The 221,696-nt window shown below is 60.7% G+C and overlaps 7 protein-coding genes and 2 long non-coding RNA genes across 29 annotated transcripts; 5 read left to right on the plus strand and 4 right to left on the minus strand.

Annotated features, from left to right (window-relative positions):
* The first annotated feature begins 3,208 nt into the window (after positions 1 to 3,208).
* On the plus strand, positions 3,209 to 6,861 carry ZBTB42 (zinc finger and BTB domain containing 42). Its single transcript, XM_078054296.1, has one exon. It carries the CDS (start codon positions 3,433 to 3,435, stop codon positions 4,678 to 4,680), a length of 1,248 nt encoding a protein of 415 aa, XP_077910422.1. The 5' UTR covers positions 3,209 to 3,432; the 3' UTR covers positions 4,681 to 6,861.
* An 11,679-nt stretch (positions 6,862 to 18,540) lies between these two features.
* LOC118549419 (uncharacterized) lies at positions 18,541 to 32,343 on the plus strand. 2 transcript variants are annotated; one of them, XR_004924086.2, is made up of 4 exons: positions 18,541 to 18,698; positions 19,368 to 19,523; positions 20,137 to 20,366; positions 31,687 to 32,343. It is a non-coding gene; the product is annotated as an uncharacterized LOC118549419 (long non-coding RNA). The 2 variants fall into 2 exon arrangements; XR_013440851.1 differs by lacking the exon at positions 31,687 to 32,343 and adding an exon at positions 20,911 to 21,853.
* A 3,145-nt stretch (positions 32,344 to 35,488) lies between these two features.
* Positions 35,489 to 40,351, minus strand: LOC118549410 (uncharacterized). 4 transcript variants are annotated; one of them, XR_013440852.1, is made up of 3 exons: positions 39,982 to 40,351; positions 37,213 to 37,369; positions 35,489 to 36,700 (listed from the first exon to the last, which is right to left on the minus strand). It is a non-coding gene; the product is annotated as an uncharacterized LOC118549410 (long non-coding RNA). The 4 variants fall into 4 exon arrangements; XR_013440854.1 differs by having other exon boundaries at positions 35,489 to 36,739; XR_013440853.1 differs by lacking the exon at positions 39,982 to 40,351 and adding an exon at positions 38,515 to 39,028.
* Positions 38,456 to 68,496, plus strand: CEP170B (centrosomal protein 170B). Of its 8 annotated transcripts, none has more exons than XM_036113726.2 (19): positions 38,456 to 38,524; positions 42,346 to 42,477; positions 49,680 to 49,769; positions 51,564 to 51,642; positions 52,475 to 52,533; positions 53,504 to 53,642; positions 54,287 to 54,424; positions 54,578 to 55,036; positions 55,283 to 56,055; positions 56,135 to 56,305; positions 56,794 to 56,884; positions 57,054 to 58,736; positions 62,154 to 62,397; positions 64,922 to 65,081; positions 65,414 to 65,557; positions 65,693 to 65,781; positions 66,140 to 66,233; positions 66,331 to 66,382; positions 66,490 to 68,496. In XM_036113726.2, exons 2-19 carry the CDS (start codon positions 42,373 to 42,375, stop codon positions 66,723 to 66,725), a joined length of 4,806 nt encoding a protein of 1,601 aa, XP_035969619.2. In that variant the 5' UTR covers positions 38,456 to 38,524; positions 42,346 to 42,372; the 3' UTR covers positions 66,726 to 68,496. The 8 variants fall into 8 exon arrangements, with proteins under 8 accessions (XP_035969619.2, XP_035969613.2, XP_035969591.2 ...); XM_036113720.2 differs by lacking the exon at positions 38,456 to 38,524 and adding an exon at positions 39,209 to 39,362 and having other exon boundaries at positions 62,259 to 62,397; XM_036113698.2 differs by lacking the exon at positions 38,456 to 38,524 and adding an exon at positions 39,210 to 39,362.
* Positions 68,497 to 78,162: 9,666 nt separating this feature from the next.
* PLD4 (phospholipase D family member 4) lies at positions 78,163 to 88,010 on the plus strand. 2 transcript variants are annotated; one of them, XM_036113635.2, is made up of 10 exons: positions 78,163 to 78,306; positions 80,120 to 80,319; positions 81,116 to 81,299; positions 81,480 to 81,600; positions 82,137 to 82,264; positions 82,845 to 83,045; positions 83,743 to 83,882; positions 84,042 to 84,207; positions 84,285 to 84,381; positions 84,888 to 88,010. In XM_036113635.2, the coding sequence occupies exons 1-10, from the start codon at positions 78,280 to 78,282 to the stop codon at positions 85,088 to 85,090; spliced, it is 1,467 nt and encodes a 488-aa protein (XP_035969528.1). In that variant the 5' UTR covers positions 78,163 to 78,279; the 3' UTR covers positions 85,091 to 88,010. The 2 variants fall into 2 exon arrangements, with proteins under 2 accessions (XP_035969528.1, XP_077910428.1); XM_078054302.1 differs by having other exon boundaries at positions 80,189 to 80,319.
* A 6-nt stretch (positions 88,011 to 88,016) lies between these two features.
* Positions 88,017 to 123,573, minus strand: AHNAK2 (AHNAK nucleoprotein 2). 4 transcript variants are annotated; one of them, XM_078054298.1, is made up of 7 exons: positions 123,424 to 123,573; positions 107,045 to 107,103; positions 106,835 to 106,933; positions 106,128 to 106,235; positions 105,161 to 105,302; positions 104,678 to 104,862; positions 88,017 to 104,536 (listed from the first exon to the last, which is right to left on the minus strand). In XM_078054298.1, the coding sequence occupies exons 1-7, from the start codon at positions 123,476 to 123,478 to the stop codon at positions 88,754 to 88,756; spliced, it is 16,431 nt and encodes a 5,476-aa protein (XP_077910424.1). In that variant the 5' UTR covers positions 123,479 to 123,573; the 3' UTR covers positions 88,017 to 88,753. The 4 variants fall into 4 exon arrangements, with proteins under 4 accessions (XP_077910424.1, XP_077910427.1, XP_077910426.1 ...); XM_078054301.1 differs by lacking the exon at positions 123,424 to 123,573 and adding an exon at positions 118,450 to 118,479; XM_078054300.1 differs by lacking the exon at positions 123,424 to 123,573 and adding an exon at positions 116,139 to 116,218.
* A 5,714-nt stretch (positions 123,574 to 129,287) lies between these two features.
* Positions 129,288 to 136,399, plus strand: CLBA1 (clathrin binding box of aftiphilin containing 1). Its single transcript, XM_036113654.2, has 5 exons — positions 129,288 to 129,891; positions 131,622 to 131,752; positions 133,172 to 133,301; positions 134,463 to 134,576; positions 135,635 to 136,399. Exons 1-5 carry the CDS (start codon positions 129,460 to 129,462, stop codon positions 135,797 to 135,799), a joined length of 972 nt encoding a protein of 323 aa, XP_035969547.1. The 5' UTR covers positions 129,288 to 129,459; the 3' UTR covers positions 135,800 to 136,399.
* Positions 136,400 to 142,506: 6,107 nt separating this feature from the next.
* CDCA4 (cell division cycle associated 4) lies at positions 142,507 to 152,970 on the minus strand. 3 transcript variants are annotated; one of them, XM_036113675.2, is made up of 2 exons: positions 152,918 to 152,970; positions 142,507 to 145,064 (listed from the first exon to the last, which is right to left on the minus strand). In XM_036113675.2, exon 2 carries the CDS (start codon positions 145,056 to 145,058, stop codon positions 144,330 to 144,332), a length of 729 nt encoding a protein of 242 aa, XP_035969568.1. In that variant the 5' UTR covers positions 145,059 to 145,064; positions 152,918 to 152,970; the 3' UTR covers positions 142,507 to 144,329. The 3 variants fall into 3 exon arrangements, with proteins under 3 accessions (XP_035969568.1, XP_035969577.1, XP_077910429.1); XM_036113684.2 differs by lacking the exon at positions 152,918 to 152,970 and adding an exon at positions 152,395 to 152,767; XM_078054303.1 differs by lacking the exon at positions 152,918 to 152,970 and adding an exon at positions 151,785 to 152,357.
* Positions 152,971 to 165,466: 12,496 nt separating this feature from the next.
* On the minus strand, positions 165,467 to 178,180 carry GPR132 (G protein-coupled receptor 132). 4 transcript variants are annotated; one of them, XM_036113596.2, is made up of 3 exons: positions 177,914 to 178,180; positions 172,991 to 173,100; positions 165,467 to 167,893 (listed from the first exon to the last, which is right to left on the minus strand). In XM_036113596.2, the coding sequence occupies exons 2-3, from the start codon at positions 173,016 to 173,018 to the stop codon at positions 166,773 to 166,775; spliced, it is 1,149 nt and encodes a 382-aa protein (XP_035969489.1). In that variant the 5' UTR covers positions 173,019 to 173,100; positions 177,914 to 178,180; the 3' UTR covers positions 165,467 to 166,772. The 4 variants fall into 4 exon arrangements, with proteins under 4 accessions (XP_035969489.1, XP_077910430.1, XP_035969500.1 ...); XM_078054304.1 differs by lacking the exon at positions 177,914 to 178,180 and adding an exon at positions 177,627 to 177,833; XM_036113607.2 differs by lacking the exon at positions 177,914 to 178,180 and adding an exon at positions 177,602 to 177,833.
* Between the last annotated feature and the right edge of the window lie 43,516 nt (positions 178,181 to 221,696).

Consider the following 221,696-nt stretch of genomic DNA (forward strand, 5'->3'; position numbering starts at 1 on the left):
TTCCCTCAAGAACACCCCCTCTGCACCTCGGATAGAATGGCAAGATGGGGACCCACTGTCAGCCCGCCCCAGCCAACGCTGGGGCCTCTGGGGAGCCCCTTGGCCAGATGTTTCCAACAAAAACTGCTGTAGCAGTCTCCAGGAGGGTGGCTGCCTCCCCTCCACCCCCGGAGCTCAGGGACCTCGGGCCCTGTCACCTTCTGCAGCTGCCAGCCATCGGGCCGGCCTCGCAGGCCAGCACCCCCCGCCGGGTCTCAGCAGCAGCTGTAGGGCGGGGCCCGGGGGCAGCTCCCCGGCCAGATGGCCGCCTGGCCAGCTGCGTCCACGGACGCTCTGCCTGCACCACTGCGGTGGCCTCCTGTCATCCCCGTGCCCGAGACCGCGACGGGCCAGAGAGGGGATCCGAGGGCAGGGGGGCGGGGGCGGCAGCTCCCAAGTGCCTTCCCGGGGCTGCCTGGGACAGCCCCTCCTGGGGAGTGGGGGGTGGGCCAGGGGCACTTAACCCGGGCCTTCCCACTCCCAGCAGTGAAGCCCCTCCCCCCGCTCTAGCTCATCCCTACCTGGGCGGGCCTCCCCGGCTTCCGCAGGCAGCGTTCTAACCTGCTTCGGCCCCTCTCCGCGCCCCGCAGCCTCGGTCAGGGTCCCAAGGAGAGCTTTGTCCCACTGGCCAGGCGGGGCAGGCCAGGACACTCTGCCCGCCCCAGGGCCTCACTCTGGCCCGCCTGGGGAGCTGTCTGCCCAGAGCCCCAGGATGGCCGGCCTCCCTCCCTGCCTCCGTGGCCTCTGGGGCCTGACCTGGGGAAGCAACACTGGACGGGTAGGCGCCCCGGAGCAGTCAGGATTTGGTTGGACCTCCCTCACAGAAGCCACTGCGTTCACTCGAGACATGTACTGAACCCCCATTTTGTGCCCAGCCAACTTCTTAGCATCAAGGAGACCGCGGGAAAACCTTGAGGTCGTGCGGTCTCGGGACCTGGGGAATGCTCTAGAGAAGGCTCAAGCGGAGAAAGGAGAAGGTGGGCCTGGGGGGCTCTTAGCTGCGGTGGTCAGTGAAGACCGCTGTCGGGGGTGGGGCCCTGGGAACAAAGACAGAATGGGGGAGGAGCCAGGGAGGGCTCTCTGGGGGAACACAGTGGGAACCCCAGGGCCCTATAGTTAACCTTCCACTTTGCAGATGAGGATTTCAAGGTTCAAGGAGGTCCAGTGTTGTGTCTGAGCTTGGGAGGGGGCAGCGGGCAGGCTGTAAGCCAGACAGGACCCCCGGGGGCCGTCCATCAGGGTTCACTCTGACCTGACCTGAATCCGGCTCCTCCTGCTGGGGGCCTGGGCGAGGGGGGCTGGCCCTCCTTGAGGCTGGTGGGGGGGGGTGGTGTTGTGCAGAGTGGACAGACCTCAGGAGCCAGGGCAGTCTCAGTGGCTGAGTGCAGTGTGAGTTCAGGGTTCCAAGGGTGCTGGCCAGATTTAGGAAAGAAGAATGCAGGATGTCCAATCAGATGTGAACTTCAAATGACTAAGAAATAATGTTTTAGTATAAAAATGTGGCTTTCCTTCCCACAGACTTGAGATACCAGTTGTGCCGGGCCCCTCCTCAGGTCTCCAACCCGAGGATTTGACTAGGACCCCTGGGTGGCTCACACCGCACCACCCCGCCCATCCCACAGGGGCCTCCCTCCTCCTGAGGAGCTGGGCTGCAGGCCTTCCCACTCCTCCTGCAGCCTGAGGTCCCCCCTCTGTAACCCCTAGTCCAGGCCTCCTTTCCACCTGCCCCCCACCCCTGGCTGGGGCTCCTCCTCCCCAGCCCAGCCTCCATCTCTCGGGCTGCGGGCAGTGCAGGTGGGAATTCAGGAGGCTGTCGGAATTCGAATCCCGGTTCAGGGACTTACTGCCTGCCCTATGGCCGCTGCGTGGCCGTGGGCCCTTCCCTCACTACCCCCACCCCCCAGCAAACGGCTGTAATGATGAGAGCATCTAGCTAGCTGCATTGCTGGGAAAGGATGCTGAGCGGTGCTCAGTGCCTGGACTCTGCTCCATCAAGGGCAGCCCCTTTAGATCACTGCCCTGGGAAGAGACTGCCAGCCAACAGTCTCCCCCACCCCTGGGGCCCCAACTTCTCCAAAATCATGGCTTTCTATTTCCCTCAGGTTATTTCCTTCTCTGGGCAGGACTAGATGCCCCCTGACACCTTCAGGCTGCTCTTGCCCCTTGCCCCCAGGGTGCCAACTCCGCCCCTCCGCAGGCTCTCCCCCTCCCTAAACACTTTTCTGCCTGCTCTGGACTCCGGGGCGCTTGGGCCTCCGACCGACAGGCGTTTGTCGGCCTATCCGCCACGTCTGCAGAAACGTGCCCTGTCCCTGGGGCTCTGGGACACAGAGCTCCGGGCGCCTGGCCCCCTGCAGAGGTTGCGCTAGGCTCCGCTGCCAGGGTGGGAGGCCCCTGTTGTGGACTCTGCCGTGGGGATCCCGCTTCAGTGTCTGGAAGAAGGCACCAGCCAAACTGACTCCAATTTAAGAAGCGGCTTTCAACGAAGAAGGGGTGTCATCTTTTCAAAATTTACGACCCCCTCCATGTGTCCCCTCCTTCCTCCCACGGCCAGCGCCCCGCAAAGTGCGCCCTCGGGTGACAGCCCCAGCGCGGGCCCGGAAAGGAGCCGGTCCTCGGAAGGGGTTCCTTAGCAGAGGGGCGCATTTGGGACCCCGTGGGGGCGGGGGGGGGTAGACGCCCAGGCCCAGGCGGCAAATATCGCGAGAGAGCCCCCTCCCCCGCCGCGCCCCTCATCCCCTCCCACCCCGGTGCCCCAGCTGGCGGCTCGCCGGGCCCGGCTGGGCGAGGCGGGGCGGGCCGGGAAGGGGCGGCGAGGGTGACCTCAGCGGTTCCGCCGCTCCGGGAAGTCGCCTCGGCCCGCCCCCTCCAGCCCCCGCCCCGAGTGTCGCTCTCTCCGGGGCGGGGCGAGCGGCGGGCGCTGTCTGGCCGGCCAAGTTGGAGCGCGCGCCGCCCGGCGCCCTCCCGTCCCGCGCCCTCCCCGCCGGGGCACGCTGCCCGGAGCCCCGCGCACCGGGGCCGCACCGGGGAGGGTGCGCGGCGCGGGCGGCGGCCGGAGAGCCGCGCGGGACGGCGGAGGTGAGCGCGGAGGGCGGGCGCCGGCTCCGCCCGCCCCGCCCGCCGGCCCGCTCCCCGCGGCCGCGCTGCCATAAATGGGGCCGGCGGCGGCGGCGGCGGCGGCGGCGGGCGGCGACGCGGGCGTCGGGGGACGCGGCGGGCGGCGCCCCGGAGTGAAGTTCGGGGCGGCCCGGCGGGGACGCGCGCAGGTTCGCGCCCCGGGACCCGCCCCGCGGCCAGCGGCTTCTGTTTACTTTCGATCGAGTCTTTCCTGCTCCGGGGCAGGTGCCGGGGGCGGGCGGGCGTCCCGTCCGCGCCCCCGGGGCCCGCGGCGACATGGACTTCCCGGAGCACGGCGCGCGGCTGCTGGGCCGCCTGCGACAGCAGCGCCGACACGGCTTCCTGTGCGACTGCACGGTGCTGGTGGGCGCCGCGCGCTTCCCGGCCCACCGCGCGGTGCTGGCCGCGTGCAGCGTCTCCTTCCATCTCTTCTACAGGGACCGGCCTGCGGGCAGCCGCGACGCGGTGCGGCTCAACGGCGACGTGGTCACGGCGCCCGCCTTCGGCCGCCTGCTGGACTTCATGTACGAGGGCCGCCTGGACCTGCGCAGCCTGCCGGTGGAGGACGTCCTGGCCGCCGCCGGCTACCTGCACATGCACGACGTCGTCGAGGTCTGCCAGGGCAGGCTCAGGGACGAGGGCCGCGCGCTGCACCGGGGGAGCCCCGCCGCCCCGGCCGAGCCGCCAGGCCAGCCCCCGCGCCCCCAGCCCACCCGGGCCCCGGAGCTCTGCCCGGCCGCGCAGAAGGCCAGGCCGCCCCGGGCTGGGGTCGGCGCCCTCCCTCCGCGAGCACCCGGGCCCCCTCCCTGGCAGGCCCCCGGGGACTCGGACCGGGCCCTGGACCTGTCACTGAAGCCGAGCCCCAGGCGGGAGCCAGGCCCTCCACCCTGTGTCCTTCAGACACCCCCCTGCAGCCAGATGCAACGCTGCGCGCAGCGACTAGTGAAGGACTCGCGGGACTCGCTGTCGGAAGCGGAGGACGGCCGCGGCCCTCGCAGCCCCCACGGCCCCCTGCAGCCCCGCTGTGTTCCTGCGGCCAGGCGCCGGGCAGTGGGCGTGGAGCCGCTGCGGGGGGGCGGGGCGGGCGGCGGGGAGCGGGAGCTGGAGGCAGAGCGGGGGGCCGGCGGGCACCTGTGCGTCTGCCCGCTGTGCAGCAAGCTGTTCCCCAGCGCCCACGTGCTGCAGCTGCACCTCGGCGCCCACTTCCGCCAGCGGGACGGCGCCCGGGCGCGGCTGTCGCCCGACGGCCCGGTGCCCACCTGCCCGCTGTGCGGGAAGACCTTCTCCTGCACGTACACGCTCAAGAGGCACGAGCGCACGCACTCGGGCGAGAAGCCCTACACGTGCGCGCAGTGCGGTAAGAGCTTCCAGTACTCGCACAACCTGAGCCGCCACGCCGTGGTGCACACGCGCGAGAAGCCGCACGCCTGCCGCTGGTGCGAGCGCCGCTTCACGCAGTCCGGGGACCTCTACCGCCACGTCCGAAAATTCCACTGTGGCCTGGGCAAGTCCCTGCTGGTGTGACCCGTCCCTGTGCGGCGTGGGAGGACCGGGAGGGATGGGAGCCGGTGGGGGGCGGGGGGCGGCCCGGTGCTGCAGCTCCCAGCAGAAAGGCCACTGCTGCCCCTGGACCACAGTCTCAGGCTCGGGGTGACTTGGCCTGGCTTGGGCCGCCCTCTTCCACGCTTTGCTCCCCCCCCAACTGACTCCTGCCCCCCGCTGTGCCCTGACTTTGAACTCTGTCTTCCTCTCCATCCCCTGTGTCAGCTCGGGGGTGTCCCAAGGGCCCTGTCCCAAGGGCTCCAGCCCAGCCTCCTTGGCCCGAGGACGTCCTGCAGTCCTCTCAGCGGGGGCTTTCCTGACCCCCGCTGACTCCCGCGGGCATCCCTGGTGAGCCTGGCCCCAGGCTTGGTAGAGAATGAACACACCACAGAAGCTGTCAGCGTGTCCCGAAAACGGCACTTGGATGGAACAGGCCCCTCCTGGTGGGTGGCCTCAGGAGCCTCCGCGGGAGGCCCTGGGCCCAGGGCGTGCGGGCGGGGGACTCGGGCACAGCCGGTGTGGCGGGGCTGCAGAAGCAGATCCAGCCAGACGCTGAGGGGCTCTTGAGTTCCAGGTGCTGGGGTGGGAGGCGGGCCCTCCAGAGCTGCTGATCCTGACCACACTGTGACTCGGTCGGAGAGAGGGAGTCACAATTTGGATATGATTCTCTTTAGATGCAGAGAGCCTCCCTGAGGTTGCCGGCTATCTGCCTGCGGGCGAGGGCCGTGCTGCTTCCCTGCCTGGGCCCGGGGTCCAGGGCGCCTCTGAGCGTCCCCTGGGTGGGGCCCGGAGGGGCCTTGAGTATCGCCAGCTGCTACCGGGCTGCTGTGGGGCTCACCCTGAGGTCACCGGTTTGCCTGCTCAGGGTCTCCCCGGAGTGCCGGTCGTTTACGGAGCACTGAGCTGGGGGCCAGAAGCTGCTCTCTCTACTAGGGGCGATGTTTGCAGGCTTTCCCTTCCCTCCAGTGGGGCCTGGGTGGAAGCTGCCATCGAACAGGGAGGGGACAAGCACCTGCTGGGCTGGGGGCACAGCCCCCCACTGTCACCCACAGCTCCTGGACCCCGAAAGACCTCTGCATTTGCAGTTGGTGGGGGTCACCCAGCAAATCTTGCTGCCAGAATCTCCGTGATGATGGCAAGGGGCGAGGGCAGGCGGGGGCTTGCCCCTGCTTCTGGGGGTCCTGCACGTGGCAGAGCCCCCTGGACTCCTGGTGTCCACTGACTGGAGGCACTGAGGACAGAGTCCAGCCAAGCTTAAGTTATTTTCTCGTCTCCTGGCAACACTTGATGTCGTATTTATTTGTCTGCCCGGTCTGGAGCGAAACGACCGGTGGCCTTCACAGCAGGCGGGCAGAAGGGGCCGTCTCCCTGCACACCCTCGGCTCTCCGGCTGTGCGGGCAGCCCACCGTGCGGTGCAGGGCCTCTCCCGGTGCTTGGGACTCCGAGGCCCTGGCCTGGATGCAGACCACAGAGCACGCCGGGCAAGGGGCCCCCTGCTTGTGATCATCCTGGCTCTGGGCCCCGCCCCTCTGGAAGGGATACCTCACGCTCCGTGTCACCTCCTCCACGATCAGGTTTCCGTGTGTGTGTGTGTGTGTGCGCACGCGCGTGTGCGTGTGTCTAGTAAACGGCGAGGCCGAGCCATGCCCACAGCGCCGGCAGGCGGCAGGCAAAGGCGGCGGCGGCCCTGGTTTTCCCCAGGGGTTCCATGGGGGAAGGAACTTACTTTCCTGTCCTGACTTATCGACACTGGATTCATTGTCTTCTGCAGTTACTGTGAAGTTAATGTAAAGACAAGTGGTTAGTTTTTAATGTGATAACCAACACAGTTCAGACGAAATCTCTCTATATATTTAACACACAATTGTGTGGGAATGTGTAGTAAAGGTGCGTGTGGATGCCGTCCGAGGGGAGCCTGCTGTGTGGGGTCCTCCTGGGCCCGTCCCGCCGCCTCCCCGCGGCCTCATCTGCTCTGCCCCGGGGGTGGGCCGCGCCCAGTGACCCAGAGGACGGTGGTTTGTGCTTAGCGTCTGGCGGGAGGTTTTGTTTGCCGTGACAGTCGGAAGCCAGAGCTGTCCTCCTGTGTGCCCATCATCGTCTTCATGCTCACAGTGCTAATAAAGTCCGCCCCAGGTGGAGATGGCCGGGGTTATTCCTGGGGACGGGAGCGTGTGCATCTCCAAGTGTGTGCGGGAAGCGTGGGCCCTGCTGTTCCGGGCCGGTGGGGGCAGAAGAGGCCCCGGGGGCAGGGGAGGGTCCTAGGTGGGCAGTGGCCACTCTGGGGACCCTGTCTCAGATGGCATCACCTGCTGTGCCCCGTGGGGGGGGCGTGGGCTAGGGCAGGGCTATGGACAGGTAGCACACCCTCTTTCCTCAGGCTGCCCTCCCTGCCCTGGGGCGTGGGGGGGCAGGATGCAGGCTGGGACCTGGTGAGGGGACCCTGGTTTCTTGTGTGGGGGGCTATGGGGGACCTGCTGAGCAGCCACAGGCCCTCGAGCTTGGATCTGAGGCTTCCTGATCCTCTGGTCTTGGGTCCTCCTGTCTACCTCCTGTCCAACCGCAACTCCTGGGCCCCCCCCACCTGCCCCCCACATACCCTTTGCCTTTTTCCTTCCCACCACAACTCATATGTACCCCACCTCCCTCAGGGTGGGACTGGGCCCTCAGAGGCCAGGATTTGGGCGAGAGGTGGGCAAGGCTTGGAGGGCATGTGTCGCTCCTGGCCCCACCCTCACCCTGTGGGGCCCTCCCTGACCTCTAGAGAGCCCCGGGGAGTGGGGGTGAAGCTGGGCAGTGGCTGGGCAGGCCTGGCCCCGTGGGGTTCTAGAGCCCTGAACCAGCTCAGGCTGGTGTCAGAGCTGACAGCTGGGCGTGGGTGGGCGTCCCAGCCCCTGCTCAGCCCTTGCATGGGAACGTGGAGCTGGGGCTCTCTGAGCTGTGCCTTTTCGCCGGGCCCGGGGCAGATGAGCAGACGGCCTCTCGTGTGTGTCCCAAGCCTAGTCCTGGCCAAAGTGTCCCCCAAGGAGAGCCAAAGCAGACCCAAGGGCAGGGCAGGGGGAACCATACTTGCCAAGGGGTCCCCAAGGGTGGTGCCGAGCTGAGCTGGCACTGAAAAGGCTGCTGGGTTTGGGGCTATACTTGGAGGCCTTACCAGTCCTTACCCCAAATGCAGGTCGTTGCTTCCCGGCGGTGGTGCCTGGCACCTCCCCTCCCCCACGCAGCCTGCCTCCCACTGAGCCTTCCTCCTGGACCAGCACCACTGACCTGCAGGGAGACCCAGTCGTGTTCCCAGTTGGGCCTTCTCAGAACCGGCTGTTGCCAAGCCAACCAGGTGGGGGGGGGGGCATGGAGAGGCCCCCTTAGGGGGAGGGGCTGACCTGGGAGGGGGCTGATATGAGGTACCCACACTCAGCTCACTGCCGGCTCCATCACCCACGCCTCTGGGGCTGGAGCCATCCAGCCTGACCCACTGGCAGGATGGTAAACTGAGGCACGTGGAAGGGCCTGGGGCCTCCTCCTCCTCCTATCCCCCTCCTCCACCAGCACTATCTTCCCAGTAGACCCCCACAGAAACCGACCCCTAAAATCTGGGCCAACTTCTAAGTGGAGGATGGAGTGCTCGGCCATCTGCACGAGGACTAGTGGTAGGGAAGGGGTGTTCCTCCCTTCCCTGCGACCCCCTGCTTCCCGGGTATTTCCTGGTTCCGCCGCACCTCCTTTGTCCCTATCAAAGGGAAAACGGGTCTGGGCCTCTCCCACGCACGCCCACTAGATGTCCCCAACACCAGCGTGGACAGCAGCCCTCTGCTTGTCACAGAACCCCGCGGGGAGGGCCACCTGCTCCTCGTCCTGGTCCCCAGGGCACTTCTGTTCTGCCTCAGTCTTCTCATGAGTAAGATGGGAATCATGGCACGCCCCTGCAGAGGGGCGAATGGGGTCATGCCCGGTGGGCACACGGGCAGCGGCCAGCATGTAGCGGACAACAGCAAGCCTAACACGGCTGCCTCCCCTGGGGCCAGCCCTGGCTCAGAAGGGCCCCCAGCGCCGAGGGCCTCGGCAACAGTGCCCCGCAGAGCAAGCGGAGCTCGTCCTGGGAGTGCTGGCTGGGCTGGGTTGCGGGCGACAGCAGTTTGCAGTTTGGGGACCGGCGCTGTTGGGCCCTGTGCCTCCCCACAGGGTCACCGGCCCCCAGCCCTCATCCTCCCTGGCCGGGTCCCCCACAGGGGTCTCCACGGGCACAGGGGGCTGTGGGAGGAGTGCGGGGACAGCTGGCTGGGGGCCTAGGGCAGCAGGGCCTGGCTAGCGGCTGGCCCTGCAGAGATCTCAGTGGATCTGGGGTATCCCCGGAAATCTAGGGGGGCAGGGACTCACCTCCCTGACTGGAGCCAAGTGGCATTGTTTTCAGCAATTTGAACAAAGTCTATACACAGAGAAACCCATGCCCCGCCCTGTGCCGCAGACACGGGACACGGCACCACGCCCTGGGCGGCTTGCACCACAGGCGTTTACGTTCTCGAAATTCCCGAGGCTGGAAGTCTGAGATCCGGGTGTCGGCAGGGCTGGTTGTTCCTGGGGCCTCTCTCCCGGGCGTGGAGACGCAGTCCTCTCCCGAGTCTGTGTCCCGATCGCCTCCTCTTATAAGGACACCTGCCTAGAACCTCATTTTAACTTGATCACCTCTGTGAAGACCCTCCGTCCAAGTACGGTCATGGTGCGAGGTGCGGGGAGTTAGGGCTCCCACACAGGAGTTCTGGAGAGACACACTCAGCCCCTGACAGTCGGGGTTTCAGAAGCTTGCGGAGGCCCAGATCCGGGCCGGCCACTGCAGTTTTCTTGTCAGTAAGGTTTGTTGAGGATTCCATCTCGCCCTCCAACGTGCTGGGCAGCCCACGGGCCGCTGGGCACGGCCGCCTCCTGCCGTCCCGTGTCCAGGCCACGGTGCAGGGAGGACTGCCCTCAACGGGCCCAAACCCATTCTGCCCCCACCCTCCACAGTGGCCCGCACCTGAGTCTCACCCCCTCGTTGCTGGCGTCCCAGGGCGCGGACCCCCGGCCTCGCTGTCCCGCCGGGCTGTCGCTCCCAGCTCTGCTTCCCCGGCAGAGTGCCCCTCCCATCTGCCCCCACCAAGCCGGCCAGGAAGGGACATCTCTACCCCCCACTGCCTCTCACAGAATCTCATGTCTCTTGAGGCCCACACCCCCCCAAGGGTAAACCACCCTCCCTTCCTCTCGGCGCTGGTCTCTGAGCCCTGAGGTCCCTCTGCTCGCAGAAGGCTCCCCCTCCACACACGCTGAGCCATCCCCTCATCCAGTCTCCGAGGCCAAGGCTTTGGACATCCCACGGTCTGCAGGCAAATGCATCCAGCATCCTTCCCTGGGCCCATGGCCCCTTCTCCTGCGCCCCCACACCCAGGTCACACAATAGCTGCACCCCCCTTGGAACCTCAAGTCCCCCCCCCCCCCACTGCAGCACAAGCTCCGTTTCCCCATTCGCCTGACCAAGCAGCTTCTCGGTCACGAGTCTGAAGCTGCCCGCGTGGCCACCTTCTTCTCACCATCTCCGGCCCCTCCCCTCCACCCGGCTCCCCTGCCCAGGCTCTGAGTCTTTGGGGAACCCAAGCCTGGACAGATGCGGCCCCTCCCCTCCCTGCGTGGCCTGCAGAAGAGGAGGGGCTTGGGCAGTCGGCTTGAGCCCATGCCAAGGACACCATAGAAGGAGAGCAGGACCCACCGCCCAGAGGGCTGCTGACGCCTGCCCAGCTCGGCTGGACCGACCCCCCGCACAGAGAACCACCGATGTGAGGGCGCCGGAGAGCCAGGGGGGCGGGCAGCACGTGCACAGGACTCGGCGGGAAGCACGGTGCCGCCGGTTTGTCACAAGGCACTTAGGGGGCACGCGGGGCGGTGCTCAGCACCGCTAGCCACCAGGGGCCCCGCAGTGAGGCCGCGGGACACGCCCGTGCCCAAACGGGAAGCCCGACAGCACCCGCACAGGTGGGACGTGGCGCCGCGCTGGGGAAGGCGCCCGTTGCTTGGGAGGTAAAACATACCCCGGTCACGTGACCCGGCCATTTCCCCCGGGAGGGATCATCCGGGGGAGGGGAGACGTGTGTCCCCAAAGGGACCTTCCTCATGTGTTCGTGGCAGCGAGAGCCACGTTAGCAAAGAGCCTGCGACAACCCCAATGTCCACCAGCTGGAGTGGACGTGCCATGTGCAGAATCCTCACCCCACGGGACGGCGTGTGACCGTGAAGGGGGGGTCCCTGTTCCGGGGGACAGAGGGCAGCAGGCAGGAAGGGCGCCCGCTGTGCTGTCTCACCTGCACGAAGCTGTAGAGCGGGCGGGGTAGCGTCCAGGGGAAAAATCAGACATTTGCCCCTGCAGGGGGAAACGAGGATCAAGGGGGTCCAAGGGGACTTTGGGGGGTGGTGGACAGTTCCTGAGTTTTACAGGGTGGCATGCTACGTAGCCGTCAAGACGTATCAAACTTTACTGTGCATTTTGATGTATGTACATTAAAAACCCGATAGAACAGTGAAAGGGCAGGAACAGACAGGGCTGTGGATGCGGCCAGAAGAGCGGGGGGTGAGCAGCTGCTGAAACCGAGACAGGTGCCGAGCTTACTGTGCTCTGGAAACTCCCATGTTTGAAACTTCCCATGATAAAATGCTTGGAGACAGCCTTCCGCATCAGACTGGCACAGCCTGGTCACATCCTCATGGGTGAGGCTGCGGGGCCCGTGCCTGGCAGGCGCGGAGCGGGCGCACGCCCGGCTGGGCCGTAACAGTGCCCGTGGGCGGTGGGACCAGCTCCCTGAGCTCCCGCAAGCGCTGCTCACCAAGCACACGTGCGGGCGGCAGTGTGACCCTCCCTCCAGGTGCCAGGGACATGATCAGCACAAGAACACGCATGTGCGTGGTTACAAAATATTCTTGGAAGAATACTAAAGAAATAAAAGGTGGAATGTGGGTCATTCATGGGGAGGGAACTTGGTGCCTGCCTGATGGGGGGGGTGGGGAGATCTGGTTTTATTTTGAATCATGTTATGGGTCATTGGTCACCAACATACATGAATTAGGTTAAACTTGAAACCCCGTCCTTTACCCCTCACATTCCAGCAAGACTTCTCATACGACTGCTTACGTCTGTGTCTTTTTACGCCCCTTATTCCCTCAGTGTCGTGTTTTCACCTTGATTCTGTCATTAAAAGACACATACTGGAGCTGCTTCCCCCGACGTGTGCCCCCAACGCACCGCATTCGCCCCTGCCTTTGGGCTCCCACGACTACTCATTTCTCGGGTGTTCTCCAATGTTTCTGTAAATACGGATATTACTTCTCCCCAGGGTCCCCCACGGAGGTGTCACACCACAGAAGCTGTTCTGAATGTTGCTGTTTTTCCTCTTAAAAACAGACGGTAGAGATCCTTCCACACCAGCGCGTGAACGTCCTCGAGGCTGTAACCTCTAAACAGCCACACCCGTTCCGTTGTGGGGTTGTGTCATCATCGCCTGGTCCCCTGGAGCGGACACTGGGTGGTTTCCAGAGTTCCGCTGGTACACGCCATGCTCTAGCAGATAACCTTGATCGCGCAGCCGGTGGGCATAACTTCTCGGGGGGCAGAAGTACTTGCGATGCGGAGAGCGCCAGAGCACCTCCACGGCGGCGGTCCGTGTCGTTTCCCCGGCACCTGCTCCCTACCTGTCAACCACGGCATGTGACCGCGCTGTGCGCTTCTTCAAAATCCAGTAGGTGAGGAATCGTATCTCTGTATGACTTTCATGTGCATTTCTCTAACTACGGGTGACCCTGCGCTCATGGGTCTTTTGTATTTCGTCCGGGTTGACTCTTGGCTTGTGTCTTTTGTCCTTTTTTTTTTTTTTTTTTAAGATTTTATTTATTTATCCGACAGAGAGACACAGCGAGAGCAGGAACACAAGCAGGGGGAGTGAGAGAGGGAGAAGCAGGCTTCCCGTGGAGCAGGGAGCCTGATGTGGGGCTCGATCCCAGGACCCTGGGATCATGACCTGAGCTGAAGGCAGACGCTTAACTGACTGAGCCACCCAGGCGCCCATCTTTTGTCCATTTTCCTATTGGGCATTTCCACTCCGATGTCAAGGGATTCACCAATATTTTTGGTACATTTTTATGGTTTAACTTCATTTACATTTAGCTCTTTCTTTTTAACTGCTATGTGGCCAATGGGTGGCTCAGACTTTCTCGTTATTCAGATGAGCAACACCGTCCGTGCAATCTGTCCAGCTTCGTTGACCATCGTGACCAGGCACAAACTCCCCCTTGTGCCATGGCTTGTGACCTCTGCCCTCCGCTGCTCTCCCCTCATTCTCCTGCGGCCATGACACATTTTGATCTCTGGTGGGGCTGGCCGCTCCCTCCTCTTCTTTTTCAGAGTCTTCTTGACTATTTTTGCTTGTTCATTTTCCACGTGGACTCCAGACTCAGCTCATCCTGCTCAGGCGGAAAGCTATTTACCCTGCAATCCACTCCAGTACGACTCCCCCCAAACCGCTCATGACATCAGCAGCCTCCAGGCTGCTTTCATGCCGGGGGGCCGCGGGCCTCCATCTCACCACTCCCTGCTGCGAATACTCCTCTCCCAGCTTCCTCCTACCTCCCTGGCTGCGCTCCACCTCTACCCCAGCTCTACACACAGGGCGCCGCTCAGCCTCCGCCGCGCTCCCTTCTCTGTCACTGCTGTTCCTTAGGGAGTCTCACCCTTTCCGTTGTGACAAATGCCCTCTCTCTCTTTTTTAAACATTTATCTATTTATTTTAGAGAGAGTGTGTGCAAGCAAGCATGGGGAGGGGCAGAGGGAGAGAATCCTGTAGCGGCCTCCACACTGAGCATGAAGCCCGACGTGGGGCTTGATCCCAGGACCCCGAGATCATGGCCTGAGCTGAAACCAAGTGTCAGCTGCTCCACGGACTGAGCCACCCAGGCGCCCCTCCCCAGATGCCTTCTCTTGCCCGTGACACCTGCACACTCTCCTGAGTGCCTTCCAGGAGCACAAAAGGAAATCTGGATCCCCCCCACAAACCAGTTCTCTCCCAGCCGCTCCCCTTCCAGCAACCAAGAGTCCCAGTGAGCTTGTCGTTGGAGCTGGGAGCCTGGGTGTTCCTTCTTTGACCTTACTCCCCAAGTTCCACAGAAAGGTCTGGGGCTTCTATCTGCAGGTCTGGGGCTCTCCACCTCCACTGCCAACACCCTGGTCCAAGTCAGTCACCGTCCACACAACTACTGCCGGTCTGCCAAGGCATCCATCAGACCCTATCAGTTCCTCACCCCGCTTGTAAGGACATCCAGTCCCATTCTTCCCTGGTAGATGCGGCCCCTGCCTTCCCCGACCCCACCTCCCAGCACCTGTCCTGAGCCTTTCCTCTCTAAGGTTTGGAGTCGCCAGCTGTGGCCCAGGTCCGAGAGCGTGCTGCTTGCTTTCTTGCCTGGCCTGGTCGACCTCCACTGGAAGGGGCTGGGGGCAAGGGCCTGTAGGACTGGGGGTCTGGGGACTGGGGGTGTGGGGTCTGGGGATGGGGGTGGGGTCCAGGGCTGAGGACGCAGAGGACTGGGGGTGTGGGGATTGGGAGTATGGCGTCTGGGGTCGGAGGACTGGGGGTCTGGGCAAGAACCCAGAAGACGGGGTGTGGGGTCTGGAGGACTGCGGGTCCAGGGCTGGAGGACTGGGGGTCCGGGTACTGGGGGTGTGGGGTCTGGGGCCAGAGGACTGGGGCTCCGGGGACTGGCGGTGTGGGGTCCAGGGCCAGAGAACTGGGGGTCCGAGCACTGGGGGTGTGGGGGCAGGAGAACTGGGGTGAGGTCTGGGCATTGGGGAAGTGGGGTCCAGGACTGGAGGACGGGTGAGGTCCGGGGGTTGGGGGTGTGGGGTCGGGGCTGGAGGACTGGGGGTTTAGGCACTGGGGGCGTGGGGGCCGGAGGACTGGGGGTCCGGGGATTGGGAGTGTGGGGTCCGGGGCTGGAGGACTGGGGATCCGGGCACTGGGGGCGTGGGGGCCGGAGGACTGGGGTGAGGTCCGGGGACTGGGGATGTGGGGTCGGGGCCGGAGGACTGGGGTGAGGTCCGGGGATTCGGGGTGTGGGGTCCGGGGCCCAAGAAGCCGAGAGCCCCGCTCCTTCTCGCCCCTCCTCACTCTATTACGACCTGTCGCTGGTCTTTGTCGCCACCCAGGGAGGTTCTCGAGGGGACAACTCGCCCCGCCCCGCCCACCCGAGCTGACGGGCGGCGAGGAAAGGCGGGCAGTCGGAGGAAGCGGCCGGCACGTCCGCGCCAGGACTCGGGGAACAGTCCCGTACAAGGCGAGCACCCGACCCTCGGCTCGCGCCCGCAGCCACCCGGAAGTGCCGGCCCGGCCGCGCATGCTCGCCCCGCCTCCCGCGCGCTCCCCCGTCACGTGGGACAGCGTGGGTCCGCCCCCGGAAGTGCCCCGGGAAGCGCGCGCGGGGCCGCGGGGGAAGTCTGTCTGTCTGTCCGTCCGCGGGCGCTCGCGGGGACCACTGCGCGGGGCTCCTCGGCGGGCCGGGCACGTCGGGCGCGCTGGGCGAGCGGCACCGGGCGGTGACTCGGCGCCGACTTACCCGGGGCTCACCTGTCCGCCGGGCTCACCTGTCCGCGGGGCTCACCTGTCCGCCGGGCTCACCTGTCCGCCGGGCTCACCTGTCCGCGGGGCTCACCTGTCCGCCGGGCTCACCTGTCCGCGGGGCTCACCTGTCCGCGGGGCTCACCTGTCCGCCGGGCTCACCTGTCCGCGGGGCTCACCTGTCCGCCGGGCTCACCTGTCCGCCGGGCTCACCTGTCCGCGGGGCTCACCTGTCCGCCGGGCTCACCTGTCCGCGGGGCTCACCTGTCCGCCGGGCTCACCTGTCCGCGGGGCTCACCTGTCCGCGGGGCTCACCTGTCCGCCGGGCGGCCGGGCGTGGGCGGTCTGCGGACCCCACCTGCCCTTGTCGGCCCGCCCGCCGCCGCGCCCGGTCGGCTGGGGCACGGAATTCTTTCCGGGGCCGGAGGGGCATGGAGGAGAATTCCCACCCCGCCCGCGAGGGCTGGCATCCACGTGCGCTGCCGCGCTGGACGACCGAGGGCGGTGGTGTCGTCGCCGGACGGCTTGGTTTGCTCCAGATCTGGGAGTCCTACCTCCCTCCGTGGACAGTGGAATAAACCCCGTCCCCACCCCGCCTCTGCCTCCAGGGGGGCCCTTGAGCCCCTCCTTTCTTCCCTCCAAACCGGTCTAAAAAGCAAGCTTGATTTACTTGCTAAACTTCCTGAAATGAGTTTAAGCAAATGCCACTAATTTGCTGAAAAGCCTTATTAAGCTACTTGGTTGGATGATGGTTGGGTAAATGGATCGCTGCTATATCAGTTGTCGCCCTTTTTGCTTCGAGTAGTAGAAATACTGACAAGTGTGGTCATTTGAACCCACAGGAGCTTGTTTTTCCTCCCATAAAAGGAAGCCTGGAAGCGGGAAGATTTCTGTCAGTTCAGCAGCCCAGGGGAGTCAGCCAGCATCTCTGTAACCAGGAGGGGCTTTTCCCTCATGGTCACAGAGGGTTGCCACAGCTCCAGATGTTACATCTGGGGCCCCCTGGAGGAACATACATCCATGTTCCAGGCTGGGCAAAGGTGGAAAAGGATAGTGACAGAGCTGTCTCTTTTATCATGGAAACAAAGTGCTCAGATGCTCCCCAGTCGGCCTCCGGCTACATCTCACTGGCCAGAACTTACGTCCCAAGGCCAACTCTGCTGCGGCACCGCTGGGGAGTGAGCTTGAGCTCTGCGGGTGTTTATAGTGAAAGAGAAGAGAGCGGGGCTAACGGCTGGGGTGGACATCTGTCACTGTCACTGTCCAGTGTCTCTCATGGTTCCCATGTTGTGAATCCCGTCTTCCCACTCAATTCAGAGGGACCACCCAGGCCTGCGTCCCTTACCATGTCTGATGTGGCCTGTAAGGGGGCTGCCACGCCAGGACACCAGTGGGCTGCTGGGACAGCGCTGTGCTGAATCTGGTCTTGGCAAAGGCAGCGTATTTCTGGGGCTGGCGGCGGTGGTGTTAGCTTCCTGCTGCTGCAGAAATAGGGCATTTCTGGGCTTGGTGGAGGCAGCAGATCCCTCACCCAGACCAGCTCAGGTAGGGGCTCCTGGAAGCTTAGCCCAATCCTCAAGCCATCTTACAGCTCCTTATAAATCCACATTTGCTTAACAAGTGGATTCTTTTGTCTGCAAGTGTATGGGTTGGATTGTGTCCCCTCAAACGTTACCTTGAAGTCCTAATCCCCAGTCCCTGTGACTGTGACCTTAGTTGGAAATAGGGTCTTTACAGATGTAATCAAATAAGAAGAGGTTATTAGGATGGGCCTTAATCCAACATGACTGGTGTCCTTATAAGAGGGACATTTGGATGCAGACACACGAGGGAAGAGGCCTTGTGACAGCCGGGCAGAGATTGAAGGGGTGCAGCTGTGAGCCCAGGAGGGCCCAGACTGACAGCCACACCAGAAACGAGGAGGGCGGCAGGGAGTTTCCTGTCCTGGGGTCTCCCGAGGGAGTGCAGCCCTGCCGTCACCTTGATTTCAGATCTGGCCTCCAGAATGTGAGAGAATAAACTTCCATTGTTTTTTTTTTTTTTTTTTTTTAAAGATTTTATTTATTTATTTGAGACAGAGAGAATGAGAGAGAGAGAGAGAGCACATGAGAGGGGTGAGGGTCATAGGGAGAAGCAGGCTCCCTGCCGAGCAGGGAGCCCGACGCGGGACTCGATCCAGGGACTCCAGGATCATGACCTGAGCCGAAGGCAGTCGCTTAACCAACTGAGCCACCCAGGCGCCCTAAACTTCCATTGTTTTAAGCCCCCAGTTTATGGTCTTTTGTTCCAGCAACCCAGAACCCCAGCCCCTGCCCCAAACCACAGTGCCGGCGTGAGTGGGAAGGGGGGTGGATGGACGTGTAACCAAATTCCAGGCGGTGGGGTTTGCTTAGTGATGAGGCTCCCCACATCCTTAAGAGAGACGAACAGCTGACTCAGACTCTCCCTGTGCTTTCCAAGAAGCAACAGAGCTAGCACCCTTGGCAGCCGCCCTCCCCCACCCCCACCCCACCCCCACCCGGCTGCCCTGCCTACCTGTGCAGAGGAGCAGGGAGGAGGGGAGACCTTGGCCCCATGGGGGCACTGTGTTCCTGGTGAGATGAGTGATTTTCACCCCCCATGGCCCCTGAAGCCAAACCTTGGTTCTTATGCTCAGGCTGGGGTGGGCACTGCACCCAGGAGGGTGGGCCACAGCTGTAGAACTGGGACAGCCAGGGCCTGGAGGGTGGGTCCCAAGTCATCCTCAGGTCACACGGTGGTGAGCCCTGTACTCTTGCTCTGACAGCAAGGAACCAGGTGTCTGCATGGGGAGGCCCCTTCCTCCTGGAGTCCAGGGCTGCTCTCCACCCCAGGATGTCCTCAGCATCCAGGGCTCTCTGCTTGGCGGGGGTGGGGGTGGGGCGTTTCTCAGCATCCCCTCAGCCTGGAGGGGCTCTCAGCATCCAGGGGACCCACTCAGCGTCCCAAGGGCACTCAGCATCGGCGGGGCTCTCCACATCTGGGGTGGTTGTAAGGGGTTCTCAGCATCCGGGGGAGTCACTCAGCATCCCGAGGGCCCTCAGCATCAGGGGGTCTCCGCATCTGGGGTGGGGGTGGGGGGCTCTCAGCATCCCGGGGACCCTCTCAGGAGTCCTCCGGGCCTCGTCCCCGCGACCAGCGCGCCATCTGGCGGCCCCGAGCCGCAAAGCACCCCGCGCAGGACCCGCCTCTCCTAGGGATGCGCTGGGGGCTCCTCCGAGCAAATCCCCTCCGCACCCCGATCGTGGAGCTGAGGGAAAGCGCCGCCCTTTGAGTGCAGCTGGCGCGGGTGGAATCCGGGCTCTCGCCCTGCGGGGGGTGGGGAGCACACACCTGGGGAGACCCTGCCCCTGCGCGCGGACCAGGGGGTGTGTGGGACGGGGTGGGGGGAGCGGGGCTGGTCGCGGGGGCTCCCAGGAGAAAGGGGGAAGCCTGGGGGCTTTAGGCGGCGCTTAGGAAGGTGGCTCTGTGTGCAGAGAGGAGAAAGGGGGGCGGCTGCCCTGGTCCGGGGCGAGGAGGAGGCCTGGACTCCCCCCCCCAAGTAAGCGGTCAAGGCCTTGGTGGGCGTCCGGGTGTGGGGGACGGGCGGCGAAGCAGGTGGCCAGGGCCGGATCTGCGGGACAGGGACGGTCGCGGCGGGGGGCACCGGGGCGGTGACCTCGGCTCTGGCACCGGCGTTGGGGGAACAGAGAGACCTGGTGGGGCCTGGGATTTGGGAGGGGCCAGCACAGGCCTGTGTTGAGGCCGCGGGGTGGCTGCCCCCCGGAGCCCGGGAGGGTGGGTGGCGGGGGGGGGGGGGGGGGGCTGCCTGGAGCGGCGGCCTCGGTCTCTGCGGGGGCGGGGCGATGGCAGGCCAGGTTCAGGTGGGGACCCGCCAGGGGTCTCTGGACAGCTTGCGGGCAGCAGGAAGGGAGAGCAGGAGCTGGAGGGGCTCCAGTACCCCTGGGACTGCGGGGTCCTCAAGGACGTGCGGGTGCTCACACCCAGCCTGCCCTCTGCCCCTCCCTCGGGTCCATCTGCTGCATTGTTCCCGAAAGCTACTCAATCTGCGGTCTCTGGAGCGGGACTCTCCACCGGAAGCCAGCCTACACGTGCCCAAGACACTGTCCAGGGGTGCCCTCGGGAGCCCTCGGGGAAAACTGCCTGCGTCCTCCCTGGGGGACCGGGCGAGCTGGCCGGCTGCAGAGGGGCAGGTAACAGCAGGCTCACCGGCCCCTTCCCCGGGCCCTGGCAGGGGAGAGCTGGGGACCTGGGACCTCCGTGAGTTGGGGAGGTGGCTGGTTAGGAGAGGGAGGGCAGGCCAGGGGAGAGAGGTGGCCCCCAAGGCCTCAGGGGCCGCAGAGCAGAGGGCAGCTCCCAGGAGCCAGATACACATCCTGATACAGTCCACCTCCTCCTCCATCCCTTCACCCTGCCCGGTCCCCGGGGTCCCTCCTGGCCTCGGCTGCGCCAGGGTAAAGTGTTTATATTTGTTTAAACAATTATTTAAGCTTATTTCATGTGTGTGTGTGTGTGTGTGTGTGTGTGTGTTTAAGATTTTATTTATCCTTTTGTCAGAGAGAGAGAGAGAGGGAGGGAGGGAGCGAGCAGGGGGAGCGGCAGAGGGAGAGGGAGAAGCAGGCTCCTCGCTGAGCAGGGAGCCCGATGTGGAACTCGATCCCAGGACCCTGGGATCATGGCCGAGCCGAAGGCAGCTGCTTAACAGACTGAGCCACCCAGGCGCCCCCATGTGCGTGTTTTCAACTTAGACGGATGGCAATGTGTTAAAAATCATGCTGATTCTTTATCTCCCGTGTTTGCCTTGAGGTGTGACTTCGACACAGCACGGAGCCCACATCTGAGGTGGACAGCTAGATAACGTGTATGTGCGTAGACGCCCCTGCAAACACCCGAGTTCGGAGCCCGGGCCCACACCCTTGTGCCCATTCAGTTGGTACGGCCCCCCCTGGTCGCTCACCAGCTCCGCCTGGTTCTGAGCTTCATCTGAAGGCACTCGAGCAATATGCCCTCTTCTGCATCCAGCCTTTTTTCACTTGGTAAGCTGTCCATGAGATTCATCCACGTGTTGCATGGAGCCATAGTCCTCTTACTGCTCGGCAGCCTCCCATGAGGGACTGCCCACTCTCCCGTGGGAGACCTGGGGGTTGTTTCCAGTTTGGGGTGATCAGCAGTAAAACCACTCTGATTGCTTTGTCTGTTTTTTGGTGGATATAAGCATGCTAATTGTATTTTTCTTTTACTTTTTATTGAAGTATAATTTATATCTAAGGAAGGCACAGGTCTCTACTGAAAGATATCTGTAAGATATTGGGTTTTTGTTTTTTTTTTAAGATTTTATTTATTTATTTGAGAGAGAATGAGAGACAGAGAGCATGAGAGGGAGGAGGGTCAGAGGGAGAAGCAGACTCCCTGCCGAGCAGGGAGCCCGATGCGGGACTCGATCCCGGGACTCCAGGATCATGACCTGAGCCGAAGGCAGTCGCTTAACCAACTGAGCCACCCAGGCGCCCCGATATTGGGGTTTTTTAATTTATTTTTTATTTTTTTATTTTTTTAAGATTTTATTTATTTATTTGACAGAGAGAGCGAGAGAGCGAGAGAGAGCACAAGCAGGGGGAGTGGGAGAGGGAGAGGAAGAAGCAGGCTCCCGGCTGAGCAGGGAGCCTGATACGATGCAGGGCTCGATTCTCCGCTCCATCCCAGGACCCTGAGATCATGACCTGAGCTGAAACCAAGAGTCCACTGACTGAGCCGCCCAGGCGTCGCATGTAAGAGATTGTTTATATGCAAAGCCTGTAATTCCACAAAACTTAAAAAACTGAGATATAATTCACATACCATAAAATTCAGCCCTTCAAAGGGTAGAGTTCAGTGGTTTTTAGTGTTCACAGAGTTGAGCCAACATCACCCATCACCATGATCTAACTTCAGAACATTTCATCATCCCTGAAAGAAACCGGGTCCCCACGCGCAGTCCCTCCCCCTCCCCACTGGACAGACCGCATGTTGTTTATCCCTTCATCTGTCGGTGGGCATTTGGGTTGTTTCTCTTTCGGGCTATTGTGAATGGCACTGCTGTGAACACACATGTACATGTTTTGTGTGGACATATGTTTTTCATTCTCTTGGTTATATATCTGGAAGCTGAATTTCTGGATCATATGGTAGCTCTCTGTTTGAATTGTTGAGGAACTCTTAAACTGTCTCCAACATGCCTGCGCCACGTTCATTCCCAGCAGTAACATAGAGGGGCCGGGCGTCTCCACATCCTCGCCAACACTTGTTACTGGGTGTCTTTTGGGTGACAGCCATTCCAGTAGGAGCGAAATGGCATCGCCTCATGGTTTTAATTTGCATTTCCCTAACGACTAATCATATCGAGCATCTTACCCTGTGCATATTGGCCATTTGTATGTTTTGTTCATATCCTTCGCCCATGTTTTAATTAGGCTATTTGTCTTTTGCCTGTTATCCATTTGTAAGAGTTCTTCATATATTCTGGTTGTCAGATGCTTATCAGATGTGAGGGTTTGCAAATAATGTCTCCCATTTTGTAGGCTGTCTTTTCATTTTCTTGATTGTGTTCCTTGAAGCATAAATGTTTTTAATTTTACGGAAGGCAAATTTACCTATTTCTGTTGTTGCTTATGCTCTTGGCATCATGGTAACATTTGCTTTTGTGTTTTCTTTTTAGAGTTTTATGGCTCGGGCCCTTATGTTTAGATCTTTGATTTTTTTTTTTTTTTAAGAGAGAGAAAGAGAGTGGTTGGGGAGGGGCAGAGGGAGAGGGAGAATCCCAAGCAGGCTGCACGCCCAGCACAGAGCCCGACGTGGGGCTCGATCTCACGACCCTGAGATCATGACCTGAGCTGAAATCAAGAGTTGGACCCTCAACGGACTGCACCACACAGACACCCCTTTGATACATTTTGAGGTAATTTTGTGCATGTCGTGAGGCAGTGGATCAACTTCATTCCTGTGGGTCTAGAAATCCGTTGCCCCAGCAGCATCACTGAACACTGTTCTTTCCCGCTGCACTGTCTTGGTGCTCTTGCTGGAAATCAGTTCGGCATACATGTCTGGGTTTATTTCTGGACTCTCGGTTCTGCTTCCACGATCTGGAATGTATCGTCCCACCAGTGCCACGCTGTCTGAATTACTGTAGCTTTGTATGCATTTTGAAATCAGGAAGTATGAGTTCCCTAACTTTTTCTTTTTAGAGATTGTTTTGGTTATTTTGGGTCTTTTGCATTTCCATGAGAATTTCAGGATCAGTGTGATGATTTCTCCACATCTTCACCAATACTTGTGGTTTTCCATTTTTAAATCATGGCCAAACTTGTGGGTGCATAGTGATGACTCATTGCGGTTTGACTTGCGTTTCCCTAGTGCCTAATGATGGTGAGCATATTTTCATGTGCTCATTGACCACCTGTATGTCTTCTTTGGAGAAATGTTTTTTCTTTTTTTTTAAGTAGGCTCCACGCCCAGCATGGAACCCAACATGGGGCTTGAACTCACAACCCTGAGATCAAGACCTGAGCTGAGATCAAGAGTCAGATGCTCAACCAACTGTGCCACCCAGGCACCCTTGTTTTGCTTATTTTTTAGTAGAGTAGTTTGTTTTGTTGCTGCTGTTGAGTTGTAGAGGTTCTTTATGTACTCTGCATATTAATCCCTTATCTGATGTATGATTCACAAATACTTTGTCCCAGTCTGTGGGTTGCCTCGTCCTTTGATTCAGAAAGTTTTCTAATTTTGATGAAATCCAATTTGTATTTTTTCTTTTGTTTCCTGTGTTTTTGGTATCATACTTAAGAATCCATTGCCAAATCCAAGGTAATGGAGGCTTTACTCTATATTTTATTCTGAATTTTACAGTTTTAGTTCTTAAATTTAGGTCTTTGATTCATTTTGAGTTAATTAGTTAATTAAGTAATTATTTTTAAAGTAAGCTCTATGCCCAACACAGGGCTTGGACTCATGACCCCAAGATCCAGAGTCATATGCTGAGCCAGCCAGGCGCCCCATGAGTTAATTTTTGATTATGACATGAGGTAAGGGTCCAGCTTCATTCTTTTGCTTGTCAGTATCCAGTTTTCCCAGCACCATTTGTTGAAAAGACTGTCCTTTCCCCATTGAGTGGTCTTGCTACTTTTGTCAAAAACCGATTGACCATACGTGTGAAGGTTTACTTCTGGGCTATCTATGCTATTCCATTGGTCCATACATCATCCTTATGCCAGTACTATACTATTTTAATTACTGGAGCTTTGCAGTAAGTTTCAAAATTGGGAAGCGGGAGTCCTCCAACTTTATTCTTTTTCAAGACTATTTAGGCTACTTAGGACCCCTTGCAATTCCACATGAATTTGAGGATTGGCCTTTCTATTTATGTGGGAAAGGCTCTTGGAATTTGCATGGAGGTCCTGTTGAATCTGTAGATTGCTTAGGGTACTGACCCTTTACGGTGTTGAGTCTTCTCATCCATGAGCACAGATGTCTTTCTGTTTATGTAGGTCCTCTGAAATTCTTTTCAGCCGTTGTTTTGTAGTTTTCAGCATTCAAGGCTTTCACCAACTTGGGTAGATTTGTTCCTAAATATTTAATTCTTTTTTTTTTTTTTTAGAGAGAGAGAGTGGTGTGTATGCCCGCAGGGAGGGGGGAGGGGCAAAGGGAGAGAGTGAGAGAATCCTGAGCAGACTCCCCACTGAGTGCAGAGCCTGAAGTGGGGCTGACCTCACGACCCTGAGGTTATGACCTAAGCAGAAATGAAGAGTCAGACTAACTGACCGAGCCAGCCAGGTGCCCCATAAATATTTAATTCGTTGAGATGCTGTTGAGGATGGAATTGCTTTCTTAATTTCTTTTTCTCTCCTTAGTTATTTTTTTGATCTTAGTACTTACTACTACCTAACATTTAAATATATTTTTTGTTTATTTTTTTGTCTTTTTTACTAGAATAAAACTTCTGTAGGGGCTAGAGCTTTGATTTGTTTCCTGCCATGGTTTCAGATCTTAAAACAGCGTCACGCGCATAGCTCAGCATGCAATTGTTGAGTGCATTAATGAACAAAAGGAAACGTTTGCCTGTGTTGGCATTCCCTCTGTGGACCGGAGCTTTTGCCCTCGTGCCACGAAAAGGAGGCTACACTAGCCATCTGCAAACATTTTTTCTGCAATGGAGGTTTCATTTTTATGGCAGAAATTCTCAATCAGGGGAGTGATATCCATTTGTCTTTTTGATGTTATTTGTGGTTGACAGACGGTTTTGCAAGGCACTGTAACAGCTCTCGTTTCGTCCATCAGCACAGGAGGGTCCCTGACCTCTCACGCCCCCAGAAACCCTGGACACTAGCCCGTTTCCAATGTCTGACAGCCTGAGGGTGGAGCCCTGTGTCACTGGTGCTTTACTTGGCGTTTCCCCAACAGGTAGTGAATGCATGTGTGTGGTGACCAGCTGTCTTTGCTCGTCTGTGAGTTGCCTATTTATATCCTTTGTCCATCTTTCTACTGGTTTTCAAAGATTTGTTTCTGGGGGCACCTGGCTCTGTCGGTTAAGCATCTGCCTTCGGCTCAGGTCATGATCCCAGCGTCCGGGGATCGAGCCCCGTGTCGGGCTCCCTGCTCGGCGGGAAGCCTGCTTCTCCCTCTCCCGCTGCTTGCCGCTTTGCCTACTTGTGCTCACTCTCTCTGTCTCTCTGTCAAATAAATATATAAAATCTTTAAAAAAAAAATTGTTTCTGTCATGGTGCCTGGCAGGTTCAGTTGGAAGAGTGTGTGACACTTGATCGCGGGGTTGTGAGTTCAAGTCCCATGTTGGGTGTATATGTGATTCAAATAAATAAAAACTTAAAATATTTGTTTCTTGTCACTTACCAAAAGCCTTTTCTATATTATAGATAATCATTATTTGTCTGTTGTCTGCTTTACAAATATATACGTTTTCCCAAATTTACCATTTTTTTAAAGCAATCTCTTCCCCCAACATGGGGCTCGAACTCACAACCCTGAGATCAAGAGTTGCACACTCCACCAACTGAGCCAGCCGGGTGCCGCCCTCTCCAATTTACCATGTTTGCATTGAGCTTGTTTACAATTTCCTTTTCCACACAAAATTTAATATTTCTATGGAGTGAACTATGTCTATCTTTTCTTTATAATTTTAGGGGAACTAGCTTGGGTTAAGAGGTTTTTCTCAACCCTGGATTCCATATGTGGTCTGTTTTCTTTTTTTCCCCAATTCTTTTGATTTCTGCACTTAGTGATTGAATCAGTCTGGTTTGGGCGCTGACATGCTATGGGACATTTTCCTACCGACGGTCGTCTCGTTGCCTCAGCACCACTTATTAAACAGAATCTTCCCTCCTCTGCTGTCCTTGGCCAAATTCTCCCGTACAATGGTGATGATTTCTAGAACTTCTACTGGGGTCTGGGGACTTGTTTGTCTCTTCTTAAATCAGTTCCACATTTACTGGGTTACACAGTAGCTTTAGAGGTCGGCTTAATATCTGGGAAGGCAGATGCTCCCTTGCCCTTTTGTATCTTTTTGCTCCATCCTTTGTATCTTTTTGCTTTATCCCCTTTTGCTCTTTTCTCAGCTGTTCTGGGCATTTACTCTCTCACAAGCGTCTGAAGATCGTTCTAGCCCCTGCCAAGATCTTCTGTGCAACTAACTAGCATTGCTTTCCTTTGCTCAGATCTCGCTCTGCACTGTTCTGCAAGACTGTAGAGCTTTCTTCGTTTAGGACCTGGGCCGTCCTTAGTGGTCTCCTTAACTATTTTATATTTCTGTGTCACTGTAACAAATAGGACATATTTTCTCATTTAAAAGCTCATTATTGGAATAGAAAAAAAAAATAAAAGACTGATCATTCCATAAGCTTCTCTTTTTGCCAATTCACCAGATTATTCTCTTGATTCCAGTAGTTTTTACTAGAGTGTCTCAGATTGTCCAGGTAGTCAAGCATATTGTCCTCAGAAAGAGGTGGCTTTGTAATTCTTCTTTTCCAATCTTGATGTTAATTACCCTACTTCCATCTATATTCATAAGTGGGATGGCTATCTTCTCTTTTTTTGTACCATCTGTTATCAGCTGGGCGGGGGGAGGGGGAGGTCCTCCTTTCCTTGTGGGACAGAATAGGGTCAATACTGCTCCTCCTGCATTTGCCCAGACTCCTTTGCTCACCACCTGGTCCAGTCCCTGCAGGACGAGCTGTCTGCTCCTGCCCACCCATCAGGGGAGGTCCCTGCTTGCCTGGAGCCGGGGGTCCTGTGTGGGACGGCCCAGGCCCTTTAGCGGATGGATTCCCCCAGCCCAGGGTGTGAGTGTGAGCCCCCTACTTGTAGGCCTGGGGGCTGAGAAGGAGAAGCCTAGAGCCCACTGCTCCAGGGCTGTGAGGAGCCAGGCCAGCCCAGCTGCTGGGCGCCTTGTCCCCCATCAGGGTCATGGAAACTTCCCCAGCCCAGCCCACTTGTAAGTGTTGTATGCCGCCTGCCCACGGGAGATAAGGCAGGGCCGGGGCTTCCCAGGGACATACAGTGGTGCTCAGTCTTGGAAGTGTCCTTCCCTCCTGCCTGGGGCTCCTGAGCCCAGGCCCTGCCTCCCTGCCACTCTCCCACTGAGCCCGTCATCCTTCCCACTGTCTGCACCTCTCTACGGACAGGCCCTTACTGCAGGCTCCCCATCCTGAGAAACAAGCGAAGCCAGTGAAATCCTGCCCCTCCTACCATCCTGGCCTTAGCCACCTCCATCCTCCCCTCGCCGGCCCCCTCCTCTCCCCACAGCTCCCAGACCTCCCTGGCCCCAGCGTCTGGAGCCTCCTTGCTGGCCTGACCCCCTTCTTGCTTTCTCCCATCTGTGCTCTTTGGCTCTTCTAAGTTGCCCAGGACTGGGGGAGGGGGCACACCATGCCAGCACAGCGGGCACGTTCCGGGAACCCCGTCCTCTGGCTCTCTGCCCCGGAGCATCCAGGCCAAGCTGAGCACAGTCCCAGTCTCATCGTGGGAGAGTCAGGGGCTCACAGACGGGTAAGGCCGCGAGGAGTTCTGCAGGAGCAGATTGGCCCAAGGGCTTAGCACAAAGCTTTCCAGGCAGGTTCCCTGACGCCTCAACTCTCTGACACTGGTGGGGTGCCGCAGTGCCTCTCCTTCCCTGGTGACCCCCCCGGGGGGCCTTCATGCTGTCCACACCCCAGTTCTCCCCCCTCCCCACTCCAGGGGAAAGCTGTGAGCCCAGTCCTGGGCTGAAAAGGACAAGCACGTTGGCTTGGGGACCAGGGTCTCTGCTGTGGCTTTGGGAACTCAGAAGACAAGAAGGCGACTGTTGTCCCTGGGGTCCCTCCGAGATGGCTGGGGTGCATCTCAAAATATGGCTCTGTGGCCCCGCTCTCATAGGAAAAGAAAGCACACATTTAAAAATCTCATCCGGGGGCCCCTGGGTGGCTCAGTCATTAAGCGTCTGCCTTCGGCTCAGGTCATGATCTCAGGGTCTTGGGATCGAGCCCCACATCAGCCTCCCTGCTCAACGGGGAGCCTGCTCTCCCTCTCCCTCTGCTCCCCCCGTTCTCTCTCTCTGTCAAATAAATAATATATAAAATCTTTAAAAAAATAGAACTCTCATCTGTCCCCACTTCCTGGGGCCGGTTGGTCGCACCTCGCCCCTCCCCCCGCCCCTAAATTGGGTCTCCCAGAGCCCCTCTTCGCCCCTGCAGCTCTTCGCCCCTGCGGTTGCCAACCCTGCCAGGTGGGGACTGTTTCAGCTCCTCCCACCCCCTCCCTCCCTCCCTCTGCCTGGGCCCCAGTCTTTCTGATGGCAAGGTAAGGAAACTGAGTCACAGAGAAGCCACGTGACTCGCCTCAGATCACAAGCTGCTGGGTGGATCACGAGTCCCCATTGGCACCGTCCTCTGGGACAGCAGGACGTGTGTCTGTGCGGTGTCCACCGCTGGCCAGACCAGGCTGGACATCCAGTCCCTCTTTCTCCGGTGGACGGCTGTCCTCAAGGGACACCTCTTTGTGCTCAGACTCCTTCGCCTGCAGGGACACATTTCTGAGCTTGTCCCGCGGGAAATCTCTGTTGCTCCAAGACTGGAAGGCGCCCCAGAGCAGAGTGTGTGCAGAGGGGACCTGCTCCAGTGCCCGGGGTCTGCGGAGGAAGGCGAAGAGAATGACCCAGCCCCGGTGCAGGCAGGGCCCCTCAGCTGCCCCCGGCTTCAGCCCCTCCTCACCCAGCTGCGCCCTCGGTCTGGTAGATAAAGTGTGACGAGTGGGTGACAGCAGGGCTCCTCCAGGGGCTACCAGGGCAAACAGCAGGGGTAGAGCGGGGCGGGGGGGCGGGGAGGTTAGCACGTGCTCCTGGGGTCGAGGCCTTCAAGCTGGGATGGGGGGGTGGCAGCCAACAGTGGGCACACAAGCCCAGAGTGCAGGGTGGTGGCCCAGAGCTTCAAGAGTGGGAATGAGGCTGGAGGGGAGAGGGTGCATTCGGGGGGCCTCCTAGGCTCAGGTTTGTGCCACGGCCCGAGGGCCACAGGGAGCTATTTGTGTTTTGGGGTGGCCACTCTGCTGGGCAGGGACAGGAGCCAGAGGGCAGGTCGGGAAGAAGGGGGGCAGGAGGGAAGGCCCCCCCGCCATCTGCCTACCCCGGGTCCCAGGATCCGAGGGAACACCGCTGTCCTCTGGAATGGTCTCTGGGAGGTGGGGGGGCTCTGACCCCACATAAGGGGAGGCCGTGGGTCTTCTGGAGAAGGCAGGGCTCCTCCTTCCCCACCCAGCAGCGCCCCCTCTTCCTAAAGCTGCCTTCCTTCCCACAAGCCAGGCCTGTCCAGACCCTGGTATCCCCACCTTGCCTGCAGCCTTGCAGGGGCCAGCCCTCACCCCACCCTACCCAGAGTGAGGATGCTCTGATGCAGGGGACACTCCTGCTCTGTAGGGAGTCCCGGCAGCAGACCCCAAGGTGCGGACCAGAGTGTGCAGTGAGAGGGGGTAGACGAGGAGGTGGGGTGGGCATGCAGCCCCAGCGGGCCACGGGAACCCCTTTACTGGCGTAGCTGTGGGACCGAGCTAGGAGCTCGCCTCTCCAGGAGTAGGGGCTGTGGGTGCTGACTCCTTCAGCTTGCGGCTGAGAGCCTCTCCTACATGTGTCGTCCGTCCAGGGAGAACCAGCTACTGGACATATCCATCAAGCTCTTAATGTCAGTTACTTTATTTTTAATTCTAGAATTTCCATCTCATTATTGTTTTCATAGCGTCCAGGCCTCTGGTAGAATTCTCCATCCTGTCATTTATTTCTTGAATGTTTTAATCATAATTATTTAAAAATCCATGTCTGATAGCACCAATAATCTGGACCACCTGTGAATCTGTTTCTTTTATTTTTTCTATTTTTAATTTTATTTTAATTTTTTTTTAAAGATTTTATTTATTTGTGAGAGAGAGAATGAGAGACAGAGAGCATGAGAGGGAGGAGGGTCAGAGGGAGAAGCAGACTCCCCGCCGAGCAGGGAGCCTGATGCGGGACTCGATCCCGGGACTCCAGGATCATGACCTGAGCTGAAGGCAGTCGCTTAACCAACTGAGCCACCCAGGCGCCCTATTTTTTCTATTTTTTAAAGAAAGATTTTATTGGGGCACCTGCATGGCTCAGTCAGTTAAGCATCTGCCTTCTGCTCGGGTCATGATGCTGGGGTCCTGGGATCCAGTCCTTCATCGGGCTCCTTGCTCAGCAGGGAGTCTGCTTCTTCTTCTCTCCCTCTGCCCTTCTCCCTCTGTCCATCTCCCTGCTCATGCGAGCATGCTCTATCCCAAATAAATAACAAAAATCCTTAAAAAAATAAAAAATAAAAAATATTTTATTTATTTATTGGGGGGGCAGAGGAAGTGGGAGAAGGAAACCCAAGCAGACTCTGCACCAAGCGTGGAGCCTGATGAGGGGCTTGATCCCATGACCCTGAGATCATGAAACCAAGGGTAGGACGCCCAGACCGACTGAGCCACCCAGGTGCCCCTCTATTTTTTTTGTTTGACTTTTGTTCCTGTCTCCTGTCATGGCTGGTCATTTCTGAGTGAATGTTCGACATTGTGCAGGGAAACCATACAGGGTGGGGGCAATGTTTGCCCCAAGTCCGCTGGAGAGTCACACGCAGTGGCCTGGTCTGAAGGTCCGGGTATTTCCCAGGCGCCGTCCCTGCGACGCCAGGCCCCAGCTTCCCTCTGCTAAACATCCTGCTTGGCTTTGTAGGCCGTCAGCTGCCACTTTCTCGCTTGGCTTCCTAGCCCCTCCCCCAGACCGCTCAGAACCAGGCAAATACCCCGAAGGGAACAGAGGTGCAGAGGGTTGGCTGGTAGCTGTGAGAATGCTGGAAGCTTTGAGCTGCCACATCCCTGCTTGGCCGCCAGGCCCAGAACCAGATTTCCCCAACGGGGAAAGGGACTGAGAATGCGGGGCTCCTTCAGTGTGAATCCCTCCGGCCAGGACCTCAGCCCCTCAAGTCCTGGCTGCCTCAGTTGCTCGCCGATGCCTTCAATCTGCTATATGCTTTTTTTTTTTTAAAGATTTTATTTATTTATTTGAGAGAGAGAGAGAGCTTGAGTGGGGGTTGAGGGGCAGAAGGGGCAGAGGGAGAAGCAGGCTCTGCACTGAGCAGGGAGCCGGATGCGGGACTCGATCCCAGGACCCTGAGATCATGACCTGAGCCGAAGGCAGATGCCCAACCTACTGAGCCACCCAGGCGCCCCTGCTATGTGCTTTTAAAATCGAACTTTTAGAGTTGTTTTTGGTGCAGGTTTTTGTCTGATATTTGCTATTCATCAGAGCCAGAAACAGAAGTTTTTGCTTTGTGGTGAGACTTTACTTTTGGATGCATGGAGTTTCATGATTGTGGTTAAAAATTAAATGGTCTAATAAACTGTAATGAGTGTTATAGATTTGATGGGTAGATGGTAAAATTAATCTACCAGATGATTTGATGTAAGAAATTATTAAAATTATATACGTATTGTGTATTTTAATTCTATAACAGAATAATGAGAGAAATAAGGTTGCATTTATTTATTTTTTTAAGGTTGCATTTTAATAAGAAACATATTAAGAAAGAAAACATGTTGGGGCACCTGGGTGGCTCAGTCGTTAAACGTCTGCCTTCGGCTCAGGTCATGATCCCAGGATCCTGGGATCGAGCCCCACATCGGGCTCCCTGCTCCGTGTGCTTCCCCCTCTCCCACTCCCCCTGCTTGTGTTCCCGCTCTCGCTGTGTCTCTCTCTGTCAAATAAATAAATAAAATCTTTATAAAAAAAAAAAAGGAAAGAAAGAAAACATGTCAAGATAGAGTATTTTTCTTTTCTTTTCCTCCTCACAGCATTTGACCTAAGAGCAAAAACCTTAATCAAAACTGATTCCCCTGGCATGTGGTTTCTGGGTGGGATTCTCACACCCAGCTCAGCACTAGCACAATTCCGGAAGAGTCTGAAAACTCCAGTTTACTGCAAAGGAAGGCAGCAAGCACGCGTACATCTCGTTCTGATACCTGGGAGTGGGTCCTTTTGGTTCTGCCTGCCTCTGGGAGGCTGCAGTCACTTATCTTTCCTCGCAAGAACTTGGATTTCTGCCTCATTTGATTTGGGTCCAGTTTGAGGCCACAAAACCTTGCTACGTTTTGTTCAAATGCTTCCCTGTTTGAGCCACAGAAGCAGGAGGAAGAGCTCTGCGGGGCGTACGCGTTTGGTATGCAGCCCACCCTGAATGAAGGCTCTACAGCGTGTGTGGAAATTGTAAAGCAGGACGCGTGATTTGGGGCAGGGAGCGGGCAGGGCCGGCAGGTGACAGGGTCAGAGGACGTGCTGGGGCCCAGGACCCGGGTGTGGGGTGGGCTCACAGGTAGGTTACACATAATAGTATCTACAATTGCTGTTGTAACACGTTTTAAAAATATGTCGGCTTTCCTTAAATTTTTAAAACTGTACAAAGAGCCCATGTGCGTGAGTCAAAATACACCAAAGAAATAAATGTAGAGTGTTAAAATAAATACAAATATATAAAATATATAAAAATAAAATATAAATCAGGGACATGACACAGAACATTCCATTATGTGAATCAAAATAAAAAGTTATTTTGCTTAATAGAACGTGACACTTCAATATCTTAAGAGGTCTTTGATTAGAGCTCCAAGAGAACACGTCTCAGCCACTCTTCAGTCAAAGATCAGATTCTGTCTTCCTGACCGTAGAGGGGACGTAGAGTATCTCAGCTGCCCCGCACCTGCGTGGGAAGGGCTGAGGCCGTGAGCGGGCTGTGGAAGGTGAGCAGAAGCAGCCCTTGCTCTCTGAGGGCCGCCCTGAGAGAAGACCCCCCTGGGGCGGGAGATGGTCCCCTGCCTTGTCTGCCAGGGGAGCAGCAGGGCTGTGGGCAAGCGTCGGGGTGCGGTGGGTGGGGGCTCTCAGCAGCGATGGGCTCTGTGTTCCAGCCTGAGGGTGCAAGAGAGCAACAGGGCTTCCTGACTGGACGTTCTTCTAGCTCCTCACTGTCCTACTCTGTCCCATAGCCAGGAGCATGGGGGGCAGGGATGGGGGGGAGGGGCGGTGGGGGCAGGGATGGGGGAGGGGGCAATGGGGGTATGGATGTGGGGGGAGGGGTAGTAGGGGCATGATGTGGGGGGGACGGTGGGGGCATGCCGTGGGCGAGGGGCAGTGGGGGGCATGCTGTGGGGGAGGGGCAGTAGGGGCATGATGTGGGGGGACGCTGGGGGCATGGATGCTGTCTTCCCCACTCGGGAATCCCCTGCGCAGGGGTCACTTCTGGGAGGGATGCGGGCAGACACTAGGCCTTAAGGCGGGAGGCTCAGGGACCGCCTAGGGGGACACCGCCTCACAGTCACTCCCAGCCCACCCTCACCCCTCAGGTTTACCCATCCTGGGGCTCCTGCCGCCGCTCCCCAGCCAGGCCCTGGAAGGACTGATGGCCCCCCTCCCACAGCAGAGTGGTGCCCCGCTTGGGCTGCCAGCTCTCAGCTGGGTGAGTAATTAAACGTGGACTCAGTGCCGCTCCCACCGTGTGGGCTCTGGCCCCCACTGTCTGCGATAATTACCTTCAGCCCTGAGGCTGAGTCCGAGGACTGGGTCTCCAGGAGGCCAGCAAGCCTGGGAGAGTGGCCAGGGGGCCTGACGGGGAGCGAGGCCGGTGGGGAAGGCTCTGCCCGGGCCACTGTGTCCAGTCTCCCAGCTGCTCCAGCAGCAGACAAGCCCACAGCGGGCTCCTGAGCTGGGGGCCAGTGGGACCAGGGCCTGCAGACAAGCGTGGTTCCCGTCCTCTCCCAGCCGGACAGGCCCCTGCAGGCCTGGGCAGCCGTCCTGGGGGTGTGAACAAGGAGGTGTCTCCTGGCCTCACCTCTAGGAAGGCCCAGCGCCTGGCTGCAGCTGGCCTTTGGCTTCTGGTCACCGGCAGGGGCGTGCAAGGCCCAGACTGGCCGCAGGGAAGGGAAGAACCTGTGTGGTCCCTCTGCGGGGCGTGAGTCGGGCACCCCCGCGTCCTGAGTTACGTGCCAGTACTGAGGCCACCTTCTGCAAGCCGCACTGTGCCCAGTGGTCAGGCTGGAAGCTTCTAATGCCCTGACGCTAGCGGCTAAATGCAAAAATCCAAAGGCAAGGGGACAGTCGCAGTACCCCAGGACCCCCCGTCCCTCGTGGAAGATAAGGTGGCTGGGCTGCCAGAGGCTCACTCCTGCGGGCTCGGCCAGACTCCCGGCCCGAGTCCTCGAGAGTGGGCTATGAGGCCCAGGAGGAGGCTGGTCCCAGCCCCGACCTCACCTGGAGGCTGCGGAGCCTAAGGGCTTCAAAGGGCCACCGGGCCCTGGGGCTGGGGACAGGCAACCCCGGTTCCATCTCTCTCTTTCCCTGGCTCCACTCTCACCCCTGGAGGCGGGGGTCTGCACTCTCCCCCTACAGCTGTAGGCACCAGATCAGGCCCCTGCCTGACCTTGAAGCCTTGTGTCCTTGGCCGCAAGCCCACCGGATCTGCTGGACGTTCCCTTGACTCTGGCACATTCTGCAGGGCCCTCCCGCCTTTCTCCTGACTCTCTCTTCCCTAAAGAATACAGCACACTTTGTCATCTTTAATATGGCTTCCTGGTTTAAAAAATTTCAAGCAGAGCCAAGGGTAAATGGTGGAAACAAGGTATCCCCACCCCCAGTTCCCATGTGCAGAGACCACCACCAGGACCAGACAGCATAGAGGAGTCAGAGGGGCTGTGGGTTCACTTTGAATATCAAAGAGATGGCTCTGCGCCAGTCCAGGATGCTGGTGCCCCATGCCCTAGGCTGCAGAGGGTCCAGCCTCACTCAGGGGTGGCCTTGTGTGGACACAGGTTCAGGCTGTCTCTAGCTTTGCGGTGAGGAGCAATGCAGTGATGCGAAATCATGGCTGCACTTGGTGGCACGCACGTGGCTGTTCCCACGGGAGGGATCCCAGCAGGGATGCAGGGCTGGCCGGACACCTGCCTTTGTGAGGCTGGTGGGCACTGTCCCCACCCAAACTGCACACTCCCATTTGGAGATGTAACTGGGGGTGCCTGTCTCTCTACCCCTCCCCTCCTGACCCTTTTTGAGACTTCCTAGTCTCCCTGTAGGGGAAGACTGCTACCTCCAGGGAGCACGCACTTGCTTTTCTCTGATTATGGGTGAAGTTCAGCATCTTTCAACAAATAGCTATTCCCGTTTCCTTTTGCACACATCCAGGCTGCTTGACGGACTTTCTATGAGATCGGCAGCTTTCACCTCGCTAATTTACCAGAGTGCTTTGTTAGGGGAGTCGGCTCATTGTCGAGTCGGCTCATTGTCGAGCATATGTTTTACAAAGTTTCCCCAGTTTGTCACACATCCTTGGACTTAAAAGGTTGTATCTATGCAAAATGTTGCAATTTGTAATTTAATTAGATTTATAAACTTTATTTTTAATGGCTTCTGCATTTGTATCATGCTGAGGAAAGCCTTCCTCATCCTGAGACTATTAAAGTCTCCTGTGTTTTCTTGGAATGCCTTTGTGGTTGTGGGTTTTTTTTGCACTTCTGTTTCTGGACCATAAGGATTTTATTTTGGAGATGGGAGTCCAATGGCTGCCAGTCATCCCAATACGCTTAATTAAATAACGCCCTTTTCCTCGTGGATTTTATTTTATTTATTTTTATCTTTTAAGATTTTATTTATTTATTTGACAGAGAGAGACACACAGAGAGAGGGAACACAAGCAGGGGGAGTGGGAGACAGAGAAGCAGGCTTCCCGCGGAGAAGGGAGCCCGATGTGGGGCTCGATTCCAGGATCCCAGGATCATGACCTGAGCCGAAGGCAGACGCTTAATGACTGAGCCACCCAGGCGCCCCTTCCTTGTGGATTTTAAATGCCTAATAATCATATGCTAAATGATGACACAAACCTCTGATCTGTGTGTCCAGTGAACTGCCCATAACAAAATGTTCCGGTTTGTTCTACGACAGATTCTGCCCTCCGGCAGAACTAGAGCCTTCTGTTTCAGAATTTTACAGGATCTTCTGCTTCTTTTTTTCCTTTTTTATTGTGGTAAATATACATAACATAAAATTCACCATCTTAACCATGTTTAAGGGTACAGTTCAGGGGCATTAAACACATTTACGTCATTGTGCAACCATCACAATCACCGATTTCCTGAACCTTTTTCATCTCCCCAAACTGAAACTCTGTCCCACTGAACACTCACCACCCCATCTCCCCACTCCCAGCACCCCCAATCCTACTTTCTGTCTTTGTGAGTCTGACTCCTTTAGGGACCTCATATAAGTGGAACCATGCAGTATTTGTCCTTTTGTGACTGGCTAATGTCCTCACGGTTCATCCATGTTGTAGCAGGAGCCAGGATTTCCTTCCTTTTTAAGGGTGAATAATATTTCACGGTGGGGTTGGATTCCCTTTGGCTCATCCATTCATCCATCAATGGACATTGGGTGCTGCACCTTTTGGCTACTGTGAGTAATGCTACTGTGAGCATCTGGGTCCCTGCCTTCAGTCCTTTGGGTGAAACCTCAGATGTGGAATGACTGGATCATATAATAATTCTATTTTTAAGTTTTTGAAGAACTGCCATACTGTTTCCCAGAGCAGCTGCACCATTTTATATTCCCACCAACAGTGCACAGAGTTCCAATTTCTCCACATCCTTGCCAGTACTTATTTTATCTGTTTACGTATCTACCTGTATTTCTTGATAGTATCTATCCTAATGGGTGTGAGCTGGTGTCTCGGATGATGTGGAACACCCTTCCATGTGCTTGTGGCTGTCTGTGCACTGTCCCTGGGGACATGTCCATTCTAGCACTTTCAGCCTATTTCTTCTTCTTCTTCTTCTTCTTCTTCTTCTTCTTCTTCTTCTTCTTCTTCTTCTTCTTTTAAAGATTTATTCATTTGAGAGGGAGAGAAAGAGAGAGAGCAGGGGGAGAGGCAGAGGGTGAGGGAGAGAGAGAATCTCAAGCAGACTCCCCGTCGAGCGCAGAGCCCAACACTGGGCTCCATCCCACCACCCACAGATCAGGACCTGAGCCGAAACCGAGTCAGACTCCCCACTGACCGAGCCCCTCAGCCTGTTTATTCTTGTGCCTTTATTCTCTACATGGACTTTAGAACTGGTTTGTATAGTTATAAAAAACATCTTGTAGCCACTTTTACTGGCTTGTATTCAATGTATAGATCAGTTTGTCCTGTTTTCCTTTCCCCCCAACTCCTCTGTGGGTTCCTGACTGGGTGTACCTTATTCTTTGCAGCCCCTCCCTGTGGGTCCAGGTATTCCCCCATACCTGATGGCGCCTAAAGCTGCTCCCTGGCTCTGTCCAGAACTCCTAAATATTACGGGACAGCTCACCTGCTTGTCCTCCGGGCTCTCCACCCCTGGGTCAAACTCTCAACTGCTGATCCCTGCACATCTGGTCACCTGTTTCCCAGGGACAGCAGGCTGCCCAGGTGACTGCTGGGAACCATACTTGCCTCCCCTCTCCCACTCCTTGGAGGAAGTCAGGATCCTGGCAGAAGACAGACACAAAGAGAGAAAAGGACTTTTATGAAGGGCCATTTACCAAGCTGTGTACAAGGGGTAGGTGAAGCTCTGGGTAGGGGCTGGTCCCAGAGTCCTGAGAGGGCAGGAAAGGGCCCCTGGGAAGGGGCTGGGGCCTCAGGGACATGGTAGGTCTGGATCCAGTTGGGAGTTGGGGAAATTCCCCAACCTCTGGGCTGGAGGCCAAACTCACCCGGAAGCCAGTGGAGGTGGGGGATGGGGCCACTGATGTAGTGCGGAGCTCAGAGCAGGGTGTAGAGGGAGGAGGGCAGGTCTGGGGGGCAACCGGGAATACCCAGTCCAACCTCTTCCTTCTCCTCAGTCCCCACCTTTTCCAGCCCAGGGCCTCTGGCTGGATATCTGACCATTCCCACACCCCCCACCCCCACCTTCTTGGGCACCCAGAGCTCTCTAATACCCTCATCAGGGCAGGTCTCAGCTGGTATCAAACCCTCCTGCGGCGCCACGTTGTCCTTGGGATGGAGGCCAAACTTCTTGATCACCCAGCTGCAGGTCCCTCCCCTGACCTGTTCCTCCCCCAACCCCGGGTGCCCTGGCCTCTGAGTTCTCACACGGAGCTGCCGGCGGGGCCAGCCCAGGTGGGCCGCCCGCTGCCTGGCACACTCCGTACTCTCCTAGCCCGCCCCCCCCCCGCAGGTGGGTTTCCACCTGCATGGTAGGTGCTTGAGGCTCCCTTCCATTCTCCAGGGTGTGTGCCCCCCTTCTTGCTCCCACCCACAGGGCAGGGCCTGGCACGTGGGTTTCGCGGGGACTGAGGACTATGAGGGCTGACTGTCGAGTGCCCCTGGCGGGGCGGCAGCAGGCACGGGTGCACGGCGGGTGGGCACCGTCGCAGCTCCAGCTGTCCAGGCCCTAAAGCCCAGGCTCCCCAGCACACCGCCCTCCCAACCCCTGCTCCCAGGACTTCCCTCCACTGCCGCTGCTCACCCCCGAGCCTCTGCTCAAGACCTTCCCCATACCAGGAAGGTAGGATGCCGTAGGGCAGTCCCTCCGCGAGGCGTCTCCCACGCTGCCCCCGCCCCAGCGTTAATCCCTTTCCCTCTCCCAGCCCCCGGGTCACCCGACACCAGCAAGCAGCCCGTGAGCCCTCACCCCAGGAACGGTGAGCACCTCCAGGGTCCCCAGACCCACCCCGCCCCGCGGCCCACGCCACCGTCGACGGCCACGACCCCCACCCCGAGCCCAGCCTGGAACGCCAGGTGTCTGGGAGCTGGGGGCGCGGGAGGGAGGGTTCGGGTGGGGCAAGGTGGGCCTCTGGGACTCCCTTCCCCTCCCCCAAGCTCCACCCTCATTTGGGCGGGCGGGGCTAAAGGTTAGGGGCTGGGGAACGCTCCCCGAGCTGGCTTAAGCGTTAACCCGCGGGCCCAGGGCCAGGACGCCGGGCTGCTCCGGGCCCTAGGATCCGCCTGGCAAGCGGGGCGGGTCCCCCAGCCGAGGGCGGGGCGGAGACTGGGAGGGGAGGGGGTCTGTCGGCTGGGTGTGGGAACTAGTGACCAGGGGGCGGGCGCGGGGGACCCGACCGAGACAGAGAGGGGAGGGGGTCGGGGGGGTGGGGGTGCGGGAGAGGGCACCGAGGCAGAGAGGGCACCGAGGCAGAGAGGGGAGGGGTCTGCGGGGGGCGCGGGGGCGAAGAGGGGAGGGCGCGGGGCCGAGGGCCGCGTGCACCTGGCGCCGGGGCCCGCCCTAACCTGGATTTCCGGGGGCGGGGCGGGGCGCGGGGGCGGGGCGCGGGGCGGGACGCGGGGCGGGGCGAGCGCCCGCAGACGTCAGGGACCCGCGCGCCAGGCCGCGGGCCGCCGCTCCGCCCGTGGGCTCAGCCGGGGCTGCCGCGAGCGTGCGGGCCGCGCCGGGCATGTCCTAGGCGGCGGCCCCGCCCAGCGCTCGGCCGGCGGGCGGGAGGGCCGGGGCCGCGCCGGGGCCGCGCCGGGGCCGAGCCGCAGGTAAGACGCGCGCCCCGCGCCCGCGGCGGCCGGGGCCTCCATGCGTCCGCACCTGCGCCCGCCGGGCCGCGCGGGGATGGAGACGGGCGGGGGGCAGGGGCCGGGGGAGCAGGTCCCGTCCGGGCTGGACAAAGGCGTGGGGACGGCGGCCGCGGGCGCACCTGGCCGGGCCGGTACCGCCGCCGCGGAGGCGGCCCAGGTCTGCGCCAGGCGGGGAGGGGCGCCCGGCGCTCGTCTGCTCGGCCTGGAGAGGGGGGCGCAGGCCCGGGCGCCGGGGTCCCCGCCCAGGCACCGGCTCGGCCATGGCTGCCCCGGCGAGCGCTGATTCAGAAGGCGCCGCTCCCTCCCCCTCCAGGCCCGGCCGCCGCCCGGCCTGGTCTCTCCTGCCGCGGTCCCTCCCTCCGTCCTCCTCCTCGTTTCCCTTGTCGCCGCCGTCTCTCCGCTGTCCCTGCCTCCTCTCTCGGCCTGTTCCCGGCCTCCGTTCCGTCTGCTCCTTCTAGCCGCCCGCCCGCCCGCCCCAGCTCCTGCCGCTCCCAGCCCCTGCCCCCATCCGTTCCCTCTCCCGGTCCCGGCCAGCTCCCAGCCCCTGCCCCCGGGCGGCTCCACCTTCCCTCCTTACCTCCTGGCGGGTGGCTTTTCTGGCTGGGGCGGCCGTGGGGACAAGTTTGGGGTGTTTATTATTCTCCCTCCTAGCAACGATGGCCAGGCCAGCCCCGATCCGGCCGCAGGCTGTTTGGGAACATCCTCAGTTCCCCGGCCTGAGCCTCTTCAGGGTGGGCTGGTAGTGAGTGGCAGGGGTGGCCTGGCCGCATAACCAGGCTCTCAGGGCTTGGCCTCCCTTTGCTGTAAACCGAGGCTGTGGCGTCCTCTGGGTGGGGTCGCTGCCTATTGGAGCCGGTAGCAGGTGATGGAAGAGTGTGGGATGTGGGGGCTGGGAAGGGCAGTGATGGGGCTGTGATGGGGCAGGGGCCCCTCCCCCCCGCTGCCCGAAGGAGGGGTTTTAGAGGAGGCTGGGGTTGTGGAGGCCTCCGGAGCCCTGCAGGGGAGGGGGTGGAGGTCCCCTGCTCCTCCCTTCGCCTCTAGTGCATGCCCCTCTGGCCAGACTCTGAGGAAGTGCCTGGGGCTTTGGGGAGGGGGTTCTGGCAGACTTCTCCTGGGGTGGGTTTTCCCACATCCTCCCACCTGCTTGGCCCAGGTGACATGAGGGTATGCCAAGGGATACGTGGTCACTTGGGCCTCCATGGCCTTGCTCACTGCCCACCCAGAAGGCAGCTGACAGCTGGGGCCTCTGGCTGTGGGTACTGCAGGGACAGGGACCGGGGATGCCCCCACTGCTCCCACCATTGCTTCTCTCCCTTCTTGTCTAATCTCCTGTCTGTGCTCCATCCTCTGAGTCACACTGTGGCTTCAGGACCTCCAGGGCTGGCCATGTGGCACCTGCCCATGCCCTTCCAGTGTGTCCCCTGCTCTGCTCAGTGCTCCGCTCATGGTGTTTTTGAAATTCTTCATGACTTTTGGACAAGGCTACCACATTTCACTTTGCGCTGAGCCTCCCGGAGATGAAGCAGGTCCTGGAACTACCTTTTGGCTCCAGCACCGGCCACAGGACTCCCCGAGCCTTGTGACCCATGTCTCTGCACTGGTTCTCTCTGCCTGGACCACAGTCCCCAGACGTTCACATGCCCACTTCGTCCACCTGCTCCTGTCCCTGCTCCAGCATTGCTCAGATGTCCCCTTCCCAGGGAGCCTTCCCAGACCCCCCACCCCTCCCTCCCTGCTTCGGTTTTCCTCTGGGACACTCACACCTTCTCAGAGCCTTTCACCTTTGCTGCCTGCCTCCACGGCTGGTGGGAAGGCTGGTGGTGCGGGTCACAGCTGTCTCAGAGCCCAGGACGCCCCTCGGCACATGGCGGTGCTCGGGATGTGATTTATCCAGTGTGTGTGTGTGTGTGTGTGTGTGTGTGTGTGTATTTCAGCAGTATGCGTGTTTGTATGGAGAAGAGCGGCCAGGACACTTGTGGGCGGTGCTCTGGATACGCAGGAGGCCATGTGCACACGTGTGTCCCATGAGCGTGTGTGCGTGTTTGGTGTCCACACACAGGTACCACTGTGGTGACACAGCTCTGGGGCTCCGGGTGAGCAAGGCACCTGTGTGAGAGCGTGTGCGTGCGGGCTGCACGGGGGCCTCAGGCCACCCCAGGGCCTGGTCTTGGGTGACATTGGCCCTTGTTGTCACTCAGATTGCCCCCACTGTGCCCCTCAAGCTACCGTGGTGCTTCCTTGCCCATCTTGACCATACCAGCCCCTCACAATGCCCCCGGGACCTCGGGCACCGGGCACCACCTCCGTCACCTGCTGCCTTGGTCACCTGGTACTGTCCTGGCTTGGGGACCTCAGCAGGATGGCTGCAGTGGCCACCAAGGGCTGTTTGGTCGCCTCCAAGTGATCAGTGTGTTGATGGCTCGGGGCTCCTATCCTCAGCTGTCTCCTCCTGGCCCTCCTTGCCAGGCCCACCCCAGAGTGTCCAGCTAGGGGAAACAGATCCCCTGGTGCACAGTATGTGTCCTGGGATGGGGTCTGGCCCTGTGCACCTGGTGTTGTGGGGACCCCGATGGGCCATGCCGAGTCCCACTCGAGCTGTTCCTGGTCGGGTCATGAGGGCATGTGCGGCTCCACACGTGGGCAGCGTGGCCTGTGCCTCGTCGTAGACTCAACGCCTGGCATCTAGGAGGGAGAGGAGAGGGGCCTAGAGCACAAGGGAGGACTGGGAGAACTTAGCTGGGGAAGGCGGCCACAGGGGCAGGCATCCTTAGGGAAGGGCGGGTGGCCTAGTATGGCTGGGGCCCAGCGTGTCCAGGGGTGGCCGCTGCGTGGCCAAGGGGTGCTTGAACCTCCAGTGGGGGCAGGATCTGTGCTGGACCTTTCGTGTCCAGGGGCTGGGGCCAAGGGAGGGAAACCTGCTCTAATGCCTCCTTCCCCCCAGGGCCGGACAGCCCTGGCCAGTGCCAAGATGAGTGTCACCTCCTGGTTTCTGGTGAGCAGCAGTGGTACCCGCCACCGGCTTCCACGAGAGCTCATCTTCGTGGGGCGTGATGAGTGTGAGCTCATGCTGCAGGTGAGTGTGAGCCCCTTGGGGCTGAGAAGGCAGGTCCAGGACCCGGGCCAGGGAGGCGCCCATCCTACTCGCAGGACACCTGGGGGGAGCCCTCAAGGCGGCCCTGGGCCTGGGTGTCTCCACCTGGACCCTGGACCCACAGCTGGGCATGTGCAGGCCTGAGTGTGTGCTCACGAGGCTGGGCCCTGCCTCTGCATATTGGAGCTTTTCTGACAGGAAGGTGTTTAGGCGCCTGTCAGGTTCTCAAGGCACCGGGGACCCACCTTTGGAAGGTGCTGGAAATCTATCCATATCCTTGTTGTCTGGGGCCCCAGCTGGGCCACGAACGGAGCGGGGAGCCCCAGGGCCATCTGGGGCCATCAGAGCTGTCCAGGAGAAGACTGGTGCCCCTTTGAGGCACCCTGGGGTGGGGAAGGGGCCTTTCTTGGACAGAAAAGGCTGGTGGGGCCAGGGCACCATGCTCTTGACCGTCAGGACTTTCAGGCCCTGGGTTTCAGAGTGTGGGTTTGGCTTCCGTGGGGCTCACGTATCTGGCTATTTGGGAACAAGGAGGGTTCAGGTGTCCTTTTCCCTGCACCTCATGGGTGTGATTGAGTCGGGCTTCCTGCAGCCCTGCCCCCGCCGTGGCACATGGGCCGCTGTCCCCCAAGCCCCCCAAGCTCATGCCCCCGACCACGGTGTCCTGGGTGGGCCGCTCGGGTGCAGGGTGAGGCCTGGCTCAGGCCCTGGCTCCCTTGTGTGAGCCTGGCTGCTGTCGCCCACTCCCCGGGACACCTGGGGCTTGGGCTGCAGACGGGTGCTCCACCACGCACACGCACACTTGGGCAGCAGACGTCCGCCTCCGTCTCCTGAGGGCAAGCCCATCCCTGTCTGGACACCCTGGCTTCTCCCTGAAGGTCCTCGGACTTGCTTGGCTAGACTGGCCAAGTTCCTGCGTCAGGTCTGGTTGCTGGGCCTCTGGAGTGTCTTTAATCTGGAACAGTCTGTCCTCTTATTTCTCATCACGCCTTTGGAAGCTGGGGAGACTGAGTCAGTGACTGTACGGGGGTGGGCGGATGTCTTCCATAAAGACCGGGGCACGTCTCTGAGGCCTCTCGGGCCGCACACCTCCTGGCCGCGGAGCAGCCCGAGGACCGCGAGGCAGCCGGCGTGGGCACCAGGGGGTCTTCCTCGTGGCCTCGAAATGTCAGTCTCCTGTCGTTCTCACGTGTCACGACATAGCCTCGGCTTATTAAAAACCATTTACAGGTAGAAAGCGCGCTCCGAGCTCGCGGTGCGCACAAAGCAGGCGGCAGGCTCGGTCGCACCCCTGGCGTCTTGAGCGGCCCCGCCGAGGTCTGGATGTGGCTGGCGGCTCCTGACGGAGACGCGGAACGTGACCCCTGTTCTCTGTCGCTGGAGGCGGGTCTGAAAACGTGCTGGGTCCCTGACCCTGGCAAGGTGCCGTGCGCCTGGGTAGCGTGTTGATGGCTTTGCTGGTCTACCTGGGGTGGCCAGGAGGGCCTCTTGGAGACCAGGGCCCGGCGTGGGTGTTTTCCCTGCCCACTGCCTGGCTCTGTCCCCTGCACCAGGGCCTCACTCTGCTTGCTGCTGTTCCCAGGGATTGGTGCAGAGGCTTCTGGGGCAGGAGGTGGGGATCAGGGTGCTCAAGTGAGCTTCGGTCCAGTTCCAGTTCTGGTTCGTTGGTGGGGGAGCCTTGAGCCGGGCAGGAGCAGCGGGCACTTCTCAGCCCTTCATGCAGGTCCAGCCCCAGGCTCGGGTGCACCTTGCTGTCCTCCGGCACCTGGGGAAACTGAGGCTCCAGGAGGTCATGCATGCAGTCCACCCCTGCAGCCTCCCTTTCTCCCTGGGCCCTGAGCTCCTGGGCGGGTCCACCCCTTGCGTCTCCCGGAGGTGCCCTCACACCCGTGGCTTGGTGTCCCCATCTGCTCAGGTGATTCACATAATGTCCTTGCCTCTCCTTCCCCAGCCTCTAGCCCCTGCAGTCATAGCCTGTGTGGGCCTCACCCAGGCAGCCCCAGCTCCGTGCAAAATCACCATCCTCCATCTCCTCCAGCAGGGTCCCCGCCAGTGTCCCCGCCAGTGGTCCCGGGACACACCCTGACCTTCCCTCTCCCTTACTTGTGCTTCGGGCATCCACAGGCAGCGCTGCCACCGCGCCCGGGCTCAGGGACAGGCACACTGGTGGATCCCGGCCTCGCCCTACAGCTGCCCTGCCCCGGCCCCTCTGCTCAGGTGCCCCCCCCGCCCCCACTCATCCTTCCCTGCCAGCTCACCCCCTCCCTGCCTCGTCCCCCCGGAGGCCCGGGCCTCCCCTCTGTGGGGTCTGTGTCCTCGTCCCCGTGTTGTCACTCCACGTTATGACGGAGCACTGCACTCTCCCAGCGCCTGGAGGGCCCTGCAGAGACCCTGCCTCCTGGGGTCACTGCTCCGGGGTGGGGCCGGCCACACCCAAGTAAGGGGACCAGATGAGTCCCCAGAGCAGAAGCCCGCAGGAGGTGGCACTGGGAACGGGATGGGGGGCCGTGGGCCCGACTGGACACTCAGGAGGGGGAGGGGCACGGAGGGCTGGCACAGGTGCCAGGCGGGGTGCGGCCTCGACAGGGCACAGGGAGGAGGCAGTGCAGGGAGGCTGGGGGGCCGGGGGCTGTCCAGGGGGCCTGGGCCGCAAATGAGGCAGGAGGGGCTGTGGCTTGTTGGACTCGGGGGGCAGTGGAAGGTGGGGGGGCGTGTGTGAGGCAGAGCCGGCCATCCTGGCCATGTGCCGCCCCACACTGTCCAAGTGTGGCACAGAGCTGGTGCCCCGCCGGCGTGAGTGTGGATGCGGGCCGCCGGCTGTGGCTCTTGCTCTGGGGCAGGGCGTGTGCCTGTGCATGCGGGCGTGTGTGTGTGTGCGCGCGCCCGTGCACACGCGTGTGTGTGGGGGTGTGCCTGTGCACGTTCACGTGTGTGGGGGGCGTGTGCCTGTGCACACGTGTGTGGGGGTGTGTCCCTGTGCACGCGTGTGTGTGGGGTGTGCCTGTGCACGTTCACGTGTGTGGGGGCGTGTGCCTGTGCACGCGTGTGGGGGGTGTGTCCCTGTGCACGCGTGTGTGGGGCGTGTGCCTGTGCACGTGTGTGCCTGTGTACGCGTGTGGGGGCGTGTGCCTTGCATGCGTGTGTGGGGGCGTGTCCCTGTGCACGTGTGTGTGCGCCTGTGTACGCGTGGGGGGCGTGTCTGTGCACGCGTGTGGGGGCGTGTCTGTGCACGCGTGTGTGGGGTGTGTGCGCATGCATGTGGGGGCGTGTCTGTGCACACGCGTGTGGGGGCGTGTCTGCACGCGTGTGTGGGGGCATGTGCCTGTGCACACGTGTGTGTGCACGTGCATGCCTCTGTGCTTGTGCACAGGTGTCTTCCCCGCTTCTGCCCGGTTTGACCTGTGGGAGTAGCAGCCGGGGTCTGTCTGCTCGCGTCCTCACGCGGAGACCACAGCCCCAAGCCGGGAGCCCTCTGTGCGCGAGCCAGCTGAGCCCATCTGCGGTGGACGTGGGTGATGCCGGGTGCTGACTGGTGGGAGGGTGTGCCCAGAGCCCTGGGTTTTGACCGCTGCCAGGATCAGGCTGACCTGGGCAGGGCTTTCTCCATGGAGGGAGTCACGTAAAGTTTGGAAGCACTTCTTTGTTCCTTTTAAAGTGAGTATAATTAGACTCTTTTTCAAATATCTATATGTTTAGAGTTTGTTAGGGTCATTTTATTCCCCTGTTCCACAATCTCTCCCTTCGTGCAGGACACAGCTGCTTTGTGTCCTGTGAAGTCTCAAATCCAGGGCTAAGGGGCTGCTTCCATCTTCCCTGGGTGGGTGTCCAGCCCCTGAGCTCCTGGGCCTGGTGGAACTGGGGTCTGCTTCTGGCTTGGGGTGTCGGGGCTGGGAGGGAGGTTTCTGGTCCTGGAGCCCTTCTCCGCCTGCTCCCCATCAGTCCTGGTGCTACCCGCAATCTGGGAAGGGGGTTTTGTAGGAGCTGTGCCTGGTGCTAGAGCCCTGGCCGGGAGTGGAGGCTGGGCCTGGGGACTGGAGGGGGCGGCCCAGGCTCTAGGGGCAAGTCGGGGGGCACTGTGCAAGGTCCAAGGACCAGAAGATTGGTGGGGTGGGTGGGGGTGGTCCTTGGCAAAGGACCCAGGTCCAAGAAGGGGCATGGCATCTCCAAAACCCAGAGAGCGGTCTGGCCAGAGGGCTGGCCAGGCCAGGGCAGGGCAGGAAGGTTTGGAGAGGCCTCTGTGGCCCGTGGCTCGTGGGACAAGGCTAGCCTTTCCTCTCAGGCTGGCCAGGAGCCTCAGGAAGTTTCTGCAAAAGAGTGATGGGCATGGCTGACGGGGACTGGGAGGATGGGAGAAAGATGGCTGCAGGGGGTAGGTTGACGGGGAAGGCCAGTGGGTGCCTGGGGGCAAGGGGCTGCAGTTGGAACCTCAGCTGCGGGCCCTCCTGGGGGAAGGCTGTAGGGCCAGGTGGGCAGGGAGGGAGGAATCCGGTTTGGCCCGGCTGGGCTGAGTCCGGGAGTTGGGGGTCTGAGGCTTGCGGGTGGGGAGGGAGTTGTTCAGGCTGGGAGGTCAGCCCAGCAGCCTCCCTAGGGGGTTACTCCTTGGCAGAGGTGGGGTCTGAGCCTGAGGGACAGCATGCCCTTGCTGCTGCCTCCCCTGTCCGCCTCTGGCCGGCTCGTACCGCGCTGCGTGCTGGTGTGGGGCTGGCCAGAGCCCCGTGGTATACCCCTGCCCAGTGCCCCTCCCAGGCCGGCAGCACCCCTGCGGTGTGATACCTGGTGCACAATGGCCACAGCCCACCCCCAGGCTCACTTTCCAGAGACGGGGGGCTCTTTGGCACCCGCGGTGTCCAGCAGGGCTGAGGTGGGCAGCTGGCCTGATCTCGAGCCCTGGGCGCTGCTTGGGAAAGGGCGCAGGAGGAGGTGAGCCCCCAGACTCCTCTGCAAGTACTGTTTTCTCAGCTGCCGGCTGGACACGAGGCTGCCCATGGGGCGGTTCACCGGCCGGGGTGAGACGAGCCTGAGCACTCATGCTCCCCCAGGGAGCTGCTGGTTTTGTCAGCCCCACTGCAGCCGGGAGACTGAGGCCCAGGTAAGGGTGTGCCAGGGTCCCCCGCCTGTGCCGGGCCGGGGAGGCCCAGGCCAGGGCCAGTGGGGGGCTGCAGTGCCGGGCCGGCTTTGGGGGTAGGTGAGCGCTGGGCCAGCCTGCATCCGGGACAGGGAGGGGCGTCTGATGGAGGATGGGGTGCCTGGCACCCAGGGAAGAGGCTGTGGCCGGAGCTGTCTGGCCGTGGGTGCCAACTCTGGGTGAGGAATTCAGGGTGGGGGCAGAGGTGAGGCCTGGGGGGAGAGGCAGTAGGTCTCGAGCTTAGACTCACCTGGTCGGAGGCTGTCGTTCTGGGAGATGCGTTGGCACCGGGAGCCCCCCCAGGCTGTCCTGGGGGCTCCTCAGGGCAGACGCCGACGCCAGGCTGCGGTGCTGACCCGTGTCCCTCGAGCAGCCTGGGGCAGAAGGCCCAGGGGTGGCCTCTGTGTTAGGGAGGCTCCTGCTGGCACCACTGACTGCTCTATGATCTCGCCCCTGCACCCCTGTTCCCTTCCAGAGGACCGAAGGCCCATTCCCTCCTCATGCCACTCCCCCCAGGTTCCCCACTGCGGCGGCATCCTTGGGGATCCAGCTGGCTGCCTGGGGCCTCTGAGTGCGGGCAGGGCTGGAGCATGCAGGCTGCTGCTGGGGCTGAGGGCACAGCCCCTACGAGCCTGCCCCCGACCGTCTGCCTTCCAGGGCTCTTGGCACATCTGCCAAGCTGAGGGACCAGAGCCCACCCCCACCCCCACCTTGCTGTGTCCTTGGGCCTCTGGGTGAGGCAGGGGCTTCTAGTCCTTGGGAGGGTGCTGGGGCCGCCCCTGGAAGCCAGGGAAAAAGTGGGCTCTGTGGGGACCAGCCGCCTCGGGGAGGAAGGGTCTGGACACTCACCTGTGGGAACGGAGAAGCCTGGTGGTATGGTGACACAGGGACTCGGGTCCTGGGCCACCACCTCATGGGCTAGGGGCCATCCTATGGCGGGCCGCGGAGAGCAGGTGCGCAGCCCTGTCGTTCCCACGCAGGTGCTCTGCAGGTGGGTCTGGGTGTCTTGTGGAGGCGCCGTCTGGCAGGTCCACGGGGTCCCGCGCTGTCATCCTAGCAGGTCTGGACATCTAGATTGGCTGGTTCTCCTGGCCTGTCCAGGGGCTGGTCCCCAGGCCTGTGTCTCCTTAGGTGGCCAGAGGGGGATGCAGGGGCCACCCAGATGCCCCGGGCGTCGGCTGAGTGGGTGTGGGGGGGCGGTGGTTCGCTCTGTGCCAAGGCCGCTGGCCTCGTGGCTAGGAGGTGGCCTGTGCTGGCGGGGCCTCCGCGAAGAGCGTGCGACCCCGTGACCCTATCCCGGCCTCTGCACCACGAGCCCTAGCAGGGGAGAGGTGTGCTGGACTGGCCTGTGTTCTTCCGGCTGACTGTGTGAGGGGGCTGCGTGACCGGCCTGGGGAGGGGTCCTGAGAGGGTTGGGGGCCGGGGACAGGTTGGCAGCGCTCAGCATGCCCGTGTGTGGCAGGGTGTGCGTAGGAGGCGTGTGAGCCCTGTGCACGCGGGCACGTAGCTGTAGGGTCTGAGGTTCATCCTGCACGTGCGTGAGCAGCCCGGGGGGAGGCTGTGCCCGTGGCGCTGCCCAGGAGTGGGGGGAGGCCTGTCCCTGGACCCCCCCAGCCCTGCGGTCCTCCCTGTGGCTCTGCCTGCCCCCACCTGGCCGTGGGGGTGCGCAGCATGTCCCAGGTGACCAGAGGTGCCCCCCCTCCCACGGCTGACCCAGGGTGGGGGGCACTGGCCTGTTGGCGCTGCAGCGGCTGGGCAGAAAACGAGGGGCCCGGGTGGCAGCAGTGGGGTGGGCGGACCTGGCCTTGGCATCTCAGCAAATCCCCATGGCCTGTTCCAGGGGTTGGGACAGCTGGCCGAGTCAAGCCTGGGTGGGCTCTCTGGGACACACACACCCAAGGTGTGGGGGCGTGGGCTGGACCTTGTGGGCTCCCAGGCCCAGCTGGCTGGCGTTGGCAGTGCGGTGGGGTGGAGGATGGGGTTCTTGCTGGGATTTCCTCTGCCTCCTGGGCCTCACCTCGCAGGGAAGGCCAGCTGAGGGCAGTCTGTGTGTCCCCAGTCCCGCAGCGTGGACAAGCAGCATGCTGTCATCAACTACGATCAGGACAGGGATGAGCACTGGGTGAAGGACCTGGGAAGCCTGAACGGGGTGAGTGCAAGCGGCAAGGGGTGCTCTGTGCTGGCCCCGCCTCTGTCGTGACCCCGCCCCTCGGCTAGCCCCACCCCATTCATGACCCCGCCCCTGCCACGACCCAGCCCTCTGCTGGCCCCGCCCCCTTTCATGACCTTTGTCTGTCTGCTGGCCCCGCCTCCTTTTGTGATGGCCACACCCCTCTTCATGACACCCCGCCCCCCATAGTAGCCCCACCTGTCTTCCCCACCCCAGCTCCTGCACTCTGCCCCTTATCATGGCCTATTTCTCCGCCTTGACCCCACTCCTCTTCGTGATCTACCCTCTATGTTGGCCCCGCCCCCTTCCCGGGCCCCACTCCAGCTCTGCCCACCTGCTGTGGTCCCCTTCCCCTCCGTGACCACATCCCTCTGCTCCGTCCCCGCCTGAGCTCCTCCAGGATCTGCTGCTCAGGTGGGGAGGAAGCCACCTTCAGGTGCAGTGGCCCCATGGCCTCCTTGGGAGGCTCCCTGTGGGGCAGGGCTGTTCTGGGGGGAGAGGGCCCTAGGGAGGGTGGGAGACATTGGACCTCCTGCAGGCTGAGAAATGAGGCTGTCTGCTGGGATACCATGTCCTGGGGGATGTGTGACCTCCTTTGTGAGCAGGGAGGGGGTCAGGTGAGGGGTCCCTCCAGGGTCCGGTGTCTGGCTGTGTGGGTGTGTGGTTTCCTTCTGCCCGAGGAGGGCCTTCCGCCCTGTCCCCCCCAGCTCGTGAGGTCTGCCCTCTCCATCCTGAGCTGGGGGGTCCCACAGCAGCCTCAGGCTGCCTAGTGCTGGGCACTCCTCACCACCTCCCATGCGGGGCTCCCGGGTGGGGGTGTCTCAGGCTCTGCTGCGGTCTGCCCCTGAACCCCTCTTCTGTCGGCCCTCCTGTCAGACAGAGTCGCCCTACCTGAATGGGGCTGCAAGGAGAGTGAGCATCCCCTCCGCCAACCTGGGCTGCATGGGGCACTGGCCCCCCAGACCGCCTGGGCTCTGAGAGGGTCCCCCGGGCTGCGGGCCTGGTGTGTGCTTCTCAGAGGCCTGAGTGACGTCCGCAGAGTTGGGGCCAAGTCTCGCCTGCCTGTGCAGTGCCGAGCCACGGGCACGGGATGACAGGCTGCCCCCATGCCGGGCCTGCTGCCCTCCACTGCTTTGCAGGAGCTCACGGACTCCCGCGTCGCCGGCAGCGTGTGCAGACTGAGCTTGCCGGGGTTCCAGCCCTCTCAGGCCTGCTCTGCTGCCCCGTCTCTGCACCACCCAGCCCTGGCCTGGGACCCCTCCCTGTGGACCCACCCTCCTGCTCTGCCCCTGAGACCCCCTTCTGTCCTGAAACCAGTCCTCCCTGGTTCTCGTGCCTTCCACCAGACGCTGGCACACTTGCAGCGCCTGAGCCCCTCTGTCTTTCCTCTGTCGCCTGGCCTGCCCCAAGGCCCTCAGAGCGTGTGGGGCTCTCTCCCCGATCTGGCCAGAGTGCAGTGTCCAGTAGCCAGCCAGTGAGAGCCCCTGGGGGAGGGAGGAGGTTTCCGGGGAGCAGGCAGCCTCGCACAGCCCGGCCAGCCTTGCCATGGGGCCACCCCGCGGGTGTGCCTTGGCCGCTGCCACTTCAGGGTCCCGGGTGCTGGACGAGGCCAGGCCTTCGGCGGTCACCTGTCCCGTGGTCCCTGCAGGGGTGAGGCTGGGTGCACGTGTGTCCGAGGGACAGTGGCTGGCCCAGAGCAGTATGAAGGAGGGCACCGCAGAGTCGCTGCCCCACCTGCTTCTGGCCGGGCCCCGCCACCTGTTTCCTCCGCAGACCTTCGTGAATGACGTGCGCATCCCGGACCAGAAGTACGTCACGCTGAAGCTCCATGACGTCATCCGATTCGGCTACGATATCCTTTCCTGGCCGTGCTCCCTCCCTCTGGCCTCAGTCGTCCTGTTGTCCTGGCAGTCGTAGGGGCCTCCATGGGCACAGCTGGGGCCCACGGGCGTCACAGAGTAGCCAGCATGACCCCGGGCTGGGCTCCAGCCCGAACCCCGGCCCCTGTGCCCCCGACAGAGGCCCCGGTCACGGGCACCTGCTTCCCGTCTCCCAGTCTGAGCTCACACAGGGTCCCAGGAGCGAGTGAGCCCTCCCTGGGACCCAGGGTCCCTGGTGGCCTGGGGGCCGCCCAGGCGTGGCGTTCTGTGCTCGAGCATGCGGGAGCGGGGGCTGTGCCTCCACCCCGAGCAGCCTGGTTGCCCTGGGGACCCGTACACGTGGCAGGAGCACGTCCTCTCCTCTCTGCCCGCCTCGGCCAGCTCTCGTGTTGGCACAGCCGCTTGTGGGTGTGGACCCAGCCGCTGTCTGAGGCCCTCCCGACCCCAGATCCTTGGGAGGCTGGTGCCGAGGGGAGGTCTGGGGTGGGAGCTGGGAACTAGCTGCATGGCAGGCTCCTGGGCACATCACCTGCCCGCCCTGCCCCGCACTTCGGCTGAGGGGTTAAAGGGCATGTGTGTGCCGTGATCTGGAGCAGCGTCTGTCCTGCTTCTCGGACTCAGAGCAGCGTGGACACGGGCCTGGTGCACAGGCGGGTGTGGGGGCGGCCCAGCCCCATGGCTGTCAGTCTGACTTGCCCAGAAGCTGTCTGCTCCTCTCGCTGCGGAGAATGCCTGTACCACGTGGCCCTTGTCCAAAGGCCAGCCTGGCTCTTCTGCTCTGGGTTCGCCTTAACCTGCGGCCACATTCCAACATGTACGTGCTGGAGCGCGTGCAGCACCGGGTCCCCGAGGAGGCGCTCAGGGTCAGTGCCAGCACGCGGCCAAGCGGCCCCACCGTCCCCGCACCCCTCCTCCTGCCCAGCACTCCCACGCCTCCTGGCTCCCTTGGCCTGGCGGTGGCGCCTGGCCTGGCCCGTCCTGCAGGCCGGCCCGGTCTGGCAGGTGGGGAAGATAGTCGTTTCCCCAGGCGGATGCAGCTGCAGGTGGTGGCTGAAGGGGGAGGCTGCTACCCAGCTCGGGAGGGGAGGCCCAGAGGCATTTGGGGTGCCAAGGAGGACCCTAATCAGGCTGTCACAGGTGGTAGCTGGGAACGGGCAGGAGGGACCTGGGTCAGGGGCCACGGTGGGTGGGACGTCTCCCCTCCCCTTGCTCGTTTGTGTGGGAGTCATGGAGCATCGACTTGGGGGACCCTGCCCAGAGCTTCACCCGGGAGCCCCTTGTGGGGGCGACTAGCCTTAGCGCCGTCTTTCAAGCGGGCTGTGGGCAGCCTGCCCAGAGTCACACGGGCAGTGTGAGCCTGGGTCTGACAGCTGCAGAGCTCAGCCAGGTGGGGCCCCTGCACGCACAAACACACTCCACGCATCCGTACATGGGTGCATGCACACAAGCGTGCACGCCCATGGTGTGCTCGGATAGACCACTGTTCCCCACCTCCCGTGGCCCGAGCCGCTGCCCCCGTGGCCCAGGGCCTGTTCCACCCTTCTCTGGTGGGTCCTGAGGTGGGGGTTGCGTGTGACCTCTGATGACTGCTGCCTGCCCCAAGCAAACCCCAGCTCCTTCCTGGAAGCTGTGTGGTCCTGAGAACCGCCCCTCCAGGCTTGGGCGAGGACCCCCAGCCTCGAGCCTCAGGATGTCTCCTCCGTGGGTGTTGTGAGGGAGGCCTCATGGTGTGCGGGGCCAGTCCTGGCCCTCTCCGGACCAAGAGGGAGCGGGCTGCCCTGGGTGTCCTCCTGGGGCCGACCCCGCCCTCACCCCCGGCCCCCCTGCCCGCAGCACGAGAAGTATACCAGCCAGCTGCAGGTGAGCGTCAAGGGCCCGGCCCCCAGGAAGGGCGAAGCGCTGCCCCAGCACACCCCTTACTGCGAGTCCTTGGGTCCCAGGCCGGAGAGGGGGGACCGGAGGCCAGGGGCAGGTAAGGGTAGTGTTGCAGCGGGGCCCAGGAGGGGTGTGCACACAGGCCTGCCGCCCCCCCGGCCTCCCCCGTGGCTCCCCTTGATCTGCCTGCTCTGGGTCGCGCTCCCCTCCCAGCACGGCCCTCGCCCTGCCTCTCAGCCTCTGGGCTCACAGCACAGACCTGCCCTCCTGTGGGCTCAGGCATCCGGGTGCCCCACGCCTGCACAGCCCGAGACATGCCCACCCGTGTGCACTGCCCCCTGCTCCCCGTGTGGTCTGGTCAGCCTGTGGTGGGGCCCGGCTGTCAGGGTCGCCCCTCTGTGGCCCGAGCCACTTCCAGACCTTGGAGAGAGACGCGCCTGGCCGTGGACTCCTGTCCTGCTGCCCTCGTGGGCTCAGCCAGGGCTGGAGGGGTTGCCTGCCCCAGGGTGGGGGCGCTGAGGACCCTGCTGCCCCAGGAGAGCCTCCTGCACAGGGAGGCCTGGGCGGGTTGGGGGCAGCGAGCATCACCCGCCGTAGATGTGGAAATGGGCCTGGAGTGGTGAAGTTGGAGCACTTCGGGCAGGGCCCCGGGCTGAGATGGGACATGACACCAGGACCCCTCCAGAAGCCAGCGCCTTCCCAGCCCTGGGTCTCCCCTCCTTGTCTGTGCTGGGGCCCCAGTGACCCAGGGTCGAACTCCCTGTCCTCGAGCAGAGTCGGCGGCCTACCGCACACCCCTGTATGGGCAGCCCTCCTGGTGGGGGGAGGACGACAGCGGCAGCCCCCCCGAGGACCGGCGCCAGGAGGAGCCCTACGCAGGTAGGTCCCAGAGGCCCCTGGCACTTCTGAAGGGTGGCCGGGCTGGAAATGCCGGTTCCAGGGGAGACAGCTGGCTGTGCTGGTAGAGGTGGGCGGGCCAAGGTCGGCACCCTGCAGCCCCCGAGGACACGTTTTCTCCCCCCACCCACCCAGAGCGGCCCAAGGAGCCGGCACAGCAGGACGGGGAGCTCCCAGGGACGACTGGCTTCCGGGCAGCGGCGGAGCCTCAGGGCTTCTCGTTCAGGCGGGAGCCCAGTTACTTTGAGATCCCCACAAAGGAGGCCCCGCCGCCGCCGCCGCGGCCCCCTGAGGCGCCGGCCCAGGAGGCACCCGCCACGGCCCCCGTGGTGCAGAGCCACGCCTCCTTCACCATCGAGTTTGACGACTGCAGCCCCGGCAAGGTGAAGATCAAGGACCACGTCACCAAGTTCTCGCTGCGCCAGCGACGGCCCCCAGACAAGGAGGCCACACCCGTGGAGGCTGTGTCTGCTGAGACCAAGGTGGCCGACTGGCTGGTGCAGAGTGACCCGAGCCTGCTGTGCCGGGCGGGCCCCGGGGATGACCGTCACAGCACCAAGAGTGACCTGCCCGTCCACACCCGCACCCTGAAGGGTGAGTGCTGGGCGGGCCGTGATCTCACCACCGCGCCTGCGCCTCCCGGTGGGGCGCCCTCACCAGCTCGATTGATTTCCCGCCTGCAATTAATTGCCAGAGACCTGCCTCCCCAGTTGGGGCAGTTGGGCGTGTTCCCGGTGCGCATCTCGGCCGCGTGTGCCGGGTGCCGTGCGCCGTGGGTACCACGTCCCCAGCCTCGTGGCACCGCTTGGGCAGGGGGTGAAGAGGCTCCCCTCCCCCCAGGTCGCTGCGTCCTTTCCCTTGGCCTGATGCATTGGGGTCCCCCACCCCCAGGCCACAAGCATGAGGACGGCACGCAGAGCGACTCGGAGGACCCCGCGGCCAAGGCAGCGGTGGCGACGGCCGGGGTCCCTGCGGAGGGCAGCGGGGCGCACGTGCGGCTGCACAGACAGATGAAGCGGGACCCCCAGGAGCTGCTGCGTAACCAGCAGGCCTTCGTCATCGAGTTCTTCGACCAGGACACGCCCCGCAAGAAGCGCTCCCAGTCCTTCACACACACCCCTCCGGGGGACCCCAAGGCCGACAAGCGCCGAGGCCCCGGGCCGGCGGACAGAGACCGCTCCGGCGTCCCTGCTTCGGCGCGGGGGGCAGGCGGCAGCTCGGTGCCGCAGCGGGCCAGCTCACTCAAGCGGGAGAGGACAGAGGAGCGCCTGGGGGGCCCCTCGCCCACCTCCCGGGGCTCTGTGCGACCCTTTGGCAGCGTGGGGCGCCGCTCCCGTCTGGCCCAGGACTTCATGGCCCAGTGTCCGCGGGAGGGCTCCCCGGCCACCCGGCCCGGCCCTGACAAGGCATCCCCAGCGTCACCGGCCCCTGAGACACCCCGTGGGGCCAGCCCCGTGGCCCCTGTGACCCCACCACCGCCCCCTGCCGACCCCCAGCTGAGCAAGGCTCGCAAACAGGATGAGGACGACAGCCTGAGCGATGCGGGGACCTACACCATCGAGACAGAGGGGCAGGACCCGGAGGTGGAGGAGGCCCGCCAGATGATCGACCAGGTCTGCAGGGCAGGGGGCTGGGGGCCTGGCCGGGGTTGGCGTGGCTCTGACCCGAGGGCCTGGCCATCCCTCCTTCCAGGTCTTTGGGGTACTTGAGTCTCCTGAGCTCTCCAGGGTATCCTCGGCCACCTTCCGTCCGGTCATCAGAGGGGACAGAGACGAGGCCAGTGACGGGGTCGCCCAGCGAATGGCGCTCCTGCAGGAGTTTGCCTCCCGGTCGGTGGGCATAGCCACCCAAGGGGAGCTCCAGGTAAGTGGGAGGCACGCTGCCCTGGGGAGTGCTGGGACCCCATCATCGGGTCCTGTATGAGCTCGAAGGTTATGGTCTCGCCTGCGCTGGATGCCTCATACAAGGCTGGGTTGAACCTTCCCTGAGGGGTGTGCCCACCTGGCAGGTGGCTGGGGCCCTGTATGGAGGGCTTGAGGACGGGTCCCAAGTCAAGTGGGGCCCCTGGGCGTGTGCCCACAGGCAGGGCTGGGCCGAGCCACAGCTGCTGGCCTCTAGGCCCCCGAACCGGGCTCAGGTTAGGTAGTTAACGTTGGGGTTCTGTAAGCTCAGGAGTGCAGCGGGGGGTTTCCTGGCTGTTTCTTGGGTGGGGGGGGAGGGGGCCGTGCCACAGGTCCAGAGATGGCGTGTTTGGGGCCAGGGGTTAGGGTGAGCTGTCCCCACGGGTGAGGGTCTCCATGGGGTTCCTCCCGCTCCGTGCTGCAGACACACGCTTGTCCTTTGCTCCGCAGGGCCTCCCGGTGCCGGGCTCCCCTGGGGGTCAGAAATGGGTGTCCCGCTGGGCCAGCCTGGCCGACAGCTACTCAGACCCAGGCCTGGCAGGTGAGTGGTTCAGGCTCAGCCACGGGGAGGGGGTGGGCCCAGGCTTTCCACCGGACACGCGGGCGTGAGTGCGTGCCAGCCAAGTCCGGAGGAGGGTCAGGCTCCCGGCGCGCACCGAGGGCCTGCAGGCCCGGTGGCCACTCCAACCAGGCCGCCCTTGTCTCTGCAGGGGAGAGCCCTGGGCACAGAGCGGGGGAGCTGGAGGGGACCCTGCCTGTGCGCCAGCGACGGCGACTCCCACAGCTGCCCAGTGACCGCGCAGACAGCCCTGGGGGCCTCGAGGCCACCAAGAGGAGCGGCCCTGGGCCTCCGGAGCCAGGCAGTGAGCAGGCCGGCTGCCTCTTGGGCCAGGAGGACTTGGAGCCTGACAGCCTCAGCGATGCCAGTGGGTCGGACGGTGGGCGGGGCTCCGAGCTGGGTGGGGGCCCGCAGGAAGAGAGACGCAGGAGCCCCCAGGAGGGACCACCGTGGACAAAGGGCCGGCGCTCGCCAAGGGCCCCTGGAGAGCCAGCCCCCGCCTCGTTCTTCATTGGGGACCAGAACGCGGAGACAGCCTTCCCCAGGAAGCCATCAGTGGCTGCAGGGGAGGTGGACGGCCCAGGGCGGGTGGCGAGGGACGGCGTGTCCGTCAGCTCCGGCGGGAGGAGGGTTATCCAGCTGCGGACAGAGCAGTCCCCGGAGCCCGAGAGCCCTGCCCCGGCCTTGGTGGCACAGGAGAGCTTCAGCAAGGAGCCGGCTGGTGGCCCCCCAGCGCCCGGCCAGCTTCCACGCATCTCCAGCCACCCCCTCCTGCAGGACCTGGCTGCCGCCCGGGCCTCACGCATGGACCTGCAGCCCCAGGACACCCACCTGATCCTGAAGGAGACAGAGACAGCCCTGGCAGCCCTGGAGGCCCGGCTGCTCTCCAAGTCCACGGAGGAGGCAGAGGGCCCGATGGGCAGCACCCCCGGGCCGCCAGACGACTCCCTGTCCGGGGACTCTGACGTGGACACAGGGAGCACAGTCAGCCTGCTCAGTGGTAAGAACGGGCCCAGCCCAACCAGTCCCCAGCCCGCGGGGCCGCAGAAGGAGAAGCCGCTGTGCCCACCAGCAGCACAGGACCCGGGGAGCGTCTCCTCGAACAGCGCCCGCGAGCGGCTCTCAGACAAGCATCGTCGCGCTCCGGGCCCCACGGACGTGGCCCGTGCAGAGCTGGGGAGGCGCCTGGCTGCGCGGCGTGGCGCCGGGGCCCGGGCATCCTCGGACTGGCCTGACGAAGAGCGAGGCTCCGGCCTGGCCCACCCGCCTGGCGCAGACACGGTCACCTCTGACCACGAGGCCCCCGTGGCCCCTGGGGCGGGGCGGCCAGGGCCTCGCCGGAAGCCGGCACCCGCAGCGCCATCCCCGGGTCCACGGGAAGAGCAGGGCCGTGGCTCGGCCCAGAAGGCGCAGCAGGTGCTGACCCGCTCCAACAGCCTGTCCACCCCTCGGCCCACGCGGGCCTCCCGGCTGAGGCGGGCCCGGCTGGGGGATGCCTCGGACACGGAGGCGGCCGATGGCGAACGGGGGCCCCCGGCCAACCCTGAGCCGGCGGGGCGGCCAGCCCCCGAGCAGGCCAAGAAGCTGTCGCGCCTGGACATCCTGGCCATGCCCCGGAAGCGGGCGGGCTCCTTCACCGGGCCCAGCGACTCCGAGGCGGCCCCCGCCCGCGCCGGCTTCTCTGGCCGCAGCGTCGAGTTGTACTGCACTGGCCGTAAACCCGTCATGGCCGAGGCTCGGGCCGCCGCCGCCAGGAAGGCTGCCAATACCACCACGGCCCCCCGCCAGCCCTTTAGCAGGGCCCGCCCGGGCAGTGCCCGATACTCCTCACCCAGTGAGTGCCGCGTCAGCCAGGGCGGTGGGTCCGCAGTGTTCTGGGTCAGCCCCACGCACGGCCGTGGGGCCCCCCGACTCTGGCCCTAGAGGAGCCCCCGTTCCCGGGCAGGCCTGTCTGCACAGACACACTCGGGTTCCTCGAGCGTGCGCGGGTCCGCGTCCTCCAGCGAGCCCGGAGGGAGGGGCTCCTGCTGACTCGCGGGTGGGGGCCTGTGTGGCTGTGGACAGCAGGCTGGGGCTGCCCACTCTGCCCTGGCGCTGTCCCCTGGGGGGCTGGGTGCTGGGGGAGGCCGTGTCAGTCTCCCACGCAGCCCCGGGCGGGGTGCCGAGGGACGGTGCTGTGGTCGCTGGTGCTTGTCTCCTGCCCGGGGTGGCTGGAGGGCGCCGGGCGTGCCCTGCTGAGGCTGCAGACGCGCCCCCTCCCTGCCTTCCGGGCTGCGGGGGGGGGGGGGGCGAGGAGTGCCAGGGCCGGTTTGCTGGAGGAAGGGATGGAGCGGGACAGAAGAGTGGAGGGCTGGGGACCACGGCTGGGTGCCAGCCCACTGCCCCTCCCTTCTTTTTGGCGGCGTGTGTGTGCTGCCGCCCGGGGCCTCAGAGCAGGGCGGGCGAGGAGTGGGTCCCAGACCAGGCAGTCAAGGGAGGGGGCTGTGAGGGCCGAGCCCAGCCACCCTCTGTGGTCCCCCCAGGCCTGGGGCTGATCCACGTGGGGAGGTCTACCCTGATTTGGGGTATCCGTGGGTTCCATTCCCTGCCACCAGTCCTGCCGGTTCCCATCTGATGGGTACAGACCCTCCCCACAGGACACGGCCTCTGCCCACGGGGTGACTAGTCTCAGGCCCGTGGAAATGCCAGGCCGCCCGTCCCTCCCCGACCCTGCCTGTCCAACCCGTCCCTGCCCATCCCTCCCTATCCCTGCCCGTCCCTCCCTGACCCTGCCTGTCCAACCCATCCCTGCCCGTCCCTCTCCGACCTTGCCCATCTCTGCCTATCCTTCCCCGACCCTGCTCCTCCCTCCCCGACCCTGCCCGTCTTTCTGACCCTGCCCGTCCGTCCCCATCCATTCCTGTCCCTGCCCGTTCATCCCCGTCCCTCCCCGTCCCTGTCCGTCTGTCCCCATCCCTCCCCGTCCCTGCCCGTCCGTGACCCTGCCCATCCCTCTCTGTCCTTCCCCAACCCTGCCTGTCTTTCCCTGACCCTGCCTGTCCGTCCCCATCCTTCCCTGTCCCTGCCCGTTCCTGCCCATCCATCCCCATCCATCCCTGACCCTGCCCCTCCCTCCCCGACCCTGCCCATCCCTCCCGGACCCTGCCTGTCCCTCCCTGTCCCTCGCCTTCTGTCCCCATCCCTGCCTGTCCCTCCCCATCCTTCCCCAACCCTGTCTGTCCTTCCCCGTCCCTCCCCGTCCTTCCCAGTCCCTGCCCATCCCTACCCGTCCCTCCCCGTCCCTCCCTGACCCTACCTGTCCCTCCCTGCCCCTCCCCATCCTTCCCCATCCCTGCCTGTCCATCCCCATCCCTCCCTGTCCCTGCCGTCCCTCCCTGACCCTGCCTGTCCCTCCCTGTCCCTCGCCTTCTGTCCCCGTCCCTGCCCGTCCCTCCCCATCCTTCCGCAACCCTGCCTGTCCTTCCCCGTCCCTTCCCTTCCCTGCCCATCCCTCCCTATCCCTGCCCGTCCCCGTCCCTGCCCATCCCTCCCCGTCCCTCCCCTTCCGGCCCCGTCCCTGCCCATCCCTCCCCGTCCTTCCCCAACCCTACCCGTCCCTCCCTGCCCTTCCCCGTCCTTCCCTGTCCCTGCTCATCTGTCCCTGTCCCTGCCCGTCCCTCCACGACCCTGCCCATCCCTCCCTGTCCCTCGCCTTTTGTCCCCGTTCCTGCCCGTCCCTCCCTGTCCTTCCCCAACCCTGCCTGTCCTTCCCCGTTCCTCCCCGACCTTCCCTGTCCCTGCCCGTCCCTCCCCATCCCTGCCCGTCCCTCCCCGACCCTGCCCGTCCCTCCCCATCCCTGCCCGTCCCTGCCCGTCCCTCCCCTTCTGTCCCTGTCCCTCCCCGTCCTTGCGTGTACCTCCCCGTCCCTGCCCGTCCGTCCCCGTCCCTCACCATCCGTGCCCATCCATCCCTGTCCATGCTTCCCTGACCCTGCCCATCCCTCCCCATCGTTCCCTGACCCTGCTCATCCCTGCCCATCAGTCCTTGTCCTTCTCTGACCCTGCCCGTCCGTCCCCGACCCTGCCTGTCCCTCCCCATCCCTGCTTGTCCCTCCTCTTCCGTCACTGTCCCTCCTCATCCTTGCCCGTCCCTCCCCGTCCCTGCCCGTCCCTCCCCATCCCTCCCCATCCCTCCCCATCCCTGCCCATCCATCCCTGTCCTTCCCTGACCCTGCCCATCCCTGCCCGTCCATCCCTGTCCTTCCCTGACCCTGCCTATCCCTGCCTGTCCTTCCCTGTTCTTCCCTGACCATGCCTGTCCCTCCCCGTCCTTCCCTGACCCTGCTCATCCCTGCCCATCAGTCCTTGTCCTTCTCTAATCCTCCCTGTCCCTCCCCAACCCTGCCCGTCCCTCCCCGTCCCTCCTCGTCCCTGCCCGTCCCTCCCCTTCTGTCCCTGTCCCTTCCTGTCCTTCCCCTTCCGTCCCTGTCCCTCCCCGTCCTTGCCCGTCCTTGCCCGTCCCTGCCCGTCCCTCCCTGTCCTTCCCCATCCCTCCCCATCCGTCTCCGTCTCTCCCCATCCCTGCCCATCCCTGCCCATCCATCCATGTCCTTCCCTGACCCTGCCCATCCCTGCCCATCCATCTGTGTCCTTCCCTGACCCTGCCCATCCCTGTCTGTCCATCCCTGTCCTTCCCTGACCCTGCCCATCCCTGCCCATCAGTCCTTGTCCTTCCCTGATCCTGCCCGTTCCTGCCCATCAGTCCTTGTCCTTCCCTGATCCTGCCCGTCCCTCCCTGTCCTTCCCCATCCTTCCCCATCCGTCTCCGTCTCTCCCCATCCCTGCCCTTCCCTGCCCATCCATCCGTGTCCTTCCCTGACCCTGCCCATCCCTGCCCATCCATCCGTGTCCTTCCCTGACCCTGCCCTTCCCTGCCCATCCATCCGTGTCCTTCCCTGACCCTGCCCATCCCTGTCTGTCCATCCCTGTCCTTCCCTGACCCTGCCCATCCCTGCCCATCAGTCCTTGTCCTTCCCTGATCCTGCCCGTTCCTGCCCGTCCCTCCTCGTGCCTCTGGGCTGGTGGTGGCCCAGAGCCGTGGAGCTCTGTACCTGTTGGCGCTTCAGCTGCTAGGCCTCTGGGCGTGGGGGGGCAGCTGCCGCGGCTTGTCCTGCAGCGCTGGGCGCTCGTCTGGAAGGACCCGGGGCTGCCACAGGGTGCTGAGCGCTGCTTTGTTTTGTTCTTGCTTCTGGAAACAACTCGTGCACCCAAGGCACGCGTCGCCGGCAGCAGGGCTCGGATTGCACGTCCACATCCGAGGAGGAGTACGGCTCCCACCATGGCTCCCCCACACACACACACTCCCATGCCTCAACAGCCACGCAGACCCCGCGGGCTGGCAGCTCCAACCGGACTCGCTCCCGGGCCCCCATCCCCCGGGACACGGACGATGAGGAAGAAGATCCTGACCCCTACGGCTTTATTGTGCAGACGGCAGAGATCGCTGAGATTGCCAGGTGAGCCCAACTCAGGGGGAGCCTTCGAGCCAGAGCGCCCCTCACCTTGGGGCCAAGGGCACCCCCAGGGCAGGTCCTGGGCTGGAGACTCTCTTCCCGAAGGAGCTCAGCAAGGGCTGGTCGATGGAGGGGTGGCTGGGGTGGGCGGGTGGGTGGATGGAGGGGTGGATGGGTGGGTGGGTGAGATGGATATCAGGTGGCTGGGTGGGTAGATGGGTGGACATTGGGTAGGTGATGGATGGGTGGGTGGGTGGATGGAGGGCTGGAAGGATGGCTGGGTGGATGGTTGGGTGGCTGGATGGGTGGCTGGATGGGTGGATGGGTGGGTGGATGGGTGGGTGGATGGGTGGGTGGAAGTTCGGCTGGGTGGATGGAAGGATGGAAGAATGGCTGGGTGGGTGGATGGAGGGGTGGATGGGTAGGTGGATGGATGGCTGGGTGTGTGGATGGGTGGGTGGATGGTTGGATGGATGAGATGGGTATCAGGTGGCTGGGTGGGTAGATAGGTGGATATTGGGTGGGTGATGGATGGATGGGTGGAGGGATGGATGGGTGGGTGGAGGGATGGATGGGTGACTGGGTAGGTGGGTGGAAGAGTGGATGGGTTGATGGGTGGGTGGATGAGATGGATATCAGGTGGCTGGGTGGATAGGTGGGTGGATATTGGGTGGGTGATGGATGGATGGGTGGGCAGGTGGATGAATGCAGATCTGTCCAGGAGGGTGTGGGTGCTCTGGTATGAGGAAGAACTGTACTATTTTTGTTAAAGATGAACTGTCATGTGGTTATTTCCTGGGTCACTTCCAGGCCAGGAGCAGGGAGGCTGGTGCAGAGGTGGTGGAGACTGGGGAGTGGTCTTCCACTGAGCAGTGGTCAGTGCTACAGTGGTTGGGTTCTGTGGGGCTCGTGCAGGGGCAGGAGGAGTCCGGGGATGGGTGAATGGTGAATGTTTGGTACTGAGAATGCTGAGCTTGGGCCCGTGAGCCTCCTAGAAAGGTGACCCAGAGGCAGGTGGTTCCTGGGAGAATGGTCCGTGGGGGTGGAGACACAGAGATGGCGACAGAGGCCATGGCGGCTGGAGGTTGAGTGGAGAGGACCTGCAGGGCTTGAAGAGGGCCGGGGACGGAGCTCCCAGGACGCGGGGGGCGGTGCACAGGGCTGACAAGGGGGCGGACTGCTGAGGAGCAGAGTGAGGGTTCTGGAAGGAGGCTGCTGGGTGAGAGAGGCGAGGGGCGTGCAGAGGCGAGGAGGGGGGATGGAGGGGCCCCTGTGGGCTTCAGGGCCTCTGCCCCAGAATGGGCAGGCTTGGGCATCCCGATGTGCCGGGGGCCGGAGAGAGGACGTGGGGGCTGGTGCTAAGGCAGGGCACACGTCCATTTGGCATCCGTGACTTTGAGGAACGTCTTTCTGTGTTTTCTGGACGTAGGGAAGGTGGGACCCAGTTGGGGGGCCCCCATCTTGAGGGGGCCCAGGTCAGCCTTGCTGGGGAGGTAGGGGCCGGCCGGGGTAGTTTTCTCCAGCTGTGCTCAGCATTTCTGGGAGGGGCTGAGCTCGGGTGGCCATGCCAGGCAGGGCTGCAGGTGGCGATGGGAGAGGATAGGCCCTGAGGGCCGGCTGGGCGGCGTCCCGAGCATGCTGGGACAGCTGAGGGTGGTCGCTGGGCCTTGGTGGGCCTTGGAGGCCCCGTCACTTGGGCGACTGCAGCAGTGATGTGCCGAGGAACCTTGAGGGTGTTGCTCATGCGTCCTCGAGTGAAGGGAGCGGTGTGGACAGTGACAGGGGACTCCTGCACCCCCAGCCTGGGCCGAGGGCTCTAGTCCACAGGACAGGCTGTTTGGGGGACCTGATGTGCTTCGAGGACAGCGCTCAGCCTGGGGACTTCGTGGGCACTAAGGGGTAGAAGGTGCTCCTGGTCCCTGCTGGCCTCTGTCCTTTTCCGGGTGGCCTGAGAGCCTGGTGGGGAAGCTTGCCTAACCCGTGTGGGGTGTGAGCGGGGCCGGGCTGGGCCTGGGAGCCTGGCCGCCCGTGGCCTCCCTCCCTCCCCTGCGGGGAGGTTCCTGGTCTCCGCCTGCCTGTCTCACCCGTTGCTTGCCTCTGGCCCTTGTCTGTGACCCCTTCCCTGCCTCAGTGTCCCTGCCTGCAGAGTAGGGCCTGGGTGGCCAGAGGGAAGGTGTGGCCTACTCTGGAGCATGGGGGTGCCTCCGCCCGCCCTTCCTGCCCAGCCCCAGCCCCACCTCTGCCACCCTTCTTGGGGCATTGCACACTTGAGCCTTCTTTGGGGCCCTGTCTGTCTGTCACTGCCAGTGGCCGGTTGGGCACAGTTTGGGCCAGGCTAGCGGCTGCATGCCCTCGGCCCCTACCCCTCACCCTGCACTTGCCTCTTGGGAAGGGCTCCTGCCTCCACCTGAGAGGGGAGGTCGGCCCGGGGAGGTTTCCCTCAGGCTGCCGACCCCCCGACCTCCCCGACGCTGGCGCCCCGCCCAGGACGACCCTACAGGACCCGCCTTCTTTCCTGCGGGTGCAGGCTGAGTCAGACACTAGTGAAGGATGTGGCCATCCTGGCCCGGGAGATCCACGACGTGGCTGGGGACGGCGACTCGCTGGGCTCGCCGGGGCCCGCCCGCAGCCCCTCCCTCAGCAACGTGCCCAGCACCCCTGCTTCAACCATCTCCGCCCGTGAGGAGGTACGCCCCGCCACGCCCCTGCTGAGGTCTGGCCTGGTCCCCTGGTCCTGGCCGCGTCGGCCCCGCCCCGCACAGCTGCGTGCCCGGGCGGTCCGAGCCACGAGCCCTCACCAAGGCTCTGCGTCCCGTGCTCGGCTCCCGACACGGCCGCCCTGAAGCACGGGGTCTGGGATCCGCCTTCCTTGGGGGGCTGGGGCGTCCCGGGGCCCCCAGCGGACTGGGCTTGGGGTCCGCTCCGTCGCCCTGCTGTTGTCGGGGCGGAGGCATGGTGTCTGCCCCTGCTGGCGATGCCCGCACCCTGGAGGGCTCTCACCACCTGCCCTTGTCCGCAGCTGGTGCAGCGCATCCCCGAGGCCAGCCTCAACTTCCAGAAGGTGCCCCCTGGCTCCCTGAGCTCTCGAGACTTGGACCAGAACATGAACGACTGCTGTGAGGACCCCCTCGCCAGCAAGATGCGGCCTCGGAGCCGCGAGGAGGCAGGCACCCCCCCGCCCCTTAGAGAGCTGGCTTGGCTGCGCGCACGGGGCCCTCCCGGCCGGGCGCTGGGCTGTGCCTGGGGAGCAGGGCCTTCCGGAGGGCTCCGGGCGTCATGCTGACACTGGTCCTCACAGGTGATCTTTGACAACCTGATGCTGAACCCTGTGTCCCAGCTGTCCCACGCCATCCGGGAGAACACGGAGCACCTCGCCGAGAAGATGAAGTGCGTAGGGCCCTGCGAGCTCTGTGGCCAGTGGGAGCCGCCCCCCAGACTCCCCTCAGACACAGACACGAACATACACCCATCAGCGAGGACCTGCAGCGGTGTGTGGGGGGGGGACACCACCCAGGGGGTGCCCGTGCACACACGCATGCCCGGCTCCCGGGAACCAGAGCCCCAGGATGACCCCAGCCTCCAGCCCAGCCCTCCGCACGTCAGGCCCAGAGGCCGGGACTCTGGCTCCAGCCAGCCCCGTTCCGGCGCTGGGGTGTGTTTCCCCTTGGGCCCAGGCGGGGGGGGTCTGGGCTTGCCTGTGTCTGGGCTCCACATCGCTGTCCTCTGCCTCCCCCCTCGGCGGCAGGATCCTCTTTCAGAACACAGGGCGTGCCTGGGAGGAGGTGGAAGCCAGAATCAACTCGGAGAACGAGGTGCCCATCCTGAAGACGTCCAACAAGGTGAGGGCCGGCCTGCGCCCAGCCGCCGGGCTGCAGGGAGTGGGGTGTGACCCCCTTGGCGGCCCTGCTCCATCTGCCCCCTCCCGCCCGCTTCCAGGAGATCAGCTCCATCCTGAAAGAACTCAGGCGCGTGCAGAAGCAACTGGAAGGTGGGTGCGGCCCCAGGTGCTGCCCGAGGCACCAGCAGAGGGATCCCGGGGTGGGCCGGGAGGCAGGAAGGACCCGCCGGCCGGCCTGACCCTCCCCGCCCCCGCAGTCATCAACGCCATCGTGGACCCCAGCGGGAACCTGGACCTGCTGACCGGGAACCGGGGCTCCGCGGGCTCGGCCCAGCTGGGGAAAGGCCGGCCGGCTGCCCAGAGCCCATCCTCGCCCCCCTCGGCCCTGCCTCTGAGGAGCTTCCCACAGCGGGCGAACTGCGGGTCCCCGGGCCTCCCGGACCCTGCCTTCCTGCCCGACTTCCTCCCCGATGCCGAGAGGTTCCTGATCTAGGCGGCCGGGGCCGGGGCGGCCTCCGCGTGCCCTGGGTCCAGCACCTTCGGCACCCCTCGTCTGCCGCCACGGCCCTTCCCGGCTGCGGACGGTTTGCCACAGACCCCCCACGTGCCATAACCCTGTGGGCAGGTGCCTCTGTGCCCACACCCTCCCTAGCTCCCAGCCGGCGCCCCAGCTGGACGGTCCAGCCCCTGTGGCCACCCCCGCTGGCCTCCTGGCCCAGCTCCTGCTGTGGCCTCCGCCAAGGGCCCGCGTCACAGGTGTGTACCCCGCCTCCTCCCCACTGCTGTTATTTCTGTCTTTAGCTTTTAAGGAAAGAGTGGCCTGGGCCACTGCAGCAGCCCCCGGGCCTGGAAGGCCCTCGCCCCGCCTCTTGTGTTGGGGGCGGCTGTTCTGCTGAGGGCTCCCGTGGGCTTACGTGTCCCGTCCCTGTGTGCTGGCCGGGGCCAGGCGGAGGAAGAGGGGCTGGGCCGGGGGTGGGGGCGGTCATTCAGTGCCAAACACGGAGCCGGGAGGGGCTGCTGAAGCCCCGGGACTCGAGGGCAGGGTGCCCCCGGCCAGCGCACTCACAGCCAGTTCTGCCGAGGGCCGGGCAGCTCCCCGCTGCCCCGGGGTCGGGGTCCTGGGGCAGGGATGTGGCCTGTGGAGGCGTTTGGGGCGGGAGCCCCACTACTTCAAGCCTTTGGTGCCAATGCAACTGCCAAGCCCACTGAGCGTGCAGGCTGCGGCCACGCGGGCCGAGCACACAGGCACGCCCGTGGCGGACACGTGCGCCCAGGCTCACGGCTCGCCCAGGCGCGTGTCCACAGCGTGGGGCAGCTCCGCCCAGCCACGGAGGCCGGGCTCCTGCACTTGGCTTCCTGTGGTCCTGGGCTGGGGGCTGGGGGAGGGAGGGGGGCACTAGACCGAGAGGGCGGGAAACCAGGCTTCCAGAAGCTCCCTGGGCTGCACCCGCTCCCCCAGCCTCACCCCCGTCCTGCCTGATGCTGTGGGCATTCCTGGGGTGTCTGCAGCCAGCTCGGGGCCCTGCAGGCTGCTGTGCTCCTGGTCCCGTGGGGGGTGGGGGGCAGGGAGGGGCCCCCAGGGACAGTCTTGCCTTCTCAGGGTTCTTTCAGCTGGGAACACGCCGGGTGGGCAGAGCACCCCACCCCCGGGGCAGGGGGGGTGTTTCTGGAGCCTCTAAGCCAAAGAGCCCGTGGGCTGTGGCAGGTGGGGGCGGGTCGCTCTGCACCGTGCCTGGTACCTGTGTGAGTGGCGATTGCGGGATGGGGCCTGGGGCCAGTGGGTGAGTCCGGGCCGCCACGGGTGATGTGCGTCTCTGTGTTTACATTTAGCTGACGTGGAGTCGCGTGCATGGGTCCTGTGCCCCCCCCCCCGTGATGTTTACGTGTGTGTGTGAGTGGTGGTGGGCTCCCTGCCGGGCCCCCCCCTCGAGCCTGCTGTGTCCACACGGAGGCGGCGCTGGGCCCCCCCGGCCTCCTGCATGCCCCCCACACTGTTGCCCACAGCCTGTCCCCTGGGAACAAACAGTGGCCGTTCTCATGCACCCACCCTCAGTGATTGCTGTACACGTTTTTTTATTCACAAATTCCTGTTCCCCCCCCTTCCAGCCTTCGACTTGGGTTCGGTAACTTATTTGTCTGGCTCCTTGGAGGTACTTCTGTATGTGTGTCCTCAGGTGGTCTCATGGATGTCTCTCAGAAAACGGTTATTTTATATGAGTTGTCATGGAATTTGTTCTAATAAATCATTCTATCACATGGCAAGATCCCGGCGTCTGTTACCTTGAGCTCCTTTCTCCACCGTTGGTGTCTGGGGTGGGGATGCTTGGCCCGTGGGGTCTCCCTTCATTTGCCGGGAAATCCCATTTGTCCCCCGAGACCAGGCATGCTGCAATGCCCAGACCTTGCCACCAGGGGGTGCTGTGGGCGAGAAAGCAGCAGGGAAATTTCAGACGTTTGCTCCTCAAAAGAGAAGTTATTTTATTCCAGCCATTCAAGGACAGGACGACCAGAAGCACCGTCAGGTAGGCTGTTCTGCAGACATGTACCAGCCGAGGGGCACGGGCACCGACTGCCGAGCCACAGCTCCTTCCAATTCCTCCCCGCGGTTCATGGCTTTGGAGCATGCCCAACTTGACACCAGGGCTGTGGTGACGTCACACCGCTGAGTGCCTAGGGCCTCCGGTCTTAGACCCTGGCGGGGGGCAGGGTCGCATCCCCCAACTCCGCTGCAGGGAGGACCCAGAGGAGCTGGACAAGTGGGCTGGGGAAAGTGTTCAGCCTGCTGTCAGCCCACAAGGCTAGCTGCCACAGACCCTGTTCTCCAGGCCTCTCGACCACAGCACAGGAGTGCCTGGTATCCGCTCTGTTCCCCACGCCAGCTCTGTTCCCCAGTCCAGCTCTGTTCCCCAGTCCAGCTCTGTTCCCCAATCCAGCTCTGTTCCCCACGCCACCTCTGTTCCCCAATGCAGCTCTGTTCCCCACGCTAGCTCTGTTCCCCACGCCAGCTCTGTTCCCCACACCAGTACTGTTCCCCATGCCAGCTCTGTTCCCCACACCAGCTCTGTTCCCCACGCCAGCTCTGTTCCCCAGTCCAGCTCTGTTCCCCACACCAGCTCTGTTCCCCACGCCAGCTCTGTTCCCCAATGCAGCTCTGTTCCCCACACCAGTACTGTTCCCCACGCCAGCTCTGTTCCCCAGTCCAGCTCTGTTCCCCACACCAGTACTGTTCCCCCTGCCAGCTCTGTTCCCCACGCCAGCTCTGTTCCCCAATGCAGCTCTGTTCCCCACACCAGTACTGTTCCCCCTGCCAGCTCTGTTCCCCACACCAGTACTGTTCCCCCTGCCAGCTCTGTTCCCCACACCAACTCTGTTCCCCACATCAGCTCTGTACACCTGAAAATCCGCACCCTCCAACATGTGTACATTATACTGCAGTAAGAATTCAAACAGTAATGAGGAATGGAAAATGAATGTATTAACATAAAATTGTTCATAATATTCTCTTGCTTTCTTTTTAGTGTCTGTAGGACCTGTTTCCGTGCTCTCATTTTCACCCTAAATAGTGGTGATTCATACCTTCCCTCTCTCTTGCTCAGTCTTGCTGGGGTCTACCAATTTTATTACTTTTTGTCTGTCCACATGCACTCAGGACAGAGGACTCGTGCCCAGCAGGAGCAGAGGTGAAATTAAGAATCCTGCTCAGAGCTGAGTGTCCTCAAGGCTGTACGCACAGGGAGAAGGGTAAGAGAACCCTACCCAGGGCCCCGGGAGAGAGCAGGGAAGCTCATCTCTTTCCCAGGCTCTGGGTGGGAGAAAAAAACCTGCGGTCAGAAATGGAAACCTCAGAGAATGCCGAGCAGCTAGTAAACAGAGCTAAAGACGCACCTGAGGCGGCTGGACGTCAGCAGGACGCAAAGGTTGAGGTGAAGACCCGCAGCAGGGCAGGAGAGTCGGAGGCGCAGAACGCGGGGCGTAGAAGCTCAGCACACACTTCGCCTGAGCTTCACAATGTGAGGATACAGAAAATAGGCAGAGGCCATAGCCAAAGAGATAACGGCTGAGAATGTTCTAGAAATTATCACAGGCATAAATCCTCCACTAAGAGCTCCAAGCCCCAAGGTGGGTGGATGAGAACCATCCTCACCTGGACACGCCACGCTGAAACCCAGAAGACCCAAGACAGAGAGAAAACCTTCAAAGCAAACAGGGAGGTAAGAGAAGCAGCCTTCAGAGGGACAGCAGGCGGACGGACGCCCGTTCCTCCACGGGGAGCCGCATCCGAGGTCGGGACCTTCAGCGACCGGAAGAGAATTGTCACCCAGCTAAACCATCATTCCAGAGTGAGGGAGAGACATTCTCGGACGGTGAAGCCTGGAGCTTTCCTGCTCTCCCAGCCGGGATGCAAGAATCCAGGAAGGATGGGAGCTGAGCTTGGAGAAGGAGGGGTGTGCAAGCCCACGGAGTGAAGAAACCGGTAAATGGGTGGCACATCTCAGTAGCCCCTGAGCAGGAGACCATGACAGTGACTGGGGAGCATCCCCCAGAAAAGGGGGGCTGGCACCCCAGAGGTAAATGAACAGAATCCCCGAGGCAGTTGTTGGAAGCACAGTTCCTTTTGTTCAGAGGGTGGAGAGAACACTTAGCAGCAGGCTCAAAGCCCAGCATCCCGTTAGATGCCAGGGTGGCCGGCCAGGGAGGGGAAGGCGAGGGAGTTTGCTTCCAGCCACGTGGTGGATTCAGGACTTCGAAGAGCAAGACGTGGATAAAGGATGACGAAAACACACGCAAATGCTTTGCCAGACTCCACGGAGCACGCCTTGGCTGGGCGGGGCCACGGTTGCGGCTCGGTGAGGCCCGGTTAGGCCCTGGTCTGCCTGATGCTGGGGGTTCTGCCCCAGCTGGGGGTTCGCCCGATGCTGGGGGACCTGCCCGACATTGGGGGGCCTGCCCAATGCTGGGGGATCTGCATGATGCTGGAGGTTCACCCGATGTTGGGGGGCCTGCCCGACACTGGGGGATCTGCATGATGCTGGGGGTTCTGCCCCAGCTGGGGGGGCCTGCCCGACACTGGGGGGCCTGCCCAACGCTGGGAGTGATCGAGGACCACTCTCCCCGTCAGCACCCAAAGGTGGACAACCCACTTGCCGGCGAATGAACTTGCGGAAACCTGTTTGTGTCCACCTCCGCTTTGGGTAAAAAACAAAAGGAAATAAACTCTGTTGTGTGAAGGGGGCCCGTGGGTAGACGTGGGGTGAAGCGGATGACGAGCTCATGGGGGCAGCCCGGTGTGCAGCCCACGGACTTGTGGAGAGGCCACACCGGACCAGGGGGCTGCAGTGAATTAGCCATTCTTGTCATTTCTATAAACTGATGTTTTATTACAATCAGCCCCAAGCAAACTGATCCTCACGATGGACACCAGCAGCCTTGAGAGAGTTGTAAGCTCCGCATTCACACCGCGGGGAACACAGGCTCACGGACTCCCCAGGGGCATGCGTAGCCTAAGGCTGCTCCCCGGCCCCACTCTCCTTCCCGCAGAAACCGCGGGCAAGCAGTGCTCCCAGCTGCCCCCTCCGCCTGTGCCCAAGCCCCGCGCTGCCCTGGGGTCCCGTGCGGGCTGTGAGGATAATAAACTGTAAACCTTTCCCACCCGTGTGGGGTCCTGCCAGACCTCACCTGCAAGGACACGATTAAAACAGGGAGTCGGACCGCACCCCTGAAGATGTGGGAGCATCAGGGGTCACCTGGGGGGCGGCTTCATCATAAAGGGGACCTTCTGGGTCTCGGGACTCGGTGTCAGCTCCTTCTTTCCTCAGTCTAACTCAGAAAGCTTGCCCCCGCATCAGAAGCTGCAGGAGCCCCGGCAAGCGGGCGAGCACGCCCCGTAGGCACGGGGAGCACATGCGGTGTCTGCCACACGGGATCAGAAAAGGAAACTGTTGGTGGCGCCCGGCTGGCTCAGTCCATACAGCGTGTGACTCTTGATCTCGGGGTCATGAGTTCGAGCTCTGCATTGGGTGTAGAGATGACTTAAATAAATAAACTTAAAAAAAAAAGGAAACCACCTAGCTACACCCTAGTAACAGCGGAGAACACCACAGACAAGGAGAATGTTTTAAAAACAACCACAGAGTAAAGAAATCCCTTACACAGGAATGATGGCAGTTCTCAGCAATAACAGAACCCTAAGGACCTCGGATTCCAGGGAAAATAACTGTCTGTCAAGAATTCTGTGCCTGGAGGGGCGCCTGGGTGGCTCAGTCGTTAAGCGTCTGCCTTCGGCTCAGGTCGTGATCGCAGGTCCCAGGATTGAGCCCCACATCGGGCTCCCTGCTCCTCGGGAAGCCTGCTTCTCCCTCTCCCACTCCCCCTGCTTGTGTTCCCTCTCTCACTGTGTCTCTCTGTCAAATAAATAAATAAAAATCTTAAAAAAATAAAAAAATAATAAAAATAAAAAATTAAATTCCAGCTCTGTTACTTACTAGACACAGATCTGAAATTCAAGAAGGCACATCAACCTAAGGTAGAAGGATATTTTTAAAAAGGCACACAAATTTAAACTAAATTAAAATTGGACAACATAGATTTTAAGACAGAAGCTGTTATTAGGGAAAGTGAGAGCATGGTGACAGGTGGTTTAGTCGGGGAAAGCAGAGACACTGAAGTGTAGACTTCACCGCGGGAAGCAGGAGTGTGCGTGGGAATCCACAGACCGGCACAGTCTCCCAGTCATTCCTGGGCCGAGGAGACGAAACATTAATAAGTGGTGTATAAGATTTGAAAGCACATCCGTGAGCTGGATTTAAAGATGGATCTAGACCCCAGACCCTCCCCAGCGGAGGCTGTGCGTTCTTTTCAAACACATTTACAGATTCTGCGCACACACGTGCACACGAGGCCTGTTCCTGACCAACGTTAAAGACGTAGTGCCGCGCGGGCCTTGTTTTCTAACCCAAACTCGATTAAACTAGGAATCAGTGACAAAGAAAGAGCTTCACATACACTCGGAAATCTTAAACCAGATTTCTTTTTTTTTTTTAAGATTTTATTTTTAAGTAATCTCTACACCCAACATGGGGCTTGAACAAACGACCCTGAGATCAAGAGTCACACACTCCAACAACCGAGCCAGCCGGGTGCCCCAAACCAGATTTCCAGATCATTCACAGGTAAAAGAAAGAACAGTAAAAAACGTAAAATACTCAGAAGTAAATACCGGCCGAGTCACATAGGAGATCATGGGGCACAGCAGAAGCAGAGATCTGCAGAAAACGGATCCCTTAGGCACTTTGTAGCAGCAAAGGAACAGCTGGAAATTAGAGCCAAACACGCAGCTTAAGGCAGAAAAATAGCCACAGAAACATATGACGGGAAGGAGAAGAATGGATGTAATAAAGGTGAAAAACGGGAACAAATTTAAAATGGAACCATAACAGAGAGAAAACAAAAAATATAAAAGTTGATTTCTTGGAAAAAAAATAAAATCGCCAAAATTCTGGCAAGATCTCCAGTGACCGAGGAAGAAAGATAAGAGGCACAAAGCCAGTCTGAGGAACGCGAAGGGATCATCCCTGTGGACATGCCCGAGTGAACGGCTAGGAAGGCAAGCATTGTGAATAACCTTTGTCAATACAGCTTGCAACGTTAAACAAAAGGACACATTCCTAGAAAAATGTGATTTGCCAAAGTTGGCTCTCAGAGAAACAGAGAGCCTGAATGGTCCTATAACCATTAAAGAAATTGAATTCATAATTTACAATCTTCCCACAAAGATGTAAACGATCTAAGATTTCCATGTTCCACCAAAATTAAAAAAGAGTATTTTAGCCTGTTTTACAAAGTTCAAAATATAGGAATAAAAGGGTGCATACCCAATTCATTCTAGGACTCTAATATAATTTTTTTTTTTTTTTTTTTGAGAGAGAGAAAGAGAGCTCAAGTGGTGGGGTAGGGGCAGAGGGAGAGAGAGAAAATCTTGAGAAGGCTCCATGTCCAGTGTGGAGCCCAGTGTGGGCTGGATCTCATGACCGTGAGATCATGACCTGAGCAGAAATCAAGAGTTGGAGGCTTAACCAACTGAGCCACCCAGGCGCCCCTAGGACTCTAATATATTTAAATACAAAGACCAGGTGACGCGTGAAGGGAAACACGACGTGTCACCAGCGGTAGTTGTGAGCACAGATGTACAATTGGAAATCCCTTACTGCTGAAGCCAATCCAACCGCACGCAATGTAGGTCACGGTTCTTATGGGGCTATCCCAGGACCCCAAGGTTAATTTAACCTGAGAAAATCCCTGATTTACTTCATTAACAGATTCAAGGAGGAAAATATAGGGTTATCTCGATGGATGTGTACGAAGCACGTGGTGGTCCTAGTGAAGGGGAGGGACTGGTCTACTGGTCCTGGAGCCTTTGCGGGCGCCACGGGGATGGGGCAGGGCCGCTTGGGCACCAGGGTGAGCACATCAGTGGAAGAGAAAAGGAAGACCCACACACATCTGGAGACTTGATAAACACAGAGCCAGCAGAAGAGCACAAGAGGACTCCTAATTATCCACCAGGAAAACAGGTCTCATGCCTTACCCAATAACCCGCTCCAGGTAGATGCTCACCTGGGGAAGAACACTGACTTTCTTTTTTTTCTTCTTTGAAAATTTTATTTAAATTCAAGTTAGTTAACATAGGGTGTATTATTAGTTTCAGAGGTAGAATTTAGTGATTCATCCATTGCATATAACACCCAGTGCTCATTACCTCACATGCCCTCCTTAATGCCCATCACCCGGTTACCCCATCCCCCCACCTCCCTCCAGCAACCCTCAGTTTGTTTTCTATGATAAGAGTCTCCTATGGTTTGCCTCCCTCTCTGATTTCATCTTATCTTATTTTTCCCTCCCTTCCCCTATGTTCATCTGTTTTGTTTCTTAAATTCCACATATGAGTGAGATCATATGATAATTGTCTTTCTCTGGCTTATTTTGCTTAGCATAATACCCTACATTGGGGTGCACGTACCCCTTCTTTTCACTACATCTGTATCTTTGGGGTAAATACCTAGTAGTGCAATTGCTGGGTCACATGGTAGCTCTATTTTTAACATCTTGAGGAACCTCCATACTGTTTTCCAGAGTGGCTGCACCAGCTTGCATTCCCACCAACAGTGTAGGAGGGTTCCCCTTTCTCCACATCCTCACCAACATCTGTTGTTTCCCGTCTTGTTAATTTTAGCCATTCTAACGGGTGTAAGGTGGTATCTCAGTGTGGTTTTGATTTGAATTTCCCTGATGGCTAATGATGTTGAACATTTTTTCATGTGTCTGTTAGCCATTTATATGTCTTCTTTGGAGAAGTGTCTGTTCATGTCTTCTGCCCATTTCTTGACTGGATTCTTTGTTCTTTGTGTGTTGAGTTTGAGAAGTGCTTTATAGATCTTTGGAAACAAGCCCTTTATCTGTAGTGTCATTTGCAAATATCTTTTCCCATTCAGTGGGTTGCATTTTAGTTTTGTTGACTGTTTCCTTTGCTTGCGTAGAAGATTTTTATCTTGATGGAGTCCCAATAGTTCATTTTTGCTTTTATTTCCCTTGCCTTTGGAGACGTGTTGAGCAAGAAGTTGCTGCGGCCGATGTCGAAGAGGTTGCTGCTTTTGATGGATTCCTGTCTCACATTGAGGTCTTTCATCCATTTTGAGTTTATCTTTGTATGTGGTGTAAGAGAATGGCCAAGTTTCATTCTTCTGCATGTGGCTGTCCAGTTTTCCAAACACCACTTATTGAAGAGATTTTTTTCCATTGGATATTCTTTCCTGCTTTGTCGAAGATTAGTTGACCGTAGAGTTGAGGGTCCACTTCTGGGCTTTCTATTCTGTCCCATTGATCTATGTGTCTGTTTTTGTGCCAGTACCATACTGTCTTGACGATGACAGCTTTGTAAGAGAGCTGGAAGTCAGGCATCGTGATGCCTCTCGCTTTGGTTTTAAAAGACTGACTTTAGAACATGGTGCTTGATTTTCACATCCTTGGTCAGATACAACAGCAAGAAAACCCTTGCAGAGAAGTCTTAAATTTCAGTTTGTAGTTTTATTGTTTGTAGCGATATTAGAATTGTTACTTGGAAATTGTGTTAAACCTGTTATAAGCCAAAGCTAATAAGTAATTATATTAATGTTAGGAACCAAAAGTTTCCATGTAAGAGAGAAGAGATATAAGTACAAATCCAAAGCAGGGAAGAAAAGCTTGCTGTGGTCCCCGAGCAAGACGTGCACCCCCATGTCCACTGCGGCGTGATCCACAGCAGCTGAGACGTGACGACGACGCACGTGTCCATCAGCAGACAGATGGATGAAGACAGTGTGGTGTGTATTCACACACACGGTGGAATACTACTCAACCATAAAAAAGAAAGAAATCCTGCCACGTGGGTGGACCTGGAGGGCATACTGTGAATCAAGCTGAGTGAGAGAAAGACAAATACCGTATGATCACTTCCGCGGTGTGGAATCTGAAAAAACCGAGTTCACAGATACAGAGAACGGACTGGCAAGTGCCGGGGGCGGGGGAGGGGGGAGAACACGAGGGGTCGTGAGGACACACCTTCCGTCATCCGGGGGTCCTGGGATGGGATGGGCAATGCGGTGAGCGCAGTCCTGTATCCTGGGAAGCTGCCAAGAGAGCACGTCTTAAACGTTCTCATCACAAGGAAAAACATTGATCCTGTGAGGCGACGGGTGTTAACCAACCCCCTCATGGTGGTCATTTTGCAGTATATACAAATCTCGATCGTTATGTTGTACCCTGGAAACCAATATGTTATATGTCAGTTACATCTCGATAAAACAGGGGAGGGTGGATAATAAAATTAAAAAGCAAGAAAAGAAAGACAGCCCTTGTAATGTTTCGGCTGAGTTGGAAACTTCTTACCGAAGGCTGTTGGCCAGGCAAATGCAGTGGGAATAACGCAGGAAACCAGTGGTCTGTGCCCCCCAGGCGCAGGCTGATAAGGAACCAGGAATGTGCAAGGCGCCCGAGCATTAGCCCTGGGTGCTTGCTGGGAGCAAGGCCGGAAGCACATTTTTCTAACAGTCAGATGTAGCGTCACTCACTCGTTGGGGAGCTGAGAATCAGCAGGACCTGTGGTCCCTGCCGCCCCCGGATGGCGTTCCTGCAGGACGAGCCGTCTCTGCCTCACTCCCAGCGCCCGGGTAGCAGGGAAGAGGAGCAGAGACTCCGTGGGGAGGGGAGGTGGACCTCCAGGAGGTGGCCAGGTCAGACGGGTGGAGCCCTCGTGATGGGATTAGTGCCTTATGAAAGAGCCCCCAGAGAGCCCCCAGCCCTTCCCTCTTGGGAGGACACAGCAAGGAGAGAACCAGGACCCAACCTGCCGGCGCCTTGACCTTGCACTCCCAGCCCCCAGAGCTGTGAGGAGCAAATGTCTGCTATTTACAAGGCGCCCAGTCCGTGGTGTTTTGTTATAGCAGCCTGAACAGACTAAGGGAAGCCAGAACTATGCTCCTGGGAACACGGAGCTGATGGCTGACCTCCAGCAGCCATTGTGGGGCCACGAGGCTGCTAGTCAACCCTAGGTATTGGGAGCTAGGATTCCTGAGGAGGGGCCTGGAGGGACCCGGCCCCCCACTGCTGTGAAGCAAATACAGTCTCTAGGCCACCGGCCCCTGAACCTGGTTAGCGTGAGAGAGAAACGAACAATCCTGTTCAAGCCAAGGCTCCTTTGGTCTCTGGCTTACACTGAGCCCAACCGACGCCCGGGCCTGTGGCTAGAGAATGCCTCCACCTTGGGAGATGGGGCCAGGGAGAGAGATTTTCTCTGGAGGTGAAAGTTCCCAGCCCCACCCTCTGGCTGGCCCACCCAGCTCCAGATGTCTGTCTGTCCGGGGTGCAGAGGGAGGTACTCAGGACGAAGAGGAAGTGGCCAGAAGGGGAAGCAGCAGGCTGCAGAGAGGAGGCAGGTGGGCTGGGGGTGGAGGCAACCGCCGGAGGCTGCTGCCCGCACAGAGAGCCGAGGGCCTGCAGTCTGTGTCTGGAGCGAGATGCACACCAAGGCAGGACCCCCAGAGGTGAGTCCAGGGAGCCCGGGGCCGGGTGGGAGAGCCAGGCCGAAGGCCCCAGGGAAGCCAGCTGCCAGCAAGCCCGGGCCCAGGGGATCACAGAGCCTCCGGCCGGGCCTACAGACCACCCGGTCCTCCTCCAGTCTGGGCCGCGGGGACCACCAGGCCTCCGGGCCTCCCAGCGAGCTGACAGTGGGCCGTCTGCCCCAGCCGGGGCCTGGCAGCCTCACCCCACGCTCCGCAGGGCAGGAAGTTCCACGCCTGCAGCCGTGACCTCTGACGTCTGCAGGGTCCCGGCTGGCAGCTAGTGGGCCATGCTCTCCCCACAGCCGGCCCCGGCCCAGGGCCACGGGCTTGCCGGGGCTGCAGTGCGTGAGCAGCTCCGCAGCCCCTTAGGGCTGCCCCGGGGGCGGGCTCCCCCGGCCCCAGTGCTGTTCCCAGGGGCCAAGAGGAGGAGCGGATGTGCTCTGGGCATCGGAGGTCGAGGAGGTGCCTGGGACAGCTCCAAGTCCCAGATGGGGGCTGCGGGGCTCTGACCTGCCCTCTGCCTGGGACACTCGGGGCACAGGGGGGAGCTGCCAGTCCAAGGATGTCCCTGGTGCCCCCTTCACCAGCCCCTAGCCCCGGGCTTCACACTGACCGCCTCTCTGAGAGCCAGCAAAGGCCTGATGAAGCCCCGGGGTGGGGGGCGGCCCCCTGAGCGTGGCTCTTCCGTGAGGAAGGGGAGCAGCGTGAGGCCCTGAGCTCCCCTCTGGGGGTGGGGGGCATCCTGGCTCCCCTCTGGGGGGGGCTTCGTTGCTCTGCCTGAGGCCTTGTTCTGGCTTCTCAGGCCCCTCCCTGCACCCCCCGGGGGGCATGCTGAACTCGGGGGCACTTCGCTCACGGTGACATTTGAGGTCACTACGGGGAAACTGCCTGGCTTCCAGCTCTCTGTGGGAGCAACTGCCCTGAGGGGGCCGCGTCCTGCTGCAGATGGGGAGCCCCACACAGTGCCTCGGGCTCCCCAGCACCCCCGCACGGCAGCGAAGGGTCCCAGCTCAGGCCCCGCCATGCCTTCCCAGCCAGGACGAGGAGTCCAGAATCCCAGGCGGGGGCTGCCGGGGGCCGGGCGGGGGGCCCAGCCCTGGGAAGGGAAGCGGCTTTTTACGGGTCGTAAGGAGGACGCGGCTGAAAGCAGAAATGGCTCCGGGCCTCGCCACACATGTGGCTAAAAGCAGGAACTGAGACTCAGACACCCAGATGCCCACTGAGAGGGAAACCGAGAGAGGGGAAAACAGCCCCGGGGGCCGGGACAGACGGACACACAGACACACACCAGCTCCAGGCTCCACACAGAGTCACCACCTGCAGGCTAGGCCGCCCAGGGGGCAGTGGGGGGAAGCCCGGCGCTGGGCCCGAGACTGCGGGTGACACCGGTCGCCCTGTCAGGGCTGAGACCTCCGCAGAGAGCATCAGTGGCCCCTGCCCGGCCCTGTTCCACAGAGCCCACTGCCCACAGGACAGAGAGGCCGGCGCGGCAGAATGGGGGGCCCAAGGGAGGGGGCTCTGCAGCCTCGCAGAACCCCGCACCAGAGCGGCAAGGACGAAACCAGCCAGACCAGAGGGCTGCCCTCATTCTCCAATCCCTGTCTCGGGGGGCCCCCGAGGGACAGTCCCAGGCCACCTGACCCCCCCCACATCAGCGCCATCTTCCCCTGTCCCTTGCCCACCCGGCCCCCCGGCATACCTGGCCCTCCCCGGGAGCCAGGGACAGTCTCCGTCAGCACTGGAGGGGCCACCCCAGCCCCCCTATCGAGGACCCCATGGTGACACCCTTCTCCAGTTGCAGATGCTGGGAACGCTGGCCATGCTGTGGCTTGGCGCCGTGACTCTCGCCTACGTCCTGTGGCAGGTGCACCTTCCCCCCACCTGCGGCCAGCTGCACCCCGGGGAAGGGCCCACCGGGTCCAGGGGCCATGGCTCCAGCCTGGCCTGGGAGTCCCAGAGAGGGGAGGCCGGGCAGCAGCCGCAGGACTCCTGCCGGTGAGTGAGCCCGCCAGGTCTGCAGGGCGGGCGGCCGCGCTCTCTGCCCCTCCACGAGCTTCCGCCATTGGACCTGCCCCGCGGGATAAGCACGGCCCTCTGCCACCTCTTGGAAGGTGCAGCTAGCCCGGAAGGCTGGCCCCAAGGCCCAGATGGACTGGGGCGGGGGTGGAGGTCGGGTGGACTTGGGGTGCTCTTTGCAACAAACACAGGCTGCCACCTGGGGGCTCCACCAAGGCTGCGAAGCCAGGTGCCGCCGGGGCTGAGGCTCGTGGCTTCTCAGCTCTCCCATCGCAGGGGTGGCGTTGCTGTTCCCAGCTGCTGGACCGCCTGCCTTCCCACGCTTCCTGCTGTGGGGGGGAGTCCTGCGCATGGGCCAGCCCGCATAGCCCGAGAGGGGCTCCCACCACCTCCTGGTCCAGCCCTTCCTCAGGGTCAGCTTGGGCCGCCTCCAAAGGTCTCCCCACCAGTAGGCAGCCCAGACCCAAATCTCTGCTCAGAGCAATGGCTCTTGAACAGCAGGGCCCACCTGGGATTGGGGCGGGGTCTGGGCCCCTAACCTGCCCTGCTGTCTCCCTGGCTCTCCCCCCCTGGGTGTCACCGCCCCCAGCGGGCTGGCTGAGCTCACACCTGCCCTGTCCAGTCTAGTCGGCTCCCCGTCATGTGCCCTCGGCCTGGGCCCGGGCCCCGTGTCGGCAGCGACCCCTCCGGCCTGGCCAGTGGGCACAGAGCAGACGATATGAGGCAGGTTGGTGGCACCTGTGCTCTGCTCAGGCCCCATGGGCTCTCTCTGCAGGCTTGTCCTTGTGGAGAGCATCCCCCAGGACCTGCCCTCCGCAGCTGGCCGCCCGTCTGCCCAGCCCCTGGCCCAGGCCTGGCTGCAGCTGCTAGACACCGCCCAGGAGAGCATCCACATGGCTTCCTTCTACTGGTCCCTCACAGGGCCCGACATTGGGGTCAACGACTCGTCCTCCCAGCTGGTATGCCCCGGCCCTCCCCACCCCGACTTGACGGCTGCAGGCCGTCCGCCCCATCCGGTGCCAGGGCACATCTCTCTGTGAGCTGTGGGTGGGCAGGGTGGCCTCCCGGGAGAGGTCTGGGTCCTTCCTAGTTGGCAGGTTGGCAGGGGGTCACCCCTCATGGCTGGCCTGGCCTTTCAGGGGGAGGCCCTTCTACAGAAGCTGGAGCAGCTGCTGGACAAGAACATTTCCCTGGTTGTGGCTACCAGCAGCCGGTCATTGGCCAAGAACTCCACGGACCTGCAGGTCCTGGCGGCGCGAGGTAGGTGCCTGTCCGGCCTGGGCCCCTGGGCCTGGGGGGAAGCATGGCATCTGACCTGCTGGCGCCATGGAACAAGGAAGGAGCACAGAGCTGCCTGGGACAGGCCTGGAAAGGCCACCCGTGCCCCCCTGGTTCACCAGGAGGGCAGGGCCCACAGGGGCCCAGGGTGGCATGCTTGAAGTCATCGTCACCCAGGGCTGGTTCCAAGGAGCCAGAGGGTCATTCTCCATGGGGCAGAGCATAGGGTGGTCTCGGGGCCCCCTGAGCCCAGCTGCTTTGACCTGTGGGTGGGCTCAGGCTGGGAGCTCAGCCGGGGAGCAATCCTTATAACCCCGGGCTCTGGGGCGGGGCTGCCCCGAGGCGTCCTGGGCCAGTCCATGCCTCCGTTGCCCCACCTGGAAAGAGGGGACGATGATGGCCTGGGCTTAGCAGGACTGCCCTGAGGGTAAATGAGCAGACCCACCGCGAGGACTCAGGCTCGCCGTGAAGCTGGTACCCAAGAGCCAACTCACCACACGGTCCTGACCCCTGGCCAGGTGCCCAGGTGCGGTTCGTGCCCATGAGGAAGCTCACCGGGGGCGTTTTGCACTCCAAATTCTGGGTCGTGGATGGACGGCACATCTACCTGGGCAGTGCCAACATGGACTGGCGGGCCCTGACACAGGTGAATCCAGAGTCCGGGGAAGGGAGACCCACCCGGAGCCCGTCCACTGCCCGCGCTCCCGGGGGCTTGGCCCGATGTCCCGTGCAGCCTTGGGTACGTCACCCTGCTGCAGGTAACCAGAGCCTGGGTCAGGAAGTTACGGAGTCCCACACGGCCACTGCGCTCACCCCGGGGAATCTCATTTAACCCCACGCAAAGATGTTCCAGCCACTTTACCCAGGGAAACACGCAGACTGCAAAGCACGATCCCTCTTAGGAAAAGCAATGCATTAAAAACCAGTCCAAGAAAGGTGGCGGAAAAGGCAGCTGCGTCTGTCGTGGGACAGGGACGGGAAGAATGATTTTTCTTTTATGCATTTTCCACTTCTGTGGTAACAAGCATGCATTGCTTTGATCATTGGCATATGGTGTTCAAGACGAGCAGGGTGCCCTGGGCACCCCCACCTCATATATTCCCGCAAGCACACTGTGTGTTGTGACTCCGGCAGGAGACACTGCGGTGGGCGGACTGCCAGTGTGGGGGGCCGCGCTCTGCCCGGCGGGGGCCTCCTCCCGCAGCCGCTGCCCTGTCCCCCCACAGGTGAAGGAGCTGGGCGCCATCATCTATAACTGCAGCCGCCTGGCCCTCGACCTGGAGAAGACCTTCCAGACCTACTGGGTCCTGGGGGCGCCAAAGGCGGTCCTCCCCAGAGCCTGGCCCCAGAACTTCTCGTCCCACATCAACCGCTTCCAGCCCCTCCGGGACCGCTTTGACGGGGTGCCCACCACTGCCTACTTCTCCGTAAGAGGGGCTGAGGGGGCCTGCCAGAGCCCCAGGAGCCGTGCCCCGCCGCGGTGCCCGCCGGGGCCTCAGGGCAATGGCCTGGGGAGTCAGGGCCCAGGACCCGGCCGCGGTCCCCCGGCCAGCAGCAGGCTGGTGTGCGCGGACACCGCTCCAGGAGAGGACGTGCCATCCACGGGAGACAGGCAGCCCGGGAGGGGGCCTCCAAGCGCCCTGTTGGGTGGGGCCGGGGGGCTTCAGCTCAGGACCAGGGAGGACCGGGGAGGACCAGCTCATCAAGTGGTTCTGTGGGTCTTTGGGCAAGGAAGAGGGATGGGGCAGGCTGGTCCTCCGTCTGGTGCGTGGGAGCAGACAGCCCTCCAGCTGCCCCAGTGGCTGGTCTTTGGAGACCCAGCATCAGAGCTGGGGGGGGTCCTCGGGGGGGCCCTGCCTGAGCACCTGAGCAGACACAGAAGCCTTTGTTGGTGCAGCCAGCTGCCTTGTTCCAGGAAATCAGGCCAACCTGGAGCTGGGGTGGGGGGCGGGCTGCCCGCTTCCAGGCTTTCCTGCCGAGACTGAGGGCAGCCCCGAGGCCCCTGTGTAGACGCTCCCCCTCTCTCCCCACCTCCCCAGAGAGCACCTCTTGTCTTCCTCCACGTTCCCACATGCTGGAGGGTGGGTGCATGCTGGGGTCACAGGGACCTCTCTCCCTGGACAGGCCTCGCCACCCATGCTCTGCCCGCATGGCCGCACCCGGGACCTGGAAGCACTGCTAGCAGTGATGGGGGGCGCCAGGGAGTTCATCTACGCCTCGGTGATGGAGTATTTCCCCACCACGCGCTTCAGCCACCCGGCCAGGTGGGTCTGGGCAGGACCCCGGCGGCCCCGGGGGGTGGAGGTCCGCTGTGCGGGTGGGCAGCTCCTGGCACGGTTCCTCTCCTGCCGGGACCCCCGCTCACCCACGGCTTGCAGGCAGGGCCCCTGTTGGCCCAAGGACCCTGACCCGCCCTCCCGCAGGTACTGGCCGGTGCTGGACACTGCGCTGCGGACAGCCGCCTTCGACAGGGGTGTGCGTGTGCGTCTGCTGGTCAGCTGCTGGCCCCACACGGACCCCAGCATGTTCCCCGACCTGCGGTCCCTGCAGGCTTTCAGCAACCCCGCGGCCGGTGTCTCGGTGGATGTGGTGAGGACCTGCTCCCCGGGCCGGGCTGGGGAGGCGGCCTCCTCCCCTCCTGACAGCTCCCTCTCTGTGCCCCCAAGAAAGTCTTCATCGTGCCGGTGGGGAATCACTCCAACATCCCGTTCAGCAGGGTGAACCACAGCAAGTTCATGGTCACAGAGAAGGCGGCCTACATAGGTGAGCAGCCGGGTGGCGCAGCCCCAGGACCCGGAGTCTTTGAGGGGTGCCAAGCCCGTGCACGTGACACATGGAGGCCACATGAACCCACAGGAGGGGGACGTGACCCCCCAAGCAGTGGCCAGGCCAGGGTGCTCAAGGGGACACTGCTCTTATATCCAGCACAGACCCCTCAGGGCAGTGGGGCTGCTGAAGGGCATGAGCGTCTGCAGGGGCCTCTAAGGACCAGCACAGGACCCAGGGCAGGTGGGAGGTGCTGAGCACTGAGTTTTCAGGACACTGAGTCAGGACAGCTGCCCCGGGAAGCCGTGGACGGAGCCCCACACGCGTGGGGAGCTAGCTGGGCCTCCTGCCCCTGCGGGGCTGCCCCGGCTGGGGTTTCTGGCAGCGGGATGGCCGCTGTGCCCCTCTGTCCCCAGAGCGCGGCTGAGCCTCACGACTGGGCCTTGCGGAGGGGCCGGGGGAGCCCGGTCACCCAGGGACCCCTCCCCATCCACCGCCCCCAGGCACCTCCAACTGGTCGGAAGACTACTTCAGCAGCACCTCGGGGGTGGGCCTGGTGGTCAGCCAGAGGGCCCCCAGCGCCCGGCCAGGGACGCTTACCACGCAGGAGCAGCTGCGCCGCCTGTTCGAGCGAGACTGGGATTCCCGCTATGCCGTGCGCCTGGACGGACGAGCCCAGGGCCGGGACTGTGCTTGGCAGGGCTGAGTGCAGCTCCGTCTGAGCCCCGGCCCCAGCTCCCCGTGGATGCCGCCTCCCGCTGCGCCTCCCCAGCTGCCCCCCTGCTGGGGCTCCGAGCTGCCCGTCCGCACAAGCCCTGCTCAGGGCCAGGACCTCCCAGCTCCTGGCAGGTGCAGACTGTCTGCTTGCGCCCAGGCCCCGAACCAGCCCCTCTTACACCCCACCCCCTCCAGACAGCCTTCCAGGATGCTCCTCCTGACCCACAATCCCCACCCACAAAGGGGGCTTTAGAATACACCAGCACCTCCCTGCCTGTCTGTGTGAGGCCAGCATGGGCTGCATCCGCTGCTCCTGGGCCCAGGTTGGAGTTCTGCAGCCCTGACCCTGTGAGGCTGCGGGGCAAGCCTGCTCTGGGTGTCTGCCGGTGCCCAGCCCCCACTCACAGGGACCGGGGGGTGGGGCCGGGGCAGGTGCTAGGACAGGGGGCCCAGGACTGTGGGCACGGGTCCTGGAGAGGGGAGGTGGGTGCAGGGCTGCTGTGTGGCCCTTAGGACCATGTGTAGTGGTCAGCACTGTGCGTAGAGTCGAGAGAACCCGGTTTTGAGCCAGGGGTTGGGGGGTGGGGTGCTGGCACCAAGCTGGGTGGGGACTTCGATACAGACCTGCTGGAGCTGACCCTGTCCTGGGACGCACCCAGACCTGCCCGGCAGAGGCAGGATCTGAATCCTGTTGGACGCCTGGGTTCCGGCCCTTCTGCTGGGTCAGAAGCTGTCTCAGCATGCCTTGGCCTCTCTCGACTCCTGGTTTCTGACCAAGGCTTCAGAGCCCATGCGACCTGTGGAGCCCACCTAGGCTGGAGCTTGGGGCCAGCTCAGTGGCCCAAGGGACCCTGGGTGCTGAGGGAGCTAATCGAGTACATACCAGGGTCCTGCTCTCCCACATCCTGGGGCGCCTCTTCCCTGCCCCCCTAGTCCTCTCTGCCCCAGAGTGAGCTGATGGGCTGCCATTGGGCCCCCTACCGTCAGCATCCTTGTTAGTGAAGAAGGTCCCTGAGCCCAGCCTGCCCTCCTGCCCAGACCTGCAAGGGTCTGAAGAGGGTGCCGTGGACCCATGCAGCCCTGCAAGGCATCCACTGCCCCTGGGAGCTGGTCTGTGTGTGAGCTGCACTGGGCCGAGCCAAGCCCTGGGGCCACTGTGGCAGCTCGCCACGGCTCCCATCCCCTGCCCGTGGCCCGCGCAGCTACGCCCATCAGGAGGAGACGCCGTCGCAGCCCCGCGGTGCTCTCCAGGGCTGCGTGTGGGAGCCTGCTCTCTGGTCCTGGCCCCACAGCGGCGTTGTCCCCGGGCCGGTCGCCACGAGCTTGCAGGGCTCCGTGCTCCAGGCCGCGCTGGGACAAAACCACAGCCAGCGGCCCAGTGGCCATCACCAGTGGGAGGGGCTGGTGGCCACAACCCAGTGGCAGCCTCGAAGGCCCGTTCCAAAGCAGACCCCCCACAGGAGACCCAGCTTGATGAGGCTCAAGAGGCCCTCCGGGGTGCCTTGACGTGACTCCTTCTGGGCCGCGGCGGACAGACTCTAAAATGGCCCTCACGACCCTGCCCCCTGGAACCCATGTCCTGTGTGACCCCCTCCCCGTGGGGCGGGCACAACCTGTCTTTGCTTGTAAGCAATAGAACGCGCAAAGGAGCCAGAGCGTCCCAGCCCTGATTGTGCGACATACGTTTGTCGCCGTGTCTTGCTGGGAGTCCGCTCCTTGCTGGCTGGATGAAGCAAGCGCCTAGGCTGTGGCCGCTCCGTCAGAGAGGCCCCCGCGCAGGGCACCGCGAGCGGCCAGCAAGACGCAGCGGCCCTCTGGCATCCAGCGGGCGAGGACCGAGTGGGGCTAGCAGCTCCTTCCGCACTTGGACAGGCGATGAGACCCCAGCCCCGGCTCACACCCCGACTGTAGCCTGCAGGACCCTGGGCAGAGGACCCAGCTAAGCGGGGCGTGGACTCCCGATCCGTGGAAACCGGGAGGTCATAAATGTGCGCGGTCTTCGGCTGCCGGCCCGTGGCGACGCCGTGACGCAGCGTGGAGGCCGCGGGGGAAGACTCCGCTGCCCTCCTGCCTCCAGCACCGAGGCCCCAATATCTCAGGCCTTGACTCCAGCTTCAGACGAGGCAAGAAGCCCCCGGAGCCAGGCAGACCCCCACGGCGGTGTTCCCAGGAGGACGGCACTCGCCGCCTCTGTCTGACATACGGGACAGGCCGGGAGCCTCGGCCTGGGGGTGCTGGTCTCACTTGACTTCGGGACAAACACCCCACTGACTTCCTTCCCCTTTGTCAATCATGAACTGCCCATTTTCCCGAGGATTCCACATCCCCTAGCGTGGGTGCCCTCCCCCGTCAGCCACAGGGAAGGGCACGGCGTGCGCACAGTGGGAGGGGAGCCCTCTGCTCTCCCTGCCGGGGCGGCACTGGGTGGGGGGCTCACGGCCCAGCTCTTGCTGCAGCACCCACAGCCTGAGAGGGAGAGGAGCGGGTCACCAGGAGCCCCCTGGGCCGGGGGGGACGGGGCAGGCTGCGCTGGGGACGCTGCGAGCGGTGGGCCCAGGAGGAGCGCCGCAGGGTGGCCGAGAGGAGGAGACTGGGTACCCGGCCTGGGGATTTGCTCCCGGGCCCTGCTTGGGAGGAGGGGAAGGAAGCCCCCGAGAGGGGTCCCCGTCACGGCCAAGGACGTGTGCCCTGCTCCGTCCCTGTGCTGCCTCCCCCGGGGCACGGTGCCGTGTCCCTACAGCGTGGCCTCGCTCTGAGCTCCCGGCCTGAGCCTCCTCTGGCTGCCTGACCCACGACAGGCAGAGGACCACTCTAAGAGTCACCCCAACTCTCCTCTAGGGCAGCCCGGGAGAGGTTAGCTCTGGGAGTGTGAGTGGAGCACGAGCAGAAACAAAAAGACCTCGCAGCCAGTGCCGTGGGATGCGTCTTGTCCTTTATTGTCCATGGAGGGGGGTTCCACCGGCAGCCTGGCTGCAGCGTGTGCAGTGGGGGGCACGGGGCACGTGGGGGGCTGTGCGAGCACGGGACGGTGCAGACCTCCTCCGGCTCACCTGGCCCACGTGGCCACGGAGCAAGCCGGCTCAGCCGCCACGCTCCGCGGCGTGGGCTCTGTCTGCACGGGGATCCCGAGGCTCGCCTCGTGGGGCGTTCGGCACGGGAGCGCGCTCCTTACAAGTGAGCGGGCAGTGGGGTTTCCTGGAAGGCACCAGACTCTGCCTGGCATCGAGGGAAACGATGAGGCCCAAAGCAGCAGGACAGCATGGGGCCACGGCACACACTGCGTCTACACCCACGGCCATTAACACCCTGTCCCCGAGGGCACGGCCCGGCTGCGCTGGGCACTGCGGTGGGTCTCTGGAGGCGTGGTTCCTGGAGACCTCACCCCAGCAGCCTGCAGAGCACCCCTACCCTGGGCGGCCCCTGGCGCCTCGGCTGTCGGGCTGCCTCCCTGCTTCCGCAGCTCGGGCCCCCACCCCCGGCGGAGGGCCGCGTGGCGGTGGCCCGGCTGGTGTCCTGCGTCTCAGTGCCGGGAGTGCGGTGGACGCCGTGGACGCCAGCGTGGTCGGGATGGGAGCTCGGTGCGGCCGGGGTTCTGCCTCGGGACTTGGTGCGGGCGTCTGTCCTCCGCGGAACAGTCACCCCTTCCCGGCCCTCATTTGGTGGCGGGCCTGGGCGCAGACTGCTGGCTGGCGGCTCCGTCCCGCTCCAGCAGGATCAGCTCGGTTCTTGCCGTGGAGGTCACCATGGTCCCGGAGCCCTGCCTGGCGCCCGCGGCCTCTGCCAGCTCCCCTGCTCCTGTCTCTTCCGGGGAGAAGCTTTCTCGCGCGTCGTAGAAGGTACCTGCCTCCTCTTGGAGACTCTGCTCGGCCAGACTCACCTCCTCTTCCTCACTTTCGCTTTTCTTGGTAGGGGAGGAGGAGAACCCCAACTTGGGAAATCGGAACCAGCCCCCCTTCTCCTGTGAGGGAGGGGTCCGCGCCTCGGGCTGGGTCTGCACAGGAGCCGGTCTCTGGGCATCGGCCTGGGCATCGGCGCTGGTCTCGGAGGCCGAGGAAGAAAACCCGATGCTCGGGAGCCAAAACCGGAACAGACCAGAGGAGCTTATCCCTTCAGGTTTTCCTTTGGGAGCCTGGGCCGCCTCTGCCTCCTGGCCCTCCTCCGGCGGGAATTCGAGGATTTCCGCGGGCTCCTCGTCGGAACAGCTGTCTGCATGCCCGTGGCCCGAGTGAAGGTCAGATGAACACACTGGCGGTCCCGGCACGTCTACACTGGGACAGATCATTTCAAAAGGCTCTCCGGTGTCAGGCTGGAGGTCTCCAGAAACGGGGTCTGCTCCTGGGACGGGTTCCCGAGCCTCCCGAAGGCGCCCCCCCAGCCCGCACTCTGCGGTCACCAGGTGCACCTGAGCCCACGTGGGGGGTTCTGGGACCCTCCCCTTTAGCAAGGAAACCCCGTAGGAAGGTGTTTGGGTCTCCGACGCGGGGACCTCTGACTCCTGCACCATCTGGGTGGGAAAGGCCCCGGGCCCCGAGAGCTCGGCGTACCCGGCTGTCACCATGCTGTGCACGGCCACCTGGCGGCTGGCAGCCTCCGTGCCCTGAATGTGCACCCTGACCTTACAAACGGGGGCAGCTTCCGAGGAGAGGCCGAGGGCCACGGGGGCCTTCGGGAAGCTGCTGCCCCGCCCGCCAGGGCTTTGTTCCAGCAGGGCCGTGTCAGGACCGCTCTGCGGGCAGGACGACAACTCTGTCACGCTGGGCACGAAAACGTCAGCCTCCGAGCCGGGGGCCAGGAAGCTGAACCTGGGTACCTTTAACTTGGGGAACTGGACACGTAGCACAGAGTCTTCCCAGACTTGACCCACGTTGACCACGGAAACCTGGGACGGCACTTCCGTGCTGGAAGCCCTCAGTCTGAGAGGGCCCTCAGGCTGGGAAGGCGGCCCCTCTGCCCCCTGGGCCCCTCTGCCCAGGCCCTGGGCTGCTGCTCCAGGAAGAGGGGGCTCACCTGCTTCTCCTGGAGGGACACAGGGCTCTGCAAGCGCCGCATGCAGCTGGAGGGGCAGGGAGCCTGCGCCTGGCCGGACCCTGACCTCGGAAGCTGACAGCCCCTCAGCAGGGGCGTGAAGGTCAAGATTCCTCCGAAGAACGTCTGCGTAGGAGGAAGCTGGGCTGCCTGCAGCTGCTCCATCTGCACCAGCCTCGGGGGGCTGCAGGGACTTAGCAACGTCCCCCTCTGACGTAGGCGCACGGGCATCCGCACTCCGCACCTCAGCCGCGGCCTCTCCTTCCCCTGGCACACCGGCCGCCACGGGCGCGGGCCTCTGAGCCCCCAGCCCTGCAGAGCCCGCCCGCTCCTTGGGGGCGCGTCCGAAGCCGGGCAGGCGGAGCGAGGGCATCCTAAACCAGCTCTCCCTGGAGCCCGCCGGCGCTTCTGCCACGGCTGCATCCCGCCCTGGGCTCCCCACCGCCGGGGATGGCTGAAGGGGGTCTTCCGCCGAGGAGGCCGTCACGTCCCCACAGAGCTGGCTTGCTGAGCTGTCCCCAGGCCCGTGCTCTTGGGTGCTGTCCCTGAGGGACAGGCCGTGTTTGGGAAGAGGAAGGCGGCCTGTAGACAGGCTCCCCTCCATCGTGGCACCCCCAGGGCTGAGGTCAGGTTTGACAAAGCCCAAGCTAGGAACGGGGGCCTCTGGGAGGTGGAGGCTCACATCCGCCCCTTCTGGGGGACCTGCGGCTGCGCCAGCGCCCCCAATACCTCCCTCACCGCCGGCCGTGTCTGTGGGGCCGGCAAGGGCCAGGCCTGGGTCTCCCTGGGGCAGGCCGGCCCCCCATGTGGAAGCCTCCATTCCGGGAGGTGCGACCTTCAGCCGGGCAAGGGCTGGTGTCCTGACCGCTCCCACCTCCCCGTCCTTCCCGAGAGACGCGTCCGCACCAGCTTCTGCGGGGGTAACGGGACCGCCGGGCGGGCCGCCCAGAGCATCTGCAGCGACAGCCGGGCTGTGTCCAGGGTCTGCTTTGGACTCCACCCCCTTCTTCGGGGACCAGCTGAAGGAGGGGAGCTTGAGCCTCGGTGCTGTCATGGGCCTGCCTTGGCCCTTGCGCCCCGCACCTTCAGCTGGGGCCCCCTCTGGGGCCGCTGCCGATGTCCCCGCAGTGCCTGCCTGTCCCTCCGCCACCATGGACGCAGGGACACCTGCAGGGGGCAGATGACCGTCTGGCACTGGGAATGCCGTGGCTTCCTCCGCGGAGGAGGCCAGTCCCTGTGCAGCGAGCGGGGGGGACGTGGGGGGCGCACGCTCGGCAGCTCCAGGCTCCACCACTCCAGCGGCTGATGTTGGCAGTGACAGCCGGAACTTTGGTCGATGAAATTTAGGAAAAGTCACCCGGCCATAAGATTCGGGAAATACAGTGTCCGCGGGGCCCATGTGACCGTCAGGCTGGGACAGTAGAATGCTCTCACTGGAGAGGAGGTCGCCTGCACCTGCCGTGCTGGGAAGCTGAGAGTGCGCCTGGGACCCAGACGGGGTTTCACAAGGCAGCTCGGAGGGGACGGGGCCTCTGGGGACAGTCACCTGGTATTTTGTAAGTGTGACACCCTCACTGGTACTGAGGCAGGACGATTCCCCATGGGGACCACTGAGCCAGCCCAGCCTGGACACCTGCAGGGAAGTCTCCACGGAAGCCGCAGGCGTCCCCTGGGGCCCCCCATGTCCTGACTCTAAGGGGGACGCTGAGGCCCTCACAGGCAAAGGGACCTCAGTTTCCTCTGCAGAAGCTACAAAGCCTTTAGCTGCTTTCCCTGGTGGAGAGAAGACTTTGGGCAATTTAAAATGGGATTTTTTGCTTTTGCTTTTTTCTCCATCTTTTCCAACTGACAAGGCGACATCACCTTCCAAATGGAGAGCATGCTGATCACCACCAGAGACAATTGGATCTCTGAGGCCTGAGGAGAGCGAAATATGGGTATCTTTATCATGTGTGTCAAGCTCTGGAGAGATCAGGGAAGTCTTACTGGGGGAGGTTCGAGAGGAGGAAATGCTGATTTTAGGAAATTTAAACTTGGTCGCTTTGGAAAACACTTCAACCTCCCCAGAGGATGAATCCAGCTTGGCCCCGGGCACCTGGGCGTCCACCTCCACACTGGGCAGGGACACCTCCACGTCGGGGGCGCTCACCTCCCCTTTGGCACCCTTCAGGTCCACATTGGGCCCCTTGATGTCCACCTGGGGGGCCTTCAAGTCCACTTTGGGCATTTCGATGCTGGGCATCTGCACCTTGGGCAGGTGCCCTTTGAGTCCGCCTGTGGCCGAGGGTTCCTGGAGCTCCCCCTCGGGCACTTGCCCCTCAGGGAGCTTCAGGCTCACCGAGGCTGTCTTGACGTCTAGGTCGGCAGATGGCAGCTCAATGGTCACATCACTGGTCTTGACGTCGGCCTGGATAGAGGGCATGGAAACCTCAGCCTGTACTTTGGGCAGGGACGCGTCCACAGAGGCTTCCAAGGACTTGCTTGACCCCAATGTGCCGAAGGACGGCATCTTGAACTTGGGCATCTTGAACTTGCTGTCTCTGGCGGCCACCTCCTTGTCTCCCAGGGACAGGTCAGCCTCCACCTTGGCTTTGGGCACCTGTGCGTCCACCTCCACGCTGGGCAGGGACACCTCCACGTCGGGGGCGCTCACCTCCCCTTTGGTGCCCTTCAGGTCCACTTTTGGCCCCTTGATGTCCACCTGGGGGACCTTGATGTCCACCTGCGGGGCCTTGATGTCCACCTTGGGCATCTTGAGGCTCGGCATCTGCACTTTGGGCAGCTGGCCTTTGATCTTGACCCCTTCTGCTTTGCCCTTCAGCCCGGACACAGCCACCTCTCCCTCGGGGAGGGACACCTCCAGCTCTCCCCCAGGGAGGTCGATATCAGCAGTGGGCACTTGGACGGCACCCTCTGGGGCTCGCACCTCCCCTCCCAGGGAGGGCAGTGTGGCCTCGGCTCCGACCTTGGGCACCAACACGTCCACGGATGTTCCCAAATCCTTGCTTGGAGCCGACGCACCGAAGGACGGCATCTTGAACTTGGGCATCTTGAACTTGCTGTCTCTGGAGGCCACCTCCTTGTCTCCCAGGGACAGGTCAGCCTCCACCTTTGCGCCGGGCACCTGGTTGTCCACCTCCAAAGCGGGTAGGGACACCTCCACGTCGGGGGTGCTCACCTCCCCTTTGGCGCCCTTCAGGTCCAGCTTGGGCCCCTTGATGTCCACCTGGGGGGCCTTCAAGTCCACTTTGGGCATTTTGATGCTGGGCATCTGCACCTTGGGCAGGTGCCCTTTGAGTCTGCCTGCAGCTGACGGTTCCTGGAGCTCCCCCTCGGGCACTTGACCCTCAGGCAGCTTCTGGCCCACTGAGGCAGTCTTAACCTCTAGGTCGGCAGATGGCAGCTCAATGGCCATGTCACCTGTCTTGACGTCGGTCTGGATAGAGGGCATGGAAATCTCAGCCTGTACCTTGGGCAGGGACGCGTCCACAGAGGCTTCCAAGGACTTGCTTGACCCCAATGTGCCGAAGGACGGCATCTTGAACATCGGCATCTTGAACTTGCTGTCTCTGGAGGCCACCTCCTTGTCTCCCGGGACGTCAATATCAGCAGTGGGCAATTGGACGGCACCCTCTGGGGCTTGCATATCACCTCCCAGGGAGGGCAGTGTGGCCTCGGCTCCGACCTTGGGCAGGGACACGTCCACGGATGTTCCCAAATCCTTGCTCGGCGCCGACGCACCAAAGGACGGCATCTTGAACTTGGTGTCTCTGGAGGCCACCTCCTTGTCTCCCAGGGACAGGTCAGCCTCCAATTTGGCACCGGGCACCTGGGCGTCCACCTCCACGCTGGGCAGGGACACCTCCACATCGGGGGCGCTCACCTCCCCTTTGGCACCTTTCAGGTCCAGTTTGGGCCCCTTGATGTCCACCTGGGGGGCCCTGATGTCCATCTGCGGGGCCTTGATGTCCACCTTGGGCATCTTGAGGCTCGGCATCTGCACTTTGGGCACCTGGCCCTTGATCTTGACCCCTTCTGCTTTGCCCTTCAGCCCGGACACAGCCACCTCTCCCTCGGGGAGGGACACCTCCAGCTCTCCCTCACGGTGGTCGATATCAGCAGTGGGCACTTGGACGGCACCCTCTGGAGCTCGCACCTCCCCTCCCAGGGAGGGCAGTGTGGCCTCGGCTCCGACCTTGGGCACCGACACGTCCACGGATGTTCCCAAATCTTTGCTTGGCACTGACGTGCCGAAGGACGGCATCTTGAACTTGGGCATCTTGAACTTGCTGTCTCTGGTAGCCACCTCCTTGTCTCCCAGGGACAGGTCAGCCTCCACCTTGGCTTTGGGCACCTGTGCGTCCACCTCCACGCTGGGCAGGGACACCTCCACGTCGGGGGCGCTCACCTCCCCTTTGGCGCCTTTCAGGTCTAGTTTTGGCCCCTTGATGTCCACTTGGGAGGCCTTGATGTCCACCTGGGGGGCCTTGATGTCCACCTTGGGCATCTTCAGGCTTGGCATCTGCACTTCGGGCAGCTGGCCCTTGATCTTGACCCCTTCTGCTTTGCCCTTCAGCCCGGACACAGCCACCTCTCCCTCGGGGAGGGACACCTGCAGCTCTCCCCCAGGGAGGTCGATATCAGCAGTGGGCACTTGGACGGCACCCTCTGGGGCTTGCACCTCCCCACCCAAGGAGGGCAGTGTGGCCTCGGCTCCGACCTTGGGCACCAACACGTCCACGGATGTTCCCAAATCTTTGCTTGGCGCCGATGCGCTGAAGGACGGAATCTTGAACTTGGGCATCTTGAACTTGCTGTCTCTGGCGGCCACCTCCTTGTCTCCCAGGGTCAGGTCAGCCTCCACCTTGGCTTTGGGCACCTGTGTTTCCACCTCCACGCTGGGCAGGGACACCTCCACGTCGGGGGCGCTCACCTCCCCTTTGGCACCTTTCAGGTCCAGTTTTGGCCCCTTGATGTCCACCTGGGGGGCCTTGATGTCCACCGTGGGCATCTTCAGGCTGGGAATCTGCACTTTGGGCAGCTGACCCTTGATCTTGACCCCTTCTGCTTTGCCCTTCAGCCCGGACACAGCCACCTCTCCCTCGGGGAGGGACACCTCCAGCTCTCCCCCAGGGAGGTCGATATCAGCAGTGGGCACTTGGACGGCACCCTCTGGGGCTCGCACTTCCCCTCCCAGGGAGGGCAGTGTGGCCTCGGCTCCGACCTTGGGCACCAACACGTCCACGGCTGTTCCCAAATCCTTACTTGGAGCCGACACACCGAAGGACGGCATCTTGAACTTGGGCATCTTGAACTTGCTGTCTCTGGAGGCCACCTCCTTCTCTCCCAGGGACAGTTCAGCCTCCACCTTGGCGTCGGGAACCTGGGCATCCATCTCCACGCTGGGCAGGGACACCACCATGTCGGGGGTGCTCACCTCCCCTTTGGTGCCCTTCAGGTCCAGTTTCGGCCCCTTGATGTCCACCTGGGGGGCCTTGATGTCCACCTGCGGGGCCTTGATGTCCACCTTGGGCATCTTGAGGCTCGGCATCTGCACTTTGGGCAGCTGGCCTTTGATCTTGACCCCTTCTGCTTTGCCCTTCAGCCCGGACACAGCCACCTCTCCCTCGGGGAGGGACACCTCCAGCTCTCCCCCAGGGAGGTCGATATCAGCAGTGGGCACTTGGACGGCACCCTCTGGGGCTCGCACCTCCCCTCCCAGGGAGGGCAGTGTGGCCTCGGCTCCGACCTTGGGCACCAACACGTCCACGGATGTTCCCAAATCCTTGCTTGGAGCCGATACACCGAAGGACGGCATCTTGAACTTGGGCATCTTGAACTTGCTGTCTCTGGCGGCCACCTCCTTGTCTCCCAGGGACAGGTCAGCCTCCACCTTTGCGCCGGGCACCTGGGCATCCACCTCCACGCTGGGCAGGGACACCTCCACGTCGGGGGCGCTCACCTCCCCTTTGGCACTCTTCAGGTCCACATTGGGCCCCTTGATGTCCACCTGGGGGGCCTTCAAGTCCACTTTGGGCATTTTGATGCTGGGCATCTGCACCTTGGGCAGGTGCCCTTTGAGTCCGCCTGTGGCCGAGGGTTCCTGGAGCTCCCCCTCGGGCACTTGCCCCTCAGGGAGCTTCAGGCCCACCGAGGCAGTCTTGACATCTAGGTCGGCAGATGGAAGCTCAATGGTCATGTCACTGGTCTTGACGTCGACCTGGATAGAGGGCATGGAAATCTCAGCCTGTACTTCGGGCAGGGACGCGTCCACAGAGGCTTCCAAGGACTTGCTTGGTGCCGACGTGCCGAAGGACGGCATCTTGAACTTGGGCATCTTGAACTTGCTGTCCCTGGCGGCCACCTCCTTGTGTCCCAGGGACAGGTCAGCCTCCACCTTGGCATCAGGAACCTGGGCGTCCACCTCCACGCTGGACAGGGACACCTCCACGTCGGGGGCGCTTGCCTCCCCTTTGGCGCCTTTCAGGTCTAGTTTGGGCCCCTTGATGTCCACCTGGGGGGCCTTGATGTCCACCGTGGGCATCTTCAGGCTGGGAATCTGCACTTTGGGCAGCTGACCCTTGATCTTGACCCCTTCTGCTTTGCCCTTCAGCCCGGACACAGCCACCTCTCCCTCGGGGAGGGACACCTGCAGCTCTCCCCCAGGGAGGTCGATATCAGCAGTGGGCACTTGGACGGCACCCTCTGGGGCTCGCACTTCCCCTCCCAGGGAGGGCAGTGTGGCCTCGGCTCCGACCTTGGGCACCAACACGTCCACGGATGTTCCCAAATCTTTGCTTGGAGCCGACGCACCGAAGGACGGCATCTTGAACTTGGGCATCTTGAACTTGCTGTCTCTGGAGGCCACCTCCTTGTCTCCCAGGGACAGGTCAGCCTCCACATTTGCCCTGGGCACCTGGGCGTCCACCTCCACGCTGGGCAGGGACACCACCATGTCGGGGGCGCTCACCTCCCCTTTGGCACCCTTCAGGTCCACATTGGGCCCCTTGATGTCCACCTGGGGGGCCTTCAAGTCCACTTTGGGCATTTTGATGCTGGGCATCTGCACCTTGGGCAGGTGCCCTTTGAGTCCGCCTGTGGCCGAGGGTTCCTGGAGCTCCCCCTCGGGCACTTGCCCCTCAGGGAGCTTCAGGCCCACCGAGGCAGTCTTGACATCTAGGTCGGCAGATGGCAGTTCAATGGTCACATCACTGGTCTTGACGTCGACCTGGATAGAGGGCATGGAAACCTCAGCCTGTACTTCGGGCAGGGACGCGTCCACAGAGGCTTCCAAGGACTTGCTTGGTGCCGACGTGCCGAAGGACGGCATCTTGAACTTGGGCATCTTGAACTTGCTGTCTCTGGCAGCCACCTCCTTGTGTCCCAGGGACAGGTCAGCCTCCACCTTGGCGCCGAGAACCTGGGCGTCCACCTCCACCTTGGGAAGAGACACCTCCACGTCAGGGGTGCTCACCTCCCTTTTGGTGCCTTTCAGGTCCTGTTTGGGCCCCTTGATGTCCACCTGGGGGACCTTGATGTCCACTTGGGGGGCCTTGATGTCCACCTGGGGGACCTTGATGTCCACTTGGGGGGCCTTGATGTCCACCGTGGGCATCTTGAGGCTGGGCATTGGCACTTTGGGCAGCTGACCCTTGATCTTGAACCCTTCTGCTTTGCCCTTCAGCCCGGACACAGCCACCTCTCCCTCAGGGAGGGACACCTCCAGCTCTCCCCCAGGGAGGTCGATATCAGCAGTGGGCACTTGGACGGCACCCTCTGGGGCTCGCACCTCCCCTCCCAGGGAGGGCAGTGTGGCCTCGGCTCCGACCTTGGGCACCGACACGTCCACGGATGTTCCCAAATCTTTGCTTGGCACTGACGTGCCGAAGGACGGCATCTTGAACTTGGGCATCTTAAACTTGCTGTCTCTGGTAGCCACCTCCTTGTCTCCCAGGGACAGGTCAGCCTCCACCTTTGCCCCGGGCACCTGGGCGTCCACCTCCACGCTGGGCAGGGACACCTCTACGTCGGGGGCGCTCACCTCCCCTTTGGCACCCTTCAGGTCCAGTTTGGGCCCCTTGATGTCCACCTGGGGGGCCTTCAAGTCCACTTTGGGCATTTTGATGCTGGGCATCAGCAACTTGGGCAGGTGCCCTTTGAGTCTGCCTCTGTCTGAGGGTTCCTGGAGTTCCCCCTCGGGCACTTGCCCCTCAGGGAGCTTCAGGCCCACCGAGGCTGTCTTGACGTCTAGGTCGGCAGATGGCAGCTCAATGGTCATGTCACTGGTCTTGACGTCGACCTGGATAGAGGGCATGGAAACCTCAGCCTGTACTTCGGGCAGGGACGCGTCCACAGAGGCTTCCAAGGACTTGCTTGGCACGGACGCGCTGAAGGACGGCATCTTGAACTTGGGCATCTTGAACTTGCTGTCTCTGGTGGCCACCTCCTTGTCTCCCAGGGACAGGTCAGCCTCCACCTTGGCATCAGGAACCTGGGCGTCCACCTCCACGCTGGGCAGGGACACCTCCACGTCGGGGGCGCTTGCCTCCCCTTTGGCGCCTTTCAGGTCTAGTTTTGGCCCCTTGATGTCCACCTGGGGGACCTTGATGTCCACTTGGGGGGCCTTGATGTCCACCGTGGGCATCTTGAGACCGGGCATCTGCACTTTGGGCATCTGACCCTTGATCTTGACCCCTTCTGCTTTGCCCTTCAGCCCGGACACAGCCACCTCTCCCTCGGGGAGGGACACCTCCAGCTCTCCCCCAGGGAGGTCGATATCAGCAGTGGGCACTTGGACGGCACCCTCTGGGGCTCGCACCTCCCCTCCCAGGGAGGGCAGTGTGGCCTCGGCTCCGACCTTGACCACGAACACGTCCACAGATGTTCCCAAATCTTTGCTTGGCACCGATGTGCTGAAGGACGGCATCTTGAACTTGGGCATCTTGAACTTGCTGTCTCTGGAGGCCACCTCCTTGTCTCCCAGGGACAGGTCAGCCTCCACATTTGCGCCGGGCACCTGGGCGTCCACCTCCACGCTGGGCAGGGACACCACCATGTCGGGGGCGCTCACCTCCCCTTTGGCGCCCTTCAGGTCCACATTGGGCCCCTTGATGTCCACCTGGGGGGCCTTCAAGTCCACTTTGGGCATTTTGATGCTGGGCATCTGCACCTTGGGCAGGTGCCCTTTGAGTCCGCCTGTGGCCGAGGGTTCCTGGAGCTCCCCCTCGGGCACTTGCCCCTCAGGGAGCTTCAGGCTCACCGAGGCTGTCTTGACGTCTAGGTCGGCAGATGGCAGCTCAATGGTCACATCACTGGTCTTGACGTCGACCTGGATAGAGGGCATGGAAACCTCAGCCTGTACTTCGGGCAGGGACGCGTCCACAGAGGCTTCCAAGGACTTGCTTGGTGCCGACGTGCCGAAGGACGGCATCTTGAACTTGGGCATCTTGAACTTGCTGTCTCTGGCAGCCACCTCCTTGTGTCCCAGGGACAGGTCAGCCTCCACCTTGGCGCCGAGAACCTGGGCGTCCACCTCCACCTTGGGAAGAGACACCTCCACGTCAGGGGTGCTCACCTCCCTTTTGGTGGCTTTCAGGTCCTGTTTGGGCCCCTTGATGTCCACCTGGGGGGCCTTGATGTCCACCTGGGGGGCCTTGATATCCACTTGGGGGGCCTTGATGTCCACTGTGGGCATCTTCAGGCTCGGCATCTGCACTTTGGGCAGCTGACCCTTGATCTTGACCCCTTCTGCTTTGCCCTTCAGCCCGGACACAGCCACCTCTCCCTCGGGGAGGGACACCTCCAGCTCTCCCCCAAGGTGGTCGATATCAGCAGTGGGCACTTGGACGGCACCCTCTGGGGCTCGCACCTCCCCTCCCAGGGAGGGCAGTGTGGCCTCGGCTCCGACCTTGGGCACCGACACGTCCACGGATGTTCCCAAATCTTTGCTTGGCACTGACGTGCCGAAGGACGGCATCTTGAACTTGGGCATCTTAAACTTGCTGTCTCTGGTAGCCACCTCCTTGTCTCCCAGGGACAGGTCAGCCTCCACCTTTGCCCCGGGCACCTGGGCGTCCACCTCCACGTTGGGCAGGGACACCTCCACGTCGGGGGCGCTCACCTCCCCTTTGGCGCCTTTCAGGTCTAGTTTGGGCCCCTTGATGTCCACCTGGGGGACCTTGATGTCCACTTGGGGGGCCTTGATGTCCACCGTGGGCATCTTGAGGCTGGGCATTGGCACTTTGGGCAGCTGACCCTTGATCTTGAACCCTTCTGCTTTGCCCTTCAGCCCGGACACAGCCACCTCTCCCTCAGGGAGGGACACCTCCAGCTCTCCCCCAGGGAGGTCGATATCAGCAGTGGGCACTTGGACGGCACCCTCTGGGGCTCGCACCTCCCCACCCACGGAGGGCAGTGTGGCCTCGGCTCCGACCTTGGGCACCGACACGTCCACGGATGTTCCCAAATCTTTGCTTGGCACTGACGTGCCGAAGGACGGCATCTTGAACTTGGGCATCTTGAACTTGCTGTCTCTGGCAACCACCTCCTTGTCTCCTAGGGACAGGTCAGCCTCCACCTTGGCGCTGGGCACCTGGGCATCCACCTCCATGGCAGGTAGGGACACCTCTACGTCGGGGGCGCTCACTTCCCCTTTGGCACCCTTCAGGTCCAGTTTTGGCCCCTTGATGTCCACCTGGGGGGCCTTCAAGTCCACTTTGGGCATTTTGATGCTGGGCATCAGCAACTTGGGCAGGTGCCCTTTGAGTCTGCCTCTGTCTGAGGGTTCCTGGAGTTCCCCCTCGGGCACTTGCCCCTCAGGGAGCTTCAGGCCCACCGAGGCAGTCTTGACGTCTAGGTCGGCAGATGGCAGCTCAATGGTCACATCACTGGTCTTGACGTCGGCCTGGATAGAGGGCATGGAAATCTCAGCCTGTACTTCGGGCAGGGACGCGTCCACAGAGGCTTCCAAGGACTTGCTTGGCACGGACGCGCTGAAGGACGGCATCTTGAACTTGGGCATCTTGAACTTGCTGTCTCTGGTGACCACCTCCTTCTCTCCCAGGGACAGGTCAGCCTCCACCTTGGCATCGGGAACCTGGGCGTCCACCTCCACGCTGGACAGGGACACCTCCACGTCGGGGGCGCTTGCCTCCCCTTTGGCGCCTTTCAGGTCTAGTTTGGGCCCCTTGATGTCCACCTGGGGGACCTTGATGTCCACTTGGGGGGCCTTGATGTCCACCGTGGGCATCTTGAGACCGGGCATCTGCACTTTGGGCATCTGACCCTTGATCTTGACCCCTTCTGCTTTGCCCTTCAGCCCGGACACAGCCACCTCTCCCTCGGGGAGGGACACCTGCAGCTCTCCCCCAGGGAGGTCGATATCAGCAGTGGGCACTTGGACGGCACCCTCTGGGGCTCGCACCTCCCCACCCACGGAGGGCAGTGTGGCCTCGGCTCCGACCTTGGGCACCAACACGTCCACGGATGTTCCCAAATCCTTGCTTGGAGCCGACGCACCGAAGGACGGCATCTTGAACTTGGGCATCTTGAACTTGCTGTCTCTGGAGGCCACCTCCTTGTCTCCCAGGGACAGTTCAACCTCCACCTTGGCGTCGGGAACCTGGGCATCCATCTCCACGCTGGGCAGGGACACCACCATGTCGGGGGTGCTCACCTCCCCTTTGGCACCTTTCAGGTCCAGTTTCAGCCCCTTGATGTCCACCTGGGCGGCCTTAAAGTCCACCTGGGGGGCCTTGATGTCCACCTTGGGCATCTTGAGGCTCGGCATCTGCACTTTGGGCAGCTGGCCTTTGATCTTGACCCCTTCTGCTTTGCCCTTCAGCCCGGACACAGCCACCACTCCCTCGGGGAGGGACACCTCCAGCTCTCCCCCAGGGAGGTCGATATCAGCAGTGGGCACTTGGACGGCACCCTCTGGGGCTCGCACCTCCCCTCCCAGGGAGGGCAGTGTGGCCTCGGCTCCGACCTTGGGCACCAACACGTCCACGGATGTTCCCAAATCCTTGCTTGGTGCCGATACGCCGAAGGACGGCATCTTGAACTTGGGCATCTTGAACTTGCTGTCTCTGGAGGCCACCTCCTTGTCTCCCAGGGACAGGTCAGCCTCCACCTTTGCGCCGGGCACCTGGGCATCCACCTCCACGCTGGGCAGGGACACCTCCACGTCGGGGGCGCTCACCTCCCCTTTGGCACCCTTCAGGTCCACATTGGGCCCCTTGATGTCCACCTGGGGGGCCTTCAAGTCCACTTTGGGCATTTTGATGCTGGGCATCTGCACCTTGGGCAGGTGCCCTTTGAGTCCGCATGTGGCCGAGGGTTCCTGGAGCTCCCCCTCGGGCACTTGCCCCTCAGGGAGCTTCAGGCTCACTGAGGCAGTCTTGACGTCTAGGTCGGCAGATGGAAGCTCAATGGTCATGTCACTGGTCTTGACGTCGGCCTGGATAGAGGGCATGGAAACCTCAGCCTGTACTTCGGGCAGGGACGCGTCCACAGAGGCTTCCAAGGACTTGCTTGGTGCCGACGTGCCGAAGGACGGCATCTTGAACTTGGGCATCTTGAACTTGCTGTCCCTGGCGGCCACCTCCTTGTGTCCCAGGGACAGGTCAGCCTCCACCTTGGCATCGGGAACCTGGGCGTCCACCTCCATGCTGGGAAGGGACACCTCCATGTCGGGGGCGCTCACCTCCCCTTTGGTGCCCTTTAGGTCCAGTTTGGGCCCCTTGATGTCCACTTGGGGGGCCTTGATGTCCACCGTGGGCATCTTGAGACTGGGCATCTGTACTTTGGGCAGCTGACCCTTGATCTTGACCCCTTCTGCTTTGCCCTTCAGCCCGGACACAGCCACCTCTCCCTCGGGGAGGGACACCTCCAGCTCTCCCCCAGGGAGGTCGATATCAGCAGTGGGCACTTGGACGGCACCCTCTGGGGCTCGCACCTCCCCTCCCAGGGAAGGCAGTGTGGCCTCGGCTCCGACCTTGGGCACCGACACGTCCACGGATGTTCCCAAATCTTTGCTTGGAGCCGACGCGCCAAAGGACGGCATCTTGAACTTGGGCATCTTGAACTTGCTGTCTCTGGCGGCCACTTCCTTGTCTCCCAGGGACAGGTCCCCTTCCAGTCTTTGTTCCTCTGCTGTAGTTGGCTGTCCCCCTCTTGGGTCTCGTGTTTCTTCTTTCTCTTCTCCTAGTATTTCCTTGTCTTCCGTATGTAGTACTTTCACTTTCACGGTGCTTCCTATTTCTTGGTCCAGGTCCAGGATGGGTTTTTCCCCGGCTGCTCTCACGTCCTTTCTGGGTGACCATCCGAAGGAGGGAATGTTGAACCTGAGCACTGTCCTCCTCTCCTCCCTCCCTCCTTTGTCCTTGTCCCCATCCTTCTTTTCTCTTTCCCTGTGACCTTCCTCAGGTCCCCCTGCTCCTCCTTCTTCCCGTTCTGGCAGGTGCACTTTGGGCTTCCTGGGTGCTGCCAGCTGAGGTCCTGGTGCCCCCTCCGCCGCGGGGTGGGTCTCCTCTGCCGTGGTCCCTCCCAGCCCGTCCCCCTGGGCCAGCGGTGCTGTACCTGCTTCTGTGTCTTGATTTCTTTCTTTGGAAAGTTTAAACATGGGTGTTTTTAAACTGGGTATTTGGATTTGGAATTCTGGTTGGCCGCCCTGTGCGTCTCCTTTGCCTTGCAGAGCTGATCTGGCAATCCCAGTTTCCATGCCCTGAGCCACCTCTCTGAGGCCCTCCCCACCTTGTGGGGCTGAGCTCACCCCAGGCTTCCCCTCTGACACAGCATCCTCTGCGTCCTTCGTGTCCTTTGTTTGTTTTCGGCGCCTAGACGCCACGCTGGCCCCTTCCCCCAGGGCTCCCTGGCTGGGGGCTCCAGGCTCTATGGGTGTCCCCGCTGGTACCTCTGCCGTCCTGTCCTCTCCCCTGCTTTGCACGGTGGCCTCGGTGGCCTCTCGTCTGTCCTCCCAGGATCCGGCCTCCTCTACAACCCCGGCCTGGAGTGCTCCACCTTGGACCCCTCTGCTTGGTCGCCCCTCCAGCGTCGGACCCTTCCCTGAGCCCATCCTGAACCTCAGGTTCAGGAACCTCCTCTTCCGCTGGCCGTCTGGTCCTGCCTTCTGCTCCTGATCCTCTGCTGGGAGCTGGGCCTCCGTGTCTGTGCTTGTGGGGGACACGTCAGGTGCATCTCCCCGCCCGTAGGCCCCTGAGGAGCTGTGTGACCTCCGCGGTCCCGGCATGTGCTTGCTCGTTATTGACTGGAATTTGGGCCAGGACAGCCTCTCTTTTTGGGGCCGCCTGCATCTCCCCTCCCTGGGCTTGGCGAGCAGTCTCTCCTGGTCTCCGCCCCCTTCCAGGGTCTGTGTGGGGGTCTCTGTGGAGCCATCAGCCACATCTTTGTCCTGAAACACAAGGAGAGTGAACTTGCAGCTGCTGGTACGAGGCACTCAGGAGAGGGTGGGGTGGGAGCCCCTCCTCAGCCTCAGCCCCGGGGTTTGGGGGGAGGTCAGTGGGGCCCAGCCTCACTGGCTGTGGTGCATCACCTGCTTCTCACTGCCCTTCGGGCCATGCTGAGCCCCCCTGGCGACCCCTTCCTCGTCCTCTGTGGCAGGACGTTTCCGTTTGACTTGGAACTGCACTTTGTAAGGCTCTGAGTACTGAAGAATTTTGAGAGCGTCTTCATATTTAATGTTGTCAAAGAATATGGTTGCGCTGAGCAGCTGATCCCCTAGACAAAGACAGAGCGGGCCCTTGGCCTTAGTTGCCCCAGTCCCGCCATGGCTCGGAGAGATGCATCTACCGGGGCCCCGGGAGCCCAGCCCCACCCTCCACGGAGCCCTGCGTGGGAAGGAGGCCACCCCGTGGCACTGGTGGGAACACCTAGCACAGCCGGCGGCCCCAGCCTGGAGGTGGCTGAGCAGTCTCAGCAGGGGCATCCTGAGCGCCGGGTGAGGCCCGTTTTCCTCCAGGTCCCTCCCGTCCTGATGGGGACCATGGGGACCCCAGGGAGGGGGCGGTCATGGCACCTTCTCTCAGGCTGAAGAGCTTGGCAGCTGACGAGTCCTTCAGGACTTGTTTCACAAAAATCCCCTGGTCCCCACCACCTGTGACACTATAGCCGCTGGCTCCAGCTTCCGCCTCGGTCATCAGCGTCACCTCTGTCGCCTCCTGCATGGACCGGAGCAGAAGCACATCAGGGCCGTGGTGCGCTTCTGCCTATGGCGCCGTGGGCATCCGTGCTGGGGGCCTACCCCCCCTGAGCACGGGGAGCCCAGAGTCCTGCCCCTCACCCAGGAGACAGGGGGCAGCATAGGAGGCCCCAACCAGGGCCTGGGCTGTCATGTCCAGGCCTTGGAGAGAGCCAGCTGCAAGCCACCTGCCGCAGGAGCGACCTCCTCCTGTCCCCCCAACCTGCCAGCCCTCGGGAGCAGCTGGTTGGCCCAGCGGGCTCAGTGAGCAGACAGGAGGGGCTTCTGCTCGCAGGGTGGCCAAGCCTTGTGCATCCCTCACGCCCCAGTGGCACGCCAGGCGGTGGGGGTTTGGGCGGGGGAGGGTCAGGGGTGCCAAGGATCACACAGCAAGCGGGTCGGCCAGCCCGACTCAGAGGCTTTGGGCCCGGCCGAGCTGTGGGACCGCAGAGCCGCGGATGACAGGACAGGCTGCCCGGGGCCGTGCACCTCCTCACTGGGCACCCCCGAAGCCAGCACCCTCCGTGGTTTGTGTATGAGGCAGGCAGCAGCTGCATCCACTGCAGACTGAGGTCTGCGTGCCTCGGTCTCCTGGCCACGTGGGGCTCTTCCTCGGACGTCTCAGGGGAAGCCCGGACCAGCCTCTGGAGGCCCCGCCTCCAGACCAGGCCCGACGAGGGTGACAAGCAGGCCCTTCCCTGGTCTCCTCGCCCCTCTCCTTGCTCCGACCCAGCCGCGCCTCCCGCCCAGCTGGGGTCTTCGCAGGGAGCCCACCTCCCTGACCCTCAGGCACCACCACACCCACCTGCGGATGACTCATCCTGGAGAATGTCCGGGAGTCCCCTGATTCTCGCTTCCACCAGGATCTCCGTCCCCCAGAGCCCGAGGAAGCCCGCCGCCTCGGTGTGTCCTCCTGCAGCCACAGAGGCTGGAGGTCACGCACCTGCCCCCACCCCGGGCACAGGAGGGACTCAGGAGACCGGAGGCCCCACAGCAGTGCTGCGTGCCGAGGGAGCTGATCTCATGGCTGGGGTGGTTGGGCGGGGGGTGCGGCGGTGACTCTTGGCCCTGGTGCTTCCTGACAGGGCCCAGCCCCCAGGCCCCAGCACCCACACCCAGGGCAGACCCCCCAGGAACTGGGGTTTTGTGGGCAGGGTAAGAAGGAAACAGAGCAAGAACAAGTCTTTTAGGAAATACACCTGCTCCCATGCCCGCCCCCTAGGCCCGTCCAGAGACAGCCCGTGTATGCCCACATCGAGCACGGGCTCTCTTTCCCACACGCGCACACGCATGCACAATCTCATCTCCGTCTTGGCCCACTGAAGGGAGGGGTCCTGGGGGACGGAGGGGTCAGAGAGGAAGGCGCAATGGGTAGAAGTGTGGCCCGGTGGGCAGCAGGGCAGGGCTGCGTGGCTGCACAAACGGGTGGGAGCTGCCCACACAGGGTGATGAAGGAGACATGCTCACACCTGCACTTCCCCTCAGCCCGTGGTCTCTGTCCCGCAGGCTTACCGGGAGTTCGGAACCAGCACCCTCCGCAGCGTGTTCATACACAGGGGAGGAACCCTGTGGCCGTGGCCGAATGATCTCGTCCACGGGCCCTTCAGTCACCTGGCAGGAGAGAAAAGTCAGGTAGCCCTCAGCCACCTGGGCTCTGCGCAGGCCCAGGAAAGGCTGGGGGCTGTGTGAGGGGGGCATGCATCCTCCAGGGGCCTCGCTTACAGAGTGGTCCTCTTCTGTGTCTGCGTCCGGCTCCTCAGGCTGCAGCTGCCGGCCAGACACTGCAAAGAGAGAGGCTGAGTCAGCGGGGCCGTGCAGGCGGGGAGACCAGACGGCGGACCCAGGGGGCCGGGCCCAGGCGAAGTCCGTCCGTGCACCGTGCTGGTGCGCGCGTCACCCCATCCCGGACACTGGGTCTGGGAGCATACGCAGGGGTGGGCAGGTGGTGCCATCAGGTCAGCTAGCGGTGAGCCCGCACAGGGGACTCAGGCGAAGTAGCCTTCACAGATTCAGTCCCAGGAAGTCACCAAACAGACACACAGAGACACAACAATCCAGCCCCGAGGGGGCCAGAACCCAGAGTTGCTGCAGTGTCCAGCACTCAGCCAGAAGTGACATGACACGCAGAGAAAGAAGAGCGTCTGATCCATACCAGGGAACAAAGCAACTCGCGGAAGCTCTCTGAACGTCCAGAGGTGGGACTGAGCACTGACTTCAAAGCAACAACTATAGATGGAAAATGCCATGGCTCAGCAGCGAAGGGAGGCTGTCCTAGAGAAACAGAGATTGTCAAAAGGCTACATGGAAAGTCTAGAGTTGAAAATGTACTACAGGGACTCAGTAGCAGAACTGACATGCCAGGAGAAAGCATCGAAAAAACTTGTAAATTAATAGAAATTGGCCAATTCAGAGAACAGAGGAAAAAAGATTCAAGAAAGTGGCGGTGCCCACGAGATGTGCGAGAGCACATTCAGCCCAGCAGCCTGTAAGCTGCCCGAGTCTCAGAAGGAGAGAGAGAGAGAGAGGGAGGGAGGGAGAGAGGGAGGAGAAAGGCCGCCGGGAGCTACCTGCAGACCCGCGAGGCTCGGCCATCACAGCGGGATAAACACACAGAGGTCCGGACCCAACACATCACAGCCCAGACGATGAAGAGAGGGGAAGATTCTGAAAGCAACAAGACAAACAGGAGCTGCACAGTGAGGGCGGGGACCACACAGTCAGCACCCGGCGCCCTGGGAGCTGGGCGTGCGGTGGAAGGGCACACTCGCGGGGCTGAAGGGAAGACGTCGGGAAGCTAGACCTCCAGGCCTAGCAAACCGTGCCGCACAAATAAAGGCAAACGGAGGCATCTGCCAATGAGCCAAGACTGGGAGAATCCACTGCGGGCGCGTCTGTCTCCCCAGCAGTGCTGAAGAAAAGGCATGGCCGCGGGACGCTATCTCAGGTCCGCAGGGAGGAACGGGGAGTGCGGAAAACGCTACATCGGCGGGCGAGCACGAGAGAATATAAATATACCTTTTCCCTCCATCCAGCTCAAGTCTTCACTTTTTTAAAAGACACGAGGTTGTAGGAAGCAGGGGGTTGGCAAACTTTCCTTGTAGAAGGCCAGACAGTCTAGGCGTTGGAGGCCACGTGACCACTGCAACAGCCTGAACTCCCCAAACAAGCAGCGGGCGGGGCTCAGGGCACAGGCCAGTCCTTCCACCCCCGGGGGAAGGCAGTCATCCCAGGGCCGCCTCGTTGGGATTACCACACATACAGATGCGATCCGTATGTGATGATCGAGGCAAGAGCGAGGGGGAGGAAAGCACATACGTTGGGTCGAAGCTTCTGTATTTTACCAGAAGGAAGTAAACATCGCTAGGGTTACGAGTGGGCACAGGCGTGGACCATAAACAGGCTTAGGAGAATCTGGGGTGATGGGAATGTCCTAGAACTGGATTGTGGTGATGGTCGCACAACTTCACAAAGCTACTAACAACGATTGAACTGTACATTCACAATGGGTGGCCATTATGGTATATAAATTATCCTCCATCGAGCTGTGAAAGAAAAATGGAATTGATTGCACAAAAGTAATAAAATGTAAAATTTACCATGTGTAGAAGTAAAGCATATGACGACTATAGTTTGAAGGATGGGGTTGCAGGAATGAAAGTTACCGTAAAGTTGTAAAGTTCTTACCTTATACATGAGGCAGTATGCTGCGACGGGTACAGAATACATAGTATAAGCCGTAAAGGAACCATTGTAGAGGATGCAGAGCTAATAAGCCAACAGTGGAAATGAGATGGAATCCTAAAAATACATTTTCTATAGATATATACAATGCGTGTCTCTCTTTCTGTGTATATATAAAATGTATATTCCTGAGTAATTATATATGTGTAAATGTATTTAACTATCCTAAAACATGGTAAGGAAGGAGGGAGAGAGGAGCAAGGATAAAACAGAAAGCCATGAGCAAGACGGTGGGATTTCGACCAACCACGTTCACAATTACATTAAGTATAAAGGGACTTAAAATTCCAATCAAAAGGGAGAGATTGTCAGAGGACATTTAAAGAGGCAAGACCTATCCATATGCTGTTTACAAGAAATGGACTATAAATGTAAAGATATAGATAGGTTAAAAGTGAAAGGAAAGAAAAGTATACACCACGCATTAACTGTCCTAACATTTTATAATGATAGAAGGGATGGGGGAGGGGGGCGCCTGTGTGGCTCAGTCGGTTAAGCGTCCAACTCTTGGTTTCAGCTCAAGTCGTGATCTCAGAGTCGTGGGATCGACCCCCACATTGGGTTCTGCACTGAGTACAGAGTCTGCCTGAGATTCTCTGTCCCTCTCCCTGTGCCCCTCCCACTGTGCACTTGATCTCTCTCAAATAAATACATAACTCTTTTTAAAAAGGGAATAATTCATCAAAAACCACAATAAACTTGTCTGTATACACCTGATAACAGCGGTTACAAACACAGAAGAGAAAAGTGGCCGCACTGACAGGACACTTAAATCCACAATTATGACAGGAGATCTTAACGCTCCTCTGGGTACAGAATAGGACACATAAGAACAGGTGAATAACCAGTGAACCAGTGAGACCAAACAGGCACTTGGAGGCCCCTCCACCTGCTCCTATGTGCACATGGGACATTCACCAAGATAGACTACATGTCTCAGTAAGTTTAGAAAAAAAAGGGGGGGCACCTGGGGGCACAGTCAGGTGAGCGTCCGATTCTTGGTTTCAACTCAGGTCATGATTTCAGCTCCATGCTCAGAGGGGAGTCTGCTTAAGATTCTCTCTCTCCCTCTGGCCCTCTCATGCACTCTCTCTTTCTCTCAAAAATAAATCCTTTTAAAGAATAAAATTAATAAAATGTTGGGGCACCTGAGTGGCTCAGTCGTTAAGCGTCTGCCTTCAGCTCGGGTCATGATCCCAGAGTCCTGGGATCGAGCCCCGCATCGGGCTCTCTGCTCAGCAGGAAGCCTGCTTCTCCCTCTCCCACTCCCCCTCCTGTGTGCCCTCTCTCACTGTGTCTCTGTCAAATAAATAAATTAATTTAAAAAAATTAATAAAATATTTCAGTAAGTTTAAGACAACTTAAATCATGCTAGGTATTTTCTCTGATGCCCAGCAGAATCAAGACAGTATGATATAAATATAAAAGATCAATGAAATGGAATACAAAGTCCAGAATATCCCCACACTTTGTGCGGTCGATTGATTTTTGACAAATCAGCCAAGTTATTTCAATAGAAAAATCGTAGTCTTTTCAACAATGGTGCTGGGACAACTGGTTATGTGTTTGGAAAACAAAAAACAAAACAAAATCCTGGACTCTTACCTCATGTTACACATAAAAATGAATTCAAAATTAATCACAGAGCTAAATGTAAAACCTAAAACGATAAACCTTCCAGAAGAAAACACAGGGGACATTCTGTACCACCCTGGGGAGGCAACGTTTTCTTAGACAGGACACCAAGGGTGTGACTCACAAAAGAAAATGCAATAAACATTTCATCATAATTAAATACTTCCGGTCTTGAGAGGCATTCTTAAGAAAACGAAAAAGCAATGCATAGATCTGACAAAGGACTTGCATCCAGATAAACTGACAAATCAACAGATAAAGACAAAAAAAAAGCACGTCAATTAAATATGGGCAAAAGATTTGAACAGACACTTGACAAAAAAGATATACTGATGCCCACAAGAAAAGATGGATGACTTCCTTAGCCGTCAGGAAAATGCAAACGAAAACCAACAGAACAGAAAAAGATCCCAGAACCAAACTCACAGATGCAAAGCTGTGGGAAATGGATGATGGTCTTTTCAGTTACTCGTGTGGGTCTGTTGGCTATCCATGTGAAAAATATTAATCTCAACCCTATGCCAGCCATGGAAAGTATTAATTTCATATGGATTGTAGGACCAAAGCAGAAGGTTTAGCAATAAAGCCTCCAGAAGATAAATAGAAACGACTGTGGGGGTGGGGAAGCAATTCCTAACCAGCGTACCGAAGGCGCCAGGCCTATAGGATATGGCGGAGAATTGGTCTACGTCAACATGAAGAGCTTCCGTTCATCACAAGACATCGCTGAAGGAGTCAGCAGCCAAGGTATGGACTGGGCAGAGATTTGCAACACATTTACCAAACCAAAGCCTCCTGCCCCGAATGTACGAAGATTTCTTGCAAACCAAAAGGAAAAGACAAACAACCCAGTAGAAAAATGGGCAAGAGGGGTGCCTGGGTGGTGCAGTCGGCTGAGCGTGACTTCATTTTGGCTCAGGTCATGATCTCAAGGTCATGGGATCAAGCCCATGTCGGGCTCCACACCCAGTGGGGAGTCTGCTTGAGATTCTCTCTCCCTCTCCCTCTGCCCTTCCCCCCACTCGTATGAGCTCTCTCTCTCACATAAATAAATCCTTAAAAAGAAAAGAAAAATGGCCTGCCCCCCACCGCTGCTTGTGCTCACATGCACTCTCACTGTCCCTCTCTGTCAAGTTTGTAGGATTTGTACTCTTGTTCAAGAAAGAATTTTTAAAATGCTCCATGAAACTGAAGTGAGGAAATGATAAACTTCCTGCCGATAAGTCTGAACATTCAGACGAACTGGACGGACCTGTAGAGAATAATGAGGCCAACGCAGCCCAAGGAGAAGCGGCCTGTCTACATAGTTCTGTCCTGATCCAACAATCAAATCCTTATTCACAGCTTTCCCACAAACATGACTCCAGCCTGACTCCCCGAAACTGGACCGCGTACTCCACGAAGACGCAGCAGTGATGGACACGAGCTCTGGCACACGGGCCCGGGCTTGGGGAAGCCCTCTCTGCAGGTGCCCACACTGCCGGTGGCGAGGGGACCCAAACCCCTGCCCACTGCAGGCTGCAGGGCAACGAGTGGGAGGCGTGAGTCCCTGCCCCATGGGGTGGGCACCCAGCCGGGGGACTGGGCATGTCCCTGTCCCTGTGGAGCAGATGGGGGAGGCCCAGCCCCGCAGGAGTGTGACTGTGGCCACTGCTCTTTGGCCAAGTTGCTGTGTGACCCCGAGCAAGCCTGCGCCTTCTCTGGGCCTCGATTTCCCCATGGACATCTGGGGGCCGCTGTGCCCACCTGGAAACACCAGGGGGACTGCCAGGGTGGGGAACGGAGAGTGGGGAGCAAGTCCCTGCCTCTGATCCGGCCCTCGCCTCTTCTCTATGGAGCCAGCTCCCCTGCACAGCAGCCAAACGCACCGTCCTGCCTCAGTTTCCCTTCCAATTCCACCCAGGCCCGTACCCCCAGCCCAAGGTGGGTACGCCTGGGTAAGCAGTGAGAAATGAGAGAGCCGGGCCTGGAGGAGGGGAAGCCACTTGCCCAAGGTGGCTCGCCCCCGGGTGGGGGGTGGTGCAGGGCAGGGCTGAGTCCAGAAGAGGTGGTGCCCACCCACGCCACCAGCGCACGAGGGACCGAGGGACCACAGTGGGGGCGGCGCGGAGGAGGGTCCGGTCTGGGGTGGGGCCTAGGCAGGCAGGCGGAGGGGCTTGGGGAGGGCTGCCAAGCTCCTCCAGCCCGCCCAGAAACCTGCCGCCCCGGCCCCCCGACCTCGCCCAGAGCTCCGCGGCCAGCTGCAGCCGTTTCTGTGAATCAGACAACAAAACAAGAGCGGGTGACCGCCCTCTCCTGGCAGGCGTGTCCCTGGAGCGGCTGGGGGCGGAGCGCGACTGGCTGGGGAAGGGGACCCCAGGCAGGGCCTCCAGCTGGGCGCCCCGTGCTGGGGGGCGGGGGGGGCACCGCGGAGGAAGGCTCCTGTAGCCGGGCAGGGGTCCCCGGCCCTGAGAAGCTGCAGCCCCAAATCCACTCCGGGGGCGTCTGGCGGGCGCCGAGGGCCACGGCGAAGGTGTGGACAGCGCGGAGGCGGGAGCACACCCCGCGCTGGGAACCAGGGCCGCGGAGCGCAGCGGGCCCTGCTCCAGCCAGCCAGCCCCGCCTCGGCCCCCTGGCACCGCAAAGGGCCCCACACCCACTGTGGGCTGAAGAGCAGGCTCCAGGAGGTGGCTGAATCAGGGGCAGGGACTTGCTCCCCACTCTCTGTTCCCCGAGGCCACACCGCCAGGAGGTGCCAGGCTGTGGTTTTGAGCTCTAGGTCCCTCTGCACCCCCTCAGGCAGAACCGCCGGCTGGCCAGCGCCTGGCCCCGGGACGCACAAACAGGAAAGAGGAAATCCTGCCTGCCCACTGTGGGGCAGAGAGGCCAGGAGCCTGCCAGGCTCGGACCTGCACCCTGGGAGGGAGGACGAGGCACCCCAGGATCCCCCAGAGCATGGTCCTGTCAGTCCCCATGTGCCAAGCCCCGCCCAGCCGTGAGTGCAGGGGCGGCCACCCACCCGCCTGACCCGGCCCCTGCCCACTGTGGTCCCACAGACAGGCTCTCTAGGCAGTCCAGCGACAATAAGGTCACCAAAGCCCCACTTCACAGAGGACAGGGAGGCGACAGGCTGAGCCCCTGGTGCCTCCCCAAATGCCCTTCCTGCTCCTTGTCCTGCCTCAGCCCCTAACCCTAACCCTTCCCGGCCTCAGACGCCACTGCAGCATGCAGCTCCCGCCGGGGCTGGCACTAGGGGTCACGCCTCACACACCCCAGGGGCTGCGCCCGAGCCCTTCCAGTGAGCGGTGAGGGTCTATGCCCCCCCAGCAGCAGAACAGCTTCACTGCCGAGAACATTGGAATATTCTGGGGCGGGGTCTCAAGGAAGTGTGTCTGGAGAGCGGGCACAGCCAAGGTGAGGTGGCATGCTGCTGGGGGACCAGGTGGAGGGGATGGAGAAAGTGGGGCGCTAGCCCGGATGCCTTCCCCACTCTCCGCTCGCCCCAGCCGGGGACTCTCCTGCCAGCCCCTGGCCAGAGTAGGGCCACCCGTGGGTGGGGCCATTTTGCTTGAACAAAACCCAAGTTTGCATGGACACTGGCTGCCCTCCAGGGGGGCTGGGTGTGGTGGGCGCTTATGCACGTCACCAGGGCAACTGCCGGCCTGCGGGATTGTGAGATGGCAGGGAGGAGAGCCGCAAACGGGGACCCGGACCGTGGCCTGAGAGGTCCAGCGTGGGTGTGTGCGCGAGTGTGTGCACGCCCACGAGGGCGTGTGTGTGGACATCTGTGCCCGGGCCTGGGCCCCTCCCCGTAGCACCAGTGCACAGTCCCTGACGAGGCCCCCGGCCGCCCAGGGAGCCGTGGGGGCGGGAGCCCCTGAGGCAGGCCCACCCCTCAGGGGACGCTGCCCGTGGGCTTGGAGCCCAGTGCTCACACAGGCACACGGCACGCTCAGACCCCACCCCATGCTGGAACCTCACGAGGAAAGTGCTGGGCTCGGCTGACGGGTCATGAGACCTTCAGACTTCCCAAAGCAACAACCACAGGCAGCGAGGGCCTGCTCCCCGCCCCACCCTCCCCTTCCCAGCCTTCTCAAGGTAGCTGCTGCGTGGGGAGGCCAGCCTGGCTCCCGCTCTGCCCCCAAGGCCCTAGCCTGGCTGCCTAGGCCTGTGTGGGAGGGTAGTCATCCCCCCCCAAACCTGCTCTCGCTGCTGCCCGGGCTGCAACCAGGACGCGTTCACATCACCCTGCATCGCTCCCGGATGCCCAGCCGGCCCACAGCTCCCCCCAGCCCTGGCACTTCTCACCTGCGGCTTCCCCTGCCAACTCACAGACCCAGCATGGCCACCCTGCCGTCACTTCCTCTCTGGTCCCAAGCACTGAGAGCCCGGTGCTAGTGCAGAGAGCAGACGGGGAAAGGAAGGGAAGGATCTCCTGGAAAGCCTGAGGGTGCCACTGAGCTGTGGGACTGGGAGGGCAGGGAGGGGGGCGCCCAGCACGTCTCCTCCTGTACCCGGAGAAACTGAGGCAGGCACACCAGCCTGCCAACTCCAAAGGGCCCAGCAGCCAAAAGGAAAGGCCCCACACTCCGGCCCATCCCAGATGCACCAGTGGGCCCGAGCCTGTTTCTCTCTCTGAGCTGAGAGGCCAGTACCCCAGACGTCTGGCCCACCTGTCACCTGCCACCTGCAGTGAGCATGGGCTTGCTGGAAGCACCCTCCCCAGACTCCCAGGGCCCTCAATGCACCCACAAGGACAGTGGGCAGCCCCTGAGGAACACTGCCCGGCCACACGGTCCAACCTCGGGGATCTGCCTGCCCTGGGACTGCAATGGCTGAGCTGGTGCCCTTGACCCCATGAACTGAAGGCCTGTCCCTCCAACATGGGCTCAGGCTGAGGCAGGGCAGAGGGTCGGGGAGATGACAGCCCTGCTTGGTGCCCAGCCTGAGCCCCCCACCCGGCCCCCACAGGTGGTGGGTGGTGAGGTAAGCAGGCACCCAAGGGCTGAAACCGGGAAGGGGGCTGGCGCCTGGGGCAGGGGGCTGGGGACTGGGGGCAGGGGGCAGGGGGCAGGGGGCTTTGGACAGAGGGCAGGGGGCTGCAGGCTGGGGGCTGGGTGGGGGGCTGCGGGCAGGGGGCTGCAGGCTGGGGGCAGGGGCTGCAGGCAGGGGGTTGGGGGCAGGGGGCTGGAGGCTGGGGGCAGGGGGCTGAAGGCTGGGGGCTGGGGAGCAGGGGGCTGGAGGCTGGGGGCAGGGGGCAGGGGGCTGCAGGCTGGGGGCAGGGGGCTGCAGGCTGGGGGCAGGGGGCTGAAGGCTGGGGGCTGGGGGGCAGGGGGCAGGGGCTGTGGGCAGGAGGCAGGGGGCTGCAGGCTGGGGGCAGGGGGCTGCAGGCTGGGGGCTGGGGGGCAGGGGGCTGCAGGCTGGGGGCAGAAGCAGGTAGAGGATAGCCGCAGTGGCTTACCCAGGTCGATGTCCTCCCAACTTGCCCAGAAGTGAAGATCCCAGCTGAGCTCCCTCCGGCTGCCCTCCTGGGTCCCTCCCCTCCACAGCCCTGCTCCGCTGCCCCACCCTGGCCTCCTCCTCAGGCAGGCCTGGAGCCCCGCCAAGCCCCCCTCGCCCCAGCAGAGGGATGGGCGGCCCCCTCACAGGCCTGGAGCTGGGCCAGGCCCCGCCCCCCCAGCCTCAAGGAGCTGGGGAGCCCGCCCCTCCCCCAGAGTGCCCCCGCCCCAGCCCAAGCAGCTGACTGGGAAAGGAAACACCGGCCAGCCCCGGGATGTCTGAGTCACTACCACCCGCCAGCGCAGTCCAGTCCAGTCCTGCTGTGTAGACAGGTAGGCAGGACCAGATGTCAGATAGGACACCCCCCCGCACCCCCCCCGGCCAGGCTGTTCATGGGCCCTGCGCCTCAGTTTCCCTGTACATGGGGGACCAGAGGCTCGGAGTGGGCCAGACCGGGGGTGCAGGGAACAGGGGGCACAGCCCGAGAGGTAGATAGGCCCTTCCAAGACAGTCTTGCGATAGGCACTAAGTCCGGCCCCGTCTGGGACCTGAGGGCCTTCAGGCTGTGTGGAGACCCCTGCCCAGGGTACAGCCAGCCCTCCACAGGCAGCACAGACCGGCAAGGCCAGAGCAGGGCCGGCCCAAGCCCACCCATGGCCTGGGCTGCTGAGTGACCTTAGGGAAGTCTTGCTCGTCTGCCCATGTCCCTCAGGGGCAGCCTGACCCCGGCCACCCTTCCAGCCCCTCAGCCCAAACTCAGCAGCCACCACCTCCCAGAGCGCTAGGGCCTCCGACGAGCCAGGTGGGGGGAGGGCCCTAGAACCTGCATTTTAACCCCCTCCCCAGTCATCTGGCTATAAGCACAGCCTCTGAGTCTGAGACCCCAAGTCATCCACTCCCCAAAGCGCCAAGTGCCTGGCCTATCAGCTCTTGTCACTCACCCTGCTGACCCTCAGGACTCAGCCCCCACCCTAGGTGCCAAGGGGGCGGGTGGGAGGATGCAGATTCCGGCTCCGAGGCCCCTCCCAGCTCCAGGAGCCCTGGCAGGCCTGGGCAGGACCACACAGGCTGAGCCATCAGCAGATCTCGCTGGATCCCAGAGCTGCCCCGCCCTGTGCCCCACGGCCCCGTGGGGTGGGGCTCAGCTGGCTGCTGGCACCTGCACCCCACAAGCAGGTTGGAGCAGGCCCGCACAGCTGAGGAACCCAGCCTGGGGTTCCAGGGCAGTGAGGGGTCAGGCCCAGCCCTGGGGAGGTGGTGGTGGGACGGCTGCACCCAGGCCAGGATCAGCGAGGCCGCTGCAGGCTGGGGGCTCTGGGGACCGCTGAGGGCAGCAGGCCCCACACCGGGACACAAGAAGCCGGAGCGGCCTGGGGTGGGGGGACAGTAAGGGAGGGCGCCTGGCCACTCAGAGGGACCCCAGGTAGGGAGAAGGCTCTGGCTAGCCCGGGCCAGTGGGCACTCTTGGCCCAGCGCGGGTGAGAGGCCCCAGGGTGGGTCCCCAGTCCAGGAAGGAGGGACAGTACCCAGGCCTCTCCCAGCCTCCCCCTCTCTAAAAATTTAACGGTCACAAATGAGTCTATTTACCGTGAGACAGGAAAGCTGGCCAGGCCTGCCGGCCAGGGACCTCACCCACTCCCACAGCCCCAGATGGTTCTCACCTGGGAACTCTGTTTACTGCCTGACACCCCACAGGTCTGTCATCTCCCCCAGGGCAGGGCTGAGCCCAGCTGGAAGGGAGGCAGCTGCTGGTACCGAGCAGGCCACCCCCCTCCTTCCCTCCTGAGCCTGGGTGTCCCAAACCCACAGAGCCTCGTCGCCAGCCCCGTCCTCCGGGACCCCGCTGCCCCCCAGCTCCCTTGCCCCCGGCCGTGTGGCCCTGGAACACTACAGAAGCCTGGGCTGGGCCCCCAGCTCACACGGCCAGAGTGAGCTGTGGCCAGATCCACCCCCCCACGCTGGGCGGCCTGCAGGCTGGGGCCTGTCCTCCGGCCCCACCCTCCCCCACACCCTGTGCTCTGCTCCCCGGCACGCACAGACCCCCTCCAGGCTCTCGGCAGGCTCGACCCTGACTCTCCCCACGGGCAGCTAGTGCCCACGGCCCTCGGCAAGGCTGTGGACTTGCGGCTCCCCTGCCGATGGGAGATGGGGGCGAGTAGGGCCTGCACATGTGCAGGGAGCCCTGGGCCGGCAGAGAGGCCGGAGGCACAGGGCTGTGGGTCCAGGCCACTGTGAGCTCGTAGGGGCAAGAGTCAGGGGGCCGCCCTTCATACCTTGCCCCTGAGCTGGTGTCTGGTCCCACGGGGGTCATACCCGGCTCTCCGGCACGGAAGGGCCCCGGTGCAAGGCCCTGCCCACTTGCCTCAGCTCCCAAGGAGCCCATGTGGCCAGGCAGGTGCTGGGCCAGCTGATGGGTGTCTGCTGACCCGCCACACCACGGGTCCCGAGACCCAGGCCGTCCAGCACGTGTCCGCCGATGCCCACTGCCCAGGCAGTTGCAGCCCAAAGCCACGGGCACCCCGGGCTCCTGCTCAGAGTCCGCACGGGGACTCAGCTGCCGGCAGGGGCTGGGCAGGGCCGGGGGCAGCTGATAGTGAATCAGCTGGGGAGGCGGCCAGGGCCAAGCTTGGCGTTCTCAGGAGATGTGTCACAGAGGAACCCTTGGGGGCTGGAGCCGCCCAGGAGTAAGGCCGGCCAGAGAGGGAGCTGCCCCTCGAGCAGTCCCACAGCCAAGTGCCCTGTGGGAGGCCATCCTCGTCCCCACCCTGGGAGGGGTCCAGCAGGGCTGGCAGCTCTCGGGACACGCAGGCCTCAGTGGGAGACAGAGGTGCGGGGGTGCGGGCCCCTGGTCTGACCCCCACTCAGGGCAGAGGGGCTGGAGCCCCAAACAAAGGGGGCATGACCTGGCCAAATGGGGCTGGGCCCCCGGGCTGTCCCCTGCTGCTCCTTTCAGAGCCTCGACTCTCCTCTTGGCACTGGACACCCGCACCCGGTGCCGTGTCCAGGCCGGAGCGCCGCTGTGGGCCCCTCTCAGGATGCCTGCCGCAGACCCCAGCAGGGTCCAGGAGGCCGCCAGGCGCCCTCAGCCGGTGGCCCGGAGCCCGCTCTCCGCCGACACTCCCGTCAGTCACCGGGTCCCTGCCGGAAGCTCTCTGGCCCCGCGGCCCCATGCCACCCCCACCCTCTCACACACACTGGGGTCAGCGCAGGGCAGGAAGCGGGGTGGGAGCCCAGGGCCACCACGTGCCGCCCCCCACCCCAGCCCCTCAGGCCTTTGCATTTGAGAAAGGGTCTCAAACTATTAAATATTTACCCCAGCAAGGCGGACCCTTGGCTCCCAGCCGCCTGCCGCTTCCAAAAAAAGACAAACAGAGGGAAGCCTGGCGGTAGAAGCAGCAGCTGGGCGGGCTCAGGCTCACCGGGAGCTGTGCCCAGACTCTCGGCAGAAAGCGCCCCTGACCTTCGAGGGGGCTGGGGGGCATGTCAGGGAGGTCAGGGTCACACAGCCAGGTCTCACCGTGCATCCAGCTAAGCACCCCCACCCCAGCTCGCCCCACTTCCCAGCCCAGTCCTCTGCCCCCCTCCATTTCCTCCTGCCTGGCTTCATCCCTTCCCACGCAGACTGCCAGGAACCTGTGTGGGGCTCCCAGTGCCCTTGGAACAAACCCCCCTCCTAACAGGAGGCCCCTGCTTCTCTACCCTTCACCCCTACATGTATCCCCGGACCCACCCTGTTAATCTACTTGTCCCCCAGCCAAAGCTCTCTCCAGGCCTCTTGCACTCCTGCACTCTCCCTACCACATGCACCTTCCTCCAGGAAGCCCTCCCTGACTCCTCTGTACACCCAAGGCTGGGCTAATGGCAGAAGCTGTGCCTGACTCACCTTAGCCGGACAGACAATGGTACAGTGTTCCCCGCTGTGCGACCTCCCACGGCCCAGGGCCCCCAACAGAGCCCTGAGTGTAGGATCTGCCTCCTCTGGCTGGGGAGATCTGGGTTTCCATGCCTTGAGTGAGTGGCAGGGGCCTCCAGATGGCTAGTGCCCTGCTCCACTGGCCTGGGTCCTTCCCCCTGACACCTCCACTTCCTCACCCCCAGGCAGGCCAGCCCCAGGCTCAACCTGAAATAAGAAGCCTTCAGCCAAGGGCAGCCGTGGAAGAAGGGATACAGAGAGGGTCAGAGGCTGAAGGTAAGAGAGAGCTGGGCCCAGCAATCCACGGGGCTTCCTGGAAGAGGCAGCTCCTAGCCAAGTCAAGGATGGAAGAGCTCAGCTGGAGAGAGAGAAGGCCATGAGGGCATTCCTGCCACAGGCCCAGCCACGATGAGCCCCAGCGGAGTGGGGCTCACACCACCTCTGGCGCACAGGGGGCGGCAGGGCCTTCGGGGCGCTGGACTCCGCCCCCTTCCCCCCCTCCGAGACCTTGGGGCAGGAGCAGACTGTCCAGCTTCAGTTCTCCCACAGGGAAAAGAACGAGGGTGCTGTCAGGAATACATCTGCCACACCAGAGGGGGTTGGAGAATCTGCCTCATTCAGCTTGGGGAGGGCCCGTACCCCCGCCCAGGATGGCCTCCGCGGCCTCCTTGCTGCCCGCTCCTGCCGCGGACACTGTGGGCTGGAGGGAGCGCCCCAGAGCTCTCCCTGGTGGGGTAAGGCGGCACCCGCCGACTTCACAGCACTGAGTGGGTGGAGGCCAGAGAGGCCCCGCGCTGCTGAGGGCTCTGCCTCCCGCTGCAAGCGTCAGTGTCCCCGTCTGCAAAATGGGGACACAGCCCTCTGCCGGTGTGGACAACCCGGGGAAAGCTACCAGTGTGGACGGTGTGGGGCACTTGCCACGCGCACGGGCCCGTGGCCTCCCTGACCACACAGCTCTAGCTCTCTGCTCCACCTCTGTTGTGGGCAGCCGTGGTCACTTCTGTTCACGGACACAGTTCCAGCCCGCAGACCCTTGCAGCTCCAAGCCCAGGGCCATGCGAGGCCACCAGCCCTGCTCAAAAGAGGGAGGCCACCACAGGGATGCCCCACACTGCAGTGCTCTTGGGAAGGGCCCGAGTTACCATTGCCCCCCACAAGAAGAGACCACCCAGATCCTCCCTTATGGTGGGGCCTCCCAGGACCCAGTGGGCGCTTCTCAGAGTGGGGATGGGAGGGGGGCTCAGGCTAAGCCAGGGGCTTCGGGTGCAGGGCAGGGGCCCAGGGCAGGAGTAGGGGGCTCCCTGTCAGTCCAGCTGCGCAGGACCCAGCTCTGCCTTGGGAAGAAACTGGCTGCCTCTGGGGAAGGAAGCGGTGTGACGGCTGGTACCCATCACACAGTGAAGTAGGGGCAGTGCGCCCAGGTGGAGCTCCCTTCCCTCGCCTGCAGGGGCCTGGAAGGAGTTGGGGGCGGGCTGCTCCATGGCCAAGGTGCCCTGAGGCTGGGCGGATCCCCCCACGGGTGTCTTCTGGGCGCAGCCACCAGGGGGCAGCCTCCCAGTGCAGGCTGGACGGGAGATGGCTTCCTCCCCCAGCTGAGGGGAGAAGTGCACCCAGGCTCTGGGAAGGGTCTTCAAAGGACCTAGCATGGCTGGCCCAGAAGGACAGGTTTGGACGGGCGGAACGATGAGGGTGCGGTAAGGCCTCCCATCTCTGGTCTTCAAGGAGGGAACCGTGGCTGGGAGGGCCAGGACCAAACCCCCCAGGGACCTTATCGGGAATGCTGTTCCTTAGCCTCGGTGAAGGGTGGGGGAGGCCCTGGGAATCTGACCCAGCCCCCAGGGGCTCTGATCCAGCAGGTCTCCTCTCAATGCCCCATGAGAACCGCTGACATTCCCTAACAGCTGATGGTTTCGTAGACAGGACCTGAGGAGCGATGGCCCTGAGGCCAGTCCCAAGTCAGCAGAGAATAAGGGTCTCAGCTGTGGAGGGGTGTTCAGACCAGGCCTTTTTGAGGCAGCAGGGTGGATGAGATGGCTTTGGACCCTGCAACTTGGGAGTCTCTGGGTAACCTATGAGTAAGGGTATAGGCCAGTGCTGGAGGCAGCCCCATGTCCTTCTGCCCCCTCTCCTTTCCCTGTGATGCAGCAGATCCCCAGGGATGTGGGCCACGGCCAGCCTCAGTCAGGAGGAGGGGGCTGGAGGCCCACCACAGCCATCATCCTCCCGAGCTTGTCCAGGGAAAATCCCTTGGACAAGGGAGGGCCAAACAGGGGGCCAGCTGGGCCTTGGTGTTCACCAGAAAATTGGGCAACAGAAGGGACCCTGGGGGCTCCTGCTGCAGCTGGAGGGGCGTGCCCAGGCCAAGGGGCACCCCTCCCCGCTCTGCATCAGCACCATCATCATCTTCTACCCCAGTTTCCCAAGGAGTGGGGTCCAGTCTGCCCCACTGCAGCAAGGCCCAACCCCCCTTGCTGGCAACTGGCCAGATGCCCTGGGTGTGGCTGCCGCATCACTGACCCACTCCTGCCCCTGCCTCACCCCACCCTGCCCCCCAAGACGCTGAGACACCGAGGCTCTGGAACCAGCCCTCATGCAAGGACAGACAGATAACAAAGCAGCTGGTTCCCATTCTGCAGCCAGAGGCGTGGGGAGGGGGTAGTGCCCCATGGGCAACGCCCACCTTCGCCTTCCCTTGCCCAGCACTGGGTACTCCGTGGCCTGAGCTCTGACCCCACTCGGGCCCCTCACCAAGCCCCAGACCTCAGGTCTAGCCCCACCACCTACCCAGTGACCCAGCCACACAGTAGCCACACTGTGGACCCAGCCCAGCCCAGCCTGGGACTCTGGACCAAGGCCGATAGCCCTAAGTCCTGTTCCAGCCAGGCTGCTCTCCCCCGAAGCGGGATAGAGGGTGAGCCTGGCAGCAGGTCCCTATGCCTGTGACCCGCGGCCCTCACGCCCCACTCCCACGAGCGGCCCTCCCCAGGCGGCCGCCTCTAGGGACAAGACAACATCCCAGAGGGCTAGAGCAGGGGACAGTGACAGCGAGGGAAAGACAGGCAGGGGTAGTGAGTGACAGAGGCGGGGAGGAGAGTGAGTGGTAGAGATGAGTCAGCGACCCAGAGAGACAAAGTGAGCGGCAGAGACGGAGAGAGGCAGCAGGAGGGAAGGCAGTCCCGAGCAGCCCCGAGGCGCAGAATCGCGCGCGAGACCCCGGCCGGTCCCCGAGGCGCCCCACCCCGGTCCGCTGCGCACCCCGACCCGCCCGGCGCGCGTCCCCGCGCAGAGCCCACCCTCCCGAGGGGAGCGGGCTGCAGGCGGGGAGGAGGCGCACCGCTGCCGGGGGCTCCGGGCCAGGTGGGCAGCACCATGTGGAAACAGTCGCACATCGCGGCGGCGGGGCGGTGCGGGCCCGCGGCGGCCCGTCGCGTCCGGTCGCGGGTCTCGGCTCCGGCGCGCGGGCGGCCGGGGAGCCGGCGGGCGCCGCGCTCTGCCTCCGCTGGCTTGCGCTGCCGCGGGCCGCCGACCTCGGACTGCGGAGCCAGCCGGCGCCCCGGGACCCCGCCACCCCCGGGCCCCGCCCCGCCCCGCCCCGCCCGGCCTGGCCTCATTCAGCCCATTGGCTGCCGCCCGCCCGGCCACGCCCCCGGGGCCCACCTCCCGTCCGACCCCCGCTGCAGGCCCGCCCCGCGCCCTCAGCTGGCCTTTCTGGGTCCCGACAGTTGACTTTGGGCCCCTGTCAGGGAGGGGTCTCCACACGCCGCGCCTGGGCTCCCGGGCTGGACCCGCGCTCCGCAGTCTTACCTCCCAGCCCAGAGACGGACATTGAAGTGACAAGCTGGGGTGCGGGGCACCCTGGGGGCCACAGAGGCAGCGGAGCCCGTGCAGGCCGTGGGCATGTGATTTGACCTCACTGGCCCTGCCGAGGGGGCTCCCAGGCCAGAGGTGTGCTCTGCCCAGTAGCGCGGTGCCGCGGTGGGGGTGCGTGGGGAGGGGTTCCTGGCAGGCTCCCAAGGGACAGTGTAAGCTGGGACTTCAGGAGTGCGGGAGGAGTGTTGGGTTCAGAGGCCACAGAGTAGTGTGTGTGCCGAGGACAGGGTAAGAGAGCCCAGGCTGAGAATTAGGTGCAGTGAGGCAGGGGGCAGCAAGACTGGGCAGTGGGAGCTGAGGAAAGACCACCTGGTGGCTGGGGGGGAGCAGGGTGGTTGTCCCTGGGGGGCACTGCTGGAAGTCAGGAGCCCTACAAGAGGGTGGGTGGGGGCTGGGCCAGGGCAGCAATATGAGGAGGGAGACAAGGACCCAGGATGTTCCAGAAGATGGCAGAGGGGCTTGGTAAGGACTGGAGTGGGATGGGCCCCTGGGCTCCAGCTTGGGTAGCATGCAGAAGATGACACTCCCTGGGGAATGGGCAGGGAGTAGCAAGGCCCAGGAGAATTCTGTTTCCACCGAAGCAGGGACTTAGCTGAGGCCCAGCCCGATGTAGATCTGAGGAAGGGGACCTTGAGGTGTGGGTCCTGCTGGGGCTGGGGGTGGGAGGCCTGGGCCAGAACAGACCCAGGAAAGCACAGCTACTGCCACGAGGACCATTCCTGGGGGCTTCCTAGGAATGGTGCCAGTGGTGCCGGGACAGACAGATGGACACACACACACACACCTGTTCCTAGGGCAGAAAGAGACAGGCTGCAACGGGGGGCGGGGCACTCAGACACACAGACTAGACACAGAGACACACACATCACACACACACGTAGACAAGGTGGCGCACACATTCACACCGATACACAGACACAGACTGACTCGGCTACGTCTCCGTGCACACACACTCCCACACGTACTGACATAGGTGTGCCCACGTGCCCAGGTATGCACAACAGGACACAGACACACCCATGAGCACACACAGGCGCACTCTACTCCTGGGCTTCCGTGGGGATGCACACAGCCAGCAGGGCCCAGGTGAGCCTGCCCAGCAGGATGACTCATGCGTGCCAGTTCCCGTTAGCTGGGCTGCAGCCGGGCAGCCGGCCAGCCGTCGGTCGGACAGACATGCACAGCACTGCTCGGAAGCCTCCCCTCCACCGAGCCCACGGCACAACGGGGCACAGCCCTGTCCTTCGGCTGTGGGTCTCACCCTTCCTGCCCTGGTGTTTTCCCACAGGCTGGGCAGCATTGCCCTGCAGCCAGAGACCCTGTGCTCCCCTCTATCCCTGGAGTCCTGCCCTGCTCTATCCATCTGGGAGTCAGTCGCTCATGGGTGCAGGGAGAGGGCACTCTTTGTGTCCCCGGGTGTGGTCCACATCTGTCCGGACCTGTTGGGATCTCGGCCTGCCCGTCTGTGTATGTGAGTCTGGCAGCGGGGGCCTGGGAACAAGGCGCACTTGTATAATCAGGGCCTAACTTAGGGCACAGACCCAGTTCTGTGTCCCCCTGCCCCATTAGATGAGTGACCTTGGCAAAGTCGTGTGGACCCTGGCTCCCTGTCCAAATGAAGTGGCCTCATTCCATGTGACATCCTGATGTCCAGCATGATGGGGCTATGGTGGCCCCTCCCAGCTCTGTGGGGAGGGCAAGGATGGGGCCCTGGGTGGGGAGGCCAGGGAGCTGCCCCTCCTGAACAGAGGTCCGGAGCAGGGGTCTCACATGGCTGCTGAAGGAACAGCCCTCAGCCAGCCCCTGTGCAGCTGGGTGGTCCCTGGGATCGCTGGCTGGCCAGGGACCCTCCCTGGGGCCACTTCTGCACATGGCCTTGGTGAGGGCTGGGTGGGCTTACACCACCCTGCTGGGGCCTTGCTCACTCTGCAGCAAGGGAGTTGGCTTGGCTTGGCTCAGGGCCCAGATTCAGGACGCTCCTGCCCCAGAGGCTGCCCCTCCCTTCTCCTGCCTGCTCTCAGGCAGAAGGCCAATATCACCTGTTATGCTCACCCCTACACATCCCCGGGGGGCCCCTGGGGGCCCCATTTCATCTCTAGGAGGGCCTGGCGCCTTAGCAGAGTATGCCACTGTGTAAAGGGAGATGGTCCATACTTTGGCCCTCACCCCCACCCCAGGGCCTGCCATCCCGGGCCCTGCCTCCTTGTACACACCCCTCCTCCCTCCTGCAAGGGCCTCAGAAGCCCCCCCTGGCCCCAGGATCACAGGGTCAGCCCGGGGAGAAAGCTGCTCGGGTGGAGCCTGTGAAGCCCATCCATAGCCACCCCCCACTCCCCGCCCGTCGCTACCCGACCCCCCCCCCCCCCCCCCGCCAGCTGAAGCCTGGCTGTGAGTCTGCTGCAGAGCCCTGAGCTGCCAGGAGCTGCCGTCGTCCCGCCCCGCTACAGCCCTGCCCCGATGGCCCCTCCAGGGACAGAGGCCCTGCTGGGAAAGGTGACAGCAGTTGGACATGGCTCAGGAGGCCCTGCTCTCCCACAGGCCAGACTCACAGCCACCCCTGGCCCATACAAGGCCCCCACCCTCGGAGCGCTGGGCGGGGCGCGCTGGTTCTGCAGTGCCCCACGCTCTCTCCCGTGGGCACACACAGGCTCAGCCTCCTGCCTCGGACCACCGCGCTAGGCCACACCTCAGCCCGGCCCTCGCTGATGGGCGGGGGTGTCAGGCTTGGCCCGCAGCCTCCGGAGGCTGGGTGCCTGGGAACCAGGGCCTAGGATGCAGGGCACTGGTGGGGCCAGGATGAGGAGTCGGGCCTCTCCAGGCTGGCAGGGACGCCCAGAGCATCAATGATTGATGTCTCTGTGCGGCAGCCACTGCACCATAAGCAAAAATAGCTCTGCATCGTCCCTGGCCCAGCCCAGCCCAGCCCGGCCCAGCCCAAGAGTCACAACTGAGTGGGGGGCCGCGTAGGACCCCATCAGCTGCCATCTGCCCTCCCATTCAGTCCTCACATGGTGGGGAGGGGGCGGGCTTCAGGTCTGCTGACCCTTGGCCTCTAACTGCCTCAGTCTCCCCCAAGCTGAGTGCCTGCTCCAGGCCTGGGGAAAGGTGGCCTCCTTGACTCATCCCAGTGGTTTGGGTCTGAGAACCCCAGAGGAGCAGGATACCTAGGTGCTTCTGGGAGCAAGGGACACCTCCCCATTGCTCATCAGGCAATGGCTGGGAGGCACCAGGATACTGCGGGGCTCTGAGCCAAGTGGAGGCTGGCCCCTTTCTCCTGAGGCTGGGACAGGGGAGGCTTAGTTTGGTGGCAGAGAAGCTGTCCCCCACCCCTGTTCCGCAGGGCGGGGGGTCAGGGATGGACTGAGCTATCCCGAGAGGAGCCTGGGGGGCCACATGGGCTCTTCCTCCTAACTACACTATGCCACCCCCTCCACTCATGCTTGTGTCCCCTGAACCCCCACTTTAATGGCGCCATGCTCCCCTCTGACCAGTCTCCCTCAGCAGGTGAAGCCTCTTCAACTTGAACAGATACCTGCCCTGCCCCGCCCCCCGGAGGCCTGGCCCTCGGCTTGTGCCCCGTGTCTCATGCCCATTCTGCTCAGTCGGCCAGAGGAGTCAGGAGCCACCTGTCAGCTCCCTGGGTTACACCCCCCAAAACCTGCAGCCAGGACTGAGCACCCTACGTCAGTTCACCTCTGCCACCTCCTCTGAGTCTTGGCAGCACCTTTTTAGTAGTCAGAGGTCACCGCTGTAACAAATAACCACAGCGGCTTACACCGACACGTTCATGCCCTTGCGGCTCCAGGTGTCGGGAGGGCTATATTCCTTCTGGGGTTCCAGGGAGGTGTACTTCCTTGCCCTGTTCAGGTCCTAGAGGCGGCCCGCATCCCTCCGTTCAGAGCCCTGCATCACTCTGACCTCTGCTTCTGTCTCTCCAGCTCCTCAGACTCTGACCCCCCCTGCTTCCTCCTTGTAAGGGCATCGGGCTCAACGGCATAACCCAGGACTTTGTCCCCATCTCAAAAGCCTTAACGTAACCATGTCTGTAAAGTCCCTCGTGAGGCCTTGTAAGGTCCCGTATTCACGGGTTCTGGGGACCAGGGCGTGGACATCTCTGGGCGGCATTATTCATCCACCACGGCTAGTAAGACAGGTCAGCCCACCTGCACCCTGAAGGTCACAGCAACATTTTCACTCTTCGCTGAGGCCCAGACAGGGCGTGGGAAACTGCTGAGCTCCCAAGAGCTGGTTCCAGCCCCAGCAACACTCCTCACTCGGGCCTTTGGGCCCGGGCTTCAGTTTGCCCACCTGTACACAGGGACAACTTTTCTCCTACCCCTTTCCCTCCCTGGACTACGAGGACAGCAAGGACAATGGATGAGGGGGTTCAAGCAGTGGGTAGACGGCAGAAATGCCTGGGACCAGCACTGTCCCTGGGGTGACATCCAGGCAGGACAGCCAGCACTGGCCACCTTCCCGCAGGGCCCCCCAGGTGTCTGCCCAGAGCTGGGCAGTCGGACTGCATTGCCGGCTGGCGTACCCCTCAGGAAGCACGGGAGGAGGCAGGAGGCTGCAGTCCAGGAGTCAGCGATGAGCTCATCTGGTCATTTTCAAAATTAAAATTTTCAGTAGCTGGGCTGACAAGGACCAGGGAGAGCGGGTGAGTCATGCCAACAGGACAGGGCCCAAGGAGGTCACAGGGTGGAGAAATGCGCGGACAGAGGGAGCCTGGGGAGCGGGGTGTGGATCAGGGTTTCCGTCACTTCTGGGGAGGCTGGAGTCAAGCGCACTCAGCAAGGTGGACTTCGTGAGCCTGGAGGTGGGGGCGGATGGGGAAAGGTCTGGAAGGGCTGGGAGGGAGCCGGCGGGCGGGCCAGGCTGCCGCAGTAGTGCCCTTGCCCGGGGGCGGGGGCAGCAGGAGGGGCTGGCTGTCCAGGGCCCACACCGGGCCTGCCGCGCCCCCTGTCCGGCCGCAGGCGGCGGACCGCCATCCGCCCTCACGCTGGGGACAGCGCGGCCCTGGGACTCGCACCGCGGAACCCGGCAGGGCGCGCTCGGGGCGGGCTGGCGAGTCGGGGCTCCACAGGCGCGCGGGGCCGCTCCCGTTAAACCAGGGTCCCTCCTCCCGGGGGGCGGGGAGTTGGGGCCGGGGGGTGGGGTGGGGGACACGCAGGCGCACGGCGGGGCGGGCCGGCGCGCTGACGTCACGACGCCGGACGCCGGACGCGGGGGCCGGCGCGCTCCGTTGCCGGGCAACGGGCGGGCGTGGGGACAGCGGCGGCCGCAGCTCCGGTGAGCCGAGGTGGGTGCGGGCCGGGGCCGCAGGCCGGGCTCTCGCGGGGACCCCGGCCCCGGGCTGTCCTCCGCCCCGCCCCTGGGCGACCCCACCCCCCGCGCTCCCGCCCCGTGCAGCCCCGGGAGGCTCCGGCGCCGCGCTGTGGGTGTCTCGTGAGCACCTCCCAGCTCCCCATCGCGTGGACGCGGGCCGGGCGGCACCGACATGCAGGGCCAGCGGCAGCGGGGGGCAGGGCCTGGCCGGACACCCCCTCCCAGCAGGTGTCGGAGCGGCCTCGCAGAGGAAGCAGGCGACGTTTCCCTCTGCCCGGCTTCTAAAGACCGCGGTGCAAGCAAGGCGCCAGCGGGGCGGAGAGGCGCTGGCGCCGAGTGGCTCTCCGGGGGCGGGGAGGGCTTTTCTACCTGCCCCGCCGGCGGCCCGGACCCCGGGGAGCACAACAGCGCCTGGGGGGAGTTTGAAGGCTTTCAAGAATCTTCGGCCAAGTCTGAACAGTTCTCCCCAAACTTTGAGCTCCCGGAGAGACCCCCACATCCTCGACGGCAGTCAGTGGCTTCTACCCAAAAGGAGCGTGGTTCTCGCCAGCCTCCCCAGGGCAGGCCTGGGGTGCCAGGAGCCGCGGGCAGCTCACCTTGTGAGGTATTTCTACAGCAGACCCTCCGGCTTCGGTGGGCTGGCCCGGGAGGGGGTCTGCTTCTCTCCTGGCCTTGGTCCCTGCCTGTGTGGCTGGCTGTCCTGTCCTGAGCCAGGGAAGGAAGGAGGCTGGACCATGCTGGGGGGCGACTCAGGAGCGAGTGCTTGTGTGCCCAGTGCTCCTGAGTCCAGGCACTGGGCCTCCACCAACCCGCCAGCCCACCTTCCCCGCTCCGTTCAGGGCACACCGGGAAAGAGCTTTTTGTCCAAATTGTCCCTCTCCTTATTCAGAAAGCCTCACCAAGAGTCCCTTCCAGTCTGTGTGTGATGACCGGGTGCTGGAGATGGCCTGGAGATCCCAGGCCGCGTCCCCTTTGCCTGTGGCACTGCCCTTCCTCACCTGACCACCAGTTTCACCTTTTTTATGACTGCATCTGATCCGTCTCTTCTTGTCTTCCTCTTCCTTCCCTTGCTCCTCTTCCTCTGCCATCTCTTCCCAAGGGCTTACCCCGAAACCTCAGAACACCACGAGAACAAAAGGAGTCAGATGAGTAAGGGACGAGAGAAAAGGTTTCGCTGGTTCTAGGGATGAACTGTTTGCTTCCTGAACCAATGTTTCCCTGGACCTCTGGCGGGAGGCGCTCTCCGTGCAGTCCGCTCTGCTAGCCCGCTGTTCTGAAAACAGGACTTGTCTTCCACTGGGACGAAGAGATCAGGGAACAATCTGACAATAATGTGAACTTTGCAAGAGACACTAGGTGAAGACAGAAAACTGCACCCTGCTGATGTGAATATATGCACTGCACACACACCCCCCTCCAACAGCTCTCGGGGCTCCCCGCCCTCCCAGCTCGCACACCTGCCCTCACCTCCACCTGCCCAGTGCTTACCTACCCTCACCTCCAGCCCACCCAGTGTGCACACCCATCCTCACCTCCACCTGCCCAGTGCACACCCACCCTCACCTCCAGTCCACCCCGTGTGCACACCCACCCTCACCTCCAGCCCACCCTGTGTGCACATCCACCCTCACCTCCAGCTGCCCAGGGCTCACCCACCCTCACCTCCAGTCCACCCCGTGTGCACACCCACCCTCACCTCCAGCCCACCCTGTGTGCACACCCACCCTCACCTCCAGCCCACCCAGTGTGCACACCCACCCTCACCTCCAGCTGCCCAGGGCTCACCCACCCTCACCTCCAGCCCACCCCGTGTGCATACCCACCCTCACCTCCAGTTCCACCCAGTGTGCACACCCACCCTCACCTCCAGCTGCCCAGGGCTCACCCACCCTCACCTCCAGCCCACCCCGTGTGCACACCCACCCTCACCTCCAGCTCCTGGTTTGCACTTCTGTCACCTCCTGCCAGACTTTGGACGTTCATTCCAGCACTTCACACTAACTCCCAACCTTCTGACCTCAGGTCTTTGTCCAGGAAGGGCCACCTTTACTGTCGTGTGGATAGATTTCCCAGCCAGCTGACACGCGGGAAACACTAACATTTTTATCGGGTGCCTCTTTCTCGTGTGTCACTGACGAAGCTTATGAGTGCTGTGCCCTAATCCCACTTTCCACGCCCTGTGCTTCTCATCGGGAGTGTGCAGAGCAGAGATTTCGGGGAGCGAGGGTGGCACGCTGTGGCAGCAGCAATGGTCTGATTGTCCACACGCTTCATTTGCACCAAAACTACGTATCGGGGGTAAGGTGACGTAATGTGTGTTTTTCTCTTTTCCAGCTTCTGCACAGCTACAAGGACGTGTTCAGGTTTGTTTTTCCAGAAGTACCAGTCCAGCAGGCAACTGAAGGCGTCTCCCCCTTAGACCGCATCTTAGAACTGCCTGGCTGTGAATCTGGACAGCAACTGTGGTAAGGAACTTACGTCCTTACAGCAAGTCTGAGTTTATACTTTCGGTTGACCAACTGGACCTTTACAGAGAGCCCATCTCTCCCGAAGTTCCCACAGCCTTGGGGTCATGGGGTCCTCACGAGGGACCAGGCAGCACGGGTCGATGCTCTGGCCATGGTCACCCCTCTCAGAGCCATGTTCATCTGGAACGAGGTGGACGGGGGGTACCACCTCCCGGCGTCTCAGTGCGAGTGCTGGGGGTGCGGAAGGGCCTGGGGGCCTGGGCCGCGGGCACGGGGCCCTCCCGGGGGGCCTGACCGACTGATCCTCAGCCACAGAGAAGACATGCTGGCGCCCCCGAGGGACAGTGTGAACCCACAGGGTCAGCCAGCCTGAGTGCATCTGGTGCTAGCGGCAAGGCTCTGGTCCCCGGGGCCCGTGCTCCGGGACATCACAGATGCAGGTGCGCGCAGATGGCCGTGTCCTCAGATGCGCTTTCACTGGGCACTGAGAGAAAGCAAGTGCAGCCCACTGCATGATGTGCAGTGGTCGAAAAGCTCGAGGTCCGCTGAGCCCAGGCCGCAGGAGGAGGAGGTGAAAGTTGCTGTGAGCTGGCTTCCCTAACCCCGTGCCCTCTTTGTCAGAGAGTTCTGCACACCAGCCCTTCTGGGCTCCGGTGTTGGGTCCAGTCAGGGCCCGCCCCAGGGAGCCCCGGCAGGGGCGCGGAGACAGAGGCCTGGAGCCCGGAAGGCTGTCACCACCGTGTGCCCTCTGGATATGGTGCTTCCCCAAGGCGTGGGCCGGGCCAGCAGGCAGGTGGAAGGGCCTTTGGTGGCAGCATGAGCCTCAGACACCCAGAGACATGGGTGGTCCTGGGTGTCAGGCCTGGCAGGGCTGGACACTGGTGTGTGACGGGAAGTGGCTGTGACTTGGGTGTGAAAGCATGAGGACGGCTTGGACATGATGTGGGCACTTAGCGTAACTGCCCCTCCCGTGGTTCTTTGTGTGAACACCTTCCCTGCCCTCGCAGGAGCTGCTCTAGCAGCCGTGGACGGCACGTGGCCGATGGGGGGTGGCTCCTAGCTGTAGACAGCGTGTGACAGACTCCCAGTAGTCTTCTTCTAATCACTGCCCCACCCCTAGTTTTCAAGTGTCCCTGTGGTCCCTGCGATCACCAGGAACACAACCATGAAGCACCGGGCCTCCAGGACGTCTGCCCCTTGGAGGAGCCGCTCAGCCGTGACCGTGAGCCCGGCGGGGCCAGGGGAGGAGGGTGGGGGTGGGGTATTTGTCAGGGGGCACACGTCGTCTGAAGAAAGCAGCACATGACTCGGCCCAGAAGGGAGCACTCTGTTCTCACAACCGCTGGGGGCAGGTGCCCTCTTCGCTTCTGTTCTGAAGGTTTCTCAGTCTCTTTAATTAACGTATCTCTTTTCCAGTTCTGAATCTAGAAAACTCTGGAGAGCTCTTCGGAACACAAATAGCACGTCGGCCTCTCGATGCCTCGGGAGTGAGTCCCGTTGCCAGGAAAACCTCTTCCTTGTTCTTGGAATAGATGCTGCTCAGAAGGTGAGTCAGGTGGACACGGGGCTCCTGGGGGTGCAGCTGGACTCCACAGCGACTTTGCCAGCCACCCTGAGGCCGCAGGGAGCCGTCTACACAGATGGCATGAGGGTGGGGGGCCTTGCTGCCAGAAAACAGCAGGTGGGGGAGAAAACGCACTGGTTTGCAGGGGTGGTGGTGGGGGATGCGGCAACGCAGGCAGGGAAGGGGCGAGATGGGTCAGCTCGTCGGTGTCAGGGCCTGCCCCGTGCCAGGCTGACAGATGTCCAGGTGCGGCCCGACCCTCGACACGTGGTGGAGGAGGCGCTGTGGCCGAGCGGAGGACAGACACAGCATGTGGGCCGGGGCGCAGGAGCTCCCGGCGGAGGGGAGGGTGGAGAAGTGCCCCAGGCAGCAGCAGCCTCTGCTCAGGGGCTGGGGGCGGGGAGCGGCAGGTGCCCGCAGACGGGTGGCGTTAGCCACCAGGTGGGTCCCTAGCGCCTGAGGTGGGAGGCAGCAAAGCTGGAGCAGAGAGGAGGCCAGTTACCAGAGAAAACGCGAATTGTATCCAGAGCAGTCTTTCAGCCGTCAAGTCGGCAAAGACCCTTTTCTGGTTTTTAGTATTATGGAAATTTTCAAACATGGAAAACCCAAAAGTGGCTGGTGGGCCTCAGTGACAACGGGGGCTCGGGGATGGCTGCTGCTGGGCCTCGGGGTCATGTGGGGCTTGCCAGGAGGGACGTGAGGGCTGGAGGGAGCCAGAGGGGCCTGACGAGGCCACCCTGGCAGCTTGTGTAAGGAAAACAGCCTGGAGGATGGGGAAGGGGACAGGCAGCCTGAACGGGAGGTGGGGAGGTGGGGCTTCTCCAGGTGCAGCCAGGTTGGGGGGGCGGGAGGGGGCAGCTCCAGGTGCAGCCAGGCTGGGGGGCGGGCAGGGCTCACTCTGGAGGTGGTGGAAGACTTGAGGAGGTGGAGGGCCCTGCGGGTCTGGAGGGAGAGGGTGGCTATGAGCCTGGTGACAGGAGGGTGGGGACCAGCGGGCTGCCTCAGCCCTGTGGACACTGAGTCATGACCATGTTGCAGTTTAATGGTGTGATGTGCCAGAGGGGTCTGGGTTAACAAGGCAAACGCAGAGAAAGCGGTTCTTTATCTTCCTTCCCCTGGTGTGACCGTGGCTTGTCTCACTAGAACCTTTCCGGAGACCTGGGTCACATTCTGGAATGTTCTGACCTCCAAGAGCCTGAAGAACTGGGTGTGCCCACCTTCCGTCTGCAGCCCTGCAGAGCCCTGATCCAGACCAAGGTGAGCCGCCCCCGGGACAGGCCACGGCCGTGCTGGCCGCGTGGGTCTTTGTGCTGGCACCTGCTACCTGAGTCTCACGGACTCGGGAGAAAGGAGCACCGCGGCCATCTGGGGCTGGCAGAGCACCACCGGGCGCTGGGAGGTGCGCAGGCGTCACGGGCGACCGGTGGGCTGCAGGAGGGGCTGCAGGTAAGCAGCAGGGCAGGGGGGTGAGGGGCGCTGCAGGCCCCGCTGGCCGGCGGGAGGGAGAGGTGCACAGACAGGGCCTTCTGCTGCCCTCTTCTGAGGACAGGGCACAGCTTTTCCTGGGAGTGGGGGTGCCTGCCCACTCGTGGGCCAGGTATTGTGGGGAGCAGTGCCCAGCCTGCAGGGGCCTGTTTCCCCCGGGACCCGGAGCACAGGTGGGGTTCACTCTGCATGCACCCCTGCCCCAGGAGAATAGTGGCACCTGGGGGGTGTCCACCGCCAGGGTCTGTTCTGATGGTGGTTGGTGTGGACAGCGAGTGCAGGGGAGGCCCCTTGTCATCCAGCTGCACGGGCCAGGGCCATCTCCAGGACGTCCAAGCACGCTGGTCCATCTGCTCTTTGGGAAACCCCACAAGGCAGGAGGTAGAAACTTCTAGAACTGCAGGCAGGGGCCATCTTAGAGCAGCAAGACACAGAAATGTCCATCACAGCATCGTTCACAGTTGCTTACACGTCCACAGCGGCTGGTAGGTGGAAATCCATGGACACTGCAGACAAGAGCAGGAAGGGCCCTGTGACCCCAACTAAGCCCTCAGGACAGGGTCATAGGATCACCTGGGATGAGGAGGCCTGCATGGCCCTGGGCACACAGCATGGCTGTCCTCCCAGTGTGGTGTCCCCTTTGCTCCGGGAGAAGCCACGGAGCTGTCCGCTCCGTCCCATGCGCCTCCGTGTTGACTGCACCATGACAGGAGCTTAAGGCAGGAGAGAAAGCCCCATGGGGCCCAGCGGCAGGTGCAGCAGGCCGGCCCCAGGGGCAGACAGCCCACTGGCCTCCATAGGCCCTGACCATGCCCTTCCTTTCCCATCAGCTCTCAGGGACGTCCGGCGGCAGACAGGGGGGCCTGCTTGCACGCAGCCTCTTTCTGAAGACCCCCTTACACAGACACGGGCAGTACCTCACAGTGCCATGGAAAAAGAAGATTTTCAATCCACGTAACCTAAAAATGACCTTGTTTAATAGTGACATTTGCTAAAACAGGAGTACTTTGTATTTTTATCAGTTTTACATTTTCTTACTGGCTTGGTTTGGTACTGGAAACCGGAACTGTTTTGTGGGCATGTTTCCGGGACGCCCTGTGCGCACCCAGGCTGCGCCTCCTGGTGCATTTTGGGGTCTGACCACTTTAGAAGAGCGTGTCCCTTGGCAGAGCCAGTCTGAACAGGAAGGGGGTGCCCAGGGTCCCCCGGAGCTCCGCCCCAGCATGACAGGAACCAAGGTGGCACTGGGGGCCCTCTGCCCGGTGCAGGTGCTGCCGGCCCCTGGGGGCGCCCAGGGAGGAACCCCAGGCCTGGCTGCCCGCGTGGCTCCGCCGGGGGCACAGCCGGTGGCCTGGCTCTCAGCTGGAACTGTCCGCAGGAGGCAGGCGCCCACACGCTCAGGGAGTCCGGAGCACGTTCCTGTCACTCCTGGGGGAGAGCGAAGGCCCTGGGAGCACTCACCCGCACCACGGCCTGTCGGCGGCCTTTCTCTGCGCCCGGCCCTCCCCTCCGACTCCGAGCAAGCGCTCTCTGGTTCTGGTGGGGGCACTGATTTTTGTAAAATTTTATTAAATAAAATGGCCTGGACAAGCCCACGTTCTTGCGGTTCATCTGCTCCATGGGGACTGTTGCCAGAAGTCCTGCGGCCGCAGGCTGTCCCTGCCCGGAGCCCCTGGCCTGTCCGTCTGGCGGAGCCCGGCTCCCAGGGCTGTCCCGCGTGCGCCGGTCACACTTGCTGCCTGGGGAGCACGGATGGGGGCTGGCCTCAGATGCCAGCTCCGTCAACCCCGGAGTCAGACCCAGACAGTGACCAGCAGATGTCGCCTGTCACGGGGAGAAGGGCGCTAGCGGTCACTCTCCACCAGACTGCAGGTGTCTTATGTGAAGGGGTAATCAGATTTTTTTTTAGTGCTGTAGGTTTGGGAAATCTGCCCTCATTTTCCTTTTTCAGCCAGAAAGAGATGGAAATTTGGAAATTGCTTTTCTGCCATGCTGCTCCCACCACAGGGCAGCGTCCGCCCTGGGATGCGCCATCGTTTCCCAGCCTTTGGTGAAAGTCAGACTTGAACCCAAAATAGGCCGTTCTGTGTCCTGCCTCCTCCCCCGAGTCACTCTCGGACGCGGGCACTGGACTCCCCACAGCTGCTCCCCGGCCCCGTTGCTGGCGGGCCTCTCCTGACCCCCAGCCAGCCCAGCGCCCCCAGCTCTGTCCCCCACGCCGGAGGCCAGGGCTGTCCCTGTCCCTCAGTCCGCGTCCAAGCAGACATCAAGTCTGGCTCTGATGCTGTGTCCGGGTGCCTGGCCAGGCTGCTCAAGGAGGGGCCTTCCGAACCGGGAGAGTGAGTGCTGACTGGTCCCCTCTGGTTCAGAGGCTGCCCCTGGCACCCCGACCGGAACGTGCCCCGTCAGCTACAAAGTCAGGGTTCAAAATAATCACAGAGCTGAGGATACCAAGGAACCTACATTAATGGAATTCAGTGCCCCCAGGGGCAGAGCGGGAGGAGGGGGACCCCAGGGACCCTCGTCCAGCTCTCGGCCTTCACTGAGTGCTCAGAGTGGGGTGCAAGGAGAGAAGCCTGACAGAAAATCCCCAAGTAGAAGCCAGCCTCTCTCCGAAGTGGGGGCTGGAGAAGCGAGAGACCCCCCTCTGAGGGGTGCTCTGGGGTTCCTGCCACCCGCTCTAGAGGCTCCGTGGGGCAGCTGGGCCCCTGCCTGGGCGCTCCAGGCCATGGCGGGCTGGAAGGACCTGGAACGGGGGCAAAGGGAGCCTTCAGTGATCTGCAAACATGGCGCTGGGCTCTGCGAGGCAGGCTGATGTCCAGAGCCTGGCCAGGGCTCAGACGTCGGGCCCCGCTGAGCAGCAGCCCTGCCGGCACCTGGGGACGCGGGAAGCCTCTGGGAGCTGCAGCGGGGCCCGGGCCCAGCCCGATGGCGGGCGAGGACTCAGCCCCTCCAGGAACCTGACGGCTCCTCGCTATGGACCTCAGTCTCTGCTGTTCTCTTACCGAGTGCTTCGCAGTCAGCAAGACATGGCAAGACCACGAAAATGCGAGAACCCCTGATCCCTGGTGGACAGGAGCGGAGGCAGACATGGCCCAAACGGTGCAGGTCCGAGACCGTAAAATGGCGTTGGACGAAGTGGTGAGAATCCAGTGGGAAAGGGGAGCACACACGGGAGAGACGCGGAAATCACACAAGAGAACAAAACGGAAGCGCCAGGAATGAACACTGTCACCCCATCCACGAGCCATTCTTGAGAAGGGCCCGACGGCGGACCCGACACGAACAGTCCGTGAGCGCGAACCGGTCAGTAGAAACCATCTGAGCAGGACGCAGAGGGACAGAAAGAGGGAGAAGACACAGGACGGGGCGCCCAGGACCCGGGGGCTGCGCCAGGCGGTGTGCCCCCGCGTCATCAGAGGCCCAGAAGCAGAACCCCAGAGGAGAGAATGGCTAAGAACTCTCCGACGCCGACGAGAGCCACAGACCGGCGGCCCAGAGCAGGATCCACTGGAAGAAGACCAGACCTGCGCTCTGAGCCTGCAGGAGCCCAGCCTGGAGGGACAGGGAGCTCCGCATGTCCGCACGGCTCAGACGCAGGCCAGCGGAGGCCTCGGCCGCCGTGCAGGGCTCTGGCCCCTGGCGCCCGCAGGCTGGAGGCCGCGTCCGAGTGCCTGGACCAGCCCAGTAAGCGGCCCTGCGGGGAGGACGCGGCCACACGGGGAGGACGCAGGCGGGACACCATGAGGGAGATGCTGGAGGGGCCACTGTGACCGCGGGCCGGGGTCGGGGAAGGAGGCGAGCGTAAGAGCCATGAGCAAGGCTGTCGTGTGCTGGCAAGAGAGAGATTTAGGTTCAAAGAAGGTAGAAGAAAGGAAGTGAGGACAGCAGAAGCCAACGAGGGGAGCCCGGGCCCAGTCCTGGACGCGGAGGCTCGCGGTAACGCGCACCCGGGACTGAGCCAGATGCGCCCCGACGGCCGGCCGCCCGCCCTCCCCCCGATTCGGCTGCGTGTGGCACCCCGCTGACAAAGTTACAGGGAAAGGACAGCTAGTGGGGACACGTGAGTATGACTGCGTGTCGGCCGGTGGGAAGGAATTAGCGTTCCTTTTCTGACCATGACACGGGATTGGGGTCCTGAAGTTTCATATGTATTTACAGGCAAAACGTCTCCACATCTCAGACCCGCGTTAAGCTTCTTTAAGGAAGAAACAACACGGTTCCCAGCTGGTCACCACTGGCAACAGGCCCAAGGCCGGTTCCCTGGCTCTAGAGCGTGTCCACTCTTACAGGGGACCTTTCTCCGCGGCCAGAGGCCCCCCTCCCTGAGAGTCATCGTGCCCCCGTCCCCAGGCTGGCCTGCGGCAAGCAGCGCAAGCCCCTCGGCTGCAGGTGGGGGCCCGGTGGGCAGGGTTTCAGCAGGGCCCTTCCCGTCATCGGAGCCCCTCAAAGCCGGCCACCGGCTCTGTCTGCAAGGACGACCCAGGGCTGAAGCAGGGGCTCTGAGCACCAAGCTCCCGGTGCAGGTGGCTTCTGAAACTCGGTGGGGACCCTGTGGGTGGGCACTGGGTGGGCGGGGACCAGGTAGGGGGGCAGCCCACAGGAGGGGCGGGCGCCGGAGGGGACACTGTGTCTGAGCTGTGTCTCAGCGGGCTCAGGCCACTAGAACAGAGCGCCACCACCGCGCCACCAGCGCGAGGCTGGACAAGCTCCTTCCCGCAGTGCGGCAGGCGGGGCGTCGCCGCGGGCCTCTCCTGGTTCCTGGCTGCCCTCGCTGGGCGCCTGCAGGGCAGGGGGCGGCCGGGAAGCAAGCTGTCACATCTCCTCTGACGGGCTCGAGCCCATCACGAGGGCACCTCCCGGAGGGCCCCTCCTCACGCCAGCACAGGCAAGTTAGATTCCAATGTATGAATTTGGGGCCCATGAACAGGAGTCCAGTAACACACAGGCAAACCCCAAACCGCCCCCGGGAAGCCTCTTCTCCGTGCCTCCCCCAGTAGGCCCACGCACGTCCCCATCCGCGTGCACGCGTGCCGACCCCACTCCCCGGGGAGCCTCCCCTATCCCGCTGGGCGGGCCCCACAGCAGGGCCACGGGCAGGGGGCTCACCCACGTCCCCGTCCTCGCCGTGCGGCCTGGGCTTTGGGCAGACAGGCGCCGGCTGAAGAACTGGGCCAGGCCCCTGACCTTGCCCCACCGCCGGCCCTGGGGTGGGTGGATCCCGGGACACAGGGCAGAGAGGCACCCTCCGCATGAGGGGACTCGGGGTGCTCAGCAGCTGCTCGGGGCCACCGTGGACGCGGGCTCCCTTCCTTGTGCCCTCCCCGGGGGGGGGGGGGGTTGTCCTGCATCCGGGGCCTCGGTGCTGATGACGCTCTCAGGCCAGTAGCCGAGGCGGGAGAGGAGCGAGACCCCGGCCAGAGGCCCTCTGGAGGCTGGCTTCCGGGGCTTGGGCCCCTCCAGTGCAGGGGCAGGAAGCACAGCGGGCTGTGCCCGGCTCTCGGCCCTGGCTCATCCGCCAGCCGGTAGGGGGGGCCCCCATGGAGCAGCACCTCCTTGGACCCAGCGCCGGCCACCCCGCTAGGCTCAGCTCAGCGGCTCCGACCCGCGCAGCAGGTGCCGCCCCTGGCCGGTCCGACCTGGCCTCCGTGTAGGGGCAGTGCCCCAGGGGTGACAAGGCCGGCGCAGGCGGAGAAGGCCACGCTGCGCTGCCGGGCGACAGCCCCAGGCCGCCACCCCGTCAGGGAGCTCGCGAACCTCCCCAAGGAGCGCCCCGCTGCAGTTTATAGACTTGGGGGCTTTTTCCCCAAAGACTACAAAACTACAAGTACAAAATTAGCCACAAAAAGAGAACAGAACGAGAAAAGAAGCAGTTCCCAAGAATTTAAAAAGGCGATAGCAAGAAAGTCACCAGCTGCAGGAAAGCGGCGCTCTGACCACCGCCTGTCTCCTCGCTCCCGCGGGGCCTCTCGACTCGCTTCTTAACCCCCGAGCCCTGTGACAACGCTGTCATCCTATCACTTGCTATCCTGAAAGACAACTCCACGTACGTTTACGACTGCTGGTTCAGAGGCTCTTCCAACATAAGGCCCATCAGCGGCCACAGCGTGCGACCTTCGTGTGACCTTCGGGGCCGTCAGTCAGGGCGAGGCCCCTCTGGAATTTTTCACAGGCCGGCTGTCATCCCTCAAACCTGCCTCCCCTCCCCCCAGGCTCCGGGGGACAGCGGCGGGGCCCCCGCCCGCCCTGGGAGCCCCAAGCCAAGACAGCAGGGGTGGCAGGCATACCCGAGGCCCGTCCTGGCTGAGGAGGGCGGGCAGAGGCTCAGCCACGCTCGGGAGCAGCCGGGAACACGCAGCCGAGCCCCGCTGCCTCCACCCGGGCTTCCCCTGCCCAGAGCCCAGAAGCGCAGAGCTCCCCTGCCCCCCGGAGAGGCAGCCCGAGAGGTGGGGTGAGGACAGGAGCCCTAGCATGCTGGGGCCCACAGCGGCGCTTGGACGGCCGGGGTCCCGCACGTGCAGGTGGGATGCATCCTCGGCAACTGGCCGCCTGCCTCCGCCCCGCTCTGGAGGCGCTCACGTTTCCAGGGCCATCTGCGGTCAGGCGCCCACCAGCCAGCCTGGCTGGGACGACAGAGGGCCTGCAGAGCTGGCCCCGCCCAGGGCAGCCAGGCCAGCAGGCGGGCGCGAGGCGGCCCACGGGAGGGAGCCCCTGGAGTGGGAGCGGACAGCTGGGAGACAACAGGAGAGCAAAGGGGGAGAGGAAGGGCGGCCGGCAGGAGCAGCTGTGCCAGCGAGGTGGGGACCCCCAAGCCGGAGGCCCTGCTCGGCCGGCCGTCCTGAGCGCACCGGTTCTCCGAACGGCTCCACCTCGGACAGGGCAAGCGGGCGCCGCAGCCACTGAGCCTGAAAATGTAATTTTTAAAGAAATCATATAAAGACACAAGGTACTTGTTAACCTTGAAAATAAAACTGCCAGTTATTTCACCAGCAAAAGACGGATTTATCTGGGAATAACAGAGTTTCAATGCAGCACACGCAAGCTACGGAAACACCCGAGAACATCGCACAGGAGGCGCTTTTCTGGGGGGCGGGGAGTGGGGCTGTTGTAAACGGAAACTCCGTTGGAGTAACCTGAGAGCTCATAGAGGTTTCTCATTGGCTGGGCTGGGGCAGTCTCTTATTGGCTGGGCTGGACCACCTGTCATTGGCTGAGCCGGGACTGTCTCCCATTGGCTGGGCCGTGACAGTCTCTCATTGGCTGGGCTGTTGCCAGGGCCGGAGGAAACCTTCCCTCGTCCTGCTGGGAAGGTAACATAGTATCCATGGGCAAGGGGCGTGTCTTCCTGTTGGGTCCGCTGTGGTCAGTGAGTGGGGGGCGGCAGCGCTGCTCCTGCCGGCCTCCTGAGGCCATTCTAAATGAGGTGTCCTTTTACTGATTTTTCACACTGCTTCAGGGTTATTGTTTATTAAGACACAGAGACTATTTTCCACGAGGAAAAGGTACGTTCAGAATCTGAAGGAAGCCGTCCGTGGAAGTCTCAGCCTGCTGCTGGCCCCTCCCCCCAGCCCCACAACTGGGGCAGAAGCGGGCGCTGAACGTCGAAGGCTGTGTGGTTGGCGAAGTGCCAATTTAACACATCCAAGTGAAACAGATAAGCCACTCGAGGATTATGTTGTAGCTGATAATGAACACATTTCCATTTTGTTTGCTGGGTAATTTTTAATAAAGCAATGGTACATGGCTGATATTAAAGAAAGGTCTTATGCAGGAAAGAAAACAGACTGTTTGGGCTAAAGGCTGGGTAAAGAAGAAAAAGCGCGAGAAGCAAGAGATGGGCAGGGGTGGGGCACAGGAGTGTAGGCTTACTTGTAAACCAGTAAAAAAATCAAAAAGGTGTGGGTGTTCCCAGTGTCCAGGGCAGGGTCACAGGGAGCACGCAGGATACCCCAAAGCTCACTTCCGCGGCACTGTTCCGCCAACCCCGCTGTCAACCACCCTCAGGACTGAGAAGTCATACAATCACGAGTGTCCAGATTTACTTCTAGACTTCTCCTCACAGTTCTGTCCCAGCACCACAGCAAGCGTGGGCACTCTCCAGTCCAGCGCCCTTCCCACACACGCCTGGCACGCGGTGGCCTCCGTGCACACCAGCCCAGCAAATGTGCGTCCAGCAGCTAGGCTAGTGTTGACCTTTTTACCAGTAAAATGGGTTTATTCAGGAATAACAGAATTGCAACCTGCTACGGCAGAACCATACGCAACAAACAAATGAGAGGAACATTATTTATGGAGAAAGGAGGAAGCTGGAAGGGCTGTTTGGAACGGAAGTGCACTGGAGAGAAGTGGGAGTCCTGGGTGATGAGGGCTTGTCTCTGGCTGAGGTTCTGGGGCCGGCAGTTTCTGGTGGGAGATGCAATGTGCACCTTTTCCTGTGGGGCCTGCAATTGACTCTTTCCTGTTGAGGATTCTTCTGCTGGGTCTGTGATTGACAATCCTTGATGTCCCGTGGGACGGAGTGAGAGCCCCCTCTTCAGGCCTCCCCACTCCATTTTAGTGAGGTTTCCCTTGATTAATGTCCATACCAGTCGGAGGCCCTCTACAGTGGTGAGGCACGCTGGGGGGGCAACATCTTCCGGGGAGAGGCCCATCGCGCTGGGAAAACCACACAAGAGGGGCCCCGAGAGTCAGATCCTCTGAAGGCACCGCCTGAGACACCTGGGGTGCCCACAATCTGACCGAGTGACAGGATCTGACCCTCGCCTCCAACATACACATATAAATAGGCATAAATAAAACCTTCTGAAATCCCCACGTAACTCTAACGAAGACAGGGCTGGCACAGCAGATCCGGTAATGACACTCAAGAATAAAAGGTGGGGCTGTGCAAGGTGCTCTAATCATCACGGAGGACAGGAGAAGGTTCATACAACGTCAAGTGAAAATTCATGACCTAGGTATGCTACATGGAGTGAAGCTTCATGTAAAAAAAGTCCTTACTTAAACCTTAAAAAAAGAAATACACCAACTGCAACTGTTTAGGTTATAAGTTTCTAATGTAGCAGCAGAAAATGTTTATAGAAAAAATATACTTTTAAGAAAATAGCTGAAAAAATCTAAAAAGATAAAAGTATAAAAAGTTTAAAAAATATATCTTAAGACAAAATATTGCCCAAAACATGTAAAACTTAATTTAAAAAAATTCACCTATCTAAAGTTAAACCAGGCGGGATACAGAGCTGGCAACTCGAGCCCTCCAGAGAGCTGCAGCAGGACAGAGGGGACGAGCGCCCAACCCAGCGGGATGTCAGACTGGCCCAGATGACCAGCCCGAAGGAAAACCGCCTAGCCCCCTTGGGGAGAAATGGGAGAGAGCAACTGGATGCTGTTCTGGAACGTTCTCCTCATCACAGACAAACCAGGCGCTGAGCCCGCAGACGCAGGGCAGCGAGCATCACAGGCCAAGCACTCCGGATGCCTTATGAATCAATCCGCGACGTGTCCCATCAGGGCACAGCTGCCCTCTCAAGTCTCCACCAGGATCTCCACCGCGTGGTCCAGCTCACCCAGATCCGACCTGCAGCTGGAACTGGGAGGCGGCGCGGTCACGGAGGAGAAGGCCTGGAGCCCGCTGCCATGGCCCGACTGGGTGCTGCCCACCATCCCCGTGAGCACCGCGTCCAGGTCGTAGTAGGAGCTGTCCACGTCTGCAAACAGCTCTTCCACAGAACCAGACGTCTTATTCTCCAGCGTTTCAAATATCTGATCCAGGGACTTCTGAAAGCCTCCTCTGTTTTCTCGAGAGCTGTCCACTTCCCAGAGGCCGCTCTGCGGGCTCCTCAGGGCCTGTGCAGACGGGACCGCGGCAAGTCCCGGAACCAGGTCTGGCGCGTGGCCATCTCCCGCGCCAGGGGCAGGGCGCTCCCCCTCCGGCTCCCGCACCGAGCGGCACAGGATGTCAGTGGAGACGAGGCGGTCCAGTGGCGCCCGCCCTGCCGCCTGGGGCACCACCGCGCGCCAGGCCCCGTCCTGGGTCATCTCTTCCTGGATCTGCCGGACCGTGTTGGCTATGAGGACCGAGCGGCAGAGGTTGGGCTCAACCAGCATGTGGCACAGCTGCAGCTTGACCAGGGACATGTCCAAGAGTGACTGGCGCTGCACGCTGTAGGAAGGCATGGCCTGCGCACCTGCTGGGCCGCCTTCCACGTCCTCCCCGTCCTCGGCGCTCTTCCTCTTTAAGCCTCGTGCAAACATCGTGCCCTGTGGAGAGCAAGGAGGATGCCATTGAGCACATTCCAGAGTCCCCAGCACACCCTGCCCCGAGCCTCAGTCTGCAACTGTCAAGGGCGGGTGTAGGAGGGGGCCTGGCTGCGGTAACGCCACTGCTGGGGTCCCGGGGGCACATGGAGCCCCAGCTTCTGGGAGGGAGGGCTCTGACACATAACAGAGCTCTAAAGCACTCCCCGCCCCCATCTCCATCAGAAAAGACAAATGGACTACCAATACAGGAAATACACTTGTACAGAGCAAGGCTGAAACCCTACACCCAAATTCTGGGCATTGGTGCCTACAAGGGAGGAGAGCATGGAGGAAGCGGGACAGGTGCTGGCCTGCCTGCCGCCCCCTAGCCTGTGCCCAAGCTGACGACCAGGGGTCCCCGCCATGGGCAGCCGCTATCCCCTCAGGGCTTTCCTGCCACAGCCCTGCCGAAATGTGCCCCTTGGGTCCAGAGGGCCAAAGCCTTCACAGCCCAGGGTCGTGGCAGCACATTCAGCTGGGGAGGGCGGGGGAAGAACGACACTTGGGCTGATTCCCTAGACAACTGTGTCCCCCCCTCCTCCAAGGTACAGCTTGGACTCCGCCTCACTGGGCACAGGTGGGGACTCCGAGGCCAGCCGCCATTCCAACCTGGAGGACCAGACACCTTGGGGCAGGTTAGGATGCACCTGGAGGCTCTGGGGTGGCACCGGTCTCATGTACCACAGCAGGCTCACTAGATGTCTGCTCTCAGAAGCCAAAATAGGAGCAAACTGTTCTTTTGAACTGATTCTAGGTTGAGAGATCTCTGGAGAATTAAAAAGCAGAGCAGGAAGGGTCTGGGGCCCCAGCCTGGTACCTGCAGCACCTGGCCAGGCACCAGGAGGGCTCCGGAGCCGACTCCCAGGGCATACCACAGCAGCGTGTGAGGTCTACCCTTTCTAGGACAAAGGTAAGCCATAATGCATCAAGTTTCTCCCTCAAGTTCATAAAGTAGCTAAATATTTTTATTTCAAGTAACTTTTTAAAAAAGATTTTATTTATTTGAGAGAGAGAGAGCCCAAGCAGGGGGAGCAACAGAGGGGGAGGGAAAAGCAGGCTCCCCACCTGCCCGATGTGGGGACTTGATCCCAGGGTCCTGGGACCATGACCTGAGCAGAAGGCAGATGCTTCTGAGCCACCCAGGCGCCCCTTATTTCAAGTAATTAATTTGATTTATTCATAAAGAGAATTAGTCTTTTAAATTTGCAAATTTTTAGATTTTTTTTTGTTTTTTTTTTAGAAAAATCAATCCCGTGGCTGTGTGTGACTGCTGCCGGCCCATTACCTTGGTGTGCCCGGGGGCCCCCAGAGAACCAGGCAGGGGCGGGGCGGTGCCTGTGCTGTCTGCACTCAGGCCCCCGAAGCTCTGCACCCCCGCCAGAAGCCCCTCTGAGGACTCACTCCTGCCAGCCCCACCGTTAGACAGAAAGAAAAAGGACCCCTGTCCCTGGGGTTTCCTTTCGATGTCATAGATCTCACCCCTATACGTTTAACATTTTAAGAAATTTTTAAAATTAAGTGACCTTGGGGGCATTTATCCCAAAGAAATGAAAGCCAACATTCATGCCAAAACCTGCACAAGAATGTTCCTAGCAGCTCTACCCACATAATGACCCAGTGGAAACAAAGTCCAGCACCAGGGAGCGTCTGACACACTCGGGGCATCAGTCACACACTGCCACTCAGGAGGGCAGTGTGCCCCAGAGACACCCACACCTGGAGGGGTCTTAGGGGAATTATGCGGAGCAAGAAAGCCCATCTCAAGTGGTTGCATATGGCATACATTTCCAGAACATTCTAACATGACCTAGATAGGAAGTGGGTGTAGTGGGTCCATGAAGCTATGCATGTGCTCTGACCGCACAGAACCACGTGCGTGCACACAGCATCACTCAGCTCTGTGGTCACACGGAAGACACGTGTGTCTGCATGTCCACTTCAATGTCAGCACCATAGCTCCACGTCATTTCCTTACAGCAGCCTGCGCATCTGTAGTCATTTCAAACTAAAAGCTTTAAAACGCTAAGTGACTGTAGCTTATTCCCCTCCCAGACTACTTTCCCCAGAGCAGCAAACAGGTGTGACTTACCAACTCTGAAGCCTGAAACCACTGCCATTTCTACCAGAACACCGGCCACACACTGACTTATCGACTATTTTTAAACAAATGAATAAACAGGTTTACCACCAAAACACATGAAAAAGATTTCACTCACTACTGATAGCAAAGGATTCAAGAGTTTTGTTGTGGCTGCAAATTCAACTTTTACAGAAGCTTTTTTCTGTCAATATTTGTGTAAAAATCACTTGCTTAAAATTGATGAGTATATTAAGAATTAATATGAAATTGTCAAACTACAAGATACACTGTGTTGGGGAAAAAAATCAAGTCTTCAGGGTTCCTCTGTGGCAAGTCACTTTACTTGTCTTTTAGTATCTCTTTTCAACCAAATCTAAAATCCCAACTCTGTATGACAACCGATTTAATTTAGAGCCCAACGAAACTCACTCAAATAACATAACGAAGCCCAAGTTACCAAGAGAATGACTCAGAGCCACCCTTTCTGCGAGTCCTGCATAGCGAGGTCGGTTAGCAACACCAGGGCCGCTGGGAGCAGCGAGAGACCCACAGCTCACACAGCTCAAGACGCCACGCCAAGCACCCAACTCCCTGGGGCCCCATCTCCCTTTCCTCGAGGGGTCCTCAGAAAGCCCAAGACATGAGCTTGTGCGTGGTCAGTGCAGCGGGAGCCTCCCGCACCAAGGCTGAACTCAGGGCCTGCCACAGCTGCTCCGGTTAACAACAGCCCGGGACAGCACTAGGAACACGTCACATCAGGAAAAGCCTGGGGAGGGCCCTGTTAGTATTTGCTTTGAAAGAATGAATATACACAGGGTACCAGCTAGTCCATCCAGGACGCCAACCCCTAACCTGCAGCAACCAGCCAGGAAAATTAATAAAGGCAAGCCTCACTAAAATGGAGAAGGTAGAACGGGGAGCCAGTACCACTCATGGCAATGACAGCCTCCCCCCCGGAAATACGCACACTGCATCTCCCACGGGAAACCGACACCGCAACTCAGCCAGTGGGAAACCCTCACCACCCCGAGCTCCTGCTTTTCTCCAAGGGACTTGGTTTCCTCCAGCTCCCTCCTTACTCGCCTTCGTTGGATTTGCCTATGGTTTCGCCGGAGCGTGCACGTCCTGTTAACCTTAGAAATAAACCTACCAGTTATTTCACCAGCAAAAGACGGATTTATCTGGGAATAACAGAGTTTCAATGCAGCACACGCAAGCTACGGAAACACCCGAGAACATCGCACAGGAGGCGCTTTTCTGGGGGGCGGGGAGTGGGGCTGTTGTAAACGGAAACTCCGTTGGAGTAACCTGAGAGCTCATAGAGGTTTCTCATTGGCTGGGCTGGGGCAGTCTCTTATTGGCTGGGCTGGACCACCTGTCATTGGCTGAGCCGGGACTGTCTCCCATTGGCTGGGCCGTGACAGTCTCCCATTGGCTGGGCCATGACGGTCTCTCATTGGCTGGGCTGTTGCCAGGGGAGGAGGAAACCTTCCCTCGTCCTGCTGGGAAGGTAACATAGTATCCATGGGCAAGGGGCGTGTCTTCCTGTTGGGTCCGCTGTGGTCAGTGAGTGGGGGGCGGCAGCGCTGCTCCTGCCGGCCTCATGAGGCCATTCTAAATTAGGTGTTCTTTACTAATTTTTCACCCAAATAAATCCATTTTCGCTAGTAAAATAACTGACTTTCACTTTTAAGATTAACACAGACCAGGAAGTCAAGACTTGTATCTCCATGACAACCCAGGATGCCGATGACGTCTGTAACAGTCACCCCAAGGGCCCAGGGCTTCATCAATAACCGACGGCTGCCCTAATATTTGTCCCCACTTCCTAGAAAAATCCAAACGTGCTGCCCACGAAACCACAAGGGCTGCTCGCCTCCCCAGCCTGCAGCCCCCATCAGGGGCCCTGGAAGCCGATTCCAGCCAGCAGCGCTGCCACTCCCCTGCCTGTCCCCAAGTGTCTGTCCGCAAGCCAGGAGGTGGCCCACTCCCTGGCTGCAGGTGCTTCCAGTAAACAGCCTTTGCTCTTCTCCCACAGGTGCCTTCATTGGTTTCCGCAGCTTACTGTACATACTGGGAAGAGCATCAGAAAGTACAAGACAAAAATCACCGTGGCCGACCCCTCAGAGAACCAGTTAGGACGCGGGTTCTTCCTAGCATCTCCCTAAGCAGGCTCTTCTCTGTGCATGAGAGCTCACTACGAGCTCTGCTTTTCTTGCTTATCACACTTTCCACCACACGCAAAAGCTGACCATCACTTCCGACAGCCTGGCGGTGACCCTCAGGTATAAACACACAAGGAACTGAGCCTTATTCCCTGCCTTTACACCACTCACGATCTCCCCAGTTAGTGATGCTGGGTTCTGACTCTAGGTTCTGATATTGGCAGTACTTGGCTCTGCAGAGGTTCTACTAGGGCAAAGCAGGAGCATTTATAAGGCACGTGATACACACCATCAGGCTGCTCTCTAGGAAGGCGCCATCAATTCGCCCTGCACCAGGCTTTTCCGTAGGGATTTTTTCACATTTGCTGGTAAGTTCCCCTCCACTGTAGCCATTATCCCAGCTCCATCTTCCAGGCCCCTGCCATTAACCTGTTTCACCACCCTGGATGTAAACATTATTTTCAGATTCAAAATAAGCAAGTCAAATGGGTAAGCTGGGGTGTGTATGACAATGGAACACTACCCAGCAAATCCACACCGATCTGTGCAACATAGGCAAACCTCAGATACTATGCCTAATTACAAAGCAGAAACAAAGAAATAGATACCATATGATTCCATTTGTATGAACTTCTAGAAGAGGTAAAGCTAACCTAAGTTGTAAAATAGCAGAATGGTTACCAGTGGAGGAGTAGGGTCAGTCAAGAACTCCCCAGGATGATGGAAATTCACCCCATCTAGACAGGAGCATGGTATTTGTCAGATTCCCTGAACTGCACCACTAGTAACTGCTCATTGCATTGTATGAAATAAATGATACCTTGATTATAAAGAAAATACATAAACAAGTTGATGGCGGGGGAGGCCACCACATTAGTTTAAATCTAAACCATTTTAGATATTGCCTCCCCTGCATCACTAAGTGCTTGGATCTCATTCCGCATGCCAGGACAAGTATGTTCAAAGCCATTCTAATTATTCCCTTCAAATGTCCCAAACCCTGAGCAACTGTTAATTTTTGTTGCACTCAGTACAAGAAAATGCTGGCAGACTTAGGACTTGAGACGGAGTAGCTCAAGGTCAGCGCATCCAATCACGCGAGCCCAGGTGCCGTCACCAGAGCCGTGTCAGGGTGATGCGCCAGGCTGAAGGTGGCCAGTGAGGATCACCCTCCTCAGACATTTGTGCTTGGGACCAAGTCAGCACAGAGTACGGTTCTGAAGGCAGCAGGGGTGGGCACACATTCCCCCAAGCACATGGGCAGCCCAGGATGGTGGTCTGGGGCGCTTGACCCTTCGAGCACAGCACACAAGACCCCACACTTCCCAGGCTGTCGTAACTGCAGAGCCTGACTCACCATTCAGTTCTGAACAAAAAAGCGTTCGGTATTACGCACCTCCATCCACTCCACAGATGGCCGGAAGGTCTTACTGAGTTAAGTCCCATCAACCCCTCAGGGTTAACAGTGTTTCGCTCAAAACCCTCCAAAGTCAGTGGACAAACAGGCCATTAGTGCTCAGCTCTTGGTCAGAGCACAATAGCCTCCAGACCAAGGGCTGACCAAACAGAGAAAACTGGAGAAGACAGAAAGACTGAGGGTCCCCTGTGGTGGGTGGAGCCAGGGAGGGGCACTGCGCCGGTTCCATCAGGGCACCCCCAAGACAAAGGGGACCCCGGCCTGGCAGACTCCCCACGGTTCACGGCGAGTGGCCTCTCCCTCTCCTGCAGCTGCTCTCACATCCGGTGGCCAGCAATCCCCAGACTCCGAGCAGAAGAGCTTGGAGAGCAGGAGACAGACTCGGCTCTGACCTGACCTGTCACCACGACCTCAGCCACCACCAAGCACGCTCGTGACACTCAGGTTTTTCAGGCAAATCCACGTGAACTCTCAGTTTCTGTCACATGATCAGACTGTCTCTGAAATACCCCATCAAAGGAAAACGGGAAGACAGAGCAAGTGTGCCAAAGTCTTGAGAAGGGCTGCTTTGGAGTCCAGCTGTGGGGGTTCATCTTCACTGTCTTGAAATTTTCCTTAAGCTATTACTAAAAAGTGCATTTCAGGTACTTTTGTTACTTGGAATGAAATACACAAACTTTCTCTGCCTGGAAACATGTTCCCTTAGGAAGCTGAAAAAAACTTCCTAGCCCTCTTTCCAACATAAAACCTGCCATTCTTTCTAGAAAAAGGTCATAACTGACTTCATTCTGAATTTCAACTTCAGCTGTAAAACATGGCAAAATTTGAAAATAAAGTTATGTGCAGAAAGTGTATAAGACATTAAACTTAATTTTGTAAGCAGGCATTTTTTCTCTTCTTTTAAAAAACAGTTAACTCAGTCCTGCTGTCCTGTGCATGCAACGCAAGGGTCACCAGAAGAGGAAACAGAGTTGGGAAACCCTCCATTGGGACCAGAGCATCTCCCAGCAAACTATTACCTGGTAAGCTCTTTTCCTGGTAATCCTGTTTTGCAGACAGTAAGCTTTTGAAAATGTGGAGTTAAGCTTGCCTCGGATTTCTGGAAGAGAGGTTCTGATACTTTTCCTAGTGACAGCACGGCTCCCTCCCACACCTGAGTGGCAGGGCAGCAGGGCACAAGGAGCCCATTGAAGATGGTTTACCAGTCAGGTCTGGGAATTCTCCTGTCCTCACTCCCCACTGCCCTCCCCGATGTCCATCTCCACTGCACTGGGCAGCTTCAGCTGGACTGCACAGGAGGCAGGCAGGGCGGGAGACCACCCAAGGCTGTCATCATTTGCTCCCCGATATTCCCTAGCCAGCTTAAAGAGAAGTTGGGTCCACTCGAGTACGGGGGACGGAAACCATTGCAAAATATCCTTAACGTTCCTTTTCAATCCTTAACGTTCCTTTTCAAAGCAATTAAAACCCAGAAACAAAGGAAAAGGAGCCAAAGTGAACACTCAGAGGCCTGCAGCCCGCAGCAGAGACTGTGCGGCCCTCCAGGGTTCCAGAGAATGGTGCCCCCCCATTGTGGAAGGCGTTCTAGTACCAGCAAAACCCAGCTTCGCTCAAGGACTTAGAACGCACCGCGCACTCAGTGTCAGGAATGCAGAGCAGGACGGGAGCCCGGGCACCACAGGTCCCCGCGGAGGGGGGAGGGCGCGGAGGGCGCGGAGGGCAGTGCGGGGCCCTCTGGTCGGCGCTGGAAACACCGGCCGGCCGGACGCGGGGCTCGGCAGGCGGCGCCGACCCGGGCCCAGGTGGGGAGGCGGAGGGGCTTCCTGGGGGGCCGCGCCGCAGCCCACGGCCCCGGCTGGCGCGCTTCCCCTTCCAGGGAGCCCGCAGCGCGCTTCCAGCCCGGGGCCACCCACGGCTCTGAGCTTCAGACAGAGCCGGACAGCCGAAGTCCGGGCTGTGGCCGCACGACCGGGAGTCCCCGGGCGCCGGAAGACCCGCCAGGCCGGCCGGTTGGCCGGCCGGCCGCCCCGCGTCGCGCCCCCTCCTCCGCCGCGCCTCCTCCCCCCACCCCGCCGCGCCCCCCGACCCCCGGGGCGCCCAGGGCGGCCCGCCTCTGCCGCACAAAGCCCGCCGCCCGCGCCGGGACGCTCACCTGGCCGCCACCGCCGTCTGCGCCCGCGCCGCCGCCGAGGGAGGGGCGGGGCCGCGCGGGGCGGGGCGGGGCCGGGCGGCTCCGCGCCCACAAAGGGTCGCCATGGCGCCGGCCCTCCCGCCCGCCGATTGGCCGAACGCGGGGGCGGGGCCTCCGGTTCAAACCGCGGGCGGGGCCTGGCGCGCGAGTTCCCGCGCGGCCGCGTTGGCCGTTGGGGCCCGCGCCCTGGCCACCCCGCCTCCGCCCGCTCCCAGGTCTCCGCGCGCGGCCCCAGCGCGCCTGCGCAGGGCTAGCGGGGCGGGGCGTGGCTTGGCGGGAGAGGATTGGGAAGGGAAGGGGGGGCAGTCAGAGCGGTGAGCTGGAGGGGAGGGGACGGGATGGAAGGGAGGGGGAGGAAGGGAGAGGGACGTTAGGAAGGGGAGTGAGGGTGGGAGAGCGGTGGGCTGGAGGGGAGGGAACGGAGGGGGTAAGGAAGGGGAGGGGAGAGGGATGTTAGGAAGAGAAGGGGGGGTGGAAGTGAGAGCAGGGGGAGGGGAGGGGAGGGACGTCAGGAAGGGGAATCAGAACAGTGGGCTGGAGGGGAGAGGAGGCGGGGGCAGAAGCTCCCTGGACAGCCTGGGGTCAGTACAGGGACTTCCCAGGTTTACATGCAAGAAATGAAACCATAAAAGTCCAAAGCAGGGGAGGTTTCTTAGAAAATAATTTCTCCAAAGGTCTTAAGTAGAATACAGAATCCTGACTCCATTAATTCAAGCAACATTGCTTGAGTGCAGGCCGGGGCAGCAGTCCTAAGCAAGTAGAAGCCTCTCTGCTCTGTTGTGCCATGTGCTGGGGCTATGCACCAACCCAAGGGGTAAGTGGTGTTGGGAGAGGCCCAGGTGAGGTGGGCTCCCTGTGCAGACGCCAAAGGCAAGGGACTAGGCTGGAGAGGAGGAGCCCTGGGATCTGGGGAAGGTGACGTGGCAGGGGTGGGGGATGGAGACCACTGGACACTGGACGCTGGGCAGACAGGGGCAGGTCCTGAGTGGGGCTTGGAGAGCATGACTGCTAAGATCAGATGTGGGGAGTGGAGGGGGAGAAGTAGAAAGTCCACCTGGGTTCCTGCAGTGCTGGGGGTGGCACACATGATGGGCTGTGACTCGCACAGATGTAAATGTTCGTGTGACAGTGGGAAAAAGCTGGGGGACTTTTGTTCCTAGCCATATGCCACACGGATTAAATTCCTTAACACACGGATACCCTGCAAATGAAAGCAAGATGAGCAAACCAATAGAAACTGGGCAAGGGATATTAACACAGTTCAAAGCAAAAGAGAGAAAATGGCCTTCCCTGGTAGAAGGGCCTTCAGCCGGGAAGAAGAGCCGTGTGTGTTCCAGCTGTCAGACTGGCAGAAATAAAAAATATTCTCTGCAGTAAGTCTGTCTTCCAGAGCTGTCACTCTTTTTCACCCAAAATGTCCACCATAAAATGAAAAATTAACAGGCATACCGGACACAAGACCAAAAAGTGGGGAAAAAAACATACAGATAATAGACTCATGGGTGATCCTGATATTGGAGTTTTCAGACTTTTAAAAACAGCAATCATTTTATTCATGAGAATTAGTGACAAGGTGAACGGGAATGTGTTAAAATGACTCAAATGGAGGAAATAGCATCGAACTCTTCTCAACCAAAGGGCCAGCATAACCCCAACGATAAAACCCAGAAAGGAGGCCAGAAGGAAGAATCGCAGGCTGATTGCTCTCACAGCCACACTTGAAACTTCCAAACAATAGTAGCAACTCAAAGTCCCACAATACACAGAAAAGAAGATAAAGCACAACCAAGTTAGGGTTGTTCCAGGAAACAGAAGGTTAACACTCCAAACCAAACCAAGTAATTCATGACATTAACAAAATGAAGAAATAGTTGGAAATCTCAACAGGTGGAGAAGTATCCCTGGTAACATTCAACCCCCGTTCATGGTAAAATACTGAGCAAACTGAATATACAAGTGCAAGCCCACAGCACCCCCCTCACCTCTGACACCCACTGCAAGTTTGGGGCCACCAAGACCACCCTCGGTTCAATAATTCACTACAAAGGCTCACGACAACTCACACTCGCCGTCGTGGCTTGTTACTGTGAAAGTCCTGCAGGGACGAGGTCCAGGCGGCCCCCCCACCACCCCCCCCACGCATGGGGCTTCCACACCAAATGGCCCAAGGCCCCCTGCCAACAGTCACCCACGGGCAGGCAGGACAGCCCAGGGGGTTGGGGATCCCCTCCCAGGGCCCAGGGGCAAAGACCAGACCTCCTTGGGGAAGGCTCATTTTTTTTTTTTGCTACGCAACAAGGGACTCCCTTCACCTAAGGGAGGTGTACTTACAAAAAACCTACAGGAAACCCTGTAGTGTGCAGTGCCATAGTGAAACCGTGCAAGCTGCCTCCCGTGATCAGGAATTAGGGGCAGATTTCTACCCAGCATCGTGTGGGAGGGCCTGGGGGGCAAACAGGCAAGGGAAAGAAGTAGAAGTTACAAGGATTCAAAAGGAATTGGGATCATTATTCCCAGAAGATCAGTTTCTGAATGTAGAAAATCCAAAGAATCTTGTCCTAGCCGGCATGGACGGTCACCCACAGATGGGTGACCTAGATCCACCATGATTTGTTTTCTCTCTGTTCCGGAGTTTGGAAGGCCATGGGGAAGGTTCTGATGTGCAGAGCGAGCGGGAGGATGAGAGAGAGCGGTCCTGCTCTGAAGCCAGCCGTCCCCTCGGAGCAGGGCCCACCCTAGGAGCTCTTGCAACCTATCATAATTACCTCCTAAAAGCCCTGCCTCCAAAGACAGTCCACTGGGGGCCAGGACTGCAACATAGGAACTGGAGGGGGACACCATTCCATCCATAGCAAATCTCCACATAAATGAGTCAAATGAATGAAGAATTAGGCATGACCATCAGATAATCCTATTTATATATACAAGTAACAAGCCAGTATAGAATTTTTAAAAATGTTTTAATGATACCATTTGCAAAGCGCCAAAAACATCAGCACCAGATGCATCTAGCTACAAATATGCACGGACTGTACCCGGAGGAGCACAAACCACCGTGGAGAGAAGTCAGGGACTGAGCTGGGGAATATGCCAGGTCCCCGACTGGAAGACTCCCGTTGTAAAGATAGCGGTTCTCTCAAACTTACCTGTAGATTCGGTGCGATCCCAATCAAAACCCTAACTTGTTTCCTGGAAACTGACAAGTTGGTTCTAAAATCTGTACGGATGGGACACTGCGGGGCTCAGTCGGTGAAGCGTCTGCCTTCAGCTCAGGTCATGATCTCGGGGTCCTGGGATCGAGTCTGCTCAGTGGGGAGCCTGCTTCTCCCTCTACCCCTGCCCCTGCTCCTGCTCTCTTGCTCTCTGTCAAATAAATAAATAAAATCTTTTTAAAAAGGGGCCCCTCCATTATAGCCCCAAAGTGAGAACAGCCCAAGTGCCCCAGTGGGAGGATGAGCCGGGCATATGCAAGCACGCACGCTGCTGGCTAAGAGCAGGCGTGCACACGGAGAAAGAAGGTGCCAGAGCGCACGCCGGTTGCACAGGTGCAAAGCTCCAAGCAGGCGGAGCTGTCCTGTGGAAGGGGAATGGTGGGGCGGGGGGAGGCCCAGAGAGACTTCTGGGACCCCAGGACTGTCCATACTGGATCTGAGTGCAGGGGGTTCACCTTTGTTTAATACGTTCCCACTGGGAGCATCCTCTGTTTGTGCTCCGAGAACTACGCTGATCAGGACATCGAAGGCGGGGTCCCCAGAAGGCCGGCCCCCAGGCCCCCAGTCTCGGGCGATGTGCGGTGCCTCACGGTCTGTCGCAGGCCCTTGGAATTACTGACCACACGTGTGTATGACCCGGTCCAAGAGTCCAGTCTTTTCGGTAATAAAGAAAACCACACTGTGGCCTCATAGCAGGGCCCCTTCCTAGAGCCTTGGGGAGCATGCGCTCAGCCACCTCCAGGCAGGAGGAGGGGGGCCCCCCCAGCCCCCGCCTGCCCTGCCGCGCTCTGTGACACCTGGGCTCGCCTGGGACCACGCCCTGCGGGTCCACCTGTCTGCCCCAGTCTCGCGGGTAGAGGTGGGGTGCTGGGGTGGTGACAGGCCCAGGCACAGAGGAGACTCCGAGGCCGTGGCCAGGAGGCCTGTCCCAGAGATGCTCCAGGCCCACCTGCTGGCGGGGACCCTCGCCGGACCCAGCCCTGAGACCCCACCACCCTTCCTGGGATCTCCTGTCCGCTCTTGGAGGGGGTCCCACTGGGCAGGGGACACGTTTGCTGCCAAAGAAAATAGGTCAGAGGGTTTATGACCTCACCCATCTGGTGTCATCACCCAGTCCTTTGGATGTGGCCAGAGTTAGAATTACACTTTGACAAGTGGACTTTCTTTGAACATCAGGAACATTGTTGTGAACGTCCTGTGTGCCTTGTTTGGTGAACTTTTCCCATGAGACAGCCTTAGGTATCCAGAATCCTGGAAGGTTCCTCATTGGACTCTGTGTTGTCTACAAAAAAACAGAATGACGTTAAGAGATGCTTTCCTTTCTGTCATTCGGTATTTGTATTAAGAGCAGCGGTCACTGGGGCGCCTGGGTGGCTCAGTTGGTTAAGCGACTGCCTTCGGCTCAGGTCATGATCCTGGAGTCCCAGGATCGAGTCCCGCATCGGGCTCCCTGCTCGGCAGGGAGTCTGCTTCTCCCTCTGACCCTCCTCCCTCTCATGCTCTCTGTCTCTCATTCTCTCTCTCTCAAATAAATAAATAAAATCTTAAAAAAAAAAAAAAAAAAAAGAGCAGCGGTCACTCACAGAGTTGCTGCCCCGTGAAGGGTGAAAGCAACCTCACCTCACATCGGCTGCATCGGATCTGCTGCAGGAACACAAACCCTCCCAGCTCCCTGGGGCTGGACGGGAAGGTGGGGCAGGTCTGGGGGGCAGGGAGTCCGGCCTCCTCCTGGCACTCCCAGCCCGCGTCTGGCGTCTGCCTGCACTGATCCGCTGCCTGGTCTCTGTCCAGGGACCATGTTGTCCCCTCCTGTACAGAGCCCCCCCCAGCTCCCTAGCTTCTGTGTCCCCGCCCAGGTGAATAGCCCAGACCCTCTCGGTGCCCCGAGAAACGGTCTGCCAGGGCCAGGCATCTGCCTTTGGTGCACCAGCCCCAGCTGAGCAGGGGGACCCTCCCCTCTGTGTGGGTCCAGGCCTCAGGGGCAGGCAGAAGGGCATGGGCTGGAACCCCAGATCTGCCCATGGTGGTCCATCCCCCCAGCATAGCTTTGGGGTGCACACGGGCACCACGGTCCCTGAACTCACAGATGCCACAGACCTGGGTGCATGGCTGAGGGGGCGCCCTCGGGGTCCCCTCTGGCCACCCCCCCACACACAGGGGGCTTGCTTTCCCACGCAAGACCTCCAAGGGTGAGCCCTGTAGGTGGGCGCCCTTGGAGGGCTGGATGTGATTTTGTTGAAGGAGCCCTCGGTTTCCTTACGTGGTAGCTGCTAGCTATTTCCACGCACCCTCACCGTCTGCATCAGCCGCTGGGGGACCCGTCTGATTCCCTCGAGGCCTGGGGACCCCCCTGCCTCTGCACCTTCTCAAGCCCCTCCCCTAGGGCCCCCTCGCTGGGTCCCCCTCTTCTCCCCCCTCCAGATGTTGGGGTGCCCCAGGGCCTGGACCTCAAACCACTTCTGTCTACACCCACTCCCTGGGCCGCCTCGCCCAGCCCCTGATGAAGCACCGTCTACCCCACAGCACAGAGTTTACGATGCCCGACGGTGCGGTCTCCCAGTATGTTCACGCACCGCTGTGGCAGACAGGATTCCACCAGTGGCTCCCCAGGACTCCCTGCACCAACCCAGAACCTGTGACCGTGGCCGTGGCAAGATGCCCGTCTGTGGCCGTGTTGTTACATGGCAGGGTGACCTGCATACCCAGATTTCTGGGACGGCCTGACCTGGTCACGTGAGCCCTTAAAAGAGGCTGGCAGCAGAAGGGGAAGCCACAGAGGCCCAAGCAAGACAAGGACGGGGGCGCCTCCCACGCTGGTTTTGAGGAGGCAGGGGCCGCGTGAGAAGGTGTGTGGGCACTCCGCTGGGCAGAGAGCAGCGCCCCCTGGCAGGCCGGCAGCCACAGGAAGTGGGGGCCTCCGTCTGACAACCGACAGCGGCAGGAATGGAGTCCGGCACCTGCTTGAGCGTGCGGGACCCCCGCTCCAGCCGAGGAGGCTCCAGCCACCTGCCTGATCCATGCTGCACGTCTGACCTACAGACGGCCGGCGGTGTCCGCCAGACCCACCCCTCCTGTCTCACTTTCCTCCGTGTCTCCTGGACGCTGGCAAACTAACACATCTGAAACGGAAGTCTTCGCTCTACCCAGAGTGTCCCGTTTCTATCACCGGTCCAATCAGCCACTCGCGGCTCGGCCAAAGACCTTAGGATCCTCCCGACAGCCCTCTTTTGCTCATATCCACCTCCAATCCTGTACAGACCTCGTGGGCCTCGTGGGCCAGCGACCCGGCCTCGGAACCTCAATCATATCCCGTGGATGTGTGATGCGGGCCACCAGCTGGAGGTCTGGAGAGTGAGGGGCCGTGTTGGGTGTGAAGCCCGGGCGTGTGGCTGCTCCCCACGGGGACAGGTGCCGTCTGCTGTTTCCCCAGCACCTGGAACAGAGCTCTGCGGGGTTGAAGGATGGCTGGCTGAGTGAAGTTCCATTTTCAGCTGCGGGCGCCATGCCTGCCCGAAAGCCAGGAGCTGCAGTCAGTTCAGAAACTGACCTGAATGCAGGAAAGCCTGGCGTGGAGCTCTGGGCTGTCGGGCAGGACCCTGGCCCGAGCCACCCCCCGCCACCGCGGTGCCCAGCCTGCGAGCCACGCCGATTAGGAAGAGCGACTGGCAGAAGCACCGGGAGTGTGTAATTATCCATGACAACGAAACAGCGCAGACCTGCATGGAGGACAGGCCTCTGGGCCCCTGCGTTGTGTGTCTCCCGAGCAGAGGCCTTGCAGCTCTTTCCAGGGATGCAGTGAGCAGATCACCAGGGAGAACAGAGAGCAGCATCTCTCCCTCAAGGTGGAGGACGGATTTGCTGTCCAGGATCCCGATGACGCCTCCGTCTGGGCCAGGATGGGCAGGCTTGCCACCAGTGCCCTGGGAAGGTTGGTGTTTCCCAGATGCAGGATCCCGCCCTGTGTGCACTGCACCCACGTGGGCCCGAGGGTTGCGGCGTGAAACGGACCCGCTGCGCCGTGAGTGACGGGCTCCCGTGTCCCAGGTCTTCGGGCGGCAACCCTGACAGGGAGGCGTCCCCGTCACTTGCAAGCAGGGTGAAATCTCAGACCCTTCGGGGCTTGACACTCAGCTCCCTTTTCCGTCCTTCCCCTTCCCTCCATGGGGACCAGCCTCTGGTAAATCCCAAGTGCATGCCAAAGGGCGCTGTGTTCTCATCGGGGGAAAGGGGTGCGAGGAGAGGAAGACGCCAGGCCGGGCGGGCCCGGTGTTGGGCTGCAGCTGGAAGTCGCAGAGCACACTCAGTTTCACACACGCAGACGTAGAGAGGTACGGACGTGTGTGCGTGTGTTTGTGGAGGCCTGCCCATACCGTCCGGCTCTGCAAACCACGCTGCCGGCCCCAGTGGGCGTCCCCGGCACCCGGCTCTTGCTCTCACCACTCTCGGCAGCGAGGAGCCGGGTCTCCTTGGAGAAAAGGCTGAGCTGAGTGAACTCAGCATCCTGTACCAGAAGGTAAGGACGCGTCAGAAGGACGCAGGAACCGACTGAAGGTTACGGACAGTATTCCCTCGAGCAAACCAGCAGTCCAGATGTAAGAGCGTACCCCCCAAGACGGAAGGAAACGCCAGCCTCGTCGAAGACTCTCACGCTCTCTCCCCACAAACTGCTTACTAACTAACGAGTGCGAAGTGCTCACCAGCTCCCCCGCTGAGAGGGTGTTGGCAGGTGCCGTCTTACCCCAGTGCCGGACTCCATGGGAGCCGCAGCATGTGACCGGGAGGACGGGGCGTCCCTCCAAGGTGGTCCAGCAGACATGCAGAAAACACAGGAGACTCTGCAGAGACCCCAGAGGATGTCACCGAGACAGTGTGCGTGTTAGATCAGTGGCGATTTCCCGATCTTTAAGGTTGCACCACAGTTATGCAGGAGAGAGTCCCGTGGCTCTGAAAATTCTCTCTCAGGTGTTAAGGGCAACAGGCATCGTGTCTGCAACTTATTCTCAGATGGTGCAGGAATAAATTGTTGTACGGAACAGAGAGTGAATAATACGGCAAATGCCCTAAAATGCGGACAATCGGGGAATCTGTGGAAAGAGAGAGAGAATCCAGAGTGTTTTTGCACTGAGTGTACCACTTTTCTATAAATTGGAAATTATTCTGAAATAAAAAGTTGGATAAAAGCAAAATAATTCCACATAGTTTCCACAGGTGCCCACGTAGACAAGTAAATGTTTAGGAATAGTCTGGAGGGTTGCACAAAAGCGTGTAAGCTGTGACCTCAAAGGACAGCAGGGTTGCAGGCGGTGGTGGGAGGAGACTCAGCGGGGCCTGCGGTGTGCAAGGAGGCATCCCGGGCAGCTGTGTGAGCCAACGTGGGGGTGACAGTAGGGAGAGGCAGCAGTGGACACCGGGGACACAGCGGGGGGTGCCAGTGTGGGAGAGCCGGAGGAGGCAGGGTTGGGGGCACGGCTGCCCCGCCTTCCGAGTGGAGCAGGCCCCGGGGAACAGGAGCAGTGCCGGACTACAGGGGAGCGTCACTAGCCCTGACGAGGCCAAGCAGTGGGATGAGCAGCTGCAGGACACAAAGGCCCTCCCCTTTGTGCTGGCTTTCTGCTTCGATGGCTTTGCCCACAGTCTCAGAGCGGCTGCCGCAGCTCCGGACCTTGCACCTGGCCTCACAGCAGGTCCAGGGAAAGGGAGAGCCTTTCCTCCAGGAGGCAGACTGAATCCCCGGCCCACCTCTCACTGGCCAGAATTGGATATGTGCCATTCCGATGGCACTGGGCTGAGACCAGAGGTTCTCAGTGTGTGGACTTGAATAAGGACCTCTTGGGAACCTGTTATAGATGCAAATTCTCTGACTCAGAAAGCGCGGGGCTGGGTCCCATCCCTGCTTTAACAGGAGGCCCCCTGGGTGATCTGGATGCAGGCTGCCCACCCCGGGCCACATCCAGGGGCGGAAGGGCAGACGGGGCGGGGCTGCTCCTCTCCAGGCCAGTCAGGAGCGATCATGATCCCAGTTCTGCGCATTTCACAGAAATGGAATCCTACCCACTGTGGCCTCTCGGGTCTGCTCCTGTCACTCAGCGGTGTTCTCCGTCCGTCCCGCTTGCCGCCTGTGTCCCACCGTGGGGTAGACCGCAGTTTGGCCTGTCTGCAGCCTCCGGCCTTAGCGAGTGTCGGCCATCCCTGTGGCCGCGTGCTTTCAGCCCCGGGTGGCGCGGGAGGGGTGCTGCTGGGGCAGGGCTGACTGCGGAACCGCCAGGCTGTTTCCCTCTCCGTTCCCGCCAGCACCGTGGAGGGGCGCGGACGCCAACACCAACACCTGTTACCCTCGGACTGGTTCTAGTGCACGAGGAGGCCCTGCCCCGAAGGACGTGTGCAGGGGGAGTCTGATGCGGCGGCCGGCGGTGGGCGTGCGGAGGCCTGCTGGACGCATCCTGGGAGGGCTTCCTGCGGCCACGGCTCGCGCGGCCGCCGCCACGCTGCCCTGCCCGGGAGCTCAGTCTCTGCCCTGTGGCCTCCACCCCCTCCAGGAGCCCAGTCTTGAGCTTCACCCCTGCCCCTGCGGCGTCTCACCAGCCGGGCAGGGGGCTGATGTCCCTGCCAATAATGCTGTCACCAGGGCTCAAGGCCGCTCGCCATTCCTCTTCTCAGACCCAGCTCTGGGCCCAGGGGGCTTTGGGCTCAGCCGGCCAGCCTGGGAGGTGGCTGGGCTCCGCCTGCCCTGTCCGTAGGCCCCGGGAAGCTTCCTCCCCAAGATTGGGACTGGGGAGGGGCCGCGGGGAGGGGCCGCCCCCCCACCGCTGCGCAGTGCTGCCCCCTGGTGTCCACGCACCGCACCTCCAGGGGCCGCCCCTGGGAACACATGGCCCTTTGTCAGGAATGAACTTGGCATCTGCGCAGGACCCCAAGACCAGCGTCTAACTGACTTTGAGCACACCCTCGTGTCAGGTCAGCTTAGGCCAGGGACATACACGACTCAGTGTCCCCAGCAGCTCTCTGGGCAGGTACGGTGGCCAGCCCCGAAAACATTGAAGACAGAGGGTGAAGTGACCTCTTCACAGTGAGCTGTCCTCGGGAGCCCTGCTTCCGAGGTGGCCTGGGGAGCCTAAGTGCTCCGTGCCATGTTGGGGTGCATCCCATGCCAGCGCTCCTCACTCCCTGGGCACCACTCAGGAGGGCCTGCACATGGGCTGCCCCAAGGCCCTCCCCTGCAACATCCCTCCCGGGGTCAGGAGGCTTCCTGCACCCCTTCTAGACCCACTGCAGACCACAGCAGCCCAGAACTCCCAGCTACCCCATTCTGAGTCCACGTCCCCCCGCTGTTTGGCCTCTCCTGAGGGGTGCGCCCAGGGTGTCACCAGCAGTACCAGGAGAGTGGGGTGGGCTGGGGAGGGGTCCGGCCCTGCACCTGACCAGGAGCGTCTGTCAGGGCAGGAAGCTGGAGGGCATCTGGTCGAACGGTCCAGTAGGTTGGTTTACGTGTGGGTGCTGAAATGTCAGGTGACCTGGCCGGGCTCCTCAGCTGGCATGGTGCTCGTCCACGCACACGGCCGTCTGTCTCCCATGGTTCCTTGAGGAACAGGAAGGGGACTACCCAGGCACAGGCCCTGTCCAGGGAGCCGGGAAGGCAGCCGTGAGCCGCATGAACGAGGGAGGAGCGAGGCCCAGAGTGTGTGCGTGTGAGGGAGCAGGTGGTGGGCGAGTAAAGGTCTCACACACAGGTATCTGGTCTGGTCACTAGCACTCGGCAACCCCACTGCTCACCAGAGAAGTTTCCGGAAACAACATGAGTCAGATGAAAGGCGAAAGGTCTGTGGTCAGTGAGTGAAGACAATACCATTGCTCATCATCAAGGAGGGGAGCACCACCAGGCAGGGGGCACTGACGCAGGCTGGGCCTGGGGTCAAGCTGGGCGCTGGCGCCCAGGCCAGCCCTTGCCCACGCCCTCCCCAGCTGCCCCTGACCAGCTGGGATTCGGACCTGGTGCCCTCTGCCTGCTGCCCCCCAGGCCTTGCCCTGGGTGCCCCCACACCCAGCATGCAGCTGGCCCATGGCATCGGGGTTCCCCTGGCAGCCCGTCAGCTAAGGTGAGCGCGCCCTGCACACTGTGTACAGTGGATCGGTTGGTGTCTTAGTGCGGACACCCGAGCTGTTTGGGCCCTCAGCACAGAGCTTCTCCTGGTCCCCAGGGGTCACTGTCCCTCCTCATACACATTTTCTCATTTCACGCGGCCCTATGCCGTCACTGCAGACACCCTCCGAGACCGGCCGGCGAAGGAGACCCTCCAGGTCACGCCTTCTGACCCTGGACCCCGGTTCACTGTGCCCTAGCCCCGCGCACCCGGGCTCCAGCCACCTGATCCCGCCCACGCTGGCCCCGCCCACATGGCGGCAGTCCGGGGCCTCTCCATCACCACCAGAGGAGGCGTGCCCCAGCGGCGGGTGCGATTGGCTACCTGAGCAGGCCTCCACCGGACCCGTCGCCCAGGGCTGGGGCCGCACGTGCCAGCGAACCTCAGCCCACCTGTCGTTCTTCCCTCCTGTCCAAAAACGCTGGTCCCCGGGCAGTACTGAGGTGCCGGGACCAGGTGGCTTGTGGCAGCTTCTCAGGCTGAAGCGCGGAAAGACCCAGGAAGACCCCCCAGGTGGGACACTTGTGCACCTGCCAGGGGCGCTCAGACAGCCTGGTCACCCTGGTCACCCTGGTGCCCGAGGGGCAGGCTCTGAGCTCCCTGAGGACAGAGGACAGAAAGCCGCGGCGGAGCACGTTGGGCCGGAGAGCTGAGGAGCCAGCAGCCCCTGCGCGGGTGTCCAGCTGGCCACCGGAGGCCTTGGGACAGAGAGGAGGTGGGGACAGGCTCCCCCAGGGGAAGGGCCCGTGATGAGGGAGGCGGAGACCGGAGGAGGGCCCGGGATGGCTGAGAGAAGAGCCGGGACTGGTCCCCCCCCCAGAGCCCCGAAGGAACCAGCGCTGCCGACACCTTGATCTCGGACTTCCAGCCCCAGACAGAAGTGGGAGAGAACAAGTTTCGTGTCAAGCCCCCGGGCCTGTGTTAAGTGGTTACGGCAGCCCCTGCAAACCAGCACAGGGCACCCCGTGGAAGGCTGACGGGCCCCTCCCGCGGCACCAGCTCTCACCCCAGCGCGGAGCATTCCGGACAGTTCCCAGAAGCCACGGCACATCACTTCGAGAGCCCAGGGGCTCACACCCCTCCAAGAGAGCCCTGGAGGAAAGCATGTGCCCGAAGAGGTAAAGGACATCATTACATCAGAAAGGAACTTGGGACTGGCATGCATTTTTGCAACTTTATTTCCAGACTTATTTTCTAATTGTGTCTTTTCAATGTCTCTCACTGCAAGGAAGGACAGTGGACAGCCAGCTGCCTTCCAGACACGAGAACGGAACTTGGCACCATGGCCCAGCACAGCTCCCGTGAAGGGCAGGCGCCTGGGGGTGCCTGGGCCCCTCCGCGGGGCGTGCAGCCTGCTGGACTCCTATTTCAGAGTGCCTGAGCAGAGGTAGTGGGTCAGCCCCCCACACTGACCCGCGAGGTAGGTGTCATTGACCCTGTTACAGGCGGGAAACCAAGGCCGCGCCGTGACCTGGCCGCGACGAGGCTGGCTAGCGCAGAGCTAGGCCCCGACTCCAGGCCTCGTGGTGGCGTGCTCTACCCGAACTCCATCTGCACCTTGCTGCGGGGATGGAGGCCTGGGCGTCACCTGCTCACTCCTGACCCCCGGTTCCGAGCCCTCGGCGGCTTCTCCCCTGACAGTGAAGCCAGGAAGCCTTGATGCGCAGGAATTCCATCTATGCCCCGAGGCTCTTTGGCGGCCGTGTCACCCTTCCTGGGGTGCCCGCCAGCATTCCCGGCCTGGGCACCCTCCAGAAGATATGTCGGCCGCCCTGCTGGAAGCTCCGCTGTGGGGTCCACAGCAGCCTGCGGCCTCAGACCTGCTCGGCACGGAGCAGCCCAGGGCCTTCAGGGCTGGGCTGCTACCCCCACCTCTCTGGCCTCGGCTGTCCCGCCGTGACCAGGCACTGCGCGAAGGTCCCAGTTTGCACGGGCACTTTGAGGCAGAACACAAAGGTCCCGTGTTGTACGATCACGGTCATCCAGGCAATGCTTGTAGAGAAGTGCGGAAGATAAAGTCATCACGGTGGATACTGACCGGGCACCTACTCCGTGCGTGGCCCGGGCCAGCTGCCGGCAGCACCAGGCGGGCACGAGGCCTCTGCCAAGGCCCTGCTGTTTGCTAATAGTCGGGTGAGCCAACCAGCTCGAGTGCAGAGGAAGAGGCCGTCCTGCCTGCCATGCGCTGCCAGGGCACCCCGCGGCCTGAAGCATCGCCCTTCCTCTGGGCATGCTGCCCCCTTCTGTGTGGGGCCCAGTGGGACCGCCCAGGGGCGCCGGGACCCTGAGGGGCAGGGGGTTATGGAGGGCATGGCTCCAGGAATGAGAGATTGGCAGCATGCTTTCCAGAGGGCGCTTCAGGGCCAGCGCCGTGGACCCTGGCTAACAAGCTCTCCGTGGATGGGGAAGCCACAGCCCTGGCCCTGGGCTCCCAGGACGGCCACCCTGCCCTGCAGGGCACTGGGCTCAGCGGGACTCTTCACCCAGCCTCTCCAGAGCGTCCAGTGAGCCCCCCAGGGCCGGCTCCGACTCTGACGGGTGGACAGTCCTGGGGAACATGGGGTCGTTTGGGAGCGACGTGGGCAGTGTCACCTCCTCTGAGTCCTTCGAACATGTGAGCTTGGTGACCTCTGCTTTCACGGAGCACTTTTTCCATTCCTTGTGGATTCTGGACACTTCTTGCCGTGAATGGCCCGTGGCCAGCACGTAGATGATGGGGTCGGCCACGCTGTTCACTGTGGACAGGCACAGGAACACCGCGGAGAGCTTGCACAGGCTGGCTTCGAAGGCGCGCGTGACGCCCAGGTCTCCCCTGTAGTAGGAATAGGCCACGGCTTTAGTGAGGAGCACCAGGTGGTAGGGGGCGAAGCAGATCAGGAAGATGGTCACGACCGCTATGGCCGAGTGCTTCACCTTGGCTTTCTGGGCGTCGCTCAGGCCCGTGCTCTGCTTGATGCTCCTGAAGATGCGCTGGTTGGTGAACGCGATGACGAGCAGGGGGATGGCGAACCCCACGGTGAAGCGCAGGTAATAGTACCCAGCGATCTTGGTGTCCATCGAGGCCTCGAAGCACGTCTCCTTCTCTTCCATTTTAAACACTGGGCAGTGAGCGAGCCCGACAACAGCAAAGACAGACACGGAGATGAGGACGGCGGTCCACTGGTGGCGGTGGCCACGGCTCTCCAGGGCATACACCACCGCCACGAAGCGGTCGCAGGAAATGCAGCACAGGAAGAGGATGCTCACATACAGATTGCAGAAAAAGATGTAGCCGGTCACCCTGCAGGCCCAGATGCCCAGAGTCCAGCGGTGCTGGTTCTGGATGTAGATGACCCAGAGGGGCAGCGTGCTGATATAGAGCAGCTCGCAGAGCGCCAGGCAGAACAGGTAGACGGCCAGCACGTTGCCCTGGAGCACCTGCAGCAGCGTGAGCCAGGCCGTCAGGCCGTTGGCCGGCAGCCCCAGCACGAACACCGCGCTGTACACCACCACCAGGAACACTCTGCTCTCCTCGAAGGACGCGTTACAGGTGACCACGCCAGGGAGCACGGTCACTGGCACAGGGCTGGTGACTGCGCTGGCGTTTCCTGTGGGACAGAGACAAGCGTGAGGACAGGCATCCCTGGGAACCACCTGGGAGAGACTTTATGGCGCTAAGAAAGGGTAAGATTCAGGCTAACTCCAGACTAGACACACCAGGTGCTTACACATTTCCAAGTGGGTTCCTTAAAATGACTCTCCGATCTCTGGTCTCCAACCTGACGGCACTGTGGACAGAATACACGGGCTGGTGCCGTACCCACTCCTGGGGACGGGAGGTGAGGCCGCAGAGGGAATTAAGCTTGCTAAATGGCTGACAGAGCAACAGGGAGACTACCACGGATGACCCGGGGGCCTGATGTAAGCACGGGGTCCTTGCTTGCCGAAGACGGAGGAAGACAGGAGAGGGGTGTGGAGGGTCGTGACAATTCCGGCAGCCACTGGCGACTTTGACGAGGGAGGAAGGGGCCGCGAGCCCTGGGAAGCAGGCGGCTTCCGGAGCCCGAACAGGCGAGGGAACGGATCCTCCCCTAGCGCCTCCAGAAGGAATGCAGCTCGCACCACCCCATCTTGGCCCATCTCCCACGGCTCGCCCCCAGGACAATGACGATAGTAAGTTTGCACTTTTTTTTTTTTTAAAAGATTTTATTTATTCATTTATTTGAGAGAGTGAGAGAGAGAGAGAGAGCACATGAGAGGGGGGAGGGTCAGAGGGAGAAGCAGACTCCCTGCCGAGCAGGGAGCCCGATGCGGGACTTGATCCCGGGACTCCAGGATCATGACCTGAGCCGAAGGCAGTTGCTTAACTAACTGAGCCACCCAGGCGCCCAGTAAGTTTGCACTTTTAAGCCTCTAAGTTTGTAGGAATTTGAAGCAGCAACCATAGGAAGGAGGTCAAATTTCTAATAATGCTTTTAGTAGAAAGTCTTTTATTGCTTGAGATAAAAATAGCAGCTCTCTTTTGATTACTATCCATTTGGTGTGTTTTTTTCCAGCCTTCTACCTCCAAACCATCTGCATCCCCATGTTTTAGATGTGACACTTAGGAGAAGCTTACGGCTGGATTTGAAAACCGGACACTCTGAGCTCCGTTACTGCGTGCGTTCCGTTTACATTGATACGGTTTTGTTTCCGCCTCATTTTGTGCTCTTCTGGCTGCCCTTTCTATCCCCCTTCCGCCTTCTGTGATGGGTTGAACTGTGTTCCCCACCCCCAGAAAAATACTTGGTGAAGACCTGCCCCCAGCAGCTCAGAGCATGGCTGAGGTGGTCAGGTTACAGGGAGGTCATTTGGGAGGGCCCTAACCCCCGGGGACATTCGAGCACAGGGACGCATGCAGGACGGACCATGAGTGTGGGACACGGAGAAGGCGGCCATCCACAAGCCCAGGAGGGCGGCTGGAGCACGTTCTCTCTTCCGCACCAGCAAGCACACACCCCTTCTGGATTTCGGTTCTTGAATGCTGTCTCCCCCCCTCTGTGGGTTTGGAAATCATCAGTAGGTCTATTTGTAGTCTAGCAGGGATACCCTGGAAATGGAACGTGCAGGTTTGTAGCATCTGGAGCTCGTCGGAGCCTGCAGCCTCCTGAACGTGCGGGAGCCTCGGGCACCGTCCATCCAGCGCCCCGACTGGCCCGTGTGCCACCCTGGCCTAGTGTGGCAGCTCATGTGTTTGCATCCTCACGTGGGCATGGCTGTCTGCTGTGTGCAGGGCGAGCCACGTGGCAGCCGGGCTCCCACCAGCTCCCCTCCCTTAGGCTCTGGCCTCAGGACCTCCTCCGCCCGCAGAGAAGCGGAGCCTGCAGGACGCCCTCTTCCCGCGGTTCCAGCAGGTGGTCTCCCGGGGGTCCTGGCCTCTCAAGCCGTGAGGAGCTGTCACCCGTTGGTCTGACTTTGAACCTTCTGCATCCAAGAGCGTATAAACGCCGCCGTTGCGCACAGACCCTGTGTCCGGCCCCTCGGGGCTCTGCTCTGTTTGTCCGCCACACGGGGCTCCTGGTCCCGCCCGTCGGAGCCCGTGGCCTCCACCCCGTCCTCGATCTGCAGTGCCAGCCGATGTCCCGCGACAGCATGCACGTCTCCGTCTGCGTCTGTCTAAGCTGTGCCTTTTTAGAAGTCAGTGATACACTTTCATCACCCGAGCTCGGGGGGCCAGAGGGCAGGGGTCCTGGGATTCACTCCAGAGCTGCTTTCCCGGCAGCTCCCACGCTGGGACTGTCCTCTGGGGTCCCATAGGCAGGTGTCTCCTTGCAGACCCCACGCCCGCCCCACATGAGAGCCCAGGGCTTCCCTGCCGTCCCCATCGGTTGGGAAGAGAACAGCAGTGAATCAGCACGGGAACAGAAAACAGGCTCTGGGGCATCACGTCGGTGAGCGTCCCCGTGCTGATTCTCCCTGAGAGTCACCGTGCGTGCCTCGTGGAGTCCAAGGCCCAGAGATGTTCAGGGCTCTGGAGTTCCGGGGACCCCAGGGGCCCCGTCAGTGCACAGCCTCGGTCACCCAGCCAGCCCAGTGCCTGCGGAGAAGACAAGCTTTCACGGAGCTCTGCCGACAGGTGACCCGGGCTTCAAGGGACTTCCTAGCGGGAGCGTGTTGAGGCTGGCTGATGGACCACGGTGTGCCAAATGGGTGACCCAGGGGGGTGCTCCCTGACGTGTCCCATCCACGCCCGGACACAAGGACTCCTCCAGGCCCCACTCCAGTGCCCATTTGTCAGGGAGGACCCTGGAGGAAGGTGTGACCTGACGCCCGCCTGCCCATCACCACCCCGTCCAACAGCAAGGAGGCCCGACCCCACCCTCGTGCTGCCAGAGCCCGAGGTCGGTCCTCACCTGCCCTCCCTCCCGAGTGCTCCTGAGGGGCAGGGGACATGTGAGTGGAGGAGTCACGAAGACAGAGTGCTGTGCTGGGAGGGGCGACCCCAGCGCTAAGGGTCAGGGACACAGCCGTGCCTCACGCATTGTCTGGGGACCCGCCGTGGGGAAGGAAGCCGCCGCATCCCAGGCACCGCCCGCTCCTGCCCGGCCTGCTCTCCTGGGCCCCCTCTGAGCCCCGACCTGCACCCAGAGCCTCCCTGGAGCCTCTCCTCCCTCCCGCCCTCCCCTGAGACCCATCATGGGGATGAGCGTCTGTGGCCTTCGAGTTGACGCGTGCTTCCCAAAGCCTGTGCCCCCGGGCTCTGCCTTTCCGTTCCTCTGGACACGCCGCGCCATCCTAGCCCTGGGCCCCACCTCTCCTCCCCCGTGCGCTCATGCTCCCAAGGTGAACAGGCACCCGAGGTCAGCAGGGAGCGTGGACAGCCGCCAGCCCAACGCCAACGCAGGCCAATCGCTCCTCTGGCCACGGCGGCCCCTCCCCAGTCTGGCTGGGCCTCGGTGACAGCACGGAAGGGAGCTGCCGCTTCTCGAGCCCCTGAGTCACGACGCCGCGGCCTCCCCGCATGGACATCCACTCGGTTAGGAGAGCAGCACATCCCAAATGCTGACCTCGCCGCGGGCGTCCGGCCAGGGCTTCTGCAGGCCGCGCACGCGCCTCGCTGGGTGTAGGCAGCCTGGCCGGGCAGGGCCACTGTCGCGGAGTGCAGGCCGCTGGCGGCACCTGGCTTATTTTCCTGCTGGGGCTTCATGGTCAGGCCTCCGACAGTGCGTCCCTGAGCGACAGGGTCCATCAGCCTCACGGCTGGACCCTGACGCCCGGTCATTCCACTCACGCGTCTCCCCCAATGCTCTGATTCTGGTAGAATGCACGTAATAGAAAAGTTACCGTCTTTGCATTTTTACGTGGGCAGCTCAGGGCCGTTGGCGACATGCCCGTTGCCGTGCAGCCACCGCCGCTGCCCCTCCACAGGACGCTTGTTGTCTTGTGAGACCCACACCCCGTCCCCATGACACCGGAGCTCCGCTCAGCTGCCCGGGGCCTGCCCCCCGCGTTCCGGAGGTCCCCACGGGGGTGTTCTTGTGCCTGGCTTCTCTCCCTTGGACCATGTCCTCGAGGGCCACCCACGTCCCAGCCGGCGGCACACGGGTCACAGTCCCATGTGCTGGAGCCATCCGAACCTGTGTCCTTTGGCAGAGGGACGCCCGGCTCGTCCCCATGTCCGTCTGTGGCTTGTCCCCAGGTCCGTCTGCAGAGGGACACCCGGCTCCTCCCCATGTCCATCTGCAGAAGGACGCCCGGCTCCTCCCCAGGTCCATCTGTGGAGGGACACCCGGCTCGTCCCCACATCTGTCCTTCGTGAGTCCTGCTGCCCGGGACATGGGCGTGGGAGCTTCTCCTCAACACCCTGCTTTCACTTCTTTTGGGTAAATACCCAGAAGTGGAATTGCTGTATCATAGGGAAGTTCTACGTCCAGCTTTTTGAGGAACCGCCCAGCGGCTTTGCACACGGCCGCACCGCCTTTTGCTCCCACCAACAGTGCACGGGGTTCCAGTTCCTCCACAGCCTCACCGACACTTGGCTGCTGGATTTTTAAGAGTCGTCAGCATGATGGGGCGGGACGGCCGTGTGGCTGACCCCCCGGGCGCCCCCTTCCGAAGGCCTTGGACAGGTCCTGCCATCCCCACGTGGAGGCGAGGGGCTGGCGCTCAGGGGCGTGAGCGCGGCCAGGCCCAGTTGTGGGTTCTTGCCCAAGACTGGGGCGGCAGCGGCGGGTGGAGGGAGCACAGGGAGTACGTGGCCGCCGTGGTTCTCAGGCAGGAGGGGGAGGGTGCCCTCTCTTTGCTGGGGCTCCCCTGCAGGTCCACATGGGGGACCCTGACCTCCGGGGAAAAGAGCTCCCTGGTTGGGGCGGATGAAGCCCTGGGAGACGGGGTGAGAGGCTCCCGTGGGGCGTCTGAGACAGCTCTGGGGCTCCGCACTGCCCCAGAAATGGGAAGGGTGGGGGGCCCTGGTGCCCCCTCAGTCCTGTTCCTGCTCCTTCCTAGCACTTCAAAACAATAAAGAAACAAATGCCCCCCGATGTCTTGACGGAGAGCCTCCACCTTCACTGTTTATGGCTTAGTTTTTATTTCGGTAAATCTATTTTTGCATGCTAAGTTTTGAACTAAGTATCCCCATTTGAGGCAAAGCGCATTGTACAAAAATTCTTACAGGCTCCCTCCTAAATGTTTAAAGTCAAAGGAGACGTGAAGGGAAGGCGTCTCACCTGGCATATAGGAGGGTTCCAATATCATGGTGGCTCTGGAAGGCTGTCTAGTACCCGTCACACATTCTGTCGATCCTGTTGAGAAGTTTGCTCTGAGAGTTTAAAATGACCTGGAGAAAGAGGAAGGTGAAATGACTTTGGGGAAATCTGATTAAATCACAAATGAAGCCATTTAACAGATGCTTAGTGAGCATTTACTTTGTGCCAAATCTTGTATTTATCCTATGGGATACAACAGCAGCTCCTTAATATAAAAAGAACATCTACAAATCAATAAAAATAAAAAGTTTCAAAGCCAATAAGCAGATAATTCACAAAAGAAATAAAAACAGCTCCTAAAAATTAAAAAAAAATGTTCAACTTCATTTATAATCAAAGAAACGTGAACATAAACATCACAATGATAGTCTTTTTTTGCCTATGAGGTTGGCAAAAATAAAGAACTTTGATTCTCAGTGTTGGCAGAAGTGTGAGGAAGTGGGTGCCCTTCCCTGTGTTGATAGGGGCACCAACGGGCACAAATGTGTTGGAGAACGATTTTGCAACATGCATCCCAAATCCTCAACGTGCTTAACTTTCGATCATGTAAAATCCTTTCTAGGAATTTTTCCTGGTGAAATAATGAGCCAGGATGTGAAGTGCATGCGACCTGGAAGCACGTCACAGCACATCGCCCGTGTGGACAGGACCAGGACCCCCAGGCAGCGCCCACGACGCCTACAGAGCACAGAGTGTGGGCCGGTCTGAAGGCACAGCGGGTCCTGGCAGGTGAGGGGCACCGTCCAGGGTGCCCGCTTCCTCGCCTAGGCAGAGGCGCCTCGGAAACAGCCTCTGTCCTCATCAGCCAGAGCGTCCGGCGGGAGGCGAGCGCTCTAAACCCATCCTCTGACCGCGCGGACAGGACAGCAGAGGCCGGGGGCCCGCTGGCTCCCACCCTGTGAGGCAGGGCAGAGGCTGGGCCCAGAGGGGCTCCTGCGCTGGCTCCCACCCCACCCCAGGCTCCATCCTCAGGGGAGACGCCCATGGGGAGCCAGCGGCTACACCCTAAGAGTAGATTAGCCACCCAGCCGCCCTGTCACTGTTTCTCCATTGACTAGGGTGGCCGGGATGTGTGCCTGAAGCTACAGAAAGCTGGTTGACTTAGCAAGGACTTCCAAGGCCTACCTGGAAAATCCAGACAAAGGGGACTCTAGAAACAGTAGAAGGTATTAACCTTCTGAGGCTGACGTTCCCGGATAGGCCGGGAGGCGCAGGCCTGGAGGGTCACTGGGCCTTGCCCGTCCCACCCCAGGTCTCAGATCTGCCCCCCCCCGCCCCCGACAACCTACGCTGGGAAGCGGGGCCGCCCCTGGGCATTCTCTGCCTGAGGTCTGTGGCCTGGCCCAGGAGGACCGTGTGCAGGACTCTGCCCCTTAAAGAGAGGGGCCAAGCTGCTCCCGGCGGTCACACAGCAGAGCCTGTGCGGGGCACACCCCAGAACAGAGACCCAGCCGGCTGGGGGGTACTGAGCGGGGTCCCCAAGGGAGGAGTGGCTGGGAGGCCAGGCGACCTGTGAGGCATCCAGGTGCTTCTGAGCCCCGGGAGCATGGGTGGGATGGACACGCCAACCTCACCCCGGGCCGGATTTCCTTCCTCAGAACGGTGAGCTGCCTGAGGCAGGGGCTTGGGGAGGTCTGCAGCATTCTGGAAGCTGGGGTGCTGAGCGCCCCGCCCCGGGGCCTGCACTGCCCGCTCTTCCCTGAAGCACACAGGAGCAGAGAGGGGGTGGTATCTCTGGAAGCCGCTTCTGCAAATATCAGAGGAAGTGGTGGTCCAACTGAAAATGTGCGCTCTCCTCCCAAGTGCGGCCTGCCGGCAGAAGGGCCTTCTCCCAGGGCTGCCCCTGAGGCCCAGGGACCTGCACTCTGAGGGCACAGACAGGTCAGGGCTGAGTGGGGCTCCTGGGGGGCCTGGGGGGGCCTGCTCACGTGGTCCGTGTAATGCCAGGTGCTGATGTCCAGGTCTGGGGCCAGCCCGGCTGGACAGAAGGGACAGGGACGGGGAGGGACCTCCCTGGAAGAGCCCGAGGGCCAGCACCAGGCCCAGGCCGGAACAGCTGGGCACTGGGGTGGCCCGAGAGAGCAGGTCCTAGCCCTCCAGGCATCCTGACACCGAGCACCGCGGCCTTGCCGCCGCTGGCCAGGGCTCTAGCCGCCCACCTCTCGTTCCTCAGAGCCTGTCCTGTTCCCTGCCTGATGGATACGTAGCTTCCGACCTCAGCCCACGGGCCCCCCAGGGTCTTCCTGTCTCCCCTGCTCACCACCCCTACTGCCCCTACTTTCTCCTACTTTTCTGTGCCCCCCCACCCTTCCAGGCCTCACCCCCGCCATCCTCAGTGGGCCCTCGCATCATCCTGGCGGCCAGGACGTGGGGCAGCCGGGCCCGGGTGTGGAGCGCCCAGCACGGCCAGGGTCTTCCCTGGGCCGGAGGCGGGTGGGTCCTCCCGCAGGGCCGGATGGTGTGTGGGGGGACGAGGGCTGTGGGGGTGGCTCTCTGCACTCCTCCACACCAGCAGGCCATCTTGGGGACCCACAGAGGCAGGTCTCTGCGGCGGGGCAGGGGGAGGGACAGACCCTGCGGGATGGGCCGACTCAGTGGCTGGCTGCTCCCAGCCCCGGGGCGCAGGGGAGGGGAGAGCCGGCCCCACCTGCAATGCCAGCCTGGGCCTGAACCTCGGGGGTCTCTGTGCTTGGTCTGTGCTCTGGGGAAGCCACGGTAGCCACAGAGCTAGGGGGTGGGTGGGCCGGGTCAGCCCGAAGCCTCTTTCCCCCTGCCCCTGGTCCCCTGCCAGCCCTGGGCACGACATCCCAGGGGCCCGCGAGCCCTGTGTCCTCCTGGCCAGACCCGGCCTCTCTGCCTTCAGCTGCACCAGGTCCCCTTCCAGCCCTTCTCATCTCGCGGCTCACAGCGCGCCTCCCCCAGCGAGCCCGCGAGCCCGTGGCCCACTCACGATGCTGCTAAGCCGGCCCACTCTCCCAGGACAGGAGCCCTGCATTCGCCGGCACTGTCCCCGGCGTTCGGCGTCCTGGGTTTGCCGCGCGTCCCTCAAGTCTTTGAAAATACATTCTTTAACTCGTATTACGTAACTTTTCAAGCAGAACCAGAAGCACAGCCACAGGATGCCACGATTTTCACCCTGCCCTGGCTCACTTGGCATTTGTACGAGTGGTTTCCCCATCCTGACACGTTGTTGAAACCCCCAGGGCCGGGATCGGCTGTACCATGGCTGGACATTCCAGGTTCTTCCAAGTTCCCCACATCCTCACGCCCAATCCTTGACTCCATTTCTTTTTCTTTTTTCTTTTTTAAAAGATTTTATTTATTTGACAGAGACAGACAGAGCACGAGCAGGGGGAGCGGCAGACGGAGTGGGAGAAGCAGACCCCCAGCTGAGCAGGGAGCCCGATGCAGGGCTCGATCCCAGGACCCTGGGATCATGACCTGAGCTGAAGGCAGACGCTTCACTGATGAGCCCCCTGGCTCCCCCTTGACTCAATGTTTGTGTTCGTGTTTGGGGTGAACTCTGGGGAGGGAGTTCCTGAGCTGTCGGCCCCCACGGCATATCTCCCACGTGGGCTTCCCATGCTTTTTTCTTTCCATTTTGATAGATTTTTTTTTTTTTTTTAAGAAATCTCTAGGCCCAGCATGGGGCTTGAACTCAGGACCCTGAGATGGAGAGCCATGTGCTCTACCCATTGAGCCAGCCAGGCGCCCCCAATAGATTTTTAAATGCACGGTTTAAAATCTCATTTGCATTTCTTTGATTGGTAATGAGGCTGACATCCCCCACCGTGTCCATCCTTTTTTGTCCTGTCCCCCTCTGCCCCAGGTGACTCTGCGTCCACCCTCTGCCTGGCAGGGCCCCTAAAACATCATCTCGTCACCCTTCTGAGCACAAACACGCCTGAAAGAACAGTGCAGCCCGACTCCCCATCCTTGGTAGCCTGCCCACCCTACTCGACAGGGGAACACCCCACGGCCCATGCTCGGCACCAGACAGCATCCTGAGAGGCCTGCCAGCCGCCCAGCCCCAGGACCACGCCCTGCGACCAGGGGACCATCCCCGTGGCAGACATCTCACTGTCCCCCCCGTCCCTCCTCTTGGCCATGTGCCCCTCAGCCCAGGCAGTCCCTGGAGGCAAGGGAGCCAGGCCCTTTATATCTCACCCACCAAGCACCCCGAGATTCAGCCACAACGCCACCGCACCCGGAAGGTTCCACCTCTCCACCCTGGAGAGCTTCCAGGGGCGAACTTGCCCCTGAGCGCCGACTCTCTAGCCCCAGGGACCGGCAGCCGCGGTGAGAGCTTCACGGAAGGAAACCTCAGGGTGGGCAGAGACTTTTGGGTACGGACAGAAGCTGCCGCCCCTGTCACCCCCACACCCTTCTGCCCTACCACATCTGCGCACACTGGTGCCCCTGGGTTCGCTCTTGAAGGACCCCAAGCTGAGCCCCCTGACCAAGCCCCCACCTTTACGCCAACAAATCACCTTTGCTTTCAGACCCCACCTGTCACGCACATCGCCACCCCACCACCCTGCTGCCCCCCAGCACGTGGGGCCTGTGACTTACTTAGGGAGGCAAACCCCACACTCACACTCCGTAGGCCCAGCTGAGCGCTTTCAAGAAGCAGCAGCGTCCAAGTGTTTCCTCTAGAGCTCCCCTCACTGGGGCGCCTGGAGGCTCAGTCGTTAGGCGTCTGCCTTCGGCTCAGGTCATGGTCCCAGGGTCCTGGGATCGAGCCCCACATCATGCTCCCGGCTCCGCGGGAAGCCTGCTTCTCTCTTTGCCCCTCCCCCTGCTTGTGTTCCCTTTCTCGCTATGTCTCTGTCAAATAAATAAATAAAATCTTAAAAAAAAAAAAAAAAAAAGAACTCCCCTTACCGTAAACGGCAGGCCCCGGGTTGACTAGCCCAGCCGAGGTATCATCTGGCTGATGCCTTGGAACTTTCCTGGGGCAGATGCAAGAAACCACCCTAGATTCACTTCTCCTCGTGGCTGTCCCAACACTGAGACAGGTTACACCATCTTCCCAGCTGGGGCCGGACAGACGGGACCAGCTCAATGAGCGTGGGCCCAGCTTCCCCAGACGAGATAGGGCAAGGCACGGGGAGGGACGCTCGGAGAGGAACTCGGCTCCTGCCCTAGGGCCCCCATTCGTCCTCCCCCCGGCAGGCCCAGCCACGTCACGTGGTACCCTCCCTCCCCACTTCCCGTCTAGGGGTGGGGTCCCACCAGCGGAAAGGGGCCAACACAGTCTGCCCTTGGCTCTGCCTCTGGACCCCTAGAGCTGATAGCAGCCGGGCCCAGGGGACTCTGCAGGTGAGTTTCTCTGGGAGGGGCCGCCCGGGCTCCCCAGGACACAGCATCCCTCGCCAAGGCGCTGCCCAGTCCTGGCAGGCACGGCTGCTTGTCCCTGTCCCCGGCTTACAGGACCCCAGGCGAAAACATCTTGGATCCAAACATCCACCCCACTTTCCTTAGAAAATGCCCTGGGCTATAGGCGGCCCCCTGTCTTACCAACCACCCTCTGCCCAATGAGCTGCTTCTGGATTTGGGGGTGAGACGAAACTACATCTCCCACCACCAAGGCCTGACTCGGTCCTGGCGCTTTTAACCCACGGGGGCGGGGCTGGGCCCACCAACACTCGGGGTGATCTGGCCAGCCCTGCAGCAGGGACAGTAAATGGTGGTGGACCCAGGCGACGGCACCCGGGCACCTTCGGGGCTGGGAAACCCCCCAGGAAGGTGCACCCCCACTCTGCTCTTTCCCCAAGGCACATTCAAGTCTCAGCCCACCCCAGGGCTGTGTGCAGGGTCTTTGTGGCTCTGGGCTGCTGTCCCGCTCAGCCCCACCCCGAACAGTGATTTCTCACAGGTGTGGGCGGCTGCCAAGTACCTAGAAAGCTGGGCATGGAGTACGTGTAGGTCTGAGCGTAGGGCTGACCTCAGCCTTCCAGAAACACCCGCCCGGGGTCTGGCCACTGCCCTCTCCGGGGCTCGGGCCCAGGACACCTCTTCCCAGATGGGCAGTAGCAGGCGGAGCTAAGGCTCTGGGTGGGCCTGAAACCCACCCTCCCTTGGCAGCAGCCGCCAGAGGCCCAGGCATCCGTGGGAGGTAAGGCCTCTGCAGACACAGAGCCCACATCAGGCCAGCTGGGCCAGGGGTCTCCAGGGACGCTGGGTGTCCATACTCGTGGCCCGGGCCCCCCTCCGGGACCTGCTCCCCTCTGGAGCCCTGCTCAGGGGTCCATATGGACCCAGGTGTGAAGCACAGCTCCAACCCGGACCATTATCATCTCTGCACATGGCTGGTCGGTCAAGGATGGCCCCTGATTCAGGGTCAGCTGAATCCTCCGCCGGAGGCCCACCTCCACCCCCCGGGTTTGCACCGTCTCTTCCGGTGCATGAATCCCTGAGCTGCAAAGGAGGGAGGAAGGCTCCGGGGGAGGACGGGCCTGCAGAGAACCAGAGATGAGCTCCCCCTGCCAAGGGGTCTGGGCCCTATTCCCGAGGGCTGGCCGTCTTCCAGGCAGGGGGGAGGGGGGCCTGTAGCCACCTGACAATACGCCTGGGGGTCACTTACCTCCTGACTTCTGCTGGGCGGGTGCCCACGAAACCTGGAAGGGCTCTTCATTTATCCTGACTACAACATCATGCTCTTCCTCTCTCAAGGAGCGAAAATTATTCACCATTTCAAATAGGTCCTATGGATTTGAATTTCAGAAGGTACAAAGTGTGGGCGTTGACGGCTCTCTCCCACCTGCCCTGCTCCTGGCTCTCTCAAGGCACCTGCGTACCCAAACAAGGGTGTCCATTCTCTTCCCAATTTCTATAATTTTATAATGAGAAGGAGGGAACGTAGAGCCCTCCGGTAGCCACTCCCTAGATTCAACCAACGTGTAGATCTCAGACGGGCTTCATCTAGCAACAGCCTCAAAGAGGTCTCTCATCAACCGGAGGCCAACGACATGCCCCCGCCGGCGGTGACGCTCTCCACGGGCAGCTAAGGACTTAGAGTCTCTCTCTCTCTGAGTATCATCAAGGACTCATAGATTTGTGTTTTTGTTTTTGTTTTGTTTTGTTCTTTAAGATTTCATTTATTCATCTGAGAGAGATCCAGAGAGCGAGCACGAGTGGGGGGAGGGGCAGAGGGAGAAGCAGGCTTCTCGCTGAGCAGGGAGCCCGATGCGGGGCTCGATCCCAGGACCCTGGGACCATGACCTGAGCCGAAGGCAGACGCTTAACCGACTGAGCCACCCAGGCGCCCCAGGATTTGTTTTAATGTGGTAAATTATACATAACAAAACATTTACAATTCCAACCACTTTGAAGTCTTTTAAGTGTACAGCTTGGAGGTATTAACTGCACTCACCATGTGCAGCTGCCTCGAGCATCTCCAGACTCTGTCAGCTTCCCAAACGGAAGCCCTGTCCCCATGAAGCACAAGCCCCCCCTTCCCTGGCACACATCACTCTTCCGCCCATGTCTACGAATCTGACCCCCCTGGGGACCTCATACGTGTGGGTCATGCAGGCTTTGTCCTTCTGTGTCTGGCTGATCTCACTCAGCACAGGGTCCTCAAGGTCCAGCCATGTGGGAGCGGGGGTCAGAACACCCTTCCTTCTGAAGGCGGAGTAATCGTCCATCGTGTGGATGGACCACATTTCCCTAATCCATGCTCATCAGTGGACCCCGGGCTACTGTCACCTGTTGGCTGCTGGGGAGGTGGGGGCACCAGGCTCCATGTCCTCAATGTGTCTCAGTGAACCACAGTCATTAAGCTGTCCCAAAGTGGACCCATGACCCACACTGCCTCTGGCGGGTTAATTATATGGTTTGTCTCTTTGGATTTGTTCTCATGGTAACGTTACCCATCGGCTGCCACGTCTTCCTTCCCTGACTCCTCTCGGCATCTCCCCCCTCCCTGGAGCAGGGCTGAGTCAGGGGCTAGAGGAGAGAAAGGCAGGGGGCTGCTGGGCTTTTCAGGCGCTCGGCGGTCCTCAGAAGAGGGCAGGAGTTTCCCAGGCACCAGCCCGGAAGGGGTTTTCGGGGCAGTTCCTAAGAGAGCCGCCCTGAGAGGGAAGAGGCTGGGGCAGGAACGGGGCTTTTGAGAGGGGCCGCCCCAAGAGCTCAGCGATTCTGAAAGGCTCTTTCTCAGGCCATGTTCCTCTGACCAGGGCACCTGCTGAGTGGGAACCGTGAGTCCTGGTTCAGCCCAGGACAGGCTGCCCCCATCGCCCCAGATAACCACGCTCCACACACAGAGGTTGTCTCTCTCGGGGCTGGCCTGGCAGCTTCCATAGCCTTGGGAAACTGGTGCCTTATCTCGTGGCCCAAGAGGCTACTTGATCGGCAGCCTTCACGTCTGTACCTCAGGTGTCGGGAAGGAAGAAAGTGGACGATGGCGGCGCCCCTCCCCTTTGAGGAGACATCCCAGAATTCCCACCCAGACCCCTGGTCCTACGTCCTCGGGAATGCAGGGCTGGGACCATGCCTGGCTGCAGGGGAGGCTGGAAAATGTGATCTTTGCTGTGCCCGTCCATGCTGGGTGCTCTTCCTAAGCGAGAAGGGGCGTATGGGTTATGGGGCCATGTCGTGCCTCGGGCACACAGGGTCACCAGCTTTGCTTTGACCTGGCAAGGGCAGGTCCCAGGCAGGTGAGTGGGGTGCACACAGCCAGGCCCAGGGATGAAAGTGCCCCCAGATGAGGAAAAGGTCCAGAGAAGCTGGGGAGAGGGGGTCTGGGGGAGACCCCCGAAGGGTTGATGGACGAGGGGAGGCCCCGCGGAAACCACAGGAAACCCCCTGCCTTCGGACCTCTGGAAGCAGGATCACTGTGGAGAACTGAAACCGTCAGCACGTGACTCCTGGCCCACAGGCATTAACGGGCGCAGCTACCTCTGTGTCCACCAACAGAAGTCCGTCCTCCAGCGGGGAGAGTGATGCTGAATACCCTTGTGCTCACCCCAGAATCTCCAGGAAGAGCCATCAGCTCGTAAGCAGGAAGTGCCAAGTGACACCTTGGGTGATATTTTGGGGGTGCACATCACCAATATCTACTGGGGGCACCCGAGGATCCCAGAGCCCTGCAGAGGGGGTCACAGCCACACCGGGTCCTGCTGGTGTGACAGGCCACGGGCCCTGCCTGTCCATCCCTTTAGTCCGTGAGCCCCGCGGGCGGCAGGGTCCACACCCCATTTCCTTTGGTGCTTCTGAGCCCACCGTCGCCTGAGTGGACGTCCCATCAGTGGAACCCGCTCTCGGAAGATTATGCGTAGGCCCAGCATCCTGCCATTCAGAGCCACCGCTGGGTGGGCGGAGGAGGACGCCCAACCTCGGGGCGGGGGAGGCGCTTGGGACATAACAAGGGGCTCCTCGCGCACAGGAAACCTAGCACCAGGGGGTCACAGAGCAGGTGAGAAACAGAACTATAAAGCTACAGAAGAAAGCAGGGGTCTTCGGGGCAGCGGGGGGGCAGCGGGGGGCAGCGGGCTCTGGCGGGACAGACGGCGGGCTAACAGACCCGCTCGCTGCGTGAAAAGCCACAGACCCAGGAAGTTCATAGAAGACTGTACTGGAGGACATCTCGGCTGCCCCAGGCACAGAAGGACCTCAGAAATCTCCCAAAGCACCCAGGAGGCCCCTTCTCCCCTGGCCACTTCAGGAAGCTCTGTCCAGGCGCCCAGCGGGAGGCAGGGAGCCACGGAGACTCAGGGTGGCACACCACGTGGCCGGGCGGCCACTAGGCTCACGGAACACAGTGCCTCAGTGTGAGCCTTCTTTTCCGGCTCATTCCCCCAGATCCTCCGTTGCCAAGGTCAGCAGCAGATCAGAAATGAAAACCTGGTCCTTCCTGCTGGATTCCTCCTGCCGCGGGGAGACCCCCAGCCACCCCCACCCTTGCAGCACGGCCAGGCCAGGGCCTCGCCTGGTGGTCCCCAACCAGGGCGATGGCTCCCCCAAGGGGGCATCTGGCCTTTCTGGAGACATTCTTGGGTTTCACTGAGGGGATGGTCCTGATGTCTAGGGGGTGTGTACTCATGATGCTACACATCCCATAATGTACAGGACAGCCCCTCCCCCCATGATGCTGGAGGGGGGAGCCCTGATGGCGGGTGGGCACCAGGGAGGGTTTGGGATCGCTCTGCACTCTCCCTGCCCCCATGAAGAGGCTGCCCGCTGCAGCTAGGAGGCCCCCCCGGGCCTCACACCCCCGCCCTGGGGAAACCCCGGAGCTGTGGACGTGAGGAGTTCGGCAGCAGCCAAAGCCGGGGTGGCTTGCCCTTGGGGCCTGGACGAGACCCGGCCTTCACCCCTGGGCTCTGGGACCCTGTGCCTTCCTCCTGCCCGTACCCTCTGCAATACAGAAGAAAGCGGAAGTGAACTGGGGAGGGGAATGCCAGCGTGGGGCTCCCCCTCCCCCTCCCCCCTCCGCAGGTTGACACATCCTAGATAGCAGTCACACAGAAAAACACTCTTGGTATCTGAGCCCGCCACTCTCAGCGGAAGCAATCTGGTTTCCTCTGCAGGGTAACAGGCCTCCAGCCAACCTCAGTTCTCAACAGTCTGGGTAACACCCAGGCTGGGGGTCCCAGGACGCTGGGCTGGGGGTGTTTACGGAGCACCTGCTGTGTGCACCGCCCTGGGCAGGTCTGGAGGGTAGGGGACCTCCCCCAGGCCTCTGGGAGCCTGCAGCCCGAGGAGGGGGCCCCTCACGGCAGCAGAGAGAGGTCATGGGGGCCACGTGGGCGTGTGGCCCTGGGAGCACGGCCACAATCCTGGAGAGTGACCGGAAGCATTGCAGGGCACTTGGGGTCTGGAAGGACGTCGGGGCAGAGGGACAGAGAGAAGGAGGCTGGGAGGAGTGCATGCCCCCGGGGCCCACAGGGAGGGAGAGAGGGCCAGGACTGTGCAGCTGTCTCCCAGCGCCGGCCAGTAGAACCTTCTGGTGAGGGGCCGTGCGGTCCCACAGGCTGTTCTGCCAGGTCAGGGTGAGGACGGAGCCAGAGGGCAGTGGCCAGGCCTGAGACCGCAGGGCCAGGAGACAGAGAGGAGGCAGGGGCAGGGGACCCACTGGATACGGGCAGGAGAGGCCAGAGCTGGGCACTGCCCAGGGGACAACGATGCCAGGGGGCACAGAGAAGACTCGGGCCTAAGGGCCTCGGAGGCCAGCCACCTGCCCACAGGAAGATGGGAGCAGGTCAGAGGGCAGGGGGTCCCGCTGACCCACTCAAGAGGTTATGCTCAGGGCAGGGGGAGAGGCGGGCGGGGGCTGGAGGGTGGAGGGAAGGGGTGCGTGTAGGTGTGAAGCCATGTCCCGCATCTGATGGGCTCCTGGACGCCCCTCCCCTCACAGAGAATCCAGGTCAGAGGTGGGAGCGGCCTCCGCTTCCTGCCCTTCACCTGCAGACTCCACACCCTCTGCCGCCACCGCTACCCGGGCTGAGGCTTCCTTCCGGGGTGGAGGGGCGCCGCCCGCCCGGACGGGGCCTCAGTCATGCCTTCCTCCCCAGCCCTGCCAGCGCCCACCTGGAGGTCACGGCTTGCTCTGTTCGCCCGCGCACAGACGCGTGGCTGCATGCATGTGCACACACTACACACACACACACGTGCACGCAGACTCACACTCACACACGCAGGAACCCCGCACGGGGCTCCAGCTGGGACAGGAGCGTGGGCAGTGCTCAGGACTCCCGGACCCACCTTCCTGCTGCGTGACCCCAGCAGGCCGCCTGGCTTCTCTGGGCCGGGCTGCTCTGGGGTAAGAAGCCGGGGAGGGCGGGCCCCGGGGGTGGGCTGTCTGTAAGAGGGCGCCCTGCTCCCTGCAAACTGTCCTTTCTTTGTTGGAGGCTGTGCACCACTCTTGGAGCCTAGGGGCCCTCGCTGGTGCCTGGCACCGGCTGCCCAACCCTGAGGCTTTCCTGCAGGGGAGGCAATGGCCATTCCAGAAGACCCAGCCCTACTGCCACCTTCAGCCTCCGCAGGGCCCTGTCTCGCCTTTGGATGTCGGGCTGTGATCAAACCGCCACTGGCCCCAGGCTGAGCCTCAGAAACCCTGGTCAGTGTGGTGGGGCGGGGGCAGGGGACAGGCTTCCGTCCCCAGCTGCAGCCCTGGGTCCTAGCTGCAGCCTGGGCGCTGGGCTCTGGTTGGCTCCTCTCTGTTGTGGGAGCAGATTGTCCTTGGAAGACGTGGTCAGGAGAGCTGACCCTGCGCTGGCTTTGGGGCTCCGCACTCTGATGTGGTCACCTCCACGTCCTCATTTGCAAAACGGCCATTCCGGCCCCAAGTGCCCACATGGGACTACTTTTAAGTATTGCCTCCATTGACCTGCCGGCCATACAACTAGTCCAACTTCTTATTTCTATTTTTCTAATAATGTTTCTGTCTCATCTATGTTTTCAGAAACACTGACATACAGTTATTCACAGTATTTTCTTGTTAACACGTTTTTGGAATTGATTTTTTTTGCCTTTTTAAATTTTTTAATTTACATGCCGTAGAATTCACTCTGTGACATTCAGTCCTATGCGTTTTGACAGATGCACACGTCTGTGTCCCCGGCAGAGTCAGCTCTGGCACCCCCAAACTCCCTCGGGCTGCCGCCCCTTGGCGGTCAGCGCTGCCCCCCATCCCAACCCCTGGCGACCTCTGCTCTGTGTCCCCTGTCTCTGCTCCTGCCGTTTCCAGAACACCATGAGCAGAGTTATAGAGGCTTGTGAATCCGCCCTTGCCCACAGAAAGTGCATTTGAGATCCATCCGTGGTTTGCACGTAAATAGCTCCTTCCTCTTCAGTCCTGGACGGTACTCATGCCGGCTGTGCATCTGTCAGTTGAAGAGCCCCTGGTTTTTTCCAGTTTGGGTGGATCATAAACCACACTGCTGTAAAGATTCACATGCAGGCTTGTGCACGAACATGAGTTTCCATTTCTCTTGAGGGAGCACCTGGGAGTGGAGTTCCTGAGTCATCGCAGGGGGAGAAATGACCCAGCCGGCGCCCACAGCGACCGCACCAGCTGCGTGCTCAGCAGCCGGGGGCCTCGAGGCTGCCTCTGGCCGCAGGGCTCGTGTCCCAGCGGGGGAGCCGGGGGACCCCCCCGCAGCTTTAATTTGCATTTGCCTGATGACGTAGGTTGGGGACCACCCTCTCGTGTGCCACCTTCCTTCTGGACGCCCTCCTGGGTGCCGCGTTCAGATCTTTGGCCAATTTTTATTTATTTTTATTTTTTTATTTTTTTTAAAGATTTTATTTATTTATTTGAGACAGAAAGAATGAGAGAGAGAGAGAGAGAGAGCACATGAGAGGGGGGAGGGTCAGAGGGAGAAGCAGGCTCCCTGCCGAGCAGGGAGCCCGATGTGGGACTCGATCCAGGGACTCCAGGATCATGACCTGAGCCGAAGGCAGTCGCTTAACCAACTGAGCCACCCAGGCGCCCCAGACCTTTGGCCAATTTTTAAATTGGGTTGTTTCTACACTGTTGAGTTCCGAGAGCTCCCCGTGCTTCTGCCTACGTGTCCTGTACCTGATGGATGTTTGCAAGCAATTTCTGCCAGTCTGTGGCTTATTATCTTCTAAATCTGCAATTATAGCCTCTTGTTGATTCATGTTATTTATTGGTGTCTTTTCTTGTTGTTTTTCTTCCTCCCAGACGCTGGTCTGCTTCAGTGGGAGATGAATTTTTGGAAGAACTAACTTTTGTCTTCATCGCAGTCTATCACACCTTGTTCTTTAGTTCATTGATCTCCAGTCTTGTTTTTTATCTCTGGTTTTTACCTTTCTTTGGGCTTATTCTGCTCCCCCCGCAACTTTCCTTTTTTATTTGATTTATAAAGTTGGGGCTAACTTACGCACGGGATGTGGTTCCAACTTTCGACAAAGGCATCCAGGGGGATAACTGCTGGCACCACAGATAGAAAATATCTCTGTCACCCGCCTCATTGCCTTGAGCCCTTTACAGCCGCTGCCCCCCCCCCCAGGCCAGCCCCTTGGCTTCCTAAGGGGGGGGTCCCAGCTTTCAAAGCCCAAGGCTTCCTCCTATTCCAGTATAAGTGTTTGTACTCATTCCCTGGGAGCGCCGCTCTGCTGCCCTCGAGTCTGGACATGCACTGTTTTATTATCATTCAGTTTTGGGTATTTTAAATTTTCCATTATCATCTCGTCCTTCGCTCATTCGTTATTCAGCAGTACGAGGGCATGTCTTACAGCGCTTGTCTATAAAAATTTCTCTAACGTTGGATTGTATTTTCAGACACTCAGCGCAGTTAACAGAATTGTATGGCGAAACCCCACAAACTCACCCTGAATACCCCACAGTTCACCTGTCCCTTCACACATCCCTCCATCCACCCATCTGCTGGGGAGGAAATATTTTCCTCTACCCTTCAAAGGTTCTTCCAGGTGGTCTAAGAATAAAATGGACACAAGACAGATCAACAGAAGAAAAACAAATTAATTTTGTCTGTATAGGAACCACCACCCACAGGAGAGGTCCCAAGACAGAAGGGTAAAAGGAAGTATTTATGCCATCCTGAGCTACGGATTGGGACGGGGGCCCGGGCTTCAAAGTGGAGGAGGGCAGTTCACAGGGCCGTGAGAAGGAGAACAGACGTTTGCTAATTAGATGCTTGCCCTGCCACAGGGATGGGTCATTCACGTAAACTGTATCTCTGATGATAACTCTTAATCTGGCAAAGATTCCCAATTTAGGTTCTTCTAGGTATTTAGGGAAGGGACAAAATTTCTCCTGAGCCCACGGGGTCTTAATTACCTTCAGCTCAAAATAGCCTTCATACCAAAATGGCATATTTTGGCAAGACTTGTCCTGAACCCCTTCACATCCATCCACCCATCTATGCCTCTGTTCCTCCCTCCATCTGTGCCTCATCCTTCCCTCCCTCTAGCCTGAACTCCCCCCTCCATCTACCCAACTATTTATCCATCCATCCAACCAACCATCCACCCATCGTTCCGCCTGCCCATCTCTCTATCCATTCACTCCACCCCCTCCCTTTTCTCCACAAGCCCCACTTTCTTCCCTTGGAGGGCTGACTCCAACCGAGAGCACTGCTTCGAGGGCCTGTGCCCTGGAGAATGGGAAACCAGAGGAGAAAGGTCCTGTAGTTGGGTCCTTGGGGCTGCCATAGGTCGCTGCTGCCTGCCGGCTACCCACCCCCAAGGCCTGTATTGCTTCTTCCTGTGCACAAATTCCTGACCAGCAAAGGGACAGGGGTCTCAGATGTCTTGAGGGCTCAGAGGTCACCTCCTAGGTGCCAGGCAAGGGCCAAACCCTTCTTTGGGCTGTGTAGGGTGTGGACAACCCAGGCCTGCTGAGTTAACCCTACACTGCACGGGCTCCGGAATGGGTTCTTGGATGTTGAGGCCAAGCCCTGTGGGATGAGCAGAGGGAAGAGCTTGGGAAAAGCAGAGGCCTTGATGGCGGGGACACAGGGTGGGAGTGCGGTGGGCAGGAGAGGGGCAGGTGGGCAGGTCTTGGGCATTGAAGGGAGTGTGCATTCTGCTGAAGTGTAGATTTGGGTTTGGATGCATCAGTTTAAGTTACTCCATAATAAATATCATTTCAGCTCATTCAGGGGTCTGCGACAACTTTTTTCTGCCATCAGCTTTGATACGGGGTGGGGGAGTCCCTGTTGCAGGCTGCCCCCCCCACCTCCCAGGCTGCTCCCCAGACAGTAAACGGCTAATGACTCAAGCTGTGCCACCTTCTGGGAAGTTTGCTGGGAACTTTTCTTCGTGATTCAGGGAATCCCCCAGCTGCCCTCAGATAAAAGTCTAGCAGATCCCTTCTATGAAGCTATTGACATTTCCCCAGACCACAGACCAGGGAGTGGTGCTGGGGTCAGGGTCAGTGACCCTAGCGGGCAGGCAGGTGGCCCAAGCTGGCCCGAGCACAGAGGTGTGCCCCTCTCCTGCTTTCTCTGAGCTGTGGAGAGCCTCTGGCCCCCAGATCCCTCCATGCCACCTCCTGGCTGAGTGCTTGTCTCTAGGGAGACAGGCCACAGTGCCTGGGACAAGAGGGACAAGGTGCCCGCCAGCCTGGGGCCAGCGGGTGGGGGCATGCTCAATGGCATCCCCATGTGTAGTGGCCAGGCCCTGGTGGAGATGTGCCCTCCCAGCTGCCCAGTACCAGCCCCCCATGGCTGGGCCCTGATCAAAGCACCCCCAGGGTCAGGTCAGGAGCCTCTAGTCCCAGAGGACCCTCTCCTGGCCCAGGGCTCACCTTCCCCCACTGCAGCTCAGCCTGGGTCAGCCCTCCCGGGACCCGCCACCGATCCCCTTTTTCCTAGGAACAAGCAGGAACAGCAGCCTAGGAATTCCCCCCTCCCTGACCCCCATTTTATAGGGGAAACAAAAGCACAGGGAGGTCAGTTGCTCAGGGTCACCCCATAGAGGCGGGGCTGGGGGGGGCCTCAAGTTTCTTTCACCTAATGTCCCCAAAGAGCCGCCTCCTTGTTGGGCTCCTGCACAGGGACTGCAGGATGAAAGGGTTGATGTCAGGGGCCTGGCTCCCCACCTGTGACCCCCCAGGCAGCTCCCTGGAAGGGGTGCTCAGGTCCGGACACAGCCCACGAAGAAATTGCGTTTGCTGGGCTCTGGGGCCCCAGCCTCCGTCACTCCCGGCGCTGCCCTGCCGCCTGGTGGCCGCTGCCCGCGCTGCGCCTCCGGGCCTGGCCCCGGGGGTCACTCCACGCCGACTGCGCGGCCGCGGGCTCAGCCCCCGCTCCCAGCCCAGCGCCTCGGCGGGGGAGGGGACCACCCGCTCAGCCCAGGCTCAGGGCTTGCTTCTCCCCTCCAGCGCTGCCCGCGGCCCCCCAGGAGCTCCTGGGGGCTCCTCAGCACCCCTGCGCTGGACCGACGCCCTCGCCACAAACCCCCTGCTCCCGCCACATGCGCTGCTGACCTGAGGCCTCTGTTTCCCCAGCAGTGAATGGGCCTGCTGCGCCCAGAGGTACAATGGGGGGGCACGTGCCCGGGGGAGAGGAGGGGTCGGCGGTACCAGCGGTCCCGGAACCCTCCCCCAGCGGATTCAGAGATTCCTTGCTCCCTCCCCTCACCCCCCCCCCCCCCCCCGGCCCGGAGCCTGCCAGTCCGCGCCCCGCCCACCTCCCTGCCCCCTCCACTGCAGCCCCACCCCCACCCCAGCCTCCGGTCCTGGCCGTGGGCGTCTTTGTGCCCCCCCGCCCGCCGCCCCGCCTCGCCCCGCCGCGGCCCGGCGGGCAGGCTAGGGGCAGGCGGGGCAGGCCGGCGGCAGCGCGCACACCCACCCTGGCCCCGCGGCCGGCCCGAGCGCCCCGGAGCCTGTCGGGGCCGCGGGTAGAGCCCTGTCGGGCGGGGAGGGGCCCTCGGACGTCGGCGGGCGAGCTGGGGCTCGAGACCTGACCCCGGAGGGCCCACCCTGCAGCGGTTCCCCGGCGGGGCCCCCGACGGCGCGCACGGCGCTCGCCTCCGTGGCCTCCCCGCACAGTAACTGGGGGGTGGCGCACCCAGGCTCCAGGCATCGCCCCCCACTCACGTAGGGGTTCGCACAAGCAGGTGGGCGTTCGTGACCCCGGGGGTCCTCCCTCTGACCCGCAGGACAGGGTCTGCCTGCCAGGCGATGAGTGTGGGTCCCAAGGAACGTCCCTCCCCAGCTCCCTCCTCGGACACGGAAACCCGCTCCCGCAAGGCGGCTCTGGGGATGCAGGGGCGGACCCCCAACTCCGCCTTCAGCCCTGGGGTCACCCGCCCCCTCGGGAATCCAGCGCTGCGCGCCAAACCGCCGGCTGCGGCCGTGGGGGCGAAGCCGAGCGCGCTGACACACGCGGCTGGAAGTACCAGCGGAGCCCGCGGCCCTGGGGGCCCCAGCCAGCCGGACCCCTGCTCCCGGAGCCCGCGGCCCTGGCCCCTCTCGCCCCCGCCCCGGCCCCGCCCTAGCCCCCGCGGCTGCCCCGGGGCCCTGCGCCTGGCTCCCAGCAGCTTGGGACGCCTGACCTAAAGGTCTGTGCCTCGGTTCCCCACTGTGCAAGGGGCGTTGCTTCCATCCAATCACGGTCGCTGCGGATTCCCCGGATACATAACCGTGTCTGGAGCTCTGGAGAGGTGCCTGGTACCTGCTCAGTAAGGCGGGTCTTGGGACGATTACCCCGGAAGACAACGGGAGCAGGGAGGATCCAAAGCCACAGAGCCCACTTCTCCCACCCCTCCCCTGGGTTCAAGCTGGGTAGGCTCACACACGTGCATGCGTGTGTGCCCTGCGCTCCCACCTGTGTGGAGGTGTGTGCTGGCGTGAATGTGTGCTTACCGCAGTGTGCACGTGTCTGCCCTTGGGAGTGCGCATGCGTGCGTGTGCATGGGTGCCCAGAGAAGTGTCTGTGTGTCCGTGGGAGTGTGAGTGTGTGTGTGTCCGCAGGAGTGTGAGTGCGTGTCTGTGTGTCCCCAGGAGTGTGAGTGCGTGTCTGTGTGTCCGTAGGAGTGTGAGTGTGTGTCTGTGTGTCCGCAGGAGTGTGAGTGTGTGTCTGTGTGTCCGCAGGAGTGTGTGTGTCTGTGTGTCCCCAGGAGTGTGAGTGTGTGTCTGTGTGTCCACAGGAGTGTGAGTGTGTGTGTCTGTGTGTCCCCAGGAGTGTGCGTGCGTGTTTTGCCCATCGCACTCCTTAGGTGGGGAGCTGTGTAAACACCTCCCCGATGCCCTCCCTGGAGACGCAGGGCTCCCCCTTAGCCGGCCTGCGCCCCTCCCCTGGTCCCCCCCCCCCGGAGCTCTGGCTCATCGGGATTCCGGGGAGTGCGCAGCACCCCATGCCAGGGGAAGGCAGGCTTGTGCCCCCGGCACAGATGTTCGGCCAAGCGGTCCCAGGTGACAGCAGGGCCCAGGAAGGAGGGCTGGCCCTGGCAGCCACCCCCAGCATGTTCACAGCCGCTTACTGGCCACAGGACCATGGGGGGCACTCAGCAAAGGCCTCTGATCCACTGCTCCCGGGGGGGAAGTGTCCCGCTGCGGGTGGGCAGGGGGACTGTCACAGCCAAGACCACAAGTCCTAGGGTGCAGGGAGCCCCTTCCCCAGGGGATGCTGAGAAGGGCCCTGGGGTGAGCAGGAGAGTCAGGTGGCTTCCCCCACAGAACCCACAGCTGCTTCTCAGACCCCTCCTGTGCCTGCCTTGCCACCCGGCCCCTGCCCTGTGCCGCCCCCCACTGCTCTCACACTACAAGCCAAGACTTGTCCCTTTGCCCTGTGCCCAGAGACCAGACAGGAATTGCCCCCCGCCCCAGCCTGACCCCTAGCTCAGCCCCGTGCCCAAAGGCCAGAGAGGGACTGGCCTGGCCCGCCTTGTTCCTGTGTGATGGTGACCCACCCTGCGTGGCCCTCCCCCGGCGCTGTGGGGGCCGCTGGATGACCCTGAGTCTCCCCCGCCCCCAGCCTCATCCTTCTCCCCACAGACTCCTCAGTGCTCGACCACCCACAGCCCACCGGCTCTGACCAGGAGGGGCAGCAGTGCCCGCAGCTGGGCCCCCAGCTGGGACAAGTGGGGAGCCGGGATGCACTGGGAGCCCCACGTGAGGCTCCTCATTCATTCATTCATCAAAGTCCCCTCCGTTCATTCACATCTCCAGCAAACACTGACTGTGGGCCTCGCGGGCCAGTGCTGGAGGCCACAGAGGACAAGGTAGGGTCAGGGTGGGCCTCTGAGGGTGGAGGGGCAGGGGGAGGCCTCCCGAGGCCACCCGAAGGGGGGTGAACGTCACCATCTCCGAGAAGGCCCCAAGGGCTGGCCTCCACTTCCCCTAGCTGGTAGCCGAGAGGCCTCAGACTGACCACGCCACATCGGAGCACTGCCGGGGCCGGTGGGGTCATCTGCCGGGAGCCTCTCCAGCTCCCATAGGTCTCGAGTGCGGACCCTGCCCCAGTCCCTGCTACCCCTGCAACCATCCTCCAGGGGACAGTGTCCCTCAGTCCTAATGGCCTTCAGCTGCCCACAGGATCTGCTCCGAGCTCCTGACCTAGCACTTGCGGCCTGCCCTGCAGACGCCCCAGGGGGAGGAATGTTCTCCCCAGGCCCTCCATCTCTTCGCATGAACCAGCCCCCGGGGACGCCGCTCCAGCCCAGCAGCCCCTCTGCCCCGTGGCCCCCACAGGTCCCCGCCCTCCCACCCCCTGCCCAGGCCTGTTCTTTTCCCTTCCCTTCTTCAGGTGCCTTCTGGACCACTTGGTAAAGGCCGTGCTGTCGCCAAGGGCAGAGGACAGGGCCTCATACCATCGGTGGCCACCGGGGGACGCCTGCTTCAGATGCTGTGTCAGGGTGTGTCCGGAGAGCTGAGCTGGGAGCTGCGAGTGGGACTGGGAGCAGAGGAGACTGGCCCGTGGCCGGCACCTTCTGGGCTTCTGGAGAACTCTGCCAGGTGGTCACTGCGAGGCTACCTCCCAGGTGAGGAAACAGGCCAGAGAAGGGGGTGCCACCCCCCCGGGCCCTCAAGAGCACAAGGCCTGGGTCTTCAGGGTTTCTCCAAGTCCACCTTGAATCTGCCATGCTGTTTCCACCTTGCTGTGTGGCTTTGGGAAAGTCACCTGCCCTCTCTGGGCCTGTGACTGTGAAGTGGGGGTGGGCGGTGGAGAGGGCCAACTTCTGGGCGGAGTGCGGTGGCTGGCTGGTCTCTGCCCTTCGGGGCACGGCTCCACCACACCCAGCTCGGGCTGTCTCTGCAGGCCGCCGTCTCAGCAGGCCCCTGGCCTGGCTCCCGCGGCGGGGGTCCCAGGGCCAAGGCAGCCTGTGCCAGCCAGTGGGGCACTGACCGTCCCGGGAGCCGTGGGGCTGCTGCAAGACAGGCAAGGCTGCTTTCCCGCCAGAGAGCAAGCGGCCCTGCGTGTGCACAGGAGTGGGCCCGGATCCTGTCGCTCCATGTGACACCTGCCGGGACGGGGCAGGGTCTGCCAGCCCAGCGTGCCCGGTGGGGGTCAGGGCTGCGTCTCCCCCCGGGAAGTGAGGGGCACTCAGTCCCCACCCTCCTTAGGAATCCCCACCGCCCGGCAATGTGGACCCCCCTTGGGTCCTCCTGAGGCCTTCAAGGGAGGGCAGAAAGGGTAAAGGCCACGGCAGGGGCCGGGCAGAGGGTGCCCGCCTACCTGGGAGTTGGCAGAGGCATCGTTCCCACGCTCCGTGGTGCCGATCTTGGCACCCCAGCCCTGCCCCACCCTTGCTTTGTGGCGACCAGGGCACCCGGAATGTGGCTGTGGATTCCGTCCCCTGGGGCCACGGATTCCTGTCTCAGTGGGCGAGGGCGGAGGATGGCTTTCTGCCCTTTGATCCCTGCCAACTCCAGGGAGCTGGGCGCGCCCAGGCCTTGCCAGCCAGGCCACAGGGGAAGCTAGGAGGGGGGCGCCCAGGCGGGTGCCCCAGGAGTTCCTGACTCCCCTCTTGCCAGCTGGGGGCTGGTCCTGGCCCCTCACCTGTGGGCCCAGGCCTGTTCCCCACCTTCAGCCTGTGAGCGCCACACAGCTCTGCCCCTCCCACAACCTGCCCCGGGGGGCCTGGCCCTGACTCTCTGCCAGACTCCTCTACCCGCCAGGCCGAGCCTTGATCACCTCCCAGCACCCCCACATCCCCTCTTGAGACCAGCCTGGTGCTGGTCAGGGTGGTTGCACCAGCCAGTACCAGGAGGGACCCCAGGACGTCCTGGGCCTCACCCCAGTGAGCCACAGCCCAGCAGGCAGACCTGAAGGCCCTCACCTTCACCCTCAGATGTGCTTGTCTCCTGCCCCTCACAGCATCTCTGAGCCCGTGACAATTGCCTACCCAGTGTACCCTGTGTTCACCACCGGGCACCCCTGATCTGGGACGAGGGGCTACCCTCCGAGCCTGGGTTGGGGGCGGGGGGTGTTTCTCATCAGGAGCTCCTGAGAGGCAGGACAGGAGGGCAGCTGGGCTCTGCTTTGCCTCCTCTGCCAACTCGGCCCCGGGTTCTCTCACCTGCCAGATGGAAATCAATTAGCAATTAGCACGTCCTCCCGGAGGCCTGTCTGGGACCCACTCCACCCGCCCCATGCAGCCAAGGAGAGGGCACTCAAGCTGGGCACCCGCACCTGAGGAAGGGGAGGGCCCAGACCCGGCGGAGGAGCAGCCTAGCCCTTCGGGAACCTTCCCGCGAGGGTCCGGGCTCTGCAGCGTGTCTCGGCAGGGCGCGGGGTCTGCTCTATTGCCGCCCCCATGTGTGGGCACGCTCCCTAGCCGGGCAGTCCTCTGGCCACGGGACTGCCAGAGACCTGGAGTGTCCTTTCCCGGAGAGGTGCCTCCCTCTGGGGATGTGGGAGAGGGGCGAGCCAGGCCAGGTCCTCAGGTGCACACACAGCGAGATGAGGACGAGGCCTGCGCCCACGGAGCAGCCCCGGGTGCTTTCCGGCCCAGGGGCAGGGTACGGTCCCTTGGGGCAGGGGCGCGTTCCTGACAAAGTCGCCCCCCACGTGGAAGCATGGAGTGTGGCAGGGCCCACGGGGAGTCCGGGGCCTTCCACGAGCCCCGCGGCGGTGTGGGCGGCAGAACGCACCCCCATGTGCCACCGCTCCAACGCCCCCCCGCGGCCCGCACCCCGACCCCACGCGCGTTCCTGGGGAGGCCGGGAGCGGTGGGAGGGGTCCGCGGGCCGGGCCTGGGCTGCGCCGCCGCGGGCGGACAGAGGGCCCCCGGGGAAGGGGTGAAGACCTCCCGGAACAGCACCCCCCAGATGGCGGTGACCCGAGGTCAGGGTTCCTTCCTGGCTACCACAGGCGTTGACCCGCATGCTGGGGCTGGGACCCGAGGGGCCAGGGCGGGGGCTGTGACTCTGCTGGCCCGGGGCAGGGGGGAAGGAGGCGAGGCAGCTGGGGCCCAGTCCGCGGAGGGGCGGGGTGCCCGGGGCAGGGCGGCTGTGGGCAGGGGTGGGTGCAGCTGAGCCCGGAGGGCTGGGAGCAGCGCTGGAGCATCGAGGCGGGGGTGCGGGCGGCCTGTGTGGTCAGAGGGGCAGGTGGCGCTGGGCCAGTGGGGCTGGAGGTGGGAGGTCCCAGAGGGCGCCAGGGTTGCAGGGCGTGCGAGGCTGAGAAGCTGGTGTCCGGGCTGGGTGCGCCTCCACCCCTCAGCCCTGCCTCCACGCCTCTGTTCGTTTAATTCAGACCTACTGGGTGCGAGGGTCCCTTCCAGCACAACAAGATGCTGGCACCCCCTCTGCCTTCAAGGGGCAGGAGCTGGGGAGTGCAGGAGAGATCCTGGGGCCCTGGGGGGCAGCGCGGGCCCCCTGGGAGGACTGGGCCGGGGATCCGCTGCGGGGCTGGCTGGGGAGGACTGGGCCGGGGATCCGCTGCGGGGCTGGCTGGGGAGGACTGGGCCGGGGATCCGCTGCGGGGCTGGCTGCGGAGGACTGGGCTCGGGATCCGCTGCGGGGCTGGCTGGGCTGCCCGCCGCTTCCTCCCAGCCTGGGGCAGGCCCCCACTGCAGGGCTCCCATGCCTCCTCACTCCCAGGTGCTCAGCTCACCTGGGCTGACACCCCAGCCCCAGCCCCAGGTTGGGCACTGGACACGCCCACATTCCACAAAGGGACCTGATAACAGAAGGGGTGCTGGGGTGAGAGACAGAAGAGAGAGAGGCAGGAAGTGCGGGGAGGGCGGGGAGTGAGGGGGGTTGGTCTTGAAAGGTATAGGAAGGGCCCCAAGGAGCAAAGCAGACCAGTAAGAAAGGCCTGGTTTCCTGTGCAGAATGTAACTGTGGACGTCAGCATGGAGGAGGAGGCTAGACAGAGGAGCCTGGGCTCCAGCATGGTCATGAGGGCAGTGGGGAGCCACGGGAGGTGTTTGAGCAAGGGGGAGTGACATTGTCAAATGTGCGTTTCAGAAAGATCACCCCAACACGGAGAAAGCATGCTACATAGGGTTGTAGAATAGTCCATCCTTCAAGCTGGACCAGTTTTTACTGAGTAAATCTCCTATTGTTGGATATTAAGGTGGTTTCCAGATAATTCTGCAGTGAAAATCACTGTTTGCATTTTGAGGCATTAAGACAGATTTCTAGAAGTGAGTAAAGACTCTTCATGATCATCGCCTGTCTGCTGATGGAGCCCTGCCAGCTTGATACTCTACCCGTAGGGCCCCTGCAGGCCCACAGGCTCCCTCTGGCCCTTGCCCAGCCTCCTCCATCACCAGGACCCAGTGCTCCTCCCGGGTTCCTCGTGGAACCCCCAGGGACTCCTGATCACTGATGGGGGCACCAGCTGGCCTCAGGACCCTCTCAAGATCCCACCCACAGGCCCCATCACTCAACACCCCCTCCCACCCCCTCCTCTGTCCTCTAGCCTCCTAAACCCCAGTTTGCCTGGGGGGGGGGCAGTCTCCCTTCACCTGCCCCTGCCCTTCCCTGTCTCTGCTCCCCCAACCCCCTTCCGTCCTGGCTGGCTGCCAAGAGACATCTGGCAGGATCCTCCCTTGCTTTAAAGCCTGCAGCAGCTCCCCAGAGCCCACAGATCACAGTCCAGCTCCCAGGGAGCCCCTGCCCCACCCACCCCATCCCACCTCTGCTCAGCGATCTGCAGACCCCCCGTCTGGTGTCCATCCTTCCCTTCCCCAGCTGGAACTCAAGTGTGGCCTGTTCTGCAAAGCCTGTCCTGCTGCTGCCCCTCCTCTGTGTCCCTCCGTGCTCACACGCCCCTGGCATGCTCCCCTTACAGCCCCACACCTCTTCCCTGCCCTGGGACGGGAGGAAGCAGCTGCTCCTGGCCCAGGCTGCCTCTGAATCACTGGGCTTTCCCAGGGCCTGCAGCATCGCCACATCCCATGTCGGAGCCCAGGTCAGAGGAGAGCCCTCACCAAGGGTCCACAGAATGCAACCCTTGGCTAGGGCCCTTGGCTGGGATGCAGCGTCCCAGAGAGGTTTCGTGACTGGCTGGGTGTCACGCAGCAAGTCCAGGGTCCAGGTGGCTGAGAAGAAAGGAGCATCCTCTGGCCTGCCCACTGCCAATCTCCCTGGAAGTTCAAGCCCCCACATCTACCCCCGCCCTTTAGGCCTAGGGAGGAACTGACTCCAGTTCTCCTACAGGGGTCCATCCCAGGCCCCCCACGCCCATCGCAAGCGCGGACACACACACACACACACAAAGAAGCTCGGTGAGCCAGGCCGTGGATGGGCATGCTCTAGCACGTCCTGGCATTCCTGGCCTCACAAGCTGGGAAGAACTCAGGCAGGCCTGGTCACCACCCGGATGTCTCTCTCCGGAGTTCAAGGCACGAAGGTGCTGAGCAGACAATGCCAGCACAGCCCAATGACCTGTGACCGACCGTGTGGGGTAGAGGGGCCAGGATGTCTGTTCCTGGAGCCACAGAGCCCAGCATGGGAGGGGCAGCCATAGGGAAGGCCAGGTCCCCACACCACTACTGGGTGGGCTGAGGCCCAGCCCGTGGAGGCTGGTGCTGGGGGCCCGGGCAACTCAATCCAGCCGTGGGCCAGCTGGGATCAAAGGCACACCCAGAAGGGCCACGATGCCAGCAGAGCAGAGAGCTGCTCAAAGCCTCCCACACGCCTCCAAACCCACAGGAATTTGGGCACCAGACCTGGCAAGCGTGGCTGAGGCAACAATGGACCAGAGTGCACTGGCATTTGCCCTCACAGCCTGGCCCCACTCACAAACATGGCAGAAAGAGGTCATCTATCCCGGTCTTCCATTAAGGCCTGGAAAGATGTTTTAGGTTTTGGGGGGTTTTGGGGGGAATTCCCCCAAAAAAGAACTTGTGGGTCCCAAATTAATGTTTTTTAAGATTTTATTGTTATCTCCACACCCAACTTGGGGATTGAACTCACAACCCCAAGATCAAGAGTTGAATGTCCCACCGACTGAGCCAGTCTGGCGCTCCATACATATATTTTTTAAGTAACATCTTCCCTAGGTTTTTTTTTTTTTTTCCCCAGTGACTTAGGGAAACTCTATTGATTTTTGTATCAGCAACCCTGTTGAACTCAGATTAGTACCAGTAGTTAATCTGTTGATTATTTTGGCATTTCAATGTAAGTTAGCACGTTATCTGAAAATACATGATATTACAACTTGGTCTCTTTTCATCTAGTTCCTAAACCACTGATTTCTTTTTCTTGTCTTATTGCATTGGATGTCCAGAATAACACTGAACAGAAACTGTGAGAATGAATATCCTTACATTAAATGTAACGTCTCTTACACCTGCCAGGTGTGAAGGAGGCAGTGGTCCCCACATTAAGGAAATTCCCTCTGGTTTTTATTTTCTAAGTTTTTTTTTTTAATCATGGGTATGTATTAAACTTTGTCAAATGCTTTAATCTGCATCAGTGTAAGAATGATCTTACTTTCCTTCTTTAACCTGGTGAATTGCTGTGTTTAATCTTCCAATTTGAACTATGCTTATGATCCTGAGATACACTTTGTGCGACCTTAACACACTGTTGGATTTTACTTAGCTAATACTTTAAAAACTCATGCTCATACAGAAAACTGGTTTAGAATTCAGTGATATAGTGCTTCCTATTCTATCTCTCTACTGGCTTCATAAGATGGGTTGGACCACTTTCTCTCTATTTCTCCTTTTCTGGAACACTTATACATCATATGGGTTATCTGCCCCCAAGGGTTTGCTGGATCTCACCCATGACGCCCACTGGATGAGGGGCTTTGGGAAACGTGTATGTGCTGGGACAGAGGTTTGATTACTATTATAATTTTTTAATGATTAGTAAACTCTTGTGGCTATTTTTTCTTGTCCCAATTTCAGTATTTTTAATTTTCTATAATCTGTGCGTTTGCCTGGGTTTTCAGATTTATTGGTGTGTACTTTTTAAAAAATGTCTCCTACATTTAGAATAACTACAGCTATAGCTATTCCCCTTTTTGCCCTACATTTTATTTCTTTTGTGTTGTTAATCAGTCTTGAAATAAACTTTTTAGGGAACCAGCTTTGATTTTGCCATCATTTCTTTTTTGCTTTTGTTCCATCTTGATCTGTGCCTTTGTTATTTCCTTCTGTCTTTATTTCTAACAAAGCTATAAAATTGTCTCTAATACTGTTTTAAACATGTCCCACAAATTTTAACTTGCAAAGCCTGCATTACTGTCAAATTCTAAGCATTTTGTGATTTATTTTATGAATTCCTCTTCAACCCGAACACTGTTGAGTACTTAAAAAGTTTCCAAATGTGGCATTTTTAAAGCCATGCTTTAGTTACTGGTTTCTTTTTTGAAAATTATATATATATATTTTAAGGGGGGAGGGGCAGAAGGAGAGGGAGAGAGAGAGTCTTAAGCAGCCTCCTCGCCCAGCATGGAGCCTGACACGGGGCTTGATCTCAAGACCCTGAGATCATGACCTGAGCTGAAACCAAGAGTCAGACGCTTAACCGACTGAGCCACCCAGGTGCCCCTTGAAAATTATATTTGTATTTCTTCCTTGTGTAGGTAATAAATGCACTCAGTATTAGATTCAGAGGACAGAGTAGAATCCCCCTTCCCTGCTGCAGACACCCTGTTTCCTTTCCAGAGCCAGCTGGCAGCACCAATACCTTATGCATTCTTTGAAGACATTCTAGGTGCAGCCAACATGGCCACTGTCCCTGCCCTTCCCTATTACAGACTCCTCATGGCCGGTTGGCAACTCTACTGCCCAGCCTCCCCTGCAGCTAGGAGCAGCTCTTCTGTCTGGGAAGGACACTGAGAGGAACAGAGAAAACATTTGCTTCTCCAGAGAATGTGGGACAGGTGTGACTGACCCTGCCTTTTCCTCTTCTCCTTTCTTGCCGTGAACACTGCTGTGATTTGGCGAGATGGGGCAGCCATCTTGGATGAATAGTCTACAAGGCCGAGGGGAAACGCCAGGCTGCCAGGAGACTGGGATGCAAAGACAAAGCCCTGGACGGCACTGCCGCGAAGCTGAGCCGGGACTAGGCCACTTCCTTTGGGCCTCTTGGGAGGAAAATAAACCTCTAGTTGGTGACATCATGCTAAGTTAGGTTTTCTTTTCCTTGGAGCCAACCATTTCTAACACACACACACACACACCCCTCTTGCAATGATCGAACACCATTCCCTCAGTGCCTTGATCTTCTTCACGCGCTGTCAGTCTGGGAAACACGCCTCTATCAATACCAGACAGCGACCTCGTTCTTCCTGTTAACAGTGGGACGCCACCCGCCGTACACCCACCGTGTGCCCTTCGCCAACCTGTCAGCCCGTGGAGACGTCACCAGGCTCCATAGCCCTGCACACGCTTCATTCCACACACGTGAGATCACATCTGTAGGATAAATTCCTAGGCGTGGAGCTTGTTGTCTTTATGAGGTTGAATCTCCTGATCCTAGAACGGTGCTCCACCTTTCATTCATTCACGTCTCCATGTGTGTCCCTCAGTGGGGCTTGAGATCTCCTGCTCTGAATCTGATGAGTTTCTTGTTAACTTTATTCCTGGGCACCTTCACCATTCAGTGCTACGGTCAACGGGATCTTTCCTCTCATTACCCTTCCTGCAAACAAGCTGTTTTTTGTATAGACCAAGGCTAATAATTACATTGCTTTTGTCCCGGTCACAGGACTGAGATATTGTTTGTAATAGAATCTAATTCGATCCTCTTGGACTTTCCAGGGATTTAATCATATCATCTGTGAAAAGTAATATTATACTTCCTTCTTTGCCATTTTTAAAAAGATTTTATTTATTTATTTTTTTAAAAATTTTATCTTTAAGTCATGTCTACACCCAGTGTGGGGCTCAAACCTACAACCTAGAGATCAAGAGTTGCACACTCCACAGACTGAACCAGCCAGGTGCCCCTACAACTTTTATACCTTATTTTTTTCTCTTCTCCAATTGCAAAAAATATTAAGTTACCAGTGATAACAGAAGACAAGCCTCCTGAGACTTGACTTTAATAGGCAGGGCCTCTCCTGTCCCCCCAGTATGGGGATGGCTTGGGGCTTGTACAAATGTATGGTTTCATACTGAGAAAGTTTGATCAGGAATGCACGTTGGTCCTGGCCTTCATGTTGTAACTGGAGTTATACTAACCTTCCCGCCATAAACAACTATAAAACTGAGCCACCGTGTGAGGCAACTATTTACAGGAATTGAACAACAGGCAGAGTAAGTTTGTGACCCTCGAGAGAAAGGAAATATGTGAGGTGAGCCCTATGTTTGCCCGTTTTTTGTTTTTTATCTTGAGTTCCTTCCAAGCTGCAGAGAGACGCAGCCAAAACAGAGGTGGGCAGCCTCACGGGCTGAGGAAGTAAGATCAGAGCTCACTGCTGCTGGAGGGGGCAGTGGGCAGAGGACAGTGCTGGACAGGACGCACGAGGTATGCCCCAAGGACATGTGGTATGAGTCTGACGCCAGTTCCCTTGGGAGGGGCTTCTCCCCACACCCCGAAATCCTCCCCCACCAGCTGGGTGTCCTGCAGTTCAGCTCAGTTTGGACCATGTGGAGACAGCCTCAGACCCCACAGGACTGTCCCCTGCCCCCCCACTTCAGACACCAGGCACAACTCCAGGCTGTCACCTGTGCTTTCTGACCACCTGGCTGTAAATTAGAGGTTCCCATGACCCCCCGCCTTGGGTTCAATTAATTTGCTAAGAACTCAGGACACCAGTTTCTTAGAAAAGATAGTAAAGGACATGAACCAACAGCCAGATAAAGGGACACATAGAGGTCGTGTGAGGAGCTTTTGTCCCCATGAAGTTGGGGGCATGGCCCAGGTGGCTCGTGGATGTGCCATGGTTCACCTACCCAGAAGCTCTCAGAACCACATCCTTTTGGGTTTTATGTAGGTTTCATTATGTAGGTCTGCTTGATTAAATCGTTGGCCATGGGTGATAGATTCAGGCCCTCTCGCCTCCCCAGAGGTCAGTCCCCTAATCACAGGGTTGTTCCCCTGTCAACCAGTCCCCACCCTCAAGTGGTTTCCAAAGTCACCTCATTAACATAACAGAAGGCACAGTTGTCCTCAGCACAGGGAGTTCCAGGGGCTTTAGGAGCTCCGTGCCAGGAGTGGGGACAAAGCCAAATACAGATTTCTCATTGAGTAAATCACAATATACAGCACGTGGGCATGGGGGTTCTCCTCAGACCCCTGCTGGGGCCCAGGCTGCTGCGTGCAGGGAAGGCCTCCAGAAAGCCTGGCGGAGGAGGTGCTGCGGGGTTAAAAGCGGTGGCACCTGGCTGGGTGGCACTGTTCTTGCCCAGCTGGGGTAGAGTGTCCTCTCTGGGCACCTTGGGCAATCAAGTGAGACCCCAGCAAGGCAGGGTTTGGGAATAAGAACCACACTCCAAACTAGGGCCAAAACCTATGACTCAGAACAAACCTGAAACAGGCCGACCCTTCAAAGCATCCAGCCAAGCCTGACGTGACCAGACAATCTTCCCGGACTTGAACAGCCGCCCAGAAACAAAATAATATCGTTTAAAAGAAGGCGGCGTCACTGAGACCCCTCTCAACATAACAACCACAATGTCTAGCACGTAAAAAACAATTACCAGATAGAGAAGGGGTGCGGGGGAAAAGGTGATCCATAATCGAGGGGGGAAGTCCTTAGCAACAGATGCTCCAGTGGCCAGATTTTGCAGACCAGAGCTTTAGACCAGCCGCTGGAAATGTGTCCAAGGATTTAAAGGTGCAAATGAACACTGGGAGGTGGGAGGGACGGTGACATTTGTCACATCTTGTTGAATTGTGTACGTCTGTCTGCTGGAACACTGTCTTCCAGGGAACTGGGGGTCCTGGAGAAATGTCTGATGTGGGGTTGGGCAGGGGGAGCCTGAGGGGGGCCCAGAGCACCTTATTTGTAGAGAGTAAGGAGGTGCTCGAAGAATGAAAGGGGATGGGGCAGCATCTGTCGTGTGGATTCCTACTGGGATGGTTGTGTCTGAGTGGATAGGACAAGATCCTTGCTGCAGGGACTGCATAATTAAGCATTTGACGGTGATGGGGATCGGGTCAGCAACTCGCTCTCAAATGGTGCAGGAAAAAAGCTTGACACTTTTCTGTAGGTTTAAAATTGTTTTCAGGGGCGCCCAATTGCCTCAGTAGGTGGAGTGTGTGACTTTTGATCTTGGGGTCGTGAGTTCCAGCCCCACCTGTAGAGATTACTTAAACAATTAAAAATTCTAAACTAAGTAAATAAATAAATAAGCAATTGTTTTAAAAATTTGAAAGAACTGCTCATTTGACTATATGTAACTTTTACTTCAATAAAAGAAAATACTTGTTAAATTCTATCAGAGGCCTCTCAAACATCTGAGGAGGTGTTAACCTGACTTCTGTCTTCGGATTTATTAATATGATGGCTTGAATTAAAATGTTTTCTGTTAATGAACCATCCTTGCATGCATGAATAAACCCCACGTGGTTTTAGAGTATGATTCTTTTCATGTGCTTTCTGATCCTGTTTACTAACATTTCAGTGTTGAGATTAATGACATTGGTCTGTAATTTTACATTATTATGCTATGTATTTGGAGTTTTGATATCACTATTATTCAAGAAATATTTTAAAATAGGAAATTTCCCTTAGCTTTCTATCTTCTGTAATACTTCATATGTATTAGAGATATCCTTTCCTTGAAATGTAAGGTATTCTTACAAAATTGTCTAGTACTGATGGCTTTGTTTGAAAAATGGTCTGTGTTACTTGGTGCACTTAGATATAAAAGAAAAATTTTGTTTTCTAAAGTAGGCTCCACACCCAGCATGGAGCCCAACAAGGGGCTTGAACTCATGACCCTGAGATCAAGACCTGAGCTGAGATCGCGAGTCAAACGCTTAACCGACTGACTGACTGAGCCACACAGGCGCCCTGGTACACTTAGATTTTTAAATCTTGGGGCCCCTGGGTGGCTCAGTCATTAAACAGCTGCCTTCAGCTCAGGTCATGATCCCGGGGTCCTGGGATCGAGTCCCACATCGGGCTCCCTGCTCAGCGGGAAGCCTGCTTCTCCCTCTCCCACTCCCCCTGCTTGTGTTCCCTCTCTCGCTGTCTCTCTCTCTGTCAAATAAATAAATAAAATCTTTAATAAAAAAATTTTTTTAAATCTCCTTGGGCATCTGTTATAATTATAATGATCAATTATACTATTTTCTTAGAAAATCATCTGTTGCAACCTTTATGTATTTGCTTAGTATTCATCAGAGCGGTTTCTTAACATGGAAAGCAAGTTCTGTCTCTGTGATGATTTTTCTCTTCTTTTCTGTATATTTTAACTTTCTTCTTTTCTTGATGGGGACTTCTAATTGTTTCTCTACTTCCTTGTGATTTTTGTCCCCAGAGAATTAGCTCTTATGATTATTTATTAGTTCCAACCATCTTCTCGTTTTCAAATCCATTCATTTTTGCGTTTGTCTTTATTTCTGACTCTTGAAAAAAGTTTGCCCATCATCGGCATCGCAATCGGCACCCTCCTCCCCCTATCTGGAGAGAACAGCCCCCCCGACCCTGCCGCCCCAGGACGCCAGCGCCTCGCTCGCCTGCCCCTCAGGTAGACAGTGGTGAGCTTGGGTCTTCGTGGGACCCCCGTCGGGTGACCAGTGACGTCTTCCTCCCTTACGCCGGACTCCTGCCTCTGCATCACGCCTGGCCCCTCCAGCCTCGCAGCCTCAGCCGGCGCGTGCTTGTTGGGCTCAGGTTTTGGTCAAGCACCCTAGAAGAAAGTGAGCGCACCTCCAGCTTCTGAGTTCAGAACATGGAATTCCAAATCCCTTGTAACTGTACACACCTCAAAACGATCAGTCCGATCCGTAAGCTTGTTCTTGCCTCGCTGGTGTAGGACCTGCAGAAACCACCTCACGCATCCCTAGTCACCTGACAACAGAAGTGACAAATCTTGCAAATCTTTTGATGTGTCAGCCTTCTTTTCCCAAATTAGGTTTGTACTTCTCCCCCCCACCCCCCGGGACATGCTGGGATCTGATGCTAATTGTAGGTTTGGAAGCAGAGAGGGGTGGTAGAGGTGGATCATGATGAAAATCGGCACCTGCTTGCAAAGTAACCACATCAGGTGAGGTCCACGAAGGTCTTCAAAGGAGGCAGGACCAGACCCATCAGAGGGCAGGGAGAGGCGGTATCTGCTCAGCACAATTATCCTGCTGTTGTGGCGATCTGAATCTTCTTCCCCCGTGTCTGCCTCCCAATTCTGGGGTCCAACTCCAGCCCATCAGGGCCCCGGCCTTCCCAGAGAGACCTGGGGAGGTCAGCAACCCTCCAGGTAATGCTACATCTCATTTGGGAGCATCGACATGACGGCCTCGAGAGATCAGAGATTCTTGGGCTGCTTATGGGACACGCTTGTTCTCTGCCTTGAGCGCAGAGTTCAAAAGCCCCGATTGCATCATGTTATTTTCCTCAGCCCGCAGCGCGGCCTGAGCCCGTCCCACCGTCCTGGGCTGCTTGCTCGCATCGCCAACGCACGCCCTTCATTCCAGTCACCGGTCCACTATGTGCCTGGGCCCCAATTGTCCCACCACCCAACGTGCCTGGATTCCCACAGCCTCCAAATACAGTCGTGTGGACCCTCCCAGACTCTCCCCCTGGACGAGGCAGGAGTCCCCGGTGGCTGACGAGACTCTCCCGGCTCCCGCGGGCAGAGGGGGAGGGATTTAAGTGTGCAGGGACAGCGGAAGCTCGGACCTCGGCTGAGCACAGACGCAGCTCTCACCACCCCGGCGGCGTGGCCTGCTGTGGTGGGGTCTGGTGACCACAACCCCTCGTAGCTCCTCCAGGCAGGAGGTCCTGCTCCTCGAATGGAGACCAGTCAGCCGCCAGGCCCGTGTGTGAGGCCCTCGAGGTGACGTGCAGCTTCTGCCGTCACGCTTCTGGGGAGCGGGCACCGCGGGGACCAGCCTCGGCGGGCCGAGAAGGACCGAGGCGCCGCAGCCCAAGACCAGTCAGCCGCCAGGCCGGTGTGTGAGGCCGTCAGAACTGCCAGACCCCGGTGGGCCTGCGAGTCCCACAGACAGAGGTGCCCCTCCAGCGAAGGACACGTTCCTGGGTGCCCACGGGGACCACATGTCCGACCGCACCCTCCATCCAGCCGGACACGGACGAAGCACGCACCGTCCTCCCCACCGGCTTGACTCGGGGTTGCGTTTGCTCCCAACTCCAGGGGGAAAGAAAGGGCACGAAGTGTGCAGCCCCCAGAGCCACAGAGAGAGCAACAGACTCGACAGCCTCTGAGCACGGAGGGGCTGCAGGCACACACGGAAACGCTCCCTGCCGCGCCTTTCCCAAAGCCACGGACAGGTCTGACCGTGTAGGTTGAAAACTTACATTCAGCCAAAGGAACCACAGTTAGCCCTGAACTTGGGGAAATATTTGCAGCACACGTGGAAGAATCAACAGGTTCAAGCACATAAAAATTAAACATATCTCGTAGCGAAAGTCACCACGGACCCGCCCAGCAGGGCCGACCTGCCCTCCAGCTCGGGGCCCACAGGTCACATATTTCTGTTCCTCGCACGAGCCCCGCCCACGCGCACCGTGGCGACCTCTCTTCCTGCTGACGACCTTCCACCGGAGCGCAGCTCAGCGCCCAGCGGCTTGCCCGCCCGCCGACGTCCCGAACGCGCTCACTCCTGCCCCGACGCCCCCACAGGGACACCACCACCCCCGAAGCGCCCCAGCTGGGCGGCTGAGAACGCCACAGGAGCTGTGCCCAGGCAGCTGGCCACGCTGGGGGATGCACGCAGGCGCAGGCTGAGCCAGGGGCCAGCGGTGCTGTCCCCCCCGCACACAGAAGTGCTGAGTTTTTGGAAGGGTGACAAAATGCAGGGCTACGCTGAAAGACCAGAGGAGGGATGATGGCGACCGTGCGTGTAGGGTGGAGCCCGCAGGCACAGGGCTGTCGGCCCCACGTCCACACGGGGCTGGATCTGGGCTCCCGCCCACAGCCAGCCGTGAGGGTCCAAGAGGGGACACAGGTGCTGAGTGTGGGGTCCTTCCACGGAAGCGCAACACCCCTGAGAATGCTGTTTACTCTGCGTAGATCTGTGCCCATTTTGTCCAGGTATCAGCTCGTTTGGGGACCGGATCCACGCTGAGGACAGAAGCGCCATCCCGGGGCCGTGCTCCTGGCGCGGCAGGCAGGAGCCGTGTGCACTCAGCCCTGCGCTGGCCACGGGCCCTTGGCCGCTCTGTGACCACTCCGCCCCTTGTTCCTTACCTGCACGGTGGGAACGGTAACCGTACCCCCAACACGGCCATTGTGGGTCATGGGGACGGGGCACGAGGAAATGAGTCCCTCTGTACGAGGTTTGGAAGGAGGCCCTTCGAACAGTGAACGCCACCAAGCATCTGCAAAGTGGCTAAACGAAGCTGGCCTGTTCCCTCGTCCCCGCGTGCTGGGCTCCGAGTCAGCCCCGTCCGGGAGGAGGGACTGAGGCTGCGACGGGGGCAGCCAGAGTGCAGGAGGGGCTGACGGGCCCCCAGCCCTCCTCTGAGCACCACCTCGGGCAGTGCAGACCCGCGGGCCACCCTGCCGGGGGACCCTGACAATGCAGCAGATGTCGAGGACTGCGACCAGACCCAGCCGATGTCCCCCCTCCTTGGGTGTCCCTCCCCCAAGGCGTTCCAGGGCCTTGTGCCAATATCGTCCTTAGACGATGTCCCCCAGGCACGCTGAGGTCTGCGTTCTGAGTCTAGACGAACAAGGGGGCCGGGGGCCTCAGGACAGGTCACCACAGGGCAGTTGTGAAGGCAGAGGGACAGCCCAGGACCACCCCCACTTCTGACGCCCACTGCAGCCCGGGGTCCCCGAGACCAGGCTCGGGGTTGATAGCTCACTACCAAAAATCATTGATTTTTGTTTTTTAAAGATTTTATTTATTTATTTATATGAGAGGGCAGGGTGAGGAGCAGAGGGAGAGGGAGAAGCAGACTCCTTGCTGAGCGCAGAGCCCCACGCGGGGCTCGGTCTCACGGCCCGAAATCACGACCCCAAGATCATGACCTGAGCTGAAATCAAGAGTCCGATGCTTAAACGACTGCGCCCCCCAGATGCCCCAAAATCAATTATGTTTTTATATACTACTAGCCAGAAACACTTGGAAATTGAAACTTCAAAAAATACAATTTACAACGGCACCATATAATAAGAAACATTTAGGATAAACCTGACAGACGATGAGTCAGATCTGTAAAGTGGGAATTACCAAATGTGATCTGTACACCTTGAGAGGCTTAGGGTGGTAAACTTTATGTTGTGTGTGTTTTACCACAATGACATGTATATAATCACACATCTACTTACTATACACACAAAAGAATGGAAAATTTAAAAGTTCCAAACTATTAACAGTGTTTGTTTCTGGGGAGTGAAATAATTAATTTCCCCCCTTCGTTTCTATACTTTACGGCATTGTCCACACTCTCTCTCATCAGCAAGTAGTCCTTTAGCTTGGAGAAGAGTACAATTAACTTTCAGATTAAAAAGAACTATAAACAGCTGCTGAAAGAAACTCACCAAGACCTCAATCAGCAGAAAGCGGTGCCATTGCTCTTGGGTCACAAGGCTCAATTTTGTAAAAATGCCGAATCCCTCCAAATTCACCACAGTCCCAACGGGAGTGGTACAGCCTGTCTGTAAACCAGTCAGACCGTTTCTCGAAAAATTAAAAACACACTAACCATACCACTGAGCATTTGCAGCCCCCGGGACATTGATCCCAGAGAAATGAACGCTTACCTTCATACAAAATCCTGTACGCTCTCGTGTCCACGAGCTTTAGGCAGAGTAGCCCCAAACTGGAAACAGCTCCAATGCCCTCGGACAGGTGAACGGTTGAACGGGCCCCGGCACGTCCGTGCGATGCAACAGCACTCAGCACCAAAGACGGATGGGCCACTGACGTGCACAAACACTCGGATGGACGTTAAAGACACTAGGCTACGAGAGAAAAAAAGCCAATTTCAAAACATGTTGTGGAATTCCAACGTCTGTAACATTCCTGAGATGACCAAGCCGGCGAGATGGAGGACAGATTAGTCAGCCGGGCGCGGGGAGGCAGGCGTGAGTGGGAAGGGGCAGCAGGATGGCGTTCTCGGCGCTGGTGGCGGTGACCTTGGCTGGACCTAAACGGCGGTGGGTTTGGGTGGCTCTCACCAACGATAAAGCAGAATGCCACACCACAGGGAGTACCTGAGCATCCCAGCGAGGTCTGGGACACAGGTGTTGCAACATGCCCGCCGGCGGCCGGTTTGGATAATCCGTGACACTTACCTAAGACAATGCCGCCGTGGGTGGGGGAGGTAGGGCCATGGGGACGCAAGACCTCGCTCTCCTACTTCTTGCAACTTCTTGTGAGTTTATAATTATTTCAAAATAAAAAGTCAAAAAACAAAACCCAATCCCAGCAGGTTTTGGGGTGGTTTTTGTTTTGTTTTGTTTTGTTTTTGGTAGAAATTGACAAACTGATGCTAAAATTCATAGAAATGCAAAGGACTCAGGATGGCCAAAACGACTTTGGAAAAGGAGAACAGAGTGGGACAACTCACACTATCTGATTTCAAGACTTATTATCATAAAGCTACTATAATCCAAAAAATGTGATTTTGGCGTAAAGGTAGACAAAATGCTCACCTGATTTTTAACAAAGGTGTAAAGGTGACGCAGCGGAGAAAGGATCGTCTTTCTCATCAGTGGTGAGGGAGTGGCTGGCCATCCACGTGCAGGAAGGCGAGCCTCAAGCTACATGTCTCATCACACGCACAGCAGTGACCCAGAATGGATCGTGCAACTAAGAGCAAAACCCGGGATGATACAAAACGGGAGAAAACCTTTCTGACCTGGGGTTAGATGAAGATTTCTCAGTTACAACATCAAAAGGATGATTATCTCTAAAAAAAAAAAAGTTAAATCAGACTTCATCAAAATTAAGAACATCGGCTCTCATCAAAAAGAATGAATCTTACCACTTGCAACTATGTGGATGGAACTAGAGGGCATTATGCTAAGAGAAATAAGTCAATCAGAGAAAGACAATTATCATATGATCTCATATGTGGAATTTAGGAAACTAAACAGATGAACATAGGGGAAGGGAGGGAAAAATAAAACAAGATGAAATCAGAGAGGAAGACAAACCATAAGAGACTCTTAATCACAGGAAACAAACTGAGGGTTGCTGGAGGGGAGGGGCGTGGGAGGGATGGGGTAACTGGGTGATGGACATTGGGGAGGGCATGTGATGGAATGAGCACGGGGTGTTATATGCAACTGATGAATCACTGAACTCTACCTCTGACACTAATAATGCACTATATGTTAATTAATTGAATTTAAATTTAAAAAATTAAAAAAATGAATAAATAAATCTTAAAAAAAAAAAAGAACGTCGGCTCTTCAGAATACTCTGTTAGAAGAAGGAAAGACCATGCACAGACTGGGAGAAATAACTTGCTCATTGTGTATCTGATAAAGAACTTGCATCAAATATAGAAGGCACTCTCAAAATTCAACAATAAAAAAAAAACCAACCTAACAAAAAATGGGCAACAATTTGAACAGACATTTCACCCACCCAAGAAAGTGTATGGGTGGCAGACAGCCCATGACCAGATGCGGAGCGTGGTTCAACCCCGGCGAGCCGTGGAGACCGCCCCACCAGGATGGCAGACAGCACAAGTGTTGGTGAGGACGTGGAGATGCCTGAGCCCTCAGACCGTCGGAAACTCGTGGCAGTTTCTGTAAAGCCAAACATAGGATGCCCGCGTGACCCCACAGTCATACTCGTGGGGAGATCCCCACGAGAAAGAAAAGCACACATCCTCACGAAGATCCATACACAGCTGCTGCTTGTGAGGGTCCACACTGGCACCGATGTGCACGCCCACCATGGGTTGTGAACGCACTAACACTCGGCAGGGCGTCCATGCAGTGGAATACTAGTCAGTGATGAGAAGGAACGAGCGCTCGATTCGTACAATGGGGATGGATCTCAAAATAATTAAACTGAGTGAAAGAAGCCAAATGGAGAAAGAGAGCCTCCTGAAGGACTGCACGTCTCTATCAGATGCTGGGTCTTGCGCACCCATTTATGGCGGAAGGAGGCACCTGAGAAGCTCTCTGGGTCTGGTGGCAGCCATAGCCCAATAAGGCTGTGTTTAAGAGCAAGGAACGGGTGATGGTCCCTATACGTTTTTATCCACAAATGGCATGTCTTCTGTTCCTCAGAGAACCTGTAGTTCCTACAGCAAAAGTGTGCAGGTTGAAAGCATCTGGGGCGCTGGTGTCCCCGGATCCTGAGCATACGATCTGCCAATCTTCAACATGGCTGTGTTCTGGGCCACGTCTTGCCACCCCGCAGCACCCGTGCTCGTGTAGGAGAGGCTCATTTACCTTCTCTCCAAAACTGAGCACGAAAGAGATGGAAAAAATGTGTTTAAATGCCCTTTTGGGGGGCTGGATTATTAAGATCTTACACAAGTTTATCACCAGAAACTTTTTATCACCGCTGAGTGGGGTTTGGCAGATTCACAGAGCTGTGCGACCACCACCACCACCAGTCTTAGACAGTTTCATCACCCGGAAAGAAGTCCTATACCCATCAGCGGTCACTTACCATCTTTCCCTCCCCCTGGCAGCCACTGCTCTGTTTCCTGTCTCCGTGGACTTGCCTCTCCTGACATTTCATGTAAAGAGAACCCTACGACATGCTGCCTTTCAGGGTTCATCCATGTCATGGTGCGTATGAGAGCACCGTTCCTTTTTATGGCTGAAATAACAGCCCGTTTCGTGTGGAGAGCCCGTTCTGTTTACCCATTCATTGGCTGATGGACGTTTGCACTGCTTCAGGTGTGGACTATTACAAATAGTGCTGCTGTCAACATTTACATACACGTTTTTTGTTTGCATATATGTTTTTATTTCTCTTGAGGAGACACCTAGGGATGGGACCTCCAGGTCACATGGTAACACCGTGTTTAACCCATTGAGAGACGGCCAGCCTGTTCCCAGTGCAGCTGCCCCATGTCACGCTCCACAAGCAGTGTGCAAGGGCTCCCGTTTCTCCACTTCCTCACCGCCCCCCCTTGTATCTGCCTTATGATAGCCATCCTGATGAGCGTGAGGTCTGTCTCAGTGCGGTTTTGATTTGCGTTTCCCCGACGGTGAGGGCTGCTGGCCATCTCTTCAGGTGCTCGCCGACCACCTGTACGTCTTCTTGGGGGAAATGTCTGCTCAGACGCTCTGCCCATTTTTCAGTTGTGTTGTCTTTTTACTATTGAATTGTAAGAGTTTTTTATATACTCTAGTCTAAGTCCCTTCCCAAACATATGATTTGCAAATATTTTATCCCATTCTGTGGCGCGTCTTTTCATTTTCTTGAGGGCGTCCTTTGAAACACAAAAGTTTTTAATTTTGATGAAGTCCCATTTATCTACCCTTTTCTTTGGTTGCTTGTGCTTTGGTGTGTCTGTGAAACTGCTGCCTAACCTAAGAGCACAAAGCTTTCCTCCAATGTTCTCTGCTTCTTCATTGCTTCAGCTCTTGCATTTATGTCTTTGATCCATTCTGAGTTAATTTTTGTCTATGGTGTGAGGTAGGGATCCAACCTCACTCTTTGATGTGTGGACGTCCAGTTGCCCCAGTACCATGGAGTGAAGACTATTCTTACCCCCGCTGCACCTGTCTCGAAAACCAGCTGACCGTAAACAACAGAGTGTATCTTGGATACTCAGCCCCACTGTCTGTCCTCACGCCAACACTACATGGTCTTGATTACTGTCAATTTGTGGTGAGTCTTGAAATGGGGAAGCGTGAGTCTTCCTACTTCATTCCTTTTCAGGATTGTTTTGACCACTGGGGGTCCTGTGCAATTCTATGTACATTTTAGGATCCGCTCCTCTATTTCTGAGGGGAAAAATATCTGGGATTTTGCTAGAGATTGTGTTGAACCTGCAGATCCACTTGGGGAGTGTTGTCATTTTCAAAACAAGAAGTATCTTGTTTTCATGGAGTGTCTACCATTTAGATCACCTTGAACTTCTTTCAGGGAATATCCATTATTCTTAAATTGTTAGTTTTCCCTCTTTGAGTCTCCTCCAACCCTCTCGTATTTTCTTCTGACTATTCTTTGGGCCCCGATTTTGTGGTTTTGTGGCTGCAGGCAATGCTTTGTTGCTGTTACATCCTTGTTGTGTCTGCTTTTCTCCACCACCACGAATGTGCGAATGTCGAAGGACTGTACATAATTGAAGCTGGGCTTTCTCCCCTTCCTTGTCATCCAGCTTCCCCTCCAACCTTGTCCTCTTTCCTCCTCCCCGGACCCCAGCCCCATCTTCACCACGTCACCCCCCCCTGGAACTTGTGCACCCTTCTCTGTTTTGTCTCTGAGCCTGTGAGGTTACTGCTTGCACATAATAGACGTGGATGTGTGTGCATGTGTGACACACATGATTCTTCTAGAATAACATGGATCGTCTCAACATTACTAGTCATTAAAGGCAGATCAAAAGCACTCACACTCAATAGGATGGCCACTGTCAAAAGAAAAAAACAAAGCAGAGGGCCGCCTGGGTGGCTCAGTTGTTGAGCGTCTGCCTTCGGCTCAGGTCATGGTCCCAGGGTCCTGGGATGGAGCCCTGTGTCGGGCTCCCTGCTCCACGGGAAGCCTGCTTCTCCGTCTCCCACTCCCCCTGCTTGTGTTCCCTCTCTCGCTGTGTCTCTCTCTATTGGATAAATAAAATTTTTTAAAAATCTGAAAAAAAAAAAATCAGTGTTGATAAGGATGTGGGGAAATCGGAACCCGTATGCACTGTTGATGGGAACATAAAATGGATCTGCCACTGTGAAAACCAGGATGGAGTCTCCTCAAAAACATTAGAAATAGGGGTGCCTGGGTGGCTCAGTCGTTAAGCGTCTGCCTTCGGCTCAGGTCATGATCCCAGGGTCCTGGGCTCGAGTCCCACATCGGGCTCCCTGCTCGGCAGGAAGCCTGCCTCTCCCTCTCCCACTCCCCCTGCTTGTGTTCCTGCTCTAGCTATCTCTCTCTCTGTCAAATAAATAAATAAAATCTAAAAAAAAAAAAAAACATTAGAAATAGAATAACCATATATCCAGCCATCCCACTCTGGGTATTGATCTAAAAGCATACGTATCTGTCTTGAAGCACTACCTGTACTCCCAACAACACAGCTGCACTGTTCCCGAGAGCCAAGGGCTAGAAGCAGCGGGAATGTCTCGGCACAGACAGGTGGGTACACACAGCGTGGCGCATTCACATGATGGCCACAAAAGCCAAGCCTGTCGCCTGCTACCGCATGGACGGACCTTGACGACATCATCCCCGGTGAAACGAGCCGGTCACGGGAAGACCAAGGCTGTGCGATCCCACTTACCTGAGGGACCTGCAGCAGTCGAATGGCTGGAGACAGGATGTCGATGGCGGAGGCTGGGTGCGGGGGCTGTGGGGGGATGGGAGGGTTTCACGGGGACAGAGCTTCAGTTCTGCAGGAGGAAAAAGCTCTGGACATCTGTTTCACAGCAAGGTGAATGTACTTAACACCGACCCGTTCGCTTAAAAATAGTTAAGATGGGAATTTTACATTATGTGGGGTTTTTTTTAACCACAATTAAAATGTTTTAAAAAGTAAGTCGTGAGGGCTGCACGACAGTGTGAATGTGCTTAGCGCCATTGAACTGCCCGCTTAGAAACGGTTCTGATGGCAAATGACGTGTATCGTGCCACAGTGAAGAAACCAGCACCGATGACATGACGACCTCTTTTCTGAGTCTTTCCAACTCAGCCGTCCAGCGGGGACATCGCAGCAGGCCCGCTGACCACAGCGGCGCTGTCGGAGGCCCGCTGTAGCGCAGACGGCGGGTGTGGGGTCTGGCTGTGTCCCCCCAGGCCACGCGGCCACACACAGGCGCCCTGGCCTCAGGGCCGTCAGCTGGGTGCTCCCACGTGGCTGCCCCGAAGGCCTCACGCCCTGGGCACGTGGGCGGAGGCGCGGGGAGGAGGCGGCTCTCCCCAGGGCGGCAGCACCTCGCCTGCGCCCGAGTCTGTGCGTCCTCCCCGCTGGGCGCCAGCCTCCCAGGCACCAGCAGCCGGTCTGGTTCGGACAGATTCAAGGTGCTGCTTCACAGTCGTCTAGGTCAGCAGGTCTCAGACCCTCCGGAACGCAGCAGCTCTCCGTGCTCTCCCTGCTGTGTTCGCTTCCGACGGCGGCGGCCGCCACAAGCCGCCACAGGCTCAGGGGCCTAAGGCCCCACGGTGTAGTGTCTTCCCGGGGGGCACGATCGAGGTGTCGGCAGGGTGTCGTTCCTGCTGGAGGCTCTGGGGGACAGCGGCTTCCTCGCTCTGTCCCCTGCTGGAGGCACCCGCGGCCATCGCGTTCCTCGACTGGCCATCGCGTTCCTCGGGCCACCCGTGCCCGGCCGGTCCCCCTCAGCGCAGCCAGGGGAGGCTTCTCTGAGGCTCCGCCGTGAGACCCCACAGGGCCACCGTGCGGCCCAGGACCTCCTCCCCGGCTCCGGGTTCTCCCCCCGTCGACAGCCAGCGAGGCCACATGCTGACGGGTTCCGGGGGTCAGAACGTGGAACTGCACACCATGCTTTCTTCTTTTTTCTTTTTTTTTAAAGATTTTATTTATTTATTTGACAGAGAGAGACACAGCGAGAGAGGGAACACAAGCAGGGGGAGTGGGAGAGGGAGAAGCAGGCTTCCCGCGGAGCAGGGAGCCCGATGCGGGGCTCGATCCCAGGACCCTGGGACCATGACCTGAGCTGAAGACAGACAATCATCTGAGCCACCCAGGCGCCCCTGTTTGTTTTTTTGTCTTAAAGATTTTATTTATTTATTTGACAGAGACACAGCGAGAGAGGGAACACAGGCAGGGGGAGTGGGAGAGGGAGAAGCAGGCTTCCCGCTGAGCAGGGAGCCCGACGCGGGGCTCAATCCCAGGACTCTGGGATCATGACCTGAGCCGAAGGCAGACGCTTAACGACTGAGCCACCCAGGCGCCCCCACCATGCTTTCTTCTTTGTTGCAGTTGGATTCGCTCCCTGGAGAATTCTTCATCCATATTCTTCGCCTGCTTCTCTGTGGGACGTCTGCTCCTTGTTGGATTGTAAAGGGCAGTGGTGACTTCTCATCAGCTTTCCCGCTTATACTCACACCGTCGTGAGTTCTGTTGTGCCACAGGGAGCCACCTGTTAAGTGATCCATCCCCCCAGTTCCACTGAACACCGGCCTCTCCCGCGGGCAGCGTCCGTCGCGCTCTCCGGAGTCACGGCCTCTGCAGCCTCTCTTCCTGTCCTGACTCGCAGGTTTGCTCCACCCGCGGCTGCTCACTTGGGAGCTCTGCTCTCTGTCGCCTCCTGTGAGCGGGGACTTCCCTGCTCCCCCGTGCACGCCCTGCAGATGAACCTGGGGCGCACCCCCTCCCTGCCATGAGCCTGGGGACCCCGTCTGTGCTCAGGACCCTGCCCAGCGCTCCTTCCACTGACCCTGCCTCCCGGCTGGTGCAGCAGCCTGAGCGCCGGCTCTGCTTTCTGGCTCCCTTCCTGCTGGTCCCGCTCAGCCCCTCACTCCAGCCCCAAGCGTGTCCCTCCCTCCAGTGGTGCCTGACAGATGGACAGACGGCCACAGGAGGAAGAAGAGGTGGCTGGGCCCTCTCCCCGCTCTTCCTCAGCCTGTTCCCTCCACCAGGGCCTCTGGGGAAGGGCAAGGCCTTTGCTTGGCGCTCTGTGGGCCTCTCCAGGCTGCCCCTGCCGGCCACTGTGCATCCATGTGGCTCTTGGGGGGCCCGTTTTGGGTTCCTAGGAGCCCCCACCCCAGGGACCACCGCTTCAGGCTCTCCATCCTGGGTCAGGGTGGGAGGCAGGGCCGTCACACCTGCGGGGTCACCCTCCCACACCCCGCTCCGTTCAGAGCCTGTCTCCCGACCTGGTCCAGAGGCCCAACACCCGGCCTTCCCGCGTGTGCGCCTCACTCTCCTGCCAGAGCTCCTGTGATCCACCTTGTGCTCTCTCCATGTCCACTCCGAGAATTGTATCTCTGCCCTTGTGATCCTCCAGCCGCTGAAGCCGGGTTTCAGCGCTGGCCACCTGTTCCTGCCATCCACTGCCGAATTGCTGGGATACCGTGTTTTCACTCTCCAAAATCATCTTGTGCCACCCTTGGCCGCCTCCCATTCTCTCTCCCTGGTAATCGGCTCTGTGGCCGCACTCTCCTGCGGCTCTGTCTCATGGGGCAGCGGCTGGGGGTCCTGACCCGCCCACCTGCCGGCCACCAAGCCAGGGGGCTGTTGTCAGCTCCCCTGGCTCCAGGGCCCTGGCGTCCAGAGACCTGTGGGCGTGGAAGGCACAGCAGCCCCCACCCAGGGCTGGCGGGAGGGCAGAGCCGGCCAGCGCTGGAGGGAATCTGGAAGGGGCAGGAAGGCCGAGGGTGGGAGGCAGGGCCGTCACACCTGCAGGGTCCCACTCCCACACCCCGCTCCGTTCAGAGCCTGTCTCCTGACCTGGTCCAGAGGCCCGGCACCCACACTGGCCTCCTTGCTGGCCTCAAGCCCCTCTGAATGTCCTCTGTGGATGGGAGGGGGCAAGCCAGGTTGAGTCTTGGGACAGCCAGGGTCGGGCCACCACGAGGCCACCACCAGCCACCTGTAGCCTGACCCGCAGGGGTTAACGGGCTCAGCGGCCCCAGGGACGTGTGTGGAATCCCCCCCACACTCCCCAGGGCCGGTTTCTTCGGAGACTCGGCTGTCAGAGCTCTCGCCGGGCAGAGCCAGCTGGTGCAGTCCCCGGGGCCAAGCGCCAAGGACACAGCAGGCAGCACCAGGGCAGCGGGCACCGGTCCTGGTCTCCAGGCTGCTCAGCGCCCGCAGTAGGCCGTCTGCCAGGGCACTGGGTCAGCCCGCTTGGGGGGCACATGCCCCTCGGTCCAGGCACCGCTCCCTGCTTGGACCACGTGGGGATGGGAGGAGGAGGAGAGGACCGTCGGACCCCAGCCCAGAGGAAGCAAGCGTCTCCAGGACAGGTGTGCACGGACGCCGGCTCTGCCCACGCCGTGGACCTGCATCGGTGGTCACTGTGGACAGGCCAATCTGCACCCAGCAGGTGCAGCGGGGCTCTCTGGGTGCCCTGCTCTCAAAGAGAGGGCCTGCTGCCTGGGGCTGCCTGGCCAGGCACCCACCCGGGCCTCACACCTACCCCAGCCCCCAGTGCACACCTGAAGCCCATTCCCTCCAGAGGCCGCCCTAAGCCTATCTCCATTTTCTCTGGACTGCACAGCGTTTGGGTCCTAGATGCAAACGAGGGGGACACAAAGACTGCTGGGCCCATGCCCCCTCCCCAGCCCCTGGCTGGGACCAAATCCAAAGGTCCTGGCTGGGCTGTCAACTCAGGGGGGTCCTGGCCCCCAGTGCCCATGCCTCTGAGCCTTGTGCCCCAAAGCCCACTGTCCACCGGGTCTGGGAAGGCCCAGAGCTCTCTTTAGTGACACACCCCCCACAGACAGTGGGTAGCTTCCCCAGCCGAGCCCTCGGGCCAGAGCCTCACACCTCTCCTGCCCAGCTCTCCCGGACCCGCCAGCCAGGAGGGAGAGATGGGGGACAGTGGGGGAGACCGGCCACAGGCAGGAGCACAGCAGACTCGTGGGAAGGCGGCCGTACAGGGGACCCGTGATCAGGAGGGCCCCACACTGGTCCTGCACTTTGCATCCTCCCGAGTGGCTGAGCCTCAGGGGGGGTCTGTCGACAGTGCCCACGGCCACAGCTTCTTCCTGCTCAGCCCGGGGAGCTCCCGAGACGGGCACCGACCTCGGCTGGGGTAACTGCGGCCTGGCCTCTGTGAGCATGTTGCCCTCGCTCTGAACTTCCTAATGCAGCAGCTGCCTCTCTGGGGGCTAATTACCTGCCCACCCACCCCCCCGGAGAGCACAGGGTACCGGCCAGGGCAGGACAGAGGGGCCTGACCCTGGCCGTAGGGTCCTGGCCTCAGCTCGGTGGCACGAAGCACAGAGGGGGCTGGCAGGGTGAGCGGCGCTCTGGGATCCGTGGGGCGGGCGGTGGGCCACATTCCTGGCCACCATTCACAGCCACACCAAGAGCAGGCCTGGAGAGGTGTGCGGACAGCCCTGCCGCCTGCCCCCGCCAGGCACTGAGTCACCCAGCCAGGCCCAGTGGGGAAGGAAGGCGAGGACCTGGGGTGGGGGGCTCAGCACTCGGGCAGCAGGCTCAGAGGAAGGGCCAGGCGGCAGGGCTGGTGCACACCCGCGGACCCCGCGGACACAGGGGCGTCCGCACGACCACTCACTCCCATGACAGCCGGCCTCCCCGAGCGGGCGGCGTCCCGTGAGCCCGGGACCCCAGGCCAAGCCTGCCCCTCAAAGTTACGGGGGGCCTCCCGCTGACACCCCCCGTCCCCACCTCCTGCGACTGGGCTCTGCGCGGCCTCAGGCCAGCCCTTCGGGCCTTCAGCCGCCCCACTCCGCGGCCAACGCTCTTCCCACCTTTGGTCGCTCTGGACCGCATCCCGGGGCATTGTCTCGTGACCTGTCTTCTGGCTCACGAGCTCTGTCCACCACAGGGGCTCAGGGCGGCTGTCCAGTTCTTAGTCTGGGATGGCGCTGGTCATTTCTAGAAGTTCCACGTGGTTCTGTTTCAGATCTCCTAGGTGGTTTTTTCTCTTTTCTTTTCTTCTTTTTTTAACACTGAGCGAGTATGTATTTGCCTACATGCCCAGGGGTCTGGCCCCTAAACTTAAACACCAGCACGGAGCCCTGGCCCTCCCGGCCATGGCTGCTAGAGCAGTGGAGCCCGGGGGCCAGGGCTGGGAGGCCCTGAGCCGGCAGCTGCCAAGGGCAGCAAAAGGTGAGAAGATGGGAACCGGCCACTCACCCCGATCACAGAGGCGCCACGGCCAGGGCCCCCCCACCAGACTGAAGGGTGGCCGAGCTGGCGTGCACACCCGTGGGAGACGCGGAGGTCCGGTGCCGTGGGCCGTGGGCAGCGTGCCCCCCCAGTGCCAGCTAACCAGTCAGGAAAGAGGGGCCCGGGCCCTACCTGCCTGGGGGGCACAGTGGTCTGGGCGAAGGCAGGCACTCAGTGCGAGGACGTCCTCAGGGGCGGGTTTCTTCGGCACAGGTGCATGCTCCCCACTTACCAGCTGCTCAGAGGCTGGTGAGTTAGGCTTTGTGCGGGTGCAGAGGAGCTGAGTGCCGGGCGACGAGCGGCCCCGGCCCAGGCTCAGGCCTTGGCACGGGTGCTCGTTGTCTTGGACGGACAGCTGGCCGGGCAGGGACAGGTCCAGCGGCCACAGCCCTGCCATCTCCTCGCGCGGCGCCGCCAGTGCGGACTCGGACTGTCAGGACGACGCGGGCTGGGGGGACCAGAGGCGGATTCCGCGTGGTGCCCGCGGCGGAGTGGGGCCCATCGGGGCTGCAGAGGACGCAGCTCCTCGAGCGGCGGGCGGCGCGGGTTGTAGATGTGTTCCAGCTCCCGCCCGGGGCCGCCTGAGGCCACGTGGAGGCGGAGGGCCCGTGGCCTCAGCGGAGGGCAGCCCAGGCTGCCTCCTTCCCTTCAACACTCCGCCGGGCCGCCGCCCCGAGGCCTGACCCGGCCGCCACCGCAGGCCCAGGCGGCGCTCTGTCCCTTCCCCGACCCGTCCCGGACGCAGCCTTCCCGCCTGTCCCGTGTGAGCACAGTGGCACGTGCGGCCTGTG

The sequence above is a fragment of the Halichoerus grypus genome, chromosome 8 (assembly GCF_964656455.1).
Source record: "Halichoerus grypus chromosome 8, mHalGry1.hap1.1, whole genome shotgun sequence".
Lineage (NCBI taxonomy): Eukaryota > Metazoa > Chordata > Mammalia > Carnivora > Phocidae > Halichoerus > Halichoerus grypus.

What these genes read in the sequence shown, in the direction of transcription:
- ZBTB42 (XM_078054296.1), top strand. Translation starts at nt 3,433, where the DNA reads ATGGACTTCCCGGAGCACGGCGCGCGGCTGCTGGGCCGCCTGCGACAG.
- CEP170B (XM_036113726.2), top strand. Translation starts at nt 42,373, where the DNA reads ATGAGTGTCACCTCCTGGTTTCTGGTGAGCAGCAGTGGTACCCGCCAC. An exon ending in CCATCTCCGCCCGTGAGGAG is followed by an intron (nt 65,082 to 65,413) that starts GTACGCCCCGCC and finishes CCTTGTCCGCAG; the next exon opens with CTGGTGCAGCGCATCCCCGA. An exon ending in CACCTCGCCGAGAAGATGAA is followed by an intron (nt 65,782 to 66,139) that starts GTGCGTAGGGCC and finishes CCTCGGCGGCAG; the next exon opens with GATCCTCTTTCAGAACACAG.
- PLD4 (XM_036113635.2), top strand. Translation starts at nt 78,280, where the DNA reads ATGCACACCAAGGCAGGACCCCCAGAG. An exon ending in ACTGGCGGGCCCTGACACAG is followed by an intron (nt 82,265 to 82,844) that starts GTGAATCCAGAG and finishes GTCCCCCCACAG; the next exon opens with GTGAAGGAGCTGGGCGCCAT. An exon ending in AGAGAAGGCGGCCTACATAG is followed by an intron (nt 84,382 to 84,887) that starts GTGAGCAGCCGG and finishes CACCGCCCCCAG; the next exon opens with GCACCTCCAACTGGTCGGAA.
- AHNAK2 (XM_078054298.1), bottom strand. Translation starts at nt 123,478, where the DNA reads ATGTGCGACTGTTTCCACATGGTGCTGCCCACCTGGCCCGGAGCCCCC. An exon ending in ACACAGAAGAGGACCACTCT is followed by an intron (nt 106,934 to 107,044) that starts GTAAGCGAGGCC and finishes CTCTCCTGCCAG; the next exon opens with GTGACTGAAGGGCCCGTGGA. An exon ending in GTGCTGGTTCCGAACTCCCG is followed by an intron (nt 106,236 to 106,834) that starts GTAAGCCTGCGG and finishes CTGTGGCTGCAG; the next exon opens with GAGGACACACCGAGGCGGCG.
- CLBA1 (XM_036113654.2), top strand. Translation starts at nt 129,460, where the DNA reads ATGCAGGGCCAGCGGCAGCGGGGGGCAGGGCCTGGCCGGACACCCCCT. An exon ending in CGGGCAGCTCACCTTGTGAG is followed by an intron (nt 129,892 to 131,621) that starts GTATTTCTACAG and finishes TCTCTTTTCCAG; the next exon opens with CTTCTGCACAGCTACAAGGA. An exon ending in GAATAGATGCTGCTCAGAAG is followed by an intron (nt 133,302 to 134,462) that starts GTGAGTCAGGTG and finishes TTGTCTCACTAG; the next exon opens with AACCTTTCCGGAGACCTGGG.
- CDCA4 (XM_036113675.2), bottom strand. Translation starts at nt 145,058, where the DNA reads ATGTTTGCACGAGGCTTAAAGAGGAAGAGCGCCGAGGACGGGGAGGAC.
- GPR132 (XM_036113596.2), bottom strand. Translation starts at nt 173,018, where the DNA reads ATGATATTGGAACCCTCCTATATGCCAG. An exon ending in GGAACCCTCCTATATGCCAG is followed by an intron (nt 167,894 to 172,990) that starts GTGAGACGCCTT and finishes TCTGTCCCACAG; the next exon opens with GAAACGCCAGCGCAGTCACC.